Consider the following 212,288-nt stretch of genomic DNA (forward strand, 5'->3'; position numbering starts at 1 on the left):
CACCTCCAGTTAAAAAAAAGATGGTCTATGTAAGAAGGTTTTTCTATATGTAGCATTAAATCTGTTAGGAAATACTTAAGCATTTAGTCCAACCTTTGCTTAGAGAATGAAATATTTTAGTGAAATATTTTACTGAATTTAGGCACAAAACCCCCCAAATGCTCTGATTTTTGTCAAAAATAAAAACATAATCCTGGAACGGCCTAACAAAGATGTGTGTGCAGTGTTCACAAAAGGTTCAGCTTTAACAGAAAATTAAGAAAAATCCCTTATCCTTTCTCAAGTTCACTGACTTCGCATTCATGCATTTACGTTGCTTTCATGGCCTTTTGGGAAAATGTAATTCATTAAATAAACCACGTTTGGTTGTAACGTCAGAGGTTTGTGTGCACCAGTTTTTAGTGATGGTCCTCTTGTCTCTGGGGAGGACAGCAGGGGGGTCAAACGGTGCTGCAGGGTCCCTCGCTGTCCTCACTGTCGTCCCACAATCCTCCACCGCTCATGGCTGCTGCATGGTTACCTCTCTGCTGAGGCAGGCCTGGTCTGAAGAGATGCAACAGGTAAAAGTTGAGTCATCTCATTAATACACTTTTGTATCTGCACTGAGAGCCACAATGCAAGTGTGACTTTTGTTGTTTTCATGTTTAGTGCACGCAGCTTCCTGTATCACCATCCCAGCTGTGATTAGAGCTCAAGTGTCATCACTGATGAAGGCTCTTACCTCAGATTTTCTCTGCTCGGGTTGAAGTTGTGAAAGCTTTGCCTCGCTGAGGCTTGAATCGGTTTGAAGCCTTGTCTGTTGTCTTTCTCTGGAGCTGAGTCAGCCTGGTACATGAAGTGATGTGGATGTACAGAGAGCAGGTTTGAGAGTAATATTGACAGGAAAACAGGAAGGACTGCTGTTGTCAGGACAATAGGGGGTCAGCTGATTGAAGAAATGCTAATCAAATGTTAGCAGGAGATACAGGAGCAGATTAACAGTATTCTGCCAAGCCTATTACATTTTTTCACAAGATTATTTCAATAGTCATTGCTGGTACTACTAAGCCAGTGAAAACACTGTATAATGTCTCTGTCTGACTCCCCCAACTTTATGGAAGTCTAATACTTATTTGCTGGAGGGCCCCTGTTATATGGTTTGTTACTTCCTGTTCTACAGTATCTCCTATATTTTGTCAGAAATTCTTAAAAAGCTGTGCACAGTTTTCAGTGTAATTTGGCGGAAAGTTACAGGCAAAATAACAAGTGGTTCGCTTTCGATGAGACAGAGATGAGACATTTTTGAACACTTTGACTATTTTCTATGAAAATCTGTTGCATGTATCCCTTGCTTGTCTATAACTATGTGTATTTTACGGTGATCTACATGATTTTCTTCTTTTATAAAAGCCGCTGCATGTTGATTTTTCAAATGTGATTATAGCATCATTCGAATTGTTCTGATGGCTTTTTATAAAGAGACAGTCACAGTGAATATATGGTGCCATCTAAAGATGCTTTCAGACAGTGAGCGGTTCAATGTAAACACACTTTGACCCACTTTCAAAGGATGTTGATGCTGTAATATACCAGAAGAAAATGAAATACCTGTTTGGATGGATCATCCCAGATGGGCCTGAAGGCACTTTTTGGATGTAGAGGAGGCGACCCCTTCCTGACACTGACCACCCTCTTCCCGTAGGAGCTGACGAGGCACGGCGTGGGCCCGTCCACACACGGCCCTGCAGTGTTTCTCAGAGGAGGGTGAGGGGTTAGTCTGGGAATCTGCCACCTCAGACACACTGTCCTCTCTCTGGGTGCCTCCCTCGACTGCTGCTGCTGCTGGCTGTATGAGGGCTTTAACAGCACCGGCACCTGGCTGTCCTCCTCTTCATCCTCCCCACTGTTGCTGTCCATCATCTCCCTGCGCAGGGTGCCATCAGGGCTGCAGGAGGTGACAGAGGAGTAGTCGAAGGCCGAGGTGTCATCTGCGTCAGTCTCGCAGTCCTCAAGGCTGTGGTTAGTGTGCGGTGCCTCCAGCTCGTTGGTGCCTTTCCCGGTGGGCTGGCTGAAGGTGCCCTGGCCCGAGTCGCTGTTCTCTCCCCATCCTGCAGCATCGGGGGTGAGGAGGGAGCAGTAGGCGTGTCCACAGTCACGGGCCGGCTGGTTCAGGACGGTCCGGTCTCTTCCGCAGCCCTTCCTCCTCACTGGGCTGCAGGACCAGCACTCCAGACGCATCGAGTGACAGCCGTCGACTCCGTTAGTGAGGCTGACAGCCTGCTGGTCGTCTCTGTGGGAAGGAGAGTGGAGGTTATTATACCTCCCACATCAACTGGGAGAGTGAGGGGAAGATCTGCGGTCCGTCTACTCAGGTACTGTTCTTAAGTACAATTAGGTACTCTTACTTTACTTCTACTTTCCTTTTTAAATGATCTGAAAACATGAAAATCCACACAACTGGAGACATGAGGTTTTCCCTTCTTTAATATAAATACTTTTGATACTTAATGGATAGAAGGATGGAAGGATTTGAGTGCTTCTCCCATAACTGGTTTAAGGCAAATGTGCCATTTAATGTGGCTGCATTTAGCTGTTGCTTAAATGTGGAAACCAAGATGATGTCGGCCGGCAGAGCACATGGAAGTCACAACCACAAGAGCTGCAAAACACAGGTGAACATCAGAGTGATGCTTTTGTTGCTTTATTCACTGGAAATTGTCTGCATTCACATCTGCCTTGTCAGTGTAAGCTACGCACCAACATGAGCCACAACTTGAACACGAGCACTAAAAAGGGGGAGGAGGATGAACACTTCCTGCTATTGCTGCTTTCAGGATCACCAAAATTAAAACATGTCGCACAACTCTCCAGTACACCATTCTTTATTCACCAAACGTTTTCAGCTTCATCTTGCCTTCATTTGCAAATTTACTTACGTACTTTGGTTGACAGCCACTAGCAGACAGCACCGTAACACCAGACTGATACAACAATAATAGAACCTTCACAAAAAAATGAATGATTGATGATACCCAAGTATTTATCTGCAAGTTTATTTGGATGCTGTACTGAAATGAATGGATATCGGCTGCCTGGAAGGTACTTTAAATTCATGAGTGAAAACATGCAAAAAGAAATTCAGATCAGCCTCCAACATTTTTGCACGTAGATGTCACTGAAAAATTCTCTTGTCTGAGTTTGTCAACAACATTTTTGCACGGCAGGCGCTCCATTGCTTGTTGTACTGTCTGAAGCCAGCAGAGGGCGACACTCACCTCTGCGCTGCAGTGTTGGACTCCTGCTGAGACTCTCTGGTCTGTTGGCTCCTGCAGCAGTTAGCAGAGGATCCACCAGCCACTGCATCAGAGCAGCTGCTGCTCCTGCAAAGAAGAAAAATACGTATAAGTACACATAATATACATAAATACATAAAATAAGAGGCATCAAGCTCACGATCATCTGTGAGTCAGCTAATCCTTCTCATGATGCCCTGACCTTTGTCCGGCTCCTTCTCCTTCCTCCCATCGGACGTCTTCCTCCAGGATCGCGTGACAGCGAGACAAAAGGCTCCTCAGCGCTCGCTCAGTTCCCAGCAGGAGGCTGCAATCAGGATGCTCTTTACCGGTCCACTGGAGCAAGTTCTAGAGAAGGAAAATGGAGAAAGAGTAAGAAATTCAGTATAGCTATAAATAACCTGTTAACTATGTGTATAAAAGTGTTTTCCAAACCTACTAACACTCTCATTGTGTCTTTAACATTCCTAAAAGATTTGTATATTTTGTCATTTATTGATCTCTGTCCTTCTACTATCCCTCAAGAAACGTCCTCCCGGGTTTTATTTTCTGCTCTGAATCATTTTGTCGTGTTTTTCAGATGTTCTTTAGGTTTAGCTTTGACCTGATGTGTCGCCTCTTGTGTCTCTGCCGCTCTACAAGCTGGACTCACTGTGGCTGCTGACTCACCTGAATGTGGCTCAGGTAGCTGTGTATGCGGGAGACAGGCGCCAACAGCAGGGAGAGCAGTTTCATTTCCTCTCTCTCCATCTGGCCACTCTGTTAAATGCACACAGAGAGAATCCATCAGCGTGTCTGGTTTCTCGAGTGCATTATGACTGAATAACGTTGATGCTGCTTCACTTAAAATACCTGCGTTTTGTGACTTTTCTCAGGACGATTCAGTCTGTTGAACTCCAGTGAGAGAAATGACGCCAGGGTGGTCGTGTATCCAAGGTACATATCGGAAAAGGCTGTCTGGAAAACCCAAATCGGAGCAGCTGTGAGCTCCTTTAGTGTTCAATGTCATGTGTGGACTAAAATCATGCAAAAACATATCAACTCACGTCATTTTGGCCGATAAGCTGCACCAGGATGTCTCCAACCAGAGATTTCCAGTGTTCAGCAGATAATCGCTCCTGCAGGGTGTTTCTGAAGAGCAGATGTCGCTGTAACAGCTGCTCCACAAACTTCAGGTATGTCTGACTGGATCACAACACAAAAAACAAGGGATATGATTGACGTTTTTTGGTTGATCGTGCTAACATGTCAAAAAGGAGATGATTTAAGGATTTGTTGCTTATTTTTTGGACTGGAAAAAAACCTGAGCTGTTGTTGTGTCTGATGTTATTTCTCTTTGTGGTAGCCGTCTGCTAAGTTATATAAAGTGTTTAGCACTTACTATGGCTCCACACTCAGCAGGTGAGCTGGTGGTGTCTTGTATTTATCGTACAGCTGGTTTAAGGTTGACACGTACTCCCACTCAGAATGCAGAAGTTGCATCGCCACCTGATGTCGTGCATCTGCACAAAAAAGGAAATATTGATCAAGCTACACAGATGTGCCTTTCACCTGTAATGTTTATATCTCATCAGACAATATGACAGTTTATGACTGAGCATCAAGTTTAACCCCCAATCAGATATTTAGCTAACAGAGATAAATGGCTAGCATCGACTGCTCAAGTGCTTTTGAGGAAGTAACAACAAACAAATCCACAAAATTTGGAAAGAATCTTTTTAAAGTTTTAAAATATTTTACTGTTTTAAAAATGAGAACATTTAGTACATATGAAAACATCTTGTTTCTGGTAGCAAATATAACATTTTCCGTTACCACTGAGTTATAGCGATCAGCTAGAAAGACTGGCAAAAAATAATTTGACAGATGATGTTGACCTGTGCTTCGTGTAAAAGGTGCGTGCTCACCTGTGCCCTCACTCAGTCCTGCTTTGAGGCCCTGCAGGAAACAGTGGAGGAGCAGCTTTCCTCTGGACAGACAGGCCGGCGGAGCAGACGAACAGTCACGCTGCCTCCGTTCGCCGGCCGAGTCTGCCGGGTCGCTGCTGCACAACAGAGGACAGATGGCAAAATGTCTCTCTGCGGGTTTCACCAGCACTTATTACTGCCTGCTGATTAGGTGTAAACAGCTTTTTTTTTTTTTATGACTAATTGTTTCCCACTGAAAATGATGACTTTGACAATGATGATGACATTAAATGAACACATACATGTGGATTTCCTTTAAACAAACAAAAACATAATTAAGAAGACTGTCACACTTTGTACCATGGAGTCAGGGCACAAAGTGAAGAGTTATACTGGCCACTAAGAGCAAATACTGAAAACACTTCCGTATTTTCCTTAATGTGTGCTTTCACTCTTTTATATGTTTTGGTATTACAATATTTTTATCATTTCAAGAGCAAATTCACGTCATATTTACACTTTATTTCTTGTATTTCTTTTGTGTAAAGTTTTCAGTCTCAAGTAAAGGCAGATGAAGTCTGATGGAAAGTCAAACATGTTTATCTGCCTCTGCGAAGTAAAAGAGATAAATATAAGACAAATAGCGACGTTCTACAGCAACGAAGTTTATGAGAAATGTGGTCTTAATTTTGAGAAAGATGGTTTTTCAGAGGCTTCTCATCCCCTAAACTGTGATCTAATTTGTTTAGATAGTTTGGATTCTTATCTGTACAACTCTGTCGTTTATTTCTGTGGGTTTATTTTTTTTTACCTTTCTCTCTGTTTGGATGTAGAGCTCTTTCCTTCCTGCTGAGGTCTCTGTCTGTTACTGTACAGCTGCAAGATCTGACACCGCATCACTCCAAGTTCTTCCTGTAGGATGACAAGACGTTGGGCCTGAGTTTAGTATGATTTTACACCGTGTAATATCTGTTATGGAGGCACTTGAGAGAATCCTGTCCAAATTGAGTGTTGAATGTGTGTGTGTTCTTGTGGCTGTCGTTAATTGTATTTCATATTATGTGAGTGTAACACATGCTGTAACCAAACCTTTCACATTTTTTTTTCAGTATCTCATCTGAGTCTCACCCTCAGTGACTCCACCAGAGCCTCCAGACGAAGAGCTTTCTTCTGGCAGCTCCTCCTGTTCTCCTCCAGCTCCTCCCTCAGGAACGTGTCTCCATGTTGGATCTGACTGAGCTCCAGCAGAGCGCTGGTGAACCCCGTCTTCAGCTCCGAGACCATGCATTGTAACTGATTTTTTGACGAGAGACAACAGCATTGACTTTTACACTTCTGACGTAGTAATCATTGTAAAGCTCAGGTAGAGGGGAACATCATCTAAACTGCATTTTGATCCTGGATTGCACTCTTGGACATCAGAGGGGGTTTATTTACCATCTACTGCTAATATTTCAAATAATAAAGAGCTTTAAATGTAAAGTGAACTGTGTCTTTAACAAAGCCAGGCTGGCTGATGAGGGAAGGTGTAGCATACCTTGGAGATTTCAGTGACAAGCTCTGCCTCTTGAGGCTTCATGACCTGTACAGAGAGACACACAAACAAGGCTGTTTGCAAACACTCAGGGATTCATGTGTACAAACTGTGCAGCTCAAATTGTGAATACCTTTTCTGACATTACTACTAGCTGACTGACTGTAAAGAGAGAAAGAAGCATGATCTGCTGTGTATTTCACATGTAGATCGGAGAGTTACATTCACACAATAGGTACAAAGCAGGGAAGTCAACCTGATATTCTCAGCAAAGTGAATCTTTAACCTCTTCCTGACCAAATGCACACCACAGAAACTGAATTTTAATTTGACTAGTTATGGTTTTAAGCACAGAAAATGTGAATCCTATCATCATTTATTCTTCCTGCCTGTGTATTAAAGCCTGTAAATGTACTAGAAGAGTTACAATAACATTCTTAACCTGATTGAAGGACTTTCGTGCCTATATTCTTGTTTGTTTGGTACCTGCTCAGACGTTGCTCCTGCCAGCAGCCCCTCTGCTAAGGAAGTGGCAAGCCAGCCAAAGAGCTCAGCCCTGCAGGGGAAACGGCTGCAGGAGCCAAGATCCCTCCTTATAAGCCTGCTGACAGAAGGACAGGCACGGACCAGCAAAAAAAAAAAAAATGAAAGATGGAATATGCAATAGCCTCGTGTTTTAAACTGCAAATACACCATATAAAATCGCCTGTAACCCGATTAATAAGGGATCTCTTAGAGTCATTTTATATCACTTTTCTGGAATTAAAATATGTAGAAATCACGTTTTATTGTAGGTTGCAAGACTGTGATGTGCATGCTAGCTAATTGAATGCATATTATAATCCTTCCAAACATAATTATAATGCCAGAGGTTTCCAAATATCCAACAATCCACCAAAAACATCAGAAAAAGACAGACAGCTGAAGCAAAAGACATCAAGGAAAGCCACAAGGAACTCACCTCAGTTAAAGCTGTTCACTATTGTTTCTCCAGACATCTGAAGAAATGCAGTGAATCCAAAAATACTTCAAATGTCCAGCGTTTCCTTTTCTGTGGAAGAAACTTGGTTTCAGTCATTTGCGGTGTTTGGAGGCGGTTGTCTCGTGTCGGCTGCGCGCTGCTCTGTGCGGACAGCAGATGTCCCGCATGACGCTCAGTGAGCAGCTCTCACTGTTTACTGGGGAAGTCAGGTTCAGGAAGAACCATGCAAATGCTCTAGTTGTTTTATAATAGCTATTTATTGTAACTGAGTTATTGTTGCGCATCTGTGTAAATATATTTTATTTTACTGTTATTTACCAACACGTTTAGGTTGTTATGGGTTTTTTTTTTAAAATGTATTACAATATATATTTCATCTAATTGGTAATCGATTCCACTGAATCAAACACCTTGAATATCATTGAATAAACGGATTATATCACCAAGTTCTAGAAAAAAAACGATAATTATTTCCCATTTTTATGAAATTCAAGGGACGTTGTCACCGATCACGTCCTTCACTCCGCCCGTGTGGGTCAGTCCGTAAAATAAATCGAGCCCTCTTTGTTTTTAGAGGGGGCGTGGTTCGGGGACAGTACTTGAATCTGATTGGCTGCTGCGTTCAAGGAGTTTTCAAATCGGAGCAGCAGCTGACGGAGCTGTCAAAACAGGCGACAGGAGGAGAGCGTGACCGGTGAGAACGACGTCGCTCTATCGTATGTTTATATACACATATATGTATCTCTGTAGTACTACGCAGCTCTTTATTGTTTTCCGATAACTAATAGGTAAGACCTTTTTTTTTTTTTTTTATTGTTTATCCCCTTTGTGAATTCGGTCTGACAGACGATCTGCACAGCTAACGTTAGCTACCATCAGTTACATGTTTCTCTCGGAGCAACGTCCATACAAATTACGCTCGACAGTGTCGTCAGTGCTGACATTAATGTCGATGTAGTGTCAGATAATGTGTTGTCTTCATCGGCATCTTAAAACCTTGAAGGTAGTGGAGAAAAGGCTAGCTGCTAGCCAGACTGCAGCATGTTAAATCCATAGTTTACAGGTCGGTGTGTAGCCTAGCCTCTTGCTGACACGTTAGCTTATTTAAAGGACTGTAGCCTGAATGGTCTCAGCATGTTTTAGCCAACGTAGTGCAATATCAGTGGTGGAAGGTACATTTACTCAAGAACTTAAGTGCGCTTTTGATGTACTTTACTTTACTTGAGTATTTTCATTTTCTGCTACTTTATACTTTTACTCCACTACATTTATTTGATAACTTTAGTTATAATTACTTTACTACTTAGATTGAGATAATACAAAATATAATCAGCAAATATATTATGATGTGTTATTAAAGGTTAAGTCACAGCAAACGTTTTCCCCCAAAATCTAAAATATTCATGATATAGTTCTGAAAATGATCAAATAACAAAAGTGAACATAATGTGAAGTAAGTAGGCTAAAAGCTGTTTTACAGTCAGTTTGTTCTGTGGCTCTCAGCACTGAATTTCAATGTCCTTCCTACCGTCTCAACAGTCTGTTGGGCTGAAGCCATGAGGAAGAGTGAGTTTGATTCTTCATCTGAAGACGAAGAGGTTGGAGAGGAGCAGCTGACTCCCTTCCTCATCTCCTGGTAAGTTCCAGCAGTTTTCCTTTTGTCGTGGGTCACCAAAAAGTATGAGACTTGTGTTTCGTTGACATAAGAAATGTTAATTCTGAAGAGTCAGTTTGTTTTAAAAACATAAAATGTAAAACAAACATCGCTCTGTTCATGTATGTTGTATTTTGATTGGCTCTAAGGTTACCTCTGTCCATAGTGGAGTGCTCGCAGTTTCTTGGGATATGTGCACTACCAGGTAAAATCATAGTTTATCATTTTATTCATCTCTGCAAGTCACTGATTCTACTTTATTGTCAGGTTTTGTGCAACTGATCATAAAAAAAAACAATGTTTCCTTCATTTGACTTCAGGTTGCAAATTCAAAGATATCCGCAGGAGTCTGGAAAGAGATGTTGGTAAGATGACCTTAATCCTTACTGGTGCTCGAATAAAATACTCTGGAACAAACCATATTAGCATTCACAGGTAGATCTTAGTTTCTATTTGACTGTTTTGTTGTTTTACATCTTGGTTTCCTTCTTGTCAACAGAGGAGCTCCAGAACCAGGGGGTGCAGGAAGTGTTTGTTTTCTGCACCAGAGGAGAACTTAACAAGTACAGGGTTCCCTCCCTGCTGGAGGTCTACCAGCAGCGAGGCTTCACAGTTCACCACATGCCCTTCCCAGACGGAGGCGCTCCTGAGCTGGACCAGTGCTGCCAGATCCTGGAGGAGCTGCAGGTCAGCCTCAAGAACAACAGGAGGACTGTGATCCAGTGAGTGAACTGATGCTTTATACTGATGCAGAATTAAAAAATGGCTAAAGTTTGCAGTGTCAAAAGACATGAAGAGAACCTTCTAATCTTGAGAGATTTCCCAGTTTGTGTTTACATGAAGCATTTTTTTTATTTTGATTGTTATTCTAATTATTATCGGAGTAAAAGGCTCCATGTAAACACTTACAGCAGCCTCAACAGACCAGAGCAGTAAAAGGGAGGTTCCTGGTTCATGTGTCACTCTGTAAAACAGCTGAAAGGCCCCTGAGAGGCTCTTGAATCCCACAGTGGGCTGATGAAGCTGCTCCACAGGCAACAGGAAGAAACTGGTTGTATTGGACTCACCTAACGCATGAGCGAGTTACAGTATGTAAATTCTACCCAAACGTGCAAACTTAAAAACAAATTCCCCAGCTGAGTAAAGTTTAAAAATAGACCTCGATGCTGCCGTACTTCCTGTGACGGATACATGCTTTGTCTTTTTTAATATTTGAAGTATTTTTAAACCTTTGAAGTGCCAGACAGCCCCAGAGAGCCAGACTTCATCTCACCACAAAGACATCTATTTTCTGTAACACAGTTATTCTCGGGACACCTCCCATTGCTTTCAGCTTTTAGCTTTTGATGGGATTTTGTGCTTTTGTCCCCCCACCCCCCCCCACCCCCCCCTTCAGCTGTTATGGAGGCCTGGGACGCTCTGGATTAAGTAAGAATATTTTACTTATTCTTTTACTTTGAAAGTTACCCTTTGTTCTTTGAAACACTGAGCATGTAAACTAATATCAGTGTTTTTTTCCTCCCTGTTACTTGATTTTCTAAATATGTCATTTTATGTTGAAAAGTTTGACCTTTTTTAAAAAAGTTAAATCCTCTCTGATCATTTTGTTTCGCGGCTCTGATCACACGACTGTCTGGTGTTTCCAGTCGCTGCTTGTCTGCTGCTTCAGCTCTCTCCAACGATGACGGCAAACAAAGCAATCGAAATCCTAAGGGAGCACAGAGGAGGAGGAGCGATACAAACAGTGAAGGTGAGAGGTGACTTTTCTTCCTCTGTAGAGCTGTTATATTTAAGGAGCTATGGCCTACTACAGCTATTACATGTGTACCTCATTAAACATGCATATGTTTGGGTGTTAAGGTTGATTTCCTATCTTCTAGGCTGTTTCATTTTCAGTATGTGACAAAAAGACTTAAAATGTTTTACCTCCCACTTTTGTTTCATTATTGTTGAGTGATAATGAAGTTGTAAACATGGACTAAATGTTTCTTTGTGTGTTTATGTTAAAAAAACAAATATTGGCCGATATATATTGGTGTTGGCTTAAAAAATCCTCATGTGAATGTGGCAGCTTCTTGCATTATTACCATCCACTGATAACTTTTAATGAAGCCGTAAAAATATAAGTGACAAGCAAGTTTAAACTGTTTCCGAAGTTGAGTCCATTTTGAAATGGCTGTGTGGTGGGAATATAACGTGTAAACTAACCGCTTTGTTTTACTTCTCTGTAGCAATACAACTTCCTCCATGAGTTTCGGGAAAGGTACGCAGCCTACCAGGAAAGCAGAGAGGTTTCCACAGAGCGCTCAGTGTCTCGGTGATCGCTGCTCTTCTCTTCAAATCATTGATCTCTTCAAACTTTTTGACATTTTTCTCATTTGTCAGCGCCTCTTTCCTGATTGTGTGTGATATAATTGTATTCTCTAATGATTGCACTTTAACAGAATACTCTAATATATTGCTTTTCTCACCCTCATCATAATCAAATCAAACACTTGATGAGGAAATGCTGCTGGGGCGTTATTGGTTTAAAATACGTTGTTTGCATTCATATTACATTTAAAATAAGAGGTTTTTGTGATAAATGTTGAGGATGTTAAGGTCTCCTGCTGTATCTCTACTCTATTTCTCTAAATCTGTAATACTGCAAACCAGTATGTTCTTATTTCTGATGTATACCATCTTTTACATACTGTTGCATGCTTTGTTCAGGTCTGCATTTTGGCTCCTTAATTCCTCGTGGTTGATAACAAGTCACAGGTCTAATGCGTCTACGATTAAATCCCTTAATGGCAACACATTGAACAATTTGACCAATGTGGTCTGTAGGGTTTTTATGGGCCTTGAAAGTACTTTAAAGGTTTTGGATTGACAAAACAAGTTTTTAAAGAAAAGGAATAGATAAGGACTAATATACTAATCTGTTCTCTGATATAGCACTTGTTTCAACATCTCACTCATGCTACCCAGAGAACCAGGGTCACGCAAGTAACCTTAAGTTTCACTGAATCTGTTTTACATCCTGAAAAAGACCCTGATGAAATTTGAAACTGAAAACAATGGTGACAGATGAAAAGTCAGGGTATCGCCAAAGTTATAATTTATCCTCTGGGGACATTTAAAACAACATTCTAGTCCATAATAACAGAGTGGGATAGTTTTATTTAGATTCAAATAAACTCAAGTTGTCATTTCCTAGATGTGACATGATGGGATCTAATACATAAAAACTTAATTTTATCTGCGACAAATGATCATCCCTTTCCCTGACAGATTTACACATTTGAAAATGGCAATAAATACTCTAGTGTTTATGAAAAATGTTGTCAAATGGCCTCTACTCTAAAAGAAAACATAAACATCACTTTCCAGATTTGATTCTGGAAATGACCGGACACTGCGAGGAGTGCTTGATATCCAGGAGACATAAAAAGTAAAATTAAAAACATGGAATAAATAAACACTGGAGCTGCTAACGCTGTGGAATATTTGCTGTTGAAATGAACAAAAATGCACAATGACAAAAACAGTTGAGACTTCAAAAAGGTACATTCAACAGCATGGCACATCAGCGGTTTCCTACCAAAGCTCAAATGCAGAAAGCAGGGAACAACAAAGTACTCATTGCCTCCTAATGCTGAGTATATTATTGTACTGTTGAGTCTACCTTTTAATTCATCGATAGCTGCAAAGGGCGACGCTACAGAAACACAGGTCACATACACGTTGCTGTCTACTCTGGATTCACACTTAAGAAAAACAAATATTGCCATTGACTTCAACAGGGATTACATGATTTCAATGTGATGATAAATAGGTCTGAAGTATGGAAACAATACATCAGGTGGTTTGAAAACTGATGCGACAACCAGACTATGATTGTCCCTGTGCAACACGTTTCACTAAGTGATAATAACCCATGCACCTCAGTCCTCACTGGACATAACTGTACCTTCAAAGTCCTGAAATATCCATTTAAAGACCATATGTATCTGTGGGCTAGAACAGACGTCTAGTTTACACTTTGCTATTTGTTTTAGTGATGATAATGAGTCACGTGGCAGGTATAAATTAGCTGTTAAAGCCCAGAGTCTAAATTCACAGAAAAAGCTAATGCAGTTCAGCACACAGCTCAGATTCTCACAGATAATGCACACCTGAAAATGTCTACCTAATCTGTAAACACTCAAAAGTTGGGAACCAAGATGAAAAAAAACTTTATTTAAATCCCAAGCATCAAAATCACCACACCTTTAAAAATAAAAAAAAGGGGGGAACAAAACAAAAACTTGTCCATTCAGGTTTGTCCTTATTTTCCATAAAATTTAAACTACAGTGCTATGAGAGGAACGCTGCGACCGAGATATTCTCTTAAAAACGGGCTAAATGTTTCCAAAATGACACTCTGCGCTTTGTGTGGGGGGGTCGAGAGTTCGTCCGCTTGAAATGGCGTCTTGTGTTGCTGAACGGTGGTCTCCAGCAGGTCCAGTGTTCCAGCACTAAGATCATAGTGTCTGGTCGTCTACTGTACATGCAGGTCCTTTTCCTTCATTGTCCGGTTTAAGAGCTCACCAGAACATAAATCATCCTGTTAGAAATAAGAGAAAGTGGGAAAACAAGTTAATATTATCACACATCACCATGTTGGATTTTATAGGGTTTTGCATCTTATTCACCTGTTTTGTTGAAGGCAGAATGAGTAGGATTTTGCAAAAAAACAACAACAAAAAAAAACTTTGAATGCTGTGTTTACAAACCGCAACCAACAAATCCTTCTCATTCTGCTTTTAAAGAGGTAATTGTGACCTAAAATGCAGCGGCGGTTAAAGGAATAGTTCAACATTTTGTTAAATACACTTCACTTTCTTGCCAAGAGTTAGATGAGAAGATTGATACCATTCTCACATTTGTATGTCAAATAAAACGTTACAGTCAGGACACAGTTAGCTTAGCTTAAAGACTGAAGCGAGATATCCTGGCTCTGTCCAAAAGGTAACAAAATCCACCTGCCAGCATTACCTTTGGACAGAGCCAGGCTAGCTGTTCCCCCTGCTTACAGTTTTTATGCTAAGCTAAGCTAGCCAGCTGCTGGCTCTAGCTTCATTTTAACAAGCAAATATGGTGGTATTGATCCTCTAAATCCAGGCAAGAAAGCGAATAAGCAGATTTCCCAAAATGCTGAACTGTTCCTTTAATAGGATTAGAATTCACACAGGATCAGTATTATCAGGCGATTTACCGTCTTTTAATTAGACTACTTAATTTGCACTAGACTTTTTTCTTTACCAATTAGAAACGTGGCAGATTTGCACATCTCTACATACTGGACATCCCCAGATTATACAGAAAAGTCCTGTGCAAATTAGGCTCATGTTTTTTTTAATGTAAAACCAAAACATGAACGCTCCCAACAAAGAAAAACAAAACGAAATATTATTTTGTACCCGTAGAGATAGTAGAAGAATGACAGGAGGTAGAAAGCCAGTTTGCACCAGCCTTCTTTTTGACAGAATGCCAGGATGTCAGCATTCATGATGGTTGTTGGGTCGTAGAGTCCTGGACAGCTCATCACAGGTCTGCTCATATACCTGCATCACAGAAGCATCAGGGTGTCAGGTAATTCAGACTTAACGGTGCTGAATTTTATTGACGGACTTAATACTAGACAATAGATTCCTTCATGCGAGATACTCACCTCCAGACATGATAAGCCAGCAGTGGTAAGTTGAGACAGAGGGTGAGCCACTCGGCCGCACAGAAGAACATCACGCAGAAGAAGAAATGGATGAGATACTCTGGGAGCACCAGCTGAAAAGAGAAGAAAATAAAATGTCAGAATCCATATACAGGGAACAGTCAGTCCTCCTCATAAGCCTGTATGCTGATTCGCTGTCAGTAACATATAGACAAAATGTTTGTGGAGTCTGAATAAATGTGACTTGTGAGAAGTGAAAGCACACTGTTCAGAGGACAAATACAGCGTGAGGTTACAGAGCCTCAAAGGCCTTTTTACAAAAGAGAAAGTGGAGCTATTTTAAGAGCCAGACATCTAAAAATTGCAGTCAGCTCTACAGAGAGTCAAAGACAGGAGTGAAATACAAATGAGCTCCAGTGAGATGCTAATTTTAACAATGCATTTTATACACACACACACACACACACACACACACACACACACACACACACACACACACACACACACACACACACACACACACACACACACACACACACACACACACACACACACACACACACACACACACACACACACACACACGTCCTCAAATTTTCGTGTAGTTAAGCCTCTTATTGTGTCGACACTATCAGGCCCAGCTTGATGTTATATTACTACACATTATTACATAGGCAGAAATATGTCACAGTAAGCTCTCGTGCTGTAGGCAAAATACATGACCAGTGCTTTATCATGCACTGATCTGACACATAATGTGTAACACAATAAACAGGGTGAAAAATTAAGACCTGCCACCTGCAAAATGGCTAAAAAAAACAAAACAAAAACACTAAAATGTTGGCCCAAACAAAAACAAAAAAGACCCCACTTGCCCAATAAACAAAACTCCCACAGCGAGGCACGACCCTCAAATGTCCTCTGTCTAATGTGGCAAAATGTGACTGTTTTTAGTCATGCAGCCAAATCTTGTATCACATTTAGCCTTTACCACTGACTGGTAGAATTTAGAAATCTACTAGATGCTGTTGCAAGTGGATAGAAAAGGTTAATTTCCCACCCTGGTTATATGTCATGCATCATCAGGTTTGACCACAAGTATAAAAAGGGGAAACCCATCAACAACTTGCTCTGGAGAATATTAGCGCATCTCAACATCAACATCTTCTGCAGTGAGGGCAAACCTACAGAATCATCCCACTTCCTGACAAACGGACCATGCTGTGAGCGCTAGCAGTGTTGATGCATCAGCCTGCCTCAGGTTGACAGAGTTCGAACTGGTGCGGGGTTCAGGGGGGCAGATGGAGGCACCACATGGAAGCCATGCATTCAATAAGAGCAAGAGGGTGGGAAGGGTGGGGGCAACCAACAGCCCACAGATGGAAAGGTGAGGGGCGTGTAGGATGAGGAAAATACAGGGGGGGGCTATAATGTGTTGAAATCCTGCACTGTGCTGCCAAATACAAAAACAACTGATCACAGCACAAAAAATGTGCCAACTGAGCTGAGCGTACCACACGCAAAAAGACTGGCCACGGTCAAAACTGCAGAGAGTACTGTGGAGTGCATCATGGATTAGAGACAGAAGAATCTGTACTTTTAGCTAAAATAACTCCTCCTACTCCTGAAGTCACTAACCAATCAGTGGACCCAAATATTGCTGAGCTGACGAGTGTTGGGATTCTGCAGCCATCTGTCCTGAACCACAGGTGATGGAGGTTAGAGCCAACACTGAGCTCATATACAGTAGCTTCGTTCTGCTAATTGCTGAATCAAACTGCAGTCTCCACCTCGTAGAAAAGTGAAATGATTATGTGACATGTATTAATAAAAGTTTCATTTAAAGCTGGAACATTAAAATCAATTTCCTTCAAATCGAGCATCAACCTATACTATGATACACAGCTCAGTATCCACGATCCATCCTCAACTATCCACTATTCAAAAAGCTTTGCTGACGTTACATGATTACTATGAATACTGTTGTGTAAAAGCTTTGTCAGGACAGTGTATAGGCCTGGTGTTACTGTGGTCTCAACTCCAGACAAGTTACGTGACTGTCTGAGTTTACTGGGAATTTATTGTACCAGTAACTGTAACACTATTTGCAAACAAAGGGTAGGTTGTAATAAAGATCATGCATGTTTTGAGCATTTGCAAGTCTTTTCAGTTAACAGCTACACTTTATCTATAAAATGAAATGATATTTCATCCCACAGAATATTGTCCACTACTACACACACCGTGGCTCCTATACCTAAAAAAGCAGCTTAACACAGTTTAAAACATGGGCAATTTAATTGGTTAGATGAGGTAAAGAAAATAGAAGGCACCATACATTATTTCAGTTAATGCTCACTTTAAAGAGGTCTTGAAAAATAAAATAAAATATTCTTAACATCCACAATAGTCAAAACAATCTACTACATGACAGTAAATGACCGGAGACACAGGTGGCATGTGGTCTAATCCCGAGCTGAACTCTGACCTTAACTCTGAGATTAGTTAACTGAAAAGACGTTTGCAAACACTTCTCCGTGCAAAATGACAAGACTGCAGACTGAGTTGAACTGAGCGGGCATTTTAAAGATTGGTACAAACCTTTATTGCAATTTTGACTCTTTTAATCTTTTTGACCTTTTCAACTGTCTTTTTGCCGTTAACAAAGTGTAAAAAAAAAAAAAAAAAAAGCAGATTAGGAAAAACAAAACAACAAAAGGTGTTAGAGTTTGACAGCTGACAAGATCACTGAATTCATAACAGGCAGGTTATTTAGCAAAACAGTGCAGAGAAATGATTGAAAAAGACAGATAGACGGATAAAGTTATCCTAAAATAAATGAAAAACCTTTCAACAGAGCATATCTGCATGCAGTCAAAGAGGCAAGGAAGGTGTGTCAGGTGTGGCGGCGTCACTTACCGGATTTAAAGTGTTACACTGATCTATAGGATTCTTGTAATCAGTCTTCAGCTCATCAAATGCTATTATCTGGGGAACAAGATGATCACAATGTAACAAGGCACAGAGAGCAGCTCAATGTAAATGCACATTTTATGAACCTGGAATAAATGCAATTTGGCATTAAATGGCTTTGAGTCAGTAAGATGGAACATTTACAGTTTACTATATGTTCCATCAATGTCACTTCAATGTGTTATTTTATTGACATGCCATAACTTTTACTTAGAGCAATAACTTCCCCCTCTCACAGAACAAATTCCTTCTGTTATGCATGTATTATATTATAAGAATGATTATTTTCATTACCAATTGATCTGCTTTATTCCAATTAATAAATGATCACATATTCTCCAAAATGCGAGAAAATTGTGAAAAATGCCCTTCATTCAATTTTAATTCAGTTTTATTTATATAGTGCCAAATCACAAGAACAGTCATCTCATGACACTTTGCATATAGAGCAGGTCTAGACCTACTCTTTATAATATAAATCAGAACTAGAATCAGAATCAGAAATACTTCATTGATCCCCGGGGGAAATTAGACAAGATAACATAAAGAAGTCTTCAAATTGTATGTTGTGATTGACCAGCAGTCCAAAACCAAAAATGACTTTCTGAACTGACCAATGAATTAACCAACTCAATGTTTCAACATTACTATCAAAACAACGTAGGCGTTTGTTTGTTTGTTGTACATGTTGTCAAAAGATTCACGTTGTTTACCCCTGAAACTTTTACCGTGACACCAACGTAATGACATTTCATTGTATGTTCACATTTTTATTCCACGTCATTTTTGTTACGCTGAATGCTGCATTGAGATAAAACAGTCGTTTACTTAAACCAACTAACGTTTTGAATCATGGACACGTTTTATAAGTTTACAATCTGCACTGCTTATGTTGACATTTTGACAAAATGACGAAATGTGACATGTCGGGAAACAGACCGAAGCTCAAGGAAACGGGTGACAGTGTCATCACAGAGCGGCATGTCGTTCCAGACTGGAAGTTAACGTTAGCTAAGCCCGCTAACTAGCTGGCTAGCTACTAGCTCAACACTTACCGTTAGACAGGCCTGACAAGTTATAACACGTTTGCTATGTTCAGACCACGGTTAATAAAAAAAGGTGAACAATGAAACGGGATCACGATAATAAAACGTATAAACAAAAAAAACAGTGTTTGTCTGTGTGTTTTAACTGACAGCTAACTTTAGCTCCTAGCCAACGGCAGGGAGTGTGCCATTCATTCTAGAACGGATGTGTTGCATGTTACGTATACTGGGCTCTGAGCGCGCGGCCGTTTCTATGGAGTTAGCTTGGATACGTTCTGTCCAGACGTTACCGAGATCCCCGGTGAGCTACGTACAACCCGAAAACGTCCCGACTGTTTAGCCACAACGCCGGCCTAGCGTTAGCCCGGTCTTTGACAGCCTTCCTCGCTCTTTCGCCTACTTGTATCAGCGCCGTTGGAGTGGCAGGCCAACGGTCTTTTCTAAGGATGTTTAAATGTATACTTACGTGCCAGATCGCGAAGAAGATAAGCGCCGCCGTGAGCAGCAGAGCAAGCATGTAACAAAAGGCCGCGAATGTGAACGCCATTTTTCTCCGGTTCTGCTAGTCAGTTCCTGGCTCGGTTGGCGGATGATGCAGGCGGATGATGCAGGCAGCTTCGCAACCGATTTTGAGATTTGTCAGCGTGTCTTCTTCTTCTTCAGTGAGTGTTTAGCTAGCTGGTGTCCTTATTGTGACATTACTGCCATCTTCTGGAGTTATTTATGTCCTTCAGTGTTTGAGTCGTCAGTCCCGTTCTCCTCACAACTTTCCTTAAATTCCTTATTTTGCATGTTTATTGGGATATGTCCTTTTCATTTTGAAGCTTTGTTTTGAAAAATGCTAACGGAATAGCTGTATGCTGTCCGTATAACGTTAATACCAAAACATCTACTGTAATTACAAATTATACAGTTTAATATTAAAATTAAAAGCAGGCTCACATATACACACGCGTGTACATGCATTTGTCACACAATATTTATTCTATTATTTATTTATTCTGAAAAATGGCGTTGCTTTTGCTGCACTAGTCTTTGGTCTCCATTTTTCTGTGCAACATCAAACTAAAGGATTCCACAGTTTTCATCAACGCTGGACTAAATGTGATAAACACATATGCACTTCATACATGTCAGTCTGAAAACAGCAGTCTGTAGAAACCAGAGGGGTAAACATCACTGTCATTTTATTTGGACAATAGGACAATAGACACTTTATAAAGTATGGGAAAATACAAATATCTCAAGTTTCACTGATGCCATGAGGCAGCTGGCTATGATAGAGTCTCAGGTGTGTTTTTTTTTAATTAAAAATGAAACAAAATAGAATACCAGGCATTGATCAGAGAGGACACCAAGAGCTGAACAACACATTTGCAAGTTAAAGTAAAAGACTCAAGAGGCCAAATATACAACAGGTTCACCACATAGGAGGGAAAGCTACTAGATCCACAGGACATAACCAGACACATGGCTCAATATCAATATATTAGGGAGATTGATTTTGATACATGATCAATGGACAGTCTATTACAACCCATTTCCATGAAAATAGCAGTAGCAGAGGGTTTCTTCAAAGAAAGTCAGTATGTAAATATTCCAGGTAGAGTAAGAACACAGCTGAGACCAGATGTTTGAGATGAAAGTTTTGCCCCTTCTTAAAAAAAAATGTGTATGCAAATGAACGGCATCAGTTTAATCAAATTAACGTAATAATTTAAAATGTTCTGGAAAGAATGCATGCGCCAGAGCAGCACATTCTTGAATATGTCATTTGGAAATGTCTGTCAGACGTATGAAGACATATATTAAAGCATGCAGTTCTTTTACAGTAGCTCTCCACATTTTAGAGGTTTAAAGAATTTGTTTTAAAAAGACAACAGCTACGTATGTTTTTATTTTCACATCAAAACCAGCACTTTGCACGTGTTTCGATGTTTCAATGAAATGCAAAGACTGTTTCAGAGTCTTTGATTTCGGATTGACTGTGCATTTCTGAAAATTCATCTTGCGTTTAAAAGGGTTTTGCAGGTCATAAGGTCATAAAACTCCCTTTACCCATAAAGGGTAGCATACAACTTCAGCTAAAGTAAGAAGAAACCAGAAACAGAAATAATCATGAGAATCACCCATGTTGGAGTTATGTTTCTCTGCTACAGCAGCATAATATTGGCTAATATCAAGCTGACAGTGTAAATCTTAGCTTCAATGGCATCAGTAGACAGCAAAACAAGTGATTACAGTTAAACCCCATTGTTCCTGTTGGATTAAACCCTGCCCTGACATGTAAATCATAATTGATTGTCTAACATTTGACATCAATACATAATTTACATGAAATGGTAACATTGTGCGTACATATCTTTGAGTCATATCTCTACAAACTGTTTCTATTATTTATTATAACCAAGATTACACTTAAATAGAAAAAAGATGATGTGTCTTGGACTTAAAAGATCATAAAGTAAAAAAAGAAAAAGTGTCTTAAATCCCCCAACAAAGCTTTTCCAATCACCTATTTTTCTCACAAAACATGTTTGTGTCATGTTTTCATTTTGGCCTCGTGATTTTTTTTAAAAACAGATGTAAATATAAAAATTAAGACAAGGCATTGGTATGGTAGACTTAGCAGTATGACATCATACATTATGTGGTGATTTCTTGCCTTGGGGCTTTAAATCAGCTACAATCCTACTTTCCAAAGTAGGAGTTTCTCAATAAGAAATGAAACTGATGAGGGAACATGTGGAATTAATTTGTGCCTATTATTCTTTATTAGGGTCAGACCAATATGCAGAGCTGATATTAAACTTTTATTAAAGATCAGAAATCAGCCACCCCAGTCATCCACCAGCGGTATAATGGAGGTTTCTCCCACACTGCTCACATAAAACCAGTCTGTAGCACCAGCAATACAATTTTAAGTACATTTTATGTAGCTTTAACTATCTGGGGCTGGTGGCCCTGCTGTTAAGAGCCACTGAGAGCCGTCAATCCTTAAAGTATTAGCAACTGGTTTGGCGTTTTAGTGTGTTGGATTGGTTTAAATGCTGTTTCACAGGATCTTCAGCAGGAAACCAGGAAGAACTGTCACTTTTGAGCATGAAAAAGAGTCCGTGACATTTTAGGTTATTTTAACTCTGTACTCCAGCACAATGTGCTGAAGGTGAAGCTGAAAGCTAAAATTTGCATGTTAACCCCAGTCTGTGTTAAATTTAAGATCAACAGTGTAACTGTATAAATACTTATAGACTGCACTGCATATATCAGATATTGGCATGAAATATGAGCTGCTGGCACATTCAATACTATACTATAATAATATCATTATCAGCCTTGAAGCTATATTGGTCGAACCCTGTTCTGTATGGAAAATGTAATGTCCAGATGCTGTCCTTTGCCTACCAAGTCTAAAAATTAAGCACAACTGGCGTTTGGAGAAGTCGCAGCCATCATTCTCAAGGCTGTGACTACCACTATGCAATCAAAGTGGCTTTACATCCGAATAAAGCACAACATTCATCAACACTAACAACAGCAATAGCTATAATGCACAATATTAGCTAACAATCTCCCTAAAGACACAGTGACCCACTTATACAGAGTAGCCCAGTAGATTAAAAAGAGGGCAGGTAGTGCCCCCCTGTGTGCAGTGTTTTCAAGACTGCTGTGGTCGCTTGAGACGGAGGTTTGTTGTAAGTAATAAATTGTTCCGTTTGGAATGTTTCAGTGGAAATCTTGTTTTCAGGAGTGTGATATCGTCATAACAAATACGCAGGTCAGAGGCAGAATACAGCTTTACCCACGAGTCACACTGTTTTTTGCTAAACAGAGACGAAAAGATGTGATCTGAGGATGCACTAACGGGCAAATCTGCAGTGTGATAAGCACCACTCCAGGGCTTCTGCCAGCCTGTTCAAGTTACAACACATCATATATAAGTCTTAGGAGTGCCACTTGTCTATGGGTCTTAGTGTTATTGTTATTTACAGTTTGTTACCTAAATTATAATTTAAATGACCTAAAATTAATACTGAAGGAGAGACTGACTACAGCTGAACTCTATATTGTTGCCATGATTGTTCAGATGTTCTGGCAGGAAGTTTGTTTTCACAACAAAAGCTAATTACTGCTCTAAAGTATATGCTTATATAACCCTAAATACACCAAAAAAATAAAGACTCCCTCAATTATGAAAAATTATTAAACAACAAGTGGAACTCAGAAGGTTCAGAGTTGCAAAAAACACTGAGTGTAAACTACTTAAGGAAACAAACGGTTGTTACAATGCCTTTAAATTCTCCTGAATGAACATGCTTAGGAATAGTGGATGAGTACTATCAATTTCCGTCCACTTTAAGAGCTATAGTAGTGTTAAGTCAAAACAGACACGTAACTGGCACATGGAGAGATTGTATGGGACACAAAAGCAGACCTGCGTCAAACAGTATTTTCAGTTTTAGGCTGATGGGTGAGGTTTAGTTAGTGCCACACATGTCGACAGTCACAGAGAAGTATTCAAACTCCTGTGAATGTCTAAATTGTAATATGCCGTAAACTCTACCAAAGAGGCCTAAAACTGAGCACAGAAAGTATTTGCAAACACTATTTAAAATCAGGTCTGGTAAAAAGAGGAAGGAAAAAATTAACTGTGGTGTGTTTCTCCCGAAGAGATGACACAAGTTGTGCAATCTGGATCCCCCTCACATCCCAGACCACTGGATGAGACGACTTTAGCCGAAGAACCCAAGTTTCTCTCTGAGCCATTCCTCTGTTAGGTCCTCTGTGTTTCTGATCTCAAACACCTGGTAAAAACATAAAACGGAGCAAAGAAAGAGCGGGATTTAGAATTTTCTTAATACAATAAGAGAAAAGTCTTAGGATGCAGTTTGGTATAAAGCATGGTACCAGCTAATGATAAAATACACAGATAAATGGATGAATCACATAAATTACACGATATTACTACATTAATTGGCACAATCAACACAATAATGTGACATTAATATGCTAATGTTACATTATTAATAAACAAGACTAACAGTCTACAGCCATGCTAGTGGTTGAGGCTGCACAGCAGTGCTTTGAGCTAGATGCTAACATCAGCATGCTAACATGCTCACAATGATGATGCTAATGCTGATGCTGATGTTAAGTGGGTATAATGTTTACCCTGTTCCTTATCTTAGTTTAGCATGTTAGCATGCTAGCATTTGCTAATTAGCACTAAACAGAGTACAGCTGAGGCTGATGGGAATGTCAGTTTTGCATTTTAGTATTGGACAAATTACAGTTTTGACCTGATGATGGCGCTAGATGAAAAGTTAAGAAAATGTCTACTTTACTATGACTTCGCATCAATGTTAGAAGCTCACAGATGGCCCACTAACCTTGGACAGTTTAACGGTATGCACCAGTTTGTTTTTGCTTCCCGCGTACATCATCTGCTGATCTGGTCTGCAACCTGCCGAAAACACAAATACATCAACATCAACAACACCAGAAATGTCCTTGTTATGTTAGAACAGTGCACTGTGGGTCATGTGTTCTTACCCACTGGGCTGGAGAAGATGAAGCAGAGAGGATAGGAAACACGTCCATCATCATGTTGGTATTTATAACTGTAGACGATAAATGTTCCTGGTGCTAAGGACAGTTCACAGATTTCACATCAGGACTCATAGCAATACAGCACGGTCGAGAGAGGACGACTTGACTTTCTAAATCCTTTAACAAGAGTGACCGGACTGAATCAAGATAATATTTCAAATAAAGTATCTATTTCAAGTAAAAATCGACCTTAGAACAATTTTAAAACAGGCCCTGTAGCAGGATGAATATATTACCTTAATCATAAACTGGAGTAACCGTTTTAACATCACAGACTGATGATATGCAACAGAGTCGAACAATTATCTAAATACTGTTAAAATAAGACAGGTCACTTATTCAAAGGATATCTCGGCTGTCTCTCAGGCAGTTCTTCCTTTAGATCGTCAGGAGAAATGTCCTAAAAAAAGATGGACGTGTCATGAACAGTTAAGTGTGGCACTCCGTCTCTGCTGTCGTGCCACGTCCATATCTACAAAAGCAGTTATAGCTAACTTACCTCGTGTTCCTCTTCGAGAATAACCATCTGCTTGTCTTTATCGATCTTCACTGAGGGGTAAAAAAAGAAAAAGAATAAAACACTAAGAGGAAGTATACAAAAAACTAAACAAAAAACAAACAAATTATATTATATTTTCATCATATTGCCTTTCACAAAAGGTACAAATGTAAAAAAAAAAAAATGCTTTTGAGTCGGAGTCCATGCCATGCAAACACACTCCTAATCCAATTTAGCAGCAATGACATTTTGAACTAGAAAAGCTTCAAAGCTTCAAACTAATGCAACGCTACTCTGTCACACCACCTGCTTTATCTGGATTTAACTCTTACAAACACACAGATATATAATGTAGCTGGCTTACATTTCCCTTTCTAATATCATGTTACTTTTTCTGTTTTTCTTTTATTTGTATAGGTCGATTTGACTGAGTGTGTTTACTGATAACACAACATCTGTCTTCATCTGTTGGCTTTAAAGTTGGGAACACACTAGGAAGAAAATTCTCGACATCACACACACACATTTAAAGGAATAGGTCAACATTTTGGGATGTACACTCAATTGCTTTCTTGCCGAGAGTTCGATGATGGATACTACTCTCATGTCTGTACGGTAAACATGAAACTACATCTGGGAAAAGGTCTGCTTAGCTTAGCATAAAGACTGCACAAAAGGGGGAAACAGCGAGGCAGTTTTATTGCTAAGCCTAGCTAACTGGCTAACCAGCTGTAGCTTCATATCAGCGGACAAGAAAGCAAATAAGTGCATTTCCCAAAATGTCAAACTAGTCCTTTAATGGCTGACAACTGCACATTGAAGTCATCTGAATTAATTTGATTCATGAGTTTAAAGAGGCAGTCTGTCAGCCTCCATTTTGTTCCACACAGCAGGAAGCAGTCTGAGCGTTAATGCTACATTTCCAATTCTGCAAACTGCCAAGCACGTTGATACTTCGGACAAAAACAAAGATTCACATTGTAACACAAAATTAAAAACAACGGTTTTATAATCAAAAAACAAGTAAAAGAAGAAAGTGAACTACATGAAATGTGTTTCCAATACTCACTAATGATGGCCGCATTATTGGTCTCCTTCCGGAAACGGAACTGCTTCAGTTTGTTAACCAGATCTTCATCCACATCACACACCACCAGTGATTCACTCTGATACAAACACGAGAAACACGCAAATACAATGAATTTCAAAGTCATAAACAGGTTTTGTTTTAAACAGCAGAGACACTGTACACAGATTTAACTGCACAAACCTTCTGTATTCATTTTTATGTTCTTTCTTTTTGTTTTTGAACATAGTTGACAAACCAAAGCCTTGATCTTTGGATTTAAAACTAAAAAGGACACAAACACAGACCATTGTGTTCATCTGGACTAAACTAATGTATCCGATTTATAGATAATATGTTTGTAATATTCTGCATTTCAACTGGTAGTCGAGGAAATAGTAATATGACGCCTTCTGTACATAGAATGCATCCAACACCATGTAGATTAATGTAATATATTTACTGTCAGCCATAATAAAGCCAAAATAAATAAAAAAAACTTTCTGCAGGAATCCAATCTGACGAGAGGCTTTATTCAGAAAGAAAATAATACACCAGTCTCAGCAGGATTTTATTGCTCTGAACCCAACGTCCACACAGCATTACATAACTCCACCACAAAGACATAAACTCTTTAAGAGTCTCTGCAGAGTCTCTGAATTCTATAATTACACCTTCCTGAACAGATGGCTGGTGGGAGTCAGGATTTCACTGAGCTCAGAGAGAGATCTCTACAGATTAAGAGGAGGCCGGGGTGTCTGTGGCTGGGACTAAGACAGCCGAAAAACAGGGTGCATAGGAAAATGATGGGGAGCAGGCATGACAGTGACAAAAGCCGGAGGTGGCCACGGGTGTACTTCTGGTTTAAATTCCTCCGGCCGCGGACAGCTAAGTTAGCTCGCTAGTTTGGCTGCTAATTCAGCCAGGAAATGAGAGTCGGCCAAGTTGAAACTATCCAGTTAATTTAACGCATCTCATGTGTGAAAATAAAGCAGCGACTCCGGCCAGGTGTCGATCGACACTGAAGAGAGTCGAGCTGTCATGACACGCAGTCAAAAACATAGTTCATCAAGAGAAGCAGGCGAGCTAGCGTTCAGGCAGCTCCCCAAACAGACGTGTTGAAACACAGCACTGCGACCTGCTAAGACAAGCTAACCACACGTAGCTACACTGCGACAGGAAGCCAGCTGGGTTGGTCTTCAAAATAAAAGCAAACAGTGTGTCTGGAAATTTACAGAAGTGGAGCCAGATTCTTATTAAGAGCTGAAGTGATTTGTCGATTAGCTCAGTGAAAGGAAATTCATTAGCAAAAACTTTCATAATCATCGCTTCGCTCACCATAAAGCAAAAATCCCTGTGGTTTCAGTGTCTCTGGTGTGAGGATTTGTTGCTTTTCGTTTTGGACTGGTGTATGACCATAACAAAACATTTGAAGATGTCACATTGGACTAAATAATAATATATATATATATATATACATACATTTAGCTACTTTGACACTATACATAAAAAAAGATCTAGAAAATAACCTGCAGATTAATCTATACTGACAATCATTGTTAGTTGCTGTCCTAAATCATGTAACTAGTTATCTTTACCCTGAGATCTCTGTTGACTTACAGCATTTGAATCCATTTAACTTCCATTTAAAACCACATTGCTTATTGGTGAGCTTATTAGTACACACACAGATCACTGAATCAAAGAAACATGTGATGCATGCATTTCTCCTTATCTTAACATATTACTCTGGGAAGCAATGCAGAATAATAGCTAGTAGTTTTCCAAAAGGACAAAAAAGGAAATGATTGCTTTTTTCTTTCCTTTTGACTGCATTCCATTTCTGTAAACTGGCTTATTGTAAGGATTTTAAAACAATAAAACACTACTGTAGCTTACTGAATTTCTGATGACTAAACTTACAAGTGAGTATCTACTATTTTGTATTATGAATAAAATACAAACTTTATGGCCGATAAAGCACAGAACCCCCCCCCCCCCCAATGCCATCGAGTAGAATCACAGTCATCATGTTGCTTTGTATGAATGTAGGATTTACTGCAGGTTAAAGTCAAACTTCTACCTATACTTATATTAACACAACAATAAATCATGTCAAAGTTTCCAAAGTCATTCTTACTCTGCATTATTTTAAAAACTGACTTCTGTGTAAACTGCAAAATTTTTCTCTTCGTGCTACTTAATGACGATCGCATGTAAATGTTTAACAGCATTATTTGATTTTAATTTTGTTTATATTACTTTCTATATATTTTATTCTGAAATCTGTAACCGGAACTTAAACATTTCTATTCTTGCTAACTTGACACTGATACAATGGACAGAGGGTGGAACTAATGCTAGGCTAGCAGGCTAACGCTAGCCAATCTGCGACCTTACTTTTTCCCAACAGTACCCGGAAGTTCACATTTGTTAAGAGCACGCGATTAAAACGAAGAAACGACAACGATGACAGCTCTCTCGCTACAACACGGAACAACTCACCATTGTTGTAGAGTTAAAAATCCCCCGAAGCTGCTGCAGCTGCTCTGGATGGTAGAGACGCTGTAAATGTTTTTTTTTTTTTAACTTCACATCATCTTGTGACTGGTTTGACCAATCCCAAACAAGCAAACCCCCCCCCCCCCCCGCAAAAGTTGGTCACGAAAAGCCTTTTTAAACTGTGTCGTTTAACTTTAGTTACCAGTTACTAATAAGTTACTAGTTACTTTGCAGATTACAGTTTTATATACAAAATATATACTAAATTTATGAAATAGAATGCATTGTTATAGATGAAACTACCAAACACAATGAAAAACTACAACAATTTTTCTACATAATGAGTACTTTTACTTTTAGTACTTTAGGTACATTCAGCTGATAGTACCGTACTTTCATTTAAGTAAGATTTTGAATGCAGGATTTTAACTTTTACTGAATTATTTCTACATTCTTACATTTTTATTACGTCTGTTGATAATATGTCCACATGATGCACCTTCCTAAATGTAATTATTATAATTATTATTATTACAATCTAACTGACGACACAGCAAAGTTGGGGCCAGTTAGTATTCCAGGGTAGACTTTGCAGAGTGTAAGAGGGTTCACAGGGTCCACATAGTATGAGAGTCAGAATCAGAAATACTTTATTGATCCCCGGGGGGAAGATACACAAGTTACACGTGCTCCCATTCAAGATTAAAAGGTGAATGATATAATTTCTTTCTCTAATACATACAAATCTCATTAATCGTCAGTTTATAAATGTTTAGTTTAGCTGTGTGTGTTGCGTGTATTTGCTTTATTTCATAACTTTTAAAAGATTTTTGTCACAGAGTCGTCGCGCTCTTATTTCCTTTATTCTTTTATATAACTTGTTTTAGTTTATTCGGGTGTGTGTTGTGTGTGTGTGTGTATGTGTGTGTGCGCGCGCGTGCGTGCGTGCGTTACGGAACGCGCCCATCCCTCAGAATACGTCATCACTGAAGCGCGTGTGCGCCCCTCCTTTCCGAGAGTTGTAGTTGTGAGCGCAGACCCAACGTTAGCTTGTAGTCCTAAGCCTCGGGAGGCTAAATTAGCTGGCTAACTGGCTTCCACAGCTGGATAAATCATCTCTGTGTCCCACTATCATTTGAAAGGAGTCCATCTTCTGGCGAGGTAGCATGAAATATCAGTTGTTACCGCTTACTCTCTTTTGACACCGTGGATCTAAGATAAACAAACGAGCTAACCATCTGAACGCTATCGTTAGTTAACTATCTATTAGCTTCTGTTAGCTAGGTTGTTAGCCAACTGTATAACATCAGTTAACTAGACATTTTAAAAGCTAAATCCCCGTTAATATGCGGCTAAAGTCAGTGTACCGTCTGTATGGCTCGTTGTAATATTATTTCAGTTTGGTGAAGCTGTTTCGACTCTGCCCAAATGGGTTTTGTTGATCACCAGTCGGGGATGGAAACATTTACTCTGCTATTACTCAGAGCCTCTGTGTGACATGCCTTCCAGTGTTTGACAGCTTGTTATATTCGGCTTTTATAACTTCCTAATAAAACTAATGAAAGTTGTGTCTTATCTTCTTTTGTTTTAGATCATGTCAGATTTCTCGGTGAGTTCAAAGGATTGCACAGTTTTGCATCATTTTATGATTTACAGTGGTTAGACATATGTTTTATTGTACACACAGAGAGTCACTTTCTCTTCCTGTTCTACTTCAGCTGGCAGATGCCTTAGGAGACGACAGCCCGAGCCAGGCAAAGAAAATAGGGAACACTAACCCTTCTGCCCCTGCCGGCAACCCTCCACCTCCTTCAAACCCAGGATGGCCTGGTTCAGCCCCAGGAGCTCCCACCCAGCCCTCCGCTCCTGGTGACTTCGCTGGAGGATCATCTGGCCCAGGGGCGCCAGGGCAGTTCCCATTTCCCTCTGGTCCTGGAGCACCAGGGCAATACCCAGGACCTCCTTCAGCACCTGGCGGGTTCCCCCCTGGTCCTGGGATACCTGGACAATATCCACCAGCACCCGGAGCTCCAGGGCAGTTCCCTTCCAGCCCTGGAGCCCCTGGGCAGTTCCCCGGCCAGTTTCCTGGCCAGTTCCCTGGCCAGTACCCACCTGAAGGAGCTCCAGGACAGCTACCTGGAGGCCCTGTTCCTTACCCAACAGGACCATTTCCTTCTGGCCCTGGAGCTCCTCCTGGGCCTTATCCAAATGTGCCTTTCCCAGGAAGTCAACCAGGAGGAGGCAATGGGATGTACGGGCCAGGAGGTCCAGGTGCATTCCCCCCTCCAGCTGGCCCTGGCTCTTTCCCTGCATTTCCTGCTGGAGGCTTTCCCCCAATACCCCCCGGGTCATGGGGATCACCTGCAGGTGGAGGCTTCCCTCCTGCCCCTGGCCCCTTCGGTCCTGGCCCCGGGCCTATGGGTCCATACGGTGGGCCTGCCGCTCCAGGAGGCATGCTGGTGAGTACTAGCACTGTTTACAAATAACATTATGTTGCTTGCTTGCTGCATTTCTTTGCTGTTGTGTTTTTGCTCTGGTGTGTAGTGGAGCATCTCTCTTGGGGTGGCAGACTTTGGGATTCAGGGTGGGTAACTACAACCAGCTACCAGCTAAATGTACATCTACACTACCAGCCACTTCTTCTAAAATGTGGCTGATTTGGTGTCTGCTGCTGCTGGTGGAAAAAGAAAGTTTGTTTCCTTCCTTGTTGGGATTTACTGCAGGATGGCTGCATTCGGATGATTTTTTCTGTATCTTGGGCTCTGCTGGGGTGCAAAACATAAAGCAGAATCAACAAATCTTCAAACATAGTTATGAAAAATGTATTCTTGTCTTTCAGCCCAGATATAATCCACCATATAATTGAAAGCAATGAACTCAACTTTTCAGTCGGACAAGGACGTCACTTCCAGAATCAACATGTGGTTTGATTAGGCTACAAGAAAATGTGCCAAAGACTGAATATACACCCTAACATATACCATTAGGGTTGGTGTTTAATCTGCCTGGGGAATGTATTGTATTAATTCAGTGCAATATACACAAAACTTTCTGTTTTAAGACACTTTCATATTCTATAATAAAATCACAATTTGTGTACAATGTTCATCACTGTTTCCACATGGTTATAATTCAAAGGTCTTTTTTGTTTTCTGTCATTTCTCTTTGTTTGTACAGTTGATTCCTTGTTGCAGTAAAATTGTAGAATACGCCAGACTTTACTTTCTTTTTACTTTTTCTGTCATTGTCTTGACTAATTAATGTGAATTGTTTAAGAGTGTTGAACTAAATGAAGATAACTAAATAACTCATTGGGATATTGCATTAGGAATGTGGGCAGGGTCCAAGTTTTGAATAATGTTTAACTAAAAATTCCCTCTTGTCTTTATTATATTAAGCACTTAGCTAAATATTACCAAGTTTAAGGTGTTAGTGATGAAATGTGCCCCTAGGTATATCAAAACTGGGTAAACACTGTTTCCATTTGTGTATTTTTGCTTAATAAACACAGTAAATCATAATTTGTCATTATGCATTTTTTTAAGTTGATTTCTAAATAGAGCAGGGTAAATGTAGTGTCATGATTTTAAACTATAAATATTTCTTACAGATGGTGCCGTATGATCTCCCACTTCATGCTGGAATTATGCCACAACTTTTAATCACAGTAGTTGGGGAGCCCATTCCTGGTGGAGACAGGTATGACCAACGATGATCCTCGTTACTTTTTTTTGTTTACGCCACATTTATTTTATTAATTGGACAGTGGAAGAATGATTAGTTGCCTTTAGCACTCAGTCCTGATCTTTTTCTTGCAGGTTCCAAGTTGACTTCATCAAAGGTTCAGATGTCGTCTTTCACTTTAATCCTCGATTTCATGAGCAAACAATTGTCAGAAACTCCAACCTCGGTGGCTGTTGGGGGCCAGAGGAGCGAGAAGGAGGCTTCCCATTTGTTCAGGGACAGCGTTTTGAGGTAAAAAGTTGTAGTAATGGAATTGTAGCTAAGGTTGGAAAACTAAAAAAACTTGCATATTTTATTCATAATGTAATTACAATTTTATCCATGTCCATGTCCAGTTGACATGAACGCTATTCATGCTATAAGTCAGAATCTTGTAATTACGATTACTCTGAAATTACATGAACCGACACAAGAAGAGGTCTAATCAGCCAGAATAAATGAAAACGCCTATAACATCAGACCAATTCAGGCAAAGCTGGAGCTTTGTTCCAAGTTGTTGGTTAACTTGATAGTGATTTTTCAGTTGGCTGTTAAGGAAGGGCAGAGGAGGTGCATTCTGGTCCTGTGTGTCACACAAGACATTGAACATGGGTGTTACTCGCATTTTATGTTCCATAATAGACTGTTAGTCATGGGTAAGTACTGGGACATCACCATTTACACCAGACCATGGTCCAAAGCTGCATCTTAAATACACATCAGTGTGACATCATAGATTTCTACCAGACATTGTGACGTAATTTTAAATGGTGATGTGAAAAATGCTTTTTCTCCGGTGGAGATTCAATATGTAGGAAGATTTGGTGTTTGGGACCCCCCCCCCTTTTTTTATTTGGTGACCTTATGAGGTATTAGTAAAAAGTTAAGTAGTAATTAAGTAGTAAGTAGTAAAAAATGCTGATCACATTTTCCCAGAGCCCAAGGTAATGTCTTCAGATTGCTTGTTTTTTTATTGTCGATTGATTGTTTTGTTTGGCCAAACAGTCAAAAATCCAAAGATGTTTAATTTACTGTCATAGAAAACTAAGAAAACCAGCAAATATTTGCCGTTGAGAAGCTGGAACAACTGAATTTTTGGAACCATGCTAACTTATTGTGCTTAAAGTTTCTGTCGCTCTCCTTGCAGCTGAAGATCCTTGTGGAGGAGGACATGTTTAAAGTGGCGGTGGACGGCACCCACCTGCTGGAGTACGAGCACAGAATCGGCGGGCTGGAGGAAGTGACCCTGCTGCGAGTGACTGGAGACATCACCCTCCACAGTGCAGCCCCGAGCATGATCTGAACCTCAGAGCTACTAAACCACATGCTGTACACGCTGAGACCGAGGTCAAACTTTACCACCGTATTTGAAATCTTTTCAAATACCTTGATGGAGTTTTTGAGGCACAATAGTCAGTGAAGTGCAATCTTTGCCCACCTGGCACTTTGTCATTTATTAGAGAACAGACGGCCGATTAACCGAGGTCTGCGCACCATAATCCTCTTCTTTCTTTTTTTTTTGCTCTGGATGACTCATTTTATAGCCACTCACAATCCAATATATTTTAGGACGTAACAGTATCAAGTAGTGAATGAGAATGCATCTAAAACAGGCGTTTTAAGGAAATACTAATTTATACCTAATGAAAAGATTGTAGGCCAAGTGGAAAAGTATGTCGTGTCCCAAACATTTCATACATTTTCCACTTGTATGCTGTATTTTGTTTACAGTACGTGTATGTTTATTATTCTGTCCTGTATATCAAAACCTTGATAAGCCTTCGTAATGCATGAGAGTGTGCTGCTGCAAATCAACTTGGTCTCCTTTTCACCGTCTTACTTCAGTGCTGGCCGACCCCCCCCCCCCCCCCCCCCCCCCCCCAAGACTCACTGGCCTGTTAACATACAGTAGGCTGATGATGAAGTTTCTTAACATGTATTTATATACCGACTTTGAGCTCCTCCCTTCTTCAGTATTAATCCTCCTGAGCTCTCACACTGGAGGGTCACGTAACGTTTTACGAATTATGATTTCATGTTGAAGTCAAATCTAATAGCAAAAAAAAAGTGGGGCTCAAATTAAAGTAAAACATTGGAAAGGGGAGGGATGGACTCTCTGATTTGTTGCCAAAGATGACATGGGTACAGTATTTTGAGATTATATGCTTATAAATAAAGGGCAACAAACAAACGACTGATAATGCTGTTTGATTCAGAATATTGTACACTTTTCATGAGCTACCTGCCTGTACGCAAAATAAATGCTAGTTTCCCTGTTCCTGTTCTTTGTTTCACCCTAAAGTAGAGACAGTACAGCTAATCCTCTGCTAGCAGTTTCAGGGTTTTTTAGGGTGTGCCCCTGTGCCCCCTTTTGGTGTATTACAGTGGTATAATGTATATTATCCTTATCATTATATATATATATATATATATATATATATATATATGATAATATATTCATGACAACAATAACAATTATAATTATAACAATTCATTCATTGACTGTAGCTCAAAGTGCTTTCAACAAAAAAGACAGAATATTAAATAAAGATAAAATGATATAATGAATTAGAAATTAAAGTAAAAAGTACAACACAGGATAAAATGACATGTCAAGAGAACACTATTAGAATTTAAAATGTGACTGCAAAGGTACTAAGTGTCAATACTTATACTACTTATATTTGTTATACTTACATATACTTACAAATACTTACATACTTCAGCATTTAACTGTAGGGCCTTTTACCTTTAGTGGAGTATTTTTACAGTGTGGTATTGTTGCTATCTAAATGTTCCTTTCACCACTGGTATTGTATTAAATTAGATTATATCACTGTGGGAGCAAATTCATTCATTCACACAAAACACTTGGTACACTGAGGTACAATGCAATCTAAGTAGGACTTAAAATGTAAAGACAGGGACAGTATAATGAGAGATGCATATACTGAAAAAGTACATTTCACTGATAATACACTCACATAAAGGAGTATTTTTTACATTGTTCTATTGCTATTTTTACTTAAGTTAGACATCTAAATACTTCTTCCACCACTGGTAAGGATTCAACATTAGCAGAAGTAGTAAACTTAAATTACATCATCGTGGGAGAAACTTACCTGCAGTGTTTTGCCTCTGTGCTTTCTGACTTGACCGCCTGCTTTGTAATTCAAAGGTCGTCCTGCAGTTCCGTCTCATCCCATCAGGGGGCAGCACAACCGCAAACCACCCACTGAGCCGAAGGAAGCAAATCGAAACTCTTCAATGAGTTCACCTTCAGATAAATAGTTTGCCCCCCCCTTTCTCTGAAGACTTAATCGTTTGGTGTCTTGACAAAATGAATGGCTCTCTGCACTCCTCACCCAACGTGGTGGAAATAAAACTGAAGCGAGGACCGGCAGGTAAGAACTGAGTAACTTGACGTACAGTTAGCAGAGCGCGGTTACGCTGCTAGCTAGCTAACGTCACGTAGCAGCATAAATTTACGCTAGTAAAGCTAGTGTGTATCCCGAAGCTAATGGCTAATTTGCGAATCAAAAATAACAAAACCTCCTCCCACCATGTGTTATTGTGTAGTATATTGGTTGTGGAAGCCGGATGGGCTCTAACAACTCAGTTTAATATACAAAAACAATGATTTATGCACTTTGAGGCTGTCTTAAAAGCTTTGAAAGTAACGTTACTGCTCGGCCTGTCAGACTGTGACAGACAGTTTCCCCATTGAAGCCAGTGGCGCTGGACAGTTAGGGGGGTTTATAATATCTTTACACAGTTTACACTTGGTAGTGTTATGTAACATTATGTGAACTGGTGTTTCTCTGAATACACATGTGAGTAGCTGTACAGCATTGGAATGATTCCTCTTGTACTTTGATCCATTGAGATAAATGTTATGAGTAGATCAGCAACTTCTGCCCTGGTAAACAATCCAATGTGCCTATTGAATTGTACTCAAAAACCTCTATCTCGTGTCATTGTCTGTGTTTTTTTTAGGTTTGGGATTCAATATAGTTGGGGGCGTGGACCAGCAGTTTGTTGTGAATGACACTGGCATATATGTGTCCAAAATAAAAGAAGATGGAGCTGCAGCATTGGACGGAAGACTGCAAGAGGGGGACAAGATCCTGGCGGTAATAAATGTTTACTTTTATCATGGGTGTAAGTTGTAGAGGAGGGTGTTTTTGATAATTCGTGTATGGCATCAAGTTTTGGTGAGCTTGTTTCGCAAGAGCACACTATTAAATTGCATGTGTTCTTTGGTTTATCCAGCAACAGCAAAAGTGTAAGTCATTTTTTAAGCTAAAATGCCAACCATTCCCTTATTTCAGCTTCTCAAATGTGAAGATTTGCGACTTTTCTTCGTATTAAAGTGAAAAACTTTAAATATATTTAGTCTTTGGAGTGCTGTTCGGGTATAACTTAGATAATTAGGTGACGTCACCTTGGACCTTTGGAAATTGTGATGTGCAGTTCTCTCTATTGTCTGACATTTTATATATTAAACAATGAAGTGAAACTTATGATTATCTGCAGCCCTAACTGAAGTTCAGTCATTTGATTAAAGGCGGTGATGAATGAAAAAGCACCTCCTTGTTGTTTTTGTTTCGTGTCGGTTGTGTACATTAGATCAACGGAGTCAAGCTTGAGGAACTGACACATAAAGCTGCGGTGGAGCTGTTCAGGACAGCAGGGGAGGACGTGGAGCTCCGTATTTTGAAAAAGGTGAGAGGCATGTTCCCTTAAAATGACCTCTTCCTAGTGTTCCATCAAAGTGTAAAACACAGTACACGTGTAAAAATAGAAATCCAAAAAGTGCTGATCGCACTTGGTATAAAAGACTTATAAAAATATTTTTGGTTGCCAGAGTTTTCAGTCTCAAACTGATAAAATAAAAGATGCAAACTGTCTGTCAGGATGCTCAAAGCTTTGTCTCTTGCCCTGACATTATACAAGTCACAACTGGTAACACTGCAGACAAATTGGCTCTGTGGCTAGTTTCAGGTGAGGTGGCCTATCTCTGCTATAAAACACAATGTGAAGCACTGTGGAATCATGTAATGTAATATCGGTGAACTATGTCTAAACTAAGGATCAGAGATCAGCTCTGCAGCAACTTTTCCTCTAGAAAAGAAATCCACTGAACACCTGATGTTTGTTCACAGCTGCCTCACCGTGAGCAAATATATATTTCACCACTAAGACTACGGATGTGATCGTTCTTGTCAAATCGTCCAACAGCATCTTAAACCATCTTTCCAGTGGTACTTCTGTGACTCTTTGTGTGTACAAACATGTACAAAACTACATATAAATGCCTGTGAGGAAAGACTGTCCGAAAGCGTGGGTCGTTTTCTCCATTTGAACAATTATCACGTCTCACTGCTCTTCATGACCGCAGGCTTTTCACTAAATGTGGCCGTTTGGGACAGGTATTTACATTTCTGCCTTAAGATGTGATCAGGTGACACATACAAACTAGTTCATTTTGACTATACCTCAGCCTTTATATTTTTCTGCTCAATAGTGACCTTGTCAATGCAAATGATCAAATTTCACATTTGCTTTTACGCAGTGAGTGTTATTGCTTATTAGTCATTACATTCATGAGGTTTAACCCAAAAATAAAAAATATAACTAAATGAGACTGTTTCAAGTATGTGCAAGTTAGATTTTCAGGCAATACCGAGATGAAATTAAGCCATAAATCAGTCTGAAAACACGACCAACAGTGACATCAAGTATGTGTAGTTTTTAATTTGATTCATCACTTTTGAGAAGATTTCTTGAAACTGAAAGTTCGCCCGACACCAGAACACAATCCAAGCAGAGTCTGTTTACCTTTGTGATTTAAACAGATAAGAACAGGTGCATTTCTACATGAATGTCACCTCCAGTGCAGCTTTAATATGTACTCTTGTTTTTGTATCCGTGTCTTGCAGTTGCCCCATCAGATGAACGGACCCGCAGGCTCACAACCCGAGCACGAATCTTCTGTGTTTTCTCTGGCAGCAGTGGCTGTAGTAGCGGGAGCTGTTGCCATCTTTGCATTCTTTTACACGCGGCACCTTAAGAAGCACTTTTAACGAATCCGACGTTGTCTGAATATTATTTTTAAGATCAAAAACTTTGCTTAAGGCCAAAGAAGTGAAAGAGGGAACGAAGTCTAAACATTAGACCTTATTTTTTTGATTAGTAGGTGTCGGCGTCATGATGAGTTTCTCCATGTTCATGTGTATTATGTGATAAATGGTAGCTTGTTGACACCCTTTCTATGCAAAAGGATGCTCTCTTACCACAGAGATTACTTTTAATAGACAACTTTGTGATTGTAAGGAGAAGAAGATGGGTGTACATATGACATCCCTGCTGCTGGGCTGAGCTGGGCTGAGTTCAGGCAGAAACAAACAGCTGCCCGTACACAGAGGTTGTATATGCAGAAAACTATTAAATCAGTGTGTCAAGTCAGACTGACTCAAGCTTCAGGGTCCATTTACAAACTGAAAGACAGTGTTGTGTGCATTCACTCGTAGGCCTCTCTGTACCTCCATCGCTGAATGGTAGATCTGTCTGAAGGGAGACTGAGAGGAACCCACTGTACTTTCAGTTTGTCAGTTTTCAAAATTCATTGCGATTGGGATTGATATACATTTTGCACCACTGCGCAGGATCATGGGAGGAGCGGCTCCCTGCTGTACTGCGTAGATTGAGCTGTGGGATTGAAAAAGCCTGCAGTTAATGTGATAAATTGTGTAATGGACTTTAGAGTGCCTTTTCTGTCTATTCCAAGTAATGGTGGTGTTTGGTTCGTGTTGCTCCTTATCATGATCAAAATGGAAATCAACCCACTACATCCATTGATACATTAAATTAAAGGATGTGGCTGTCGATAATCTATATTTTCTCATCATCATCTTCATCGTCTCTCAATACTTCCTCAGCCTGTCTGTTGCCATCAGCCACGAGCCCATTTGTTCAACCGTAAATCTTTAAAAATACGTCACTAATATATCGTTTAGGTTCCTAAAACAGCTGAGCACTGCAGTTTTTAGCAAACATTACTAAAACAGGAGAAAATAGTGCATTTGTGTGGGACTATTTCAGCTGCGGATTGATACACATTTGCTGCTCGATAGTATTTCCAGAAGCAGGATAGTGCCTATGTTCATTATAATGAAGGAACGTGTCACCCAGGACAATGTTGTGGCTCATTGATGTGTTTTTAATAGTTTTTGGACAACAATGGATCTATGGCACAGAGGAATGAGATATATCACTTGTTTGTAAAATCAATGTTTGTTTTGGGCTTTTCACTGGATTTGTTGAAAATATAGATTATCACCAGACTTATCCTTTAAAGCAAAATACACATGTTAAGTATCAATATGTAGTTTCACTTTGAAGAGGTTATTATTAGTGTGAATGGTCACTCAGGGTGAACCATTAAATCTATATCATACAAACAAGTATTTCCTTAAATATGTATTATGTGATGATCAGCTCATTTCTTAATGCTCAGTCACAGCTGAAGGCTCTCGAGGCGATGCTGCCATGTTTGCGTTGTGTGTCACAGCCATTTTAAACATTCTGCTAATTTTGCATTGAGGTCAGTGCTTGAAATCACATCGCACCTTCTGCTAAGCGATTTGTCTTGTGGGATGAATATAAAATATGGAGCATGTTGTGATAGAGGGCACGAGTTGTTCATTTGTGTGAAGGATCAACAGCCAGTTCACTTTAAAATACTTTTTTTTTTTAATAGAAATTAGTTGCTGTGAACAACTTAAAATGTTTTTGGGTTTTTTTTTTTTTTTTGTTGCACTAGCCACAATCATGGCTCAATTCCTCCAGTAACGGCCATAAAGCAGATGCATACGTGAGTTGTGTGCGCTGGATGTATTTGTCCACATTTGTGAGTCTGCAGCGCATCTATCATGCATTTGTCTCTGACTGTATGTGGCTCTTGTTGTCTGTAAGTACATTTCATGTTGCTCTGCTGAGTGGGGTTGTGAATATGTGCAGTATGCCTGAAAAGTTGATGAGAAACACTAATAAATTATGCAGATACTGTGTTTTACATCCAATCACCTGCTGTATTAAAATTAATGCTGAATTCACCTGTTGTTTTTTTTCATTTAATTGCAGGAAATACAGAATATTTCACATTAGTCTCTAAATACCACTGTTGATGAAAAACAGATGAACATTTAGTAAAGATAAATACATAAAAATACTCTGAAGTCAAAATGATAATAGAGTAAGTCAGGTTTATGAGCTATTAAGTCAAAATTATAAAATACTAACTCAAAGTCTTGTTTTATTAGGCCATGTCAAACTTGAGATTTACTACTCAACATTTCGATTTGAAACATCTCATAACTCTTGAGTTAGAACAAAGTTTAATAGATATTTTTTGGACTAATGGTAGATTTGGATAAACCTAAATCTATAAAGTTAGCTAGCCGACGATAGCACAACACCGGATGTTGTCAATTTACCTTCAAATTAAAAGAGGACACGAGTGAATTTGACAAATTCTGGGTCCTTTCTGAATATATTTAATCATTACAATACTCATAATACCGCTAATTGATAGCACAATACAATTAGGAAAAAACGCAACTCAATGATAGATTTCTAAACGAGTAGAATTAATAGTTAGTAGACTAGCTAGCATTATCCCTTAGCTTAGTTTTAGCTAATTTTATATATAAAATATAAACAACAAAACCTGTTGTTGCTTTGTAAACAGATTTTAACCCTTTTTACTCAAATGTAGCACCCGTTTGAGTGGTTGTCAGTCACAAAAGTGCACTTTGACAAACAAAGCAAACATATTTGACGCCAACGGCTATAAAAAAATAATAAAAATAGAGAGCCTTGTCGAATGTGTCGTAACGGTTATAAACGGTCGGTTTTAGTGGCTGATGCAAAGTACGCAGGTGTAAAATTAAGCATATTTCAGCATGGCCCTGGTTGACAGAAATAGTAAAAGTGGTGTGTTTTGTAACAAAATGTGCTCCTGTACACCCACCAGCAGCTCTGTCTCTTATCAGCTGTTGGAGGATGTTGCCTCGGAGGCAGATATGATGTAATCAAACGCTTCAGTCCCAACCAGAGAGAGAGAGACAGAGACACAGAGACAAGGCAGAGCCGGACAACAGCCGCACGGTACAGGTGGATCTCTTTGCTTTTGGAATACATTTGAAAACCTCCATCGAGCGGGTTTTGGGTGAAACGGTTCCGTGTTGTTGGAGGAGTCATGTCGCGGAGGTTTGTGCCGACTAGCCTCCCCTCCGGACGAAGAGGATGCTGGATGCGGGCCAGCAGTAGGAGCAGCACCGGCCGGGGATGCTGCTGGTGAACTTGACTCCCCCCACTCCCCCCACCCTCCTCCATCAGCTGAAATTAACCACCATGGCTCAGGAGTCCTCTCCCACAGCTGCTCCAACATCCTCCGTGTGAAGATGGCCCGCAGTCCGCCTCCATCGCTGACATCGGTCCGTCCTTGCTGTCGCCTTTTCGCCTATGATGAGAGGAGGGCGCCTGCTTCAGATTCCAACACTTGCAGGCCCTTTATGTCCGCTCTGGATCATGTTATCCCCTCTAAAGCGTCTGATATGAATTTGTGAGCTACTGTGGTTGCTTTTATTTCGTAAATACACCTCCCGCCAGCACTGATTTCACCATACAACATATTTCTGGAGCCGGGAGATGGGCCTCGTCCACTGCTGCACCTCGCTGTGCCCCGCTGGGATCTGAGTTTCATGCTTTCCTGACTTTACTTGCGGTAATGGCTCTGTGACATCTCTTTTTAGGACATTTTTCTGGCTTTACTCGTTTTTCCAGTAACCCTGTAGCCGACATGCAGTAGTTGCCCTGCGGGGGAATGAGCAGCCTCAGTCCCTCCTGCAGAAACCTTCCCGCTGCTCCTGCTGTCCACCGTGTGGCCCTGTGACTTCAGAGGGGTGTGGAGGTCCTGACAACCATTAAACGTGGAGACGTTTGCCTTTCCAGCTCAGGTTTAAACCATGGCCAATGAACCTGTCATCCTTAACGTGTATGATATGGTAAGGGTCCATCTCAACCAAATTACACTTACTTTTTAGTCTGTTTTAGTGCTTGTTTTCTGTTTCTGGCAGGGGTGTTTGTAACCAGACACCAGCAGAGGAAATGACTGCACCACTAGAAATAGCAGGCTCACTACACACCTGTTCCACATGTGCACTTCACATTTATTTTAATGTTGGAAAAGAGCCCAATTGGACTCAAATATTACATGCAAAACATGCAGTGTTGTGCCTGCAGCAAAAGGTCTGTTTATGTAAATACACACTTGTGTATCATTTTCCAATGTTAACATGTTGATTTTGCTACTTTAATTCAACTCCTGTGGAAACTGTATTAAATTAAAATATATTTAAAGAAAGAAAGTATATAAGATCGTAGATATAATATTCCAACCTCAGGCCTATGAAACAAGAGCTTCCCTCAACCCTCTGACCTCTATCACTCTGCCCACAGTTCACATGATGCACAGGCATACAAAAACACACATTTACACACTCACACAAACCCATCAGTAAAGGACAAGGGTCTTCATTCATTCATTCATGTGCCCACTGCCTGGTCTGCACACACTGTACTGCTGAACAGCCTCCTGTGTGAATATTATGCAACATGTTGCTGTAAACCCACAGAATTACTCCATTTACACCAAAACATTTGTGATATTGTGGAGTGTATTCATACTGGTGACACTTTACTTAAACTCCCCCTAGTAAGCATTTATGAGCAGTACACATTATAATGTAGTTGTAAGCAGATATACAGATGTTATTATGTGTATTTTTCAACAATTCTAACTTCTGTCAATGTGTAATAAACAGTCAATGAATAATATAACATAACTGTAATCACATTTAATGATATAAGATTACACACATATCTCTACTGTGTATTATAAAATGATTATTTAAATTGTTTATACACATGTACAAATGTCCTAAACTGTTTATGAATGTATAAAAATTCTTGACCTTGAAAATAGTAGTTTGACAAACAATATCTAACTCAATGTCAATTTACTACATTTCCTCCCAAGCTTTCGGCTGCATCTGGTCATGGGAGTTAAGAAGAAGTATTTCTAAATACATATTCATAGTAATATAAAAATATTATTATAATAAGTACTTCATGCGCACCATTTGTATCCTGTGTAGGAATGGCGGACCCTGCCACTGACAATGACAACTACTATATAGAATGAGTGTAAACACATTTAATGGCTCCTGCAAAAAATAAAAAAGAGAGAGAGTTACAAGAGTGAAACTTCTGGGCTCTGTTCCCGAAGTGAATAAACCTCATTCAAAATCCCATTGACATTTGTAACTATGCTTATAACTAAGAATACAACCCTGGAACAGAAACATTCTCAAAAGCATGTCTTGTGGCTCGCTTCACGTGTGACATAGTGTGTTATAAATAATTTATTAATTATGTGTATACTGCTTACATGTATATGCTAAAAGCTGTGGGTAGGTGGGGGTTAATATAAAGTGTTACCCATGAAATAATGAAAACAATCACAGAAAGTCTCTAATAAAACTCTTATAGGCTGGAGATTTAGAGATGATCAACTTAATGCAATTATTTTTATTCACTAAAGTGTTGTGAATTCTCCAAATGCTTTTTTTTTTTGCTCACTTGAAGTCAAGTATTTAAACAAGTGTCCTCATCTTTAGCTTTCCAGACATGAATCAGCTCCATATTTTGATAAACTGAACAGCGGCACAATATATGCATATTGCCAAAAAAGAGACTGTGATTTCAGGAATACTCGCACACATAAACATATAATCACGCACTCAAAAAACACAAAGCAAGGTGCAGTTTTTGGACTCTCAGCTCTCTCTTGGTGTCTTCAAGCCTCCTCTCACTGGGGCCAGAAGTGACAGCTGCTCAAACAGCTGATTTAATTCCATTGTGGCCCTGCTGTGCCGGGACTTAACAGGTCATGCAGGGGCCTGTTGAAGAGGGAGAAAGTGATCATGAGGGCGGCGACAGCCTTAAATACTTTTGCAGAGAATTAAACACAAGAAGGCGGCAAGATCCGCCTGAGAGTGAATCATGCAAGGCGGGATGATGATGAATCGATCATCTTCAATGTGAAATCAATGTGTGTTGTGGTGCGTGCTGTCTCTGCATAGGCAGGAGATTGTAGGGGAGACTGCGTGGAACGCTGCAGCAGTGTTGGCATGCAGCACGATTTCACAAAAAACAAGAGAGTTGAGGCACATCATCAGAGAAGTGACATTTACATCTGCAAGATAGTGACTCCACTAATGTTGCCAGGACTCACTTGTTTATGTACTTTGTCCTTGCAGAGTGAAGCGGAGAACTGGTTAAAAGATTTCCATCAGTGTTCCTGGTGTAAAATGGGAAAATCTAGAGACCCAAAAGGGGTCGAAGTCACTGCTGAAACATGAGAAGACTCTGTTGACACAAAGTAAAGTGGTGGATATGCTTTTATTGTATCACTCTGGACCCGGAAACCTGTTCTATTATTAATAGCGGACAGCTGGGGCAGTGTGGATAGCTCTTAGCATGTTTCCTCAGGGGTGTCTAAGGGAGCGGGAGTGTCTTGGGGGGGTGGGGGTTTCGGCCCTGGCATAAATCATCTCTTCATTGTCTGCAGTGAAGGGCGGCTGGGTGGCTCCCAGATCACCAGGATCTTTTCTTGCTTATGTGTGAATTTTCTGCCAGCAAACTGAAGACTTGCTGGTCAGATAGATCGAGACTCATTGTGCGATTGGTCGTATATCTGCTCTTGCAAATGGATCAGTCCAGAGCTTTTGTCTTGTTTTCTGCCCAGTGCAGTGGATGCCACCACTGTTACAATCCTGAATAGCAATAAGTCAATAAAGGCAACAAATGACAACAGAAGTTTTCATTTATTTAAAGTCGATTTAATCAGGAAAAGCCCTGTTGTTCTGGTGAAGATAGGCAGGAATAACAATGAGTTACAGAGAAACAACACAGCACACAGCACTGTAAGTTACAGTACATTTTTCTTACATTTGCACTCACATTGATTGATTGATTTTCAGTGTTTTGCTTCAGCATGAGACTTGAAGAGCTCTTGGGTCACATTACATTACAGCCACAAAATCAGAATTAAACAAGATGCATTTAATACAATTGCTAACAAGAATAATGTAAAAAGATCCCACCCTATTGAAACAACCTAAAATAGCCCAAGAGCTGTCTTAACCCTTAAAATACATAATCTAGTGCAATCAAACAATTACTTAAGAGAAATCATTGGGAATGATTCAACTTTAGATAGATGGGTCAAGTGTAGATAGAATGTGTAGATTTAACATTTAACTTTATTAAAGATAACTGCTATAGCTGTAAATAATGTTAATCAATATGCTGATGTGAGATAACCAAGGAAAAAGAAAACTACCAACACCTCTAAATTCCACTAATTAACACATTTTTTATCTTGTTTGTTTCATCCGTACAAAAACCAAAGTGTTAATACAATAACCCATGGCTAGCTGTTTCCCCCCGTTTATAGTCTTTATGCTAAGCTAAGCTAACCGGCTGCTGGCTGCTGCTTCATATTTACCAGACATGCAAGTGATATTGTTCTTTTCATCTAACCTTCAGCAAGTAAGCAAATTAGCTAATAATCAGCATCTCTCCTTTGAAGTATTATTTATTTAGCAATGAAGTATTTTTCTGACACTGGATATACTGTTGTATACTTATATAGGCTACAGTATCACAGTGTTTACTGTAGAGCTGCTGCATTGTCTCTTTCCTGATATAACACAGAACTCTTGATATTGATCCTAAATGAAGTCCTCTTCCTAACTCTCTCTTCCTCTGCCTCTCTTCCTCTGCAGTACTGGATAAACGAATACACGTCCAATCTGGGTATTGGAGTCTTTCACTCAGGCATTGAGATTTATGGCAGAGGTAAGACCTTTCGCTCCTTTATGTCTGTGAAGTCCCGTTACAGTTTATCAGAGCAGAATTGCAGCGGACCACGCTCGGACCTGTGCATCACCGTCTGCTCGTGAGGTTTGCACGAGGCCGCTTTCACAGACGCAGATTAAGTCTGGTTTTAAAAATGGAATATGGAATTGTGTTCCTAATAACATGACCCCATTTCTCTGGGTTGAGTCACCACTGACTCACTGTGTATTGTGTGTGTGTGTGTGTGTGTGTGTGTGTGTGTGTGTGTGTGGTTTGAAAAAGGAGAGGCGGAAACCAGCGTGAAACAAGATCACTGGGAATTCCATTATGCCCTTGCAACCAGAAATATTGTCTTTGTGCACTGTGAAATATGATGACAGTAAAAATACAGTCTTTATTAGGGCAGGAAATCACTCCTTTTTATGGATTTTCTGCACATTATTTTGTGCTTGGAGCATATTTTTGCATAATGACCCCATGATTTTAAACATTTTGAATTTAATATACCATCAATGTCAGGTACAAGCCTCCAACTCCAAATGCTTTGAGAGCTAAACTCAAAATGGATGTCATAAAATAAAGTTAGATCAAGTTTTTAGGTACAAAACGTATGATAATCGTGTAAAATATGATGCATTATCATAGATCAAACAACCCAACAGTATATAAAGTATGTTTACACATTTATGCATCGGTAATAATTATAATCCAAAAGTATAATATATGTTCATCTAACTATGACTGAGGCTAATCCAGAAACTAACCATTGAAGGCGCTCTATTCATGCTGTGCCCCTAGTGTTCATCACTGTTTTCCATTGTACTGCTGTAAATACAGGCAGAGAGGCCTGTAATTAGCCTGGCCTAATGCTTAAAACACAGTGTGTCAGTGATTAATTGCTTGCTTCTGAGTAATTACAGTTGTTTAGTGCTTCCATTTGAGGAGTTAAGTGTTTTGCATCTTTGTCCACACAGAATTTGCATACGGGGGTCATCCATACCCTTTCAGTGGCATCTTTGAAATCAACCCCGGCAACGCTGCTGAACTGGGAGAGACATTCAAATTCAAGTGAGAATGCTCCATTTTTAGCGTACAGTGCACTGTGATGTTGTTAATGTCAACGTTGGAGATAAGTGTGCTGATATATCTTTTTATGGTTTCAAACAGGGAGGCCATTGTTTTGGGCACCACAGACTTTACAGAGGAGGACATAGATAAAATCATGGAGGAGCTCGGTAAAGAGTTCAAAGGCAACGCCTACCATCTAATGCACAAAAACTGCAACCACTTCTCCTCCTCGCTGTCTGAGGTCAGTCTGACACCGTTTTTACTGACAAATGTTTTTTTTCTTTTGTTCCTGCTTTGTTCAGAAACTAAAAGATAACAAACAGTGCTGAGTAACAACTATAAATAAGTTAGACAAAGAAGTTTCATGAAAGTTTGTCCACAGAAGTACATTTAAAAGCAGTCCTACGCAGCCTGTGAAAACAGTTTTATGATACCTTCTATAGCTCTGAGGGGAGCTTTCTTAAGTCTGGAAAAATAACTCGGTTGATGTCATCAGAGTTATATCAGCTTTGGCTTCAACACTACATATCTTTAGCCATTCCTCGTTCCTCCACTTTGGTCCAGACTAAAATGTCTCAACAACTATTGGATGGATTGCCATGACATTCATGTCCCCCTCAGGATGAATTGTAATAACTTTGCTGATTCCTTAACTTTTTATCTAGATCAATCATCAGGTTAAAATATCTAATAAATATCCAATAAAAGTACCAATAGTTTGATTTATGATGTTGTCCTTGTGAGTGTGTTAGCATGCTGACGTGAGCATTTAGCACAGCCTCATAAGTAGACCCCTATTCTTGTTAACCCGTGTTACAAAATAAAAGACCCTACATAGTTGCATTATGGGAAATTCTGTTTTTGGAGCTTGACCCATTGTAGAGTCTAAAAGTCAGGATATCCTGGCCTCTGCCACTTTTAAAAAAAAATTGTAATCTGGCTCTTGTGAGACCCTAAACTTCATGAAAGTGCAATACCAAATTGCTGGAATGGCTTTTTATTATATTCTTAAAGTAAAATATGTATCCCCAATGTACATGCATAGAAAATAAAAGCATTTAATACATTCGCAAAATCATAACATTGACTGGTTTAGCTGTCTCCTTCTAGTCAAATTCTAGTTTTTTAAATGTCTCACACATTTATTGAAATAAAACAAAGACAATATGCTCTGACTTTTTTCAGTTGCTGTGTGGACGGGAAATCCCTCGCTGGGTCAACAGACTGGCGTACTTCAGCTCCTGCATCCCCTTCCTGCAGAGCTGCTTACCCAAGGAGTGGTTAACCCCGGCCGCCCTGCAGAGCCACATCAGCCTCGGCCTCCACAGAGAGGAGCAGAACGATTCGAGCGACGAGGACCATTCGTCCCCGTCCGGAGCGGCTGCCACCGGCTCCTCCCACAGCTGTCGCCACACGAGGGTGTGAACGGCCCCACACACACGCTGACCTCTGGACCTTCCTGACGCTTCTGCTTGTGGCATTAGAAGGCTTGAACAACCACCTGACCTCATACTGTTTGTCCTCTGAGTAAAGAGGCAGGAAAAGAAGAGTTCCCTCTTCCTGAAATGAGCTGGTGCCAGAGACTTCAGACCTACAGAGACCCTGCCTGTCCTTTCTACAGATGACAGGATGACAAAGGCAAACTTTGACCTGAGCCCTGAGCACCGAAGCGTGGCTCAGACTCGACAACAACCACTTGTAGATCTGAAGTTTGTAGTACTTTGTTATTATTCGTCTTTTCCATGAACTTTTAAACCTTTGTCAGCCTTGTTCCCTGCCCTGCCTTCAGAGCTGCTTTTGTAGAATAACTAGATAGACACCTGAGGCTACTTGTAGTGACATTACCAGGAAACTGCTAATCTGCTCAATTTCAACAAGTTCTCGTTCAATAACCTCTATGTGGCCTTCAGTTGATATCGTTGACTCTGCTTTCTTTGTGTGGAACTTGAATAGTTAACTTTGGCCATTTTAGAGGGTTAGAGAGGATTTGATTGTTCCTCGAGTTCAGTCTGAACTTTTAAAAAATGTTGCATGTTTAACGAATTTGACAAGACATCCAACTAAACTGAGACGCCACACTTCTGATCATATCATTAAGTACTTATTTTCCTTTTCCCAAATGATTAAACCTGGGACTTGTTTTAAACAGTAAACTGGTGTTAAGCTGCCAGTGTTACCAGTGTTCATAGACAATTGTAAACAATCAAGGGCAAATACTTTTCATTTTAAATAATCGCTGTTCATACAGCCTTGGGCAGCCCATCACTATCTGTGAACATCTCAGAGACACAAACACAAAGAAAGCCAAGCTGCTACACTGACAATTATTGACTTTGTGACCCAGTACAATTTTTGTCTACGCTTTTATATCCAAATGGTCTTTATATTATAACGGTGCGACAACTTCCAGGCTTGGAAATGTACATTTACACCCAGAGAATGTGGGTGATTCTGGTCTTAACACCTTTTTCACCATTAAACCAATAAAGACTGAGCTGCCATGAGAAAGAAAAGCAGAAAATCAGTCTCCTCCTTTAAGTTACAGTAGCCCTCAACAGTTTCTACATTTTGGGAAATGCACATTTGCTTTCTTGCTGAGAGTTAGATGAGAAGATCAATACTATTTTCATGTCTGTATGGTAAATATGAAGCTACAGCCAGCAGCTGGTTAACTTAGCCTAGCATAAAGACTGGAAACAGCTGTCCAAAGGTAATAAAATCCACCTTCCAGCCCCTTGAAAGCTCACCATTTAACACATTAGATTTTTTTGTTTAATCCATACAAAAACTAAAGGGTTAGGGGCTGGACTATTTCTTGGCAGGGTACAGTTGCCAGCAACCAGTGGAGACTCCAGGAAGTTACTGGTCTCTGTGTCGTTTTTCTACGTTCTTTGTATGATTAAGCAAATGAGAAACAACATGTTAATTAATGAGCTTTTGCTGTGCTGGTAGGCTGATTTTTTTTACCTTGTAAAAAGCCATGCCATTTGTTTCCCCGTTTCCAGCCTTTATGCTAAGCTAAGCTAACCGGCTGCTGTTTGAAGCTTCATATTTATCCCACAGGCACGAGAGTGGTATCAATCTTCTCATCTAACTTTCAGCAGAAAGCAAGTACGTGTATTTCCCAGAAAGTCAAACTATTCCTTTAAGACCATATTTTTATGTTTGATTCATTTCAACTGTGACATGTTTACAGAGACAAAGCATTTTAATGATAATAAACAAACCTTTTTAAGAAGTAACTCATACTTCTGAGGTTGTGTTTGTTGCAGTGAGATAAAGGGAAAATATGATGTCATAAAGTTATTTGTAATCATTGTGTTTTTAGCATACATGCAGATAAACAAGCCCGTTAAATGACTATTACCCCCTCTGATAATGATGATGGCGGCAATTATAAAGATGATAATGATGATGACAAACATCGGCTCCTTGTAGTTTTACTCATTTTTATTCATGTCGCTTGCTTTTTTTTAAATGCTAAAGCTCAGTGAACCAGGCCACGTGATTTTAATCTTCTCCCATCCCTCCTGCTGTAGTGTGTTCATGGACAGCTACCCTTTCTCAGGAAGGAAATCACATGACTTGTAAAAGTGATAGTCATCTCATTCCTGCTGAACAGCTTGATAAGTGGGGTTGAAAGTGCAAATTCATCATTTGACTTCTTCTTCAAGTTCTTAAATAAGCTATATTCTTATTTATTTTTGATGTAGTTTTACATTTCACCAAGTGTATTGTGTTCAGATTCTTGGCATATTTTGAGTTGACAGGAGCTGTACAGTGATCAGTATTCCATGCTCAAAAGTCTTTGGCACTTTCTACAGAGCAGACCAGGTATTTTTTTTCATACTGTGTCAACCTTAACCTTGTATTTCCTTTTCCTAACCCAAGACAATTTCAAGAATGATGATATAGTACTAGAATAAAGAGACAGAATAACAAAGAAATGTTTTGCCTCTTCTGTTGTAGCCTGTGGTTAGGGGTGGGCAATTTGACAACATGTTCTGTGAGACAACATAAATTTGATTTGGTTTGGTTTTATACCATGGTTAACATCTCTGGGCATATTAGGCTGTGGCAATTTTGACTTTATATATATGTTAGTACTTTAGTAGTAAATACTTTCATTTGTCACGTATTTAACTTTACTTTCACGGAATAAAAATAGAACTACACAAATATATCGGCCATTATGTTGGCCAATAACTAACAAGAAATTGTAGTAGAGAAATGCAATAACAAGTTTATTTTTCAATTGCAAAATGTTGTGCTTCATCTTGCTTCGTCTTTAAAAAACTAATTTATTGGAACCATTAAGATGTTTGTTTATGTTATTTATTTATGTATCATCTGAATTCTTTTTAAAACTCAAATATCTATTTTGGTCTTAGTATATGCCTAAATATAGAGGAGACGATGACAACAGTAATTTAGTAAAAATATGCTGGGTTGACAAAGCAGACAGTATCACTATGACTGCATATTAGCATAACAGCAAAATATCTATATTAATATAAATATAGTCAAGTCATTTTTATTTGTATAGCCCAATATCACAAATCACAATTTGCCCCAGAGGGCTCCACAATATGTACAGCACACAACACCCTCTGTCCTTAAGGCACTGAGGGTATAATATAAAATATAACATACTAGTAAAAGAAAAATAATTATATGAAACTGTGAGCAGTTAATTATGAAATACTTAATGCAGAACGCTGGATTTCTAGCGTTATTTTAGTTAGTGTTGGTGTATATACAGCCTGCTTGCTTGTAATGTAAACTATGAACTGGGTTGCCAAATCCGGGATATATCCCCCTTTGAGGAGTCGAAGTTGCTTCGCTTTGTTTTTATAATTAAACATATTCTAGTGAGAAGCTGGTGTTTATTTCACTATGATAAGTTAATACAACAGGCACAATACGTGTTTGAACGACAAAGGGGAAAAGTCGTCAACTTAAACCAAGTGAGGTATTAACTGTGGCGGTTAATGACTAACCCCAACCTGGCAACGTAAAGGCAGCAGCATTTCCTGTTCCCCGCTCTTTAGACTCACTCGCCATTTTGATATAGTCGGGTAGGGCTGAGACGATCCAGTTAAAGTTGCAGCTAACCAGCGACGTAAACAACTAAACCGGAGACCCTCTCAGGACTTGGTGAGAATCCGATTGAATTACCTTTGAGTATTTGTAATAACTTTACGGTTTTTAAAATGGGGTTCGTATGTTCGCAACATTGCATTTTGTCTTTGTAGCTAACGGTAGATAGCTAGCTCGCCTTAGCTAACTGAAGTCGACCTCGAGGCGTGCTATAACCGTGATGGACGCACCAAGCTAGAAACTCAATTGTTTTTAAGCTTGGTAAGCATACTCGAGCTCGTACTATACGGCTACATTGGGATGGTATTTGGCAGATGTTCAGTTTTCACCGCTTACATTTCTTCTTTTCAACGACGCATGAATTTCGGGTGTAACGTTAATCGAGAAATGTAATCATGAACCTAGCAACGTTGCCACAGCGTGTCCTCATAGTAAAGGGCTAACGTTAGCAAGCTAAAGTTGGGCCCAAGTGCTTTACTGCGATGATTTCAACCGAGATAACTGTACTCAGTTCGTACAGATTGTAAATTCAAAATACGACTGCACTATTATAACTATTCGATATAGTTTTAGAGAGAAGTAGAATTAACTGAGGCTGTAGTTTGCGGTGCTGCAGAATTGTATATATTTAAACTGCGATGTACTTGGGTGTTGTCCACCATGTTTATATTACTTATAAAAGACAAAATATTAGCAACACCTCTTAGTTGAATTAATACCGTTCTTAAATTAAAATTCAGTTTATAACCTTGCAGGTAGGAATCATTGCAGGGCTTTTTTTTTTATTACATTGCGTTAAGTTTAGTTAAGAAGAAGTTGGGGAATGGGCGTATGTGAATGTTGTGGATAATTAGTTTTCTTTGTGTGATAATGGGGCTTTGAAAATAAAGGACTATACTGAAACAGGCTCGACCAGATCTGGATTGTCACGGCTTTGATCCTGCTCGGTTTCGCTTGAATCGGTTTCAGTCTAGTCCTGGCTTGAGGTCAGACGATTTCGACCCTTTTCACGAACGTATAACGAGTGTTAACGAATAGATTCTTCCAGACGCCAAAATTATATTTTTGATTCTTAGCTATGTTAAGAGGTGATGCCGCAGGACTTAAAGTGATGAACACAGCATCTGCCACCCCGACTGTATTTCTCAAAAGTAATGGACCTGTTACTAATTAAGCTTGGAATATGACTGCACATGTGAAATGTCTAAAATTAAACAGTGGCTAAGCCAAGCCAACGTACTGACCTTCACATATCAAATATTAAACTCTCTTTACTTAACTTTTTGTCCCAATCTGGTTTAACGTTTAACAAGATTTTTTTGTTTTCCCATTTCAGAAAGATAACAATGAGTGGTTGTCGTGTCTTCATTGGCCGCTTGAGCCCGCACGCCAGAGAGCGAGATGTGGAGAAGTTTTTCAAGGGATATGGGCGGATTCGGGAAATCAACTTGAAGAATGGATTTGGCTTTGTGGTGAGTGTTGCTGACCACTTGTGTGAATTATAAGTTCTGGTCCTGTCCTGTTTTTCGTCTTTAGAAAATAATCTTTTGTTTCCTCTCTTCACAGGAATTTGATGACCACAGAGATGCAGATGATGCCGTGTATGAGCTGAATGGCAAAGAATTGTGCAGTGAAAGGTAATAATCCAATCTTGGATAGTTTCATTGTTCTGAGCCCCTCACTGGTGTTTTCACACAGACTTAATTGCAGGCCTGAAATCAGAAAGAAGTGCAACACAGCTTTGGTGTTTTGGTCCTTTAGCTACTTCTTTGGAGGATCTTGCAGGCCATGTCTACTCCCACCAAGTGACAAGTGTCTTCACTTTGTCACAATGAGAATATACATTACAAGTATATTAAGACTAATTTCTTGATATACGATATTCTTTAGCAGTGAACTAACTGGCAGTATGTTCCAAACAAAATTGATTTTGGAGTGTTCTCAAACTGTTGCTACAGTGCTGCAGACAAATACCAGTAGTCACTGAGACTTCAGCTCTGCCCAATGTGCTCATGATTCACAGTGGCGGATATGACTCAGAAGTCCCTTAAAACAAGAAGTAAACATTCATACAAGTATAACTTGAAGTAAAGTGGAAAAATTGTGATCTAAAACCAGTCATGATGTTGTTTTTTTGCTACAAACCTTCCATTATGTTTGAGTTTTGAATCAGTGGGTCTGTTGACCATTTGTTTGGGATATTTTATCCAGTATATCTATCATGGACTTACAACCTACATTTCCTCCTTCTCAGACATATTTGTAACGTTTAATTTGTTATTCATTTATATTATTCTTCAAATTTCTCTTTTCAGGGTCACTATTGAGCACGCTCGCTCCAGGAGAGGAAGGGGTGGTGGCCCTGGAATGGGCCGTTTCGGCGGTGGTGGAGGTGGAGGTGGTGGTGGCGGCGGCGGCGGATATCGCCAATCTCGCAGCAGTGGATCCAGGTAAATTTGCCAAGAGGTTTTGTCGAATTTCCAGTACAATGAAACCAGTATTGCAGGTTTCTTACCTCATCATTGTTCCCCCTTGTGTCTGATTTGTAGAACTGTAGTGAGAAAACATTGTTTAATTTTTTATTTATCATATGTCAGCATGGATAAAGATAATAACCAGTAAATTATGACGAAAGTGCAAAGAGACCAAATAAAGTAACAGGCTTGCATTTGCCAAAATATATTTCTGTGAGTAAACTAAATGATTAAATAGCTAATCTTATAAAAATGATTAACTCTACATTTCACCTCATTGTAAAGTGAGGGCATATATCTTCTTTCATTTTATCTGGTTGTGCCAAAGTCAAATAAAGGGTAGTGAACTATGACAGCTGGGCCAGTGTTTATCCAAGTACACAAATTGATGAGTAAAAAAGTAAGAAGGACATATGCTTATTTAACAAAAACATAATAGCATTCATGTGGCAGAAAACACAAAAAGATGTTTGGCTTTACTCTTTTTAGTAACATACGTCTTTAATGTGAACCTGTTGTTCCTGAATCAAATTCAAATATTGAGACAACTCTTAGGCTGACAAAGAGTAGATAAAACTGCAGTGAACATGAAGCTGTGCTGTGAGAATTAATTCAGATATACAGCCAGTCTTAAATACAGACTGAGGGCTTTCCAGTTTGATTTGGATACGTCTGCAGCCTCCATAGTGAAACATTTGTTCTCGAACAATGTCTTATTAAAGGATCTTTCTTCTTTTTTATTTGTTGACCGGACAGGTATGGCCCTCCTGTGCGGACTGACCATAGGCTCATTGTAGAGAACCTCTCTTCACGGATCAGCTGGCAGGTAAGATATTACTCAACTTTCTTGTGTATCTTACAACACAGGCTTTAAAAAGAAAAAAAAGTGTATACATCACCCTGTAATGACATGTTTTGTTTTTTTAAATAAAGCAGCATTCATTTGATCGGGCCGGGTCAATTTGTCTCTAGTCAGATTACATTGAAAACAATAATTGACCAATTACAATAGAAAGCCCCTAGTGTGTTTCTTTTTTTACTTAACCTCCATCTACATTTTTTCCCAGACAAAAGCACATTACTGCTGCTGATAGGCATTCTAACCAAAAACATTTAACTGTTTTTTTAACAGCTGCTCTGATATGGTTTCCTTTTATATCAGAGGTGATTGCACATCCTCCACGGAGGTGTCAGAAGTGTGTAGCGCCCTCTCCTGGTTGTTTTTCTGAATAGTGTCCATTTGGTACCTCTCCTTACACGCAGTTGCCGCCGGTCTAAAGTCTTGGCTGGGCCCCGTAGCGGGTGAAAGTGGTCTAGCGCAGGATACGGTAGCCTTAGGAGGTCCGTAGCCACAGTCTGGAGGTTCTGTGGGCTGGCATCCCCGACTGCTGTAACCCCCCTCAAATCCACGGTCCCTACACTCTCCCGTTTGGGTCTTTTTCTGTTGCTGATGGAGCTGGGGGGGGTGTTGAGTCGGGCGCACACCCCTCCCCCTACTTGCTCTCTGGTGGTTCCTTACTTGTGGAGGCCGGATGCTGAGTCAAGGCCGAGGTCGTTTCTCAAGGGCTTAACACTGCATTGGTTCCCATTTGCTATTTGGACAAGTGGCTCTATGCTAATATCTTCCTGGGTATGGAGCGGTAAGTAGCATAAAACTCATGTGATTGGGTTTGTTTAGGGTCGGGTGGTAAAGGGGTGTAGAGTTACAGTGTCAAATGGGAAGGGGGCAGTTTTACTATGTAAACACTTTACGACTTTTGAGCCAAATACTAGTTCTTATAGGTCATTTGAACATTTGAAATGATCAGATTTTTGTCCACTTACCCATAGTACTATTGTCATCCAACCACCAGATAAACACACAGGTTCATCTCACATGCTCAGACACAAAATCCAATATGAACTTGCATTAAGTTTTAACCTTAAATACATTAAAACCCTAACTGCTGTGTTACCTGTCAGGCGTCTCACTATGGAGCTGAATTAGTTTTTTGCTGATGTGCTAAAAAAAAAAAAAAAAAACTAAAAGAAAATTCATGGAGCCAATGAATGGGACTTAAAAGCAGTTTGAGGAAAGGCAACACTTGTCCACACAAAGCATTTTCAGTGGCTCTTTTGTTTACATGCCCTCCACTGAAATGGGAGCTTATCACAGAGTCAGCATTAGATAACCCAAGTTTCAGTGTGTGCTGGTGTCTTGCTGCCTGCTCACCTCTCTCCCTCCAGGTCTGAAAAGGCTCTCACTGGCACTTTGAGTTTTTTTCTTTGTCACTGATCCTATATTATGCTTTGAAACAGGACCTGAAAGACCTGATGAGAAAAGCAGGTGAAGTTACCTTTGTGGACGCCCACAGACGCAACAAAAATGAAGGGTGAGTTGCTCTCCTGTTAGTGGAACTTCTCAAATTGTCTTCGTCTTCAGAGTTTGGTCCTAATTAATGTTTCTGCTTCAATGCAGTGTGGTTGAGTTTGCATCCCGCAGTGACATGAAGAACGCCATCTCCAAGCTCGATGGGACAGAACTGAATGGGCGCAAGCTGAAGATCTTTGAGGACAGCAGAAGGTCAGTTGTTTTTACGGTTTTTCTCTGCACTACATACAGTAATTTTGGTAAATATTGGTAAATAATAGTAGCAGGCGAAACATATTCTAATGATAAAACGTAGACAGAGCCAGGCGAGCAGTTTCCCCCGCAATTAGAAGATCGTCATGTTATATTTTTAGTATTGTTTTTCCATACGTAATCAAACTGCATAATTCTACAGGATGAATCTTGAAAATGACCTCTTGTCTTCCAACAGTCACAGCAAGAGCCGCTCCCGTTCCCGCAGCTACTCCCGCTCAAAGAGTCGCTCTAGGAGCCGCAACCGTTCCAGGAGCCGCTCCAGGTCTGCCAGTCGCACCCCAGAGAGGAGGACGTCAGGAGGGGGCAAGGCCACAGGCAGGTCCCCCTCCAGGTCAAAGTCTCGCTCCAAGTCCCGCTCCAGGTCTCGCTCACGCTCACCTGTTCTCACCCAGAACAAACAGTCTCGCTCTCGCTCCCGTTCTCGTTCCCGCTCTCGCTCCCGTTCACGCTCACGTTCCCGCTCCGCCTCAGCAGAAAGCAAACCCTGAGATCGGTTCACCTGTAGGCAGTAAAATAGACTGATAGTTGCTCACCATAGGCCTGAATGGTGGCATGTGATTTTTTTTTTAATGAAGGGGAGGAATGGCTTCTTTTGAAATAAGATCTTCAGTCATTAATGTGCCCGCATTGGCTTAGATTTCTTTTTGTTTTGTTGTTTTTGTTAGTTTGGATGTGCTTTCACAGGACAAATTTTTTTTGTTTTGTTTTGCTGTTACTTCATGATTGATGCCCTCTTTTAACCCCCCCCTTCATATTTTGATGAAATACCGAGCGACAGAAAACATTTTGATCAGTGATGACGGCTGTCACAGTCCTGTAGCCATGTTATGATTCCATCCACTCCTGTGCTTTGCCTGAGTGTTCAGAGCAGTTCAAAGGAATGGTGTTCATTCTCCAAACTGTTGATGAGTATGTTTTTGTTTGTAATGCGAGCTCCTGGCATTGCCGTGAAACTGTGATTCTGCTTCTGACGAGGCGCCGTAACGGGTGCCTCTACACGCGTTGCATTCACTGCCCTGATATGTGAACATAGAAATGCAAACATGTCAGTTGGTGGTTTATTTCAGCTTTCTTGTGTAATGGTGTTGGAATTGGCATTCGTTTTGACTGGCTTTTTTTTTTTTTTTTTTTTGTTTAACACTGCTGACCTTGTCTCGTGTTGGTGATTCATCTTTTTTGCTTTTATTTACTTTATCTCCAGCCTCGGCTTGTGGGGTGTTGTGGGTCTGAACACAAGTGTCTGTTTCAGCAGGAAGAAATGTTTCTAAATAGGTTTATTAATTTGATACTAATAAAACACTCACTGCATATTGTCATTTAATTTTTTTAGTAATGTCCAGAAAGAAAGGTGACTTTTTTTTTTTTAATACTTTGTGAATGTGGGTCGAGAGACTCATACATATTGAATAAGGTCTCTGCAGTTTAACCGAATAAAGCTTTCACAAACTGTTAACTCTGTCGTCTTAAATTGATTCTGTCCTGCAATACTTAACAGCACAAATGTTAAAACTATATCTGCTCGAATAATGCAGATCAAAGGCTGAGAAAATAATGTTAGGTATCATGTAACAGGATTGTATCTAGCTGACTGTAGATCAAAACTGAACTACACTCACTGGATAGAAAATAAAATATGGCAAGGCAGGATATGAAGAAAAAAAACCCTGAATTATTGTACTGTGATGTGCTCAGATGATATACCTTTTAATATCCTGTGCTGGTGGATGATAGCCATCTTACCTGGAGGAGCCCTTAGATATGATTTATATCTTTGCCCACAGTGGGATATAAATCAGTAACTAATTGGACTGAACGGATCCAATTGAATAAGATATCTTACAATATTTTTTAAAAACGTGACTTAAAGAAACACACTTGAAAGGACACGACTACAAATAGTTTAAGAGAGGCGTGGCCATTGATAAAACAATACTTACAGATAAACTATGCATGGATTAATATGATAACCGCTCATCCACTGGCTGATATTAATCCTTAAAGTGACCCAAGTCCACGCCACAGTCAGTCCCTGAAAACCTCCACACTGAATGGTTCCTCTTCCCAGAAGCAGGAGTTTAAACATGTTTTGTTTGCAAGCTTGTTGAAAAGCGTGCAAAGTACAGGATATGTATGTTGTATACAGTTCTGTACTAGAGAACAAAGGGTCACTCAGTACTTCCAGCATGCTCAGCTTCAACCACATGGTGGCAGCACCTGCTTGTAGTAAGATGTCTCTGAACTACTGTCGACGGATATTAGGGAGAATACATGACTTGTGCATAATGAATATGGTGTTCAGTATCCATATTTATAAATATTTATCTTGGTGACTCAGAAGGACATCAGCAGGGCAGGTGTGAAAATATGTGGAATTAATTACAGTATAAATAAATAAAAACATCGAGTCAAAGTGTGTTTCATAATAAGGGGAGGAAATGAAACTCCTGCACTTCTTTATCCCAGGATTTTTACCTTTTACAAGCAGCACTGTGTCACATGTTGCGGTGGTGTAGTGGGCAGCGGCGCTCATGTGTTTCTATGCAGCAACACTTTTGGGAATCGACCCGGCGACACGGCTTGTGTCCACGGATCCGCCCAGACCTGCACCGGCCGCACCTGCCAACAAAATCGGCAAAACGCAGCGCGGAGAGACCTTCAATGACGTTGTTGCTGGGAGAATATATGAGAGGTGGTTAATGCCAGAGACAAGCCAGCTGAAGACGTGTCACTGATATCAACCTCGGGTATGACAGACCATTAGTGCCACCATGAAACCCAAAACACTGGCACATTTGCACCAGTGTTGCCTTGTTTTCCGCCCCGTTTTTATTTAGTTGATTGAGTACAAATGGTTTTACTCTGTAATAGTTTTTCAGACCGTTCTGGGCAGTTTCCTCTGATGAAAAGTTCGGCTATATTCCAATAAGTCGGCCCCTCCTCTTTTCCAGGTCGTAACATTGAGATGGACAGGGTTCAATACGCTCAACATGCCTTGAAACTATTGTTCTTTTCCAAATTATTATCACATGGTCAACTATGTGATGAAAGCTTACATCTGTTCATGTCGGTGAAGACGTTTTACATTGAATGTAACGTTAACTAAAATACTGGGGTTCCCGGGTACGCCTAATTATACCCATAAAACAGAAGACCAGGGGCATGTCTTGGGACAAAGTAATTATGACCACCAATAAACTCTTATTTTGAAAAGCTGAGTTTTAAAAATGTATTGGTTTATTTCACTATTTAATTTTGTCTGTATTTCTTATTAATATGATAATTCTTTAATATTGAACACATTCAGTTTGTTCCTGTGCATATGTCTAAAAGTAGCAAAAAACGAATAATAATAATACATCTTAAATGAATAATAATACTAACGGATTAAATGATCAGATTGTCACATGAGGATTGGAAACTGCTGAAACAAAGCTATTTCTTTTTTAAACCCCTGTGTGAATTGCGTGATGCTGTCTTTTCCTGCCTGTCCTCCCTCTCTCGCCTGTGTGTGGCACTAATCACCCCTCATACCCTCGGAGCAGCGTGGTAGGCACAACAAGCTCAGCGGTCGGTCCGTTCACTCCTGCGCGGCTCCCACTGCAGTTCCTCCGCGGCACAGAGGACCACACCGACCTGCCTGGCTCAACAAGGACGGAGAAATGAGCTCGTCCTCCGCCGTTCACATCGCACTAACGTGAGCGTGTCACGGCTCTACTATCACGGACACACACACACACACACACACACACACTCACGCACACAGAAGACCCGCACCGGTCTGCTGTTTACAGATCCCCAGCTCGGTGTCGGACGGTCCCACCCGCAGCCCCGACCATGGCGGAGAGAAGTGGCCGGCTGAGTTTCCCCGGGAGCGGGGCTCTCAACAGACCGGTGCCCATGAACCTGTTTGCAACATGGGAGATAGATGGATCCTCCCCGAACTGCATCCCGAGGTAAGACTGCACGCATGGCACCGCACCGTCCTTTTAAACTTTAAAGCCAGCGTTTCCAATGCGCCAGACGTGCAGGCTGTCATTTGTCAGATTGCTAACGTTACAGCTGCAGAGCGGCTTTACCACCAGCTAGCTCTATCATTATGCCAAGCGGATGCCCAAGCAGGACAGGCCCTGCAGCGGGACGATGCCCGCTCTGCCATCTGCATTGTTTTGATGTAGTGGTAAACAAAAAGGAGGGTGAATTTACTGTATGGCTTCAGGTTGGTGAGCCACCGACACAAACAAAACTCATAAACAAATCCTCCAGCCTCCATGCAGTGTTGAGTCAGACTATGAAGGTGTTCGTCCTGCAGATGAATATGTTGCGTTCAAAGCCCTGAATTCTCATAATCACCCACTCAGATAACCAGCTTTATGCCGGATCATTGTGCCCGGCTGCACCATGGAGACCATTTGGCTCCTGTGACCCCCAGAGACCCAGAGGCTCACACTGAAAGCCCCCCGAGAAGCAGAAGTCATTACCAATTAATCTATTGATTGCTTTAATCTTTAAAATGCCAAATGTAAACTGGCCATCATGGTTTCCCAGAGCTCAAGGTGAAGCCTTCAGATTGCTTGTTTTTATCAGATCAACTCTCCAAAATCCAAAGATTTTCATTTCACGGAGAAAAGCAACAAATTGAGAAGTTCTTATTAAAAGTTTGGAATATTTGCCTAATAAACGTCTTAAACGATTGATTGATTATCAAAATAGTTGCAGATTAACTTTCAGTCTGAGTTTTTGTTTGTGTTGTTGTGGTTAGTTAAACATGGAAGTTCATTCTTTACCTTGTAAATAGTAGTTTGGCTCGTGGTCCTCTTACTGTCTTTTTCTTCGTCAGCACTTGTTTGTCAATGTGGTCCGTTACAGATACTCGTCTCAATACAATCAGAAATTGGAGCTGAAACTTAAAATGAATGGAGTTATCAATTGACAGAAAATTAATCAGCAACTATTTTGATAAGTGATGAATCGTTTTTAAGCAAATATGTCGATTATTTTCTGGTTGCAGCTTCTCAAATGTGAAGATTTGCTTGTTTTCTTAAGATTAGTTGTAGCCACGTTGTCCTGTCACCTTGTTGTTTTCACACACATCGTGATTGTGTCATTTAAAAGTTTGCCTTAACTGAAGCAACAGTATAAATGAATGAGGATATAACCTCACTGAGTCGTGACAAAGAGTGGCACTTTTGATATGAGACACTGGTTACATGTTTGTTTTAAAACATGGGATTTAATTTAGTTTTGATTGGTCGTTAAAGATCTGATCTGGGACTCTTTTGGGAGCAGTAAAAACACAACTGTTTGTGGTATCCACGTTTAAACATTACGACTTGGATCGAAACATTGTCCATTTGAATTCATTTGTGGTTTGGAGGCAATGCGCGGGGGCGCTACTCTTTGTATTGATGCTGATTTCCAACAACCTTGCAGCTACATGCGATCTTCTTCTTCTTCTTCTTCTTCTTCTTCTTCAGCTGAATAAATGTAGCTAAAACCTCACAGGAAGATCTGATAAGTATTCAGGCCTGGATCTCATTTTATTTTCAGGACAAAGTAAATGCACTTTTCTACTGTGATGTAATGACAGAAATACATTTTCAGGAGTTTGTGGTTTAAACTCCGCTTGACTAATACCTGCTGTCGGCCTGCGGAGAAGCTGTAATTAATATGGGGGGAGTATATGTGTGTTTTTTTACCCTGATGACTGTCTCTCCTTTGCCTCTCTCTATCCTCTTAAGTTAATACCTTCAGTGAATATTCCACTGCAGGGCTTTTAGCTGAAATAAGACTAATTCATTTCCAGGGATAGCATAGCTGTGATGTTATCCAGCAGAGTGGACAGGTAGATAAAACAGTCGCAGGTTCAATCCCCCGTGACCCTGCGTGTCTGTCGGCAGCATGAACAGCGTAGGTCGTCCCATGAAGCTGCTTGACTGGAAAGATCTGCTTTATTTAATGTGTTATTTTTCGTGCACAGTGAGTTGGAGTGAGTGGAGGCTCAGCAGAGTCACCTCACTTCCTCTTGTGTGAAGCAAACTGCCAATCAGGATCACCGCAGCTCTCTATTGACCGCTGTTTGTCAGAGTTTAGACGAGAGGAAGTCCGCTCGTTAACCCAGATGTCAAATCAACTGCCTCGCTCAGTGATATCAGCCTCTCGAGGTGGCTAAACAAACTGAGTGCTGTCGATCTTCAGAGGTCAATTTCTTCCTTTTTTAAATGTAGAAGTTCTGCTCGCTTCCCTTAAAGGTTTTTGGTCCCCGTTTTGTTTATCTTGCAATACAGATTCCTGCCAATGGCTTCACACTATTCCACTGATCTGCAGGTGGAGGTAATGCGCCAAGAAATGCAGGAGTGCGCCAAACAAAGGCAGAGGAGAAGAAGATGAACTCGTAAACATGGACGTCAACAATGCAACAAATGCATTCACCGTGTTTGTTAGCCCTCAAGGATGCACACAACTCGTTTTGTTGAGTAACACCGAATGTAAACTTAACGTTTGTTTGTTTACAAGGAAACTCCACAGGGCAATTTTTAATATTTATTTTTTCTCAAGTAAAACCTTGGAGAGGGGCTCGGAGTAGACGGGACACATGGGAGAATCTTTTTGCAGATTTCAGCAAAACCCTGTGCAGAAATTGTGCACAATCAGTGTTTTCACACATTTAATTTACTCTAAAACGTGCTTTAGGTTTATGAGTCACACAGTGCCGGATACTCATCAGAAGCACATCATCCTCGACATGCTGATTCCCTAGTTTGTAATGAGGCAACAAAAAAACTGTAAAAATGTAGCTTGCCTCGTATTTAATTATGTCAGAGTGTACTTCATGTCAGCAGCAGCAGCGTTGATAAGTGCTCTGCGGCTGTTTTAAACAGAATAGTTCAACATTTTACAAGATATGCTTATTTGTGTTCTTACCACGACTTGAATGAGAAAATCCATACCACTCCTCTTTAACTGTTCGTTAAACATGAAGGTTCAGTTCAGACGGTAGGTTAGCTCTGGATAGTTGCTGCTCCAGGTCAAGACGTAGTCCGGCACATGACCCCTCGCAACACTGCAGCTTGACGTTTTTACACTTACACGGATTAAACAAACGAAATTTCTGAGCTTCAGAGTTGCTGGTAGGTAGCTTTTTACCTGCAGACAGAGCCAAGCTAGCGGTTTCCCCCCTGCTTCCAGTCTTTATGCTAAGCTAAGCTAACCATCTCAGTGTCAAAGTGTTCCTTTAAGTGTGTAAGTGCGAGTTGTCAGGTCGTGGATAAATGAAGATGAGTTGAAGAGACAAGAGTTGGGTGTTTTGTAGGTAGATGGGTTTTTTTTGTTTGTTTGTTATTTAGTTTAGGGTTACGACTGAGTTTTAAGGCTGCATTCAAAGGCAAGCAAGACTCAAGTAGCTGGATAGTGGAGTAACTAATGTGGCTGATATGATTAAAAAGAGTTAGATATGAGATAATATATTCCAGGATGAAAGTGTTCAGGGCTAGTCTCCATCCTTGTGGCGATCCAGGTTCAGACCTGAACGTGGACTCGCTCTGAGTCTAACAGTACATACTGTAATGAGAGTTTAGATGTGATCCATGCTGTATACAGGATAAAGGCTGTGTGTCTTAATCCGTTCCTGGTATCTATTGACCTCCTTGGGTTCATCACTGTTGTAACATTCAGGCAAACTACTGTACGTCTTAAGGGACCAAGTTACATTTTTAATTAGAACCCGTACTCTGTGTTCTTCCCCTGATTTTTATCAATTTATCCTGTAATTTCTTCATGCCTCCATAAACCCCTGCTCGCTTTGACTCGGAGGTCTCTGAAGCCCAAGGCTATTAGGCTGGGAGGCTTATAGAAGTGCTGCCTCGGCACTGATCTCACGTTTCCAAGAGTCACTTAAGGACACGTGCCGCTCCGCACTGAGATCCTTAATAATCACCTATCATAGGTAAGGGAGGGGCCTTGATCACATATCTTAGAGGGTGGTTGAATGATAATTGCCTGTGGTCTGGAAATCCAGATGTTGGATTTACATGCAAGTGGTTGCTGAAATGCAAATGTCGTCCTGTGCACCTTTTTTATAAGGCAGTGCAGAGAGTTCATGAGGATCTGGTCTGCTGCTGCTCATAATGTTAAGAGGATATGAAGCGCATGAAGGTTACACTGAGGGCTGTCCTTATTATACGCCTGCCTAAGTGTGTGTCTCTTCATCCCGAGTGTGAATGTGAAATGTACTCATATGTTCTGTCACCTCATCGTGCGAGGCATTTGAACGAGCACCGATAATTGCACGTTTTTTCCGAAAGATGGACGCGTCTTCCGAGAGCCACTTCACACCTCGATCCAGCGTGAAAAATCAGTCACGCCGGCGATGTCACCACCTAAGCCTCTCCGCTCTGAAGAGTCGAGGGCAAGAAGCTGCTTTTCGTCTTGGCATTTTTGAAGTGGGCATCAGTTGCATTTCTGCACATCAGCCCACAGGCGTGAGGTTAAGTGCCGCGAGAGATGGGGCCAATCTCAGAGACAGAGCCAGGATTGAACGGGCCCTTGAGTGGCAGCTGGACCCAGTAGGCCGTCATATTTGGGCCTGTTGGAGGCGAGAGTGCTGAGATGTCGCTTTGAGCAGCAGCGAGACACTTGCTCTTTTGTCCCCCCGGCTGCATGGGACGCTCACACTGCGAGAATTTAGAGTAGGATGGATGAGAGGCAGTTAAAGCTCTCATTGTTTTATGTTCCCCTTCTTGTTCTTGTTGTCCTGCACTCAGTGCCTGTTCTGTACCAATGTTTGGGAGTTTAGACAAGACAAGAGTCTGCAGCCACGCCAGCAGCTCTGTGAGGCTGTGCCTTGAGCTAAATGCTAAGAACAGCATGCTAACATGCTGATTTAGCAGGTATAATCTACCGTGCTCACCATCTTAGTTTAGCATGTTAACATTTGCTAATTAGCACTAAACACAAAGTACAGCTGAGGCTGATGGGAATGTCATTAGTCAAAACCAAAATATTAGACAAATTAAACCTATTATGATGCACTAGAATAAGAGTTAAGGGATCACAAAAGTTATTACAACTCATCCCAAAATTTCATAGCAATGAATCTAATAGTTGCTAAAGATATGTTGCTCAAAACATATCAAATCACCGCGGAGGTGCTCGAGGTAAAGTCAGAGGATCACTAAAGTCACTAAGATTCAGCCCCTGAGGACCATGAATGTTTGTACAAAATGTCATGACAATTCATCGTCTAATTATTGCGATATTTCAGTGTCGTGTTCGTACAGATGTCTTTGTCGAGTATATTCTTTGAATGTTAAGTCAGAGGGCCTTATGTAAGATATCAACCCTCCTCCATCTTGCTGATGCAGCGCATCCTGGAGGACAGACGGGGCAGGACGGGAAAGGGCAGTCGTCCTCCTCACACACACACACACACACACACACACACACACACACACACACACACACACACACACACACACATCTGAGATGCTTTGTGACTCTGCAGGCTGATCAATTTTGCCTCCAGCTGACTCTCCTCATGCCTCGGTGCCCAGCGTCATGCCTGACTGCCTGTTTTTTTTTTTTTTTTGTGTTCTCTTGTTATTTCCCCACAGACAACATTTGATTTTAAGGAATCAGTGTTGATAATATCTGTTCAGCTCTAGTTTTAATCCACTGCCTTTCTGCAGAATTAGTTTTGGAAGATGAAAGACAGCCTGTGTGTGTTCTGCGTACACAAAAACCCAAATTACTGAAAAAACCTGACAGGCGCAATATGGGGTTGTCTTGAACTGCCAGAAGGGACAAGGCCACGACAGGGACTCCAGTCAAAAGTCAGAGCCTGCAGCAGTCTGACAGATATTATACAGCTGATAAAGTGTAGACATAAACACCAGATTACTGTACGTAGCCTAACTTTAACTCGGCTCTGTGGTGTCAAGGATGTTTTCATGTATTCCGTCAGATATAAGCAGCCACTAAGAAACAGCAAGGGAAGAAAGAAAGGACTTAATCTTCTTTGGGTGATAAAAAAAAATGTTTTGAGGAGTTAAATACCTTTGGGCTCGGGAGCTAGACCTCTATTAGTGTGCAATATTCTACACGGATCTACAATGCTGACGTTTTATTAGCATATGCTCCCCAAATTAAATTCATTCTAATTTAGAAAATGGGACAAGCACATGTGCCGCTTGAGATATGGAGTCGAGAATGACATTTCCTTTTTCAATTCGGCAGCACGCTCACTTCTTGGAAGAAAATGTCAGCTCTGATGCGGCGGAGCTCAACCAACCTTGGCCAAATCCTGTGTCACCGTAAATGTTCAGTCCGGGGGGCATAACGTCCTCTACAGTGGCTTCTTTTAGTCTAAATAGACCTCAGGGTGACGGCAGAGCAGACTAAATGGCATCCAGCTGAACCCGACACATGATAAGAAGCGCTTACCAATAAGATATCAAACAGTGAGGTTTCATTCATCGGCGGAAAGGCCTCAGTAATGTTTGCTGCTGGTATCTGCAGGAAAGTGTTGTTTCTTCAGTTAAAGCAGCACGAATCAAAATCTTTACATTCAAAATGGTAAAAGCAGCATGAAATGTGTCGCCCGTAGTGATGAATCCTCAGAGAATTATTACCCGTCTCTGCTTGATTCTGTTTAGCGCCTTTCAGCTCATTGTTTTGGCTTTACAGACTGTTTTGGTTCACTCTCCTGCAGCAGCTGTTTTATTAAAGTTAGTGACTAGCTGGCGAACATAACGAAGCAGCTCAACAGCCAGATATTTCCCTCAGGAGTCGGTGAAGACCTGAACAGAGCTCAAAGGACAGTAAATATTGGACTTGCAGTTTACCAGGTGGACAGAAGCTGGTTAGCAAATGAATGCTAATGTAGCTCCGTATCTGAATGTGTAAATAAGCAAATGTTTGCCAACACTTTCGCCATATCAACTTCATAAGGTGATAATATGAAAATATATCGTGTTTACAGCTTGTTTCCGCTGCTCCCAAGTTCACACAGGTTTGAAGCCTAATGATTGAAATGTGCTGATTTATGGATTAGTCGCTCGACAAACAAACAAAAATGCCAAACATTTGCTGGTTCCAGCTTCTCAAATGTGAGAGTTTGTTGCATTTCTCTGTTTTGTAGTTGTTGTAATTGGAAAAACAGGCAATTTGAAGATGTCACCGTGGGCACAGTTTTCCCAGTTTTCTGGTATTTTCACTTTTTCTGTTCAGTTTAAAGAGAAAATAGTTCATTGATCCATTAAACAAATGAATGAGAAATGAATTGATGATGAAAATAATTCTTAGTTGCGTCCCTAAAAAACAACTTCAGCTCGTTTGACAAAATAATCTTAATTTGAGCTTCACTTAGAAGCTTTTTCCAGAGCTTTCAAATGCATCTCGCTGTCTTCATTAGTGAATGGTTATCATGGAATTGGCTCAAAAGACCACGAGAGTTGAAAGTTCTGGAAAAAAAAAGCTTTAATTTAGATCATAAATTAAGATATTTTTTTTATTTTAAGGCCAAAAGTGAACTTTAACTTCACTTTAAAACAGGTGTTTTAAATGCGCTGCTCATTACTTTCATCAACAATATAACCGCTTACATAACTACAGATTATGTGTAATTTAGTAATAACGTCCGCCTCATTGATTAAACTAAATCCACAAATCTCATTTGTAAAGGACGTCATCATGTGAAACTGTGTGCTCTGTGACTGTTTGCTGCAGAGGCGGCCTTGTTTCTAAAAGTAGCTCAAATTATTGAAATAGCTCCGTGATTACGCGCCGCGTCCTGGGACCTGTTTACTCCGTCACATGTTCCAGCACTTTCAGGGGTAATGCAGGAAAAAGAGGTTAACGGGCTGAAAAGGCAGAGAGATTTGTCAAAACTTTGTGCCAGATGTAGATGAGATTATATATGGAGGCAGCTCTCTAACTGTTGAGGCTTAGCGTGGTCAAAAGGAAAAGTGACATTTCTAGAGCTGCGTGTGCTGGCTGTCCCTCTTTGAATCATCCGTCCCTGAAACAAAAGGTGTCTTTGTCACCCAGAACGATTCTTCTATTTCCTTTTAAACTATTTTTATGGACAAGATTAGCGTTTGTTAATGTTGCTTATTCTCCATCTTTGATCGGATGTAAAAATGAATCGCTGCTGTCTCTTATTGCCAGAAATGCCCCTTTTAATCTTTAATGTCACACCAGCGCGCAGAAGATGAACAACATGCATGATTTTCTGGCTGAAATTCGATTTTCTGCCTCGCTTGTGATGTAATAATGTAATAATAAAGTTTTTTTTAATATTTACATTTTGCGTTATTATTCATCGTGCCGTCTTGTGATTTATTTCCTGACTATTAGTTCCTTCACTCTCACAGTGATTATTCTGGCTTGTGGAAATGTGAATTCCTGAGTGGAGTTATTGTCATACTGCCACCGTGGCTGTGGTTGTGATTTGTGTGTCCAAACATTGGATTCGAGGGAAATCCTTGTAATACATTAGTCACTGATTTCCATAGCAACAGTGTTTGTATTTCTTTGCACTTTGGCTGCTGTAATGGCAAAAGCACCTGGGGTATCCAGCATTGGTTGCTGATTATTAATGTTTTGCACATCTGTTTCTGCCACACAACCGGTATCTAAGTAACTGCCCGCTTCCTTGACAATTTGCTCCTCATCACTCTCAGTGCAATCTGTATAACCTCCCATGAATGCACCATTTCAGTCTCGTAGTTTACATTAATTGCAGGAAGGCCCCTGCAGGCTGGATTGCGGGTTTCTCTCTTGCGGCAGGCCGTGTGAAAAGAAGGAGCTGCTATTTCAGTTCTGCCTTCGCTCAGGCTTAAAGAACTTTTTCTGAATTCAGAGCATGGAGGAGAAATGTAGGTCAGGTTCCTTTTTAGAAAACTTGGGGCCGGGAGGAGAGCTTAACATATTGTAGTCATTAGGAAAGCTGCTGTGCCACGTCTGGCGTCCTGCTCCTGGGTGGCTGAGTCATATGACCTCCTCCGTGTTCCCACCGGACTCCTCCCTGATGTATTGGCCGGACAGATGGACACAGTGAAAATCCTGAGGTTGGCATCGGCGACTAAAACCTCTCATCTCTGCCCCTGGATGACTGTCGAAATGAGCGTTCATTATCGCTGCCAGTCTGAAATAAGCATCGCTTTACAAGCCTGTAAACATAACCTCTCTGGCCTCCCAGATGCCGAGCCAGCTGCAGCAGCGTGGTCCAGCTAATCTGCTGCAACACAGACATTGGCTGAAGTTGTAGAGATTTTAATAATGCAAATAAGTGACCTCACATCCAGTCAAGTCTGGTAACTTTGTTCGTACAGATCTAATCCAGGAGGGAGGGATGTTTTGTGTCTGACCTGTGAAATAGAGCTTCGCTGTCTCTTTAATCCATATTTGTTTTAGCAGACAGCGGATATTAAAAGCTTCGGCTACAGCTTAGATAATACACAGGCTCGCTCCATGAAATGGGTTACCGTGTGATGTGTGAGCCCGGAGGCTGAGCCGCAGCCGTAAAAACCGGTCAGAGAAACGCGGAGCTGGTTGTCCAGAAATGGTCCGGTGGTTAACACTCATGCCTGCGGAGTTGATGTTAGACAGAAGCTGTGTGTTTAACAATACTCTGTTATATTTTGGTGAGTATCTTAGTGAACAGTTACACTTGATAAACCAGCATTGCAACACTCTTCTGCTGTCCACATGTATTCTTGGTATGTTCAAAATAATAATACAGTTGCCGAAATATGTCTCCGGGCACAACTTCTGGTTGTCAGCAGTGGAGCTGGCTGAACTTTGTTGCACGTTAGCTTACATTTGCTCACAAACGACAACTGTAATCAGCTGATTTTGGGAACATATTTGATCACACAGACTGACAGAAGAGAAGTGGACAATGTTGCTAGTTTTAAAAAACAGTTTCTGGAGATGCTGCTGACTAAACTAAAACATCTAGTTTCATGCATGCTAATTGTTAGCATCTTAACAGGTTATAATCCGGCATTTTAAGACATTAATATATTCAGTTTGATTGATGCTTCCACGCCATAAAGGCCAACTTATGCTCTTGTTTCTAAATGTGTTCAGACTTTACAAACGAACATGTAAACATGCTGAAATTGCTCCGATTTTGCGTGTAAAAATCACAGCAACATGCACTTGAAACGGGACGTTTCTTGGCTCGTGATGTACAGCTACAAACCTTTCAGAGCCACTTTCACGCCTACAGGTGATGAGTATCTGATATTCAAGTGTATTCCTTTAAAACATACAGCATTAAACACAAGATCCACTTGAGCCACAGAATTCAGACTCACATTTAGTTCACAAAGACCTTTAACAGACTGTCAGATTAAAACAGTTATAGGTCTGGGTGGCTGAAATGTGACCCTTTCAGCCACTTCAGTCAATAAACACTTTTATAAACGGACAGAGTGCTCTGCGCGCCCATTTTTAGCCGCCCTATAATGCAAAAACCTGTCAGAGCAACGATGAGAGATCCTGCCAAAGGGCTCTTCAACCGAACAACACAGAGACATGTGCACATGTGGCTTCACTGTTGTGACTGCATAGTTAATTTGCAGACTGCTCTATAATTACTCAGACAAAAGAGCTTTTTTTGTTTTGCAATCATAAGTCCTTTTAACAAACTCTCAGCTGGTATGAAAATCGTTATCTGGGACACTTCAGATCCTGCTGTAATGGGATCTGAAGTGCCGGCTGTTTGTTTAATCCACCTTTAGTCTACATTTTTAACGCAGACACAAAAGTGGCTCAGAAGTGAAACTTGGGAGGATGGTCAGTTTTCACGTGGCGTTCTAGCTTTTTAAAGACGTATTGATTGGCCTGATGGAGATGGTGCATTAAGGGCTGCAACTAATGATTATTTTCATTTTAGATTAATCTGCGGATTATTCTTCAGATTATTCGACTACTTGTTTGGTCCAGGAAATGTAAACAGATGGTGGAAAAAATGCCACTTCACAGAGTTCAAAACTCAGGTATTCAACTTACTAAAAACTAACAATCTTTGCTTGAATAATGATTGAAAGTTTTTCTGTCGATCAACTCATTGATTAATTGAAGAATTGTTTCAGCTCTAGCTACACTTAAACTTCACAGTTCAAACTATGGAGATATCTAGTTTGTAGGAATCTTGAAGGATCCTTTTTAACAAATATTCGGCTGCGTTATTTTTTGTCCTTTTACTTCCTGTCTGCGCCAGACGTGAGAATGTGTGTCGCCTTGTGTAGTTTTACATCTGCTGCTTCTGGTCACCTTCAGCCTTCTGCTGCAGCCTCTGTTGCACTGTAGCAGCATATTAACAGCACAGTAACTTCTGGGTGTCTACATACTTTTGTCAATGTAGTTGTAGACTCATATCATACAGTTTCCATATTCTTTATCAGAGATGGACCGGTATGTCTGACTGAAGCAACCAGTATTTCAGGAACAAACATATGCAAATTTTTATCAGTGTTTTCATCTGACAGATGATGGTGAATATTTCAGGTTGAACAAAGTGACCACACGTGAACGTCTTGCTTCATATTGATCTCATAAGTCCCGGATGTGAACGCAGGGCTCAGACCAGCTGACAGTGCCGTGCTTTTTCAGCGAAGAGATGATTAAAGTGGGTGTCGGGCAGTCAGCAGACATCATGGGTGGAGCGGCGTGCTGCAGATCGCTGCGTACAAAGCTCTCATTTGTATTCCAGGTTCTGCTGACCCCCCCCCCCTTGTCTTTTATGACATTCACCGCTCTTTTCTCTCTCTAATAAACACACACACACTCTCTTGCGTAACTGCAGACACATTCAAATCTCCCTGGAGATAAAATCGGTTTCAGTATCCATTGAGGTTTTAATTGTTTCTAGGTCACTCTCAGTCTGAGCTGATGGAGGAGATGGAATTCATTTCTTTCTGTCGTGCATTTTTAATGGCTTGCATTCATTATACATAAAAAAAGAGATTTCTTCTGGTTTAGTGAACGTAGCTCTACGTCAGTGCTACTCCAGTGTTTTCTCTCTCCTCCCCTCACTCTGCCTTCAAACATCACGGCCAAGGATGTCTGGCACAAGGCAGATTTGATTATGGAGCTCTTTCTTTCTCGATGGCTCTTCAGCGTACAACAGCTTGTTATTTGTGTGTGCGGGGAACGCTTTGCTGTCTTAAGTAAGCTTTAGAAATAACTCAGCATGTGTGAAATGAGAGTATGTCTAATCATCACAGGAAATGAATGTGGGTATTTTTGGGGAAATGCCGATAGAAAGCCAATTAAGACAACAAAACCAAGGCTGGAGAGCGACCTCTTTCTAATGTTGTTGCAGACTAAAAACAAAGTTTTAGATAATTGGTTCCTTTTTTAGTTGAAGGTACAAACCATCCATTCATACACACAGTGCAGCCTTCATGCTCGGCACTGAACCTGGAGGTTTCAAGGTAATCCGCTTCTACGTTGATTTTTTTATAGTTACAAAATGTGTTGCTTTGACGAACAGCTGTGTCCTGTAGCACACATCAGGCACATTACACTGACACAAGACGCAGCCAATCAATCAATCCAGGGAGCGAATGTGATAAAATTGTTGTTTCTGGAGCGTTAAGCACCTCAAAATGTTTGTGGGCTTCAATAGAAATAGAAACGCCCCCGTGGCTCAGGGGTTAAAACCCCAACCGTGAGCTGCAGCCTCACAGGTTTGAATGTCTCTGTCCCTCATTTCCTGTCGTCTCTCCGCTATCGCTATCTGATAAAGAGCCAATTAATAATAGTTAGTGAAGAGCTAGTTAGCACAAAATGCAGTATTCATCCAGAAAGTTCACAGGATCGCTGCTAGCTTGGCCAATAAAACAGTCTAGATGATATATTATAAAACAGTCAACAGTGAATATTATTACATAGCTGCTGTTTCCCAGAATCCATATATTAAACTTTATATTAAACCCTTTATTTATAGTCGGCTGAATCTTGTCCTCCGACTGCAGAAAGCTGTTCATCTGAAGTCTCTGTTGAACAAACGTCTGGAAACACCAAGCTGAAGGTCTGTGTTTGCTTGAGTGCACTTTCAATAACTCTTATCTCCCCTTCAGGGCCTTTATTGGAGGATGAGCCTCCCTCCTCTGCTTTACTGGGATATCACTGTGCAGCTCTGCTGTCTGCAGGTACTAAAGGCCATAAACCACCAGTCAGCCAGTCAGCGAGGGACACTGCTATTGATCTTTGTGTTTTCACCTTAGAGAGAGATCAGAGTAAGTTAGCCTGCTCAATGCTGTTATTTAGATTCACTGATAGACATTCATTTATTGACTTTTGCTGGTCAGTCGGGAAACTAGTCAACGTGGAGCCAATAAAGTAATGCACTATTTAATAAAAATACTAAGGCTGCTGCCAAATGTTTTATCTCTCGTCTCATTGTCTCTTCGTATCTCATAAAATCTTATTATTGAGATTAATTTGTGGTTTGATGACAAACTTGCTGAGGACGTTTTAGTTTGGCTTCTCTATTTGGACCATGGCGGCGGCGTGGGTCTTTAAGTCTCTCTGTCGGCCCAGACTGAAATATCTCAACAGCTATTGGATGGATTGCCTTGAAAGTTGGTACAGATGTTCATGGTCCCCAGAGTTTGTCCACAGAGGTGACATGGAGGTCAGGATTTGGTGATCCTCTTGATTTTTCCTCCAGCACCACCTCCAGGTCAAAGTTTGGAAATATCTCTGGATGGATTGGCACAAAATGTGATGTGGACATTCATTGTTCCCAGAAGATGGATCGTGATGGCTTTGGTGATCCTCTGACTAGCGCCACCATGAGGCTCACATTTGTGGTTTTGAGTGAATTGTCTCAACAGCTATTAGATGGACTGCCATGAAATGTCCCCCTCAGGATGAATTGTAATAACTTTGGTGATCTTTTACCTTCTCCGCTAGCATTATCATCATCATTTGGTCAAAAATTTAGCATTTTCAATACTTTGGTATATGACCAAACTAATGTCATTCCCATCAGCCTTAGCTGTACTTTGTGTTTAGTGCTAATCAGCAAATGTTAATATGATAAAATGCTAAACTAAGTTGGTCAAAGTGGTAAACTTGCTAAAAATCGGCATGTTAGCATTGTCATTGTAAGCATGTTAGCATGTTGATGTTAGCATTTAGCTCAATGCAACTTGGTGCCAAAGTTCAGTGTCACAGACTCTTAGTTTTGTTTACACAAAGTCAGAGACGACTTGGATGTAATAATTTCAAGTTTGGTTTTTTCTCCATCATGAAATAATTGTTGTTTGCACATTATTACAAAATAATTAAGCCGTGGTAATTAGGAACTTTTTAAATGTTGTATTGAGTTGATATAATCATTCCTCAATTGCATTTAAAGAAACTTTTAACAGGTAATTTAAAGATAATTGTTTTCCCATTATCCATAAATAATTGTTCTATGATCTGGTGCTTCTGTCCTCTCTGGTCTTCCATACTGCGTCACCAGCAGTGACTCTTTGGATCTTGTCTTTCAGTCTGTACCGGAGATTGATTAAAGCAAAATCTGATCTTTTGATCAATCGCCGTCTTTTCTCCCGTGTTTGTCTGCTCTGTCAGACTGAACTGAGGAAACATCAGTGAGGCAATCAAGTTTGGATCTTGGCAAAACATCGGAATTTGTTATCCGGAGATAATGTGATATTTGAGTTTTGATCATATTTGATATGGTTTGATATCTTTAGCTTCTTTGAAGACTTCAGAGGCCTCCAGATTAAAAGGTTAAAGCATCATCATCATCATCATCATCATCAAGAACCCTTTCATTGTTGCTCTGTGATGATAGTGTTGTCTTAGCGTTGTGGGTAACATGGTAACGCCACAGTGACACTGAGGACACCTCTGTTGTGTACGAGGCTAATCAAGACGCCACGGTACAGTGAAGCGCCGAGCAGATGCCAAAAAGATAGACAAAAAGAAAGAGGAGGTGTGTGAGCTGATGGCCGGCAGTGCTTTGTCTCAGAGGCGCACGCAGACCGAACCCCAGACGTGTCTCCGTCGACTAATGGCTCCCTCTATTAATAAAAGATAAGCAGTCAATTATTGAGCTGTCAAAGTGGCGTTAGGGACGACGCGGGCCGAGGCGGAGGGGAGTCGAGGAGGCGTGTGTGTGAGGAATTTCATGGTTGAGTTTCAGGGGAGGAGAGACGGTCTGTATCCTCAGGGTCTGTATGTCCCCGGCCTCAGGAGAACGTGACCTCCTCCCTTCATCATGTTCGTCCCTCTGTCTTTAACTTCTTCTAAATGTCTGTCGCCCTCTCTTCCCCTGTTTTATCTTTTTCTGTCTTCATTTGTCTATTTCTGTCCCTCTCTCTCTCTCTTTTCTTTATTTCTTGCTGCAAAAACACCAAACTGACTGCGGAGTATCAGCCGGCAAAACATTGTCCTTACATCAACTTGTCCTTTCTCATGTAATCAATTAATAAAAAACACTCTGAAACAGTCTGACACCTTTTATTTTCACTTGCTACATATGGGTTTTGTTTTTAATGCATTGTTTTGTTCCCTAGTTGAGTTTTGTTGTCTTTTAGTGTCTGTCTAATCTAGTTTAGTTTACATTCTTGTCATCTTACTGTTGTTGTTTTCTTGCAGTTTGCATTCTGAGACATCTTTTATGCTTTAGACCCCTGGAGGTTATCCTTTTGAAGCTTGTACAATTTCTTTTTATGCTCATTATTATCCTGCTGTGCAAATTAAAAATTAAAATTCTCTCTCATACACACAGACAACTGCAGGTTGTTTACACCGAACCAATTACAGGAATACTATGTTAAAATACAGCCGATGTTTTCTTCTTCTCCTCCAGTTAAGTGTGCGTGCATGTCATAAAAATGCCATGTGTCTTTCATATTTTCATACGTTTAGTTTTTTTATTTGCCCTTTTTACTAAGTAGATTTTGTGTTACACTGTTTATTCCACTTAATTTCAGCATACATCAGTCGTGTGGATGTTAAATGTTTATCCTCTTTCTACTCCATCTTTTATGCGCGCACATTCTCTCATATTGGCTTCCTTTTATGGAGTTTTTCCCCTTAGAGCCAATTAGGAAATACCAAGGTAGAATCCCAGCCTACATTTTTTTCCCTCTGTGCTTTAAAGATAAAAATATGAAGTATCTTTCTCCCACTGTATTTCCTTTCGCCTAACAAGTAATGGCATTCCTGTGTCTGGCCCTGTGGAGAAAAAGCCTCAGCCTGCATTTCCCCCTCACCTCCTTTCATGATAAAAGCTTGTTGTTGTGGAGATGGAGGGTGTGAAAAGGCAGAAGCAGAGCTGCGTCTATCTCCTGCCGCTCCGTCGGCCTTCAGAGTTTAATGATCTACTGACACAGATTCATTGAGCAAATATGAGCGTGGTTTATAGGAAGCGAGGGCAGCGTTCAGGACGGAGTTTAGACTTTGCCTCCAGTTGTCTGTTTATTATTCATGAGCAACAGAGGGAGGCGGTTTATGTATGATCCTCAGCCACTTCAAAGAGGAGATGAATGTGTATGAGTGTATGAGTACGTTTTATTTTGTACTGTATTTGTGGGTCCATAGTGAGGGATATGCTCTTGTCATATGTCCTCTGTTGACCTTGACACTGGTAGTTTTTAATGTTTTAACTCCAAATGAAGGATTACCTGCTTTACTGCAAGTTTAAGAAGATTTAAATTCCCACAAAATGTTCTAAATATGTTTGGATGAACCCTAACATTTGTGGAAGTACAGGCAGTACTGTATGATGTGGGCTACAATTTGAGCCCCATTTTTTTTTGTGGCCTATATTTGTTTATATTTTGGAAAATTTGCACCATTAAAAGCATGCCGATTTAGTTATTAGCAGTTTCTGTTTGAAATGTATCCACGGATGTACAGACAATTATCACTGGATTACTTTGATACTGAAGAAAACTTAAAAACATGATGATTCTCAGGCAAGTTCTGGCGTTATAAGGAGCTTCTTCTGAGTAGGCACATAGGTGAGATATGTCATGTTAATTAGTGAGCTTTAGAGGGGCCAGTAGGCGGATTTTGTTGTGGACAGAGCCAAGCCAGCTGTTTCCCCCCGTTTCCAGTCTTTATGCTAAGCTAAGCTAAGCTAAGCTAAGCTAACCAGCTGATGGCTGAAGCTTCAAATTGAACTGACAAATTTAAGAGTGGTATGAATCTTCTCATCTAACACTCAACCAGAAAGTGAAAAAGCCCAAAATGTTGAGTTTCTACTTTAAGTAAGAGGATTTGTTTGTGTGTGTGTGTGTGTGTGTGTGTGTGTGTGTGTGTGTTTATGTGCGTTTGCTCATTCCAGCACACATTCATTCACAGACTTACACTCTTCCTGTCAAAGCTGTCTTCTCTTGTCAGACAGGTTGAACTCAAATCTATTTTAGGCTTTGTGTGTCCTGAGCTTCGTGACCAATACACACACTCACACTCACAAACACACACACGCACACACACACACACACACACACACACGCACATTCACATCCTTACCAGGCTCTGCTCTGTCACTTCACTACACCGTCTCCCCAGCCAGCCGGTAAATCCCACAGCTGAATATTGCATGAGCAGCTGAGCGCTGGAGAGCCCCCGGCACACGTCTGAATAATGGGAAAGAACCACGACAGATTGATTATAGTGTGTGTGTGTGTGTGTGTGTGTGTGTGTGTGTTGGTCTGCCTAGCGCAGCAAAGCTCGGCTTGGACCTTTTTCACCTGCTACAACTTGCATATGTGTTTTTCTGACACGTTGTTATCAGGGTGTTAGCAGGCCCGTCCGCTACTGCTTAGTGAGTAGATCAGGGTGCTAACACTGCGGTGGATACTGGTCAACCCCCACTGGGACACTGGCACAGACACTCAACTGTATGCTAATGTGCTCATGTTAGTGCTCAGTGCTCCAATATTCAGACTAAACTGTGGCAGCAGTGTCTTCTCCCATTTCTATCACTGAGGGTTGAATCAAAGCCTCTCTAAAACTGAGCATTATAACCTTCATGAAGGGAGGATTTATTGCAGGGACTGTTGTATTAGGCTGCATTAGCTTTAGCTAGGCGTAGCTGTATTTAGTAGGGGGGGTCAAAAGGACACATTTCCCAACAGGGATTAATAAAGTGGCACTTAAAGTATGCTGACACAGCACGTTTGAGTGTTGTTACCTTTATACTATCATACTATTGGATCATTATTGTTGATGAATTGATATGTAAGCGATATTTTAATGCTGTTGTCACTCAAGGTGGAGCTAATTTTAACTACGTCATATACTTTTGGTAGTTTAATGTTTGAACTTATTTTATAAACTGATCGTGTGTTTTTGTGTGTAAAAACCTAAAAATGTAGTGAAATGAAAAGTACAGTATAACAACTGTACAGTAACTATGGAAACATCAACAAAACACTTCCCTCTTTGTGTTGAGAAACATCATCTGGGTGAAATGCAGGGAAACATTCTATAGGAGAAAATGTAATTATTATTACATGAAACAGAAGATGATAACTGATGTAGTCTTCCTCACTCAATCCTAATCAGTTTTGACAAGATTCATTAGTGTCGTGTCCCTCTGACTGTAGCTGTGTACTAATGATGGACCTCTTTTTCCCTTCCTCTCAGTCTCTCGCTGATGTTTCTGCACTTTATTGCTCTTGTCAAGGATGAATAAGCGTTTCTCTGTTAGGAGCCAGCGTTGGAGGACTGGGGGGTGGTGGGGGGGGGGGCGGTTCTGACATCCGAGATAAACCAGTACGTTTCTGTGAGTGAATTTGTAATTAACCGACACAGCTGACATGTTGTCTTTCTTTCTTTTTTTTTACCGTTGATAGTTGATGCTGTCACCGTCGGGACTGTCAAAGATCACTTTAACATAACAGCCTGCCAGATGTTGGTTCTTCCTCTTGTACCTTTGCTTGAGTGTGTGTTTGTGTGCTCAAGTACTCTACTTAAGTACAATTTGGAGGTTTTTATATTTGAGTTATTCCATTTTGTGCTACTTTATACTTCTACTCCACTATAATTCACTTTACGTTTTTCCCCACTTTATTTATCTGACAGGTGTAGTTACTAGTTACACTAGTTAGCTTTTAAAATACAACATTTATAAGGTTAAACTAGTGTTTCCCAACCTTTCTGGCATGTGACCCCTCACATAAAAACAGAGACACATTTCCCCTCTAAACTTCTCATTTGGCTTCATTTAAATCCCCAAAACTTAGGTATTTCACAAAAAGCAAATATTAATGTATTAATGTAAGTCTGAATAAAAATAAATACAAATTTGTGTAGCAGAACTGCTTTTTTCTTCTTTCCTCTCCCATTAATCATCTCCTGACCCCTCAGATTTACCTTGTGGAAGAGGACTCGACACCCTGAACTGAAATACTTGTATACTTGTATTATAAAATACGGTATATAAAGTACTAACTCCTCCACCAGCTACAACAGTAAAACAATCAGTATTAACAATATAATAATGTTATACATAATAATATATCAGTCCCAGGAGACATTTTACTGCAGAAAAAATACTTTAACTTTTGATACTTTAAGTACATTTTGCTGATGATACTTTCTTAAAGATTTTGAATGCAGGACTTTTACTTGTAAAAGGATTTATACTTACATGTATTTGTGCTTTATAATACACTATACAGTAAATGCTCAAGAAGCTTTCAGATCTTATGGTTGTTTCATGTTGTGCTGTCAGCCTTTAAATCCTCAGTATTAAAACCACCAAGTGCCTCAACAACAATCATAAAAGTACCAGTAAATAACGGAGCTCCTCACTGAGTAAAAAAAAAAATAACACAACGCTCCTGTCAGAGTTTTTATTTTTGCATTCCTGCTGTGAGTGTGCTTCTCCAGGAAGGGGCAGTAATTGGGAGTTGTAGGCTGGCAGATGTCAGCGCTTGAAACCAAAACCCTGACAAAGACGGTCTGGCTGTCAAATCTGTTTTTGCGCCGTCTAAAATAAATAGTTTCACCAAGTGCTGCTCTCTTCCTCTTTCTGTCTGCGGTATGCTCTCACGCTCTCTCATTATATATCTTTCACTCTCCTCCTCTAACTCACCCTTTCATCACTTTCTGCTTGTTTCTCTCATGTCTTACCTCTCTGTGTGTCCCTCTACACATAAACTCACTCTGTCTCTGCCACAAACCTGCAACCTCATGGATGTTAGCTGAGTTTGAGGATGTAGGACCCAGTGGTTTGGAGGGAGGGGGTGGTGGGCAGTCTGGGCTCTGATCCAGCACGTGGACTCCCCCTCTCCCCCTCTATCCCAAGGCTTCCTGGCATCTCGCCCTGTGCCTCACTCCACTGGGATAATACCAACCCACGGGAGGGGGGGAAAAAGAAGAAAAGAGTCTAATCATCACTCTGAACCCTTCTCAACTTGAATCAATTTATAGCTTTTACAAATTCAGCACTTGGCCTCGCCACTTTGTTGGAAAGATGAACAAGAACAGATGCTTCTTTTAGGAACATAGAATAAGCCCCTAATTACAGATTTTAAAGACATAACACTTTTTACACATTTTAGAGTTCAGATGTGATGAGTAATGCAGGCTCACAGGAATATTGTGTAACTACAAAGTAACGCTCAAATGCACCTGTATCATACTCTTATCCCCATGCAATTCAAAATGTAGAAGCACCTCGTGTATTATATCGCGTCTAGATTAGATTATATTTACATAGCAAGGTCATTGTGAAGTATCCTACAGCGCCACAGTTCATAGCACCGGGAATGTCTTGCCACGCTGACGTTTGATTTCAACAGAGGTCGTGTTGGAGTCGAGCTGACGTGACCAGGGCTCAGTGTAGGGAGGAGATGCAATTCCACTAATGGCTGATAGATGGTGGCTCCAAAAATTGATTGTATTGAGGTCAATAGGAAAAAGTACGTTTTTCCCTTCAGATTTTGCCACTGTAACATTGTCAAAACGTTTGGAGGGGAACAAATCATCGTTCATGGTTTCTTTGTTAACAACTGCCTGTCACATATCACAGTCAACACATTCCACAGAAATCTGTATAATAATCTAAAATACTGTATATTATTTCTAACCAAGTGTTGATTTTGTAGCGTGGTCACACAGGAAAAGTGACAAAAGTAAATGGACTCAAATCACTAAATTCACTTGATTTCTGAGTGTGCTGTTGTACACAACAGTGCAATTAAAATAGCACATGTGAGAGCCACTCACAGCTGGAAAAAGTTAAAAGTAATTGTGGGCAGTGGTGAGTCAGATAGTTTTGGTTTTAATTGCTCACACAATGGATGTGAATGCAATTTTGTTTGTTGTGCTCAAAGCGTTGGATAAGTTTCCAGTTTCTACTGAAAAGAAATAGAAATAGTCCCAATAGAAAACTGGATTATCCAGAGTAAATGAGACATTGTCTCTGTAGGTGACAAATTATGTAATTTTGTAATTTGGTTAAACAGACTTTATTTGCAGTAAATCTTTGGACAAATATTTACTTACTTTACGTTCTTTGGTGCATGTCTTTTATAGTTTCCTGTCCAAACAAAACAGTCAAGCAGTGGCAGAAAGTAAGCACATTTACTCAAGTGATTATTAGTTACTATACAGATAAAGTATGATCATTTAAATATCTATTGGTTGTTATCAGTTCCACTTAAGAGACATTTTCCCCCTCAAACTTCTCAAATTCATTTAAATGAACTGTTTGAGGCCTAAAGAGGTATTTTTACACACAGTATATATATATTAGATAGTACTTCTGCCACCACTGTAGTTGATACAGTATACAGTGTGTACTTTATAGTATAGTATGCTTTTGGGACACAGCTGATCTGTGTGCGTTCGAGTGTGGCCACGACCTTCTGTCAGGTCTCCACCGCTCTCTCTCCTCTCACTCACCTTTCCTCTCTCCACTCTGGGATGCTCAACAAAGCGGAAATGTCTTGAAAGACAGAATTCAGTCGTGCGTCTTGTTTACCAACTTCAGCCTCTGTGTGCAGCGGGTGAGGCGTGCTGCGGTGTTACAGAAGGTGTTGGTATGGCATGTCGGCCAGCCTGAGGCATGTTTGGAGTAGGATGCCTCCAGCTCTGACACAGTGGCAACCCTGACCATGCTGTGTGTGTGTGTGTGTGTGTGAGTGAGTATAGGGGTGTATTTAAATAGCTGGAATGCAGTTTTCCTCTGTAATGTTTGCGTCTCAGGTTTCAGTCTGGGCCTAGCGGGCCGGCAGGACACTGTGTCCCATATAACCGCTGCTTCTTCTTCTACTTCTTCCCTGTTTGAAGTCAAAGCATACAAAAATATCTCCCTTTGGTATTTACATGAACACTGTATGTGTACAGCAAGCTGCAGCATGTGTAATCCCAGTTGCCATAGTGACAGTAACCCACCATCACACTGTGCGACAGGTGCAAGATGTTTCCCCACCAAATCTCACTCTTAAGTTTGAAAGCGTGTGATGAGGAGGCCATGTCGCCTTCATCAGGGAGGAGACACAGATGTGTGAACAGGCCGCACACCTCGACGGAAAGACAAACATGCAGCAATTACAATCAAATCTTAAATGTTCAGCTCAGGGCTGTAGGAAATAAAATAACAGCGTTTATGAAGCCTGTAATTTGCTAGCAGATGTGTGGGGAACAGAAAACGATGGAGGATTGATTTTCTTCTTCAGAAGTTAATGGCTGTTAGATATATATATATATATATATATATATATGTGTATATATATATATATATGTATATATATATACACACACACACACATATATAATATAATTATATAATTATATTATATATATGTGTGACTCATTCACAGCACTTTAGTGAGCAGGTGGATTCACTTTGACGAAGTGCATGACAGTTGATGGATGAATAAGCTGCTACAGGGGTTAAACCCGTTACTTTAATAGCACTTAATTTTGTGATTAAAAGCTAAATTAAGTGCACTGAAGGTTTTCTGTCAGAGGGATGAATGTACTGCACTTAGACTGCTGCAGGTTTTCCTGTCACGTCACCTAAAATACATCTGTCCAGTCACTTCTGAGTTAGCGGTGAAACTCTGAACACTGATGGGTGACAAATTGAAGTACAAAGCAAGACTCGTATAAGTCTTATAAATGTGTTGGACCACCACAGGCCTCCAGAACAGCTTCGAGAACCCTACAAGAGGGATGAACATCATTCTTTCAAAAGATGTTTCCTCATTTGGTGCATTGTTGATGGTGGTGGAGAGCGCTGTCTCTGCAGCCCAAAATGTCCCACAGTGAAGGCCACAACATGTGATTCACATCATTTTCGTTCTCACAATCATTCAGTGCTCTTTTGCTCTGTGTGGAAGCATCTGCATGTGTTTAATATTTGCAATTTGAACGCCAAGGGAATCTTTCCCATCACTTCCAGTCATTCCTCATAACGTAAACACAGTAAAACTACAGTACAAACACGATGGAAGGTGAGCCAGTTAAGTGTGACGATGTTCACTGTACAGAGGAGAGCGTCTTTTGATCAACAACATGACGTTTTCTCAGGTGAAACTTTACATTCCCCTCTAGTGGAAAAGATCTCAGGACAGAAACGTTGTCTCTCCATTTTTCACTCATCCAACAGTGTTGTTTGTTGTTATATAATGAGCATTACAGTTTCCAGGGGTCGCTGGTGTGGCTACAGACTCTAAGCGTGGTTGTACACATTGCAGACACTTTCACAGACATGCAACATTTCTCAGAAGCATATTTGTTCTGGAGGAAGAAAGAATTTTGGTTTACGCTAAGCAACATATTAAATATATCGTCAAAAATCCGTAATTTTATTTCTAATTAATTATTGATTCACAGATAGTTAATATTAAAAAGCCTGGTACCCATTCTGCTACTTTAAATTAAGAACAGTAGTGAGCTAGCATGTAGTCATGAATTAATGCATGAAGTCACTGCTATTTCTGCCATTTAGTTTACATTTGATTAAAAGAAATATGGGTCATTTGCTCCTTCCTTAAAGTTTTACAGGACATTTAACCTCAGTTCTTGTTCTTGTGTACAGTACCTTCAGTTCCTCTTTGCAATAAAGATGTCTCCACAGAAAGTTTATGTGCAATAGAGAAAGTGAGGCTCTCTATGGGTCCATGTGCCAGTGACAGTCTTCATTCTCTGACAGGTGAAAGGAAAAATACCTCTTACTCTGTCGAAAAATGGCATTTCTCAAAGTGCACTCAACTTTCTGCAGCCGAGGAGTTGTTTCAGAGCGTCTCTGAAGACTTGTTTTCACATTTTTCCTCAGTGAGTCACAGAGTGAGAGATGGTTTGAATCAGATTGACAGAGAGTGAGAGGGAGAGAGAGAAAGGGAAGGATCGCCAGATTGGAAGAAAGATGGACGGAGACAGGCGGATGTTGGTTTTCCCGAACCCCAGGAGACGTGAGAATTTAGGTCACTTCAACTCTCTGGCTCACAACATTCACACACAGGGGAGAAGTATGAGCTGCATGAGAGGCGGGTCCAGGCAGGGTCAGGGTGATGGTGTTGGCTACTGCACATGATTATATTCAGATGGCGTATTAGAGAATGGACAACAGATTATACACATACATTTATAAACATATATAAACATAAACCACATATATAAATATCTCTTAGATATACTTTTGCACTCAAACACAAGCACGAATGTATGCAAAAACAGACGGATATACACAAACTGAAATACTACAACATTTACATAAAGTAATCCTCAGAGGCTGAAAATACTCATCTCTGATTGGCTGGCAGGTGTCTGTTCGAACTTTCTGAACCTCAAACAAATCTGATCAACAGTTTAACTGTTGTACATACGTTGCAACATTGTTGTGTGGTTGCTATGGTTACCCACATTCTAATATTCCATGCCCACTGATTTGGAACCATACGGAATGTAGAATATTAGAATGCAGGTAACCACAGCAACCATACGACAACGCCGCTGAGTCATCAGATTGCAACTCTCACTGAGCTTTGAAAATGGATTATTGGATGGATGGTTGGGCAATAATACACTCTGATGTGCAAACTGTAATATTTGTATATCATGATCAAGGCTGGATCACCAACTGAGCAAAGCGGGCAACAGACCATCGGGGGTCCAATGTGATTCAGTGTGCAGGAATTAGTTTGTGTGGCCTTAATACCTTTTTAATGTTTCAGTTATTGTGCATATTCTTAAATAAATTTGAAGTTAATCAATTTATAACCTATAACCCAGCCTACTACTGTTTAATCTGGCTCTTATCCGGATACTTTATGTATTATCCCTTTCTTGATTTATGATCATGACATTCACAATGTTGGAAAAGTCAGCTGGCTAGCTAGCTTGCTAACTAACTTACCTACAATAGATTACTGCAGACTAATTTGAATTTGGAAAGTCTGCTAGATTAACTGCATGTCACTATGTAAATGAATGTGACATGCTGGGTGGCAGGAGCCATGACATGTTAACACACATGTCAGTCCACAGTATGACAAGTGACATCACACTAAAGTTGTGAGGAACACTGTGTCAGACTGCAGGAGGTAATAACAGCAGAGAACCTTTCCTGTCGATGGTTAATAACCACCAAGAGAGTTTTCAGTGGAAACATTAACAGACACATTAACACAGGACTGTTGATGTTTGGACAAAGACCACCTGGTCTAAACGCACCAGTAGGCAGTAGACTCAGTGTGTGGTGTAAATAACACGAGGTCATGGCCCCAGCATTGTACGTGGTTTTTGTTGGATATGACTACAAATGTACAGGCTGGAGGGGGAGATGTTATAGTTTGGAGGTCATTCAACTGATATAAACTGGGTCCATTAACACCTGTAGACTGACACTCAGATGCCATGTGAAGCACCCATTTCTGGCCTTTATACGACCTCTTGGGGGTGTGTACTGTCAGCACCATCCAGCCAAGGTTCAAGGAACATTGAAGGGAAATGCCATTAATTACCTGGCCAACACAGTAACAATTTCGTTGAACTACTTTGGGAACACAGCACCCAAGAAGCAGCCATCCATAAACCTTAGGCCGTGGTGCAAAACTCTGGTGTTTGCATGCGCAGCTTTAACAGGTCAGCAAGTCCAGCTCTGTTGAGTCACTGCCAGTTAGTCCAAAGCAACACTGAACTGGAGTTTCCATATTTTGTATAGTAGAGCAGCTGGAAGGCAGCCATTTTTTGTAAACACAGTCAGAATAAACGTGTTTTTCTAAATGGCTTTGAGCCGAGGCAATTTATGTCTTTTTTTATGTTTGTTGCTCAGATGCGACAACAGTTAGACTGCAGATGATGTTGAGAAACTGATAAGTGACTATATAAAACAGATGAATGTGGCAGTGAAGGGCATCACTGGTCCCTCGGTGCCTCAGCTCTCCTGACTGTGGTGTCCTCGTGGAAATGTCAGAACAGAAGCGCATCAATATGACGCGCATCAAGTTGGCTCTTAATGCATTCCAGCCTATAAAGAGACGAGCACTTAGATTCAGCCACTCACTCACTCTCACACACACACACACTGTCTGACTGCTCTTTATTCATAACTGATGGTTGCCTGTTAACCTACATCAGAGGAGGAGTAAAAAGTATTTCCATGGCAACCCTGGAAATTCATGCAGTGTATGAGCAGCAAACCAAAATGTTGAATGAGACGGCATTATCAGGCTTCAGTTTGGACACATTCATTTCACATTAACAAATCCCAAAGCACCTAAAGCCCTGTGTTCATGTATTTGTGTGTGTGTGTGTGTGTGTGTGTGTGTGTGTGTGTGTGTGTGTGTGTGTGTGTGTGTGTGTGTGAGACTGCTTTATGTGCAGCATCTGTCGATTTACTGCTAGTCTTGTGTTTCAAATATTAGCGGTAATCAGATCCTTCTGCTCCTCTTGGTTTGAGCTCGACTCAGCCTGCCTGGGTTGGTCAAGGGTGGTAACATCAAAGTGACCCAAAGGTCACTGGTGTGAATCCATGAAACAAGAGTAAAAGTGTACAGTCGTGCTTTTGGCTTGATACAGCGGTAATGGCCATTAAACACCGGGACACAGAAATGTTGAATGGATGAAAAATTGAGAGAAGTTTTTAGGAAATACACATAAAGTGAGATAAGACGTTTGATATTGATCTCATGTCTATACTTAGTATGAGTCGTAAGTATGAGTCAGAGCCATGAGTGGCCTAGCTTAGCATAAAAACTGGAAACAAGGGGAAGCAGCTAGTCTGGCTGTGTATGAAGTTTGGGGTTTATGTCTGAGGAGGTTATGTGGTGTAATTATTCCTTCACAAACTTTCATCCGTCTAAACTGTCCTTCAGCTCAATGCTAATGTTTCGCTTTTAAACTTGTTCACTTACCAACATGCTAACATTAGCATGTTAAAGTGCTGATGTTAAGCATGTGACATTTAGCAGGTTAGCTACATGTTATAGTTAGCACAGTAACATGTTCGCAGCGTTAGTGTAGCGTTTAGCATTGTAGCATACTGAAGTGTAGCGTGGACAAATTGGACGAAATTACTACCAAAATTTGTCCCATCTTTTGAATCTGTGCTTGAACAGCTGCAGTCAGAGCAAATGAAAAGGTTGATGCAACAACTTCAATCAAACTTGGCTGTGGAACAATTCAGGTGTGATTATGTTCTGCAGAGTTAAGTCCCCTCTGGCTTACAGCTGTGGGGGAAAGTATTCATTTTTAGCAGGAAAACAATCTCAGACATGGATCGAAGCCATGCCACTAAAACTGTGTGTAGTGTATGAAAGAGCACTGAGTGCTGACATGTGTGGCTTTTTCTCCACAGTCACCAGACCACTGAACATATTCGGGAATATTTGAAAAAGCGAAAGGCCAAAGAATAACAGCGGACTGGCAGAGAAAGGTGGGACAGTATAATCTTATGCAGTCTGCTGTGCCAGCTCAGCCAGACTGACATTTACGCACAAAGTGGGAGTGCTGGAGGTCAGGACTACTGCGCTTTGTAGTGCTCTGAAATGATTTTCTTCTTTCTGCTCAGCCCTGAAGTTCTGTTGAACATTGCAAGGTTGGCCTGAATCCAATTTCAATTCAGCAGATTCAGAAATTGGATTTTCTCTCAGAGACTGAAAGTCTCAAACAGCATGAAGTGTCCTATCTCTTGTGATGACATGAAATGCTTAGTTATTTACCACTGAGTGGCAGTTTCACCGTACACTTTGCCTGAAACTGAAACAGCACTGACAATCCTGTTACAATGAGAGACCGAGCTAACTTTGATTACACCTTTGAACTCAGTCCGAGCTTGGCTGGGACATGTAATCAGAAAGAATACAGAGATATGAAACGTTAAATCTTCTACTTTATCCTTTGCCCTTTGGTCTAAGCCTCAAACTCAATCTATAAACTACAAACAGTGTAGCTGCTGTTGGATACAGTCTCAGTTTCTTTCTAAATGATCATACTTTTCAGTCTTTTCTGAAATAGCTTTTTAGCTGAAAGGTCCTGAAATTTGACTAATTTCACTCCAGATGCACAACTAGGATTCACTGACATACAACAGCTGCATTAGTCTGTTTTAGGGTGGAATATCTACCATCCAGTCCTGAGATGGCTCCTCACATGATATCTGATACACTATTAACTCAATTCTTATGTCGTGTTCAAGCATCTATTTTAAGTGCCTCTGTGTGTGTGTGTGAGGTGCCGGGGCAGGGGAGCAGGAAGTGGCAGTGTGAAGTATGGAAATCTCATTATGGATGCTGCTCGCTGCTCGCTGCCCGGTGCGGCCGGGCTGCCAGTGTACAGTTTCCCCGACTCTCACTATTAACAGAAGGAGCAAATCCAGGAGTTGAAACTGAACCTCGGGTGTTTATGCTGTCTGACCTCCACACAGTCGGCATCTCTGTTCACTCTCTGACTTGTTTCATGCCGCTCTGTAGCTCTGTACTGTGTGTGCCTTAACCTGATTATGGCTTCTTTAAATCAACATCGGTGTTTGTTTGTAGCCTTTGATTTGTAACAATTTAAAACCTAATGCTAAATATTTTAACACATTGTCAACAATACTTTACATTGACATTACACAGTAGATCAATGTCAAGATATCAATCAGTTAGCTGTTTGTGTTCATGAATACACAATGACAATCTTTTTGTCTTTTTCTCTCACCCAGAAAAAAAGTACAGCTTTCTCGCCGTTAGATCCAATAGTTTTGAGGTCTTGTCGGGTCTTTGAATATACTGTTAGTAACTGTATTCCCCCAGTGTCAGCATGTCAGGAGACAAGCAAATCAATGACATGAGCAATGCTCATGGTTGGGGTCAGGTGTAGGGTGTCATCTCTTGTAAGAGACACCCAAGTTTGCACCGTTCCCTCTCTCCTGGTCTTGGCTTTTTTTTTTTTTTTTTCCAGTCAAATCTTGACTGACTTCAAGAGATGAAGATCCAGAGATCAAAGCACCTTCTAATGGTCTGCTGTGTGTGGGATCTTTTCTCTCTATATTCAATGTAAACTACAAGTTAAAGGCAACATGTTAGCGGCGTGGCTTCTGGGGGGGGGGGGGGGGGGGGGTTTGTTAGTCCAGACTGAAATATCTCAACAAATATTGGATGGATTGGCATGAAACTGTGTACAGACATTCATGGTATCCAGAGGATGAATCCTACTGTCTGTGAATCTAGTGCCACCACGAGGTTCACGATTGTGGTTTTTAAAGACATTTCTCAACAATTATTAGATTGTCATGATATTTGGTACAGACATTCATGTCCCCCTCAGGATGAATTATAACCACTTTGGTGATTCTTCAGGTCAAAATATCAATTTGTCCAATACTGAAATTTGTGTTAAGTGCCAATTTGCATGTTAGCAACTGTTAGCATGCTAATACTGTAAACAAAGAACACGGTGAACATTACATAAGGATGTCATCGTGAGAACGTTTGCATGACAACCACCACCATTGACTGCTAAGATCAAAAACACATTTTGTCCTTTGAGGCAATATAAATAATGGTAACTTGACTTTACTATATATGAGTAAGACTATTAACAAAAGTAGTAGTAGTTGTTGTTTCAGGAGCTGCTATACAGTAATAGTGATTATACAAGGCTAGACGCAGTAGTAGTAGTAATAGTAATAGACATTTTGGCAGTAAAAGAAGCAGGAGCAGGTAAAATTAGATACATTTAGTGGTAATATTTCCCTCAATGTAGTGAAATAGAAGTATAAAGATGCACACAAGGAAAATTAGTACCTCAAAATTGTACTCGAACGCAGAATTTGAGTAAATGAAGAGTTTTAGGAATGTAGCGATGGCAGGAGGAGCAGTAGTAGTGAAGTAGCAGCGACTTCCAGTCTTTGTCCATCTTACCGTTTGGTTTTCTTCACAACGAGCTTCCTCACAGCCTTTATACTCGCTGCAGACTTTAAAAAAGCAGGTGATACATTTCTTTTTAAGACGAATGATTAGCATAGCAGAATCTACATGCGTGAACATATTTGGTCAGCTGGTAGCTGGCGTCAGTCATCAGGTCCTGTTGTTCCTCTGCTGTGTGTTTACATTCAGCACCGTGTTGATTCGTCTCTGCATCAGTGACACCAAAACAAATTCCTGTTGGTCTGTTGTTCTTGGCAGGTGAAGTGAATGTGAATTTGCTATCGCAGCTCCATACTGGGCCTGCCGGTCCTCCCCTCGCACTTTGCCAGAGCATCTGTGCTGAGCTGAGACACTGGATCAGGATTTGGCAGGGCCAGGCCACAGGCGGCAGTCCGTGTGTTTCAGCGGACCGGAGCCCCTCTGGAGCCTGTGGCGAGGGGGACAGAACATGGAACAGGTTTCTTAGTTGCAGCTCCAAAACAGCAGCTGTGTGCTTTTCTGTGTGTTATGTGTGAGTCCGTGAACACAGACAGAAGCTCAGGGTACAAATGCTTTAGCTGGTGGCAGCGAGTGTGTCCTCGAGTTCAGTTTTCAGTGTGAAAAAGGCAACAGCTGCTGAGTGACACCTCGGCACTTGGCTTTGTTCTTCAAATATATCGTTCTTTGAATCAAAGCGGGAACAGAAAGAACGTCAAAGCTACACTTACTGTTGAAGCTGACACTCACTGCTTCGCCTGCTTTTTGATGAGATAAAGTTGAGACGAATCTCATTGATGTCAGTAAGTTGTCTGTGACTCCAGCGATGTCCCGACTTACAGTCATAAAGAACAGAAAACGTAAAGTGTGTATATCATCGCTGCTCAACACAACCACTGACTGAAGTGAAAACGAGAGCCTGTGATGGCAAACAAAACCTTTTGTCTCGCCGTAGCCCACCCTTGTGTGGCATCTGTGTATTTGTGGCAGTTGATGGATAGATATTAGCTAGCAAGCTCAGCGGTTTTTAGCACAAGTTACTCTTCTGTTGGGGTTTTTAGCTGTTAATAAACTACTTCAGGTGATACCATAACACCACCCTCTGGACTGAGATAGGGCCTCGGATTTCAAGGTGGGACGGATGCAGTCAGATTTGAAATAGTTTAACAGAGAGAGACATGTGTGAAGTATCTTAAATAATCTCTGGATAAGTGTTTATAAACATATTAACTATTATTACTACGTTAATTTAGTCCTAGAAGCCTGTTTCAGTAGAAGTCGGAACAGAGACCTGGAAACCAAAAGATCTTTTGTGAAACAGAACAGCCTTTGGTGGGAAAATGTCCCCAAAGTCTCCACAAAAATCTGAAAATACCTCCACTTTAAGTTGCACTCATCTCCGCTTGTCAGTATTTGAGGCCACAAACTGAAGAGAAAAGGGTCAGCACAGATCCTCTTACAAATTAAGTGGTGTTTCATTAGAAATAGCATTTCAGAGCTGTTCCTTTAGCTCCTGCAGCACTTTCTGCTTGATAAACCCATCGTGAGGGATAAAAAAAACAACCCAAAATCATCCAAAAAGTGCTAAAAGTGTGTGTGGCAGATATCATATTCTCTGCCTACGCGAACCAACATTTAGCCACCTAGCATAAGTGGAATAGACGGTGTTGTGGGCTTGGAACCAATGGGAACAGGGAAGAATACAAAACAGGAGTACAAGAATGCTGCGTATTGTGTTTTTTGTGAGTGCAGGCTGGAGACAATGTGAGCCTTCATTGGCTTGTGTCCATTGTGCCTGGGATTTCTTGGTCTCTGCTGAAGAAGAGAAAGGTCTTCATTCAGCCTGCTGGGGGTGGGGGGGTGGGGGGGGGGACTCCTTCAAACCTGCCATTGTCATCGCTTCTTCTCCCTCCGTCCCAATGTTTTCCTTTCTCTCAGGGCTGATTGATACCCCTCTGCTGCAGAGACACGGCGTTATGTCACTCGGCACACTGTGTGGTTCTTGAAAGCCCTTGACTGTTTTCTTTTGTTTGGTGCCTCACCTATCTGTCAGTGTTTTGCTTCCAGTTCTCAAAATAGGAGAATTGGAGAGGAGTTAGATTACATCCAAAGTCAACTCCTCAGCCTTTACACTAAATAGATATTGGTGTATTAATGTTGCCTCCCTGGGCTTTTTCCACTCAGCGCTGAGCACATTTCCCTCTCCTCTGTCACTCGTGGCAGTTTTGACCCACATCTTTTACTCTGTGTGACAATAAACCTTCGCTGTCGTTGAATAGCCTTTCCTGCTGCTGAACGACATTCAATGCTGTGTTATTATGCCCCCGAATAATTTAGGAGTGATGTCATTCGAACCAACAGCAGCGTTAACACTGTTTAATTTTGCAGTAAAAAGGAGAGCCGGATGATAAATGGCTGGTGAGAAAAAGCCTCCAGATTGTGATCAGCCAGCCTGTTCAGAGCTTCTGAATGATTCAGTCAAAGGAACCAAAGAGTGCCTCAAAAGAAAAGCTCCTTTTAAAAAGAAAAACTTTTTCGCTTTCGTCTTGTGAGGAAGTGTCTCAAAAAATCGTGACGGGCTTGTTAAAGCGCACACACGCTGCCCTCACAATGCCACCCCGGCTGCCCCGCCACCATCCTGCTTCAGTGTCGCTATTCTGCTCGGCTGGCAGAGTCCCGACTGCCAGTAAAAGGGGATTTAGCTCAGCCTGCTGATAACTAACAAGTGTAGGAATCCTGAAACGTTTCTTTGATCTTCAGCCAACTCTTCTCCTCATCGCTCCGGTGACCAGTTTTTTTTTTTTGGATTTCACTGATGAGAAAACATTTTATTTTTTAGATGAGGCTTGTGGCAGCAGCAGGTGGCTTCCTCTTAGCCTGAAGGTCACGTTTGATTACCGTCTTTTGTAAAAATTAGACCCCGACCAAGACGAGCTGATACTGAGAGCTTAAAGATCTGACTGTATTTTGGCTAATATTTGTTATTTAAAGGTACTCTCTGCAGTTTTTAACCTCTAGCAGAGCTGCACAGAAGTTTCTTTTATGAGTGGATCCACGTTGTGTTCAAGGTTTTCAGTCAGATTTGATTGGAGTGTGGCTTAAACTTGGCTCAGACTACATCCATCCATTTTCTGTAACCACTCAGACTACAGGAGTTTTAAAATCCTAAACTCTCATTGGCTATTGTGGTCCAGCTCGGAAATCATCCATGTTTTAGCCCCGATGAATCTGTGAGCCGTTCGGGAGGTTTAAGACTGGAGCAGCTCACCACATATCAGGGATGAGCCTTTACCGCAGCGTCCTGGGTTCAAGTCCAACTCCCTCCCCTATCTTTCCTGTCTCTCTCCAACTGTCACTATCACAATAAAGCAGAAATACCACAAAAGAAATCTTGAAAAAACAGACTGGATCTCACCCCTCAGATTACCACATAATCTGACCGAACATCGGTACCGACAGTCTGAGCCCGGCTTTACGGAGTGATACGGAGCTGCAGAGTCAGGAGGCGGAGGAAGACGGAGAAATTAGTAAACCGGGACATCCACAAGCTAACGGTTGAGTGCAGTTTCATATAATGGGTGGGGTTAGCTTGTTGCTTGATGTGTCCGCTCCCTGAGTTCAGGATGAGTCATCAGAAATACACTGACCTCTACTGCTCAGCATGACAGCATCAAATTAACACCTTCTGTAAGAGTGAGAAACGATCACACCAGCTCAGAGTCATTAAACCTGCTGGTTGACTGACGCCGTGTCTCCCGACACACTCTATGTGTTTTGCTTCGCCGTAAACTGTTTAATAAATATTTAATTTTTTTGTGAATGACTCATCTGTTTGTGCATATTCTTCTCCTCAGATTGTGCAGTCTGACTCTGAAGAAGCTGGTTGTGATGAGAGAACTCGATAAAGAGCTGATCTCTGTGGTCATAGCGGTTAAAATCCAGGTATGCTGAGCGGGCAGGTACAAACCTGCTGTACACACAAACAAACACAAACAAATCCAATATGTCCTCCGGTCCTGTATATAAAAGAAGGGCCATCGTGGTTTATATTTTACCATTTTCAATCCATATTTCATTGTTCTTTTTATTTCTTTCCACCTTCAAGAGACCTGGTAGAGATCCAGCAGTATACTGGATTAAATCATCATATCTGGGTCTTTTTCTGTCAAAGATATCTTCCCAACTTTGACAACAATTAAACCAGTTGCTGAGCAGAAAATATGAAAAAAGGCATTCAACTCGTACTGTAAAATGGTTTAGTTTGCTTTGTAAAATGTGTAATACACTGTGAAGAACGTGAGAGTTGTAGGAAATGTTCTAACACCAGTGTGGTGTTTTAAAATATGTTGAATCCTGCTGAATTATTTATGCCCTGCACGTTTTGCAGCAGAGCGAGTATCAACAGCAGAATACTTCCCGGGGAAGAGCTCCCACTAACTAACACAAACCCTTTTTTTTTTACAGGGCTCCAAAAGGATTTTGAGGTCCCATGAGATAGTGCTGCCACCCAGTGGGTCTGTGGAGACTGATCTGGCTCTCACCTTTTCACTGCAGGTAAAAAAAAAAGAAAATCACCATGTGGCTGTTTGGTGAAAAATGAAGATTGCAGTTTGCCAAAGAAACAATTTATTTATAGTTTTTCTTAGGTCTATATTTGCTGTTTTCTTTAATTGAAGCGAGATTTTACAGGGTTTAGTGTGTGTGGGATGAGTTTTATTACACTTGTTGCCATGGCAACTGTTCGAATTAGATATCAATGAGATATGAAGCTCTGTTTTCTGTATTGCGAAAATGCTGTCTGGAGATGCATCTCTTCTGCGTGTGCACAAAGGACAAAGTGTTGCTGGCTGATTAAAGAATCAGGCTGGAAAATATTCTATATTATTGCTGTTGTTGAGAAATCCCACAAAAAGACCAAAACCAACAGAGTGTCAGTCCTTCTCTCATTGCTTTCCGACTTCTACTTCTAAGTCGCAAATATGTTTTAAAGAAGGTTGAGTAATTTCCTAAAACATTATTAAAGACCTATTTTCTCAATCATCTTCTTACTTTGGTTCGAAGTGGACGTGAAGAGGTGATGTCACATAATTAGGTACATTTAAATCATTAAATCACATCAATAAACATCATGGTAGATGTGGGCATGTTTGCTTATGTTGTCCGTCAAATCAGATAAGAAGAAACACCCACACAGTAACTATGGGTTAGCATAACTCTGAACTTTGACTGTAATTGCTCCTTATTTAGTCATTAATATTTAATGAATTAGAGAAAAACATGTTCTCAGAGGCTTTAAACTTTACTCAAATAGAATTAAATAGTATATTTGTCTGGGACTGTTATTCTACTGAGTATTTACAGCAGCAGGACGGTGTGTGCAGGATCAACTCAAATAAACTACAGTACTCTTGTTCTTCTTAATGAAGAAACATGTCGCCCAGTGCCACAGTGTGGCTCACTGATGTGTTTGTGATTGTTTTTGGACAAACAATTGAGCTCTATGGCACAGAGGAATGACTTGGAGTGACTTTGCACACACAGACAGGACTGTAAAGGGTCAGTTCAGTGCTGGTTTTGTTTTTTTGTGGGATTCGTTGACAATAAGAAATATAGAACCAACTGGACCCTTAAAGCTACCAGTTCAATTCTAAGCGAGTAATTTGCACTTTTTCCTTTCTTTCTCCGGTTCCCTCCCCCTTCAGTACCCTCACTTCTTAAAGCGAGAAGGAAACAAGCTGCAGATCATGCTGCAAAGGCGGAAGAGATACAAGAACCGAACTATCTTGGGCTACAAGACTCTCGCAGTGGGATCTATCGATATGGCCGAGGTACAGGGTGGCCGCTGTATTCATGTTCATGTTCGTGTAAAATATCATGGTGGCTAACACCGTTTGTCTTATTGCTGTGTGCTGTGTGTAGAGGATAACAAGGTCGCAGCTTACTTCTTGTTGCACTTCTTTGTTTCGCCTTGGAAGTCTCAGGGCGGGCAGGAGCAGAAAGGTGCAGCAGCTCTAACAGGCTGTTGGTGTCAGGGCCGGTGTGAAAACATAATGAGAAAATGGTGGATGCTGGAGCTGCAGGTTGACGTTGACATTTACGAGAAGACTTTGTCCCCCTCGTCTTCTCTCAGGGTTTTGGCGGTGCCTCTTGTACTGCAAGTCTTTGAAGCACACAGAACAAAAAAAAGCTTAAAGTCTTAAATAAGTCATTCTGCCCTCTAATTAGTCTGAAAATAATACTTATATCTTTGAAAGACTTAAGATAATTTCACTTTTTCTCTCAGTACAAACCTGCTTTGTTCTCCCTTCTTTAAAACTAAATCTTTACAGAAGTTATCTCCCCCGAAGGGCAAATTGTTTCTTGTGTGTTCAGAAAACCAAGAACACATGAATACACGACTCTCATCTGATTAATATTTTTTCAGTGCAGATGATGCTGATACACCAAGGAGTTCCCATATGGCTGACAAAGCTCAGTGGAGCTTATTAAGGTCACATCTCTGCAGCCGAGAGAAGACATTTTGGCGCCTTGGAGAAAAAAATAAAAGCAGAAACAGAGTTGTACTTAACCACAAGAAAGACACTTTCTTCTTTAACTTAAAGGACACAGCCTTGTTGTCATGGTGAGGTTGCCAGGCAACCAGCGGTTTATGTACAGATTAAACAAATGAGATTTAAAGTGTCAATTAGCGAGCTTTAGAGGTGGATTTTTTTTTTTTTACCTTTGGACAGAGCCAGGCTAGCTGTTTCCCCCTGTTCCAATCTTAATGCTAAGCTAAGCTAAGCTCTTTCAGAACTAGCGTTAGATCGATGCTTATAGTTAGTTAATAGTTAAGTTCAAATCCTGGCTTCTTTCTCGCCTCTGCACAGCTGGCCGATCACGGTGTGAATGTCGTGGATTGGTGGTTTCGGAAAGTTACAGAAATGGTCGGAGACAAACTGTAGCTTCATGTTTGCCATATTTCCATTATTCTTTTAAATCGAGACAGCTGTCCACTCTGTCCGCAATATACAAATAAAGCATTAAGCATTACCTGGTTTAGAGCAGTAACGCCTGAGTAATCAAAACGTTAAAGCAGTTCCTGTTTTGAAAGAAGCGTTTTACTGCGTGTACACTTGTATTTCCAAATTCCCACATTCAAGTGAAATTGAACGTTACATTTAAGCACAGTATCTCTGGGCCTGCAATGCATTATGGTATATAGAGTTTACTGCAGGTGGATAACTTACAGTGTTAATGTCTCTGAAGGGGTGGACATGTTCCTTTTAACTAAATTTTCTCTCACATTCTGCTTCAGCTCTCTTGTCTTTCACCCCTCCCAGGTGATGCAGCACCCGACAGAGGGGGGGCAGGTTCTGCCTCTCTGCAGCAACCAGAAAGACATGCTGGGGAAGGTTGCAGAGATCTGGATCTTTTCCCTGTCCAGTCAGCCAATAGACCACGAGGAGGCAGCCCTGCAGGGAGGACAGAAGATCAAATGCTCCGGTACACCTCTCATTACCCCCGGCGCTCTGAGGTTAAGACAGCACGAAGCCGTCGTAGTCACCTACCACAGGGTTCAGGGTGTTTTCTTTTTCTCTCTAATCATGCAGAAAGCGATGAAATTCAGGTAGCACACAGCTCTGTGTGTACTGTACATCATGTATATTTAGAGCCTGGCTGCATGTCAAATTTAAAAGGGTCATTGAAATATGTATGAGGCATCTTCTTCACTCCACAGCCTTTAATCTCCCTGCTTGTCTTCTGCTTTAGATAACTACTCAGAGGAAGAATATGAGAGCTTCTCCTCTGAGCAGGAGGCCAGCGACGACGCCGTGCAGGGACAGGTGAGTCGGCCTGGAAGTCATCGAGGCAAACGGACTTTTAAAGAGGGTCATGAGGCAAAGGCTGCAAATCACTTTACCCTCACCTCAAGACGTATAACTATTTAATTTAACAAGGCTTTGTCTTCTTTGTGTCTTGTTTTCAGGATCTCGAGGACGACGAGTACGACGTGAGAAAGCCAAAGAAGCAGAGGAGGTCGATCGTAAGGACACCCTCCATCACCAGAGTAAGAGACGCGAACCAGGGATTAAATACACAATACATTGAAGTTTAGTTTGAGCATCCCTACCTAGCAGGGAAACTGTCAGTGTCCCCTGCACACACACTGTGACCTCTAGTTTCATGGCGGTAAACTGGTAAACAAATAACCCTCCATGAAACCACAACATGTCGGTTTTACACTTTGTTTTCTGTACAGATGAAGCAAACGAGATATAACATGTTAATTAGTGAGCTCTAGAGATGCTGGTAGGCGGATTTTGTTGTGGACAGAAGCAGGTTAGCTGTCTCCGCCTGCTTTCAGTCTTCATGCTGACCTCAGCTGCTGACAGCGGCGCCTTATTTAATACACAGATCCGTGAGTGGGATTGATCTTTACGTCCAATTCTCAGCAAATACATGCATTTCCAAAAATGCTGAACTATTCCTTTTAAGATTGAGTAACATTTGGGAAACAATATTTAGTTTTTATTGTCTTTCATCCAACCACATTAAAGCTTGTTGTGCTTCACCTGAATCAAATTCAGCAGTAATGCGAAAATCCTTTTTAGTTTCTTTCAAAATGTACAGTGACAGCTTGTCTTGTCTGAAGGCAAGTTATTTTGTGATGATTTGAAGTAATACTTTCAACACTACCTAATCTATAAAGTGGTAAACGTGAGTGAGAAGAAGTTTGACCTTCATCTTTGTACCTCAGAGGTCGCGGCCTGTGAGTTCAGCATACAGTAGCTGCAGTACAATGCAGTATTTGTTCAGGTCCTGCAGTTGAATGTGCTTCTAAAATAAACACCAGTTATTTCCAATCAACACCTCATTTTGTTCATGTTGTAGATGATTAATTTGCAGATTGTTCCGGTAATATTAAACGCATATCAACGAGCTTTAATGAGACAGTTTAAATATGTTTTTGCTTGGGGGCGATGTGGTAAATATCGAGCTCAGTGAGCAGAAGCAGGAGATGAAAGTCCCAGAAAGCAGATGAGGCATGATGTTGCTTGATTATTGATTTACATGAGCGCACGCAGCAAAATCGATACCCAGCCAACACTGCAAATGTATCTACTGCCGGTAAAATGACTAAAATGGAGGAGCTGTTTTCTCTGTATTGGATTGCCGAGAGCGCTGTAGTAAATCAAAACTAGGTCACAGACTGACTTGTGGTTGTGTGTTTATTCTCCTGTGTTTTAGCAGCAGAACTTTAAGCAGCGAGTGGTGGCTCTTCTGAAGCGGTTCAGAGTTTCAGATGAGGTGGGTGTTTCTGCTCTGGGAATTTAGTTTTCTCTTGTGTCTCTTGGGTGGAGCTGTTGAGCTACTGAAGATGTAATGTCTGTGCTTGTGTTTGTATACCTGAAGGTGCTGGACTCGGAGCAGGACCCCGCAGAGCCGCCCCCAGAGGTGGAGGAGGAGGACCTGGACCTGGACAGCGTAGAGTTTGAGAACCCAAGTGACAGCGGCCCGGAGCTGGATGACGATGACAGCGTCCTCAGCACACCAAAACCCAAACTCAAGTGAGTGTTTCATCAGCAGTAGCGAGTGTCACTTACATGGGATGTTGCAGGCCAGATAATTATCATAATGAAGTTAAAATGCTTCACAAAAAGTCTGAATTAAACATTGCTAAAAGAGTAAGAGTAAGAACAAATCCATGTCCTTAAATGTTCCTTAAACCCTGCAGCAGGCTGTCACAAGCACTCAAGCAGTGATACCTCTCGAGTCCTCTTCTCTGTCTTTAGAAAGTTCCTCCAGAACTACAGAAGACATACTGCATTAATATATAACGCAGGGTGACAAAGAAATCTTGAACATGTTGGTATCGAACCCACATGAAACAATCAAATCAAAGCACAAAGTCAGAGACTGGTGCTGGTCGAGTTTAGGAGACTGAGTTGAGATAAACTGATTTTGTTTTCTTTACTTGAGTCCAGATTGTTTCTTGTGTTTCAGGCCATATTTCGAGGGTCTCTCCCTCTCCAGCTCTCAAACTGAGATCGGCAGCATCCACAGCAGCCGGAGCCACAGGGAGCCTCCCAGCCCGGTGAGGCCGACGTTGCTGCAACATCACAGGGATTAACACGATGTCTAAACAGTCCTAAATAATTTATAACTGCAGTTTGCCTTCTGTATGTGTGACTTCTGGCTACCAATATCACAGTGAAACAGTTGCAGGCCGACCAGTGTAACCACTGAACTGCAAGGACAGTCGATGAGCAAATCCACTGGAGCAGAAAGGCGTTAATTGTCCAGTTTAATGGCATCTTTCACTGAAGTACAGAAGAGTAGAATTTCACTTCCTCCACTCTTTTCCCATCAGTCCGCAGGTTTAAACCAGTTATAATGTGATCACTGGTTTGTTTATGAAACTGTAGGCCTTCTGTTGAACCAAGAATCCATCACGAGATGTTGAATAAAACAATGCTTTGCTTTCTGTGAAATAAAACCCCGCCGGGACTCCATCAAAACCTGGTAATGTTTATTATTCTTCTCACCATCTCATTCCAGATTGACCCAGATAAAACCAAGAGTGGAGGGGCCAAATTTCCAGATGACAATGTGTCTGATAACGTCTCCTTTGTGAGTATCAACTCTTAAATCAGCTTGAGATCAATAACCGGCATCAGTCCTATTATTATAAGTCAATATTTTGAGGAAAAACATGGAAACATTTGTCTTCTGGGTCTTGAAAGTACAGAAATTGCACATTTGTGAAGTTAGGGTCTATATGACTGTATATTCTCTGAGGCTGCAGTGCCACAGTCACTTCCCCTGCTGGAGGAAGACATTTTAACTGTTAATGGTCAAGTTTGCAGTCAAAAACACTGAGACACAATTACAATCATAATGGATAACAACTAAAATCCAGTGGGACAGTCGGGACATTTAAGGTGTGAAAAAGTGTTATTTTGAAAAGAAAAATGCATGAACACGTCCATCCGCTCTTACCTCATAAACCCTGTTGTTGTTTTTCTCCCTTTCTGTTTTCTCTCAGGAGCAGCCGGAGGCGGTGACGCCGACCACAGAGCTGGAGATGGACAACATGGACACATTTTTAGAGAGACTGCCACCAAGTGGCAAAATGACCAAGACAGAGTCCCTAATCATTTCATCCAACAGGTAACAAGAATAATCCACTTCTTTAAAGGGCCGGTGCGTCTACAGCGTGGTTTTTAAAGCTGACATAAGTCTTCATGATGGAAATTCACAGAAAACAAAATGACGGATGTACCGAACTTATACGGTGTGAATATTGTCTTTTAAAGGGGGGAAATAGTGAATAACCTTTTGATTGTATTTAATATTGGTGGATTTGTGCCGTTCTGTGAGATCAGGGATTATGCTTCCTGTTGTTGACCATTACATCACCGCCTCTGATTCTCGCGCTCCTCCATCTCTCTTCCTCTGCTGTTTTCATTTTCAGGCAGGAACCGAAGTTGGCAGGAAGGCGAGGTAGGAGCACGTCGCTGAAGGAGCGGCAGCCCAGCAGGCCGCAGAACGAGAGGGCCAACAGCCTGGACAATGAGCGGTCCCTGGACACACGATGCCACCTGCAGGTAGGAGGAGGGAACTGCAGGACAATCCAAACATTTTCTTTACCACAGTCTTTAATTCCTTTAATTCATTAATTCCTGGCAAAACACCTTAAAGTTTTGAATCTGGAAGAATTAATGATAAATGGTTATGGTCCATAAATCAAAAATATGAGTCCTTATTTTAACCCAAAGGTCTCTTATTTTAACTAGATCCCAAGAAAGACAGTGTATGACCAACTGAACCACATCCTGGTGTCTGATAACCACCTCCCAGACAGCATCATTCTCATCAACACGTCAGACTGGCAGGGCCAGGTAAGGAAGACCTTAATGCACTTAATTCTTGCCTTACAAAATGTTTCGGAGAGCTGTGGATAGATGTTAAATCTGCCATTTTTAAAAAGTTACACAGACTCTTGAAAGTAATTGTTTAGAAAGTATGAATTATTATGTTAAAGGATAGATGGTAATAAATGATTTAACCAATACATTTATGAGGTCATACACTTTTCACTTTTACTTTTTGCCACTCATCTGTGTCTTCCACCCCCCCCACCCCCTCTCAGTACCTCTCAGATATGCTGCAAAACCACCATCTACCAGTGGTCTGCACCTGCACCACGGCCGACATCCAAGCTGCATTCAACACCATCGTCTCCCGCATACAGAGATTGTAAGTCGGCCATCATATTCGCTGTGTCACACTTTAAAGCACATAGCTACAGACTGTTTGAATAAATGGTGATTAATATGAAGAGTTTATAGTGTGTCCCATTTCCCTGACCCAAATCTGATGGTATCGATTGGGAAACAGCAAGCTGTCTATTTATTTTCTTTCCTAGTTGCAACTGTAACTCCCAGACGCCCATTCCCATAAAGATCGCAGTGGCTGGAGCGCAGCACTACCTCAGTGCTGTTCTGAGGCTTTTTGTGGATCACCTTTCCCATAAGACCCCTGACTGGCTCGGCTACATGAGGTTCCTTATCATCCCCCTAGGTTGGTAACAGCCTAATCCTAATGTTACTCTCATGTTTTTTTGTTATTTTTGTAATATTAAAAGGTGTTCTGGTAGCCTGTCTACTGCTATTTTTTCACCAGAAAAGAAAACTTTGTGATGTAAAGCAAACCCACAAATTGTCCTACTGGCAACAAACCAGAGGAGCCTCCAGTCTTCTCACTATTTGTTTTATTTGTTTACATCAGGTATAATAATTTATCACTGCACCTTTTAAAGCTGGTTGTTGTTGTTGTTTTTCTTTGATCGGTTTAGGTGCACATCCAGTCTCCAAATATCTCGGCACTATTGACTATCGATACAACAGTTTGTTCCAAGATGCTGCCTGGAGGGACCTGTTTCACAAGCCAGAGGCTCCTGTTATTGGTGGGCTCTTATGTCTTTTTGTAGTTTACAGTGGTCTTTAAAGAACACCTACAATCAGGGGAACTGGTCATTTTGCCTCTAAGTTACAGAATTTAGATTTGAAATTGAAAAATGAATATGAACATTTTAATTAATGCGTCTGACTGTATTCAGGTCGGAGGTAGAATATTTATGAATCACTGTGTCTTGTGCAGCCCAGGAGAACCCGGACGTGGTGTCAAGGGTCACTCAGTACATGGTGGGAGCTAACGGAGCTCACCAGCTTCCCATCGCAGAGGCCATGCTCACCTACAAACAGAAGAGGTATGTTGTCTTTTCTTTTCAGGACTTCACCCTCGTTTGATAAACAGACCTGAAAAAATGTCCCTCTGAGCTGTACAGAAGTGGGACACAAGTTAAGTCTGAGGGTTTCATCTAACAAATGCTTCTAATGCAGAGCTTTCAGTGGTTTTTCAAAAGGGGATTGAATTGTTCTGTAAAAGACTGACTCTGTGAACAATCCATGCGATACTTTAGCTCGCTTTTCAAAATACATAAATACATTTTTGGACATTATTTACATTTATTAAAATGACAAGGAGGCACAATATATAAACCAATGCATATTGTTTGCAGATTTTGTAGCAGAGCCAAGCTAGCAAAATGTCGAACTATTGCTTTGAGTCCCTATAAGACGTACAACACAGTCATTAATCTTGTAAACATACACCTCAAGTCCACAAGAGTAAAAAATAAAAACAGTTAGCCCAACAGTAATAATTAGTTACGTAGCAACACATTAGCTTGAGGCAGCTAGCTTAGCGGTTAGCTTGGGCAGCACTAAACTGATTGCAGAAAAAAAAGAAAAACATATTCAACTAACTAAAAAAAAAATCAACAATCAAAAAACAGCAAGGGGAACAACAAGAGCAGTAATGTTAGATAAATAATATTCGCTTGGTCACAGAGCTGACAAAATGGCGGACGCAGCAATGTCAGTTAGCTGCTCTGGAATTGTGCCAGGAGCGGTTGCCACTAGCAACAGAATGTTCAACGGTTAGCAAGTGATGAGTCTGTTCAGGATGTGTGAAATAAAATGTATAAAACATATATGACAATTGTGTTACAGTCTGTTTTCAACCCCCTTTTGAAAAACAAATTGGGGTGAAAGTTTCACTAACGTTGTGGAGTTTGTGTGGGAGTGTCTAACGTGGGGGAGTCTGTCTTCTAAACATCACTGTCTTTCCATCACTGTGTGTGTGTGTGTGAGCGCGTGTGAATAACATGTTTTATCCTTTTGTTGTATTTTTTCTTTTCTTTCTTTGAAGGAAAAAGAGCTTTCATTTTGATTTTGCAGTAAGGTATTGTGGTCAATTGAGTTTGTTTCTCACGTAGCTTGGTGATTCATGCGCTTTCTGTGTGTTGGAGCCATTTCCCCCTGACCCGTCTCAACCTTTGCTGGAGCTTGCCACTTTAACAGCTACTACGTTTTTTTTGTTTGTTTGTTTGTTTTTTTTATATTAACAACTTGAGGCATAAACTTCTCAGATAAGACTGAACTCTGCTATCCTGGCCACAGCTCAGAGTTATAAAGAACAGAAGCACACAGACACCATGAGATTTCTTGAACTAAGTTGTTATTTAGAAGTAAACTTCTTTTTTTTTATCAGTCTAGACACAAGAGATGCAATAAAGAAGAGCGTCTTATCCCTACCAAAACACTTTGTCCTTGTTGTCCAAATGAAATTGTGATTCACCTGCATGTAACCACAATTTCCACATGTGGTCAGTTCCTACCCAAATGAACATTTTGTGAGAAAATACAAGGATCACAATCAAAGAAATGTGGACTCTTCAACATTAGATCTCCTGCCTCTCATCTGTTTGATATCCTTTGGTGTGAACTGATAGCAGAGAGGCTGTGCTCATGTCATGTCACATGATTTCTGGGTAGTAAAATGTATTTCTTGCTGCATTCTTTTAGCTGCCAAACGCAAAATCATCTGGTGCAGCTTCAATTCCCAAAGCTGCAACACAGCAAATACTCTTGATTTGAAGATGTATACTTCTTAAAGGAGTAAAGAGCTCTGATGAGTAAAAACAACATTTTATGGGGACTATTTCAGTCACTGTCACCTGTCAGGAAATAGTCCCTCACATAATTCCACCAACAACAAACATTGTTACGACGAGCTTTACAGATTCTGGTAGGCAGGTTTTGTCACCGCTGGACAGAGCTAGGCTAGCTGCTTACTGCTGTTTACAGTCTTTATGCTAAGCTAAGCTAACCACCTCTTGGCTGTAACCATATTTACTGTACAGACATGAGTGTGGTATCAATCTTCTCCTCCAATTCTCAGGAAGAAAGCAAATTAGCGTATTTCCCAAAATGTCGAACCATTCCTTTAAGTGCATAAATGATGAGTTTCTAGTCCCAATCCAACATCTGTGTGCTCTTGTTGTGAAAATTATTATTCCTGAATTTCCTCAATAAAGAAATATAATTCTGACTTCTCAGTTTCTACTCCAAACGATCATCAGAGTAAAATGCGCTGATAAAGTGGCAAGAAAATCAGCTCTTCCCGTCCGTGGAGCTTTGTCTTCTGTTTCTTCCTCCCTGCTGTTTCTGCTCCATGTGCTTCTGGCCATCCATGTCTGTCTGTTATTTGTCAAGTTAGAAGTAGAAAACCTGCAAACTGTCAGTAAAATGACAAAGTCGAAGTGCAATTAACACTTCTTTTGTAATGTAATCACAAATCTCAACCACCAACATCAACATTTAAGTTACATGTTTGGTTCATTGAGTTCTACTGTCACCATCAAATGTGTCATAATCGACTGAAGTGTCCTCAGTGCTACTGGGCCTGTTTTAAAATTATATATATATTCAATTCACTTTTATGTTTTAATTCTACAGTTTTAGAATTCTGATTGACTGTAAAATATGCGTATAGACTTTAGTTTTAAATGTGGCAGAGCTGAGTGTATTTTTGTCAGGTGGCTCTAACATTTGGTTTTCACATAAAATATCAAGAAGTTTAAAGTTTAAAAATGTCTGAGTTTAAATTGAGCTTAGAAATTATTAGGAAATTATTAGGAAAAAGATGGACCTGTAAAATAAAGTGTTATCGACTTATACAACTGTGCAAAAGTACAAGGTGTTTAGAAACAGGAGAAAAACATGGCATGGAGATGTACGAATGAAAATATTTTGAATACAGAAACACATTTTCATAATGAAACACATGAAATAACATTAATAACTGGCTGTGACAAAGGTTTTTGCTGGTAGCTTCAACAATAATAATATTAATTTTAATTATGTAGCATCAACAGTAAGACGAGGAATAAAAAGTAAATAAAATCCTATATCTTAAAGATAAAATATATGTAATATATATATATAATAACAGTAAATTGCAATAAAATGTCATCAGTTAAAATTAAAAGTATTAAGATTTAAAAGAAGATACTGCCTGAGCCTGAGATCCTTTCCCAGCTGAGGGGCCTGTCACCCTTATAATAAGACCCCTTTTATCATGTGCATTAATGATAACGGTAACATCATCATACATTCTGTAATGTACAACAATGCAGACACTAAGCAGATACTAATTCCACTTACTCCTACCCAGAAACTAGTTTTGACAGAGATGCAGAACTAGATTTGACGTTTATCTGAAAAGTGCATGTGTTGTGTCCATAGTTCTACGTCCATCCACATGGATTGACATGCATGTACGTCTTTTAACTGATATATTTGACACATTTAAGCCAATATGTGGATCAAACACACCAGACAGAATTCATGAGTTCTGTCATAATTCATCCCTTGCAAGACGAGATGAACATAAATCACTCGCATACCAGGCAGACATCCGGCTTTCTCTCTCTGGCTGCTCTGAAACTGATCACAGCAGCGATGTGTTGTGTTGGGAAAACAAAAAAGTGGCCTTGATGTGCAAACTGTGACCTACTGTAGACTGTCTTCTCTCTTTCTCTCCCCTCCTCTGTAGTCTCTCTGTTTCTTCCCTGGGGGGGCGATGGCAGGTTTCTTCAAGGCAAGAGCAACAACCTTTCACATCATCAAACGTCTTTACATTTAGAAAACATAGAACTAGAACCATTCAGGCTATTTTTCTGGTCATTGCCAGGAAAATAGTTCATGGAAGGCTTGTGAGTGTAGTCATGCTACTACCGCTCAAAGGTAGTGCATGGGACCGGAGAAGTTTTGGATGTAGGTTGGTGCTCTTCCTTCTCATCCACTTCTTTATGACTTGGTAGTTTAGTTGTTCCCCTGATGGACTTGCTGCCTCCTGAATGCCCCTCCTGACTTTGATTTGGTAGATCCAGTCTCTCTCTAATATAACTGGATGGCTTTATTGGAGACCTCGAAGCGGCCGTTAGCTTGCATGTCTTGCTCTCTGCTTCTCCAGCTGCAATAAGGGGCCCGCAGCCGGGAACTGAATCTGTTGGAGTGGAGGTTTAAAGTGCAGCATGCTCTGATTCTGTTGCATATTCTCTATGCAATGGAAGACAAAAGTCAACATTTGCAAGTTACTAATTGCTAGATGTCAATGTTACTAACTGTAGATGCCATTTCTTTAAATTGTAATCGTTTAGGATCTTTTATATTTCAGAGCCATGTTTTAGAAATGCTTGTAGATATTAGTCCCTTTAGATTCAATTAGATTTTTCATCTGTACGTAATTGATTTCCTTTTTACCATGACATGTTGATTACTTTCTTTCCTCCTTTTTACCTGGACTCCTTTTTGGCCTCTGCTGCCTCTCCACAGCCCTGATGAGGACTCATGTCAGAAATTCATCCCTTTCATTGGGGTAAGTAGCCTCTGTATTTCACTATTTGCCCCAAATATTCACTGTGCGTCGATGTTGCCTTCGTCCAGATGAATGTTTTAGCTCATGACTTTTCCCTCTGTTTTGAATTCGGCAGATGGTGAAAGTCGGCCTGGTGGAGCAAACATCTGCAACGTCAGGCAAGCAATACGTTTGTTTATGGATGTTTGACATTTAAAAATGTAAAAAGAAAAAAGTGTTTTCACCCAAGCGCGTTTGCACATTTGCAACCAAACAAAGGTAGCTCATTGCTCCATCACCTGTTTCCTCCCTCAGGAGACTCTGATGATGCAGCACCTCTGAGCTCCTCGCTGCTCTCCTCCACCCCTCCACAAGTATCACCCGCACTCAAAGAGGCGTCGCCAACCCCACCCTCCTCTCCCTCTGTCACCTCCAGCTTCTGTGCTTACAGGTATCATGTGATGACCGGTGACGAGCTCTTTCAGCAAAATGGAGTAGAAAATGTCACCTCTCTGTAAATTTGAATATAAAAATTACATATTTTTCTTTTGGCTTCAAAGAAACAGTTCAACATTTTGGGAAGTACAATTATTTACTATCATGCAGAGAGAGCTATAGATGTTAAGTAGATGTTCAGATCAATTTTCTTATATAACTGCTTTAAATTACAGCGCTATCTACTTCTCATATTTACAGATTTAGCTACTTGAACTCGTATGTGAGCTATTCTATTTAACAGCAAAGGTATTTCCACGATATCCACCTTACTGACCGTTTCCTGTAGTTCTGTAGGTCAGGCGGAGCTGATGGGCCTTCAGGTGGACTACTGGGTGGCTCCAACGGAAAGGAAGAAAGACATGGAGAAGCGGGACTCCTCCTCCAAAAACACTCTGAAGTGCAATTTCCGCTCGCTGCAGGTCAGCCGGCTGCCACTGGGGGGCGCAGAGCCGAGCACCCAGCCCACCATGTCCATGACTGTGGTGACCAAGGAGAAGAATAAGAAGGGTAAACTGCACTCCTGTGTTGTCCAGGTGGACTGATGCATGAGTGTTTCTTTGGATTTGCCTTAAAGCCTTAAAGGAATAGTTCACCTCAAAATGACACCTTTTATTGTATTTTAAACCCATTTAAAAGTCTTTGTTATCTGAATATTAGTCATTAAATCACACTTTATAGAGAATGTGAAAGAATCATATTACAGGATATCCACAGGACTGGATGTGATCTGATCAAATCCAGTCTTTTACAGCTCGACCTCGAACGCTGCACCAAAAGGCCAAATGTCATTTAATCCTCAGAGAGCAGAAAGACTCTGAATCCCTCATTTACTCACAGCGTGCATCTCTGTTGTTGCCTTCTGCCAGTCATGTTCCTGCCAAAAAAGAGCAAAGACAAGGAGGTGGAGTCGAAGAGTCAAGTGATCGAGGGCATCAGCCGGCTCATCTGCACTGCCAAGCACCAGCAGACCATGCTGAGAGGTACTTGTCTACACAGACCTCCTGCCCTGACATGTCCTCAACAGCACACACGTCCTCAGAGATGTTTTGTTCTGTGCAGTTTTGTCAGATTTTGACGACATATTCTGTTACTGTAATAGGCTTTGTGGAGAGTGCTGTAATTCAAAATACAGCAATTTCAATTTCAAAAGTGTGACATCGCAGAAACCTCCGGTTTAAATTTGATGAATTTTGGAAATATATTGTGTTTTTAACTTGATATATGTGATAGCCAGATAGACACGTTATAATTACAGGCAGGTTTTTCCAAATATTTCTGTTATTTTTCTACATTATATATTTTATTTCTGTATCAACATTTCTAATGTGAGTATCTCATCTGATTCTACATTGTTTTGTGGGACTACTGTCATTAATTAATTCCACACTAAAAAATCAGCTGAGTTTAGTAAACGCACAGTTAAGTTTGTCACTTTTTCAGTGTGAACAAGCTACATGTGGTATGGATTGGGACCTACTATGTGCTAATAGCATTAAGTATACTGTGCAGTCTTTGTCGTGCAGTGCTGTCTTTTGGCAGTTCATATTTTATTTATTTAGATTTATAGGCCACTGAACCTCTTGATACTAAAAGGAAATGATAAAAGATCTGTGTCAAGCTCATAAAGCCTGCAGCTGCAACATGATTACATCATGAAATGATCAATATCATTTTCATCTGAAAACATAAGGTGAGTTTTTTGTTTTGTTTTCTGAGCTTGTGTGGGACTTGTTAAGCTGCTCTCTTCCATTTTGTCCCTTTTTTCAACCACAAGTAGTTCCTCCATTTCAGGATGCTTGCTTGGATTGTTGCACAATAGTGTCTTTCACCGCCACGCTTAAAACTAGAAAGATTTTGGTCTTCTTAACATACAGGAGTGGGGATAAGCTTTTTGATCTATGTGTAACTATAATGTTTGTTTTCCTCCTCTGCAGTACTGATCGACGGCGTCGAGTGGAACGATGTCAAGTTTTTCCAGCTGGCGGCTCAGTGGTCCTCGCACGTCAAACACTTCCCCATCGGGATCTTTGGACATTCAAAAGGCCCTTACTAGCAGCACCTAAGAGACTGAAACACTGAGGACAGCCCCCCCCCTTACCTTTCCCTCGTGCCAACAGCTTTTAACCCCCTCCTCCCAACTTTCCCCATGCACACTTCTTCTATTCTGTCTTAATTTAAGCTCCTGCTTTCACCCGTTTGTGGCATTTGTCCGATTATTTAATCTTTTGCGTGTTTTTTTAATTTTCTATTTATGTAAAAACGTCTCGAGGCAAAGCTGCCAAGGGAATATTTCTTTACTCAGCTTTTTAAAAGAAAAGTACTGCTGATGTTTTATAGACTTTTGAGAAAAAAACAAAAAACAACCTGATTGAATAATAATTTGAAGTTACTTCTAACCTTTAACTTACTGTACCGAGGTTTCACCCGCTGCCATCATTTCTTTTTATTTGGTGAAGTTGGTTTTAAGCACTCGGCCAGCACATTTAATCAAGAATATATTTTAAAAAAACAAGAGCAGCTGCCTTGTAATGAAGTCGAAGAGGTGATGGTCATCTTATTTTATAATCATGACGATGGAATTTTAGATTCTCAATTTAATCGTCTTAACCCTGAAGAAGAAAAAAGTAAACGGCCCCTGACCTTTGTCTCTCTACACTCAATGAAGAAGTCTTATGTGCAATAGACTGAATACTGTGTGAATGTGATTCTGAATAGTAACCTGGCACTGTTAGAAGATTACACTCTGCTCCTAGTCTACGTAACCCCTTCTCGCCTTTACTTTCTGCTCCTGGTAAATTGGCTTGAGGTTTGAAGAGTTTTGCTCCAAAGTCAGACATGTAATCGGGAAATAATTAATAGCACAAAATGAACGACTTTATAGATGCAAGTACAGACTTAAAGAAATACATAAACCTAACCCTTTCTTACCAAGAGTTAGATGACCACCCTAATATCCAAACAGCAAGAGCCAGCAGTAGATTAGCTTAGTTTAGCATAAAGACTTCAAACGGGGGAAACACCTAGCCCTGAGCTAGGCTCTGTCCAAGGGTTACAAAATCAATCTACCAGCACCTCTAAAGCTTCTTAATTAACATGCCATATCTTTACAAACCGAAGTGTAAAAAAAACAAGTTGTGGTTTTACGAGGGGGGTTTACAGGAAATACTCCGGCACATAACCCCCCGATAAACCATGTTGTACACTCCTGTTTTTGTAAGGATTACACAAAAGAGGAATAAATACATTTGTTATCTTCAGAGCTATGCTAGCCGTTTCCCCCTGTATCCAGTCTTTATACTAAGCAAAGCTAGCCGGCTGCTGGCAAACAGCTAGGCTCTGATTGACAGTCACAAAATCTGCCAACCAGTGTCTCTAAAGCTCACTAATTAACACGTTAGCTATATCTCTCTATATAAAACTGAGCCAGGCTAGCTGTTTCCCTGTTTCCAGTCTTCGTGCTAAGCTAAGCCAAGCTAAGCGGCTGCTGGCTGCTAACTCTCGGCAAGAAAGCAAATACGTTTATTTCCCAAAATGTCTAGCTATTAGCTAGCTAAGCTTGGTTTATAAAATGAAACACAGTTTACAGAGTGGTTCCTCTGTGTTAAACAGTTTTATCCCTCCAATGTTTATTTTAGAGACAACTCTTCCTCCTCGAGCCCCACACTCCTCCAACACACTCCATATCTTTTGCTAAAAGCAAATGGTACTTTTTGCCAAAGGAATACTCATCAACTGCAGCTCACTCGTTACCTGTGTGGTATTATAGAAGACTTCATAATGTAGAGGTGAATGTATTGAAGGTACCTTAATGTAAAGCACTTTTAAATGTTTGTCCATTATAGATTAGTGTATTAAATCTACCCGGGAACCTGCAGGTACGACTGACTGTGGTTCAAAGAGGCACATAAGACAGACACTGTGTCTGTCATTATATCTGAGCTGAACAGCAGCACAAGCAGTGATGACCCGGCATTGTTTATATGCAAAGCAAACCGAGCACCTGTATCTTCTCAGTGCTGTGTAATATCACTTTATGCTCTGTGTGAGGCCTCGTTGGACTATTTAGATTTTAGTTTAATATTCTGTAAGGTTAGCTTACAATGTGTATGTGATGTTAACAATTCAAAAAATGTTCTGTCAGTAGATTTTGCTCAATCTTTTGTTGACTGTTAAGCAACAGCTTATAAAATGTCTTTCAGTAGCAGTTTCATCATAACCTTTGCCAATGTCTTGATAAGTGCCTAAATTGCTTAATTTTGACAAATCAACATAAATTATTTGTTCCTGGCTAACATGGTGCTGATTCTGATCCAACAACAACGAAATATCTCAATACACTGCTTTGATTTTGCAGAATAAACTTATGCAGTCAAAGCTTGTTCTTTTGGAGGGAGGGAAAATCACACTCGGCTCTCCAACATGGGTTTGAATTAATTGAAAAGAACACTACAGCCCATTCACGTTGAGCATACATTTGTTAAATAGAAGATGTTATAGATGTTTTGGTTTTTCATGTTATTTCAGAGAAAGGCTTGTTGAAACTGAAAGTTCCCTAAAGACTACCACTGTAATCCCAAAACTTGGAGTAATAAAACTACTATACACACTAAAATGTACTTTTCTTTCCAGGTGTGACTTATTAAGTTTCCTGATCAAGGAACTGGATTAAATCATGTGTTGTAGTGGTAAATGTAAAGATGAATCGGCTACGTAAAATCCAGTCAGTGAAGGCAACATATGCATGAACAACCAATGAACAAGTTATGTTATTTCCAGAGGTTCGAAGTTCAGACTTTGGAAGCAGCAGCTGAGGAAACAATCTCAAGGTCTTTAGCTGTCAGTCATATCTCGTGATCTTTATCTACAGAACAACTCAACTACTGTTTCTAAGGTCAAGAATAAACTTTGGACCTCAGCTTTTAAGCCAACAGAGCTGAGAACATTTTAACAACAACGATTCCGTGACAACTTCATCTGCTGGTGAAGATCATGTGATCGGATCGAAAGCTCCAGATACTTCAGCTACTAAATGCACCGTGTGCTGAGATTGTTTTCTCAAATGTTATTTCCTCTTAAAATCTATAAATTACACCAGTTTGATATCAGCAGTGGTGAAAGAAGTACTCACACCATGTACTTCAGTAAATGTAGTAATACTGCAATGTGAAAATACTATGCTAAAATACTCAAGTAAAAGCACAGAAGTATTATCAGCAAAATCTACTTTAAGTTTTAACAGTAAAAGTACTCATCATGCAAGATGGACCCTTTCAAGGTTTTTTATTTGATATTATATCATTATTATTATATTATTATTGATTGTTGCAGCAGGTTGATAATTAAGGTATTTTAACTACTTTATATTGTCATATAATTTAATCTATAACAATGCATAATATAAACTGATCACACATTTAGTACGTATAATTTTAATCTGCCAAGTAACAAGTAAATATAGGTGACAAATACATGTAGTTGAGTAAAAAGTGCTATATGTCAAGTAAAAGTATAAAGTAGCTCAAAATGAAAATATTCAAGTACCTCAGAACTGTATTCAAGTACAGTACTTGAGTAAATGTACCTTGCGCTTGTAATATGAGCATGAACCACTAATTAAAACACAGTCTTTTCATATAAACAATGTTATTTCCTCTTTGAAACACCTATTGTATAAGAAGTACTCAGATCATTTACCTAAGTAAAAGTAGCAATACTACAGTATAAAAAATACTAAATATTTTACTTAGGCACCAAAGTAAGAGGCACCAAGTAAAAGTACTCATTGTGCAGAAGGGCCCATTTCAGAATAATGTGGATTATATTACTGGATTATATAATTATTGATAGATTAATGTATGTGTCATTTTACTGTTGCAGCTGCTAAATGTGGGGCTAATCTCATTACTTAATGTACTACTAATGTTGTGTATCTTAATTTATATATTTCATTTGTTAATAATATTAATATATATAGTATAAAGTTGAAATTGAATTACTCAAGTACCTCAGAACTGTACTTAAACACAGTACTTGAGTACATGTACTTTCCACCTCTGCCAGTTTATTTGCCATAGCTTTGTTTCAACCTGAACATGTGAATGGTGGTGAGTTGAGGAGGTTTTACACTTTAGTTCAGTAAATGGTGAAACATGAAATCAGAGCCGGTGGATGTCACCTGCAGTAAACTGTGAGTGCAGGCTGGTGATGCTGAGTGACAGACAGGGGGAGGGAGAGAGAGAGAGATCCTCCACCGGAGCAGGAAGCTGCTGCCGGGACTGCCGAGAAGACAGAGGAGGTACAAAACAACGTCGACATCGGGGTATCCACCATAATGTAGACCAAACGGAGCAGGAACAGCCACATCCACCGAGCAACGCCAGCAGATGTCGAGGGTGCGGCGGTGACAACAAAAGCAGAGCGGGCCGCATTCGTGTATTAGTGCATGGTGAAAATGAAGGAGCTGAAGGGCTGCGGTATGCGCTCCTCGGTGGGCTTTCTGTCCCGCAGAGAGCTGACTGGGCAGCCGCTCATGAAGGAGGAATTCCAGAGGCGCAGGATGGCAGGCTGCACCAGCCTCTACAAGAAGGATATGCTCGGGCATTTCGGCTGTGTCAACGCCATTGAGTTCTCCAACAACGGCGGAGAATGGCTCGTGTCTGGTAAGTTGACAAATCCCCTTTTCCCCAGGCTGAGACTGTTTTAACGTGTTAGCATGCTAATGCTAACTAGCCAGGCAGTCAGCTGAAACCCTCCTGGGCTAGCCGACGCTATGTTAGCCTAGCCTTTCTTGCTAGCTGGCTGGCTAGCTAGCAAGCTAGCTAACGTCAAACCAAACAGCGAGCAGCTCAGAGGACCAGCCCCATATGTCAGTCCGTAAGCTCATCACTGTGGCCGCTGAAGTGCACGTTTCTTTCTCTCTGATGGGTCTAATCATGGCTACCTCCTGAAAACAAAAAGCTATTTATGTCCATAGAGGATTAAAAAGCCATCATCTGGCCTACTGTAACAGCCTGATGCTTGCCATTTTTGGTCTGCTGAGGATGTTTACACAACAGAGCTGCTGCTAACTTAATCAGATCCAGTGTAGGAGCTGGACTCCACCTGGCCAGGTAAGTGAAACTATGTAGATGCACCTCATTATCTCTGATGGCTGAAAGATCTATATTGTTCCTGGACAGTCGAGTATGATTATTACCCCTTGTAGACCAGGGAAATAACTCACTTTGCACCATATGCAACACACAGTGGTGTTTTAATTTTGATCTTGTATATGTGTATTGAATGTCTTCTGCAAAATAACCTATTTACAGACTATAATGTGTAGGGCTGCAACTAACTAAACTATGATCGATGAATGAAGTATCGTTTATTCTATGAAAAGTCCATAAATCATGAAAACATGTCAGTCAGAGTTTCCCAGTTTTCTCTAACCACTAGTCCTAAACCCAAATATATTTCATTTACACTGATGTAAAACAGAAAACCAGCAAATAATCAAATTGAAGAAGCTGGACCTAGAGAATGATTGGAGGTTATGTTTTTTATAACTAACTATTAATCAGTTATCAAAATAGTTTTCTCTTGATCCACTAAGAGATTAACCAACTAACCGCTGTGGCTCTAAATCTTTCCTTTTTGTTGTGAATAACTGAGGAGTTTCACCTCTTAAGGCCTCTAAAATATTATTGAAATGAGCTAATCTGAGAAGGGAACATCAGTGTTTGGTTGCTTGCAGCCCTGTGACACAGGGTTGTATGTAAACATTGCTTTTACTTTAAAGGATCAGAAGTCAAAAAGTTTGGAAACTGCTGCTCTAAACAATACTGTGCACTTTTGTAAGTTGGTGGCGTCTATCCATCTTGTCGTGTCTACAGGAGGGGATGACCGCCGGGTGCTCCTGTGGCACATGGAGCAAGCCATCCATGCTCGGTCCAAGCCTGTGAAACTGAAGGGCGAGCACCTGTCCAACATCTTCTGCCTGGCCTTTGACAGCACCAACAAAAAGGTCTTCTCTGGTGGTAAGAGCAAGAACGACTACACCTGACCTCTGCTTTTTCACAACAACAAGGTTCATTCCTCTTCCTAGTCCTTGACCCGTGCATGTGTTGTGCCTTGTCACTTTGGGGTGTGTAGGTGAAAGGTAGATCTGATTAAATGAGGAAACTTTGATTCACTCAGGGATGCAGCCTTTGATGCAGCAAAGTGACTTAACGTTGCACATGACAAACATAACAACACTGAATTTAGAGATACTGCAGGTGCAGAGCATCATCTCAATGCAAATAGGGCCGCTCAGAAACTTTTATGTAATGTTTTGCATCATCAGAAAACAAAATATTCTATTAGATTAAAATGTTTAATGGATACCTTTATGTGCATTTAAGTGGTTGCAGACATGTTGTTGTTACTTAATTGCACATTAATGGTGTTGGGTATAAATTATGGATGGAAGATTCTATATTTAAGACGTTGGAGTTGCTGAATTATATTACATATATTATGTTCTGGAGGCATGTGGTGAATGCTGCTTATTGACCACTGCCAAGCTGCCATGCAAATTAGCAGAGCGGATAAAATACAGATGATGCTGTATGCATATTTAGTTGTTAATTCATAGATAATTAACTAACATCACCACATGAAGGCAAAGCTAGTTTTGCATCTCAATACTGAGGTTGAAGATTAGAGCAGAGCATTTATCCTTTGCACCTGCGCTCCTTCACCTTGTCATCCACAGTTTGTCTGTTTGATGTTTTTCAGGAAATGATGAACAGGTGATTCTTCACGATGTGGAGAGGTGGGTAAAATAACACAAATAATACTAATACTGTAGCATCAAAACATTTTGATAATTAACATTTGGATGTGTTGTTTTTCCTACAGACGGGAAACTCTGAACGTGTTCCTGCATATCGATGCTGTGTACAGCTTGTCTGTCAGCCCGGTCAATGACAACGTGTTTGCCAGCTCATCTGACGACGGACGCGTTCTTATCTGGGACACCCGCGAGCCGCCAAATGCAGGTAAGTGGAGGAGACGTGTATATTCCCGTGAAGCTCATTGGTTGGTGACATAAATAAATAACTTAAACCTGCGGTGCTGAACTTTTGTGAGAGTAAATACACAAACACTGTCGATGCTTGCTTATGTAGGCTACTCCCTCGCTACGGTTGCTCCCCCCTTTAGCTCTTTGACCTGACACTCATCCCTACAGAGAGACGAATGGATGCTCATTTATAAGTGAAAGTCCCACACTCCAGCTTTAATACAGTAATGCCTGGTGATGCCAAGTTTGAAGTTTATGCGTAGGGCTGCAAGGCATGTAGAATTAAAGCACTTTCCAAATGATGTTTGGATAAGTCAGATCACTCACAGGATGTGATTTCTCATAGTGTGAAAATATATGAAAATATATACTGCTGTTGTGTGAGGCTAACAATGGATTAAGAAGTGAATTAAGAAATAAAAACAGAAGTCATGTGGCCTCAGCCTCCCAAATGTCAAAAGAAGTTAAACGTTCAGTGCTCGGTCTGGTATAAACGGTTGTGTCTAAAGTTAACTTTCTTACATGAGAATGAACCCCTACCATGGTCTCAATGGTGATAACAACAATACACAAACAGAGCTTAAAGCCTGTCATCTCTCATGTTGTCTCTTCAGGGTTCATAGGCAGTCACACAGTGTATTTTAAGGGACTTGGATTGTCGGATTGAAAAGGGTGTATAGTACTTCATGATGGGACTTAGTGAGACTTGTTGATAACTTTAAAAATGCAGTGGATCATCTTGCATGACGTCCTCATCCTTCTATTTTAGAAGCCTTCCTCGTGACCTTGTTGGCCTAATAATACATTGAGCAGTAATCTGAATTCCATGTCTGTTTTTACGGCACTGAAGTTTGAAAGGATGAAAGTTACATACAAATGTTTCTACATTCCTTTGTTACTCGAGCTGTCTCTCTAAATATAAGTGGTATTTTATTGTTAATTCCACTGTAGCCACAAGTGCATCATAATAAGTAAATACACCTAGACTGGGAATTGTTTGACTAATTAAATTTTTTATCGACGATGTGCCACAGTGATGTGAGGGTTTGAGACGGGCTGGTGAGTTGACTTCCCTCACCTGGAATTTATGAGTGTAGCTTGACTTAAGTCTGCTCCACATAAAACTCTGACACATACATACATGTAGAAATTCAACATTACATTATGAAAAACATAATTTTGTGGCATTAATCTAAAATAAGTATAAACAAGAGTCCTCAGCCACGCTAGTGGTTTTGTGAGGCTTTACTTGAGCTAAATGCTAATGTCAGCATGCTAACATACGCACAATGACACATGCTAATGTTATTGTGGGTATAATGTTAGCCATATTCACCATCTAAGTTAAGTGTGTTAGCATGCTAACATTTGCTAATTAGCACTAAAAACAAAGCAAAGCTGATGGTGATGATGCCATTAGATGATGGCACTAGATGCAAAGGTCGGGGGGGGGGTCACCAACAGTACGATTCATCCTGTGAGGGACGTGAATGTCTGTATCAAATATCCTGACAATTTATTTGGTCAAGTGGTAAGGTGTCGAGATGTTTCACTCAAAACAACAAATGTGAACCTCGTGTTGGAGCTAGATGACAACTCAGGATGTCCTGGGGTCAGCAGGAAATATGGTCTGGACTGATATTGACATCCCTAGAGGCATGCTTCTTGTGTGGCTAAAAAAAAACGTCACAGAAGTGTTAACAATCATGTAAATGTAATTCATTAAAAGCTCATCTTTTCCTGCAGAGCCGTTCTGCCTGGCCAGCTACCCCTCAGCCTTCCACAGTGTGATGTTTAACCCTGTGGAGCCCAGGCTGATCGCTACGGCCAACTCCAAGGAGGGAGTTGGATTATGGGACATCCGCAAACCACGCAGGTCAGACATTTGTCACAGCTTTTAAAGTTTTCCATCTCTTGATCCAATTTAAGATAACTTTATTGTTCCCTGTGGGGAAATTAGCTTTTATTGCAGCATATAATGGATTATAAGCATGCAAATAATGTCTGTCATTTTCTATTAGTCTGTGAGTTGTTTGTATCAACAGAATCTGTTTACGGTCAAACGTCCTCGTCTGCTCTTGAGATTTGTTTGTCCTGCCGGTGTCCACCAGGTGGCGCTGTTGTCTCACTGTAGAAGTAACCGCCACTGGTCCTCTGCCAACTGCAGAACCCAAATGTTTATACCACTAAAATGACTGTGAAAACACTGAATTGCGCTGAGTGTGTGTTTACACACTCTCAGGTTAAGTTTCGGTTGATTAATACACAAATGACGGCACTTCCAATAAACTTAAGCTCTGAGTCATTTGTCGTCCCCCACTGTTGGCTTTGCCTCTCTGCAGTGTGGGCATGTTTACAGTCATCTCTTGGAAATTTCCGCAATTCACTATTGAGTCCAGAAATAGCTTCCAGTTGAAGTTTATTTAATGGAATACCTGTTTCATTTAGTCACTATAATTTACTATTGACAAGTCTCTTTAATCTTCTGATAAGCTGCAGACATATATACATGTTGTATTATATGTCACGCATTATTTAGTCTTGAGAAGTGTTTTTTACAAGGCTTCAAAGTATTTAAAAAGTTCATCATCAATACGTAGAATTCATGTTTTCCAACATGACCGGCGTGTGTGATTACTTTATATTTTATATCTACACTTCAATTTTACCCAACAACACTGAACTATGATGTCTCAGTTATTAGTGTCGGGACGAAATCCAAACCCCTTAGAAAACTAGTCAGGTTGGTCGAACGCTTTGACTCGTCTGCAGATATTCAGTAATTCTCTTGTTCTGTTGTTGATAGCTGACAATTGCAGAGAAGGGTGGATATGATCATCTGGTTTTGATAGTTTATTAACATCCCCCGTAATATTCAACTTTCCATCCACAACGTAAATATCCCTCTCAGCTTCTGTTGAGGAACATTATGACATATCAAACCTGTCACTCTCTGTTCTTTTGTGCCATGTGATGACCATTGTTGTGTAGACTTTCTCCTGAACTACTTTGTTATGTTTTTGTTCCACTAGAAACGTGAGTTATCTTCAGTTCAGTTATATTCACTGTTCATGTGCAGCAACAAAGTCTCAATATACACAAGTTTCAAAATAAAGCAGACTCATTATAATCATTCAATTCACAATCCTTGTTAAATCCTTATTATATGGATATAATAACAAACTCAACTCTAGTGTAGTGTAACTCTCGTGTAATTTCCCCCCGGGGATCAGTCAAGTATTTCTGATAGTTGTTGTCAGTTGAGATTTTAGTCTAACCTATCTCTACCATTTTATTTCCTTCTGTTGTCTCAGCTCATTGCTGCGTTATGGAGGCAGCATGTCCCTGCAGAGCGCCATGAGTGTTCGCTTCAACAGCACCGGCACCCAGCTGCTGGCACTGCGGCGCCGCCTGCCGCCCGTCCTCTACGAGCTGCACTCCCGCCTGCCCAGCTTCCAGTTTGACAACCAGGGATACTTCAACTCCTGCACCATGAAAAGCTGCTGCTTCGCTGGGGACAAAGATCAGGTTGGTCATCAGATCATACGGATATAAACTAAAACCACTGCTGCTGTTATTATTACGACCAGTAGAGACGATAGAAACAGCCAAAAGAAAAACGATCATCTATTTCCTGTAAGCGTCCTGTTAACGTTTCCAAACACACATGAAATGTTACACAAGACGTCTAAAACTTCCATCCATTTCATACATATGTGCAGCCATAAAACCAATGTCTTGAATATAATATATTGCACTCAAGAGAGTGATTTAGCTCCTGATACAACAAGCAGATACAGAATATAGAAGTGATGTCAAACAGTGGAGGGATCATGTTATCTGACTTACTTTAAATGAAATATAAGGAGAATATTTGGAACATGTGGAATCAATAGAGAGAATAAAAATAGAATATATTAGTTTCTTCTGTGAAATTGGGACTTTTGAGTGTTGGAGGAACACCAGAAGCCCTTGTACTCAGCCAATGGTCCTCCCATTGGTCCTCCTCAGACATGACATCACCCTGCAGCCCTGTTTATTATGTTAACATTATCCTCTGGTGTCAGCAGAGCACATGAGGGCTTAAAAAATTATCCTTCTCTACATGAGTGAAGGAGGTAGTTTTAAAGGTTACAGGATCAGGTCAGGGCTGTACGAGAAGGTCGCTGGTTTGAATCTGCTCACCTGGTGCCAAGTTGGACAGAAAAACTATATCTGAATTGCTTTATTGACTTTAAAAAGTTTGTTGAGGAGCTTTTAAACAAGACCAAGGTTTACCCAATATGCTAATGTGGATACTGAATGTTCAAATGTTCGGACAGCACTCGGATCTGCCAAAAGCAACGTAGAAAATCTTGTTTTTGCTGACTGCCAGTGGTTTCCCTTCTCACCCTGCAAGTTTACTTCAGGGTACGTCGGTACACTGCGATATCACTGTTAGGTGTGGTTACAGATGCAACAGAGCACATGCCTGACCACATCCAACCACACCCAGCAGTGATACTTTGTGTGGTGGGGAACAGAGTTCAAACTCGTAATCAGAGAGCGCAGTCAACCACTGCTTCTCAGTCTGGTATTAAGTTACTCTTTAATATGTTTTCTTAGTTATGTTTTTTGGATTTAATAATGACTTTGTAATTATTATGCACTTAAAGCTGCAGTAAGACAATTTGACCACTAGGGGCCAGAAAACAAACTCAACCGTCTTGTAGAGTAGCAATATGGCCATAGAGTATATACAGCTAACGTAACATGATATCACTTTGTCAACCACAGATATTGCTGTAATGTCTATACCGTGGTAGCTATTCCTTTTAATATATCTGGATTTTTATGATTTTTGCACCATTTTGATCAAGTAACTGTCCGGTGTTTCATTTCCAGGGTTAGCCAATAACCTGTCTGGTTAGTTTGTCCATAAACAGTTTTGATTTTCCAGAAAATACACTATACCACAGTGACAATTGTATCCATATTACCCACTCCTACTGAGTGTGAGCTTGTGTGCTGAGAGCAAGCCTTCCCAAAATAAAACTGCGTTGAGATCAAAACTGTCAATTGTAGTAAAGCAGCACAGTTTAGAGGAAAAGAAAAGAGGTAAAAGAAACCATAACATGTGACAAAGGATGTGATGTTGGTTTGACCAGATGATGAGATCTTTATCCCCCTCTCCTGCCATGTCCTGCTCTCACAGCACGCCCAATTCTCTGAAACGTCCTCCCGTAGACCCAGAACCACAGATGACAGAGGATTTTCTCAGAATGGTGTTGAAGGCAGAGGTGCAGGGTGGCAACTTTACCACACAAAATTGATGGAAAGGAGAGCGGCAGGGAGTTGTGGGTGTGACATTCCTACTTGACGTGTTCTGTGGGAACCTGAGGCGGAGCACACAGGTGTTCAGTTCAGAGTGTGTTCATGTGCCCTGGAGCTACATGAGCAACAGTCTGTGTTTAAGGAATAATGATTTTTAATCACCGCAGAGCACTTCATGTGGGTTACTTTTACATAAAGACATTTTTCACCCCAAAAAAATGTTTATACAGTGACTAGAAGAGTGAGAATTATTACAAATATTCATATTCTAGAAACATCCTTGAGTTAAAAGAGAAATGTACCCACGGAGAGCAGCAGAATATTTACAGAAGGAAATTGAAGACATTTGTTTAAATCACTGCATCACATAAAATGGCACAAAAATAAGTCACAACTTGACAGAATATCAGAAATCCGGCAGCACGAGACGATGCCCAAAAACAAATGTGCCTCCAGATGGTACAATAAGGCTCGACAGACATTCAAATTTAATAGAAATGTGCTAGAAGAAAGAAAAAAAAAATGGAGGAGGAAAGAAAGGGGAGAAATAGTTTTGAGAAGTTTCTGGTCCTTCACATGGTGCACCTAAATATTTGTGTCTGGATGCTTGTGAAGTCCAGTATTTAACCAACGTCCAGATCCAAATGCTAGTAAATTAGCGAGGACTGCAGCAGCAAGTACCTAATAATTAGTAAGTTATCATAACATGTGCTTCAATGGCAGAGACTTGTGGTGGAGTTACTTTCAATGACCAGGATATCATTTACTTGTATGTTACTTTTGAGCGGCCAATTGGCAGATCGAACAACCAAGACAAGAGTGTTAATTTAGCGAAAAAGTCAGCTTGTAGCCGTTCTATCTCTACATGTTGCTTTAAGACATACGTATGTATAAGAACCAAGCCCCCCCCAGAGCTTTGGCTGTCAAAACTTTCCTTAAGCGACAGGTTTAAGTGGAACCATCTGTTTACAAAGTGTAATAACAGTTCAGACGAGGAGTGTTAGGGCCAGACTGTCATGTCACGTCAAGAGCGCGTTTGATCCACATCATGAGACGAAGTGCTGTGATAAGATCTGGTGGTTGTGTGCCATATATTGACTCCGCCGGGGTTTGTCTTTCAGTGTCTCAGTGTGTATGGGTATATATATATATATATATGTATATGTATGTAAAGATTTCCTCTCCCCTGAGGTCTGATGGAAAGCTTTGTCATGCGAAATGGAGCAGACTTAAATCTCTAAACATCCCTCTGTTTCCCCCCTCAGTACATCTTGTCTGGGTCCGATGACTTCAACCTCTACATGTGGAAAATCCCAAAGGATCCAGAAGCAGGTGAGTAATTGAATCAGTCTGCAGGGACGGCATATTTATGTGGATGCATGCTGATGTGAAGGCTGTGATTTATCTTGATTTTTGAGTCTCCACATCACAAAGGAAGGAGAGTTATTTAATCATCTGGGTTTGAGATCAAGTTAAGAGTTAATTTCCTTCTGTCTACTCTGCTAAATACGTTGTTTTCTTTTGTGTTTTTGGTTTGTTTAAGTTCACTCTGTTCATCAGGAATTCAGGGCTTGTAAACAGATGTACCGCAACTTAGAAATAGCTTGTTTTAAGGTTTTAAGTTTTTGTGACCGGTCATCCTGCAAGGTTAAAGATTTCAGTGGCGTCAGGTTAGGCAAAACAAAGCTGACTCCAGTTGCTGCTGAACTTTTACTCTCTGTGCTCTTTGCCAACGATTATCAGCCCAGACTGTGGTTTGCCCTCCGTTCATTTGGTACAATATACTTTCCAGACACGAGGAGTGGAATTTTAATGTTTTCACCTGTCCAAACTAACTAAAAGACAAAGGTAAATGCTGAAAATTTTTATATAACCGCTCCGCGTAAGCTTACTGTGAACACGCCTCAAATCTAATTACTCTGAGAAGAAAATCCCCAAAATGTGGTCGTTTGTAGCTCTGTGTAGCACCACCTGACACATTTATGGATTGTATTTTCTCCAGAGTTACTCACACTGAAAATATGTGCACTGGGCCTATTTGGTGTCAGATTAATGGCATATTATGAGGATTACCTTACTGCTGCCGTATTTCACAGTCACTGGAATATCCAGAAGCAGGTTGAATAATCATGGCTGTCTTTGTATAGCTGAATGTGTTTGTTTTGATGAATCCTAGTGTCACATTAAACAAACCCACATCGTTTTCTTCCTTCAAGGAGGCGCTGGTCGTGTGGTAAACGGGGCTTTCATGGTCCTGAAGGGTCACCGCTCCATAGTGAACCAGGTTCGCTTCAACCCTCACACCTACATGATCTGCTCCTCTGGCGTGGAGAAAGTCATCAAGGTTAGTGAAGGAATGTCACGGCTGTGTTTTTAAGAAAGTTGGTAAAGACATCTGTGTTTTGTAGAGACTGGATCGAGGCCTAAATGTGAGTTACAGAGAGGTGAATCTTCTATCCACTGCAGCGTCAGGAGGATGAAGTGTTTGGAGAAATTGTTCTGTAAGTGCTCAGACTAAATTTGAGTCTGTGTCCTCAGATGTTCAGACAGTAGACATGCCCTTAAGTGAGACATTGATCTCCAATGACACCACACAGTAACTGACTGAGCTCCGACTTCCCTCTGTGGAGTGGGCAATGAAAAAAAGATGGATTTCCCCCTATAATTGACTGTCGTTTGTAACGGATGAAGTTGGGCAGTGTTGCAAAAACTGGGTCATGGGAAGATAGGAATGGTTCCACAGACCGCGACATACTGCCAGGCTCTCAAAGGTTTAAGGTAGCCTGGATCAAATACCGAAGGCTTCATACGCACGTGAGTAAATCAAGTATTATTGCTAAAGCTGTCACTGTGGCTCGAGCTTGATTAGGCTGCAACGTCAGTTTTCTTTTGTAGTTTAAATTGAAAAACTGAATCATAATAGAGTGACAAGAGCGCCTCACAACATAAAGATTTTACGCTGTTGGAATAACAGTCGTAGCACACAGCAGCTGTTCCTGTATTATAAGTCTTTTTCAGTGCAAGCTGTGTGAGTCACTGTATTGTCCTGGTGCTGACCTTGTGAATAAACCGGGCAGCTTTTTAAGTTGGCTTTATGTCTCACTGATTTTTGACTGACTCAGTTGAGCATCATCCGTCAGTTCTTTTGCCTCTGCTCATAGAAACAGAGCGCTTGTTGTTTTGTTATCCTTTACTCATATCAGTGAGCAGGTCACTCGCCTCAGTTGTTCTTTTTATATATAATATATAATCACCTGGTGACAGTAATAAAGTACAGTAAAAGTTATCTCTACTAAGCCTTTGAATTGCGTCGTGTTAAACTTATAAAGTTATCACTTATACACATGTAAGCATGTACAAGGATCTTATCACAGAGCGATGACTTTATGACAAAGTAATGATTTGAATAGGAGAGAAGTTTCTGCCTGTGATTAACTTGGGTGACATTTGGTTTTGTCGCTCATTAGTTTTCACTGCGTGCCGAGACTTACTCCTCCAACTGAGGCCTTTTCATCAGGTTAAAGTAATCAGAAAATGTTCATTATTCAGGTTATTTTAATAAAGTCCTTGCAAAAAGTCTAAAAATCCATTTAGTAGAAGGAGAAATGAAAAGCAGTTGTATAAGGGTCAGAAAGATTCACATTTTTTTCTGTACAGTAACACAAGCTCTCTGTTTTGTAGGTTTTACTGTACAGAGTGAGAGGTGATACAGGTCCAGGTGTTCTGTAATCTGAGGCTATCAATATCAGGGAATCTTTCAAACAGCCTTCTCCCACTCTTTTCTTTATGCTTCTCACTTTTTCCTCCACTCATTTTTCCTCCTGTCATTCTGCCTCCTCATTTGTCCAACTTTAAATCTTTCTTTTATCCCCCCCCCCCCTCCATTCTTTGTTTGTAACTTAATTCCTCCGTCTGTTTCTCTTTCCACTATTCCTCCCCCCTGTTTCTCCATCCGCCTCAGGTGTGGAGTCCTTACCAGCAGCCCGACAGTCTAGGTGATCTGGAGGGCCGTGTGGAGGACAAGTCGCGCAGCCTCTACACCCATGAGGAGTACATCAGCCTGGTGCTCAACAGTGGCAGTGGTCTGTCCCACGACTACGTCAGCCAGTCCATCCAGGAGGATCCACGCATGATGGCTTTCTTTGACTCTTTGGTGCGTCGAGAGATCGAGGGCTGGAGCTCTGACTCTGACAGTGACCTGAGCGAGGAGGCCATCATGCAGCTCCACGCCCGAGGGCGCCGCTCCACTCGGGCTACACCAACAGCTCCCACCGCTCCCTCTGCTGCTGGTCACCACAGTGACTCTGATAACTCGTCCTCCTCCTCTCTGGCTGGACCCGACGCCTCAGCAGGGGAAGAGCAAGCCGGAGCGGAGGTGGAGGTGGAGGGGCGGCCGAGGAGACGAAGCAGGCATCAGCGGCATCAGTCTGGCTTTCTCGTGAACGAGGACTCGGACTCGAGTGAGTTTTGGCTCGACCCCATGCCCCGGCCTCGCTCCCCAAGCCCCAGGGACAACTCCACGCTGTCCAGCCCCACCTCCTCTCCTTCACTTCCTGCCGAAGCTTCCAGCTCCTCAACGTCCACTTCCAGCTCGAGCAGTGACGACGAGGAGCGGCGCAGTGCAGTGAGGCGGCGCAACGTCATGAGGCGACGGCGCATGCATGTAGTCTCCAGAGCTGGGGATCGACCCGAGTCTGTACAGGCTCTGTTTTCAGCCATCGACTCCTGCAGTTACCCATCGATATCAGTTGATGATCTGTCTTCCTCCTCGTCAGTCGAGGGACAAAACTCTCTCCAAATCAAGCCCCGCGCTGGCGGCGCCAGAGGTGAGGAAAAATGTCTGAGCCCTTCTGACTTTGTGTGTCTCAGCCCAGTAATGTCCCCCGAGAGCCAGGGGAATGAGGAAGGGAGTGACAGGACTGAGCTGGAAAGACATCCAGCTGCGTCTCCGCGGTCACTGGTTGGACGCAGGACTGAAGAAAAGGCTGCTACAGAGCCAGCTTTAGACAGCTCTGATAGCGGAGAGGCTTGTAGCAGCTTGGGGGCTTTAGACAGTAACTCCCAGAGCCGACGTAGCCCTGGAGTGAACGGGCAGCACCGGACTTTGGCACCGTACGTGAGTGAGAACCTCCGTGTCTCCTCAGAATCAGAGGAAGACACTGGCGTCACACCTGAAAACACAAGGCCACCGAGAGAAAAGGGCCTGGCACAGAGTGCTCTGAAACGGACTCATGTGGGATCAGAGGAGGGCGAGTCAGGCTCCTCACCCTCGGAAAAGAAGTTAAAAACATAATGACGTGTCTTTCTCATCCCGGAAAGTAATCATTTGTTAACAGACTTAATTTAGGAAGTGGGTTTTCTATGGGTTTTTACAACTCAGCTTTTTCATTTTGCGTCTTGTAGTCAACACATTTGAACTTGTGAAGACGTTAAGGAACTAAAAAAAAGAAAGTGTGGTTAATTTTTGTTTCCGAACAAATGAATTGGACAATGTCATCATTCTTTAGGTCAAACCATAGATGACGTTAAGAAATGGAAAATATAAAACATGAGCTAAATATTGTTGATAACAACGGCATTTTAAGTGAAACGCATTTATTTTCATGCAGCATCAGTGTTTCTTTCTCATGCTCTGGTTGTTGCAGAAAGCTCCACCCAGGATTTGGAGCTCCTCCAACCATAACAAAAAGAAAAAGGTCTTAAGGAGGACAAAAGCTTTGCAGCATTTTAATTTCTACAGTTTCACACTAAGCGTAAATCTGATTTTCATTTCATAAAGTGATTCTCGGCTGAGACTGCTTCAGGGTGTCTGCAGGATTGTCTGTGTCTCCATAGAAATCTCAAGGAGCACTGATTGTTTAAGCTGTGCATTGAAATGATGCTTTCAGTGTTTCTACCAATTGTTTTTTGTCTCATTATCCGGCCCCTGGGTACCATTACAAGCCAGCGCTCCCTTTTGTTTTCCTGCAATTAAAGAATAATTTGTTCTCCAGTGACAATGCCACAACTCCTTCCTGAGGCGTCGCTTATTCACAATAGAGTTTGATTCTTGAAATATTGACTTTCTCTGACACACGTCTGTCTGAAATCATGTAAAACCAGTTATTTTAGTGTAGATTTGGGTCCTCCGCTACCAACTGCTAACCGAGTCGCCATGGCAACACAGCCTCAACTCTCCCGTGAAAGAAATCTGAAGCCTGTTCAGCTGCCCGTGACCCTGAGCAACCAGTGTCGGCCAGAGAAGAATATGTTATTGACTGAGCCAGAAGCTATCTTTGCTTTCATTTAAGAGAATATTAGCAGTCTGCCACTCTGAATGAAACATTACTGAGAGTTAAAACGGTGAAAGATTTTCATTACAAATAGTTAATGTCCATCTCTGGAAAAAGAATGCCCTTTTGTGTGGATAGATAGTAAAAGGAAAACATTTGAGTACATTTTAGTGTACAGTGGGTTTTTAGAGCTTCTTCGCTGAAAACGGCTGCCTGCTGCAGCCAGAAACAACACCGTGAGAGTGAATCAAAACAGTAAAGTTGTGGGCCGGACAGCGTAACAATGAGCTGAAACTCACAATGCTCCGTAAAGCCGAGGGGAGCTGCAGATTTGGGTGGTAGTTCTCTGTAGGTTCATCACTACGAGCGACCCCTTTCACATTGTTTTGTTTTTTGTCATTTTATTTATTTTATATAATAGTATCACTTATAGCCGCTTTAAATATATATTGAATTAAAAAAAAAACTGGAATCAGCTAATTAAATATCAACTATGTGCAATGTTCTATTCCCAGAATAAATACAGAGGACATGATCTCAGTGCTTAACATCGCAGTTTGTCAAGAAACAAAAATACCGCAAGGTGGATATCAAGTACATTTTCAAAGTAAAAGTTCACCAAAGACAAAATTTAAGTATCCCTAAAAAGAGACAGAATATTGCCCCGTCATGAGGTGAATAACCATAAATGGAGGAGAATCTGTTCCTCAGATAATCCCACCACACCCACTTAGATTCCCCCAACTGTGTAATGGTTGTCCATGAAACACATGATGTCATTGCTGTCTGAGGAAACAGTGATGCCGGTTGTCTCCTGTCTACGGCCTGAACGACGGCACTCTCCTGCCAGACAAAGCAGACTACCAGAGGGCATACCAGCGGTTGTTGGGAAAGATTACGAAAGAAAACACACCACATGGCATCACGGCCTCACGAGCTGGTGGTGCAGTGGTAATCTGAGGGCAGGCAGACGTGTAGTTGAGGGTAATCGAGTAGTTTGTACTGCTCTCTTGTCAAAATAACTTCCTCTACTTCTTAAAACATCTCAGTGTGGCCGTCACTTATCTGCAGGAAGTAGACACCCTTCATTTAACCTCCCCGCTTCCGCTGGTACAAGTATTCAAATAGGGATATTGTATGCCTTGGGGTTGTTTACATTTTGACTGGAGTGTGCCTGCTGGGCTGCATATGGCTTAATGATTGATTACAGGCTACAGATGCGGACGTGTACAAGAGAGTCGGCTAACAATACCGTTGTACAGCTGTAACATCAGTCAAAATGATGTGAGAGTTGAATTGTACAAGTTCCTTGAAAGAATTAAGTCGCATATTTTATTGTTACTAATCACAATGCTAAACCGTGTTTGGCTGGTCGCAGTAGAGGAGAATCGAGCCCATTAGTGACCTTAACAATGGACTTTTTTTTATCTGTATTTATTCAGGGAAGGTTAACTGGTTATGTGTGCTCTTTTGTAGCAACACCCTCGCTCACAACCAGGTCACATTCACATCTGGGAGGAGCCCAGTACAACCACAGCCTTTGAGGACTTCCACTTGAGCAAGCATGGGTCAGGGTGTCCCCTCCCAAACCATTATGGTGCATTTGACCTAACGTTTTTAGTTTCTTAAAGGCCCTGAAACCATATCTTCTCAGTCAGCTTCTTACTATGAGTGTTGTGGTCCTACAGGAACACATTATTTCCTGCCAAAGTTAGTTTTGTTTATTTCACATGAGAGATTTCTGTACTTTCTGGTTCGTGGTGTGCAGGGCTCACTTTGAAAAATGTGATGACATGTTTTATCCCTGCACCAATCACGACTTAGCGTTTATTTGAATGAAAATGTGTCAGTTGTGGAGTCGTTTGCTTATGTTGCCAATCAAACCACAACCACACTCTCCTGATTAAACAGATAAACTCTTTAAACTCCAAACTTTAAATTTGATTCATGCATATTTGGTCATGAATATTCAATGTTACATAGAAATACTAAAATACTGCACTGATTTAGCATTGTTGGACTCAAGATGGACAGTAAAATCAAAATCAATGAAAAGCGATGCTGCAGAACCAGAGATATTGCCTTTTTTTCATTCCACACATTCTTCTTCCTGATCAAAACCTGATCATTACCCACAATGCCACGTGGCCGCCGAAAGTTCTGTGTAGCCGCTACTAGCATTACACACCTGGATGTGTTATGCTGGTAGCGGTTAATGTAGCCTCGAGCTGCTAGCCTCAAGCAGAGATGACAAGCGGGCTACAGAGGTCTGGTAAGCTCCCTCCAGATTTTTTAAATCCTTTTTAAAACCCAACCATTTCTTCACATATGCAGTAGTACTCCTCAAAATCTGACTTTTAACGTGTAAAATCGGTGGACTTCCTCTTTCAGAGTTGAAACCAAGTTTTCCGGGATCAGATCCTGTATTTGACCCCTGACCTTCCGGTCGCAGCCAGGTCCCCACCCACTGCTGTGTTATATTCCAAAAGAGCAAAACTCTCCTTTTTGATGGAGTCATGACACTCTTTATCCCATGCCTTCAGTGTGTTCCTTTTATGTCCCAGATGGTGTTTTGGCTTAAACTGTTTGACCACAAACCCAAACACACGGACAACTCAATGGGATTATCATGCTTGTTCTGCAGTATCCCATACATGGTTTAGCTTTAACAGCAAGGACAGCTATTTAAGAATTCCCCTCCCAACATGACTGGAATACCTTGGGCACTTGCCAGAGACCAGACAGAGCCAAATGCACCAGCTCTTCACATGACCCGTGTGCCTCAGAAAGCAGTCCTGAGCTCCTCTGCACCACCGACTCTTCACAAGATATTCTGGGATTCTGCTGAATAGTATGATGTTGACGTCAAGTAGCTGGATCGGATGAAAATTTCTCCAGCCTACCCAAACCAAACTGTACAGTCTGGAGTGTGCCACCAGAATAATTATACACATTTCAGTGGTTAATTATAATGAGTTAATTGATGCGTTTAATCAGCCATCATTTGCAGTGTTGAGAGGAAGAGCCTCTTTTGTCAGCTGGCCAATTAGAGCTCCTGTTGCTGCTCTGCGGCTTGGACCTCTTTTTAGTTTCCAGTGTGGTATACTGGCTGCGCGTTTAAATGACATAACGGACACGACGAAAGAGACAAATGTTCGAAAAACTCATTAGCATATCAAATACAAAAGTAACAATTAAAAGCCTTCACAGCCAGGCTAGCGGCATGGCTCCGGGGATTGTAGTGTCAGCCGGTCCACCACTTTGGTTTGGACTGAAATCCCTCAACAAACTTGGATGAATTGGCCAGAAATGTGGTACAATTGTTTTCCTCAGGATGGATTAAAGTTGGGGAACTCACAAGAGACAGATTTTTTTTTTTTTTTTTAAAGTAGCGGAGGGCGAGATATCCTGACTTTTAGTGCTTGATACGGTCCAGCTCCAAAAACACTGGATCACCAATAATGGATTTCACCTGTAAAATCCGTGGAGTGACCGTTCAACGTTGTCTGTAGCGCCATCATCAGGCGAAATGTACTTTGGTTCATGACAAAATACTGAAAAAACTGGCGACATTCCGTCAACCTCAGCTGTACTTTGTGCTAATTAGCAAATGTTAGCATGCTAACACATTAAGCTAGGATGGTTAACATTGTGACCGTTATACCTGCTAAACATCAACAAGTGTCATCGTGAGTATGTTAGCATGCTAATTTCATGGGGAACTCACAAGAGACAGATTACATGTTTACATTAGCATTTAGCGCAAAGCACTGGTGAGCCTAAGTACAACCGCACACAGCTAGCACGCTAGCATGGCTGTAGTCTTGTTTATACTTATTTTGGTCAGATTAATGCCACAAAAAACGTTTTTGTGTGTGTGACGTAATGTTGAATTTCTACACTTTCAACATTGGAAGATAGTTTTAGAAGAGAGTTTTATGTGGAGCCAACATTGAGACGTTTTCATTGTGAGCATGTTAGCTTACTGACATTAGCATCACTGTGCCTTAGTGCAGCCTCACACAGCTGCTAGCATGGCTGTAGACTCCTGTTCAAATGTATTTAGCAAATCCATTTATAAGCTAATTAACTCATTTATTACTTGAAGACACAATAATTAGATTAAGTTATTAATTGGCACAATTAATGAAGAGTGTATAACATTTTATCCATTTGTTTCCCTGAATGGTATAATTTAAATGTAAATTTAATGAATCACTTTGTTTTTCAAAATGACTGTAGGTTAATTAGCTAATGGAAAAGTGTATAATTATCCCCAGACTCCATTACTAACAAGCTGCAGTCAGCTACTTTTGGTTTTGTCCTATCATTGACTTCCATCACCGCCGGGCTGCTGCTTCCTTTAGCCGGGGAGCAGGCGGTGAGCTGGCAGTCTGCTCCCGGTCCGTGACATCACTTTCCCAAACATTCACCCTTGGAAGTTTGTCCATATATGGAAGAGCGCTCCACTTTCTCCTGACTGCTGGGGCTATCCCGTGTCGGCATCTCTCCTGCTCTGTGTGTGTGTGTGTGTGTGTGTGTGTGTGTGTGTGTGTGTGTGTGTGTGTGTGTGAGAGTGTGTGAGTGTGTGTGTGTGTGTGACAGACAGAGAGAGGGAGTAGGTTTACCTTACAAGGCAGACAGACCTGTCCTTCGCTTCACATGTTTACAGGAGCTGCGTTGTGACTCACCTTTCTTTTCTGAATGACTTGAAGTCTGTTGCGCATGTGCATACTGTACAGTGTGGAAAAAGTATTCAGATGCTTTACTTAAATAAAAGTACTTAAGTAGCCCACTAAGAAAATGATCCACTACAAGTAAAAGTCCTGCTTTCAAAACCTCGCTTAAGTAAAAGAACGTATTATCAACAAAATTTACTTAAAGTATTCATTCTGCAGTAAAATGTTCCCTGTAAGTGTTTTACTGTTATATATGATGTTTCTGGATTAATGTTACTGCTGCGTGAATGTGTATGTTGCATTTTACTGCTGTAGATGTTTAAGGTTGAGCTAGTTTTACCTACTTTATATAATCTAAGTTTAATCTACATCATATTCTATAAGATCGTCATTATGTTTATAGTGTTGCTGAAAATAGTGTCAGAAAAAACAGCCCTGTTTTCACCTTTGTGGCGTTTAATTTTCCAGCTAATCCAAGGGGGGTTTAAATAGTTTATTTGGCTTAAGTAGGAGAAAAGGAACATAAAGGAACACTTAATCCTTCAGTTTATTAAAAAAAAAAAAAAAAATCACCAAATTTAGAGATACATATTTTTTCACAGGACAGGAAAGGTATGAAAAATTGTAATCAGAAAAATAAATAGTAACTAAAACTGTCAGACAAATGTAGTTGTAGTTGTAAAATTTACAATGTTTGCCCCTGAGATGTAGTGGAGTACAAATATAAAGTTTTATAAAGTAGAAATACCTCAAATTAGTATGTAAGTACAGTACTTGAGTAAATGTACTTAGTTACATTCCACCACTTTTGCACAGGATGGAAGAAGCTCCATAATGTCTGCTGTATATATATAGAAATATGTCTCACCCTCAGAGATGGACAGTAACTAAGTACATTGACTCAAGTACTGTACTTAAGTACAATTTTGAGGTACCTGTACGTGACTTGGTTATTTCTATGTTCTGCTGCTTTATACCTTTACTGCATTACATGTATTTGATAACTTTAGTTACTTAGGCAGATTCAGATTAACAATACAAAATATAGTCATCAAATAAAGCATTGCAGGAATTGTACATGTATGTATTACAAGTATTTTACATTGTGGCACTGCTACTTGTAATTGTAAACTGTCGGTAAAGTGGAAAGTGGTACATTTACTCAAGTATTATACTCAAGTACTTGAGGCACTTATACTTTATACTGCTTCAGAGCCTACAGCCAATGCATTTTATAGAGACAACATGTCATTTTACACTATTTTTCTATTTGTCTTTTTATTTCAAAACGTGAATCTGCAAAGCATAACTAAAGTTATAAACTACATGTGGTGGAGTACAAACTACAATATTCTCCTCCAAAATGTAATTGAGTAAATAGTACTTAGTTATTTTCCTTCCTGCTGAAGGTTAGACACATTTCTATCAGTGGTGGAAAGTAACTGAGTACATTTACTAAAGTAGTGTACTTAAATACAGTGTTGAGGTACTTGTACTTTAGCCCTACTTGAGTATTTCCATTTTGTGCTACTTGTAATCCACTTTCTACTCTATTACATCTCAGAAGCAAGGATAGTATCCACATCATTACATTTATTTGACAACTTTAGGTACTTGTTAATCTGCAGACTCGGATTACTAATACAAAACATGATCAACACATAAATGATCATGTGATACCAGAATAAAACTTTATAGATAAGTATATAAAGTACTTAGAATTAGCCTCACATTTGCCAGCTTCAACATCTCAGTGATCAACACATCAATGCACCAATAATTATAATCCAATAATATAATATACATTAGAGTAGTTGAGTAAATGTACTTAGTTACCAGTAAAGGATCTTACTATGTCCTCCACCCTCCCATTATTAACAAAACCGCTTCGTCAGCAATAGTTTAACATGTTTTTTTTTCATGAATGAACTGTTTCCGGTGTTAAAGCTTCGGTTACACCGCGTGAAGTAACGCGTTACACTTGTTTTATGCTGATTACAGTCTGAAGCATCGGCGCAGTCAAACAGTCAGATGTTTGGATCAACTCGCAGATCTACATGGTTCTGGATCAACCTATGCAGCGCAACCTCGGGTCTAAATCCTCCGCAATGACAGCCGAACCAGCCAACCCGCTTCGAGGAGGCGGGGCCAGCGCCCGAGGCGTCCAATCAGATCCCTCGGTCGGTTACCGACTCAATTTGTCTGAAGCAAAGTTTTTGCGTCTGTCGCTCCTCGCCACTAGACCTGCCTACTGTCTGCCTACCGCTGAGTGCTCCCGCTGGGCGAAAAAACTCGAGCAGATAGAGAAAGAGAAGAGGCAGAGAGTTGGAGGGGGAAAGAGAGAGAGAGAGAGAGAGAGAGAGACAGAGAGAGAGAGAGAGGGAGAGAGAGGGAAGCCGGGGGTGGACCGTTAATTTCATCCACACACCGTCTTGAATGCGTGGCGGAGTAGACTGAGCTGATATACTGCTGTGAAACATCACCTCGCCGAGGACCGGGGGACTCACGAGACAAGCAGACAGCGTCTATATATATATATATATATAAATATAAAGCTTTATAGATACGTGTATAATATGGATCCGTATGATGGAGAAGAAAATTATATGCATCAAGAAGATGACTGGGATCGGGATCTGCTCCTGGATCCTGCATGGGAGAAGCAGCAGAGAAAGGTGAGAGACTGACTTCCTTCTTCCTCCGGCGTAAAGGTGCGGAAGCGGGGTTGTTGCTTGTGATAACAACGATAATAAAGCTGATTAATATTACTGTCACGCATTAATGAGGGTGTCTGCTGCGCGCGTTTGGCTACTTTGAAAGCATATTGATCAGTTGGCGCAGCGGAGAGGCAGCCAGCAGCACCAAACACCGACTGGCAGCTGTTTCCTTGAATTATTAGGCTCATTACGGCGCTGCTAATCACCTGTGCGGCTTCCTCAGGTACTTTTATCAGCAGCCTGATTCTGCTCCAAAACTTTTCTCGCCTCCAGATCTCTCAACACGCTTGCAAATATCCTGCATGGCGTTATGAAATATCCTGTAGCAGCAATTACATGTAGGAGGCCCACCCATTATCTGTGCAGCAGGAGGGAAAGAGTAGAAGAGAGAGAGGGGAGGGGGGGGGGGGGGGGTGGGGGGTAAAAGGGGGGAGAAAAACAATTAAGAACTGGACAAGGAGCCCACCTTTCCAGCGCAACAGATGTCAGCCATGCGCTTGACTGCATATGGTGTGTGACTGGCCCCTCCTGTCATCTGGCTTATGATGCGACGTGGATTAGACCATGCTTAACAACCGGGGGGATGGACTGTGTGTGTGTGTGTGTGTGTGAGGAGGGGGGATAAACCCACTTTGCGTCTCCTTTATTCAACTATTTCTGTAATTTACGCGCGGAGTCTGCGTGTTACTACAGCGGAATACAGCCGGTTGGGGCAAATAAATCGATTTTTGTTTGTGTTGGAAGTTGTTTGCTGTATTATGGCCTCAGTCTGGAGGTTAGTTTATTCATCTTTAAATATCTGAATATATTTCTGCTTAACCCCCCCCCCTTGGATGAATATGAGCTCCATAACACGGCGCGCACAGAGGTCACCTTTATAATAAAAGGCTGGTAGACGTCCATATACTGTTTTAACAAGCCCAAATCATCCACACGCGTCTAACAGCTGCTGCTCTTTTCCCAGACACCAGTATGAATGGTCTGTTTCGAGAAGGGGTGTTACTTTTTTCTCTCTGCTCCCCATACTTTGCCTCCGCTTTGAGAAACGGGGAAGAAAAGCGCTGTGGAATCTGAGTAAGCGCTGTGGTTTGGGCTGGGCTTGCATGGGAGCAAGCGTGCCCAAAAATGGTAATAATCGGCCCCTCTCGCTGCCGTTGGAAAACTTTTTCCCCCCAAGTTTCTTTCTCGCACTGCGAAGCTCTCTCTCGGCTCCCAGTTTCCTGGATTATGTCATCGGCAGGCTGCTACCGGTCGAAAGCGACTGAAAGGAAATAAAGGAAAGGCATGCGGGGCTGATGTCAGGTGTGAACAGCAGACAGGGATCCTTCAGTCATCAGATCAGCTCACGCTGCTACTCCTTTAGTGCCTTCTCAGTATGAGAACTCTTCATGCAGTAGAGAGAAAGTTTGCACAGGCCTGAAGGAAGCAGCAACACCTGACGGTTTAGTTCACACGTCCCCCTCCTGGATCACAGACCTCCTCCATGGTGAAATACTTTCCACTGATGACCCGCACATTTCTGCCCCGGCATGACCCTCATTGATCTAATCGTCCTGCAGAGAGCAGGAATGTTTTATTCATCCGCTGGTCTCCGCAGAGAGCAGTGATAAGTGGTTATGTTGAGATCAGACTGGACGGACACTCACAATTACAGGCTGAGAGGGAAGACAGCAGCCCCCCTGGCGGGCAGGCATGAACCTCTGTCCTCGGCCACGGGGCCGGCGTAGTTTACTGTCACACACATTCATCCATATGCAGCACACACACACACACCACCCAAATTCCTCCCAGGCCTCAGCAATCACTTTTGCTGCTGATGAACTCTCGAAGCTTTTCATGTTTGCTGATTGTTTCCCATCGAGAAACACATTATTATGACTGAGATGTTTAAAATTCTGATCTGTTTAGCGTCTAAATGAATCAGCCAGCGTCTTGGAGGTGCTTCCTTCGCCTTCAAGATGTAGATGTCGGTTGGTTCATTTAAACAAAGGTGAACAAGAAAAGTGAGACTCAGAATAAACACAAACAAGAAGGAAATAGCAACCGTTGGTCATTTGCATGTTTTGTTAGTGCAGATTGAAGGCAGAAGTCAGCAATCATGTGAATATAACTGGAGTTATAATAGCTGACATTATAACTTCCCTGAAGACCATTAATGAGTTACCATTTAAAAAATGAGTTCGTTAAATTAGACTTTAACACTGGAAAAATACAAAACAGCAGCAAAGAAGTACACAGTTTTTGTTTGGCTGTATTTTGCGATTCACTTTGACGCACACAAACCCAGCATGTCAGAGAGTGCTTAGAATATTTTGAGTCCGATGCAAGTCTTAACCTGACCCCCCGAGTATGAGGGCGCTGGTATCTTCTTATCTTGGAATCTTAAAGTGTTTGCAGACCCAGGTGTCTCAGGTAAACTGCGCCAGATGTTGCTTAAAGCTCCAGCTCCCACATACTTTCACTTAAACAACATATGACTTTGTTCATATATTAGTCTGATTGATCTTTATTACGTCACACTTCTGTTAAACAAACAAACACACACACACACACACACACACACACACCTCGTCTGTTTTTCAGTCTAACAGTTTTTTTTTTCTGTTTTCATAGCAGGAAGGTGGAGTTCAGGTGTTAACTGCTGTAGCTAATTTGTCCAGGTTTGTCCTTATAAGGAAATAAGCTGCAGTACCTTCGATCAGGCCCTGCCCGTAAACCTCTCACCTCCCACTTCCCATCTCCCACACCCCAACCTCTGTGGCCTCCCAAACACTCCCAACACACACCCACATTCCCCTGCTCAGACTGTGCAACCCAGGTCACAGATAACATCAACCGGTTTACTGGTTTGTTCACTTTTGCCAGAAATATTTTGTCTCGTTTCGTGACTTTGAGCCTCAAATTGAAAAGTTCTGACAGACACGGACTTTTCTTTCTCTAATGTACTAAGTGGAGAAAGAAATATCTGGTGTGTCTCTTCATATAACGAGTTCATGGATTTCCCTTTTTGTAATCAACATCTGGGCTTTCAGGCTTAATGTTGGTCAATACATTTAGGAATCGTGATGCAGGACTCAATTAATCCAGCCTGCAGGCCAGAAGGCTCTGCAGGAACTTGTCTTTTTATGTGACATATACTCAGGAAGTGCCCACTAAGCGAATTAGTCATCAGACTTGTCACCACTTTACACTCCCCACTTTGACTAATCAGCCGTCTCCGGGCGCGGCTGTCGCTGGCAGCCGGTCATCCAAACCGAGCATCCTGATCTACATCTACCGTCATTTCACTGCTTCTGGACAAAATAACAATTACTGTAACTGCATAAAGATGCATTTTCAGTAAGTATGACAAACTGGCTTTTGTCCTCTCCTCCCAGGCATTCTCTAAATTACAGTATCTGACAACGTTCAGGAAGCTGACTCAACGCATGAATGAGTGTGTGACGTTTCAGTTCGAGTAAGAAGACCTGAAAGAGTTACGTGTTTCTCTCCACTACGGCAGCTGCTGGCTAGATTGCATAATAGGATGTGTAATGTCAGCTCTGGTCACCTCACAAAATACTTCCTGTCATCAGATTCTTGTGTTCCCATGATGCACCTTGCGCAGCCCTCTTTTTAACAAAAGAAGAAGAGCGTCACAGACCGGCGTTGACAAAGCAGGGAATGTCAAAAGAGTGAATTCCCGTCTCTGTCTGCGGCAGGCGGCTCTGCTCTGCCCTGATAAAGGCGTTATGTGCTGAAATGTTGCTTCTTTTCACTACATAAAACATGAGCGCGCTGAAGAGAGTGTCACTTTTTGTTGCCTCCATATTCAATAAACTGTCCTGCCGTGTCATGTGATGTTTTCCATCCTGCAGCCTGACACTGAGCCCCTGATTAAACTCACATGCACTTATTATCATGCAAGTACATAAAATGACATTTCATGAGAGAAATAATGTAGTCATCTGCAGGTCATCAGCTCAGTAACACTTTCTCCTACAAGTATTCCTTCTTTACTGCATGTGCAACAATCAAAGATACAATTTGGAAAGACATCCTCAGTTGTTGTTTAATAAGAGTTTTAACAGTCAGAATTGATCAGATTTGATTGACACCAGCCTGGCATCATAAGAAATCCCTTCAGCAGGTTTTCAGGGCCTTTAAAGTGCCCTTCAGTGGGGCAGTAAACCCCCAGTTGCTCAGGTAAAATTGCCTTTTGGGAAATACACTTATTTGCTTTCTTGCCAAGAGTTGATACCAATACCAGCCGCATGTCTGTAGACCGAAACCTCTACTGGAAGTCACTGCTACTGGCCCCTAGAAAAACACAACTTGATGTTTATACACTGTTTCTACGGATTAAACAAACAAATTTAGGTTAGCTGTTTCCCCCCTGTTTCCAGTCTCTATGCTAAGCTAACCGGCTGCTGGCTCTGGCTTCATATTTAACAGCGGTATCAAATTTCTCATCTAACTCTCAGCAAGAGAGTGAATAATTCCTTTAAAGAAAGGTGAGAAAGTGAAGCAGCCCCGTGTCTCTGATGCCACTTCTGTCGGACTAAAAGACGCTTCAGGGAAATGAGCAGCCTGCTGTCTGTTTCTCAGCAGGAGACGGCTCAGTATCCAGTCGTCAGTCACCTAGTTATCATCGTCAGGGCGGCTGCTGTTCTCTATCAAATAGTAAGATGTAAGAAAATTGAAAGAAATCCTAATAGAAGTCTGGAGTCCTCTTGGGCGCTGATAATCCTGCGCCCGCTTGCTGTCGTGGTTAACGCAGCTGGGCTATAAATCCCAACAGGAGTTCCCCAGCGAACCAATCATCCCGCCCCGGTCACGCTGTCAGGGCCCTGTCTCGTTTGTCCTGATTGATGGGGTCAGGGCCCAGGAGCATCCAGTCATCCACTCGTCCCATCGCAGGAAGTTTTATGCGTGTGCTCCAAGATCAGCCACGGGGTACGATTACACGAGAAGTCCCACTTTTTTAAATTCAGGAACTGAAGATGCAGATTTTCTTCTCTTGATGCTGTTATGTGACTGAAACTAGCTTTCAAAATCACCCAGAAATGTTCATGTTTTTGATAGAAATCGGTTCTTTTATTTCCCATGGAGGCAATTCAACTCATCAGATCATTTAGACGTGATTAATTAAGGATGAGCTTATCATCAAGACATTAAGGTAATGGCTGCTGAAAATGGGGCTTTGCAGTTTTATGCCTCCTTGGTGAATACATTTATCTATTTCTATCAAAAACATGAACATTTCTGGGTGATTCCCAACTTTTCAACGCGTTTTATTTCATTGCTTTTGCTCCAATTGTCCCTGTTTGGATTCGAACCTGTGAGCTGCCACCAACAAGCTGACGTTTCTACCCACCTCCCTCCTCATCCCACCTCCCTCCTCCTCTTTTCACTCTGGCTGTAAGCCGATCCTGCGTGAACACGGTCGGTGTTTGACCGAGCACGTTTCATAATTAACCGAAACATCTCGTTATCTGCCGCTAATGAGAAGCTTTCTGTAAGGAGGAAACCATCTACTCTTTATGGCCTGAAGCCGCTGGCTGATGTATGGTGTGTCAGAAGATACTGACCTGTGTCTAATGACTCTTACATAACCCAACTCCCCGTCTCAGGGAGGGGTATTGTTCTCCGGTGCGGTGGACTGAGGCTCCTGTTGGAGAACTGGTGGCAGAGTTTACCCAAGAAAAGTCAATGTGACAGCTCACACTGATTGATCCTTTAGAGAGTTGTGTTGCTACACATGCTGGTTTTTTCACTGTGCTAACAAGCTAATTTGATTTTTAGCTGTGCTAGTGGCGTGGCTCAGTGGATGGCAGACTGAAATATCTCAGGATTTATTGGATGGATTGCCATTATATTTTAAACAGACCTTCATGGTCCCCAGAGGATGAATCCTAATGACTTTGGTGATCGTCTGACTTTTCCTTCAACGCCACGGCGAGGTTGACATTTGTGGTTTTGAGTGCGATATCTCGATAATTACTGGACGGATTGATGTGAAATTTGGTGGAGACATTCATGTTCCCCTCGGGATAACTTGTAATAACCTTTGAGATCCCATCGTCACATCAATGACACTCCCGTCAGCCTCAGCTGTAGTTTTTAGTGATAATTAGCAAATGTTAGCATGCTAGCACGTTAAACTAAGCATGTCGTCATTGAGAGCATGTTAGCATCCTGACAGAGCCGCTAGCTGTAGATTCTTAGTCTTGTTAGAAAATAAAATGACCTCTAAACAGTCACGATGATCAAAGAGTAAAAACTAACAAGCCACATCCCAGACTTACCAACATTTATGGGATTGGTTGTAAAATTTGCCTCCTTAAATGCTTACAGGTTGTTTTCCATCTTTAGCAATTCAATTTAATTCAGTGACTCGAGTGCAACAAGTTTAAGACACAACTTTTCAGTCTTGTTCTGTTTGAATATTAGTGAACTGCGTCTCCTCTGTGTTTTGCAATACAACCTTTTTTTTGGTGTAAGACCTGTTTCAGTGCCAATGATTGAGAAAGCAGATCACAGCTCTGTATGTCTGAAGAGAGAAGGTTGAAACTCTTCATCCTTTCTTGGTCTGGAAAACATTTTCATGCTTAAGTTGCACTTCTCGTCCTTTATTTGTTTCAGGAAGGTGAAAGCTAATTGTTCCTCATCAAGCGGTACACTGCGTCTGGGTTTTGTTTTTGGAATTCACTGTTTGAAAAGTCAAATGTGAGCAATTACCAGGCTCTTATCTGAACTGCTCCCAAATGCCAGGGCCCTGATGCAAATTCTTGCTTAGTTTATTTTCTCAGGCCCCCGTTTCAAATTTAGAAACTTATACAGAAATCAGCTCCAAGCTCTCGGTTATAGGCCATTAAGACAGTTTCAAGGCCAATTGTGCGATGATTTTTAAAGACGTCATCGGGGGTTTCGATAAGTTTGTCTCATCGTTTCAGAACTGACAATTCATCGTGCACAGACTGGAGTTCAGTGTTATATTTGCCGCTCTGTGGCAGATTTGAGACCCCAGGCGGGGAGCTTTTTGGATTCCACATCCACCATGGGATTTGGGGTCAAGGTGCATTTCCTGTGGAGCAAAAACCTGCTCAATGCTCCACCACGTCTGGAACCACTACACACTTATGGTCACATGTCTCCAATAGTGTACGACCCAGAGGGGGTTTATAGGCGATCTGTCTGCATGTTTCCAAGGAATTTTCCTGCGCCACATGGGAAGGATGTAGCCGGGTCTTTCCTCCGCTAATGCTATTAATCAAACCACATGCATTCTCAAGTGCATGTGCTCGCTGCGAAGCCTCTCTTTGAAGCCGAGGGGGGGGGGGGTTCTTACTGTACTTTACTCGGTTCGAGTGTATTAGCTGTAAGCCTCCTCACAGGAGCAGCTGCAGTGCGTCTCATGTAAGTGAAAGCAGCTTTGAGTAAACAGATACTCTGGTAAAGGCAGGCAGCAGCAGGCACACCTTTCCATTCAGTAGCTGTGTGGGTGGAGCTCCGGGGGAGTGGGGGTGGAGGGAGGTGGCAGCGAGTGGAAGAAGAGGTTCAGACAGAGGAGCTTTCAGGTCTCTGCACAAAGAGAGCGTGTTCAGGAGGCCATCTTTTGTCACATTGTCAACCTGGAGTCAATAATTTATCATCACTGGGCTGGATGGTGTGTGAGCTATCACATTACTCTTTAGGGTGTTTCCCTCCTGCAACACACTTGGTCTGTCATTACTCCTACATATTAAAGTAATTACATATTTACTAATTACTCAACAGAAAAGCAAGGTGCCCACACATCACATTGTCTGGACTGGGAAATAAGCTTATTTGCTTTCTGGCTGAGTGTTAAATAAAATATGACTCTCTCTGTTAAATATAAGGCTACAGCCAGCAGCTGCTTAGCTTAGCTTAGCATGAAGACTGGAAACAGAGGGAAACAGCTAGCCTTGGTTATGTGGGGCTATTTCTTGGCAACCAGTAGAGACTCCAGGAAGTTACTGGTCCCAGCCAAGAAATACTCCAGCACATGACCCCTGGAAAACACTTTCATTTTCGTACGGATTTAAAAAAGGAAAACTAATGTGTTACTTGGGGAGCTTTAAAGGTGCTGGTAGGCGGATTTACTTTTTTAGTTATGTTTTGACAGAGCCAGGCTAGCTGTTTACCCCTGCTTCCATTCTTTATGCTAAGCTAAGCTAACTGGCTATTGGCTGTAGCCTTATATTCAACAGACAGACATGTTGATAGGTTGTGTTTCTTATCTAAATCTCTGCGAGAAAGCAAGTGAGCCAAGTGTTGAACTTCTCCTTTAACAATGGAGGAAATAGAAAACAAGATATTAAGTTTTAACTAGCTGTCAGCCTGTTTGGAGGTATTTACTGCCCATCATGTTAACATGTCAAGATCATAGTCACAAAGTGATCTTAAAGGAAACTTTATAGTCAAGCGTGTGTTCGGCACAGTGTTGTCTTTTTCTTAGATTTGCTCTTCATGAAGTCTGACTTGTCTTTAGTCTGTTCAGGCTCGGTGGCCATCACTGCTCACACTAACTGCTCTGCTCATCTTCTGCTGTTTATCCAAAATCCGCCACTTCTGCTTCTGCCAGAAACCTATCAGCGCATCACTTCCCATGTGGCACAAGAGATTTTTTCCTCAGGATGAGTGTTGTTGACTCTGGGAGTGCAAGAGCTTTAATGACACGGACTAAGTGGAGGTTGAACACTATTATGTTCTGTAAATCAGCGATAGGGTGGAAAAATAAAGTAATCCGTAAAAAAATAAAAGCAAAAGCAAGTTTCTTCAGCCATCAGTTTCTCTCACCCTTGCTGTCTCTGTGTCTCTCCTCCATCTATCTCCTCCTCCTCTTCACGATGTGACTGAGTGGGTGGCGATGGAGTTAAGGAAAAAGTTTCCCCCTTGCTTTAGCTTCAGCCTGAATGTGTTGACATCTCCCTCCCGCCTTATCAGGAAGCCTGTCTTCCACTGCGCAGAGGGTGGCGCATCACTGTTATTTGCTCTGCGTGTAGTAAATTGGCAGCATTTGAACAGTGAAGACAGGATGTTTCTAAGGGTTTTATTTACACTCTAGGCAATTAAGTCTAATTCAGAGGGAGTTAAATTCAATGTGCTGAAGCAGACTTGCTAGGTGGCCAACGTTACAGGCAAGGAATAAGTAATAAGTGCAACAGTTAAAGCCACCGTGCATGGAAAGGAGATAAAGCAATGTTCCTGTGGACCTAGAATGATGATAATGTTGGAAAAAAATCAATCCGTCAATCTGTGTTAGTGAGTCCTTGGGAAGAGAGTGTTCTGATGAAATCCAAGGCCGCAGGCTATTTGTTCTGCTGCACTCTTCCACTTTTCTAAAGTGGGACAAGTATTGAACGTCTGAATTTCAATCAGTGGCTGCTATTGATCGTCTGGTCCACCGGCGCCCATGGCCAGTTAAAGTTGACTCCCTGCAGGCAAGTTGCATTACACGCCGATGACTCTGTGCTGTTTGTGATACAGTCTGCACGATTACATTCTGCAGCGGCAACAAGAACTGACCGACATTTCTTTTCCCCTTCCGCTTCCTGCGGCAGGATTAGTCTGCACGCTCCCCCGACGTCACTTCATTTGCGACAGTAAACAACAGCGGCCGCCGTGTTCAGTGCTCACGGCAGATCTCATTACAAGTTGTAACAGACACCTCCCCTCGACAGCCCCACCCCTGGTAACCCAGCACAAGGGGAGAGCCGGCCGGCTGCTTGTTGGCGTGTGGTGGAGGGCCCTTGGCAGAGCGGCAGGGCAGCAGAGTGGTTTGAGCCGTGTGAAGTGCTGGCAGGTGCTGGAGCTGGTGGATGGACGCAGACAGGAAGGGAGGGTGAAACAGCAGCACTGCCAATCACATCAGCTGATTGTACAGTTCATTTGTAAGCTGTGGTCACTTAGAAAATATAGAAAAGTTTAAAGGCTGTGATGAGCTTTACATACAGATGTGTGTGCACGTGGTCCTCTTCTTCTTCAGCGCTTCTCTCTGACTTTCCCATGAACCATTTTCTTCCTACTCTCTCCCGTCGTAATTACAACCTCTGTGACCTTCCACAGATCCAGAAAAGCCAGAGGAAAAACACAGATGCCCACAAGATTTTTCTTTGCCCAGCAGAGAATACAGTTCCCCTTTCAAAATGTTATGTTACTCATCTTACTGCCTGTCTGTCAGATTCTGGGTCAGGTCTCGTTTGAGAGAAGCTGTCACTGTGCACCTTTTGATGCCCTGCAACATTAGTCTATATAGTCTGTTGGCATGAATGAACAACAGAATATTTCACTTCACTTGTGGTGCCTCTAAAACAGTCCCAGCACAGGGAGTTGGCCAGCTGAGGTGGAAAGCGCTGATGCGTTGATCTTATCAATCTCATTCGCACTTGATTATCATAGATTTTCATGGATGTTGCCAGGTAGACAGCTTGTCGAAGGATGCCATCCCCCATTCTAAGTCCCACCTACGAAGCTCTGATTGGTCTGCTGTTTCTCCAACTGGTGAAAACAGCAATGAGCAGTGATTCAAAGGTCTCGAACAGGCTAGTTTGTACATGTGTTGATCCAAAACCAGAATGTAATGGTGCATGTGAATATGGCCAGTGGTTTTGGGCGTAGAGCATATGTAGTGGCTTTAAGTGCACATATTCAAACCAATGTTTATTTAGTTTCAGCTTTTATGATACTGGTGTTTTGCAAAATGTAACCTATGAAGTGATCAAAGTTGAATTTAAGTGTATTTTGGGCATCATCAGTTCCATTCCATCATTTTCCTGCAGGAAGGAGGATTTCCTAACACAGTAGGAAATATTGCAATGCAGCTTGTCCACTCAGCACGTCAATTAATGTTGTGTTTTTGTGAGTTAAATATATGACTGGCCACTGGAGCTGAATAGATCACGTAACTCGTGATCAAGGCTCAGTTTATGTATCACCTGGACTTTCATGTCTGGTTTATTTGCCGAACTGAAAATGTTACCGCTTCTCTCTTTGACTCACATGTGGAACTGATGATCAAGAAGCTTCATTTTGTGTGTTTGGTTCTCAAAAGGATCCCACGTATAAACAACACAGAGGCCAAAGCAACAAAATGCTGCAGCCCTCCCCCCGTCATTCTGCCCTGCCCACACGCACACACATGTTTTCTTTTTTATTCATTTTCTGCACATCAGGTCTAGTTTGACTCTCCAGAACAAAACATGTTGAATCAAAGACAAAAACATTTTAATAAGTTCTATAATTCACAAGATTCAAAATAAATATGAAAAAACAACTTTCAACAACGTTCAGAGGTCATTCTTGACCTTTGAAACAGCAGTTGAGAAAACAATCTCACCACGAGGTCCATTTCGCAGCTGTTCTGGAGCTTTTGATCACATCACATGATCTTCACCAGCAGACGTTTCCCCTGTTGTACAGGAATAGTAATTGTTTGTCTGCTGGTCATTTGAAAGCTCAGTCACTTTTTGTATTTGTTATTTATTGGCCATTTTACCACATAACTCCCTGTATACGAACCTGTTGTTTTCAACTTTTAAAAGTTTGACTTCACTAAGTCACTGCTGCCAGAGGCCTTTAGAACATTATTTCTCGTGTTGTGCCGTATAACTGCTAGCGAGCTAATCTAGTAGCATGTTTACTGACCACTATTATTACAAAGTTATCTCATCGAGCACACTGTGCGATACAGTCCACACTGGCTGTGGGTTTGACATTGATTTATGAAGTTTTAGTCTTTTTAAATGTACAATAGACATATTTTAGTAAGACTTGATAATTGAAAATGACTGTTGTCTTTTTACTGTAGTAGCATTGAGCTGTTCTGAGCAGAGTGTAAGAAGTCTTTTGCTTTTAGCAACAGACCCAACGAGAGTTTGAGGGAAATTCTGAAATAACAGAACTGAGACACAAACATTGGAAAGCAACCGCAAGTATTGTTCATCAGAATTAAGCAGAATATGAAACAATGGGAAGAGGAAGTGAGAAACCCCAACAGATATGATGAGTCATACATATTTATGAGCTGTCATTTATTTTGGATTTGTTAAAAAAAGCTGTAATGCACTCTGAGGTGTAAGAAAAGAATGAACACTGTGTACGTTATGTTGCTGTAGATATAGAATATGTTTTTGGTGTCCTGATTTACAATTTTAATAGACACCTGTTAGCCAATCCGAAGTATTTTCTTATTTCCATGGTATAATAAAAACATCCAAGCCATGATTCAGAAAGTGTTTTTTCAACTGAACAGAAGATGTTGCTTCTGTTCTCCTGACGTCCAGTTCGGTGTATAGAAACGTAGCACATTAAGTACAATGGCCTTAAGGGGACACGTACAGTACAGCTGATGTGTATATGTGTTGAAAGCGTCCTTTGTTCGTGTGCAGTGTAGCTCCTCCCAGCTCAGCATTTCTCTGAGTCAGGTGACGGTCAGCAGAGAAAAACGCTGCTCCGGCACAAAGCAGCACCACGACCGAGCCGCACACTTCCCATCGCACGACCGCTAACAGGGCAAACCGAGCTGGAGCTGACTCATGGCTACTGTGTTTTGACTCGGGCTGAAGTGGGCCACTGTACTTCCCATCACACTGTTTGGATTGGCATCTGACTGTTGTCAGAGAGCACGACAGCTCAGGCATGACTCAGGAATTATGGCTGTGCTGAGTCGCTGTGATAACAACTTTGTTCCTGCTGAGCGAAAAAGAAATTCCTTGTGTCTTTGCAGTGCAACCGTTCATATTGACCATTTTTTAAATAAAGTTCCATTGAAATTCATTGAAACAGTGCGGGACATCTAATCAACACCTTTGTAATGAACATACTGTATTTATAATTTACTGTAAGTGTATAAAATATGAATATAGTCTGCCAAAACTAATATTCAAGTCTATGCAGGTAGTGTGTCAGTGTTACCATGCAGCTGTGTGTATCTCTCTGTACACAGTCCTCCATGTTTGTTTAAGTACCATTAAGTGGAGCTGTAGCTTCAATTCGGACACATACAATACAGAGACCTGGTTTCTCCACAGACTGGCCTTTGTGCAGTGGGACGCTTCTTCTTTGAGCCGGTGAAGCGGGGAGATACATGTTCACACTGGGCTTTTGAATGACTTGTTGCTCAGCATGGCCTCTTTGATGCCTGGGCTCCATTTGAATAGCATCTGCACATGGATTTGCATCCAATTTGTGTGCTGTGAGATCATCAGAGGTTCTGCATCGTCTTATCAACTTTTGTCAGGATGTATTTGTTTTTGTTCTCAACCAAATATGGAAGCTAAATGGGAGAGTTATAATACAACATCACTGAAGCAGACTTGTTTCCTGTGTGGCTTGAAAATATTTGACAGTTTATAGATTTGAGAAAAATAAAATAAAGGCTTTGAGAGAACTACTCCGATCCTGGAAGTAAAGATGCAATATCACAATTTAAACATTCAAAATGGAGTATTGTCATCAAAATGTACTTTAAGTAGCAAAAGTAAAAGCACTCATTATGCAGAATTGCCCCTTTCAGAGAGTCATATGAATAGACATTATATTGTTGGTTTATTATTATTGATGCATTAACTTGTAAAGCAGCATGTTAATATTGTAGCTGGTTGACTGGAGCTAATTTTAACTACTTTACATACTGTTGGGTGGCTAAATCTATAAAAATGAATCCTATTTTCAGATGTTTTGTATGTAAAGTTTTAATCTGCAAAGTAACTAGTAACTTTAACTGTCAGACTGTAAAAAGCACAATATTTGTGTAGAAAGTAAGTTAAAGTAAACGTATTTTGTTACATCCACGACTGTTTCTTTTTTATTAAAGTCTGATCAAAACCATGACATCCTTTAGAAAATCCAAACATTTTAATCCAGCAGCAGTTCCATCAAACCATCCCTTGAAAGTCGTTGGATTTAAGGTCCAGTTGAAGCTCAGAGGAAATTGCACGCCGATCTCTCACCGTCACAGACGTTTTCGTGGTTGTAAACTGGTGTTGCGTGGGGGGGGTGTGTGTGAACGTGCATGTGTATGCTGACATGTTGGATCCCAGCGAGCGCTCTGGGAGCCGTGGACGTGGGTTTTTAAGAGCCTCGGCGCGGCCAAGCTGTTTGTTTGTGGGTCTCCGGGCTTTTGTGGTTGTCATAGCAACCGCCCAGTGTTAGGTGCTCTGCGGCATTTTCACAGACGAGCCACTCTTTGTTAAATGAACTCGACTGAGGAAAGAGCTACTACCACTCTTTGACTCGTCGCTGTAACACACACACACACACACACACATGAATATGCATCAGGGCTGCTTTGGGCCACACGAGAGTAAATATCAGTGGACTGGTCACAATGGCTGCTATTCTTTGTCAATCTGCACTTTTTGGCTGGCTCACTGCTCCGTCAGCACGCGCTTGAACTGTGGAGTGTGTGTGCATGCATGTGTGACCATGCACGTGTTGAAGTGTATCTGCTTGCATCTACAGTGTGTGTCCACATGCCCGCATTCATGCACAAACTGTATGCAGACGGGCTGTATGTGTGTTTCTGTGTTAGCATATCTTTTTTTGTACTTGCGTTGACGCTCTGGGGTGCATTTGCTTGGATGCACTCGCCCTCGTGCGCACGTGTGTGCTGAAGCAGCAGCCAAGGCAATAGATAAGTGTAATGGGATGACTGTGCTGAGTCGGCAGTTTGCATTAACGGCCTGTTTGAGTGGCTGGTTGGATGGATGCTGCACCTGAGAGACTGTCGCACTCCATCATGGCTGCAGGCTGGAGGAAAGAACGCTTTCCCTTGTCTGTGGTGGTCCAGGAGAGACGCTGCTATGGGACAGTGTGTTGTCTGTGAGAGACACGCTGGTCTGAACTGAGACAAGGGCGACAAGCAATGCAAGAAAAACATGGGAGGGAAAGAACAACAATGTCAACAGCTTCATAAATCCTCCCATTTTTAGTGCTGCATCATTATTGTGTATGAAATAGAAATTTTGACATCTTTTGTCTATAATTTTATTCACGTGCTTCTCCGTGGTTTTTGCCATTTTCTGGCATTTTATAGATCAAACAACTTGTTGGTTAATTAGTATTACTAACTTTAGTTCTGCATATTTCCTTATTTGATGCTGATGCATTGAGCGGTTTGGCATATTTTGTTGAATTAAAAAAAGGGGTTGAAACATGGTTGTATAAACTTGATAATACCTAGTATCAAGTTTATACAACCATGTTTCAACCCCCCAAATAGGGTATCATATTGGCACCAATATCTAACATTTCAAACAGCCCTTCTTGGAAAAAATAACACTTACACTTGGTTATCCATATTTGTGGTGGAAACTGGAGAGAGTGATAAAAAAGAGGTAGAAACTGAGAGAAGAAGAAAGTGAGAGACTCTTGAGGGGAAACTGAGGGAAGCCAGAGAGCCACAGTCCTGGGATTATACCAGCAAGTGTCAACTCAACAAACTCGACCAGCTGCAGTGGGAAAGTAGAACGGTTCACCCGGTCCATACTGTCCTCCTCTGAACACTCACACACACACACACACACACACACACACACACACACTCACACACACACACTCACACACCACATCACATCTGCCTGGCAGCCTCAGCTGAGCCTCGTTTACTGTTGTTGGAGCCAGAGAAGTGTGTGTTTGGTGTGAGTGTGTGTGTGTGTGTGTGTGTGTGTGTGTGTGGGTAGTCAGGCTGTATCCTCCAGTGAGCTTTAGAGGAAGGAGACAGAGAGGGGATGAATGGTGACCTTTAACCCTTTCAGCGCACTCCCCTTGTTAGTTGGCAGGTCCCCAGACTTCTGTCCTTCCTGTGTTAGAGAGCGAGAGAGCATCTTCTGGCCTGTAACTGAGAGAGAGAGAGAGGGAGACATATCCCCTTCATCTCTCCAGCAGGTTGAGCAGGCAGAAAGGTCATATTGTTCCTGTCCATGAGTCACTCTGAGCAGGATGGATGGAGCAGTGGCGCTTTTTATGTGGAGGTGTCGTGCTGTTCGTGCTCGAGGTGTAAATGTGTACATGTTGGGGTGCCTCTGTGGATGTCAGTCGATCTCTTTCTGTTTCCTTGTTTGCTTTTCAGAAGTTTTCAATGACTGGTGGCGTCAAAGCCCCCTAAAATATCAATGAGTGAGAGCAGACTTCTTTTTAGAGATGTTTCCAGCTCTCAGGAGTTAATGTGCTGGGTCTTATTGTTAATGATTGGGATGATGGCTAAAGCTACAAAAGTACGGCCCAAATTGCATTAAAAAAAAACAAAGTTACCCTTTAACAAACACTCTGGGTGACAAAAAGAGTTCATTGTTTTTTTCATTGTTGTCACTCCTCAATGTTACTTCTGTCTGCTGTGAGCAAACGTAGGTGATGCGTAGGAGTCTTTTTTTCCCAGAAAATGGCACAATGAAATTAATTTGCATCCTCGTGAAATAGGTGCTGGAAACATGGCGATGTGGTGACTACTTTTTCGCTCTTTGCCACTAACCAGAAAAAGATAAGTTAATTCAAGAGGTATTTTTGTACCATTGACGCCTGTCTTGTGACTGACTGCAATCCAGGCCACATATCTGAGCACTGTATACTCCAGCAGAGCGGGGCTTTATGAAACTGGATGGTTCAAAAGTCAATGCTGTCGAGTCCGTTTACAAAGGTGGCTCAGATTTCGCGTCAGAGTTTACAAAAATTGAGCTCTGTGCCAAAGCTAAACATGGACTTTCTTTCCCTTCATGTGCACTGATTACTGATTTTATTGAAATTTATTGATTTTGGTTGGGAAATGTATTTCACTTATACAAATTGAGTGCTCATTTGCCAATAAATGCAGGTGCAAATATATCAGATCAATAACACTCTTGAAAAAATCTGATCATGCTGAGAAAAAAAAAACGATTTTAGTCTTCCTGTCTCTATCATTTCAGTTTCCCTGCCCTTGTCTCTGTCTCTGGACATACACAGCGGCCGTTCTGCCCTCTATCATCATTTTTCCCAGACTTTGCATCATGCCTCTCTGCTCTCTTGCCTCCCACTCAACTGCTGAGATGGAATTTGTGTTTTGAGTCTCTCTGCTTGCCAGACCCACGGAGCCACAGCACAGCAGCCTGCAGAGCATCCAGACAGCAGCTCCTCCCGTCCCGCAGGCTGCGCCTCCAAACTGAAGGCAGCAGCAACCTGAATCTTCTTCTGTTCCCTCTGACAGACTTTCATCGTCAATTCTGATTCACCTCTTGATCCTGTCTTTTTGGGATGACAGTTCGTTTTTATTTTGGGATGTAACCCATATCTGATATCTATATCAACTGACAGCGCTGTCAGAAATAATACACATAGGAGCGTCTGTTCAAACACCTCAACTTCTCTAGCTTGTTTTATTTTTATTCGCGTTTATTTTTTGTGACTATTTCACCAAATCGAGGCCTCTCCGAGACCACAAAACAAGTTATTCTGTAACTCCAATGCTGTGTGTTATTCTCTTTTCTATTTTCAGGTGAACTAAAGATGTACTTATTGTCATGGCAACACTGACAAACTCCTTGATGACAAGTTGCATGTAGATTGCACCCCTTGGAATACAAATGTGTGTGTGCAAGTGCAGCTTGGAATCGCTCTGCTGTTTGCTGTTAAACTTGATTAGAAAACGTCACGTTTGTGCAGTTTGGTGTGACTTCCAGGACTATGTCTATAAACCACACCTATGACCTTGAATGACTTGTTTTAAATGATGACATTTCATCAATGCTATAGCTGCACTAAAGTAACAGCTTTGCTTTTCTACTACGAAATAGGCCAGTGCTAAAGGCTTGGTATATAATGGCTATGACATGGCTATTACTTGTGACAATATGCTAAAAATATCTGTTGTGTTGTGTAGTACTGATGCTCTTCTTCTCTTAAGGTTAATGTCATCAAAACACTTCAGAAGTTGGTCCTCTTTTGGATCTAACTCCTCCAGCAGAGCCAGCAGCAACTATAACTGTTGCTGTATGTAGCCATGACATGTTGCTATGTTGCAATATCATTATCATTATATATGATTTATACCATGATTTATACCAGTATTATCATGAAAAATATGACATGGCACACTTCTAGCATGCCAAGTGACAACTGGCAGGGCTAGTTTGTGTAGCAAGTAAGCTTACGGCTAACACGCTAGCACTAGTCAGTCACAATAGCTCTTCAAGCTTTTTTATAGCTCTCTTTTTTCCTCTGTACTGTTTGCCATTTATTTCCCCCCATGGCAGTTTGTTCTCAGGATTGTAAATCATTTCTTTATATAAAGAGTTATTGAAGGGGGGGGGGGGCTCTCAGAACCAGTGAGCTAGCCAAACTGTCAGTTAACTAGCTTGATTGCTTGGCTGCTAATGGGACAATAAGATCACACAGTTTATTCAAGAGAGGTATTTCTTTTTACCATCTATTCCTGTCTCATAACTGTCAAAAAAACATCTTTTGAGAAGTTTATTTTCAAGCAAAGGGGGGGAGGTTAGATAAAATTTGATGGTTCAGCACGGCTAATAAGCTACGATAGCTTCCTCCATTTTAGATTCTCCTGCTCTCCGTTCCCTTAAAGGTCACGTCTTGCTATTAGTCAACGGCGCAAATTTGTGTGTAAAAGTTCACTAAAGTTCACAAAAATGTCTGCGAAATTACTCCGCTACCTCGAGTGAATCTACACATTGCAGTGATTCTATGGAAATTTGTTGACTTTAAGTTTGTTTTGAATGCTGGCTCTCCATAACAAGTTTCATGTTTAAAACAAGGTAGGACATACAAATCACCAGAACAGTCTGGAAAGTCTTAGTTGCAGAAACAAATGTGAAAAGTTTTTCCCTTCCATATCATTTAGCAGTGATACACCCTTGAGCAAGGCCATGCCTCATGCATAGCCTTCCCTTCCTCCATAGCTGTCTCTCCCGGGTGCCATTTTAAATCAGATCGTGGTCTCAGTGAACTCGTCTGGTTAAACGCGATGCCCTAATCCATCACACATCAGGAAATCATCTGGGAGTCTGAGAGGGAGGAAGGTGCTGTAGCTGTTAGCAGCTCTGTTTTCCTGGCACAAGAAACTCTTTCCACCAGCGCTTTCTGGCCCCCACGAGCCTCAGTGAGACGAAGGCAGCAGAAATAGACTTAACAGGAGAGAAACGGCACTCTTACCTCCCCGGGATTCACAGAGGCCCACCCCCCCCCCCCCAACTCATCCAGACAGTTTTCATTCTTGTCGCAGCTCGAGCTGTGGGTGGCGTTATATTGTGGATTTCTGGAGAAATGTTTTTTCCCCTTCAACCTCCTCTCGGCTCCTTTCTCCGGCTTCGTCCTGGAAAGATATTTTTCTAGACGTTTTTCTTGCAATTTATCTGCCTGTTTCTGGCGTTTCATCGGGATATGAGAGGCCCTCTGGTACCCTGAACTGGAGACTGAGGCTTGAGAAACTGGCCGCGGTGTTGAAAACCGCCTTCCTGTGTCAGACACCCTGCCAGCAATATCTGCCTTTCCTCTCTCCCTTGGACTTGTCTGCCTGCTCGTGTGTTCGGATATGGCAGGGGCTCGCTCTCATGAGCTGGCTTGTTTCAGTAAAAGGATTGTACTAATATGGAACTGGCAGAGAGGCAGGAAATATTTTCCTAACTGAGGTTGATTAATGGAGTGGGAGGGGGGGAGAGTGGATGAGAGGGGAGGCTGAGAGCTGAGTGAGAGGTGGGGGAAAAAGAAAACTATAAGTGATGGGCTTAAGGCTACCAGTACAGGGCGGTAGCTCTTTTTAATTATTAAAGACAGTTTATGTGATTATGTGAATTACTGGATTAGTTCATCAACAGAAAATTAAATAAAACAATAACTCAACAACAACTCAAGGTTCACTTACTTGCTTTTTCTGGAGTCTTTAACTGTGTCATGCAGTCACATGTCATGATGATGGATCTGTGGACATCAACTTTGTTTTCAACTGTATCGTAAATTTTTGTACCATTAAATCGATAAACTCTAAAATTAAAACTATATAATACAATATGAAATAAAAGAAAATACACTATATAAAAGATGTCACTGACATATAAGCATACGTTTGTATGATAGTAGTCTGACAAAGAAATACCAACTCAAGGTCTTTTGACGGTTGTGTATTATCTCTGGAAAAAGCTCCTAAGTGGACCTTGAATTGGGGTTGTTTTGCCCAACTACGTCCAAAGTCAACAACAAACCTTCATGCATAATAATAATGTTTTGCGAAATACACGTATCTGCTTTCTTGCTGAGAGTTGGATAGAAATCAATACCACTCTCATGTTTGTACGGTAAATATGAAGCTAAAGCCAGAAGCTGATTAGCTTAACTTAGCATAAAAACTGGAAACAGGGGGAAACAGCTAGCTTGGCTCTGTCCAAAGGTAACAAAATCCACCTAACAACACCTCTAAATGTCACAAAGGAACATGTTATATCAGATTTCTTTATTCCATACATAAACCAGTACAAAAATGTTGTCATTTTATGGGGGTTTTATGCAGATTATATGCTAAGCTAAGCTAACTGGTCGCTGGCTCTTAACTTCATATTTACCGTGCAGACATGAGAGTAGCATCAATCTTCTCATCAGCTCTTTTAAACTCTGCAAGAAAATGAATTAGCATATTTCCAAAAGTGTCCAAACTATTCCTTTAACTATATTGATAATTGACTAATATTTTAAATAAGTCAAGAAAAAAAGCCAAAGAACCACCAGTTTTGTGGCTGTTCTGTGTTTTTATGTTATTGTAAATGACGTATCTCTGGTTTTGGACTCGTGGTCAAACAAAACAAGCAATTTGAAGACCACCGTGGGCGATGGGAAATAGTGAAGGGCATTTTTCACTATTTTGACAGTTTATTATATCAGTCTGAGACTAATTTGCTCTTATTCTCTTTTATATACAATCACACAACTGAGTAGGTTATCCAGGTTGACTGGCTTCAGGTAGCTTGTTTGCTGAGCCTTGCGTTCAGTGGTTGCCATGGGAAAAACGTTGCTCTAATGATGCTGACTGGCAACTTTCCCTGAAATTGATGCGGAGCAGATTCCTCCAGCTCTTGACCCCTGTTGTTTTTACAGCCCGCCTCAGTTCTGGGAGGCTGAGACTAGAGAGAGGAGGCAGACGAGTGATGAAGGGGGTGGGGGGTGGCCCTCAAAATTTACAACCCTCCAGATCCTCCCGCAGACGCAGTCAGTCGTGCTTTCACTTTGCTCCGTTACACGACATGTTGTACTGAAGCTGAAACAGACGGTGTTTAAGCCACAGTAATGAGAGTGATTTTCACTAGCACGTTGACGATGAGCAGGAATTGGTCTTCGGGACTCTGGAGCAGACATGTTAACAACTTACAGAGATTCGCAGCACATACGGCACTGACACAAACTGTACAAGGACAACACGATCACGCGTAGATCAGGAATCATGCAGCACACTCTACACACAGCAAAGGACTGTATTTATCACTCGACACTTATACAACAGTCTGTAAACTGCTATAATGCTTAAGGCCTCTCAAAACACTTACTGTAAACACTGTTAAACGGCTGTTTGTGATGTACATCGCATTCTGGTGTCTATTTTGTTGTTTTTCTTGGCAGTTTGTCTCCTTCCTGTGGGTTACTGGCCCAACATATTTAGGCTGGTGTCAGACTGAGATATACTCCATGCAGCACAGTTACAACTGGGCTCCATTCTTTTATAATGAGTCCAAAACAATGATACATATACACATTTTGTGGTGGTCTCATACATTCAGATCAATTGTTTACGAGACCTGACATTGTGCACCCAGCTTACAACAATTATACAGACAGAAATCTACTGTAAAAGAGGCAGAGAGACTGATTTCTCCACCAACAGCTTCGCAACAACTGGATGCCCCCAAGTGTTTTTGGCCCCGTCCTTTAATATTGGGTGTCTCCAATATCGATTACTTAAATGTTGATTAAATAAGTATTTGACACATTGAAATAACAGCTCTAACCTGCTTTATCTGATACACATGATTTTTGACAAGCTTCATCCAAATACTGGGGTTCCTGGTTCAAAAACGTAAAGTTTATAAGCTTTAAATATTGATATGATATGAATCAAGTTTAATTGGGAGGTTCCGAGATTGAAAACAATGATCAGTGCATACGCTTTATCCGAGGATGAAGCTTCACCAGTGGCACTCATTCAGAACATATTTGTGATGATGATGCTACTCGTCCTGCCACCTCCTTCGGCTATAAATACTTTGGACCTCCGCGCAGGGAAAATCCAACGCCTGCAGTTTCATTGGAGTGATAGCAACCGATGAAAACACTCAAAACTCTCAGGGGGGTGTTTTTCTCTGGTAGCTTCAGTAGTCCACCACAACAATTCATCATGTTGTGCTAAGTTTCTGTTAAGCATTTACAAAGACATAGTAGAGTCCTATGGAGGTTAATTGCCCAGTGGGGCTGTCGCTGTCTATCCCACCCTAGTCAGTAGCTAACAGCAGCAACTACCTAATGCAGGGGATAGTTCGCTAATCCTCGCTAAGCTTAGTTACCGCAGATTCTTAGTAATGTTTTAAACAATGGGTACCTGATTTCAGACAGTGGTGGACAAAAGCAGACTTCATATTTCTGGCAAATGATTTTGTTGGCTGCTAGCTATAGCTAGCTTGCTAATCAAGCTAACTTTAGCTCCATGAATTGGTTGAAAACACTGTCTCTTTTTAATGTTTAATGTTTCCAGAGGACTTGTTTTGAAACAGTAACCCTGTTAAACAGTCTTAATTATGAACTTGATGGCTGCATACATGATAATATGCTAAAAGACTGAGGCTGAAGCTACATGTCCCAGGCAAAGAGTTAGCATCCTCGCCAGTCAATGATCCATGCAGAAAAATGGGAAATAAACATAAGTACTATAGGTATGATAATGAAAAATGTTAGATCAGACAATTCTTTTCTTCTAACATGCTGTTTGGCTGCTTTTGTGTATTTACTTGTTTGTATTTTTGCACAGTATGTTTTTACTATGTAAGAGAAAAGGCTTTTGGAATGAGGACTAACCGATGTGTTTGCGCTGTCTCGGGCAACCTTGTTGCCGTTGTTGAGTGTAAACTTCCCCAAATCCAATAACACAAAACTCTGAAAGCATCTGGGACCGGCTTCCACAGGGTGGACAGAGTTTCTTACTTTTTTATGTATTCCTCATACCTTTTTCCATCATTTCTGGATTTTGTAAGATTAAACAGACCACAGGTTTTCCTTTTAATGCCCCATCTGACTGTCAGTAATCTGCCGCTGTAATCAGTGGACCGGTAACTGAGTGTCGTGCCCTGCCAAAAGCCCCAGAACACCTGAAGGGCCTGGGAGTGTTGACCATAACACAGCCAGTGGGTCATGTGACAGTGCAGGTGGCTGCCAGGCTGGACTGTGTGCTGCTGCCAGACTCCACAGTGACCCAGAGAGTTAGAGGAACTGCAGGAGGGCCGGCTAATTCTTGTCAGGAGGAGGCCTGTCGCCCAGCCCGGAGCAGCCAAACTTACCCTCCTTCCAGCACATTTAACAAGCTAACATTCCTTCTGTGAACTTTTAGTCGTTTTCACAACTGTGCTCTTTGTGGGCTGACTCAAAGCCTTTTGACATTTTCAACTGTCTGGTCCTGTTAAAGCTGCACTACGCAGGAGTTTTAAGTAAAAATGTGCTCTTTTCATCTACTTAAAACACACGTCCCGTCCGCTTTGTATCCTCCGCCTTGTTTGTCCAAATGAAATTATGGTATGCTATGGCTGTGTGCAGTTTGCTGATGACACATTAACAGGATATCAGTATATTAAAGGTCCACTTTTCAGTTATCTGTTGCTCCCATTTGCAGTTGCAAATGTACAAAATCCCCTAGCAGCACTTTGAGTTCATTTTTCGAAGCTATTTGTGTTTGAGTAAGTGGTGAGAAAGTGAACCAAAATGAGGAAGAGAGAGAAAAGGGGCTGACACCTGTCAAAAATTACATCCTGGACAACCCCGCCCCCCCCCCGCAAGACTGTGAGAATCTGAACCTGCAGAGCCAGCATCCTTATCTCAACGCTTTGATTAAATTATACAGTATTCACGTTAGCTGCTGACACCACAGCCCTGCTCCAACAGTTTAAAATCTTTGGCAAGCCTCTAAAGGGACTATCGATTGGGATTAATTGAAATATTTTAGTGCCTATTGGAGCTTGACCTAAATCATGACTAATTTAGAGGAATACAGTATCTTATAGGCCGAGGGCGTGTGCCTGCCAGTTGCACATAAATCCTCAGCGCTGGTCTTTTTCTGTCAGCTCTACCCTTGGAGATAAAACACCATATAATCTGCCCTTCTACAGTATCCTCAGAGTTTCCTTCGGCTTTTTTCATTGGTTGAAACTCCACACCACATGCCAGCAAACTCGCACACATCTGAAACCCGGCTCTTCCACACTCGAGTTTATTGATAGTCGTGTAGACCTCATGCAACTCCATTTTAAGAGTGATCTCATTGCGGAAGTTCCACGAGTGCTCTGAACCCGCTCGCCAGTGACTTTTAAGTGGCTTTTGTTCCTCTGCAGTGGAAGGCAGGCCAGCAAAAGACAGTGCAGGCTTTCATAAACGCCTGGCTCTGCTCCTGCAGGTCCTCCTTCAGCTCTCTGGTGGAAACATGGTGCCTGGTGTTTGGGCCCTGGGTGTAATTAACCCAGGAACTCATAAAGAGGCGTTCACAGTGGGGCGCATGGCGGGCCCACTCCTCATGCCAGCTCCTGTTGGGCAGCTGAGATCCTGCTCCAGATGTTTTCCGTTAGCATGTTTGCATGCCAGCAATGCCAGAGAATCCAAGGCCTGCTACACCTACTGTATACAGTATACAATGCTCCAGTGTGCTGTGGCCCTATCCACAAAGTTCAGTACATAAGCTTGCTAGCATCACAGGGAAAGGTTCTCATGAAAGGGTGGGTGTATGTGAATAAACCAACAGGAAACACATTTATTAGTCAGCAGGTCTGGTTCAGCTACAAAACAGCATACACCAAGCTGCTAGTGATTTAGTGTTTTGCTCACAGACACATTAAGCAGAGATTTTAGCAAGCAGCATGGCTCTATGATGGCAATGTTGGCCTGTTGGTTGGCCGGGTCACAGCTTTGGTCCAGACTGAAATATCTCAACAACTACTGGATGGATTGCAATGAAAATTTGTACAGACATTAATGGTTCCTAGAGGATGAATCCCACTGACTTTGATCCCTTCACTTTTCCTCTCGCGGCACCGTGAGATTGACCAAGAATGACCGAGAACCCACAAAACTAATGACAGTGTTTGAACTGCATCTAATTATATGTCTGTAACTGTTGTGACTGATGATTTTGTTCTCCCTTTCTTCCGTCTCTGTAGACATTTACAGCTTGGTGTAACTCTCACCTGAGGAAAGCAGGAACGCAGATCGAGAACATCGAGGAGGACTTCCGGGATGGACTGAAACTCATGCTGCTGCTGGAGGTCATCTCAGGTAAACAGATTCTTACTTAACAGGATTATCTGAATGGATACAGTTTGCATGGGCAGCGCTGTCACATGCTGAGTTTGGATATCAGGATCAGCCTTAAAGGAATAGTTTGTTTATTTTTTTGCTTATTGGCTTTCTTGCTAAAAGTTAGAAGAAAAGATTGACACCACTCTCATGTCTGTTCCTATTAAAGTCACAGAACATATAAATAATTTTGTTAACATACTGTATATTTGGCATATACTGAAAGATACAGTACAGTACAGTTATTTCACTGTGTCTTTAAATATGAAGCTACAACCAGCAGCCTGTTAGCTTAGCTTAGCACAAATACTGGAAACAGAGGGAAACGTCCAGCCTGGCTCTGTCCAAAGGTAAAGTAATCCGCCTACCAGCACCTCTAAAGGTCATCAATGACTGACGTTTGGATAGAGCCAGGCTAGCTGTTTCTAGTCTTTATGCTAAGCTAACCTGCTCCTGGTTGCATCTTTGTATTTACGCGACAGATATGATATATTCTCCACTAACTCTCGGCAAGAAAGCAAATAAGCTAATTTCTCAGTATTTCTCAACTACTGCTTTAGAACAACAATAAATATCATAATAATAATTTATAATTAATGAAAAACTTTTACCAGTTTTTTGGAAACCAGTGCTCCAGAATAATCTGCAACCTTATGTGTTCGGCCTCTACTCTATTTTTTTTCTATTGTCTATTATGTTCCACAACAATATGTTGTTTATTTCAAATGTGAGTACTTGTAGAAACTGCCGGACACATCCATCATCCTCTATCTGTCTGTCTTTTTGTGTTTTCCTGACCAGGCGAGCGCTTGGCCAAACCAGAGAGAGGCAAGATGAGAGTCCACAAGATCTCCAACGTTAACAAAGCACTTGACTTCATCGCCAGCAAAGGAGTGAAACTGGTGTCTATTGGAGCCGAGGGTGAGTGATGTCACATCTCTGTCTTATAATGACATTTCCACCAGAAGCTGAAGGTCAGTCACCTGACCTTCTCTAAGTTTGTTTACAGCTCAGATTGTCCCCCATTGGTTTTAATAAGGCCATCAGCCAAATCAATAGCTGCTATTCTGTGTTAATAGTTATGTATAATGTAGTGTCTGGCCCTCTCTCTCTCTCTCTCTCTCTCTCGTTACCATGGCGGTGCTGCTGGCTGCTGTGCAGTTTAATGAGATCCTTATTCCAGAGTGTTCCGGCGGAGGTTGTGCTTTGCAGTGCATTTTCTGAGAGTAGATCTTAGGATCAGCAATCCCCTCAGGGGCTGAGGCTGCTCATTGTTCAGCACAAATAACTCGGGGATGTCCGTCCTCCTCCCATCGGAGAGCAAACAACTCTTTAGCCGAGTAAACACTCCCCTCTCTCTCTCTCTCTCTCTCTCTCTCTCACTATCAATCCATTTCCCCTCTTTCACAACCGCACACACCCCTCTGGCATTTTCTGGAAGTTTGCACACGTGTGATGCAAACAGAAACTACAAACTGTGTCCACTACGTCACAATATTAATATAAGGCTCTTAAAGGGTCAGGTCACCTAAAAAAATATGTTATTATGGAAATTTTTGATGAACTGACCCTTTAAAGAGTGTGAACCCTTGTAAATGAGTCTAATCTATGTTAAACACACAGGGGATCTGACTGTCGGGCCTGTCCCACCACAACGCCACCTAATAAGGTTAACCTCTGACCGGTCTAAGCCCCAGAGTTCAGTCCTTCTACTGTTTCCATCAGCAGCTTTTTCTGTGTCTTTCACTGCCAGACACAAAAATGTAAGGAAACTGTTTTAGTAGCAAACCCTGAGCTGTGGACTCCATAAACATGGATCAATAAAACAATGATTTCTTCCCCACACTGCAAAAATCTACATCTTATCAAGTCATTTTTTGTCTAATATTAAGTCTTATTTTCTTAAAACAAGTGAAAAAATCTAACTCTCAAGAGTCTTGACTAGGGCTGGGTATCAATACCTTTTTGAACCAACAGAAATGTTACCATGACAACAAGAATTAAGAACTGTACAAAAAGTTGGCATCGATGCATAACAAAATAGTTTACTTTGATGATCAGATCATCTATTAATCGTCCAAAACCTTTTTTAGACATCTTATACAGTTATTTGTGTTCTAATGACATTTAACATTTTAGCTTCTTTTGTGCAATAAAAAAAAAGTTTATTTAAAGAAACGGGGTTAAATATCTTAAAGCAAGTATCATTTCAGTATTGTTGCTGAAACAGACAGAAGTCAAAGTACGGCTGATCAGTCAAAAAATATACTCGTGAGGACTTTTGTGCTGCGACCAATTATTTTCATTATTGATTAATCTGCAGATTATTCAATCTAGAGCTGCAACAATTTGTTGATTAATTGTGATAAACATTTTCACCATTTTCTGACATTTTCTGGACCAAACAACTAATCGATGAATCGAGAAGTCGATAGACAGATTAATAGATGATGAAAATAATTGTTAGTTGCCGCCCGTTTCCCAGAACCTAAGGAGTGTTGTCATTTACTTTTCCGTCGATCAACCATTCGATTAATCAACTAATGGTTTCAGCTCTACTTAATAAATTCATATAATTTTACTCGCAGATTTTCTTCTTGTTTTTAGAAAACAAGACTTTTTGGCTCAAAAAAGGAAATGACTCGATAAGATGGAGATCTTTTTTGCAGTGCACAGAGGCCGGTATAAAAGCTCCTAAGCCAGACCAGCATTCCAGACAGATTAGCCGCCTGGAATCCCCCCCCTGGTTGAGCGGCCCTGCAGACCAGCTCCCTGTGAGCTGTGGTGCTGGGATGGGACCAGGTCCATGCGACTCATCAGGGGGTTTGTTGTGGGTGAGGGATAAAGGAGGCGGGGGGGGGGGGGGGGGGGGGGGGGGGTGCAGTTTCAAATGGAATTAGCAGGATTTGTGTTCCTCCCCCAGGTTGATCAGTCGTGTTCGTTAGGACTAATCTTAACTTGTATCCGTCTGCGTCAGCCCAAACAACCGAGCACGACTTTTTCTGCCTCCTAATTCAATCCGAGCCGTCTTTCACGCCGCGTTACATGTTCAGACATCTGACTGACATCTCGCTGTCCGAGTTCGTCCGTCACAGTCGAGCGGCCTCGGAGCTGCCGTGTCCCGTGCCTTATTGGATTAGAGGGAGAAACGAATGATTATTGAAGGCGGGCAAACAGGGCGACCTGTTGAAGGGGATTTTCATTATCGACAACACAGAGAGGACTGGACCGAGGCAGTTCATTCACAGCCTCTGATTGACAGCTTAACAGCTTCGGGCTCAGATGACTGAATCATCACACGTTTCATTCATAAGAGCTTAACGCTCACTGTTTCAGTTCCCCCCTCCGGGAGTCCTGTGAGCAGATCTGAGCCTGTGTGGAAAAGCATGCAATGTGAGATTGTTTAGGTGTTGAACTGACCGATTATCTGAGTGTCGTATGAGTTTCCTGATCCCAGAGGTGTTCATAAACGAACCGTAAAGTTTGCTTTCCCTGTGTCAGGGTATTATTTCTTTCTCTTGCACACTTATTACGATTATTAGAAGTTTGTAATAGTGAAAATCTACAAATTAACAGTTCATCTGGTAGAGTTTGTACCACATAGGCTGAGGCCTTCCCGCAGTGGCCCGGGTTTGATTCTGTCTCTCTCTCTCTCCCACAGTTCATTTTGATATAGTTATTAGATGATTTTGAAGCATCCTAGACATCTAACAAGAGTAAGGATTTGCGGCTTCATTAATCAATAGATGTTTGTATACACGACGTCTGTTGCTCTTACTGAGGTTTCTTTCTTTTTTCCTGCTAAAGGAGTTTGGGGGTTTAATCTGAGCTGAGGGTCTAAAGTTTGCTGTATAGACCGTAAAGCCCTTTAAGGCTCTTTGAGGCAGCACATCTGTGCTTGAGTTAAATGCTAAAGGTCTGTAAGCTAACATGCTGATGTTTAGCAGTATAATGCCTACCATTATCAGCGTTTAGCAAAACGTCGATTGACGTGATGGTGACAGGGGATTCATCCGCAGTTAGCATGGCCAGAAATCTTTCACTTTCCAACCACGTTTAGCCCAGTTTCAATCGAGACATCTGGCGTTTTACTTGGAAATCACCAAATCAGCGCTTGCAGGGTTTGTCTTCCGGATGTGAGAAATATAAATTATAAGCGGCTGCTAAATGTGTAAACCCTAAAATGTAAATGTTATTGCTTTGCCCTTTTTTCAGAGATCGTAGATGGCAACGCTAAGATGACCCTGGGAATGATCTGGACCATAATCCTCCGCTTCGCCATCCAAGACATTTCTGTGGAAGGTACGTTGTGTGTGTGTGTGTGTGTGTGTGTGTGTGTGTGTGTGGGAACATTTCCGTACGCTTCTTATTGATTCACTTTATTGAAAAGAACTCACTGTCTTCATTTGCAATTGAAAACACTTCATTGACACAGTGCCTCAGCGTTCAGACCTTTGTCATGCATCTCACGAGCTTAAAGAAACTGCACAACACCACATATAGACTCAAGCTAATGCATGTTCATTTGAATATGAATGTTTCAGAGACAGTTGACTTCCTATGGAGGTGGAAATGTTTACGTTGTGCTCCTCTCCGTGGTTGACATATATAATGCACTTACAGTGTAATCCAATTTAAATGTCAGGAGCGATCAGCCCTGATTTGTTCAGCTTTAGATTCCAGTGCATTGTGTTGTAAAGTATTTAACTTTTACTGTTTGGGTACAACACAACACCAGACGCCTCTCGGTATCCAACAAGAGAGCACGAAACGTCCGAGCAGTCACACATGCTTCCCATTCACTTCACCTCCGCTTAATCCACCACTAAACAGGGATTAGCCGAGAGTCGGTCAAAGTAAAATCCTGAGAGTTTCTCCAACTTCACAATGATCCCTTCTCCCCGTCCGCAGAGACATCTGCCAAAGAGGGCCTCCTGTTGTGGTGCCAGAGGAAGACTGCACCCTACAAGAACGTCAACATCCAAAACTTTCACATCAGGTGAGGAAAGCTTATTAAGTATTAAGGTTATTTTATCGTGGAACTGCGACAAGCAGGGGAAAGTAGGCCAAAGAATGTGAAGGAGCAGCCGTCGTCTCACCTGAAGTCGGTTTCATTTGGTCTAAACTTCTTGACGTTGGGAAACTTTACTTACATTTTTTTTGTATGGCTCTTCCAGGTGTTACACTGCTGAATTGCATCCGAGCCAACGCTTGTTATACAAAAGTAAAGAGTCCACAAGAGATTCTGGTTACTTTTCTGATTTTTGTTATATTCCAGGACCATCTCGGTGGAGATATTTGGTGTCACCTGAGTTTACGTGGCTTGTTTCCATCTGGCCAAAGATACCAGACTTGAATAGTAAGCCTGCAGTGACTAAAATTCTCACACAACAGTGGAAGTACAGTAGAAGTACTTGGTCGCTTTGGAATATGAATCCCTCCATCCTGCAAAGGACGCTGCTTTAAATTAAAATGTGGTTGTCGGCTTGTCTGGCTCTATTGAGAGGTTATAGGAAATTAAAGCACGCCAGGATTTCATAAATATATCAGAAATAGTTACTAATTCAGGGCAGGCGACAGCAGTGGCCTCAGTCAGACAGAGCAGACCTGAAAGCAGACGTGTTCTCATTAAACCAGACCAACTGAGAAGGAGAGGAGGAGGCAGTAATCAACCAGTGCATGCAAATGTGTATTTATATTAGTAGATTTGTTGCACGCGAGCAGTTTATCAAATCGCATAGAAGAACACAAGGATATAAGTTAGCATCCGATTGTGGCATCCTTGTTTCATATCAATGTGTCTGTTCCTGCCACGAGCGGGTTTACGCAGGCCTCGATCCACAACACAGGATGCCTCCATGAGTGTTGAATTATTGAAAGAAGACCACTGTGATCCTCAGATGTGGATGAAAGCCGAGGCGAGAAGAAAGGTGCAGGGGAAGGTAAAGGGAGAGGCCTGATGGTCCCGGTGCAGGAGAGGGGGGACTGTCAGAGCAGAGGCCAGGCCTTTGATGTGGTCTCTCTGTGAGAGATGATAGCTGTACATCTCAGGAGATGAGAGGCAAACGAGGAAGAGTTTTTTTTTTTTTCCTCAAACACTCAAGTGCTGCTGCCTCAGGTATAAGAGTAGCCTTGTAAAAGCCCCTCCTGGCATTACAAGACCTTTTTAATGGCAAGTAATACATTTAAATAATCCATCTGGCTAACTCGTTACCTCTGTGAGCAGAGAGCGGCAATAAATCCTCCAGAACTCTTCCAAAGTGAGATTGAGATCGCGCTGCACCACCACCATCCCATCATACTGCATTAAAACTGCTTTCAGCGTCAAGGCCGTAAATCAATGAAACCACAGGAGGCCAAACTAAATATATGTCATCCAGCTAAATAAACACATGATCATTAATCTCAAGACTAACTTTGATTTAACTATAACAAACTGTGATGAACTTGAACTTTAGCAGCTTTAAGAACTGTTGTGTATTTTCATTAAGTTTATTTTTTACCTGCATTGCTGCAGATCTAATAGAAACTAATGCCGAAGAAAATGTGAAAGTTGTCGCTTGTATCTCTGTTTTCCTTTCATGGCCCAAAAATGTTTTTCTTCACTGTCACCGCTCTCATGGTGCAATTTTTTGGTCACAACAGGCAGCACAAAAACTTTAAAGCCTGCTTTACACTAACTGCTCATCACCAAACGACAGACAGACAAAGTTACCAACAAGCTTGTGAACAAAGTGGAGCATTTAGCAGCCGAAGAGCCAGACATTTCCTCCAGGAGCTGGAGTCGGTTAAAGGAGAGTGATGTTGGACTTCCATTAGTCAGGTGGACAGAAACGTGACTTCAAATGAATGCTAATAGTCAACTGTTTGCTTCATCATATCAACTTTATAATTCGCAATATGTCAACATTGAAAAAAAAAGTGCAGCTTTAACTTAATCTGGCTGAATACAAGGAATGGTAGCATTTATGTCTAACACGTACAAGATAAAAATGTAAATACAGGAAATATAAAAATAACTAATGAAAACTTAATATTTTGTAGCAGCCCCTCTTGTGTCTGGCGCTGCAGCACAGTTGGACCACATCTGTAAGTCAGTAAGTCACAGTGAGACCACTTGCCAAAAAAATTACTCTGGAAAGTGAAAGTAAGCCAGCACCAAAGCACCGTGTCTGTTCAGTGTACAAAAGTGACCAAGCAGGAATTTCTTTTTCTCTGAACATGTTCCAGAATCTGGACCTCGAAAGCGAAATGACTGCAATTAACAATTTAGTCCTGGTCCTTGAAAATAATTTGAGGCGACATTTTTCATTCATGTTCCCACTAGCTCTTCTTCTTTGACATCATATAATGTAGACTGAGTTTCTTCCAGCGCAGCTTTGTGTTATTTAACGTTAGATCTCAATATTACATCTTAGTTAATCTGAAGTTTATAGTGTGTCTTGTAACTGTATTTCTTTCTTAAGATAAAATAAAATAAAATAAATAAATCTATGGGGTGAGGAACATTTCTCTGTGACCTCATCGTAACAAATCAGCAAAAACATGTCATTTCTCAAACTTCAGAAGCTGCGGTTCAACTTTAATGAGAGACTTGGACCATGTGGTTCATTTATAACTTATCTTTTCCCTTAATTGAGGCTGATAGCGGTCAGGTTTCTGCTGTGTTACCGTAACACACCACGTGCTGCTGGGAGGATGTGGGTGTGTTACATGAAACTAATTAGGGGGACAGACGGAGGGGAATGGTCTCGATCAAAGATTAAAGTCAAATTCCTTTTCTTTTCCTCGGCTCGTTTGGCATGTTTCACCTCACTTTCACCCTCATGGCAACTATTTCTCTCTGTTTCAGCTGGAAGGATGGTTTGGGTTTCTGTGCGCTCATTCATCGACACCGTCCAGAGCTCATTGACTACGGAAAACTGCGCAAGGTGAGCGAGCGTTGTCTGACATCAGTCTGACAAACACAGAGAAGCCACTAAGACCACGAGCCACAAATACGAATGCAAGTTCATATTTCAAATGTTTCTATGCAAAACCAGCACAAAGTGACAGGAGACGCTGATCAAACCAGTTCAAACAGAGATGTATATGTTATTCTCTGACTGGGAAGTCTGTGCCACTAAATAACCCCCAACCACAGTATCTGGTAGCAAAATAGACAAACAACGAGGCATGTTTGCTAGTTTTTCCAACCTTTTTCAAGCAACAAAAGGTAAAAAAAACAGCGCTTTAATTAATAAAACCAACGTATTCATCTTGATAAATTAAATTATGAAAAGAAAGAACAATAATTTATTATCTATGTTTTCAATTTGTAGTTGCTCAAGTGCTCTTTTGTCCGTTTTTGTTGAGAGCATGTGTGACTACAAACTAGGGCCGGTACTAAAGATTATTTTCATTATCAAGTAATCTGCCAATTATTTTTCTAAATTAATTGATTCATTGTTTGATCTATAAAATAAAATTAAAAAAGCCCCCTCTGACTTCCTCACATTGCTGGTTTTGTCAGACCAAAACAGTCCAAAACACAAAGATATTCAGTTTACTATCACATAAAACAAAGAAAAGCAGCAACTCCTCACATCTGAGAAGCTGAAACTACAGAATATTTGCTAGAAAAAAAAAGGACTTAGATGATTAATCGGTTATTAAAATAGTTGCAGATTAATTTTTTGATGACCGACCAAACGATTAATCATTCATTGTTTCAGCTACACTATTTATAGTTAGGCCATATATAAAAACCCAGCGTATTTGGTCATAAAGGAGATTCATTATTAAATGCAGGTATTTCAACAAATGTGATGAATTAGTTCTGTTGCTTAAATCGCCTTTGCTTCCTTCACAAGCAACTTAAACTTAAGAAAAACAAAAACACCTTCACACATTTACCTTTTTAAAAACCTGATTTATCATTGTTTTCACATTGTATTTGCACATTTTCTCCTCCTGTTAGTTCTTTAAGAGAGTGTGCTGCTGTAAAATGGTTGCCCTTAAGAACCAGGATACTACAATGACTTAAGTCTTGAGCCTAAAGGTCTTGATGGTCCGATGTGTCTGCTGTTGACAGGACGACCCCATGACCAACCTGAACACGGCCTTCGACGTGGCCGAGAAGTACCTGGACATCCCCAAGATGTTGGACGCAGAAGGTGAGCAGGCGGGGAGGAAAACAGTAAAACGATGATGAGGAGAACACTCCTGTGTTCAAAGACCAAAATATACTCTCTCAGAAGAGCTGTTCAGAAGCCTGAAAGTGGTGAAAAGCTCCTTTGTGGACACGGATGGCGTCTGCACCACCCAATTTTTATAACTTCCCAAAACCTACAATCAGACAGCCGCGCCTGTTTTTTCCTGCGGCGATTAGCCAGATGTGCAAAGGTGTGAAAATGGGCAGAGCTTCAGATGTTTTCTTCACATTCCTCACATTCCTACTTACATTACATCACTGTACATGCTTACTGCTGAATCGCCGTGTTGGCAGTGTTGAGAGTTAATGTGATTTCGGAAGAGAGACAAGAGGAGAGCCAAAAATGACCAAAACCTGGATGAAGTTCTCAACAACAGCACGAGACAGATATGGGATGATAGACGGACTCGCCCTTGTTCCACCACTTGTTTTTTGAAGCCTGCTTCTTGGCTCCGACGTCTCTGAGAGTATATTTTGGCCTTAACATTCACACATGCAGCTGTGCACACAGAGGGAGACGCACATCCTCTGTTCTATTGAACGTAAATATGCAGTTCTCGCTCTACATACAGATTACAGATTGCATCCTTTAGACATTTCTGCTCACTTACTGTCGTTGTAGACATCAAACATCTGTGTGTTTCTGTGTTGAAGACAGACTGAGAGGTTTAAATCAAATCCTCCCTGTGAAGCACATCTGGACGGTGACACAGCGTGTTTTTCTTTCCACTCTGGATGTTGTTTGTGTGTAGAGCTGAACCCCAGCTCCACTTCCTGTTTCTTCATTTATCTGTGCTCTGTTTAACAACCTCCACCCTCCACCCCCTCCCTGACCTCCTCTCTTCCCTGCAGACATTGTGGGCACTGCCCGTCCGGACGAGAAGGCGATCATGACCTACGTCTCTAGCTTCTACCACGCCTTCTCTGGCGCCCAGAAGGTATCCTGGATGCAGCATCTCCTTCCTCTTCCTCACTCCTCTCCTCCCTCGTTTCTACTTCTGTGTGTTTCTCCTAACAGCGCCCTTCTCTTCCTGCAGTGCACAACGCCCCCTGCAGGGGTCACTCTCCTTCACTTTCCGCATGGTTCACGCCACCAAATGCATGATGGGACGACAACACTCTGTTCTCAGAGGCAATGAGCGCAAGTGTATCTCCAGTCTATCTCGTTGTTACGGCGCCGCAGGCCGCCGCATTCACTCCTGATTAGGGTTTTTGTTACGCTGAAAAGAAGCTGAGCGGAGTGGGAGGTGCGGCGATGTTTGTCAGATAAATGATGATGATTGCCTGTGTTAAAAGCCGTGGTTGCTGATGGAGAGAAACAAATTAGCCTGAAGTCTGGCGTGGTGGGGGAGATGTAACCATTTAAATGGATGGTTGTGTTCAGCCTTGAGAGCGACAGCTTAAATGGAGGGTGGAAGAATGAATGAAATTAAAACCGGCACTTCAAAGTCAAGCAGAAAGCTGTCTTTTAATTTTAATGGATTGGTGGGAAGTCTGTTTTCTGTGTTGGATAATGAATGATTGTCTGATGGTTTGACAGCTACCTTGAGGAACTCTTGAGACTGTGATGTGCCTCCTCTCCGACAGTCAGGGAGAAGCATCACCGAGCAGGAGTTATATAAGAGCCGGGTTCATTCGAGAGGCCCAGCGGCAGAGAGAGAGAGAGAGAGAGGGAGAGAGCATTTCAACACAGCTGTGTTTAAGCAACTCTGATCAAAAAATGTCTGTGTTTATAGCTGGAACAGAGGAGAGTGGCGTGGTCTGCCTCACTGAGACCACAGCTGGACTCTGGATTGCATCATAGATCTGAGAGGTGTGGGACGAGACATGGCTGGTCCTTAAATTAAGTTTGACTTGCAAAATACAAAGTTAAAAAAGTTACAAAGTGAGTGATATCACAGAGGATTGTGACTTTGGCCTCAGTTTGATATTGTACTGTTATTGGCAGATATTTTTATACCAAATCTCTGGTTGTATTTTTGGATGAACTGCTAGAGGCAACGTTTGAATTTATTTAAACTGCGTCTTGAGTTGAGCCTGAGCTTAAACTGCTCATACATATTAAAACATAGAAAAACTTCAACCACACCTCCTACTTAAAATTCAGTCACATTTATCTAAATATCTTTTACGGAAAATAAAGATTTCCCTAAAAGCAACTTGAAAGCAACCTCTAGGTAGACTGGAGATGACTTGCGCCCCCACTGCCGCCTCCTCTTGTGATTACGCCCCCTGCTGGCCCTTTTGTCTCTGCACTCTTTTACTCTTGTGCATTTTTTCTCTTCTCTGTCCTCTCTCCCACCTTCCTCTGTTCCCTGGGCAGATATCATTAGCACCTTGAGGCCAGATGAGAAGGCCGTCATGACTTATGTGTCGTGTTACTACCACGCGTTCTCAGGCAAACAGAAGGTGAGAAATTAAATGAAAAAGCAAAAAAAAAAAAAAAAAAAAAAAATCTCCAAACAATAACCGGACACCTGCCAAAGTGGCTGGCAGAGAATCACAGATCAGCCACGGTCACTTTTGCCAGCATTCATTTTTTTGGCTGCTTACATGTGATGACTCTACAACACTGTATGACTCCAAAAATGGTAATATCAGACAATACAGTACCTCTTTACTAAAGGTTGAAATATGCTTTTAGTTTTAATTCATTTGCTCTCGTTTATCATCAATTCCAGTGATGCTATGAAATACAAACATTTGAATATATACGACACATTTTGAGGGATTGTTATTGGTTTCTAAAGGCACAGACAATTATCACCTGACTGATTAGCATTTCAGCATCTTTCAGCTCGTTGTTGTGGTTTTATAGTCCCATCATTTATGGTTGGTTCACTCTCACCGCTCTTCATAGCATCTTTTCCAATTCTCCAATATACCCCCGATGTACCTGCTCATCACCAAACAGACAGACGAAGTCAGAAAATAGCTGGTGAACTTAGTGGAGCATTTAGCAGCTAAAGTGTATGTTGGATTAACATTCATGAGGTCGACACAAACACGACTCCTAATGAATGATAATGTTGCTCCATAACTGCTGGAAGTGTAAATTAGGAGCTGTTCACCAAATCAACGTTATTATAATACTTCAATGTTGTGTTCACAACTTGTTCTGCTGCCACCAAGTGGCCAAAAAGTCAACGAATGTAGGTTATGCATTTAACAAATGTTGGTCCTGCAGTAATTGAGCCAGCAGAAAAAAAAAAGAAAAGCAACGTCCAATAAACAGCGTGAGAACCAGCCAGTCAGGGAACAACATCCTTTACTTCCTTTAGTGGATGGAGTCCAAGTGGTACTTCTGGTTGATTCAAACTCATTTTAAAACATTAACCAGCCCAAGAAACACATTTTTACATTGCTGACGTCTTATCTCCAAGAACTGGGGAACTATTTCATATTATGTGCCTCGAAGTGCTATGACTTCATACATTTTTATAACGGGTGGCCCCGGTGGGAAACCAAACCCTCAGTTATTCAGAACCTCCTTATCTGCCCTCTTTCAGCAGCATATTGATCCTTGATAAAGCGCACAACCTCTCTCTTCTGCCAGCATGACGTTCTTACAGTCTCAGTGGAATACATTATGCCAAAGACATGCCAAATCCGCTCAAGACCTCTGCAGAGAATAATAGAGACTTATCACAAACACAGGATATCCGCTAAGTCTCCTGTACTTAAAATCTTTATTAGGATCCACTTCTTAATGGAGCTCTTGAACCTCCTGAGGAGCAGGAGTCCGGAAACCACCGCAGGCTGGCACACGGTTTTACAGCGCTGGCGTGGATTTCACACAGAAACAGGGGGCGGAGAAGCAGTTACTCCTCCTCTGTCTAACACCTCAGATTATTCCCTCCAGGGCAGAAATGTCCCCATAAACAACATCGCTGCAGCTTCTCCTCACTTTAACTTTTTGCAAAGAAAGTTTGTGCCTCTCATGTCTTATCTTTACAGTCCACAAAGTCACAGAGATAAGAATTGTTTTTGTTTTTCTGGAAAGTTAAATATCTGATGACCTGGTTACAGTTTTCAAAGACTCAAAAAATGTAATATTAGTTATGATAAGATAAGGATGTTTAACCTGTTTTCTAAACTCTGTTCCCTAATTTAAAAAAAAAAAATGTAGTCGGGAATTAGATATCTCCTTCCCTGTCTTCTAGGATGCAATAAAAACATTACTGAAAATATAAAAAATATAGATAAAGAGTAGTAGATACTGTTGAGGTCACTGAGGTCATGTCCTTGGTGATATTTCTGGGAATATGTGCTGGTTTAATGAGCTGTGACTTCTCTGCAGCTACAAACATATTCCACATGTTGGGTGTTTCAAAGCTGATTCTGGTATTCTAACATTAAATATGATTAATTAATTAAAATAAAATGAAGGGCTGTAGTGTTTTCCACCAGGATTACAGACCTGGCAGTGTGGAGGAGCTTTGAAACCACATGTAGACCATCATGTAGGTACTCTACTGTAACCACAAAAATATGATATTGCAGGTTTAAGCGCATAAATAAATTAAATCCTCACTAAATATTTTTTGGATGGCTCGTCAAAGGATTCTTATGAGGGTGGGAACAAATGTACCTGATAATATAACCATCTTTGTTCAGATTATAGAGTCAAAACTTGCGAAAGGGGTCAAAAAATGTTTTGTTGTGCAGTAGACAGAACTTAATGATACTGGAAATAACTTGAAAACTGCTGGAAGTGTCATTAAAGGACCTTTTTGAAAGATGATAAAAGACGTGATTCAAAGCGTAATGAGAACACATGAGAGACTCAAACTAGAGGCCGGTCCACGATCGGTCCATAGATCAACTGTAAAATAGTTTTTGCCTTAATCAATCCTTCCAGTGTCCTCTCTCTGCTACCTCTGATCTCAGGACAAAGTAATTCATGAAGGAGGTCCTGGCTGTCGGGGCTGTCAGTAAACAGGCCCAACGCTCGCAGAAGCACGACCTGCACATCCTGGCTCTCCTTTTAAGGCAGCTCGCCTGCTGCTCCTGGTTGGAGCCCCCGGAGCATGTCTCCGACCGAGCCAAGTTTCCCCCGTGATCTTTTGACAAAGGGAGGCTGGAAGCAGTCCTCTGAGTGGGATGCCAGTCTCTGAGCTATGAAATAGGGGTGGGAGGGAGATTCAAGTCTACTGTGTGTGTCTGTTCCCTCTAAAAGGACACTGCTGCGAGGTTACGCTGCCTTTTAACTCGACTAATTTCCTCGTCAGGCCTTTTAGAGGGAAATCGATAGTGGTGCAGTTTGGGTTGATTCATGGCGGTCGCAGATGGATTTCTTTCGATTCTGATATAATCTGAGGCACTTTAACCTCAACACTCTAAAATACTGCTGCAAAGTTTTGTATCTAGCTGAATATTTTACATCCCTGAGCTAAAATCTACTGCGTATCTTCCAGACTTTGTGCATGTTGCTTAAATTTCTCTTTCACTGAGCTTTCCTGACCACATTTACTCGTCTTGAACCCAACGGGTTAACTTGACTCCATGTTGTCATGGAAACTCTGCTTCGCTCATGCATTGCCAGTCCAGTGATGAAGACTGACAGGCCACGTTAAGCAAGTGTTGTATCGTGGATGAGCCCCTCTTTACCCCCACCGGGCTGTTTTTATTCTCACGGGGAGTCTCGCTCTCTGTATGTAGGTAGAGAGGCTAAAAGAACACCCTGTCCTATAAAAAGACAGTGGTGCAGAGAGGAAGGTGCCCTTACACCTGACGACAGGTACAATATAATGTGTCATTGTTGAAGCTCACTGTCGCTCTCCAGAGTCCCTCCTGTTGGAAACAGACTTCAGATTATTCATTTTAAGACATTTAGGTGACATTCACAGTGCAACACACAAGCCCAGACAGAGTTACAGAGATAACATCTTACAGTAGACCCAAAATGACTCATTTGGGAAAGTGCTTGTGTAGGCAGAGGGGACAGATGTGTGCAGTTAAATGAAATAAATGTGAATGTAAAAAATACTCCATTACAAGTAAACGTCCTGCATTCAATATTCTACTTGAGTAAAAGACGTACTAGCAGCAACATGTGCTTAAAGTATCAAATCGTCAAATTAGCTTCTACTTTATATGCAGTTTGGTAGTTTAGGCCAGTGGTTCTCAACCTAGGGATCAGGCCCCCTCACAGGGTCACAAGAAAAACCTGAGGGGACGTGAGAAGATTAATGTAGGAAAGATACAAAACGTTCTGCTACACAAATTTGGACCGAATCTTTGCCTTTTTTTGAAATATAGGAGAGTTTTACTTCTTTGAGGCAGAAAATGTTATTTAGATGAAACCATCGAAGAAGTTTAGAGGTGAAAACTTTTTTTTGTTGGAGCTGCCACAAGTCAAAAAGGTTGGGAGCCGCCAGTTTAATCTTTAACGATATGTTATGTTTTATTAGATCATCATATGTCCTCTTAATGTAGAATCTCAATCTTAAAAGTAACTAGTAAATACAGCTGTCATGTAAATGTAGTGGAGTAAAAAGTACACACACATTACCCTAAAAGTGTTGAAAGTTACATTCCACCTCTAAAAACACATCACTTTAACTTTATGAAGCTCACACCAGATATTCTTCCACTGTACAGTATAGATGACTGAATACCTCCGCAGCTCAGACAGTGCTGTCACTGCGCTCTGGGTCTCACACTGTTTCTCCCCTCGTCATCCAGGCAGAGACGGCGGCCAACAGGATCTGCAAGGTGCTGGCTGTCAACCAAGAGAATGAGCAGCTGATGGAGGACTATGAGAAGCTGGCCAGTGATGTGAGCACCCCCCGATTTTTCCTATAATTGTCCTGCACCTCCTCTACCCTTCTATCTCCCTGTTCTCCTTTTAAAGTCACTCCCTCGCCTCCCGGCCCCCCCCCCCCCACCCCTCTGGGGTGTTTGTGCTCTGTACAGGTGCAGGGTCAGGACCACAAACAGGGTAGATCGAGATAAAAGGGCAGCCAGGAAAACAAAAGTATCTTACTAGTAATCTTCATAAGACTATGTTTTTGCCTGTTTTAGCTCATTTACAACAAACTGCAAATACATTTTGAGATTGATCAAAGCTTTTGTTAACATCCAGGAAGCCTTTGGTTTCAGTTCATGTCAGTTCAACATGAAAATGAACCAGCAGAGACGTGAAAATCACTTGATATTAGTATTGAAGCTGAAACTATCTGTCGATCAACAGAAAATTAGAAATAAGTACAGGTAGACTGATAAATTGGCAGGTATGAACTTGTCGTAGATTCTGGTATATCGTACTTGTCGGCCGCTAAATATCAAGAAGTTGTTGTAGAGAAATGCACAAGTTATGTAGTTAAAGGAGTTTTTAACTACAGGGTTACTATTCAACTAAAAATGTCCCACTCAATACACAACTTACAATTATTTTATAACCAAATTTAAGGGATCTTCATTAATTCATTTTTTTAAACTTCCTAAGCTGAACAAAAGAATTCCAGCATCTGTCAGGCTGTGGTCATTCGAAGGCAGCTGTTGGTTCTAAAAAGTTATATTTTGCTGTTGAAAATGGTCAGCAACAATGAAAATAACACACAAATTGCACTAAAAGGGATAAAACATGCAAAAACACGGGTATGGTCCTTTAAATCAGACGTAAAATGTTCTTGGAGTTTCACTTGGTTGCAAGAAATGAACAACAAACCAATGAGCTAACCAATTATCTCTCCCTGTATTCTTCTCTTGCTGACACACATTAATGACGTCCACTACACCTCATTTATTTCCATCTCCCTTCTCCTTTTATTGGCATGCTTCTCCTTTGCGTCTCCATTTTCTTTCCCTTGAATGGTACTTGTTTCTCCTCCATCCTCTTTCTCTTATTCTCACCCTTCAACACACACACACACACACACACACTTGCCCACACACCAACACCATTAACACCCCAGCTGTTGGAGTGGATCCGTCGCACCATCCCCTGGCTGGAGAACCGCCTGCCCGAGAACACCATGCAGGCCATGCAGCAGAAGCTGGAGGACTTCAGAGATTACCGCCGCCTCCACAAGCCGCCCAAAGTGCAGGAGAAGTGCCAGCTGGAGATCAACTTCAACACCCTGCAGACCAAGCTGAGGCTCAGCAACAGGCCCGCCTTCATGCCCTCAGAGGGAAAGATGGTCTCGGTAGGTCACAGCAACTCATGAAACTTGCACACAAAACTCCCCAAAAGTTTGACATCCAAACTTTTCTGCAACTTTGATGAGCATCAGTGGCCAAAGAGTTACCTCAGCTTACATGAATCATGTATGCACATGATGCCAGGGAACATTTGAACCCATTTTTAACCCGTGTCTCGTTTACTTTGAAATGTCCATCTGCAGCACAGCCCAAATATGGCCCAGAATAATGTTACCTTTATGGATGAAGCTGGAGAAGATGTGGCCAGATGTGACTCCAAAACCCTGTTAACTAACGACTGAAACTGTATAGAGTTTCGTTTCTTTTCAGGATGCCTTTCTTGTGTTTCTTTCTCCTTCTCTGTTATTTTGGCAAGAAAGAATTCTCAAGTGTTCTCCTTCGCCTCGTGCAGGACATTAACAACGCGTGGGGAAATCTAGAGGGAGCAGAGAAAGGCTATGAAGAGTGGCTCCTCAATGAGATTCGCAGGCTGGAAAGACTCGACCACCTGGCGGAGAAATTCCGCCAGAAAGCCGCCATCCATGAAGCCTGGACTGAAGGTACTGCGAGTTTGAATGTAAAGATCCAGCTCCTGTGTTTCAGTCTCACATCCCTCAAGCTGCCTGTTGAAGGCCACAACAAAGTAACGTGGAGATTACAGCATATAAACATTTTTAGTGTGCTACCTTGTGTAAAATGCCAAATCAGAAAAATCATTTCAGTGTCACTTAATGAGCATTTTAAAGATACGTATTTTTGTCTTAGTTTTACCGGTTTGTTTTCTGCGTCTCCCCCTGCAGGTAAGGAGGACATGCTGCAGAAGTGTGACTACGAGACGGCCTCTCTGTCAGAGATCAAGGCCCTGCTGAAGAAACACGAGGCCTTCGAGAGCGATCTGGCTGCACATCAGGACCGAGTGGAGCAGATCGCAGCCATCGCACAGGAGTTAAAGTAAGAGATGGTCTATATAGGATAAGGAGGAAATAGAGAAGGACAGGTTGAGGGTTAGTTGTAAAGTTGTATTGATCATCTCTCTATGTTGTGTTGTTGTTTGTGATGATCTCAAATGGTGTTCAGTTGTTTATTATTTTCATCATAAACATCAAAAGTCACTTTCTCGAGCTTCGGTTCACTTAACTTGCAGATGTAAATGATGAAACACTGAAAGAGTGAACAGAAAAAGATAAACACGAGTGACTCGAAGAAACCCTTCAGGGGCTTATAAAAACATTTCACACCATAAAAATGACAAACAAAGACACAGCAGGATCATTAAAGTGCATCAAAGAAAGACGACGGTAAAAAAACACCAGCTTAAGTAAATAATGCAGATAAAAACTGCTGTGATGCAGATAATTATAATGAATCTCTTGTTCCCTCGTCTGTTTGTGCTCCAGCGAGCTGGACTACTACGACTCCCCCAGTGTAAACGCTCGCTGCCAGAGGATTTGTGACCAGTGGGACGCACTGGGAGCTCTGACCCAGAAACGCAGCGAGGCTTTGCAGGTGAGAGAGACTCTGGGACCCGGAGAGAAAGAAAAGTAAACCAGTTACAGAAGAATCAGATTTCTAACTTCTTTGTTACCCCTGTTTTTTAGTTCCCCCTCTCGTCTTGGTGCTGTTAGAGCAGAAATAATTACACGCTTAGAGATGAAAGTGTTCTCCCTCACAGTGAGAGGCTGCGAGGAGACTATTTGATTTTCAGGATTCCTGCTGGCCTTGAAAACCCTTTAAAGTTTGGAGATTTTTCTGTTTGTAAAAATATGACACCCTAATCCATCTATATGCCCCGGCTCTCTGGAAGATCACGATTAAAATGAAACCTCTGTGAATTCTCGAGTTTCACTACACAAGACTTTGAAGGTCAATAAAAAGCCTGTGAATGTGCGCGCTAACCCTGTTTTTTATGCTCAACAGAGAACTGAGAAGCTGCTTGAAACCATCGACCAACTGTACCTTGAGTTTGCCAAAAGAGCGGCTCCATTCAACAACTGGATGGAGGGCGCCATGGAGGACCTGCAGGATACCTTTATCGTCCACACCATTGAAGAAATCCAGGTGAGCACAGAGAGGACTCCCAGGGGAAGTTCGACATTCTGGGAAATACTTTTATTTGCTTTCTTCCTGAGAGTAAGATTAGAAGATTGGAAGATTGTCTGTCTTGTAAATGTAAGGCTGCTAGCTTAGCTTAGCAAAATGACTGGAAACAGAGGGAAATAGCTAGCCTGGCTGACAAGAAAGCAAATAAACGTACTTCCCAAAATGTCAAACTTTTCTTTAAGTCAAATGTAAAGTTGGACACATGGATTACTAACTTTTATGTACTCATTTCAAGTATGAAACCACGGGAAAGTACTGTAGATCCTCTGCCTCGTGTTCTGTTAAATGTTTTCACAGTTTCGGTTATGAAGACGGAGGAAGCACATTTCTCTTTTATTTGTGGTTCAGATTTTCATTGTCTGTGTTTGTGCGTTGTGTCTCAGGGATTAAGCACAGCCCACGAGCAGTTCAAAGCCACGCTGCCGGAGGCAGACAAAGAGCGCCAGGCCATCCTGGGCATCCACAATGAGATTGCCAAGATTGTGCAGACCTATCATGTGAATATGGCTGGCACCAACCCCTACACCACCATCAACCCACAGGAGATTAACGCCAAATGGGACAAGGTAATAAAAATCAATCATGAGCGAGGAAATATACACTTGGCTGAGTGTGGACATTTGCCTCAGGACACCTTGATGGAACTGGGATTTAGAAGCACAAACCAGATGTAGCATGTTAATTAGTGAGCTTTAAACGAGGGTGGTAGGTGCATTTTGTTATATTTGGACAGAGGCTAGCTGTTTCCCCCTGTTTCCAGTCTTTGTGCTAAGCTAAACTAGCTGGCTACTGGTGGTAGATTTATTTTTACTTTACAGACATGAGTGGTATCAAAGCAAATACCCCAAACCCTCTTTAAGATTTTGCAGCCTTTATGTTTGTCGGATTTGATTTTACAAATTTTGCTTTTGGTAGTTTTAACCTGGCTGTCATATTTTTAAAAGGAAGCCACTTTAGACACTCTGGTCTATGTGGGCTCAACAATGTGGACTTACAATTACATAAAATGTGCTTGGCTGCTACAATAAAACCTGTCAGTGCCAGCCCAAAACGTTGCTTTATTAACAGCACGAGAGTTTTGTTTTTACATTTAGAAAAGGAGCAAGATCCTATTTTAAGAAAAGGTGAATACTGGGGAGAGAATTTCAGTTTAATTTTAAGACAAGTTCTACATCATTATGGAAAATGGGACAGATAGAAACAAAATACAATGTTCCTAGTTCATCATAAGTTCCATTAATTATGTGTATTAACACATTTGGGTTTTCCTTGACTTTCCTGCCTGCTGTAGGTCAGGCAGCTGGTGCCTCAGCGCGACCAGGCTCTGATTGAGGAACACGCCCGGCAGCAGAACAACGAGCGTCTGCGCAGACAGTTTGCCAACCAGGCCAATGTCATCGGGCCCTGGATCCAGACCAAGATGGAGGTCAGTGTGAGAACTGACAGTCAAATGAGCACGTTATATATTTCTGAACGAGGCCGGCGTGGTGGCGAGTGCAGTTTGATGTGTGTAGTTTCAGTGCATTTTTATGTAGAGTTTAGTCTTAAACTCAGCCCTGTTGACGTTTAACCACTTAACAGTCCATTCCTGTGAAGTATTTCATATGCACAGTTTGAAATAAGAAATGGTAAAACTTTCTGTCTCCAGTTTTTGGTGATTTTAATGTTTCTATTTGGGTTTATGAAATTCTTTTAAACCCAGATTTAGATAGAGATAAATGCCAGGCAGACATGGTGATCTTTTTCGGTCTTCTATATTCTTATCATATCCTCCATTTATTCATATTAAAAGATGTCACAACCTGTGTGTGTGTGTGTGTGTCTCTGCAGGAAATTGGCCGCATCTCAATCGAGATGCACGGCACCCTGGAGGACCAGCTGACGCACCTACGCCAGTACGAGAAGAGCATCGTCAACTACAAGCCAAAGATCGACCAGCTGGAGGGAGACCACCAGCTCATTCAGGAAGCTCTCATCTTTGACAACAAGCACACCAACTACACCATGGAGGTACGAGCTGGAGCTGAACTTTTAACCACCAAACATGAGAGAGAAAAGATTTCTGCTTCATCCAGTTAATATTCAATGAATACGTCTGCTTTCACTTTTCACTGAAATTGTTCTTGGTCTGTTTGGCATCCTCGTCCGACCCGGCTGGACGCTGCAAATACTTTTTATGGATTGTTATATGGCGCGTTGGTGTCAGATGGTCGTGGTTTGCCACAAAGAACAAAGAAATGGGTGGCAGCGTGTTTAGACTACCACAGGAAAGTCTTGGAGAGTTTAATACTGAACTCTCCTGACGTTGCAGTTTACCATCCAGGCTCCAGTGTACGTAATTCACTTTTTGGCTCATCAGCCAAGTGCTGGAAAACTAATAACCCCTGCCTGCCATGAATTATTTTTACTGGCTAAAATAATTCATATGAGTCTTGTTATTGAAATTCTTCACATCAACTGACCCATTTTCAAAGCTATTATGTAGGTGTGTGTCTGGAATCAGCTTCTGTGCAGAACGTTCGCTAAAGAGACAAGAGCAGATTTAAAGGGTAGATGCCAAATTTGGTAATGTGTTTATGCAAATAATATATTTTGTGTGCACCTCTTTTTTTCCCCGCTGGCCATGTGCAGCCTTTCTGCTCTTCTTCTATTAACTATTCAGACAGAAACAGTTGTTTAGATCAGTTGTTCCCACTTGTTCGATACTGCGGCTGTGGTGGATTCTGTGGCTGCACATGTGAATCATGGTTTTCCTTTTTTTCCAGTAGGTTTGGACACGGTTGTATTTGTACTGCTGCCATCAGCAGAAGCTGGATGTTTTAACCATTTATTCTTTACTTTCAGCTGTCTATTTTGACTTTTCTTTTCAAAACGTTTTGTGAAGGTGTTCCATCTGCCTATTTGTGTGTTAATTTTCTCCCTGAACATAATGTGAATATATTTCATACATATTGATTTACATAGTTCTATTTTTTCCAAGTTATCTGACCTGCTGAGCACAATGTTTCCAGGCTGAATAACTGGTTTAAATGATACTGGCTAGTGTAAGGACTCCGGCTGATGGACAGTCATCATTTTCCTTTCAATTATTTTGCTCACAGCCAAAGTGCACAGTGACCTTCAGAGCCAAAGACTAGTCTGAGTATAATCAAAGCATTCAATTCAAAATATCTTAAAACGTCCGCTGCTATTGACGCTGTTAAATGTCAGACATTTCTGCATTGTCCTGATGCAGTAGAATCTCAGTCATCTTATCCTCCATGCAGGCGAATACAAACATTTTATTTACAACCTCTGTTTAACAGCTAAAGTCCAGCTGAAACGAATGCCTCTGAGACTCTTTCACTATCTGTCTTTTCCTTAAACTTCCTCTACCTTTGTGTGTGTGTCTCTCTCTCCTCTGCAGCACATCCGCGTGGGCTGGGAGCAGCTACTCACCACCATCGCCCGCACCATCAATGAAATCGAGAACCAGATCTTGACGCGAGACGCCAAGGGCATCAGCCAGGAACAGCTGAATGAGTTCCGGGCTTCCTTCAACCACTTCGACAGGGTCAGTACTCGTACTGAGTCACTGTGCAGACAGAGGCGAGGAGAGGTGTTGTAGGTGCTACGCTGCACATTTACGGTCAGCTGGTTGGAGTTGGTTTGAGGCAAACACACATGGTGACATTCGAATAGGAACAAATAGGTTTTGTTTTGTTAAAGGAATAGTTCTACATCTGGGAAATGTGTTTATTTGCTTTCTTGCCGAGAATTAGAAGAGAAGATCGACACCACTCTTATATCTGTCAGTTAAATATAAAGCTAAAAGCACAAGCTTAGCCTAAAGACCAGAACAGACTATTTCCTGGTCAGGAGCAGTGACTTTCTGGAGTCTAATGGTTCATCAGTGATCTTTGTGAGTACTAAATGCTAAGCTAAGCTAACCATCTGCTGGCGGTAGCTTCGTATCTATCGTGCAGACATGAGAGTGGTGTCAATCTTCTCTTCTCTCAACAAAAAAGTGAATGAGTGTATTTCCAAAAATATCAAACTACTGCTTTAAAGACGGATGTTATAATTACAATCTCACATGTGGAGTCACACGTTTGTCTTTTTATATATTTAGCCTGCATCAACAAAGCGAAGAAGTTCAGGTGAGAATGTGTCACCTCTGGGTTTGAGACCGTTCATGTCGTGTCATGCTGCCCGAGGCAATCCTTTAACCAGAAAGCATTGAGTGTGCAGAGTGAACAGTTTGGGTGAGAAATGCATCAAGCTGTGTATTGACCTTACCGCTCGGTTGAAAAGGGACTTCAGTGACACAACATTCATCTTTAAAAGCTCAGGGGCTTTCAGACATATCAAGGGAAATGGCAGCCAGAGTCAGCTAAATCCTTTTATTGTGAAATACAAGAATGTAAATAAAAAATCAAATACAGAGCAGGCAGAATGGAAATTGAGAAGCTAGTTTATAGCACAGGTAGCTACGAAATATCTTTCCACTGAAGGCCGTTTCTATAAAACCTGCTTTCTTCAGCCCCCCCTCCTACCTCCAGAACTTAGTGTTTACACTGAGGCTTAACGTGTCAGGAACAGCACCAATTATGGATGAGTTTTTATTTAGCTCCCCCCCCCCCCCCCTCCTCCCCTCAACTCTCCTGCTGACTCCACCATTACCTCATGCATTTTTCCAGAGCTGCCCTATTGTTAATCAATACCTGAGGTCGACACAGGACGCCAACTGTGGACCTGAACTTGTCCTTTTGTTTCATATTTCATAAGGATTAAGGCTTTCAGCCTGACATTTGCTGGTGGCTGTGAGGGGAAGGTGTATCGAGCTACAGCATCAGATTAATATGATGAATTGGAAAAAAAGGACTAATTATTCTTTTTAATTTGAATTTAGTTTGATGGGGAAACATTTAGTATTTATTGTGTTAGTTTATAGTCGGTGATAGACTGAATCGACAACAATTTGGATAAATCACTTGGCAAACATTTTCTGATCTTAGCGTGTCATATGTTAGGATTTACTGTTTTTCTGTGATACATTATCGCAAATTGAATCTGTTTTGAAGATGTCACCTCAGCTTCTAGGGAATTGGGATGAACCCATAGTGAAAATAATCATTAGTAGAGCTGAAAAGATTGGCTGCTTAATCAGATAGTCCATCTTATAGGCTAACAACTAACAGACTAATTGAGAAAATAATCAGTAGATTAATTGATGATACAAATAAAAGTTAGTTGCAGCCCAAGTCTGTGTATTTACGTTATATAAAAATATTGGAAAATTAATGTGATTGTAAATGTTGGAAGCGTTTTGCTTTGATGCTGTACAAAAAAGGTAAAGAGATATTTTTGCATTTAAGAAGAGCATATTTTGTGATGTTAAGTACGTGTGCCATCTGCGATATGAATAACCTCACCACAAGGCCCTGTAGTCTGCCTGCCACACTGCACATTAACGCCTCTGAATGCCCTCGCCCAGCATGGCAGCACTGCTGCCACCGTGTGTTCACCTGCCAGATCCTAATGAATTTGCACTGTGTTCTCTGTTTTCTATCTCGTGCATGGCCCTCTCCCTTCACCCCCCCTCCCACCCCTCACCTTCTTTTCCCCCGTGCATGGTGCACTTCCTCCACCCTCCCCTCCAACACCACCTCACCTACCTCCCCGTCCTACTCCATCCACCCCTTCACCGTCACTGACACCGCTGTATGTGTTGCTGCATGGCCTGTGGCCCCCGACGCCTCGCCTGGCACTGGTCCCCCACACCTCAGGACCACTCGGGCACTCTGGGCGCGGAGGAGTTCAAGGCCTGCCTGATCAGCCTGGGCTTCGATATCGCCAACGATGCACAGGTACTTAATCGTAGCCACCCCCCCGCTGTAAGAGGTTTAACTGGTTTCTTTTTTTTTCTTTGTACTTCTCCCCCTTGTATTTCTATCCTTCCCCGTATTCTTCCTCTATTCCCACCTTCACTGCTCTGCCTTCCTGTCTAAATTTCCCTTGTGATTTCCCACTCCTTGCAACATCCACGTCGTGGATTGTTGTGGCTTTCCTCCGTAATTCTACTCTTTGTTCATCCTGTACTCCTTCACTATTTCCTCCTCTATCCCTGCCACTCTATTTCTTCTCCTCCTGGTTTCGTTTGTCCATCGCTGACCTTGTAGAAGAAAACAGGAATCATGGATGCTGAAGACTTCAAAACCTGCCTTATCTCCATTGGCTACAACCTGGTAAAGCCATGAGCACTCTTCAAGTATGAGAATTTGTTTGTGTGTGAATAACGAGACCACTCGGAAATGGTAATGGATAGATTTCTTAATGTTTGTATATCTTATTTTAGATTTTCAAAGATTGTTTATTCTCCATAGAGCTCCATTAAAGGAGCATTAGAATTTATGGTTCTCCAAATTAAAGATTTGCACTCAACAGTACCTCAAATCAATTTATAACTCACTCGTATAATATATGTTTGTGCTAAACGACGAACAAACAAAGTTATCCAGAGTCATATCTCTGTAGCAGAATATCTGTCATTTGCTGTGTGTTTTAGTATGTTGCCGTGGGGACGGTCACCACAGCGACTGAGCTTCACAGTTCCTCTCTCTTGCCACCAGGGTGAGAACGAGTTCTCCCGCATCATGAGCATAGTGGATCCCAACCGGATGGGCATCGTCACCTTCCAGGCCTTCATCGACTTCATGTCCCGTGAGACTGCCGACACAGACACTGCCGACCAAGTCATGGCCTCCTTCAAAGTTCTGGCAGGGGATAAGGTACCGCGTTATATTGTAGTATCATCACAGAACAGTAACAATGAAGCAGGAAAAATTCCCATTGTAGATTAGATTAAGCCTCTTGGCCAAAAGATGAATATTTAATACACTTTTAGGGTAGCAGAAAAGAGACAAAGATATGAAGAAGACAAAATAAAAATACAGAAAGACTTTAAACAACTAAGCAGCACATTTAAAGCCACTATAATCAATATTGTTATATTAACAATGGATCACATGACTGCTCATATGTGAAAGGAGTCGCTTGTAGTAAGAAGCATCACCTGCAGAGCTTTTTAGCATCTTTCAGCTCATTGTTTTGGCCCACTTTCCCATTTTGGTTCACTCTAACTGCTCTCATCAGTTTCATTTTTGGTCGTAACAGGCAGCTGCTTCAGTGAAAAAAACGACTTTACACAGCCTGCTCTAAACTAAGAACTAAGACCCTAATAATAGAGAACAGAAATAGAGCAGCATTGACGTCTCATTGGAATTTTCCTTGTCGCCTGTTGAATTTGGTCTGTCAGCTGCAGAGAAAAATATATTATATATATATATATATATATAATATATTATATTAAATATATAAGTTTCTTTGACTTGCTAGATGATTTCTCATTTATTCCAGCACTCATCATTTCTACAATTGGCGTGACTTAATAGGCCAGAAAACCATAAAATGATCTGAAAGTGGCTGAAAGCTGCAGAGATGGCTGTTGATTCTGAGTGGGATCGGCAATAGTAACAAGTCTTTTCACATTACAGAGTTTTTTAATTCGATGATATAAAAAATATTCAAACAATATATTCTAAATCCAAACACCTGCTCTTTACATTAAGCTGAGTTTATTTCCCAGAGTTCTCACCATCTGCTACTTCCACATCCTCGACAGAACTACATTTTAGCCGACGAGCTGCGCCGGGAGCTGCCTCCAGACCAGGCGGAGTACTGCATGGCCCGCATGGCCCCCTACACCGGCCCCGACGGCGTACCTGGAGCCCTCGACTACATGTCGTTCTCTACCGCTCTGTACGGAGAGAGCGACCTCTGAACACTCTGTCATCAGTCGTCCTGACTCGGGACCACCAGCCTACCTGCTCTGATCACCGCTACGTCCTCCGACTTGCCCCTTCACCACACTCCTGTCCTACTACGCTCATTTTTTGTACGTCTCTGGCCTTATCTTTTTGTCACTATCCTCTGTCTCCTCCTCCTCCTCCTCCTCTCACCTCTCCAGCCTCTTCACTGCTCCCTCACACTTTGTCTCCGTTGTATTTGCTTCCCACGCAATGCAGCAGCTCTCCAGGTTTACAAAGAGGGAGAGAGAAAATTGTTTGTTTCTGTTTTTATTTTCTTGTTGTCATTGTTTTTCTTCATAAAAATGAATAAAGTTAACATATTTTATTATACTGAACAAAAAAAGGTATTTTTCTTCACCTGATTGAAAATAAGAGACAAAAATTGTAATAAAGAAAAATTGCTATACTTTCTCTTCTTATTCTCTGTTTGCTAGGGGGATAACATATGGTTTTAATGGATTTATCTTGACAGTGTGTGCATTTAGTGGACTCTCTGATACAGAGCAACTTATAATGACATACATTATACAAGGTATAATAAAAGTAAATATCATAAAACTGTATGTATATATTCCTATGTCCCTGGGAAAGCAGGTAAGAACAGGACCCACACTCATTAAAATGATTATGGTGGCCTAAATACTCACTAAAGTGATTATGTGCTTGAAAAGGAGACGTGGACTTCTGTGATTGTAGTGAGTCAGGATTAAGTATGTGTTAACATGCCAGTATTTTTGCATGTTTTTTTTTCCATGTTCTGTAGGTCAAATACTTAACATTACGTTCCACTTTTGACACATTTTCTAAACCAAACGTCTTTTTTTAGACTTTGGAAAGTGTCTGTCTCAAAGACAACACACATAGTCACACAGTAAACCTGGAGTCGTTTCCTGCTTGGCCCAGTTGGTAATTCGGCCTTGGTTCCGCCCTAAAAGGTACAACAGAAGTGATGTCATTCGAGCACAGCGCATGCCCACAGAGGGCTGCAAGTTTTACTCAGGCAAAACACCTGAATGGGGTCAACACATTGGAGTGTGAACTGAAACCAGTGGCTGCAGAGATGGTAGGAAAGCATTAAACACGTTGTGTGTCATGTGAAATGGTCAGCAGTAGTGTAAAGTGCTCGTGGTAAAACACGCAAAAACACCAATGTAGGAGGTTTACGGTGTGGTTGTGTGTGAGAGACTGGTTACTTACTGCTCTGGTATTATTGTACAAAACCTGTCAATACACTACAATTAAAGATTAAACAGGAAAACCAACGAGAGAAGCTTTGAAACAAAGCCTTTAAGAAACATTTAACAACATTTTCTCTGTTATTTTTTTCCCTCGACATTAAAAAAACCCGCATTTTCCCGTTGCTATCCGTGAGACGGACACACACGGGAACCTTGCTCGTGTCTCCACAACTCTACGGACAATTTAGTGCGTCGGACTCATTCAGGAAACGCGTCCCAGCTGTGACCTGCTCCGTGTTTGCGTCAGTGAAATGGACTTCTAGCTGGAAAGAAGAGTCATGTTTAACTTAAAATCGTTGCAGAGAAACAAAACAGTCAAATATGGAGTCCCAATGCTTGTAAGTAACTTTTATATTACGTATTTACAAATGGCAGACAAGCGTTGATCGCCTGTTAGCTAACGACTTTGAAATTAGCAGTTTCTTGATACGTAACGCTGTGTTATTAGTTTACTGTTAACATTAAAGTCACATTTGGATCTCACAATGATGACATTTATTTTATAAATGATTTCTTTTATTTTATTGAAGTACAAGAGTGTGTGCTAAAGGGTAAAGTAAAGGAGTCATTAACTGTAAACTGATCAGCACCTGTATTTGTCTGTTGTGGGAACCTGTGCATAGGAATAGCAATAGGAACTGTACTCATGCACTCAAATGACAGTTTATTATGAAGTTACTCTCAGTTAAAATGGATGCAGTATTTAATACAACAGCCTGTACGACGCTGAAGTTGGCTTCCAGTTCGGCTTCACTACTTTTTTTTCCCTCCAACCAGACCACATCAAACCAGGTCTAGATAAAAAACGCCATATTACCCAGAGACCCAGAGAAGCTAAATGCAGTTTCAGATTTGTTAAAACCTTTATTTTATTTGTGAAAACAGAAAAGAAATGGCATTTTTATTTGTTCCCCCATCCAGACCACGTTGGACCAGGTCTAGATTAAAACAAACAAACAAACAGTAATCGTTCTTTTTTGTGTTTTCACAAATATAATAAAAGTTGCACAAATCTGAAACTTCTCTGGGTTCATCTAGTCCAGGTCTAACAAAGTGTAGTTTTATCTAGACCGGGCCCCATGTGGTCTGGATTGTGTTTTCTCAAATAGAATAAAGGTTTCACAAATCTGAAACAGTGTTTTAAACAGTTACTGGAGTCTACTTGTTAGTAAAGTCCAAGTGTAAATGTAGGGGGCTTGGGATTTAAGCGAGGCCTTGTCTCATTGTTGTCTCGATGTAGAAAATGTGGTGAAGGCGCCATTTTAAAAAGATAAAGAGTGTTGAGGCTTTAATTAGCAGATATAGCACCCTTACAAAACAATACGTGGTGTAAAAACTAAAGATTTCAGAATTTCCCATAACTTTCCATAACTGCAGAGTAAGAAGCTGCTAACCTCAGTGTCCTCAGCCCTGCGATACACTCTACCTTCATGAAGGTTATAATGTTCATATTTTATCGAAAGGTTGTTAAAGAGGTGTTTTTATTTTTTAGTCAGAAGAAACTTCCTCCAACCTTTTGTTCAAGTGCTCTGAAATTTCAGTAACCAAAGTACTTAGGATTAAATGAACTAATCGTATGTTCTTTAATGTTTTTTTTTCAGTTGCTGATAGTTGGAGGTTCCTTTGGCCTGCGAGAGTTTACACAAATTCGGTATGATGCCCAGAGGATCAGAAAAAAGGTTTGTAGTAAATTAACTCTCACATTACATTTGATGGAAAGTTGCTTATGATAAATGTGACAGCAGATTAAATGTAAATTCTCACGTTTTCCACCATCACACGAAACAGTGGAAAGGTCTCTGTACAGCCAGTGTGCAATGACTCCTCCTAGTGGTCAGACACATAATTGCACGTGAGAATCAAGATTTCATCCAAGAGGACAGTGTAAAGATAGCACTCATGTAAAGATAGCACTCGTGTAGAGATGTTTCTAAATCCGTGAGGACTGCTGGTATCTCACAGTGCAGTGTGGTTGATTTCGGCTTATTTATAATTTTTCTAAAGGAACTCAGAATTAGACACTTTGTCTATCCATCATTTCAGACACTGCAGGCATACAGCACTGACAGGCTTTTCTAAACCATCAATACAAGAGCAAGAAGTGAGAACAAGCTCTAATAATTCATTAACTGACAGACCCAATTCATTAAAATGTCAGAAGACCGGCCCTTTATTAGAAGCCATTGCAATCTGATGAGCTGGCTGCGAGGGGAAGTAGCTGTTTTGTGCTAGTTTAGTCTGACAAACGCCGATGCACGTCATCTGGGTGGGAGCCAGATGGCAGGGGCATCTTTTCTTATTACTGTCCATGTGTGGCGGCACTAGACAGTGGATGACGATGGTGGAGGGGAGGCATCGTGCCCCTGGCGCCGTGCCCGGGCAGCTGCCCCCACACTGCTCGCTCTCCTCTGACGGGGCCTGCAGCAGACCGAGCCTCTGTCCTCTCAGACCCTGTGGAGTAAAGATTCAAGTCGCGTGTGTGCACATGAAGTTTAATGCATGGAATATCTAAACAGTTGTCAAAACACGCATGATTAAAACCACTCTTCCGGTGGAACTGTTATCAGCTGATTCCATTATTTTGTTCTCACAGATATTTGCCCTCTTAAATCATTAAAAACGCTATCTGCGGGTTAAGTCATTGTATGATCCAATTTGCATTTTCTCTTCAACTATTTAATTTAGCCTGGAGGCAGAGATGAACTTCAGATTCCTTTGTCCTCCCTGTCCAGGTTTTGTGCGAGTCCTCCTCACCTCTGATGCTCCCAGTCTGTTTTTGAGGTTCAGGCTGGTGGCAGTTGAAGAAAAGCTAATAACACCTCCATAGCAGGTGTCATACTAATTACTTAGGCTATTAATTCTCTGGTCTGAAGGCTGCAAAATATTCTATATATTATTTATTTGCTGTAGTAATGTAGGTCTAATTAAAAATCAATCATGGAATTATGAAACTCATCAGTCACCCGAGTAACTGCGGCGTTATTGCTATGAAATATTAGAACTCATTAAAAGTAATGATTCAGAATGGGATTCATTTCAGTCCTATTCTCGGGCAAAATCAATTTGAATTGCAAAACCCAGATAGCTCCATTGGACTCGACTCTCTCTCCCAAAACCCTCTGACACACTATTTTTTCCATTTTTACTAAACCGATGATGTCAAATGAGTGAAAACAGGATGAATTGGATCCTCCGTCAGGTTTGGAGAGGCGGGTCTTCAGTGCTCATCTCGTCCACATGACTCGAAAACCACTTCACCTCTTCTGCAGATGTCGTCATTTATACACAAAAGAAATAATACATGAAGAAGAGGAGGGGGAGATGCTGCCTGAAGGGGCTGCTTCAGTTTCATTATTCGTAATTTCTCTTCTAACATTAATGGCTTTGTTTAGATATTGCTACCAAATCCATTTATCAAACAAAATCTCTTCTTCTTTGATTTGACTTCTTCTCCGCTTGCTCTCTCTCTCTCTCTCTCTCTCTCCCTCTCTCTCTCTCCCTCTCTCTCTCTCTCTCTCTCTCTCTCTCTCTCTCTCTCTCTCTCTCTCTCAGCTGGATCCTTCGCTGGAGGCCAAAGTGAACGTCCGGAGGCAGTCGGTCGTACTGGAGGAGGAGTACCAGGTGAGGAGGGACGGGCTGAGACCCTGAGGGTGGGGGGGGGGGGGGGGGGGGGGGGGGGGTAGATGAAAGAAACTAACTGGAGCGATCTGCCTGCAAGAAAGTGCTGCAGGTAAACAATGTGTGTTTTTTAATGGGTGTCAACAAAACACAAGATGTTTTTAAAAGGACATCTTGTGTGCAGAAGAACCCAATTTCATATAATCTTAAATACTTAGGAGAAAATTGGGACTGTGCAAGTGTTGAGTGTTACCGCCTCGGGTCAATTAGTATTTGCAAATAATAGGAAGAAGGGTTAGATGAGTAGTAGCACTGTTCTCAATTTGGGCGTTTAGTGTTCAGTGCTAATGCTTAATTCTTAAACTCTAATCCCTTCAGTACATTGTCTTTATTAATTCAAGTGTACATTTTTAAAATTAATTGAATGTAATTAAGGTGATATTATAGTGTGGTCCATATTTCCTCATGTGTGGTGAGTCACTCTGTCTTTAAGGCATGCTAACACTTAAACAATTTATCATTTATCAGTTGGCTTTTTATTACTGTGTGTGTGTGTGTTGTGTGTGTTGTATGTGTTGTGTGTGTGTGTGTGTGTGTGTGTGTGTGTGTGTGTGTGTGTGTGGCAGCTTAATTCTTGCCTCCTCTCACCTGTGTGACCAGATGGTCTGAATTTTCTACATCTGGCCATTTCAAAGTACATCAGCTAAATTGAGAAAAGAATCCTAAATTGACTTTGAAATAATGTCTTGTGTTCATGCAAACTTTTCTCGCACTTGTGATGCTTCTGCAGAGTTGAAAAATCCTGCACTGTTTTCAAACACTGTTTGACACACTACAGGATGTCTGGCCTGATTTTTTTCAAAATATTGAATTATTGGCATCCTGAAGTTTAAACCTCGTCTCTTTGCTTGTCCCTCTCTCTGCAGAAGATGCAGGAGGTGAATCTGGATGAGTGGAGGAACATCCGAGGTCCTCGTCCCTGGGAGGACTCCAAGGAGTACCAGGAGCAGCAGCGCGCCCGGCAGGACAAGAAAGACTGAGACCTGGGGACGCCAGGCAGAGCAGACTGCACACACACTGCAGGAGGACAGATCAGACAGGAGTGGACGGAGCTTGTGGCGAAGTCGTCTCTGCGACCCGAGTACCCCAGATCCTCCACCTTCAGGGCGTGGACTCAACCGGTTTGGTCTTTGCTTGTGTTGGACTTTAAACTTTTGAAATGTACATTGTTTGTAACAAGTTGTGGTCTCCTCTGGTAACCTCTGTAACACATTCAGGACTAGCGGCTAAAATGGTGCCACATGAGCCCAAAACCTTGAAATAAGTTCAAGGTTGGTCTTACATTTAAAGAAGTAAGCGTCCTTATGGCTTCATACGCTGACGTACGAAGCAGTCACCTGTTGGTAGCTGATTCTCCACTCTGACCATCAGGAGTTTGTCATAAAAAAGCAACCAGTAGGTGGCACATCTGTGTCCTGCTGCACCTCGCCTTTCACACTGAAAGCAAGCAAGGAAATATATATATCACTGTATGATTTCCATGTCTCAATAAATTATGTATCGTTGATCCAAATTGTTACTTTTGCTTTTATTTTGTTTATGACAAAAGCTCGTAGATGTTGTGAGTCTTTGTTTACAACAGCATTGCATTGATTTACCAGTTGAACGTACAAAAGAATAAATAACACAACCGTCCAGCCTTACCTCAGGCTTTATAGGTCTCGACAGTAATCCGTTTCTCTGACAGTTATTACTTTGCAATGCGGTGGATTTATTACGTTTATAATGGAAATAGTATTACCTTTTGCGGGGTTTTTTGTCCTACAAACCTAAACAAGATGATTTTCGCTGCAAGTCTTCAGATTGTATGTATAAGTAATGTTTGGGTGACTGGCAGATAATGCATGCACTGCTTTGCCTCATTCAGTTTGTGAAATAGGATGCAATGAATATTCCTCAGGTGTGGAGGTCTGCATGAAAATGTCCTGGGATACATTTTCTGTAATCACATTTTTTATGTTCATGATTTTTGAGTCACTTTGGCACCCAGTGTTTCTCAGACTCATGAATCTATGGGACACAAACAAGAGCTCATATTATATTTTCATGCGCAGGTTGTGCAGTTCTAAATCTAAAGAGTGTTGCTTTGTCGTCGGCTGTTTCAGTGTCATGAAGCAGCAATCGCCTCTAATCCACCGAAACACATCTGAATGACAAAACAGAGCTGTCAAGTTATTTGGGATCGGCAGATCAGATCGAGCCTCTCTTTTCAGGCTGCGCGTTGATGAAAATGTCTGGTGTGTGCTTCCGTTTCTGGAGAGGCCTCTCTAAACTTTTGGTGCATCTGTGATCTTAGAGGTCAATCACACGCTTGTTCTCCACAGGCAGCTTTTTGATTAGTCCTGTTGTACTGGTTAAGAATGAAGACGCTGCTGTTTCTAACGGTGGGAAAGAAGAAATATTGAGTTTGACGATGGCCGATGAGCCAATCTGAACTGTGACTTCTGCTGAAAGGTTAGCTGCAGTGGTGGGTCCTTTACTTAAAGTGTAAAACTCACCGTGGAGCCAAAATATGGTCTGTCAGCCTTACATCATTATATATTATACTATTAGATAATTATGAATGTAGTAACATGAAAGCTGCATTTTAATGTCGCAGCAGAGCTAATTTTACTCATTGTATATACTGTTGTAGTTTAATTCACAGTATAATAATGCTTTGTATTGTATTTTACATGCATTTCTTTGTAGTTCCACTGAAAACTGCCGTTGACTTGAGTGAACTGACCATTATAATGGGAATCTCCACACTCTGCTGACAAAGTGGTGTGTTAACATTAGCTCAGGTGGCTGTGCTTTCAACTAAATATTCCACTTATTAAGTAATTTAATTTGTCTTTATTTCCTCCTTTTTAAATGTACATCTCATGGTGTTTATTTAGCCGTGCGTTTGGTGAACCCTCCGTAACCTCGCTAATTGTGCAAAGCCACACCGCCTCGCAGCTCCTCCATAGAGCCCGCTTCAAATGAACCATGCGAAGGAGATTTGAGAGCGCTGAAGCCAAAGATGTGTTGCAGCACATTACAGTTCTCTGATAAGGAGACGCAGCATGGGTGTCGCCGTCAGAGGCCGAAGTGGGTCAGTCCGGGAGGCCTTGCTGTCGTAAGTGAGCTGTCAGGGTGCATGATATAGTGGAGTCCTAATTTGAAGAAGTCACGCCCCTTCACGTGCTGTTCAATTTTTTATTTGAAAATGCAAGAAAACGGCATCAAATATTCATTGGACATGGCTAAGAAAAGAGGAAACCAAATTCAATATTTACTACGTCGTTCTGCGAGCGGGAGAACTAATGAGGTCTGAGTAACAACAATCATGTAGCTGGTTGAAATTTGGGGGCCGTGACAACTGGGTCTCTGCAACACTAAATAACTATAACCCCTCACATCTTCCAGGGGTCCCTCTCCAGGTCTGAGGGGCCTGAATTATTCAGATTTTGCCTTCTAGTCTGCAGCCCTGTGAGTTGGTTTTATATGAATCAAACTGGCTGCTGCCAGATCTTCACAGCTCTGTCGTGGAAACACTCTGCAGAAGAACCAGTCAGCTCTCAGTCTTTTTGGCTCTCGATGAATGAAACATCCCTCCTCCCAAACACACTCTCGCACACTCCAGATGATGATTAATTACCGCTGGTATTATCTCACATGAAGACATTTTTCACAAAGATTAGAGACACGATCATTCACTTCCATGAGTCAAATGCAAAATACTCGACCGGGATCCCCCGATGGATCCTCACACCAGGTTGACAGCCCAACTTTGTGGTATTTATTACCTCCTTAATGTGACGTATTCATTTTGAAACCGGGTATTGGGGGGAAGACAGCAGACAGTGAGGGGTCACTCAGTGAGTGTAAACCAATAGGTTATCAGTCAAGGAGAGAAAAGCAGTTTGATTTAATAGGAAAAGTGAGATTGTCCAAAAGTGTGTGATGTCTTTATTGGTTTGACTTTCAAGTTACACCCTCTAATCACCACTGTAGATACACGCCTGTGATCTTTAAAGGGTAGTTCCAGTATTTTTAAACCTGGGCCCTATTTCTTTTACAAAAGTTTACCGAAAGTTTTGAAATTCAGTCCAGTACATCAGCCGGCTGCAACTTAATCCTTGTGGGTCACTGGGCTCAGATCGTTATTCTAAATGTCTGACAACATCATGGAAAGGATCCCTGCAGAGAGAGACCTCTTGTAGCAGCTCTCTTGGTCTGCAAACAGTTAAAAACATGAGAGAATAATTTGTGTAGCATCTCAATACACATAAAGTTTCCCAGCATTACATTTCAAGAGTTTGTATATTAAGAAAGTGTATTATTAGTCACCTAGCACTATACATAAGTGTGCTGGAACTATTAACTTGCCAATTGTCAAAAAATAACTTGATAACTGATTAAATCTGTCCACTTTGATCATGTAAAGTAATTTGTTTATTGAAAATGCCAATTATTTGCTGCTGTCCTGTTTTATATCATTGTGAATGGAATATCTTTAGTTTTTGGACTGTTGGTCGTATCAGACTGCAGGAAGTAACAATGGTCACTTATGACATTTTATAGACTTTAATGGTTAAATAATTGAGATGAATCCATAATAATTTGGTGCAGGTCTAATGTATGTGTGTGTTTGTATCAGTCCCTTGTCCCAGATAGGAAACAAAGCCAATGAAGCTGCGGTCAGTGAAAGCTTCAACCTTCACTACTGACTCACTGAAATGTCACTTTCAGAGAGCTCCGACAAAAAATAGACTTATTCTACATAGAGGAGGGAGGGGAGGAGGAAGTGAGCGGGGAAATGGCCCCGGTGCCTATTTTATTTAGTCTCTCTCTCTCTCTCTCTCCCTCCCTCTCCCTCTCTCTCTCTCTCTCGCTTTCATTTCATTTCTATAAATAGACAGGCGCTTGGCAGCTGAGGGGTAGTCCACGCAGAACAAATGCACCCCCTGGCTGTTTCACTTCATTCCCCACATAATGAGCCAGACGGAACGCGCACAGATCGCCGCCGTCACTTCCACTCTCCCCAGGACCGAGAGGCCGGGGCCACACGTTGCCATGGAGACGTGGCTGTTGGGCAGAGGGGCCCGAGCCCCCACGGACGAGCTGACCTCTCCTCCTTGATCTCTGTCTCATCCCGTCTTCCCCTACTTTTGATCCTCCTCCCTTCGTCCCTTCCTCTCTTTCATTCAGCACCATAAGGCACGAGGGGGATGAGTAGACGAGTGTGGAGTCCAGTGTCCTACACTCGTCTTCTGTGTGTCTCTGATGTAATGGAGTCAGTGCGGGTATCCCTCTCTCACCCATCTTCCTCTACAAATATATTCCAGACCAGTGAACCACTGAATGCTCAGCTCCAATGGCTGCGGCCGCAGAAGGGGCACTCTCCATAGACGAGCTATACTATATGTGTACAAATACTGGTCTCTATGGATATTATTTGAGCTGAAAGTACTATGCAGTGTGAGAGCTTAGCGCTCCTTTCTATCTGCACTGCACTCTGTATATTTATGGACTGTCATGGTTTTATTTGAGAGGATTTATTGGTGCAGGGTAGTCAAGGTTACGTAGCGTTATATGAAGAGTAACCAGCTCTTCTTCTCAATGTGATTATGTGCATGCCCACCTATCAAGCCAATGCATGCATGTCTGGATGATGGGATGACAGCAACGACCACAGGCATGTTATCTCTGGTGCAGTGGCTCCTGACCTTTTTGTCTTGTAAAATGAAGCTATTTGTGATTACGTATAGGAGGAGGAGTTCTACAAAATAATGATTTTTCTTTCTCAGACATTTTGACTTTTTATAGGCTGAAGAGGTGAACATATTTGATATTACAAAAGAAAAAGAGCAAAGTCAGAGAAACTAAACATAACAAACACCCCTCAGGTTTATCTTGGGCCCTGGCTCAGGGGTCCACTGCTCTATGAAGGAGCAGATCCACAGCTATAGTGGTGTCTAGATTTGGTTTCATTTGCTTTGGTTTTATTCGTTGGAACTAGTTCATACCAAAGAAACGGTCCCTATGAAATCTGTTGACAGCATGTCATGTGGATTATCCAGAGCGATGCTTCCCAAGGAGTCACCAGGACGTGCAAAAGAATTAAGCGCACAAAGATTGTTCATATTTAAGACTTTAAACTTATTTCCTTGTGAAATACTACAATCGTACCTCTTAAGGATCTTTAAGTTAGTCACAAATCCCTCTTTTATTGAACTGCTGTGGCAAAGGGTCACAAGTAGACATGGCTACAGCACAAAACCTTAGGAACTGTTGTCCCACAGTAACAGGGGCACCTTCTCAAAAGAGATTTTGCTGTTGAGGTTTTTAATGAAATTCCATTCGCCTGCATCACATCAGGGTAAAGACAGATATCTCCAAACTTGGGCTCATAAAACTACCAGAACTACTTGCATGGCGACATGGCACAAGAGGTAAGTTTATATTTTATCATTTGGGTGAACTAACCCTTTAAAAACACCCTCCACACACTTACAGCCTTGAGGCCTTCAGATCCTGATGCGAGGTGACTCTTTACCTTTCTCATTTCACAGCTTCACTACTCATTACTGGCCGTCATCAGTGGACGTCACCCAGGGGTGATGTCGGCGTTAACTCCCCTGATGACCCCCCCCCCCCCCTCCCTCTCTCAGGGCCCACCGTGTCATTGCCTGACTGAAGTCGTTGCGACTCGAGCCTACAGATGATCCGCGTGCGCAGAGTCCCGAGCGAGAAAATACAAACCACACAGTGCACGTGCAGCACTATTGTCTCGTGCCGGACTGTTTCGTGTCCCTGCTCCAGATCCTCTGCTGCCGCACGAGGTTTGAATGAAACTGATCCACGGCCCGCAGCCGCCGTCAAGTGTTCTGCGGCGAAAAACAAGACAGGAAGGAGAGGAGAGGTGAAGCTGCTCCACCCTCAGAGAATCAATGCCAGCAGCCTGTTTCGGGTCTACGGCCATCAAGCCGCCCGCCCCCTCCTGAGTGCTGCTGCTCTCAGCGGGCAGCGCGAGCGGGCCCGGCGTGCTGATTACAAGTATAATCCATTAATGATCAGTGAGTGCGTGGAGGACTTGGATGAGAGAGGCAAGAGCAGACATTGAATTCCAACCGTACGATGCATGCAGGCTGCAGGTCCGCTGTGTCTTCTGCCTCCACCCTTTTCCCTGCAGATAAGAAAACTTCATTAAAACACCCAACCATATTCTCCATACTAATTACAGCATTGCTTTGAGAGGAGTGGGTGATGGCGGGTGGGAGTGGTGGTGGTGGTGGTGTTGTTGTTGCCTGACCAGATTGGCCCGTCTCACCCCCCCCCCCCCCCCCCCCCGTCCATTTGGGAAGTGATTGTTTTTGAATTTTATATTTGAATTTAACAAGCATGTAAATCTGAACAGGCTAATAGGATTCTGTACCACAGTGCCGGACTATGTAATTAAAATCGGATCCAATCCCCCCCCCCCTCCCGCTTTGCATATAGGCTCCATCCCAAAAGAACAGGCGCTCCGCATACAGCAATAAGATGACTGCTTCAAGTCTCTCCATGTTGTTTCTGGATGGATTAATGATAATTCATTATTGATTAATTGCTAATTAATTCAGAAGACTTTTAAATGCTTGTATTAATTTTACATGCAGTTAGCGTTGCCCTGGGACTGTTAGGATTTTCTTTCACAATGCTTCAGGCCTGTGTGACACTGTAATTAGAGGTGGTGGCAGCGTCAACATCCTCCTGCTTTGCTGCCGTCTCTGGGGCTTCGTCTGTCTCGTCAGCAGCAGTTATGGGTGATTGTGCTGCATCAAGGACCGTGTGCCCAGTGAAGCTCACTATCTGCCGGCTGTAGTTATGCATCCAACTAGGAATGGAAGATCATCGGGTTGAGCAATGCAACGGCAAGGAGGGAGACAAAGAAGCACAGGAGGCCATGAGTGTTTGGTGAGAATGTGCCCGGACTCTGGGGGACCCTGAGCGGGGTCCGATTAAAGGAATAGTTCGACACTTTGGGAAATACACTCATTTGCTTTCATGATGAGAGACAGACAGGAAGTTAAAGACACAGCTGCAGCCAGGAGACTGTTAGCTTAGCTTAGCTTAGCACAAAGACTGGAAACAGGGACAAACGGCTGACTGTCCGGAGGTAGAAGGTTTTGGTCTCATGGGGTGTTATGTGACTATTTCTTTATGCAGTGACTTCCTGGAGTCTTGTTGTCACTGTAAGGTTGCCAGGCAACCAGTCTCAACCTGTCAGAAACACAACACTAAATGGATTTGCTATTTTTATGGATTAAACAAACAAAATATAATGTGTCACTTAGTAAAATTTAGAGGTACTGATAGTTGGATCTTTTTTTTGACAGAACCAGGCTAGCTGTTTCCCCCTGTTTCCAGTCTTTGTGCTAAGCTAAGCTAACTGGCTGCTGGCTGTACGAGTATTTCCCAAACTATTTGTCACAAGACAACTAACCTGGTTGAAAGTATCACATGAGCTGTTCTCCACAGAAAGAACCCCTTTGTGGTCCTTACGGGCTTGTGGGCTTTATCTCATACTGTATATATAGTATATTAGCATATTTCTTGCTCTGCATAACGTCTTCAATGAAATTCTACATTCTGCTCATTGAGCTGCAGACATGTTTGTTACTGCGCCTATACATTTGGAATAGCTAATCTTAATCTAGTTTTACTCCATCTCAGCATTTATAAAGCCTGCATTGTCTGTCTGTGTGTGTGTGTGTGTGTGTGTGTGTGTGTGTGTGGTATTTGTGGCATGTGGCCAGAATAAATGTCAGTGACTAGATCATCTTCCTGCTGTCACTTGTTTATGTGTCTTGAATTAGCAGCTTCTGGTCAGCAGGACAGACATCCTCACTTTTTAGAGGTAAAATAGTGGGTGATGCCTTAATCATGAGCTTTCCCCTCCTCCTCCTCCTCCTCCTCCTCCTCCTCCCTCCTCCCGTTGTGAACAGTTGACATGGTGGGCTGTGGGCCTGGATGATATTCATGGTTTGTGGTGCAGGTTTCTTCTCCCAGCCGATGGTGACGTAGTTGCGCGCCTAAGCGAGTCTGTCTGTGTGACTTTTAAAAATGGGGGGCGCAGGGCTGTAGGGCGCAGCCATTTCACACCTCCACCGCGTGAGATTAGGCCTGTTATTAATAATAATTATCTGAGGGTGACAATTCGGAGATAAAGCTCATCTCCAGCATCGTAAGCGCCGGAAACTGACCTGCAGTCCGCGCAGAGGAGACCGGTCTCATTCCGATGGTGCGCAGAAGTCCAGCAGACCTCCAGCCTCGGCAACTTAAAAACCGGTGTGCACAGCTGAGCGCGTTTCTAATGCAAGACAGTGTTTATAAATTGCAGTTTCTGTAGAGAAGACAGCCGGCAAAGAGGAGCTCCCCGGCGGTGCCGACCTACCAGAGCGACATCATAGATTTCCTGCGCTATCGCAGCGGAGAGAGGGGGAGGAGGAGAGCGCTGATTCACGGCTCGCAGGAGGAGGGAGAGCCGTGCGGACGGGCTGAGAAGATCCATCTCTTATCTTAAAATACCGACCCCCCCTCCCCTCCCCTCCTCCTCCTCCTCCTCCTCCTCCCTCTCCCTCGTCATTGACAGCTTTGCGACCCGGTCAATCCGTCAGACAGGGAGGATCTGGGGAGGAGGGCGCCAAGGCAGGAGAGGACGAAAGGCGATCACCTCTGGCCGGTTTGATCCAATCGCCAATACCGAGCAGGCTGGGGACCTGCCTCTCCGTACATGAGGACGACACAGTGGCTTCACCGGGGGATTTTGGTCCGAGGAGCACGTTTGACTCAAGAGATCCAAACAGCGAGATTATATTGAGACTGTCGGCACAACAATAATATTAAAGGGGTCGGACTGGAGCTATTTCGCAGCCTCCACACAAACTCCCCGGAATACAAATCCAGGTAGGTTGTAAAGAATCACGCATGATGCAAACTCCGTGATGTTAAATACTCAGTGGGCTGATGAGTGATGCAACCCGGCACGGCACCGGTGACAAGCAGCGAGACACAGCTTTGACTGTGTGACAGATTATAGAAACCATGTTCGGTGCTTTTTAAGATGCATGTAGCTGCAAACACAGTCGGTAAGTGACGGGAGCCGGACGCGGTCCGTCACTCCGGAGCGCTCCAGGTTTGCACCTCTCTATCTGCTCCCTCTGCTCCTCGTCGCTGTGCAGATATGATCCATTGCAACGTGCTGAAATGGATTCGTGATGCCGTCTAATGGGTGTGCCATTAAAATAACTGGCGTCTGTCAACGCAAGTGTCGGTTACCGGTTGTCACAGCCCGCCGAGCCCCTCCCGCTGCTGATTGGCCGAACACCTGGATCTCCAGTTTTTACATATGAACCTCCAGCTTGTGTGTTTTGGCTTCTCCTGCACGGCCTCCCACTGGAGTTGATTTGGGAGACAAGTGTTTCCCGAGGTCAGTAATGGGTATTAGTTCCAGAAAGGAGGTGCTATAGACTCGTATATCCTCTGTGCATCTTTACACGTAGGCCTGCACGCACCCTATAAGTTATACGCGGGCCTATGGGTGCTCCAGCAGGGATTCCCCCCCTCAGGTAGCACTGACATCGGTATAGTGAGCGAAACCTCGGCCTCATGGTGATTAATCAGCAACAGCTGAGGCTCTCCGTGTGTCTGCTGAGTCCATGTTTACGCGCATCTCAAATAGCCTCCTTAAACAAGACCCTCTTCCCAAAATAGGGAAAGGGAACGAGATCTGTGGGCAGAGCAGCAACTGTCAGGACTTACAGAAGGCTGGTGGTCCCTGAAATCAAACGTTAATGTGCGCCTCTCTCTTTAAGATCCACTGTTGTTAGAGGTGTAAGTCATGGAGAGTTGATGGAGTTGAGCGACGAGGGCTGCAGCCATCTGTTTGATGATTATTTGATCGTTTAATCAAAACGTCCACCAGATATTTTCTTTAATATCAGAAGAAAACCAGGAACATATTCATCTTTGACAGGCTGGAACTGGAGGATTTTTTGTCATTTCCGCTTAAGCAATGAATCGATTATCGATGTAGTCAGCAATACATTTTCTGTCAACCGACTAATCGATTAATCAACTAATCATCACTTTGCGATATTGGCCATTCGTGACATGTTGAGGCCTTTATGTTGGCCAGCTGGTTTCTCGCTGCTAACAGAAGAAAACATTATTTTATTTTCTCAGTGATTCAGTTGGTTTGGACACATTTGATATCATTCTTAGTTTAGCTTTATTAGCCAACAGTGATTCCCTCTTATTGGGGTAAAAATGCCTTAAAGCTGAGAGTCTTAAACTCCACTGATGACGATGATGTTTGTTTTCACTTTATATGTTATAAAATACTTCAGTTCAGTATAAGAAGATTTGCGCAGGTATCTTCTTACAAAATAAGTCCCCTGATCAATACATATCGGGCTGCTTCATTAGCCGGGCGATACAGTGCATTAATAAATTATAGCATCAATATTGACATATTAATTTATATATTTGGGGATTTGGGGTCATTTTGTTGAAATATTGACTTTTTCTGAACTTTCTAATAATAACAATACTGCATGACATCCTCAGTAGCCACCACATATGTCATTGTATTATCAATATTGAGGTATTAAGTCAAAAGATGATGATGATGATGTGATATTTGATATATAAAATATCACTGAGTTCCACTTCCTCATATTTCCTGAAGCAAAAAGTGGTTAGAAGTTGTGTAAATGGAGTTTAAGTGGGTTCACCCTCAACGATTTGTGGTTGAAGAGGTCGTCGTTGGGTTTAATTGAAATATGTCAAAGCTGAACTTCACCCTTAATTTAGATACGTCGGTTGCATTATGGCTCCTCTTAATTTCCTGGCCAGTTTTTGAGAACAACTTTGTCTTTTTCAGTTGATTTTAATACTTTCTGGTGGCTGCTGAACAGCCTCGATCAGACTCCGGTGACAGTCCGTCCCTATATTCACAATTTAAAAAAAAAAAACAATCCTTAAAACGGTAATTAGTATGCAAATTGTTTTGTGTAGCTCCTAATTTGGGGTGTCGTGGCTCTAATGTTGGTACGCACACATAGAGAAATGGAGTCGTTCACTCTCCATCGCCTGACATGCAATTTGTGTTCAGATAGAAAATCAATTATTCAAATACAAAATCCTTGTGGGGTCACACACCTGAACGGTCTGTCTGAGTGCTTAAATGTAATCATTTTAATGAGCTTTACGTTATTGCTTAACACGACGTGGTTGTGTCTCTTAAAGGGTTTCTCTATCAATCAACCGATCAGTCAATCAATAAATCAATCCATCCCTATTGGCTATATTACCAGCATGTTTTGTAAGATTTTGTTAAAGGGGCACTCAACTGATTTCACTCGTGGAGTCAGACTGAGCTTGTAGCAGAAAGCATGTGTTGGGAACTGGGGATGTATTCACCAGTCAGGGAGGCTCCAGTGCATTATGGGAATTGTAGGTTCCAGCATTTTCCAGACCCCATTTACAGCTGGCATTAACCTGGATAAGGAGGTGGTCTGGTGTAAATGCAATTCGTGCAGCATGACCTCCTTTTTAAGAAAACAATCCACCCCGTGAGTTAAAAGGTCACCTAACTCCACGTTTTCTTCCTGGTTTCTGAACAGAAACTACATTTTGTAGGAGACAGTAGTTAGAAAGTCTCTCCTCACAAAAAGTGCCTTAAAAGTGAATGTCGTGCGTCCGTGGCTCCGTCGCTTTCCTTGATCTGGGAGGCGCCATGTTTGTTGACAGCTCTGACTAATTTGCATTTTGAGATCTGATCACCATGCGAGCAGATATCAAGATAAAGAGAGTGCTCGTTAATACCAGGTGTAATTTCAAAGGGATCAGATGTAATTATCCAGATTATCCCGACACAGATCACACGTCAGCGGCGGGTGTAAAAGAGGAGGGGCTTTAAAGTCAGGATGCATCAACGAAAGCTGCTTTTATTGTGATTCTTTTTTAAATCCTGAAATTTGTGTAACACCACTACCCCTGTGTTTACCCAATGACGTGGTGTTGGGAAATGTAATTGCTGCTTGTGTTATGTTCACAGGCAGTGCTTTTTTTTCCAAGGAAGTGCAACAGCAAAAGCACTTTGGTTAAGGTTAGGGAAAGATCGGCGTGTCAGTTAAATGTCAATGCAGTAAAGACATTGTGTGTCTTGCTTCAAGCCACTTTAGACTTTTTCTGTTTTAAAAAAAACCCACCGTCTTCTCCAAACCTTAACCAAGCGCTGTGGCTGAACGTGACCTGAAAAAGTTTAGTTGCTATGAACGGATGCTGTATGAAAGAAATGAGAACCGTACGTGCTAGACACTTTAACAACATTTCCTCATTATGTTGATAGAAAACGCAATCTGAATGGCATTAAGTTTCATTCAAAATGTATATGTTGCTGCAAATTAGTACTGTGTAGTAGTAGTAGTAGTAGTAGTGATGGTCGTGGTAGTAGTCTGCAGCAGTATTCTTCGTGTTAGTACAGGCAGTATAGTAATGGAGTAATATTAATAACAGAAGCAGTAGAGGAAGTAATGGTGGTACTAGTAGCAACATTACGGCCGTAATTAGGTGAAATTCAAAGGTGAGGAATTCATTTCTACATGTACAAAGAATACATTTATCACATTAAAACTACTACTTAGAATAGTGCAAGTATCTGATGTGTCTTTTGGGAGACCCGGAAATGAGCACAACTATGGTTTACAAGTACAAAATAATCTTTCCGAGCATGATTTTATTCAGCTCGTGAAATTTATACGTGTAATGGGAGAAGGCAGGAGGTAGTTAGCAGGCAATTGACTCCCTCTGTCCAGTGTGACTGTACGGCCTTGTATCTTTAAAACGCTCTGTGTCACTCTGGTAGTTTGCTCTTGGATTTATGGGTATTTGGCTTGTTTGCCATTTTGTTGTACCTCTGTTTATCCTGGGTAGGCTGACTGAGCACATTTACTCTTTTTCATCACTGTCCTCCTTCCATACTCCGATAACACACATGGAAACACAAGAGTCTCCAAGCGTCTGCATTAAAGCTGCAGGAAATCACAGTGAAGTGTTGGAAGATAGGACATTTCATCTCATTTAAAGCTGCTGTAAACAGTACTTTTACATTAACAATGGATCACATGACTGCCTGTATGCCAAAGAGGTCGTTTGAAGTGATATAACCACAGACGATCATCACCCACCTCCCCTCAGCTCTGCGGAGCTTTGTAGCGTCTTTTAGCTCATTGTTTCAGGTTTAGTTTTTGTGGCCTTCATCTTGTCGTCATTGTGTCGTTTTCAGCTGTAGCAGGCAGTTGTTTTAAGAGGAAAAGCTCGAAAACCGACTGTACACGACATTCCCAGTACCAAACAGCAGACAGACAAAGTTAGCTCGCTAGCTGATAAACATAATGGAGAATTTAGCCACTAAAGAGCCACATATTTCCCTCAGGAGTTGGTGGAGACCAAAACAGAGTAAAAAGAAGAGTTAATATTAGATTTACATTCATCAGGTAGACAGAAACACGACTCCAAACGAATGCTAATGTTGCTCCGTGATGGATGTGTAAATGTAGGGAACTGTTTGCCAATAAGTTGATAGTATGTTAATGTCGTGTTTACAGCTTATTTCCAGTGCCCCAACTGGCCAAGAAATCCTGAATCATGTTGCTTTTTAAATAGTGAGATTGACCCAGGGTATAAATGATTTTAGTAAACAAAATATGACTCAACACTTTGGATTTGGGATACTCCTTCTCTTGTTTATCACCTGTATATCACCAACAATTAAATGGCCAGTCATTTAATCATTCCCGTCCCTAGGTTGTAACATACCGAGAGGCTCTCTAGCCTCTAAATTCTGGATGCTTCATCTATTTCTGCCTCATTGCAGTTTCTGCTCGTCCACCCCAGCTAGCCACCATGCAATAAAGAAAAGACAGGGAGAAGCTAGCAGGTCAGCAGTGCTGCTGTGATTCTAAAACAGGAAGAAGCACTTCCTTTAGCCTGCCAGTGCTTTCACAAACCGTGTCCCTGCTGTCAGTCTTTCGTATTTTCATGACGATAGAGGTTTATAGCTGTAATTTGAGTTTGATTGCACACATTTCTTCATTCCTCAAAGTTGACTCTTGTTGGTGAGTGTTAAAACTTTCAGACTGATTCAAAAGTACAAACAGCTGCAAAATTTTCAGGCTCAACTTTTCTTTCATTAAGTTACAACTTTGTCACTCAATTATCTCCCTGTTGTTTTTGTTTGTGCTCAGCGCTGTCGGTTCTCACAGGGATTGCATAGCTGGCTCCTGTCCATATAAATGGCTCTGCTGATTCAGTTAAATTTAAGTTCCTTGTCTCCCTCTTCTGCTGCTGTTTGCTGTCATCCTTTTTTTTCTATCCTCCAGATCAGTGTGCTGCTCTGCAATCAACAATCTTTTTTTTTCATTTCAAGCTCAGCTCCATTTTTAAGTTTGATCTCCTCTAAAAACAGCACTTCCTGAACGAGATCTTTCAGAATATTATTGAGGTTATGATGCCTCAAAATACATCATAATGATACTGCCAGTGATGCAATTATTTCTACCTATGAACCATTAAATTAGAAATATTAGGAATAATGTATTCCAGAATGGATTAATTGGTTGTGTTCATGCCTGAGTTTACACACAAGAAGGTGATATAAACTTTACCAGTTTATTTGCTGACATTGTGTGTGTTGACACTGCTCAGGTTCCAGAGACAATATTAGGCATTTATATTGGTGTGAGTGCTTTAAATACACCAGCTCCTGTTTGACTATCCACACGTCCATTGAACATTTTGTCAGCTATCCCAACTGGCCAGTGGTCCGTCTGGATGATAGACGACATTTCCAAAAATATCACCTGGGATTTCAAGTAGTCGGAGTTATTTTAAGTCTTCAGATCCAGTGTACTGCGCAAGAGTTAAATCAAATAAGAAATTTGCATTACACAGCATAACATATGCCATTTAATGGATGCTTTTATCCAAAGTGCTTGAAGTGCCATGAGTGCGTACTGTACACATTTTAGTGCGGGCGGCCCCAGAGGTAATCAACCCTTTAACCATGAATCAGAACACAAGAGTGCACTTTTAAAGTACAAAATGTAGAAAGACTCGAGCTACATTTGGCTCAACAAAAGCAAAGGGAAACAAGTGTTGCAGTAATAAAAGATTGTAATCCTCCAGTGAATTCAGGACAGAATGATTAACTTACAGTCTGTA

The 212,288-nt window shown here is 41.5% G+C and overlaps 10 protein-coding genes across 21 annotated transcripts; 8 read left to right on the forward strand and 2 right to left on the reverse strand.

Moving 5' to 3' along the window:
- Positions 1-8,369: 8,369 nt before the first annotated feature.
- Positions 8,370-12,216, forward strand: cdkn3 (cyclin dependent kinase inhibitor 3). 2 transcript variants are annotated; one of them, XM_070920791.1, is made up of 8 exons: positions 8,370-8,389; positions 9,235-9,331; positions 9,499-9,554; positions 9,670-9,714; positions 9,849-10,071; positions 10,746-10,777; positions 10,996-11,099; positions 11,581-12,216. In XM_070920791.1, the coding sequence occupies exons 2-8, from the start codon at positions 9,252-9,254 to the stop codon at positions 11,668-11,670; spliced, it is 630 nt and encodes a 209-aa protein (XP_070776892.1). In that variant the 5' UTR covers positions 8,370-8,389; positions 9,235-9,251; the 3' UTR covers positions 11,671-12,216. The 2 variants fall into 2 exon arrangements, with proteins under 2 accessions (XP_070776892.1, XP_070776891.1); XM_070920790.1 differs by having other exon boundaries at positions 8,372-8,411.
- A 273-nt stretch (positions 12,217-12,489) lies between these two features.
- Positions 12,490-19,610, reverse strand: cnih1 (cornichon family member 1). The gene is made up of 5 exons (XM_070920199.1): positions 19,530-19,610; positions 17,964-18,032; positions 15,045-15,157; positions 14,794-14,937; positions 12,490-13,937 (listed from the first exon to the last, which is right to left on the reverse strand). The coding sequence occupies exons 1-5, from the start codon at positions 19,608-19,610 to the stop codon at positions 13,910-13,912; spliced, it is 435 nt and encodes a 144-aa protein (XP_070776300.1). The 3' UTR covers positions 12,490-13,909.
- A 623-nt stretch (positions 19,611-20,233) lies between these two features.
- gmfb (glia maturation factor, beta) lies at positions 20,234-28,800 on the reverse strand. The gene is made up of 7 exons (XM_070920370.1): positions 28,744-28,800; positions 26,242-26,338; positions 25,173-25,222; positions 25,022-25,073; positions 24,617-24,697; positions 24,454-24,527; positions 20,234-23,868 (listed from the first exon to the last, which is right to left on the reverse strand). Exons 1-7 carry the CDS (start codon positions 28,744-28,746, stop codon positions 23,797-23,799), a joined length of 429 nt encoding a protein of 142 aa, XP_070776471.1. The 5' UTR covers positions 28,747-28,800; the 3' UTR covers positions 20,234-23,796.
- A 978-nt stretch (positions 28,801-29,778) lies between these two features.
- lgals3a (lectin, galactoside binding soluble 3a) lies at positions 29,779-34,310 on the forward strand. 2 transcript variants are annotated; one of them, XM_070920412.1, is made up of 6 exons: positions 29,779-29,901; positions 30,332-30,349; positions 30,459-31,199; positions 32,351-32,439; positions 32,559-32,715; positions 33,611-34,310. In XM_070920412.1, the coding sequence occupies exons 2-6, from the start codon at positions 30,335-30,337 to the stop codon at positions 33,764-33,766; spliced, it is 1,158 nt and encodes a 385-aa protein (XP_070776513.1). In that variant the 5' UTR covers positions 29,779-29,901; positions 30,332-30,334; the 3' UTR covers positions 33,767-34,310. The 2 variants fall into 2 exon arrangements, with proteins under 2 accessions (XP_070776513.1, XP_070776514.1); XM_070920413.1 differs by lacking the exons at positions 32,351-32,439; positions 32,559-32,715; positions 33,611-34,310 and adding an exon at positions 31,580-32,261.
- Positions 34,311-35,778: 1,468 nt separating this feature from the next.
- LOC139297253 (synaptojanin-2-binding protein-like) lies at positions 35,779-197,165 on the forward strand. Its single transcript, XM_070919841.1, has 6 exons — positions 35,779-35,867; positions 36,460-36,596; positions 37,093-37,188; positions 193,973-194,050; positions 195,924-195,992; positions 196,916-197,165. Exons 1-6 carry the CDS (start codon positions 35,804-35,806, stop codon positions 197,027-197,029), a joined length of 558 nt encoding a protein of 185 aa, XP_070775942.1. The 5' UTR covers positions 35,779-35,803; the 3' UTR covers positions 197,030-197,165.
- Positions 42,492-48,945, forward strand: LOC139297254 (deubiquitinase DESI2). The gene is made up of 5 exons (XM_070919842.1): positions 42,492-42,533; positions 46,380-46,452; positions 47,427-47,520; positions 47,620-47,761; positions 48,706-48,945. Exons 1-5 carry the CDS (start codon positions 42,495-42,497, stop codon positions 48,943-48,945), a joined length of 588 nt encoding a protein of 195 aa, XP_070775943.1. The 5' UTR covers positions 42,492-42,494.
- On the forward strand, positions 52,573-59,173 carry srsf5a (serine and arginine rich splicing factor 5a). Its single transcript, XM_070919840.1, has 8 exons — positions 52,573-52,677; positions 53,957-54,092; positions 54,187-54,257; positions 54,936-55,070; positions 55,851-55,920; positions 57,393-57,466; positions 57,553-57,657; positions 57,896-59,173. The coding sequence occupies exons 2-8, from the start codon at positions 53,967-53,969 to the stop codon at positions 58,206-58,208; spliced, it is 894 nt and encodes a 297-aa protein (XP_070775941.1). The 5' UTR covers positions 52,573-52,677; positions 53,957-53,966; the 3' UTR covers positions 58,209-59,173.
- On the forward strand, positions 61,555-112,350 carry pacs2 (phosphofurin acidic cluster sorting protein 2). Its single transcript, XM_070919836.1, has 24 exons — positions 61,555-61,673; positions 95,903-95,990; positions 96,513-96,602; positions 97,751-97,876; positions 99,371-99,533; positions 99,801-99,874; positions 100,018-100,098; positions 101,280-101,339; positions 101,445-101,599; positions 102,036-102,126; positions 102,591-102,662; positions 103,078-103,202; positions 103,507-103,639; positions 103,829-103,933; positions 104,185-104,291; positions 104,461-104,615; positions 104,890-105,000; positions 105,195-105,303; positions 109,778-109,820; positions 109,936-109,978; positions 110,115-110,250; positions 110,584-110,804; positions 111,164-111,277; positions 112,232-112,350. Exons 1-24 carry the CDS (start codon positions 61,555-61,557, stop codon positions 112,348-112,350), a joined length of 2,640 nt encoding a protein of 879 aa, XP_070775937.1.
- Positions 116,803-130,734, forward strand: dcaf5 (ddb1 and cul4 associated factor 5). 2 transcript variants are annotated; one of them, XM_070919838.1, is made up of 10 exons: positions 116,803-116,956; positions 118,172-118,315; positions 119,058-119,094; positions 119,181-119,320; positions 121,090-121,219; positions 122,658-122,871; positions 125,922-125,988; positions 126,873-127,000; positions 128,618-129,616; positions 129,653-130,734. In XM_070919838.1, exons 1-10 carry the CDS (start codon positions 116,827-116,829, stop codon positions 129,947-129,949), a joined length of 2,286 nt encoding a protein of 761 aa, XP_070775939.1. In that variant the 5' UTR covers positions 116,803-116,826; the 3' UTR covers positions 129,950-130,734. The 2 variants fall into 2 exon arrangements, with proteins under 2 accessions (XP_070775939.1, XP_070775938.1); XM_070919837.1 differs by having other exon boundaries at positions 128,618-130,734.
- Positions 137,865-191,540, forward strand: actn1 (actinin, alpha 1). Of its 9 annotated transcripts, XM_070919827.1 has the most exons (22): positions 137,865-138,282; positions 163,710-163,824; positions 164,647-164,766; positions 168,061-168,147; positions 168,757-168,844; positions 171,698-171,776; positions 172,919-173,000; positions 173,891-173,976; positions 179,726-179,818; positions 180,958-181,188; positions 181,596-181,743; positions 181,984-182,134; positions 182,581-182,689; positions 183,101-183,241; positions 183,667-183,849; positions 184,575-184,709; positions 185,114-185,293; positions 186,690-186,836; positions 189,052-189,132; positions 189,445-189,510; positions 189,895-190,053; positions 190,947-191,540. In XM_070919827.1, the coding sequence occupies exons 1-22, from the start codon at positions 138,184-138,186 to the stop codon at positions 191,103-191,105; spliced, it is 2,739 nt and encodes a 912-aa protein (XP_070775928.1). In that variant the 5' UTR covers positions 137,865-138,183; the 3' UTR covers positions 191,106-191,540. The 9 variants fall into 9 exon arrangements, with proteins under 9 accessions (XP_070775928.1, XP_070775929.1, XP_070775930.1 ...); XM_070919828.1 differs by lacking the exon at positions 189,445-189,510; XM_070919829.1 differs by lacking the exon at positions 189,052-189,132.
- Positions 197,166-212,288: the final 15,123 nt, after the last annotated feature.

This window comes from Enoplosus armatus, chromosome 15, assembly GCF_043641665.1.
Source record: "Enoplosus armatus isolate fEnoArm2 chromosome 15, fEnoArm2.hap1, whole genome shotgun sequence".
Classification (NCBI taxonomy): domain Eukaryota; kingdom Metazoa; phylum Chordata; class Actinopteri; order Centrarchiformes; family Enoplosidae; genus Enoplosus; species Enoplosus armatus.

Bases quoted from the DNA above. Each gene is read 5' to 3' on its own strand.
- dcaf5 (XM_070919837.1), top strand. From the start codon at position 116,827: ATGAAGGAGGAATTCCAGAGGCGCAGGATGGCAGGCTGCACCAGCCTC. The intron at 116,957-118,171 runs GTAAGTTGACAA...TCGTGTCTACAG, and splicing joins CGGAGAATGGCTCGTGTCTG to GAGGGGATGACCGCCGGGTG. The intron at 125,989-126,872 runs GTGAGTAATTGA...TCTTCCTTCAAG, and splicing joins CCCAAAGGATCCAGAAGCAG to GAGGCGCTGGTCGTGTGGTA.
- pacs2 (XM_070919836.1), top strand. From the start codon at position 61,555: ATGGCGGAGAGAAGTGGCCGGCTGAGTTTCCCCGGGAGCGGGGCTCTC. The intron at 99,534-99,800 runs GTACACCTCTCA...CTTCTGCTTTAG, and splicing joins ACAGAAGATCAAATGCTCCG to ATAACTACTCAGAGGAAGAA. The intron at 104,292-104,460 runs GTAAGTCGGCCA...TTTCTTTCCTAG, and splicing joins GTCTCCCGCATACAGAGATT to TTGCAACTGTAACTCCCAGA.
- LOC139297254 (XM_070919842.1), top strand. From the start codon at position 42,495: ATGGCCAATGAACCTGTCATCCTTAACGTGTATGATATG. The intron at 42,534-46,379 runs GTAAGGGTCCAT...CTTCCTCTGCAG, and splicing joins TCCTTAACGTGTATGATATG to TACTGGATAAACGAATACAC. The intron at 47,521-47,619 runs GTGAGAATGCTC...GGTTTCAAACAG, and splicing joins GGAGAGACATTCAAATTCAA to GGAGGCCATTGTTTTGGGCA.
- actn1 (XM_070919827.1), top strand. From the start codon at position 138,184: ATGGATCCGTATGATGGAGAAGAAAATTATATGCATCAAGAAGATGAC. The intron at 168,845-171,697 runs GTGAGGAAAGCT...TCTCTGTTTCAG, and splicing joins ATCCAAAACTTTCACATCAG to CTGGAAGGATGGTTTGGGTT. The intron at 185,294-186,689 runs GTACGAGCTGGA...TCTCCTCTGCAG, and splicing joins ACACCAACTACACCATGGAG to CACATCCGCGTGGGCTGGGA.
- cdkn3 (XM_070920791.1), top strand. From the start codon at position 9,252: ATGAGGAAGAGTGAGTTTGATTCTTCATCTGAAGACGAAGAGGTTGGA. The intron at 9,555-9,669 runs GTAAAATCATAG...ATTTGACTTCAG, and splicing joins TGGGATATGTGCACTACCAG to GTTGCAAATTCAAAGATATC. The intron at 10,778-10,995 runs GTAAGAATATTT...TGGTGTTTCCAG, and splicing joins CCTGGGACGCTCTGGATTAA to TCGCTGCTTGTCTGCTGCTT.
- gmfb (XM_070920370.1), bottom strand. The intron at 24,698-25,021 runs ATCCTTTGAATA...CACCAGGAACAT, and splicing joins GCCTGAGAGACAGCCGAGAT to TTATCGTCTACAGTTATAAA. The intron at 24,528-24,616 runs GTAAGAACACAT...TGTTTTCGGCAG, and splicing joins CATCTTCTCCAGCCCAGTGG to GTTGCAGACCAGATCAGCAG.
- LOC139297253 (XM_070919841.1), top strand. From the start codon at position 35,804: ATGAATGGCTCTCTGCACTCCTCACCCAACGTGGTGGAAATAAAACTG. The intron at 194,051-195,923 runs GTTTGTAGTAAA...TCTCTCTCTCAG, and splicing joins CCCAGAGGATCAGAAAAAAG to CTGGATCCTTCGCTGGAGGC. The intron at 195,993-196,915 runs GTGAGGAGGGAC...CTCTCTCTGCAG, and splicing joins TACTGGAGGAGGAGTACCAG to AAGATGCAGGAGGTGAATCT.
- srsf5a (XM_070919840.1), top strand. From the start codon at position 53,967: ATGAGTGGTTGTCGTGTCTTCATTGGCCGCTTGAGCCCGCACGCCAGA. The intron at 55,071-55,850 runs GTAAATTTGCCA...TTGACCGGACAG, and splicing joins TCTCGCAGCAGTGGATCCAG to GTATGGCCCTCCTGTGCGGA. The intron at 55,921-57,392 runs GTAAGATATTAC...GCTTTGAAACAG, and splicing joins CTTCACGGATCAGCTGGCAG to GACCTGAAAGACCTGATGAG.
- lgals3a (XM_070920412.1), top strand. The intron at 32,440-32,558 runs GTATGACCAACG...TTTTTCTTGCAG, and splicing joins CCCATTCCTGGTGGAGACAG to GTTCCAAGTTGACTTCATCA. The intron at 32,716-33,610 runs GTAAAAAGTTGT...CTCTCCTTGCAG, and splicing joins TTCAGGGACAGCGTTTTGAG to CTGAAGATCCTTGTGGAGGA.
- cnih1 (XM_070920199.1), bottom strand. From the start codon at position 19,610: ATGGCGTTCACATTCGCGGCCTTTTGTTACATGCTTGCTCTGCTGCTC. The intron at 15,158-17,963 runs GTAAGTGACGCC...TTCTCTTTTCAG, and splicing joins AGTGTAACACTTTAAATCCG to CTGGTGCTCCCAGAGTATCT. The intron at 14,938-15,044 runs GTGAGTATCTCG...TCTGTGATGCAG, and splicing joins CTGGCTTATCATGTCTGGAG to GTATATGAGCAGACCTGTGA.